At 43.1% G+C, this 271600-nt stretch overlaps 1 protein-coding gene and 1 pseudogene across 4 annotated transcripts; both read right to left on the bottom strand.

Annotated features, from left to right (window-relative positions):
• Nucleotides 1-34740: 34740 nt before the first annotated feature.
• On the bottom strand, nt 34741-168763 carry LOC130116794 (glutamate receptor 1-like). Of its 4 annotated transcripts, none has more exons than XM_056284849.1 (19): nt 168670-168763; nt 167693-167827; nt 137413-137652; nt 109105-109289; nt 91811-91864; nt 91386-91544; nt 88670-88837; nt 86877-86981; nt 84385-84495; nt 81563-81769; nt 73894-74109; nt 73694-73742; nt 72910-73015; nt 58123-58321; nt 53049-53296; nt 43913-44027; nt 39267-39401; nt 39106-39123; nt 34741-34978 (listed from the first exon to the last, which is right to left on the bottom strand). In XM_056284849.1, the coding sequence occupies exons 1-19, from the start codon at nt 168761-168763 to the stop codon at nt 34772-34774; spliced, it is 2751 nt and encodes a 916-aa protein (XP_056140824.1). In that variant the 3' UTR covers nt 34741-34771. The 4 variants fall into 4 exon arrangements, with proteins under 4 accessions (XP_056140824.1, XP_056140823.1, XP_056140822.1 ...); XM_056284848.1 differs by lacking the exon at nt 43913-44027 and adding an exon at nt 42971-43085; XM_056284847.1 differs by lacking the exon at nt 39106-39123 and having other exon boundaries at nt 72910-73045; nt 73619-73742.
• Nucleotides 168764-189790: 21027 nt separating this feature from the next.
• LOC130116346 (general transcription factor II-I repeat domain-containing protein 2-like) lies at nt 189791-269993 on the bottom strand (annotated as a pseudogene).
• Nucleotides 269994-271600: the final 1607 nt, after the last annotated feature.

Raw genomic sequence — 271600 nt, 5'->3', positions numbered from 1 at the left:
GTTTCACACACACAGAGCTTAGTGAAATATATGTTTGTGAAATTAAATATATGTATGGATTTTAATATTTTTATGATTTTTTTTTTTTTTTACAAAATCTGGAAGTGGTAGTAACACAGTCCAAACAGATGCGTGTCTGTATACCTAAACATAGCTACTGCCACTAGTCTTTTTTTTGGGGGGGGGATCCACCCCCCCCTTTTTTCTCCCCAATTATATCCAGCCAATTGCCCTATTTTCCGAGCCATCCAGGTTGCTGCTCAACCCTCTCTGCTGATCCGAGGAGAGCTTCAAACTACCACATGCTTCCTCAGATACATGTGGAGTCACCAGCCTCTTCTTTTCACCTGACAGTGAGGAGTTTCACCAGGGGGATGTAGCACGTGGGAGGATCACGCTATTTCCCCAGTTCCCCCTTCCCCCTGAACAGCCCCCCCGACCGACCAGAGGTGGCACTAGTGCAGCGACTAGGACACACACCCACATCCGGCTTCCCACCTACAGACACAGTCAATTGTATCTGTAGGGACACTTGCCCATGCTGCAGGTAACATGGGGATTTGAACCAGCAATCTCCGTGTTGATAGGCAATGGAATAGACCACTATGCTACCTGGACATCCCCTGCCACTAGTCTTTCTAAAGGGAACTAATGCTAATTTTAACAGCTTTTTTTTGGTGTTATTTATGTAGCTCTCAATGTGATTTTGATACTATAACCTGTAGTACTGAGGTTGTATTCCTGGTTGCTGTTGGCTGGAGTCTATGAGGCAATACTCTATATGACTATCCCCTGTGTAAGACTATATGCAGAAAGGACTCAAAACAATCCCCCTTAAAATAACCAAATATGAATGTCTGTATCTGTTGTCTCTCCCATGTAAATTCAGTGGTCACACAGCTGGAAACCACACGGTCATCTTCCAGTCTGGTTACAGCTGGCTGACTGACAGATCTAGCACAAATTGTCTTGCAATGATAGGAGGGACATGCTAGCTGCTAATTGGCAGCTTCACCATATCATTAAGCTGCAGCCAAACTGTCCATGTGAACAAACAAGTAAATGAGGTAATTTTGACAAAGAATGTAAGGACTGGTCATGTGACCGAACCATTTTGTCTTTTAATTCACTTTTATATTTATGTTGTCCTTGATCATTATAATACATTTAATGAGGTTTAAATGATTACCCATTCATTTAACTTAGTATGTTTGTGCAACTCAGCACTTTTTTTTGTTGCTCATAATTGTCAGTTGGGTCTTACTGCAGTGATGTCTAAGTACTGAACAGTTGTTTTAATATACAGTTCAGGTTTATGGTATGTGATAATGATAATACATTTTTATTTGTATAGCACCTTTCACTTTCAGAGACAATTTCAAAGTGCTTGACAGTGCATTAAAACAATAAAACAGACAAAAAATACCACATGGTTAAATTAAAAGCTTTTCTGAATAAAAGTGTTTATAAGGCCTGTTTTACAGGAGGCTAGAGATTGTTTATTCTTATTGTGTCACCAAAGTGTATCGTAATAAATTTGCTGAGCTGACCATTTCAGAGCCAACACTAATTATCAGTAGCAGCACTTATGCAACACTCTATCTCTCTTTGCCCTCGCTCATTTTTTTTTCTCTCTTTTGACCCTCCCACATAGTTCGGAAGTTCCTTTGTACACCGAGCTGGCTCTGCGGGTTATCCTGCCTGTGGGGGAAAACCATGCGCGCGGGCGTGCATGCACACACTCACATACACACACACGGGAGTCAAGTGTCAGTGGACTAATTATCATACTAATCTGTATCAAGGGAATGAGAGAGAGAGTGTGAGTGAGAGTTGGTTAGTGGGGTTGGGGAATAGATGGATGCACGCGTGCATGGGTGTGTGCATGCGTGTGCGCTTCCCAGACCTCGCCGTGGTCTGGGGCTATAGGTCTAACTCTGAGGGGATTAAAAACTATAACTTTTACTATTAAATGTCTCTTACATGCAAACATACAATATACGGATACCACTCAACTGTAACGGCACAGTAACAACCCTCTGGTTCTTACAGCTTTTCTAGTATAGAGGTGCCCCTGCTACTAGAGAGCTGGGACATTTTTAAGACTCCTGAGCGCACTACACATTACCTCCAGGGTTTGTCTGGTGTTCAGCAGGGTTGAGAGAGAAACAAACTGCCTAAAAAAAAAAACCATTGTCAGCATCAGCGTTTGTTTGTGGGCGTTTGTGTGTGTTTGAACCAGGGGCGGCTGGTATAAATGGGCTGACAGGGCTAAGCCCTCCATATCTTTTACAATAAAGATAAGAAAACGATTGTTAAAGACCTTAGAACAGATTATTTTAAAATTTGGTGGAACCTAAGAGCAGCAACAGCACTAAATCGTCGCAAGAAAAGCACAAAATACATCTAAATTGACTATTTTTTTTGCAGCCCGACTAATTTTTTTTTACAGCCCAAACAATTGTATCAGCATCCGTTCATTTCCGTGTTACGTAGTGTCTTTGCACGCCCCCCTGATTTGCTGATCCTTTGGGCTAAATTCAATCAGCCCACAGGCCACTGACTTTTGACCAATGACAGCACAGGCAGTACGTAAAGCGGAACGCTACTTTTGTGAAAGTGGGAGGAGAGAAAAGTGACCGAATGTGGCAATGGCGGCCGCGGGCGTTAGCATGAACGATGTGGATTATTTACTTTCTCATCCATTTTCTTCAATGTCTTTGGAGGAAAAATTGGAAGCGAAGAGACCGGGGACACATCGTCCAAACGATGTTCAAATAGCACAACAGAACAAACGACAAAATCGTAAGTTTTGTGTTACTTTGTTTCAACGGAAGGACTGGCTAACGGCAAGTGTAGCTAAACATTCACTGTTTTGTTTCCCATGCTTGCTTTTTGGGGGAGACACGGCTTGGACCCAACAAGGAACTGTGGATTTGAAACATTTTTATCCGACAAAATCAGGAAACATGAATGCAGCACAAGTCACACTGGAAATAGCGTAAAGCTATCAATGCTGGGTAAAGTTAACATCGCCTGTCAACCTGATGAGGGCCATCGCATTTCATAGAGACACAACGCGTTGGTACGGATTGTTGACTATTACATTTTGGGGAGCACATGAGCTAGCTCAGCGGGGGTCTGACGAATCTCCAACTTCACTCCAGCGGGGCGTGTTTCTGGACCTCGTTGCCCAGCTCTCTCTCTCTCTCTCTCTCTCTCTCTCTCTCTCTCTCTCTCTCTATTTTTTATTTTTGGCTAGCCAGTTAGCGGATCACCAGTCAAACACACAGGTTGCCAAGTACACGTCTAGGACAAGCCAAAATGAGTTGCTTGATTGTATGTTAGCTGTTCATGGACAAAAATTGGCTTATGAAATATCACAGGCACCATTTGTGGCTGTGCAAGCTGATGAGACAACCGACGTGGCATGTGTAAGCCAGTGTGTGATTGTGCTCAGGGAACCATCTGAGAATAATCTTCAGAGCAATTTTTCTGAAACATTGAAATTAACACAAATAGCCATCACAACCCCCATGACATCTGCAGAGTCAGAGAGGTGTTTAAGTACACCTAAGAGGATCAAATAAGGCCTCCGAAGTACTATGGGACAGGGTAGGCTGAACGCCCTGGCTATGCTGTCTACTGAGCGGGACTTCATCCAGAACTCACCGGACTTCAGTGACGTGGTGATTAACCTGTTTGCATCCCAGAAAGGTCGTCGATGTGAGCTTCTCTTCAAATAAGGTAGGCCCGATCCTATAGACCAGTGGTTCTCAACCTTTTTGGGGTCCTGGACCCCCTGCGTATTTTTGATCTACCCTGAGGACCCCTCCACCTGCTCTTGGGGGAGGGGGGTTTCAATTTGATAGAAACAGTAGAAACTGCATTTTAAATTGCATTATAGCATTTATTTACTCTTTGGGGCAAAAATAAGAGCTTTCAGTTGTAACTTAGATATAGTTAACAAAACAGAATTCTTACGCAGTAACTTTCAGATATATGTAACAAAACAGAATATGTATTCAGTCACTTTCAGATATATGTAACAACAGAATTTTTATGCAGTAACTTTTAACAATGCAAACGGGAGCGAGATCTCTTAAAATACAATAAATTACACTTCTGAAACAGATGTAATTAGAGAAAAAAGTCCTGTTACCCTTTATAGTTTAGGTAGATAAAGGTCTCAGTCACATTTGAGTAAAACAATCCTATTTCTATAAATGTCACAGGATCTTTTTTTTAAAGATATTTTATTTTCACGGACCCCTTGCAATTACACCACGGACCACTAGGGGTCCGCGGACCCCCGGTTGAGAAACACTGCTACAGACCTCTTAAAAGACCATCAGACACGTTTAGCTTTCCTGTCTACATATTGCTAGGCTCTCTTTTATAATGACCGTTATTTTTGCTGTGCTTACCAAATTGTTTTATTCGGGACATGTTTGACACAATGTGTTGCAAAACAGTTGTGATAAAAACAGTTGCAGTATTTATTGGCAGTCGTTTCAGTTGGGACACGTTTTGTTGTGCATCCTTAGGTGAGCCCTTTTCTGACATTCTAGGCTACATGTCACTACATTCTTTTCTATCATGTAGCATATATTCCATCGTGTGTGTGTGTGTCTGAGAAAGAGAGTTTCTTGGCATCAGGCCATTCTTACACGTCTCTATAGTGTTGTTGTAGAGCACTTGCTATAACAAGATATATAGTAGTGTCGTTGCTCTAACTTGGTATCTCAGATGTTATGTTGTTGTTGTTGCAGTGTGATATAGATGGGTATACTATATTTGTTAGCCCACCCAATATCCCCAGCCTCACTGGTTTGAACATTTGTATTTGTGCGTGCATGTGTGTGATCAGTGCTGTCAAACACCTTGGATTTTAGCCCCCAAAGTATTTCCTGCTCGCACTGACGCTGAACCTGGAGGGTCATTTGTCAGTCAAGTCCAACACAGCTAAAACAGCTACACCACAGCAATAGTTTACAGAATTAGAAGTGTGGACACCTCCCGGGGTCCTCCAGGGGGTGGTGAGTTGGTCCACTAAATAACTAACAGTTTAATTTCGTAATTTCTGCAGGTGTCAAGGATTGTCCCAGTACGATAATTGTTTTAATTTTGATGGGTTTCACACAGTATATCTTTGGCTGCATTTTTTTCAAATATATTGAAATTAAGACAGCTGCCATTCATTGATCAAAACCTCAAACAAGTCAACAGTGATTCATTAAAGACTACCCCCCCCCCCACACACACACACACACACAGAGGAAATATTCCCAATGCGTCCAAACTCTAAATGCTTGTCGGTCTTTCGATGTCCACTAGGTCTCACTGTTAAACCATTATTAACAAATCGGCCTGGTTTTTATTGGGGTTGCATAAATTACGTTAATAGTTCTGGTATATTTGGTATATACTTGTAGAGTGTAATTTATAGTTTGGGCCATGAATTTTAGTAGGTAGCGTATTCTGCTAGATGTTATGGATGTTAGCATGTGATAGAAATCATATCAGTTGTCAGCACAAATATAATCAGTAGAAAAATATAATTGGCAATTGAGTCAAAATAAGTAATTGAAAAAGAACAAAATAATATCTTTTGTTGTTCTACTTTTGTTGTCCTTGTAAACCAGATTGGGATCAATGATATGTAATCAAATGTATCATCAATCCCAAGACTGCAAATGAGGTGATACTATGAGAGCCCCTTCCTTGAAGAGTAACTCTATTAATCTTCACTCTTCTCAGAAAACTTACTGAGCTTTATTCTCATCTGTTTCTCCGTTTATTTATCAGTCAGATGTCTCCAATCATTACTCTCTCTCTCTAAAATGTAAAATTTTACAGCGAGTGATTATACCAATCACAGCCTCATCTTGGTCCACTTACAGCGATGCTCTGCTGTAAGAGTCACTGTGAACCAAAACAGTAATTATGTTTTGCATGGTGTGATTGGCTTTCGTTAATTCCCTGACATCCATTAAACTGTGCTGATCAACACGCTTTCTCTTCTATCTTTGATGGTCATTTAAACACCCATAATCCTCTCTGCGAGACTTAACTAGCTGCTTCGGAGACGCAAACAAAACTTTCAACTTTAATTTATTTTCTTTTTTTTCTTCTGAGTGTGTGACAGCTTTCAGGGTCATTTTAAACAAACTTTCCCCCTTTTTCCCCACAGTTGTCCGACAGTTTTCCTCACATGCTTTTCTTTAATTCTCTCATAAATGGGTTTGTGTCCATCCAGCACCGCCAACCTCCCTGTGTGTGTGTGTGTGTGTGTGTGTGTGTGTGTGTGTGTGTGTGTGTGTGATAGCCTCAGGAAAAACAGAATGTCATTAAGTTATGATGTGTGTGTGTGTGTGCCTGTGTGCTTGCCTGTATTACGTGTGTGTGTGTGTGTGTGTGTGTGTGTGTTCCCATAATTACTATGATATCTCGGTGTCTCTTGCCTTTCATCCTCTCACACAGTGAAGATAATGAGGAACGTCCATCCCCTATCAGTGTTCTGCTACTGGTCAAACCATTCAGATCTATTTCCCATGGATGAGTTAGAGAAGAAAATAACTTAAGAAGAGAATACCATTTGTAATAGTTCTTATTTTTGAACTCGTTCGATTTTAACTTTTTTGGTCTTCTGTTAAGAGGAGACTGGTCCTCCCAGAAAGTTCATGTCGGAAGTACAAAACGTTGCTGTTCAACTTGGTGGTCTTTCATCCTATTTATTTCCTGAGAGCAACACACCAATGCAGAATATTTGTACGTTTGAATTGGCCTATAAAATGGACTAAAATGACTATGTTTTTCAAAGTGTGCAGCTTTTAAAAGAGAGTAAAGACCAGGCTGTGGTCAACCCCTCGAACCTCAGAGGCTTCTCCCACCACACAAAGGTAAAGGGGAAGGTTTAATCCTGGCTCTATCTGCCTCAACCCACCCTCCTGCCCCAAGCCATTAACCACACTAACACTATCTCTCTCAGTGTGTGTGTGTGTGTGTGTGTGTGTGTGTGTGTGTGTGTGTGTGTGTGTGTGTGCGTGCGTGTGCGCGCATGAGGAGTAAGTGTTTGTGTTTTAGTATCTTAGTACATGTAATTGAGACTGTATGTTGGCAGCTATGGTATATGTTGACTGAAAACATTTTGTCTTATTCATACGATGCATATCAACCAGCCTCGCTGGTAACACAATGACTCCACTTCCTGATGAGAGTACACCTACGTATTTATCAGAAGGGAACCCTTATTCGGATTCAGACAACTTTAGTTATCCCAGAAGGGCAGTTCAGTTTTATAACCTACCCAGACCGTACACAAACTCACAGACAAGTGGCAATCATCAGTATGTTAGAGACAATACAGATCAGTACATGGGCAAGAGATGCACACTGTCACCCTCGTGTGGCCTTGCATGCAGACTCACACGAGGACCAAGCGAAGGATAAAAATTCACATACGTTAAAACAGTAGAATAAATAAATACATAAATAAATGAAGCATTCTAAGATGTATTGCACGTTACGTTCCACCACTACAGTGAACGTACAGGCCCACAAGCCATGCGAAAAACAAACCAGGTATAAACCAACTATTGTTGTTTAAAACAATATAAAGCATTTATTTAAATTGACTAATCTCAGCATTTAACAGCCAGATAGCAGAAGGAATGAAGGAACTAGAATAGCAATTCATTTTCCTATGGGGGCGCTTTATAGCGCCGGCCTGAGGGCATTACAGTGAATTCACTGGACAGGACGTGGTCAGATTGGCTAATAAGTCCTTTGCTTTCTCGGCCACATGTTTCTCCCAGAGGGAGCACAAGTCTCTCTGCTGGACAACGATTATTTTGGAGCAGACCTTAACGATACTGTTCAGGCTATTCCTGTCCTTCACAGTCAACCCATTAAACCAACAAATAGAGGAAGAAGTGAAAAGACTTTCAATAAATGACTGGTAGAAAATACATGAGATGGTGTTACAGACATTAAAGGAGTTAAGCTTCCGCAGTAAGTAAATTCTTTGTTGGCCGTGCTTGGCAATTAGGGACTTCAGAGAAGGCCCAACATATCAGCCTTTTAAATGCTATATTTAAAATCTTTCATTTAATAATAATTCTCTCTTACACTTCTAATTTTAGCCCTAGTTTCTATCAAGTTTGCTTCAGTAATGAAAGGGTTACTGTCCTGAAACCATGAAAATCGAGTTATCCAATCAGATTTTGTTGTTGTCTGTTGGCAGAGAAAGGGTTAGCTGGCTGGCTCCCTCATTGGTTAGGACTGCTAGAAGTCCTGTGCTTGTGTGTTTATTTAGAATTGATTTTGGTGGATCTTGAGGCACTGAGTTACTGGCGGTGTGTGTGTGTGGGTGAGCTGTGTATCGGAGGTTTTCACCTGTGGTGCTGCGATGGGTGCACTTTGTGTGTGTTAGAGCTGTGTGTCGGAGTTGTTCACATATTAAAAAATACCCCAAAAATTTGTCTGATTACAATATCACTGCGCCGTTGAAGGCCCACTGCCAGACCCCACGGTTCGCTACTGGTATTTATGTACTTCTGACCTTTACAAGCCTACATGTCAATGTATAAAATCACATTCTCTCACATGCATATGATGCATTTCAGTGTATCGATGAATAGGACCTTATTCAGGACATCCACTCTGATCAGCCATTTCAGTACTCTTAGATTTGAGATGATGAAATTTAGCAATAAAGTCAGAATTTTTTATTTTTTTAGGAATTACATTGGTCAAGTTTAGGTACGGAATTGGTGTGGTTAAGGTCAGGGTAAGGCTCTGGGAGGCTGGGTTAGGGTTAGGGTCATCTCTCATCTCATCATCAGATACTTCTCCGGGGTCAGGTCACGATAGCAGCAAGCTAAGTAGGGCACTCCAGATGTCCCTCTCCCCAGCAATGCCCTCCAGCTCCTCCTGGGGGATCCCAAGGTGTTCTGGGGCCAGATTGGACATGTAATCCCTCCAAGGAGTTCTGGATCTACCCTGGGGCCTCCCCCCAGTTGGACATGCCCAGAAAACCTCCAAAGGAAGGCGCCCAGGAGGCATCCTAATCAGATTCCCAAACCACCTCAACTGGCTCCTTTTGACACAAAGGAGCAGCGGCTCTACTCTGAGCTCTCTCGGGATGTCCGAGGTCCTCACCCTATCTCTAAGGCTGAGCCCAGACACCCTACGGAGCAAACTCATTTCAGCTGCTTGTATCCATGATCACACCGTTTCGGTCACTACCCAAAGCTCATGACAGTAGATGAGGGCTGGAATGAAGATTGACTGGTAAATTGAGAGCTTTGCCTTCCGGCTCAGCTCCCTCTTCACCACAACGGTCCGGTATAACATCCGCATTACTGCTGATGTTGCACCAATCCACCTGTCAATCTCCTGCTCCATCCTACCCTCACTTGCGAACAAGACCCCAAGATACTTGAACTCCTTCACTGGAGGCAACAACTCATCCACAACCCGGAGGGGGCAATCCACCATTTTCCAGTAGAGAACCATGGCCTCAGACTTTGAGGTGCTGACTCTTGTCCTGGCCATTTCACACAGCTGCAAATCACCCCAGTGCACACTGGAGGTCATGTTCTGATGAAGCCAACAAAACCACATCATCTGTGAAGAGCAGAGATGCAATTCTGAGGTTCCCAAAACAGACACACTCCCCACCTTGGCTGCACCTTGAGATCCTGTCCATGAATACCACAAACAGAATCGGAGACAAGGGACAACCTTGGCGGAGTCAGACACCCACCGAAAACATGTTTGAGTTTGTGCTGAGAATGCGGACACAGCTCTCACTTTGGTTATACAAGAACTGGATGGCTTGTAACAACTGCCCCGGTACACCATACTCCCGCAATACCCCCCAAGAGAGTGCCCCGGGGTACACGGTCATACGCCTTCTCCAAATCCACTAAACATATGTAGACTGGCTGGTCAAATTCCCATGCCTCTCTCAGCACTTCAGCAAGGGTTAAGAGTTGGTCTGTTGTTCCACGGCCGGGGCACATTGTTCCTCCTGGATCCGAGGTTTGACAATTGGTCGGAGCCTCCTTTCCAGCATCCTAGAGTAGACTTTCCAAGGGAGGCTGAGCAGTGTGATGCCCCAATAATTGGAGCACACCAGCCAGTCTGGGTTAGGTTCATTAAGCCTTATAATCCACATTGAATGTTAATTGGGGTTAAAAGTAGATCTCAACAGATATCCTTTACTACGTCCTCTTTCTCCAACACATTGGCAATCGATGTATTTTGGGGCCTGCAAATCTGTTTATGCCCATGTTTTGTCTATGAGACTGGGCTGTAAATGTATTTGTCTATGTAGAGAGTCCTCATAATAATAAAGAAAAGAGATGGAGGGTGAGCACAGGAAGGCAAAACCAAGTTGATGAAACTTCCATTTCCCTGACTTCTTGCTTCTCATTGCTTTTCCTCATCTCCTCTCCACCTCTGCTGCTGTATAACTGTCTTCGTTGATAGAAGTGTCTCCCCACCAGTGCTGTAATTTTTCCCTCATAAAGATGATATTATCTGCAGTTTTCTACAGGAGATCCATAATAAACATTTTGTTATAGTTTTTGAACGGCAACACGTGTCTTGTAGATTTTCACACATGGGTGAAATAAATGGTATGGGGAGGCCAGATAGTATGTCTGTTTTTATCTGTGAGTCCCCTTATTTAAAGAAAACAATGCAAGTTTTTATTACTAAGGTACCAATATACCCAGTGTGTTGGCTGTTACTGAAATCACAGGGAATTGGCAGACATGACGCCCAAGACCAAAGTGTCTATGTGAGTGGCGGTATATTTGTGAGCATACCGTGTGTCCTGTGACTGTTTCATCTCATAAAATGCAATTACGCTGCTAATTTAGTAACTCAAAGACAAAGACAGAAAAAAGTAGGCCAATCCAGAGGAGGCTGAAATTTGGTTAAACAATTTTGATGAGCAAAATTATATGTAGGTTAATTATATGGATATTGTTTATATTTTACATCTATATAAGTGTATGTAGTCTACTTTCTATATACTGAGGGATGTGTAGGGGAGAATTGTCTTTGCTCATTTCCTAAGAAAATATTAAGCCTAAGAGGATAAAATTTAAATGTAATCAACTTCCATCCATTATCCAAGCCGCTTATCCCAACCAGGGTTGCAGGATGCTGGAGCCTATTCCAGCAGTCATTGGGCGGCAGGCGGGGAGACACCCTGTACAGGCCGCCAGTCCATCACAGGGCCCATGCACACACGCGCACGCGCGCACACACACACACACACACACACACACACACACACACACACACACACATTCACATGGGGCTCAAACCCACTCGGGTCTCAAACCCAGGACCTTCTTGCTGTGAGGCGACCGCGCTAACCACTGTGCCACCATGACGCCCACAATCAACTTTGATGTGTTAATAGTCATGTATTCTTTCAGTATTTGGGGGGCTGTGTAGCTATCACAGATAAGGTCTCCAATTTGGTTTCTATGTATGAAACCCCTACCGATTCCCGATGCACTACTGTTGATGATGATTTTGTAGAGACTATAGTATATAGTGGAGTATAGTAAGATATAATATTCACTTTTTGAGAGAACTTATTTGTTTGCCTACTTTAGTTTTTCAACTTAATAAATGAATTTGGATGTGAAATCACATTGGTTTTAGGACCAGTGCAGAGCTGGGTATGGGCTAATATAAAGGCAGTTGAATCAGTTGAAAATTGTTTTAATGCAATATCTTCTAAATTTCTCTCCAGCTTGAATTCATTAATATCTTTAAAAATCCAAAATACACATTAAGTTACTCTGTGCTGTAGGCTGAAAGGAAGCACTGACAGTCTGGTTAGAAACGGGCAAGCAAAACAACCACACACCCACACACACAAAAAAAGGCAGCTGTGACTTGTGGTCCCACCTTACAATCTGACCTGTATAAACACCCCCAAACACACTCTTAAGGCTATGTCAGTGGGGGAATGACCCTGGGAGCAGTCGAGAATTGTGGTAATATGGGTCAGACAGCTGAGTATTCCCTAGATATGTTAACTGAAGGACATATTACTCTTCTGCCCAAGAGTGCCTATTCTGCTTTCACTAGGCCTAAGCTTCCCCTTTCAGAAGTGTAACACTTCAACAAGAGGATTCCCCTTAATCCAAAAGTAAAGGGCTGGGTTAGTGGAGGGGTATGATCCCCATGGCGCAAAGACCTTGGGAGAAGTCAACAATTGGTGGTAATATGAATCTTACCATTGGACGACCGAGTATTCCCCCAATGCTGTTAGTGGAAGGACATATTACTCTTCTACCAAGAATGTCTATTCTGCTTTCACATGGCCTAAGCTTCCCCTGGGGTACTTTTCCATGTGACTAGGTCTCCTTTGCCCCTTTCAGAATAAAGTGTAGCGCTTTGTGTTCTGCCCCTACAATGGTAGCTTAGTGTGTTTAAGTTGGTTATCTTGTGTAGTAGCAACACCCTGCAGTAGTTCATGTACAAGGTTGTTTCTTGCTTGTTTAATTCCTGTGTGAGACGGACCTCAGCAACCAGACTTCTGGAAGTAAACTCGTGGTTCGCAGTACGTACTGCCATCGTCATTAGCTCTTCAGTTAAACGCTGTTCTTGTATATTCTGCTAGCTAAAGCAACGTCTGTAAGTACAGTTCATCTGAAAATGTATTTTAATATAACCAGCAGGATAATTTGTGTCCGAATGAATGTCCAAGTACGGTAGCTGTAGCACTATGTGGCTAGACTAGGCTAGCTCTGTACCTCTATGCTATCTACCTAGATACTTACCGTAACCTGTTCTCTGCTTATCATTTAATACTGTTTTCATAATTCCGATACCCTGTCTGTATCGTGTTTGCAGTTTCACAAGATTCTCAGTAAACTTAATGAAAATCGATGCCCTTGCCGTGGAATTTTCTTGCGAGTGTTTATCTGGTTGGATAGTTGGCGTCATCGGGTAACGAGGCCTACACACTTTGGCTCGAAGCCTTCCCCTAAGCTGAGAGAAAGAGGGCTGGGTCAGTGGGGGTATAAGCATCTCCTTCCAAATACCCTGGGAGCAGTCAACAACTTGGTAATATAAATTTTTAGTGTTAGACAGCCCTGTATTACTCAACTGTAGGACATTCCCTAGATTTACCCAGGTTTTGTTAACTGTAAAATATCACTCTTCTTTCAAGGGTCCCTACTCTGCTTTCATCTAAGCTTCCTCAGGGGGGAAGTTGTTTTAGTGGCCACATCATCATGCTTCAACGTAAGGCCTCCCCTTGATTTTAAAGAAAAGGGCTGGGTCACTTAGGGTATGAGCCCCACCTCTCAAACATCCTGGGAATGGTCAAGTATTAGTGGTAATGTAATTCTCATGATTACACAGGCAGTAATTCCCCAGACACTGTAAACTGCAACACATCACAATCCAATCGTGGCAGAGTGAGGTGTGGACCAGCTGTCCTGAGTTAGTCTAAATAACTCAGGACAGATAAATTGAGTCCACACCCCAAAACAAAGAAATTTCTTGTGGACTTGAATAGGTTTTAACTCTGGTGTTTTTAAGTCTGAGGGCTGTTGTGCCCTCACTGACCATCTGTTTGTTTGTCTCTGTGTTGGCACAGGTTTGCTACAGCAACATATCACAATGCAGTTGATTGAAATTCACCATATTGCAACCCAATATATCATGCAAAAAAATGTTTTTACAGGACAATGCAAAATCATCCCAGAACAATAAAAAGCACTGCAAAATATTTCCAGGTTAAACATCTGTCAGACTTCATGTGACTGTTGTCTGTTTGGTTGGTATGTAAAGGATTCCCTGCGTTTGCCTCATAATAGAGCACATCCTCATGACTTTTGGTCTGTGAAATATCCATCAAATCATATTAAATGCAATACAGCACAAATAATGACGAACCTTTTTGTAATACAATAGAAGGCAGCATTTCACAGTTTAAAATTTCTCAACACAAAATATCACACGGCACATCACATATCACAACATAGGGTAGCTAACTGAATTATCCTAAATTCAATGCAGGGCAATGCAACACACACCCCCCCCCCCCACACACACACACAAATGCAATGCACAGAAATATTTCAAAGGGAAACTGCTGTATGGCTCCACCTCCACCTCTTCAGACCTTGTTTAGGAGTTATCTGTTGCTCTCTAAACGGAAGAAGGTTAGTGAAAGAGTCCTCCCGCCTAGCTGAATACATTCTTTCTAACTATGGTTCACAAACTGCAAAGAATGGGCATTTAAAACAACTTCACCCTCAACACTGCACTTCCTTGGGTCCTCAGCAATACACTCGCCAAGTGTGAAGTCGATTGGATGAACAGCTGTCGAGAAAATCAAAGGACAGACAGAGATTCCTTCCATTTTAGTTATAGTTCATGCCCATTCGGGTGTAATCCCCGCCTCCGACCACAATGGCAGAGTGGCGCTGTTCGTTCAGTCGCCACGGGAGGAATATCTGTCTTTATGTGTGTGTATGTATGTATGTATGTATGTATGTATGTATGTATGTCTGTTTGTCCTTCGATTTCTTGAGAACTGCTCATCCAAACAACTTCACACTCGACATTGCAGTCCCTTGGGTCCTCAACAACACACCCACAAAAGTGAAGTCGATCGATTGAACAGTTGTTTAGAAAACCAAAGGAAGTACATACATACATACATACATTATCATAACATCATTTTGATTGGGCCCCAGTGCAAATTTTTTTGCCCTCCGCCCCAAACACAATCACACACCCTTGTGCGCACACATATGCATGGACACACACAAGCAATCCAGACAACAGCAAAGCAGACAATTGCTATGTCACCATGGAGAGGCTCACCATGCAACTTCCATGCAAAGCAGCCTTTGATCAGCACCACGAACAGCAGCCGAAGCGTCAAATTTATCAAAGCTAATCTAACAGCTTGCCCTGGACCCACACCACTACAGCCTGATTTCTCCTGTTATCAAACATCCTGATATGTTCTGATAACTCTTTAGAACATATATCTCAGGGAACTCGCACACGACAAGGATCAGTCTCTCGCACATTTTGTGGGGTGAAACTGTGCGTCAAGTAGAAAAAATGTTCACGACAATTCAACTCTGGCAGCGGGCAGGCATGTGAATGAGATGAGCATGACCGTGACAATTTCACGAGATTGTGCCTGCTTGTTGTGCCGCCTGACAGATTTCCTATGTCTCCCTACCTGCCTGTTTGCCTCTCATTGAAAATGAATTATTTAGGCACGTCAGTCTGAAAAGACCATAATTGGCAAAAAATCGCCCTCCTGACAGCTTCTGGGCACTGTCGATAGTTACACCAGTGCATACACAAAGAAACACAGACAGAAATTTCTTGTATTTTAGTATGATGACACACTGATCCAATTTTACATTTACCTTTAGTCAACCTTTTCAAACTAAGAAATCTTAGCTTCCCCCCTCTCTTGTGTAGTCTCTGGGTGATGGGTTGGCTGAGACCAGTGTCCCAGTTTAGATTCATGTTGCTATCCAAGTATACTGAAACAGTTTGAAACTTTATATTACAATCGGCTATACTAAATTGTCCCTAGGTGTGAATGTGTTGGTGCTGTGATGGCCTGCTAGGCTGTCCAGGGTATCTTCCCGTCTGCTTCCCAATGACTGCTGGGATAGGCTCCAGCATCCTGCTACCCCGATTGGAATAAGCGGCTTGGATAATGGATGGATGGATGGGATTTTGTCCCAGATTTGTTGCTGCACCAGTATATTCCCTAAAACCACTAACCTAAAACCACTTGCTTTACCGGACTTTTTATCAGTGTTAATAGTAATAAATAACTTTTCTAACTAATCTAGGTCACTCTACGTGGGTAGCAACTAACGGTTACAACCTAATCCCATATGGCTGACCTTACAAATTACATGTAAGCAAAAAATTGTTATGCAATACATGAATTAATAACAAGTTTACCATCAATCAAACATTTACTTTCATTCACCATGTTTCTGCGTATATGGTGTCACAAGTTGGCAAGTCGTGTGCCAAAATCTTTGCCAACTTTCCATGTTGTTTTTTTGACTTGAGGGGATGTTCACTTGAATTTTCCCAGTCGGCAACTTATTTTTCCAACTATTCCGACACCACATGAATACACAATAAACTGAACATTTTAGCTTAATATTCAAAACTAAAAATAATTAATAAGCAGCCTAAGCATCAAATATTCTGGACAGATAACTGTAAAATTTAGATCTATAGCTTGCATTCTCCAAGCTAAGAAATGTAGCTTAATCCATTGGTTCACTTACAGCAAAAAGCATACCAGAAGACTAAGCTAAAAAGCTTAACACTTAAAATTTAACATTAAGTAGTGAAAATAAGCTTTTACTCTTAGGTTGGTTTTTCACAGCGAAACCTTTAAGCAACTAATTGTACACTCACTGGCCACTTTATTAGGTACACCTTGCTAGTACCGGGTTGGACCCCCTTTTGCCTTCAGAACTGCCTTAATCCTTCGTGGCATAGATTCAACAAGGTACTGGAAACATTCCTCAGAGAGTTTGGTCCATATTGACATGATAGCATCACGCAGTTGCTGCAGATTTGTTGGCTGCACATCCATGATGCGAATCTCCCGGTCCACCACATCCCAAAGGTGCTCTATTGGATTGAGATCTGGTGACTGTGGAGGCCATTTGAGTACAGTGAACTCATTGTCATGTTCAAGAAACCAGTCTGAGATGATTCGAGCTTTATGACATGGCGCATTATCCTGCTGGAAGTAGCCATCAGAAGATGGGAACACTGTGGTCATAAAGGGATGGACATGGTCAGCAACAATACTCAGGTAGGCTGTGGCGTTGACACGATGCTCAATTGGTACTAAGGGGCCCAAAGTGTGCCAAGAAAATATCCCCCACACCATTACACCACCAGCAACAGCCTGAACCGTTGATACAAGGCAGGATGGATCCATGCTTTCATGTTGTTGACGCCAAATTCTGACCCTACCATCCGAATGTCGCAGCAGAAATCGAGACTCACCAGACCAGGCAACGTTTTTCCAATCTTCTATTGTCCAATTTTGGTGAGCCTGTGCGAATTGTAGCCTCAGTTTCCTGTTCTTAGCTGACAGGAGTGGCACCCGGTGTGGTCTTCTGCTGCTGTAGCCCATCTGCCTCAAGGTTCGACGTGTTGTGCGTTCAGAGATGCTCTTCTGCATACCTCGGTTGTAATGAGTGGTTATTTGAGTTACTGTTGCCTTTCTATCAGCTCGAACCAGTCTGGCCATTCTCCTCTGACCTCTGGCATCAACAAGGCATTTTCGCCCACAGAACTGCCGCTCACTGGATATTTTCTCTTTTTCGGACCATTCTCTGTAAACCCTAGAAATGGTTGTGCGTGAAAATCCCAGTAGATCAGCAGTTTCTGAAATACTCAGACCAGCCCGTCTGGCACCAACAACCATGCCACGTTCAAAGTCACTTAAATCACCTCTCTTCCCCATTCTGATGCTCGGTTTGAACTGCAGCAGATCGTCTTGACCATGTCTACATGCCTAAATGCATTGAGTTGCTGCCATGTGATTGGCTGATTAGAAATTTGCATTAACGAGCAGTTGGACAGGTGTGCCTAATAAAGTGGCCGGTGAGTGTATATATATATATAATTGTCATAATTGAATGGTTGGGTACTTTGGTTTTTTTTTTTTTGCAATTGCATTATTCACCCAATGCAAACGTTTTACCAACCTTTTTGTTTTGTTAATGGATGACGAAATTGGTTCCTGTGGTGGCTGCACATAAGAACTTAAGATGTTCACCTTAATGTTTTGTGGGCCCTTTAAGAGTTGAGGTTAGATGGACCTCGCAAGAGGGTTCCGAGGGATGTGGGTTTTTGGAGGTTTTTTTGTGGGTAAAACGGTTAGCTGGTAGTTGGTTAACATGCTACGTGCCGGTGTGCTGTATTTAATTAAATGGGAGGAATAAAACAACCCGGCAAGGGTCTTAAAAGAGAAACCACGTCGTTGTCTCATCATTCCTTCTTTTGGGGGGGGGGGGCGGAGTAGGCCCCCACATGGACGCTGCTAATGGCACGCCCATACGTACCTATGGCACTAGGTATGTGAAGATGTGTTTTGGCAGGCGATGTTTTGGCTGGGACTTCATCAGGGCAAAGATGTCGCTGCCCCACAGCAGATCGTCTTGACCATGTCTACATGCCTAAATGCATTGAGTTGCTGCCATGTGATTGGCTGATTAGAAATTTGCGTTAACGAGCAGTTGGACAGGTGTGCCTAATAAAGTGGCCGGTGAGTGTAGGTTACAAGTTGAGTGCAACCTAATTTTCATGCAACTTGACAATTACACAATGGAATTTGAAAATAGTACAAAGTTACATGCGACACACTCGATTTATCATTTATTTCTCTGATGATGCCTTGCTCATCCTGTCCTAGGTGTGGAAAATCTGAACTGCAGTCTTTGTCATTTTAACTTATTGATGTTTGGAGAAATGTTTTCCTAGCAAATGATTTCCTTGCACATTGTGTGTTATCCTTGTATAGACCTTCTATTCTTCTGGCAGGAATGGATTTTATTCAGCATTGAAAGCTTCCTGGCACCTCTTAGAGTGAACCTGTTTATGAAGTGAAAGAATAATCATGAACTGAAGAGAAAAAGCACATCTTTTATGTGTGTAATGACAGGGAAATATTTGACCGTGACTTATTCATTTAAACGGCAGAGAATATGCAACATTTGTGTAAATTGTTAAACTTTGTCTATAAAGCTGAAGCAAAACCAGCAACACCACATGCAGCAGAGAAGGAACTGAACAATGGCGAGCGGTCATAATAAGCTATAAATGCAGTGCATGCCCAAGGCATTTGAAAATGGCGCGAGAATTTACATACAGTACAACAATGAATTGGAAATCTATTTTTTATAAGTAACATGAGCATTATTTACATTAAAACGTGTCATTTAAATGTTTGTTTCTCAGTTTCTTTGATTGTTTTCTTTTCAAACGACAACTGCGTTCTGGTTTTCGGACTCGCATTACTGCAGTCTGCCACATCTATCCTGCTCATGGCAAAGCAGCCAAGTGTTCAAGCTTACTTCGCGCATGTGCTCTGTGGTTCTCAGTTGTATTCGTGGTATATGAAAGTATCTTCTGAGCATGGGAGTTTGGTTGGCAGAAAAGCTGGCTGTGAACCAGTTTATCCAGAAACACATGCGCAACACTGCCATCTAGCGAGCTAGTTACTGTAAGTTGGCACTTGTCTGTCTTGCTCAGTTAGCTCACTGCTATACTGTGGCGAATTCAGGGGGCAGCTCGGGGTGCCGCATCCGGGACGCGAACCCGTGGCTCCCACACCGCAAGCAACAACGTTTACCAATCGACTAAAGGGTCCGCCCCTTAGCCAAGGGCCAACGTGTCTACTTATCCATGCACGTTACACTACATTCAGTACTTGTCAATATGAGCGACAATTTGCACATTATAGAATCGTTACATTCTGTCCCATTTTCTCGGAGGACTTTTGAAGAGAAAAAGATTATTATTGCAGGAGGACTGTTACCATGTTGTTATCTCTATGCACCCCTATTTAGTTAATGTAATGGAGGACAGCTCCCCTTCTGGTCAGGTTATGCATGTGCAGTGTATTGCCCCTTCTAGGCGGGAGTCTCTTGTCATGCGCAGTTGTGGTGGTGCGGATGCCGAGAGCAAGTTGCTGGTCGCTTGTTATCGTGAAGAAATGGAGTGAATAAAGTCGGTTTCACTGAAGATAAACGTCGTGTTTATTCAGAACAAGTTTAGTAGTCAACATTGGTAGCAGAGGAGGGTTAGCAGAAAATGGCTTCTGCTAGCTACAAAGTTCCACCGAAGTTCGATGAGTCCCGACCGTACGAGAGTTGGAAAAATGACGTTGCTATGTGGAAGCTCGTTACTGAGCTGGATAAGAAGAAACAGGCCCTTGCTGTCGTCCTGGGGCTTGAAGGAAGGGCAAGGGATATCGCCATGGAAATACCCGCTGCAGACTTGAATACAGATGGGGGTATGGACGTTTTAATTACAAAACTAGATGGAATGTTTCTCAGAGAAGAGAGGGACCGCGCTTACGATGCTTATTCGTATTTTGACTGTATCAAGAAGGACAGTTCTGTGTCCATGGCGGACTATGTGATTGACTTTGAGCAGCGATACAATAGAATGAAAAAGTATGATATGACTCTTCCCGATGCCGTATTAGCTTTTAAACTTTTGGATACGGCTTGTCTAGACGAGAAAAATAGGCAAATGGCGCTGACAGCATGTACGGATCTAAAGTTTGCGGCAATGAAGTCCGCGCTCAAGAGGATTTTTGGAGGGAAAATACAAGTCGACGCGACTAATGGCATACAAGTAAAAGATGAAGTGTTCTACACACAGCAGCGCTCGCGAGGAAGATTTAAACGAACAAGTAACGTTGTGCAGCAAGCTGGACAAGAGTCACAGACAACACAGGTTGGACAACAAAAGCCACCGTTACAAGGTACTAACCCACTGGATAGGTTCGGTAGGCGATCAAAATGTGCTGTATGTCAGAGCACGTTCCATTGGGCCAAGGACTGTCCCCACAAGAATAGCGAGCCAGCAAAAGTAGAGGACACATTGTTTACCAAAGCCTCGCTGTCTGAATCAGCATCAGAGATCTTTCTGACTGAGTCGTTAGAGACAGCTATCATTGATACTGCATGTACCCGCACAGTATGCGGAGAAAAGTGGTTGGAAAATGTTGTCGCAGACCTCAGTCAAAGCCAAGTGAACCAGATAGCGCAAAGTGAAATTCCAAGCAGCAGACCATTTCGCTTTGGAGATGGGAATATAGTACATTCCTCCAAAATACTGAAACTGCCTGCAAAAATAGGACAGACAAAATGTCAAGTGGAAACTGAAGTAGTTAAAGCTGATATCCCACTGCTTCTGAGTAAGACTTCATTGAAAAGGGCAGGGACCATTTTGGATATGGAGAATGATAGTGCTGTGATGTTTAATCAAAATATCCCTCTTGAATTAACCAGCTCGGGACACTATTGTATAGATATCAGAGACAAGAGCACAGAAACAAAGCCAATAGAAACTGAAGCACTGACGGCTCCAGAGAACAGCCTGAATGAAGATGAGGTCCTCACAGTCACAGAAAATATGACCGCAAATGAGAAACACAAAGTTCTTCTGAAATTGCATAAGCAGTTCGGTCACGCCTCCGCCGAGAGGCTACAGCGGCTCATCCATAGCTCTGGAAATAAAGACACAGAGTGTGACACGATTTTGCAGCGCATAGTACAGGACTGTGACATTTGCCAGAGATACAGCAAGACGAAGCCAAAGCCTGCTGTGGGCTTGCCTCTTGCTTCAACGTTTAATGAAACGGTGCAGTAGATTTGCATGAGTTGGAACCAGGGGTATGGTACCTCCACATCATTGATCAATTCACAAGGTTCAGCGCAGGAAGCATTGTAAAAACCAAGAAGTCCTCAGAGATCGTCAAGTAATTTCTTCATACATGGATAGGAATCCATAGCGCCCCCCAAAGGCTCTACAGCGATAACGGAGGACAATTCAATAATGCAGAGTTCCGTGATATGGCTGAGAACTTTCACATTGAGACGAAAACAACAGCGGGATACAGTCCCTGGAGCAACGGACTACTGGAGAGGCATAATCAGACCCTCACCGACATCATTCTGAAGGTCAGGCGAGAAAGTGGCTGTGACTGGGAAACGGCCCTGGACTGGGCTCTTATGGCTAAGAACAGTATGCATAATGTGCACGGCTACAGTCCACGTCAACTTGTGTATGGTTTGAATCCTAACCTTCCTTCTGTACTGGTTGATAAACCACCCGCACTAGAGGGTACTACTATGAGTGCTAGAGTAGGAGAGCACATTTCGGCCCTACATGCTGCTAGAAAAGCATTCACTGAAGCAGAGTGCTCAGAAAGGATAAGACGAGCACTACGTAAACAGCTCAGAGCTACAGATGAAAAATATGACATGGGTGACAAGGTGTATTACAAACGAGCTGAATGTAATGAGTGGAAAGGACCAGGAATTGTTATTGGTCAGGATGGAGCTGTTGTTTTTGTAAGGCATGGTGGAATCTTAGTGCGAGTACATCACTCTAGACTTTCCAAGGTGAACACAAGGGTTAACGAAGAACAAATGGTACAAAATGAAAATGATGCTGAAACAGTAAATGATGAACAAGACACAGAAACAGGAAATGATGAACAAGGTATAAACAATGTAGCTGATGATTTAGCCAGTGAACAAAATAGAGAGAATGAGTTACCTGAAAGTAATGTTGCACAAACTGAAATGGCCCATAAGCCTAATGCACATGATAATCCTGTCCCCTCTGCAGGTATGAGTTTAAAAACAGGACCGACTGTAACATATATGAACAGAGGTGACAATACTCTACTTAGAGCAAGAGTCTTGGGGAGAGCAGGCAAAGCTACAGGGAAATATAAAACATGATATAACATGCAACATCTAGAGAATAATGGAAGTGATGGGCAAAAGGTATCAGTTGATATCTCAGAAGTTGATAATCTCCACATAGAAACAGACAGAGAAGCTGATGTACTTATAACGAAAGACATCTCATTTGATGCAGCTAAACAGGAAGAAATAAAGAACTGGCACAATAATAATGTCTTCGAGGTAGTTAAAGATGCAGGTGAGAAATGTATCTCTACTAGATGGGTTTGTAGTCTTAAAGAAACACCTAAGGGTATTGTGCCTAAAGCACGACTGGTTGCCAGAGGTTTTGAAGAGATAAATATTCAAGAGCTACAAAAGGATTCCCCTACATGTGCTACTGATTCACTTAGACTTATGTTATCAGTGATATGTCAAAACCAGTGGGAAGTGCATTCTATGGACATCAAATCGGCATTTTTACAGGGTATGGAGCTATCCAGGGATATTTATATCCGCCCCCCTACAGAAGCAGGCTGTGAACATGTTGTATGGAAACTTAAGAAATGTGTTTATGGACTTGCAGATGCATCACTATATTGGTACAACAAAGTGAAGGAAATCATGCAGACTACTGGTGGTAGAGTGTCTCAGGTGGATCCAGCAATATTTTATTGGTTGGATGAGCAATGTAAGGTCACTGGGGTGCTTGCATGTCATGTACATGATTTTCTTTGGTCAGACACGAAAACTCAACTCGCTGACTGTCTCACAAAGAAAGGAGCATCGGCTCTTGTGCTCTTAAAGGCACTCTGTGAAGGACAATGGGACCCGGGTTAAAAGGGTGTTGGATGGACAATTGATTTTGTTCTCAAATGTTTCCATGACATGTTGATTTCTCTGGAAATGTATGTTCCATAATTCACGCTGTGAATTTCATTTTTTTTGTTTTCTGTTTATTTCTTTAAAAAAGAGAATGAGATTGTTAACATGTTGTTATCTCTATGCATCTCTATTTAGTTAATGTAATGGAGGACAGCTCCCCTTCTGGTCAGGTTATGCATGTGCAGTGTATTGCCCCTTCTAGGCGGGAGTCTCTTGTCATGCGCAGTTGTGGTGGTGCGCCACAACTTGCTCTCGGCATCCGCACCTGGTGCGGATGCCGAGAGCAAGTTGCTGGTCGCTTGGTATCGTGAAGAAATGGAGTGAATAAAGTCGGTTTCACTGAAGATAAACGTGTTTATTCAGAACAAGTTTAGTAGTCAACAGGACGTTCAATTCCCGAACTTGGCATCACAAAATCAACGAAGAATTTCGTCCGTCACTTTCAAGCTACCACATACGAAAAACATACATGGCTAGCTGGCTGCCCAAAGGTTAGCAAACTATTCTGCTGGCCATGTCTCCTTTTTTCTACAGAACGCACAGTCTGGACCACGGCAGGTTATGGCGGATTAAACCAATCTCCATACAGCAATGACAAAACACGAGCGTGCACCCGCACACATACATTGTCTAGTAAAACTTCAGACATTTGGCAACACACGAATCGATCATCAGTTGAACGAGGGCGTGCGAATAGCCATAGAGCAACATAACGAGCGTGTTGGAAAAAACAAAACAAAAACAAAACAGGGACGTGTTAAAGACACTCATGGACATCATTGTGTACCTCGGAACCCGGGAGCAGGCATTCCGGGGAGACTCAGAGGGGGAAGGATTGGACAATCATGGTAATTATGTTGAGTTCGTCAACCTACTCCGGAAATATGATGAGAGGCTAGCCCATCATTTGGAGATGTGCAGTGTCTTTTCTGGCATGTCAAGCCACATCCAAAATGATCTGATGGAATCTGTGGGGAATGTGCTGCTGAATGAAATAAATCTGAAATCAAAGACGCGAGCTTTGTAGCGATACTAATTGATGAAACCACCGATGTGTCCAACTTCACCCAGCTTTTTACAGTCTGGAGGTACATTACCAAAGAGGGAGTGTGTGTGTGTGAGAGTGAGGGGTGTGGGGTGTCATTTGCAGTGGTGGGAGGAGGTTGTAGTGGGCGGGTGGTATTTCGTGCGTGCGTGCGTGCATGTGTGTCCGGGGTGGGGGTGGGGACAAGGTAGCATACCCAGCTTCAAAGGTCACCACTCGCCACTGGAACTGAAATCAATTAATAACCAATAATCACACAAACACCTCATGCTGACAGTGGCTCTTAAAGTGTCAATTCCAAAAGAGAGAGTAAAGCCATTTTGAACATAATATTGTCGTGGCGGGGGCTGTTCTTATCATGGTGGCCCATCACAACGGAATAAATGGAGCGGGGAAAAAACCGCTGCTGTGGTTGATGCAAGCTTAAGAGATTTACATGTTTTTGTTCTGTGGGATAATCTTCATATATGAACACTGCGTTTACAAGTTTTGAAGTACAACTATGATTAATATGGGTACAAAGCTAACAACAATGGCTCACTGAGTTAGGCCTTTGAGAGCATGGTGCTTTTCTGTTCAACCCAAATGCTTCCAAATTCATAAAATGAAATTTAATTCTTGTTAGCTTGTCTTTGCAAAAATGAATTGATTTTTTTTCTTAAACGCCTAATATAAATTAGGCATTTAAGAAAAAAATCAATTCATTTTTGCCATAGGGAAAAATGCCAAGGGGACCCATTGTGCAAAGATAATAACTTCCACATTTGAATACTTAAATCTGGCAAATTCCCTTCTCATGTTTTCGCACAGTTGAATTTTAAACTATCACATTATCTTCTACCAGCATCTTTCAAAAACAATTCTTTTGCAGTATTCATCCCAACTGGATATCTACTTCATCTTCTGGCTGCTCCTGTTAGGGGTCGCCACAGCAGATCATCCATTTTCATCTCTTCCTGTCCTCTGCATCTTCCTCTGTCATGCCAACCACCTACATGTCCTCCCTCACCACATCCATAAACCTCCTCTTTGGCCTTCCTCTTTTCCTGTTGCCTGGCAGCTCCATCTTCAGCATCCTTCTCCCTACCCAGCATCTCACCTGTCCAAGCCATCTCAATCTCGCCTCTTGCTTTGTCTCCAAACTGTCCAACCTGAGCTGTCCCTCTAGTATCCCTTTCACACTGGCCAAAAAACCTGCTAAAATCTGCCTTTGGTCAATGTAACATTGACCACTAAAGGCAGATGTTAGTGGGGTTTTTTTGGCCAGTGTGAAAGGGGTACTATATACTCATTCCTAATCCTGTTCTTCTTCGTCACTCCCAATGAAAATCTTAGCATCTTCAACTCTGCCAGCTCCGCCTCCTGTGTTTTCGTTAGTGCCACGGTCTCCAAACCATACAGCAAAGCTGGTCTCACTTCTAGGGTTGGGCATGGTTTGGATTTTAACGATTCTGATTCCGATTCTGCTTTTTGATTCCGGTTCTTCATGAATGGCACACATTTAATTTGTGGAGGCGGAAGCTGCATGCTGCCACCATGGAAACTGAAACTAACTTTAGCGCGAGTGAAATTTATTTAGGAGCCGATAGGCAGAATTGAAATTTGACTTTCTAACAATTCCTTCGGAATCAGAATTTTGGAACTGGTTTCAATAACTGGTTCTCAATGCCCAACCCTACTCATTACAAACTTTTAAACCTTCCCTTTCCCTCTTGCTGGGACCCTTCTGTCGCAAATCACTCCTGACATTCTTCTCCATCCACTCCACCCTACCCGCACTCTCTTCTTCACCTTTCCGCTGCATGCCATGTTACTTTGAACAGTTGACCCACCTTTGTCACCTCTACTCTTTGCATCCTCAGCATTCCACTGTCCTCCCTCTCATTCACGCATAGGTATTCCGTCTTGCTCCTACTGACTTTCATTCCTCTTCACTCCAGTGTATACCTCCATCTCGCCAGGCTCTCTTCAACCTGCTCCCTACTCTCATTATAGATCACAATGTCATCCACGAACATCATAGTCCATGGAGTCTCTTGCCTGATCTCATCCACCAACCTGTCCATCACCATTGCAAACAAGAAAGGGCTCAGAGCCGATCTTTGATGTAATCCCACCTCTACCTTGAATCCATCTGTCATTTCCAACCACACACCTCACCACTGTCACACTGCCCTCGTACATATCCTGCACCACTCCTACATACTTCTCTGCAACTCCTGACTTCCTCATACAATACAACACCTGCTCTCTCAGCACCCTGTCATATGCTTTCTCTAAATCCACAAAGACACCATGTAACTCCTTCTGACCTTCTCTATACTTCTCCATCAACACTCAAAGCAAACATCACATCTGTAGTGCTCTTTCATGGCATCACACCATACTGCTCACTAATCATTCATCATAACCTAGCTTCCACTACTCTTTCCCATATCTTCATGCTGTGGCTGATCGACTTTATACCTCTGTAGTTGCTACAGCTATGCACATAACCCTTATTCTTGAGTATGCTTCTATACAAATATGCTTCTTCTCCACTCCTCAGGCATCCTCTCACTTTCCAAGGTTGTGTTAAACAATCTAGTTAAAAACTCCACTGCCATCTCTCCTAAACGCCTCCATGCCTCCACAGGTATGTCCTCTTGAGCAACTGCCTTTCCACTCTTCATTCTCTTCATAGCTGCCCTCACTTCATCCTCGCTAATCCACCGGACTTTCTGATTCACTATCCCCACATCATCCAACCCTCGCTTTCATTTCTTCATTCATCAGCCCCTCAAAGTACTCCGTCCACCTTCTCAACATTCTCTATCCTTCACATCTCTATCCTTCATCGCCCTTACCTGCTGCACATCCTTCCCAGCTCTCTCCCTCTGTCTAGCCAATCGATACAAGCCCTTTTCTCCTTACTTGGTTTCTAACCTCTCATACAACTCACCATACACCTTTTTCTTTGCCTTGCCACCTCTCTTTTCACTTTACACTGCGTCTCCTTGTACTCCTGTCTACTTTCTTCATCTCTCTATCCCGCTTCTTCTTTGCCAACCTCTTCTTCCATATACTTCCCTGTACTTCTTCATTCCACCACCAAGTCTCCTTGTCTTCCTTCCTCTGTCCAGATGACACACCAATTACCTTTCTAGCTGTCTCCCTCATCATTTCTGCAGTAGTGTCCCAGACATTCGGCAACTCTACACTACCACCCAGAGCCTGTCTTAACTCATCCCTGAACTCCACACAACAGTCTTACTTCTTTAACTTCCACCATTTGATTCTTGGCTCTGCCTTCACTCTCTCCCTCATCTTACTCTCCAAAGTCATCCTACAAGCCACCATCCAATGCTGCCTAGCTACGTTCTCCCCTGTCACCACCTTGCAGTCTCCAATCCCTTTCAGATTACTACACCTGCATAAAATATAATCCACCTGTGTTCCCCTTCCTCCACTTTTATACATCACCCTGTGTGCCTCCCTCTTCTTGAAATACATATTCACTACAGCATTTTCTATCCTTTTTGCAAAATCCACCACCATCTGTCCTTCCTCATTCTTTTCCTCGATGCCATACCTCACCTCTGTTCCCTTCACCAACATGCCCATTGTAGTCCGCTCCAATCACCACTCTCTCCTCCTTGTGTAAACTCCCCAAAGGGATATCTGCTAATGAAAAAATACTTTTTTATTGTTCAATGACACAGGGAATATTCATAGTGAGAGAGTCCTCAGAGCAACTATTTCAAGTTTTGTATTCACATTTCAACCTTGGGCTCCGCTGCAAGAAATGCCCTATTTTACCAGCAGCCCTCAGGGCTCTCTATCCCACCTAACCCCTCCCCCTTGACACCATTACTGCTGCTCAGTGTTTCTAGGGAGGAGGGGGTGGCATTGGAAGCTAATGAACTGCTAACTCCTTATCACAGCCTTTCGGGGGCTAAGTGTTGGTTCCATTACACCCCACTTATCTTTTGCCTTCCCAACAGCCACTGGAGCAATGAGGTGATACCTGCTATGATCCCCTCAGCCACCATAAGGCTAGTAATAGCTCTGTGGAGGACAAAAGCATTAAACTAGGATGGAAAGGAGAAGATAAAAGCTAAGAGGCAAATGAGAGAGATGGAAATGGTGTAATTGCAAAAGTGTGTTGGAGAGAGAAAATCTAGAAGAAAGCGAGTGAGAGTGTAAACAATAAGTGAGTGTGAGAAAGAGTTCGGCCCAAAAGCCGATTGATAAAGCAGTGAAATAAAAAGCTCAGGTGAGCTGCCTGGAGGGACTGAGATTAACACTGCCTCTCCAGGGGAAACATAGCATGAGGAGAATGCAAAGGTGTTGTTTTTATTGAACTTCTGGGTGTGATTCACGTCATTAGGCAAAGCACCTTTTTCAAAAGTTTCCTTTTCTTCCAGGACATAGATAGACATTGTTCAGTCTTCACGGACCTCTCCATCTCTCTCTGTGTTCCAGTGTTTGCTACTCCTTTGGATTTGGTAACTATTTGCTGCTGTCATAACTAGTGTAAGGGAAGGAACTTGGTTTATATGTTGGGGTGTAGTGGCAGAGGGTGAGGTGGGTTGGTGGTCTGGGTCAGAGGTGAGATTAAGTCAGCCAAACTGCAAACTTAATGAACACCAGTGTCAGTTTCACTCTGCCCTCTAGACTCATGTTATACAGTACTTGCAACAGAGGCAGACAACTTTTCTTTTCTTGTGCACAAAGGCAGTGCTGCTCCTTTCATTGTGCTACTGCAATTGTACAGCACCAGCATTATGTGCTTTACCCATACTTGGTCCGCTGTGGTTACGGTACAGAATTAGTACACAGTTGACTGGAGACATGCCGGTCCTCCCATGGTTATTATGAAGTATCACTACTCTCTAGTTTTCTGTTGGGGTATCAGACCAGTGTGATGCTGGATGCATAGGCAGAGGACATGCGGACACAACCACCTCAGTATAGTTTGACAATGGGCCAAAACTTCAAGCCTGGGTGCTTAAATTGGATATATTTTTTTGCATCATCATAAAACATACCATACTCTACCAAGTAGTTAGAATTATTAAAAGAGCAAAAAAAAAAAGAGTTCTGCAATTACAGAGGACAAGGAAACCAAGCTAAAATACAGGAGAAAATGTTGAGCTTTCAATAAACCCAACAAAATCTAAATCTGATAAATCAATGAAGAGGAACACTATGTAAATAACTGGCTATCACTTTGTACATCCATAAATAGTAAGTTACAATTACACTTTTTCTTAATTTATTCAAATATTTTCATGGTATAAATGTAATGCTAGGTTTGTATGTTTATGGGGAAACTAATTTTTTGAATGTAACCAAAAGAACTGCAGATTTCTGCAGATGAGTCAACAGAAATCAAAGTAGCGTTAGAAGCTGATTCAGCATCTGGTTTGAGCCATACTGGCAACTTGCGGTTCTCAAAAACCCATTCACAACTCTACTTATTCATCATTTGGTTCATTTTTTTGTGAATAACTGAGACCAAGTGCCACCGTCAGAGTATAGAGGAGAGTGTAAGTTTGACATACATTTTATTGGTAATCATAGTCGTATGTGCTGAAAAATGTCTTTATTTGGGGGATAGACTGCTTCTTCTTCTTGATCAGGTTTATTGATATTTTTATCAATGTGTCATGAATTGAACTGGTTGCTGTCTTATAGTACTAAGTGTGTGGCACCTTCCTATTGCCTGTTTAAATGTTTAAGTTCTTGCCACTGGAGCATTATTCCTTAATATGCCCATTGCTGCAGTCACAGGACATACTGATTATAACCAGATCCTACAAACAACGTTAAAACTATGTAAAGTCTTGAATGATCTTCAAAGCATTTAGCCTTTCTATTATCACATCTCAAAATGTCAAACTTTATATACAGTCCTTTTGCCTCTGTTCCATCTATGCTTGTGGACTGCTGTTGTCACAGATTGGTTAAAACATGCAAACAGATCCTGTATGTATGTTTATTAATTCAGTCTCTCCACCCACTTAATCCAGTTGACTGTGGGAGGGGGCCTGGAGGCTGTCACAGGAGGCATTGAGCAGAAGGCAAAGAGACACCCTGGACAGGCCGGCAGTCATTCACAGAGCCCACACACACCTATAAGCAATTTAACATCTGCAAATAACCCGCTACGCATGCCTTTGGACTGTGGGAGGAAACTGTAGGAAACCAAAACAAAATACCAAACAGTCTCAGTAGGGCTGAGACTAAACCCTGGGTTCTTTTGCTGCAAGGTAGCAATGCTAACCACTGAGCTACTGTGCTGTCATGTATTTTCATGAAACTGCAAATAATGTTATATCAAAAATAAACATAGAGGCCTGTTTATGGTGGCTCTGCAGAAACCCCTCAGGCAAGCCTCATGTTGTAGATATAGAGGAACTCTCTGACATGGGTTGCATGCTGTTTAAAAAAATTAAAGAGCCCCGGATGTGATATAAGAGAAACCCCTCTCCAGGTCCCTGTTTAGATCCTAAAAAAGTCTCATCAAGAACTGTTATTATCATCATCATTAGTATGCTTCTGTTGTGCATCATGGTTAATATGCTATATTTTAAACAGTAAATGTTGGCAATGAATAAACATCACAAAAAAAGAAGTGTAAACAAAGAAGAACCACCTCATTAAGAGTTAACAGTATACTTGCAGTTCTGTGTGTCACAACAAACTATTAGTTGGTACTTACACATATTGCATATGCACTATAAATCAGTATGGCTTTATAATATGGCTTTTGAAGTCTTAAGAAAGATGTACTATAAAAAGAGCCAGCATCAGGTTCAAAGATTGTAATTTTTTGTGACTTGTTTTACTCAGATTCAAATAATTATCTATGGACATCAGACTAGGTAAATGTTGTTATTGGTAGATCTTTTTTCACTAAGCATATTTAAATGTCTGTCCTAAGTTTGACTAAATTCCAGGTTTAGGTTTGTCTTCAAACAGCTGAGCCTAGATGATAGGATTCATAAATGATTACTAAACAAGTAACTACTCTTTCTTGCTTCCTGCCAAGAGTTTTTTGTTTTTTGTTCTTCCATATGCATGTCTGGTCTAATTCTGTGGGTTTCTGAGATCACCACAAAGCAGTTGCTTTCTGCCAAATCCCTCTGATGTTCATCAGCCGATTGTGACTTGCTCTGAAGACCTCCAGCAACTAAGACGAAGTTAAATGCATACATTATTTGATGGTTAGCAGCAAGACATCCATTACTCAAAGCACATCTGACAAGTTTCATTCCTGTTTCCTCCCACAGTTCACGTTTAGCAATGTGTATGGGGTAACAGATTTCAAAGTGCAAAGTCAATTTGATATCTGCTTCCAGAAATCTGAAAGGACACTTTCATCTAAATAAGTCAAGTTATTATCAGTCACTGCTTGTGTTGTTCCTGGCTCCTGTGCCTCATGTTAGTGAGACATGCTGCAGCCAAGACAGCCAGTGTGTGCAGAAGTGATATATGATTACTGCACAATCTGGGATGAATAAATCCAGAAGAATAACAGGTCTTGCTCGCTTGCCTTCATGTAGAAATATATTTGATTTGAGAATTTATGTGCTGCATCCATAAATGTCTATTTAAGGGAAAAGTGACATAAGCAACTTTAGAAATATAGATTCCCAACATGGGGATCACCGGTTTGAATCCCCGTGTTACCTCCAGCTTGGTCGGGCATCCCTACAGACACCATTGGCCATGTCTGCAGCTGGGAAGCTGGATGTGGGTGTGTGTCCTGGTCGCTGCACTAGCGCCTCCTCTGGTCGGTCGGGGTGCCTGTTCAGGGGGGAGGGGGAACTGGGGGGAATAGCATGATCCTCCCACGTGCTGCGTCCCCCTGGCAAAACTCCTCATTGTCAGGTGAAAACAAGCAGTTGGTGACGCCACATGTATCGGAGGAAGCATGTGGTAGCCTGCAGCCCTCCCCGATCAGCAGAGGGGGTGGAGCAGTGACCAGGACAGCTCGGAAGAGCGGGGTGATTGGCCGGATACAATTGGGGAGAAAAAGGGGGGAAAAAAATCACACACACAATAAAAAAAAAGAAGAAATATAGATTCATGTTTTGGGGGTGTTTGGAGTGACATTGTTAATTAGTTTTTCATGGAGAGGAAAATGGTAACGATATACAATTATAAAGCTGTTACCATAACCTGATACCATAATTATTTTCTGAAAAACGCAGACAACTGTATAATTTAAAATGTCATTTTTTTGTCGTTAAAACAGTTAAACATCAAAAATTTAGGAGCATTTTATTTTCATGAAATAATCATCATTAAATGTAGGGACCACACCTTCTAAATGGTCAAGAACTTATTTTAGCGTTAAAATATCCAAATTGGACCTAAATGAGAAATATAGTTGCCTTTGCACCTATTCTACCTCCCCAAGCTGAACAGATGCTGATGCTGACATGGAGGGATGCTGAATGGCATCGGAGGAGAGGACCAACATTGCCTGGATAGATATGTACAGATAGCTTGTTTTCGTCTGAAGTTTTTCCATTTCTCATTTCGTCTAAGCTGAACATAAATCATCCATGATATTTTACCTTCGAGCAATTTGAGTAAATTTAGACAACTCCTGGGCAAAGTCCACATTGTTTAATTGTAGAAATATCGAGTGTCCAGACGGGAAAAGGCATCCTTGACTTTGTTCCTGAAAAAAAAATTGGCTTTTTACCGACAAATGGCTCTCCTCTGACAACAGTGTCGTAATGAAGGCCATTATAGAGGACCTGCGGGTGACTGCTGTTTAATGTAGAAAATATGAGCCTCGGAAATGTTTTGGGATCAGGATTAATAGGTCATATAGACAGGCAGGCAGTAAGACAGAAAGACAGGGTTGTTACAGACATAGCAAAAAAAAAAAGATTAAGAAAATGAAAATCCTTTCAGATACTAGAAATGCAAATAAGTCGTTAAATAAACAATTAGAAGCTCAGGTAATGACATTACAGTTGTATTCACATTGCTTATGGTGATGGTATCATAAGTGGAGGTTTTCAGATAGAAAAGAGCTTGCCTGCACATACTCTGACGCCCGCATTCACTCAAAGTGTTTTCTTTTTTCCCCCAAACGGTGGAGTACACCTTCCTCTGTGCGGTTTTAAATGCTTTTTAAACACCGAATGTGGTTGCAGTTGACCTTGCCAGGCACTTGAAAAGCCTCAGAAGTTACATGCAGTTAAAACGCCATCTCGTATAAATCTTGTTGACAAAGTCTAAATGTATTTTGTTGGCTGGTGCCAGGAGAGGTGGAAGGGAGTCACTGTGCTTTCTGATGGGGGTGGGGGTGGGGGCGCTATGTGCATGATTTTGGCTTGTATCTCAAGTTTTACCTGTTATTAATCTTTATCCTCATCCACGCAGCCCTGCATGCATGAATAATCAGAATCCATAAGCATTAACCTCAGAGACCGGAGTTCATTTAGACCGCCAACACCAGCAGGGCAGAGATAAGGTGTTTACATGGCTCAGTACCATGGATATTATTATAAATATATCCCTCCAGTCTAAATTCAGATTTTTCATGACCAGGATAAGAGCTTCTCCTTGGCACAGGGAGGGATATGATATTTATATGCACCGACTGTGAAGATCTAGCTTGGGTATCTCTGGTATGACAGGGACATTTGTGAGCATGTGAACACACTCACTGATGGACAGGACAAAGAAGAGAGATGTATCTCTATTGCATCCTAAAAAAGAAAAGAAAAGAAAAACCCAAAAATAAAGAAGAACAGAGAAGTACGGCGCGTAGTGAAGTACTGAAAGATGACAAGAGAAGGAGAGTGTAAACAGTTTGTTGTTACGATTACAAGGTTAAAAGTTGATCCTTCCTCTCCCAGGGCTCTTTTTTATTGCAGAGAAACGTACTGTAGTCATTAAAACAGCGCTTGTAGAAAAAAAGTGTAGTTCATTAAAGCCCAGGAGTTCACAGCAGCTTGTTGTTGCAGTTTAGTTTGAATCATCTCTTCGCCACCCAGTTCTGTTCAGTTCTGCCGGGTTTCTGTGAGACCCCATTGTTCAGCTATTCAGTGCAGTGACACTGAGCAGGAAATATCACTGTGCTTCACTTTAGTAACTTCATAAACAGACCCCCCGTCTCCCCATCTGTCTGTCTGTCTGTCATTCTGCCATTCACCATTTCCCTCTATCATAAGCACTCTCTTTCCGCTTCTCTCTCTCTCTCTCGACTGTCCTCTATCACCTTCTTTCTCTCTCTCTCTTTCTCTGCAGCAAGATCCAGGCAGACAGGCAGGTGGAAAGACAGACAGACAGGGGTCTCGGGCTCGATCCATCCTATGGGGTTGGGGCTCTATTCTGATCACATACCGGTGGAGCTGAGCCCCAGCCCAGCTGCTTGGCTCATGCAAGGCATGGTCTGGGGTCCTGGCTTTGGAAAGTCGTGAGCCACCACCCGACCATTCTCCCCTCCCAAAGCTGCAGCACCTCCTCCACTCCCAACCCCCACTGCGCCTCCCCCCGGCACCCTGCTAAGGCTGGTGCTCATCATTGCGGCATCAATTAGCTCCTAGAGACGAGGAGAGATGAGAGAGAGAGAGAGAGAGAGAGAGAGGAGGAGGGTGATATGTTATATCATCTAAACTTTAGGGTTTCTGATCATCTGATAAGCAAGAGATTGACTGGAAATTAATTGACAATAAAAGTACTAATAATACTAACAATATATACTTTTCAATTTTAAAAAAAATCCAAAAGAGGGAGGGGTTAAAAGAAGTTTTAATTATTGATAAAGCAAACCAAACAGATCAAACCTTGAATATCATTTTTCATGTGACACACAGATGTGTTTCCTGCATAAGTTTACATAAACACAGTAATCGGGATTCTGGCTCATATCTCAGTCCTACCTCCTATTCAAATTCATATCCTGATCGTGAATATCCTCTCATACAAGAGTAAACAGAATTAATGAGCATTGCCTTCAAGACAGAATTTAACCAGCAGCAGCAGAGATAAGGGGCTCTATTTTAGGGAAACTGGGTGCAAATGATGGCCGTCAATACAATTTTGGTAATCTGGTGACCTGAGACAGGTGCAGCCCTGGCTGCAGCACAGTTGATAAAAGGGTCAGATTAGGAAGAATACATTGAGTAAGTTGAGTTGGGGCAGGCTTTGTCTTGACCAATCAAATCAGCTCCTCTCCCACCCTTTAAATGCACTGTGGCGCAGTGTATTGTCAATTTCCTGATGGAGGAAGAGGGAAGTCTATTAGAACAGCCCTGCCTTCCTCCTTGGTTAACTTGGATGAATGAAATCTGGCAGGCAGTAAATTCTTTCCCCTGTAGCACCGCCTTTTTTTTCACTCCATTCCTATAGATTGTGGCAAAAATAAATCTGCATAATTTGAAGCAGCACACAAGAAGATAATGATTCAACAGCCTGGCTGAATTAATTTAAACACTGTCTTCAGCATTGTCACATCATGCACAAGCTTACAGAGATCGACAATGGACTCAGTAGTTTAGTCTATCTGACACGGGGTGGATTTTGAAAGTCTCGATCCTGTGACTTGGTAGGCAAAATTTCCTTTCCTGTTCCACTCCTGAGATTGATTGTATATTGACTCCCATGCCAGATGTCAGGCTCTGGTGCAGACAGTCTGTAGTAATGGCTAAATCTGTCTGGATCAGACAGACATCCACTTTGTCAAACTAGGTTGAATTTTCCACGTGTCACAATGAGTGCAAACTGTATTTCATTAGCATCAAATTCAACAGCCACATAAACATTTTATTTCTGATAAACTTATTGAGAATGTCACATTCAGTTAGTTGTTGCTATTGGCTTAATTATGTATTTCAGTGGGTTAAAATGTGTAGGCTTACATCCATTAAAACACATTTGGATATACATAGATGTTCTGCACCTGGACTACTGCAGAAAGAAGAACTCGTCGCACCCGCATCTGTGCCATGGACTAAGTTTGCATCTCTTCTGTGCTAGCATCAAAACAGAGCCCATGATGTTTACATGCCTCAGCATCCTGGATATTAGCAATATATCCCTCAACAGCTCCTCGTGGTTACTGTGGGATAGATGTGATGTTTACATGCTTCAAATAGCAATGCAATTCTCTGTCTTTCTGTCTCTCCCTCTGCCTCTCCCTCCTCATCTGCCTGTCTGTCTAACTTTGTCTCTTTGACAATGCTTTTGTCTGTTCTTTGTTGTCTTTCTTACTGTTTATCTTCTTTCTGTTTCCTCATGTCTCTCTTGCACTCTGTATGCCTCATCTTTCTTTTTCTGCCTCTCTTACCATCTGTCCATCTATTCATTGATCTTTCTCTCTCTCTCTTCAACACAGTTGCTTCTAATCCCACTCATTCTTTTTAGATCTATTCCACCTCTAAGTGAACTTGTCTAACTCCCTCTCTTTCTGTCTTTCTCTCCTCATCTCTGCCTTTCTCCATATCGTCTCTCGCTCTCTCCCTTATCTCAGCCATTCTCAAACTTGACACAGCCTCTGGCCAGCAGAGAAACGACCAGTAAAAATGTCAAAAGACAACCAATTCTTGTTACGAAAACAGAGCAGAAATGTGCTGAATCACTATTTTTTGCAACTAAGCATAACAGTTAGAATTACATTTAGAACTTACTAAATTTATAATGATTTTGATTAAACTTTTTATTAACAATCAGTCTTACTGAAATGATCATTTATTGTTCCTGCCCATGTTTTTGTGATGTGTGGAACTGGTTACTTCCTCTGGAACATGCACAGCATAAAGAGCAGATCTCTCCAGTTTCACGCTACAGAACGTGACGTAATTCTCCAGACAAGCGGTGTCAGAAAACGGCCTTTGGCAAGGACTTTCAAGGCCTTGCTTTGTTGTTGAAGTCATGTGAAGAGAATAATAAAGTCCTGAAGATTTTTTATTTTTAAGTTTTAAGTTCTAGTTTGATGGTTGTGATGTTGCCGTAGGGGAAAAATATTTCTAATGACTTGTTTGTTGCTTTGAGCAGGCGTCTTGGTGTAAACAGCCACAAAGTGTAATAAGGCGACCGATGGTCTATTTCATCAGATAGTGTAAATAAAATCAATCCTAAAGCTAAAGATCAGAGTTGGAAACATACATCTAAGCTGTAGCAGTTTCGACTGGAAGCTATGTTGGCTCTATAATTCTGTTCCATGCTTGTCGCTTAAACCGGCAGGATAGTTGCTGCAGAAATTTGCTTGGATCGTACAGAAAAGGAACACATTTGCAGCAAAAAATAAAATAAAATAATTTTGCTGATTTTAACCTATGTGGTGAACTGTGGCTTGCTGTCCAAAAAAAGAAAAATCCTGCGACTATCAACTTTAACGTCTCCTATCACATACCTGTCATATAATAGTTGTCACCTTGCAGTTTTCCTTTTCCATTTAATTAGCTCTTTTAGCATCTCTATGCTAACATCCCACAGTCAGCTCTTCAAAATGAACCATTGCGAGGCCAGACCTACTCAGATTTTTTTTTAAGGATATTTGCACCTTTGCTACCAATCAAAGACAGATTATAAAGATAGTAAAATGGTATTAAACTTCATGTATCGCTCTGTGGTGGAGTTCTGGCAAATCAGCATTATAAAACTTCAAAATTACACATGCATTAATTTGGTGACGTGTTCAGCTGAGTTTTGATTTCGGTGAGGTTTGCTATTACAAGTACACCATCATCTCTTTTCTTAGGAGTGTTTGCCCTAACTGTTTGTGTGAGTTTTCTTTTAATGGTCCAAAGATGCATGCTAGGTGCAGAGGAGATTATTAATTGCCAATGGGTGTAAATAATGTGCAAATGATTGTGTTGCCCCTATGTTAATCCCTTGTCTGGGGTGTTCCCTGCCTTTTGCCCAATGCCTAGCCAGATGGACTCCAGCTCTCCACAACCCTGATTTGGTTTCAGGTGGGTATAGGGAATGAGTAAACAAATGACTGACTAGTTGTAGAGGAGGGGCAACAACGTGGAGACTATATTACATCAGTCTATTAATGATCACACTGAGATAACATGGAAGGAAACATTTAAAGTAAGCTACAAGAGGAAATACACTGCTGTATTATACTGTTATTGTTATCTATGACTAACCAATATCTTGAGCTCTTTTTGGGGATGCTTGGCATGACAAAGACTCACGTCTGTAGAAACTGAGGGAATGATTTTGCAGCTCCTGTGAGCCATGTTTTAAACCACTGGACTAAACCTTTCCACTAAACTATAAATGCTTGTCTCCTGGAGTCTATGCACAATTTCACAGGGAGAGACAAAAGTTGGACCTTAGATATTTTGGTGACACAATTAAGCAGGTAGACAGCCATTTACAGAACAAAGGGCTGCTATCTGGGGTGCCTGGGTAGCATAGCGGTCTGGTCTGTTGCCTACCAACACGAGAATCGCCGCTTCGAATCCTCGTGTTACATCCGGCTTGGTCAGGGGTCCCAGACATAATTGGCCCTGTCTGCAGGTGGGAAGCCGGATGTGGGTATGTGTCTTGGTCGCAGCACTAGCGCCTCCTCTGGTCGGCCGGGGCGCCTGTTCAGGGGGGAGGAGGAACTGGGGGGAATTGCGTGACCCTCCCACACACTACGTCCCCCTGGCAAAACTCCTCACTGTCAGGTGAAAATAAGCAGCTGGTGACTCCACATGTATCAGAGGAGGCATGTGGTAGTCTGCAGCCCTCCCCGGATCAGCAGAGGAGGTGGAGCAGCAACTGGAATGGCTCAGAAGAGTGAGGTAATTGGCCGGATACAATTGAGGGAAAAAAAGGGAGAAGCCCCCCCCCCCTCAAAAAAAAAAGGGCAGCTATCTGTGCAGGCTCACCTTCATTCTTCGAGACTCAATGCGGGACTTGTAGCAGAACTCCACTAACGCTACAAGCATGGCCAAGCCTAGCCCACCAATCAAAATGTAGAAAACTCCTGCCACATTGCTGAGGCTCAGCGCGCTCGTCTTGTCCTGTTGGCACAGAGAAGCAGAGTAAGAGGCAACCAGTTGCTGAGCAGATGGCCATAAAATCAATACATCGGTTCAGTTCAAACTAGTTCTTCTCAAGATATGCTTTCGCAGCAAGTTTCTGTGGGCTAATTCACATTAATTGAGTCTTTAGTAGTCACTTTATGAGTAACAATTTTTACTGACACCCTTCTCTCTAACTATATTGTCTTAGCCTTAAAAGTTCATGCTATATGGCAAATATTTTGATGCAAAATAGATGGGGAATTTTGCCTGGGGTTGGGATGTTTTCTTTTGTTATTTTATTCTTTACAGTCCTCTGTCTTATCAAAACGTTTTGGTTCTCAATTTCCAAATCAACCATCCCCGCATTGGTGAAATTGCCCATTTATGTTCCCACAAAAAGTTGCCCTTGTATCCAGACTAGTGTATCACATGCAGTGTCATGCAGACTGAGGCAGTTAGAGAGAAATACTAGATTCAGCACGGAAGGGAATTTATGTTGACCATTAAAATTACTTAAATTAAAGAAAAATAGTCTAAATTCTCAATATTTCTGGTTTTTTTCCTCAGTTTCCATGTTTCACTGAAAGACTTTTGCAATGAGCGATTTAATTTCATTGATTTTATTCTATTATATATCATCACTAATGGATAATACCATTCACTATCTTAAATGTTGATAGCTATTTTTGCTGAAAAATACCTTGACTGTTTGGAAACATCTTATTATTAATAAAATCGCAGTAGAAGTTGTGTGCTTAGCTATGATATGAATCACTTGGCTTCAGCAGGTGTGTCTTAGCTTTCCTATCCAATAGCATGCATCCTGCAAAAAGAATGGACAGGAAGAAATAACACTGGAAGTGGGTGGGACCCGTTGAGCAGGATGTGCTGTTGTGAAGATGGAGATTCATCAACGCTTTCTTTCAAAATTTCTTTCCAAACTGTCACGCACTCCTTAGCCAATCAATTACTTTTAAAATCTACTAACAGACAGCTTAACATCAGACTGAAATACAAGTGGAAAAAACATGAACACTTGAAGAAATATGTTTCCAATTTGCTATGTGCAAGTGTAGAAAATCCATGTGTTGAGTGCCATTAACAAGGTTATGGTTGCTTGGATTGCTGGTTTAAATCCTTAGATTGACTGGGAGAGTAAGCACCTCCCTCTTCTTCTAATTTCTCCTCCATCAACTGCTAAGGTGCTTTTCAGTAAGACAGGTCACTTATGTCATTGGTTAAGTAGTTAAAGACTAAACTTGTAAAAGAACATCTCCTTAGGTCCAAGGTGCAACTGTGTAGAGTCAAGTGAATATGAAATGGCATGGGGCTGGAAAACGGCATGTGTGTGTAGTCAAATTCCTAGAATTAGAGATTAGATAATGTTTATTGTACAAACAAGACTAAATTATTCATACCACTGTGTCTTAAAGTGATGATCTCAAACCTTTTCATATAAATTAATTTCGTCACCATCTGTCATTGACTATGTTAAAACAATAATGATTCAGCTCACTCTCAATCCATGAAAGCCGTTGCTTCTAAGAGCATTTGTATTTAAAAAAAAAACAGTGTCATTATGACACTTTCCATGAAAAAACTTCAAGCTGTGCATATTAACCGCGATAGGAACTGATCTGTTACTTCAGTCAGCGGTGGTTGGTCCACCAGAGAGGAGAGGCAGAATGTCCTCTCTGGTGGACCAACCAGAGAGAAGCTCTGCTTAGTCCAACAAAGATAGTATATTAACACAATATGTCATGGGTATATATTTAGCTAGCGAGCAGTGATTGGCCCACTAGAGAGGATAAGGTGGAACTTCCTCTCTGGTGGACCAACCAGAGAGAAGCATTGAAGCAAGTCAACTAGCAAAATATAGTAATTGCAGTGGTTCTCAACACAGTCCTCAGGGATCCCCAGTACTGCTGGTTTTCTATTCTACCAAGTAGTTAATTACACTCACCTTCTGTATGAGGTATTCCAGCCATCTAATCACAACAGAGGAGTGTAATTAACTACCCCGTGGAACAGAAAACCAGCAGTAAAGGGGGGGTCTCTGAGGACTGGGTTGAGAACCAGTGGAAAGCTTCATCCTGCCACTTTAAATTGAATCGTTATTAAAATCTCATTTCAGTCTGATATTAAGATAGATTTATCTCCTCACTATATCCTATTCATCAGTCACACGGTTTTTGTCAGTGTCGTCACATGATTGTAAGGTTACGTGACAGATTGGACAGAAGGACAAAAAGGGGCTGTCTGTTTGGAACAGTGGGCGGGGCCCAGAGTGTCATTTATGAACTGGTTACAGCCATGGACAGGGCACAGAGAGGGGGGGGGAGAGGTGGGGGATGCATAAGAGACACAAAGGCAAAATACACACACACACACACACACATACTCCACAGAAGAGAACAGAGTGAGGGATATGAGGTTGGAATAAATCACAGAGAGAGAGAGAGAGAGAGAGAGAGAGAGAGAGAGAGAGAGAGAGAATGAATACAGGAACTAGAACATAAACTGCTACTAAAAATTATGTAGCATTGAATAGACACATTGTGTTTAAAGCCAGATTCTGTTTGTTGCCACTACTGGCAATTAATATGGCGAGAGACCTCTTCAGCACCAAACTGGAAAACTAAATTTGTTTAAAAGTCCTATTTCCCACTGGATTTGGTACTCTGTCTATGGCTGGTACCAGTGAAGTTCCTGAAAGAGTTTTCAGGGGCTCTGAGCTTAGAAAAATTCTGGAAAAATAAAAGAAGGCTCAACAACATCGCAAAGAGTGACAGTCTACCAGCACAAAACCCTCTTATCTCCAGGCAGTCAGCTGTTTTTCAGTGCAGACAAATCCTGGCTGAGATTTCCATTTTTGGTCCATCTGCTTTCTAAACTGCAACATTGGTTTTTTTTTTTTTGACAGGTTTCACAGAAACCAGGTTCTGATAAATCTGAGTGGGTCTCAAAGCTGGGAGTTGATGAGGATTTCATGTGATGGTAGCCTGTCAGCTTTACTGATGTCACTGATCCAACCTCCAGCTTTTCTGATTGGTCAGCTGATGAGCAGTGGGTAAGAGCAACCTGGGCAGCAACACTTTAAAAACAAAATGATCCCCAGTGCACCAAACAGACCAAAAGAGCTTCTCTGATCCAAGTTATAGAGAAGCTCTTTTGGTACATTATGAGACTGTCTCTTTACTAACCTGTAGTTACTTTTGTTGCTGTGTTGAATGCCTTCAGGGTCTAACGTTCAGATATTTGCACAGAAAATATCAAGGTGGTAGACAGAGATATACAGAACTAGAAATGTAAACTTAAACATTTGTTGTTCCATTGAGTGATACCAAGTACTTAAAAGCAAGGAAAAAGAACAGAGATTCAACACAGCGCCAAAAACAGACTGAGGAATCTTTTTTTTGCTTTTTCTTTTCAGAGTGTGGCTGCTGAGGTTTTGGAAGGGCGGTTTGGGTTTGGGCATTGGGGTGAGTGAGTTGGGGCATTGGGAGAGGGGCACCAAACCAACACATTGACCTTTGGCACCAGGCCGAAGGACCTTGAGAACTGACCTTTCTGACGGAGTCCTTGCTGCCACACTCCCCTTTGTCATACCACCACTTGTTTTTCAACTTGTCTAAGACGGCTTGTTCATTGAGCTTCAGTACTGCTAGGTTTACTGGGATTCTTCAAAAAACCATGGGAGGCGGGAAGGGGTTGGGGGGAATAACATAAATAACATTATCGACATTCATGTTATCTTATGTTATTGGTTCAACTGTGGTGGCTACAGCAGCAGACATTAGCAAAACTGGTGTTAGCAGTACCGACGCTGTAGTACACTACAGGGAACATCTTAACAAGAAAAGGAAATAAACATGAAAAAAATAAAATAAAACAAACAAAACAGGTACGATCACACAGAAATATGTTCTGGAAACTCAAGTTTAAAAGTGATATGCATTAATACTCCATCTAGCTTGGTTTGGCCTGACTCCCTACGCGCGAGATGTGTATTACTATATCACTTTGGGTAACCGGCAAGAGCTGGAAACAATCCGGAACATCCTGTTGACTGAAGACTATTGGGCATGACCAGAAACATTACTTAACTGTATTTTCTGGCAAAAGGGGGAGGAGATTATTTCAAATTCATGTATCGTGTTATGTTGATGATGAAGGGTTGCCGGCCAGACAAAATAGATGCTAAGAAATAGACGCATTGGAAAGCTGTTCAAAATGGTGAGTTGATCCACGTCGCTGACTATAGCCCATTTGAACATTTCTAACTTCTACCACATAGTCCAAAGGGCATACGGGGGGGGATCGCTTGGAAGGCCAGACCATGATATTTTCCAAAAACCTGGAGTGAATCATGATGTGCACTCTCAGCAGCATTAACAATGTTAACATCCGGATTGTTTGCTTGATTTCTAAAGTCAATGGTCGTTGCCGGTTACCCCCGTTAGCCGTTGCCCGGCGTTACCCGATGCTAGGGGTTCCGGTGCTCTGACCTTGGAGTCCCCTCCCCCGGTGCCGCACTCTCCCTTGTCATACCACCATCTGTTTTTCAATTTGTCCAACAGGCCCTGCTCGTTCAGTTTTAACACTGCCAAGTTAACAGGGTTTCTATGGGAACCATAATAACAATAAGGGATAGAAGGGAACTAGATGTTAATGACCAGAAAACATTATTATATGCATCTAGTGATGACAAGAAAATTGTTAAGTTATTCAACTGGGTGTTAAATGGTACATTTTAGCTTGCATTAAAGAGCATGGAGAGGATAGCATTACTACATTAACCATGTATATATACACCAATCAGCCAAAAAATTAAAACCACTTGCCTAATATTGTGTAGGTTACCCTCGTGCCATCAAAACAGCTCTTACCCACTGAAGCATGGACTCCACAAGACCTCTGAAGATACCTCTGGTATCTGGCACCAAAACTTTAACTTTAAGTCCTGAAAGTTGTGAGTTGGGACCTCCATGGATGGGACTTGTAGTGCTAGCACATTCCACAGATGTTCAATCAGATTGAGATCTGGGGAATTTGGGGGCCAAGGCAATACCTTGAACTCTTTGTCATGTTCCTCAAACCATTCCTGAACAATTTCTGCAGTGTGTCAGGGTGCATTATCCTGCTGAAAGAGGTCACTGCCATCATGGAATACCATTGCCATGAAGGGGTGTACCTGGTCTGCAACAATGTTTAGGTAGGTGGTACGTGTAAGGTAACATACATCTGAGAGGTAGTTGACTTGTATAGCATTAGGAGTCTAAGCTACGGACTCTTACTGGAGACTCATCCCAACCGGGGTTTGAACCCTCAACCTCCGGTGGTAAAGTTGGCATCCACATGAATGCCAAGACCCAAGGTTTCCCAGCAGAACATTGCCCAAACCATCACACTGTCTCCGCTGGCTTGTTGCCTTCCCATAGTGCATCCTGGTGCCATCACTTCCCCAGTAAAACAATGCATATGCACTCGGCTGTCGACATGATATAAAAGAAAATGTGATTAATCAGACCAGGCCACCTTCTTCCATTGCTCCATGGTCCAGTTCTGACTCTCACATGCCCATTGTAGATGCTTTCAACAGTGGACAGGGGTCATCATGGGTACTCTGACCGGTCTGCGATTATGCAGTCCCATATGCAGCAAGCTGCGATGCACTGTGTGTTCTGACACTGTCTATCATAGCCAATATTAACTTTTTCAGCAATTCGAGCTACAGTTGCTGTACTGTGGGATCGGACCAGACGGGGGGGGACTTGCACAATATTAGGCAGGTAGTTTAAATTTTTTGGCTGGTGTATGTATGTATATATATATATATATATATATATATATATATATATATATATAGCATATATAAGAATGACAGCCATATTGATCAACATAGGACATTGTGGATGGTATAAAATGTAATGAGCACAGATATATAAGAGGAACAACACTCAGATTTGGGGAAATTAAAATCCCTCTGTGATATGATACCACTTATAGTCCATTAAGAATCAAACATTTAGCTGTCATGCTGCTGTCACCTTGTGGAAAGTTACTATGCTCTTGTGTTTTTTTGCAGTTACGTCAGTCACTGTGTCTTAATGCTTGAATTAACACCTAGGTTGTCCGTGAAGAAAATGTTATGCCCTAAATTTGACTGTTGTTCTCCTTTAGGTGAAAGTAAAGCTTTAAGATGCATTTAAAAAGGAGATAAAATCAGGGACATTTCTTTGCTAATGGCAAGAAATAAAGCCGTAGTCAAAATAATAATGCAAATGATTTCAAAGCCATGGTTCAGCTACTACTGACAACAATAGCACTAATATGGTGTTTGCAACATTAATTGTAGAGTTTTGTTACAAAATGCTATGAATTCATTTTTAAACGATTATAAGATTATTTTTATTTATCAAGCACTGCACCTCATTTGGGACCAAACTCTTCAGTTAATGCACTGATGAAGCACAGCTATCACCATGTTTGTTACAGTAAAAACAACAGTGATATTACTAATAAATTAACCAGCAGGGAAAGATAAATGTTAAAGAGTGGCAGAGGGAACATTGGTAGTAGCAGTAAAGTTAGCAGTTGAAAATGTTTAGTGGAAATGTTAACGATGCGAATCAATCCAGAATTAGACAGAAGTAGAAGTTACCCTTTTACTTTTTAAAAGCTCTGTCTATTGTCCCAGTACTGTACTAGTGCTATGTAACATCAGTGATTTTATGTTAGACACAAGGTTGTTTACACATTAACAAATACTGTGGTTTACTGATAACTATAAGTGCCAAGCCAAGTTTATTTGTGTAGCCCTAAGTCACACTGAGGACTTTACATCCGCGCAACGAAAAACAGATAGATACTAAATTAAACAACCTTAGATTTTATGAACAAAACCCCCATGGAGAACAAGTCTCCTAAATTGGGCCAGTATTGTCTTTGGTGTGATTTCTACTTCTCTCTGACTCTGGACTGACTATAGCATGGCTGTGTAGAGCGGAAAGGTTTAGCACAAGATGGTTTAATTTTAGGCACCATGTAAAAAAACAAAAACAAAACCGAGGCATTAAGGAGGAGACAGCAGACATCTTAATGTTTTCACAATGCTGCTGTTGTGTGGAAGTAAGATCTAGATTTGTTGGTTTCTTTTCTTTAGGTTTCCAATTTAAATAATAGTAGGCCAGTACTACATGTAGGTTTCTGGCTTAAGCCAGTTTCCTGAGCCCAGTGAACTCATTCAACTCCCAAATCAGAATGTCGGTGTGAAGGTACATTTGAAGGATATGACCCCCCTCCCCTTTTTTTCCCCCAATTGTATTTTGCCAATTACCACAATCTTCCGAGCCGTCCCGGTTGCTGCAGACTACCACATGTCTCCTCCGATACATGTGGAGTCACCAGCTGTTTCTTTTCACCTGACAGTGAGGAGTTTTGCCGGGGGGACGTAGCTGTGGGAGGATCACGCTATTCCCCCCAAGTTCCCCCTCCCCCTGAACAGGTGCCCCGACTGACCAGAGGAGGCGCTAGTGCAGTGACCAGGACACATACCCACATCCGGCTTCCCACCCGCAGACATGGCCAATTGTGTCTGTAGGGACGCCCAACCAAGCCGGAGGTAACACAGGGACTCGAACTGGTCAGCCCCATGTTGGTAGGCAACGGAACAGTCCACTACGTGTGTAGCCAATAGCAAATGTGTAGCCAATAGCAGCAATATGGAAACCTACAGCAGGCACTTAAAATGCTAAACAAATTCATGGGGACAATGTTGGTAATGTGTTATCAACACTCCCCCACTCCAGAACAGACAAACAAACAAACAAAAGAGTTGTTCGAATCAAATTAGCAAGAGACAGACAGAACAGACAGAGCACATAGGGAGAGAATAGATAAAGAGAAAAATAAATGGGTGAGTCAGAGCAGTCACCACAGACATTAATAACATTTTTAATTCTCTGGTGATGACACACATCGACAGGCATAAAAAGGCAGTCTGACAAGCAAACAGGTTAACAGGCGGACATGACAGAACAGGCAGACACAGACAGACAGACACGTAAACACAGACAGACAAAGACAGACAGACAGACATAAACGAAGACACACAAGGGAGAAAGAGAGACAAGACAGACAGAGAGACAGATTAAGAGACCAACAGTTAGACATCCACAGACAGACAGTGGTATGACTGACATGACAAAGCTGGCTTATTTTTCAACTTGTTGACTGTTTTTCTCTTAAAAAAACACATTTTGGGGAAAATATATTTGGATGTGTAGAACCTGGAGGATCCAGTCTGTAATGATCTGCTCTTGTCAACTGAGGCCCTATATTCCCTAATGTGGTTTACAAAAGAATAATCTTTATTTGTCGCCTATTTTTCTTATAATTATTTTGCAACTCTAGGTGTTATGGTTATGAAATACTTGACATTTTATTATGGATAAGGTTTCTATTTTTCATTAGCACCACTTTCAAGTGACGTACAAAGAAAAGAAGCAGGGTTTTAGAAGAGATCCTAAACCCCATTCTAGTACCTACACAATTCAGAGGGAGTTTTTTTTTCTCCATATGGACTAATTTAATTTTTTATTTACTAGTTTGCATTTTAGATCCCTTATTGCCATCAACACCCGGTACAAGTGCACAAAGAAACAAGTCAAATAATTTTTTTTTTACATCAAAAGATTGTAAAAAAAAAAAAACTCATTTATATGTATTCTGTAATAAACAGTGAACTCTGTGACCTGTTTGGGCAGCAGCTCCATGTTTGATGCCGTGACTCTGTCTCCAATTAAATTTGGAATATGAATACACAACGAAAGTTCACCTTCATACAGAGCGCTTTAACTTGAGGTTCAGAGAAAAAAAAAATAACCGAATAATAATAAACAGTCTACAGACCTATCTGTTTTCCTGCCGTAGCGTTTCAGGGTGTCACACTGACTGAAACACGTCTATTTGAAAGCAAATAAATCAGTAGCTTTGTCATTGAGAATTGGTTTAGGCTGTGATTACAGAGTACAGCATCTCATTGTGTGTCATACATTCTTGGTGAGATGAAAAATGGCGAATATTTTTTTACTGACAGACAACCTGACATATTATCTATTTAAATAATTTTGCCTCTAATCTACTGACAGATGAATCCTCATCATGTCATCTCTGCTTGCCAGGAGTGGGGAGAGCTACAGGAGGTCGAGCAATTTATTTATTTATTTATGGTTTTTGTTTCCCCCTCTTTTTCTCCCCGATTTTATCTCACCAATTACCCCACTTTTCCGAGCCGTCCCGGTCGCTGCTGCACCCCTTCTGCCAATCTGGGGAGGGCTGCAGACTACCAGATGCCTCCTCCGATACACGTGGAGTCGCCAGCTGCTTCTTTTCAACTGAAAGTGAGGTGTTTCGCCAGGGGGATGTAGCGCATGGGAAGATCATGCTATTCCCCCCAGTTACCCCCCCCCCCCCCGAACGATCAGAGGAGGCGCTAGTGCAGCGACCAGGACACATACCCACATCCGGCTTCCCACCCACAGACACGGCCAATTGTGTCTGTAGGTACCCCCAACCAAGCTAGAGGTAACACTAGGATTTGAACCAGCGATCCCCATGTCGGTAGGCAACGGAATAGAGCACTATGCTACCCGGAGCAATTTATTTTTTCAATATACTCAATTTGGGGTGTCCAGGTAGCGTAGCGGTCTATTCCGTTTTCTACCAACATGGGGCTCAGCGGTTCGAATCCCTGTGTTATCTCCGGTTTGGTCGGGCATCCCTACAGACACAAATGGCCATGTCTGTGGGTGGGAAGCCAGATGTGGGTATATGTCTTGGTCGGTCAGGGCACCTGTTTGGGGGGAGGGGTGAACTGGGGGGAATAGCGTGATCCTCCCACGTGCTACGTCCCCCTGGTGAAACTCCTCACTGTCAGGTGAAAAGAAGTGGCTGGTGACACCACATGTATTGGAGGAGGCATGTGGTAGTCTGCAGCCCTCCCCGGATTGGCAGAGGGGGTGGAGCAGCGACCTGGACAGCTTGAAAGAGTGGGGTAATTGGCCGGGTAAAATTGGGGAGAAAACGGGGGGGGGGGACCCAAAATTATTCAATTTGAGCTTCCCAAATTATGTATATAACACCGTATTATTCTTTTATATACTTTCTGCCTAACATTTTTTTCTACAACACAACTGAAGAGTGCATTTTAAATTGAATAAATAGGGACATATAGCTGTGCAAAAATGTCAAACGTACTAACATAAAACCAATGCCGAACTTTTTAAAAGCTGGATGTTAACATTAGCCCTTGATTGACAAAACCTTAAAGCTGGATTCCATAGATTTCCGAGAAAATGAATGATGAAATAAAGATAATATTTTTTAAAAATATATGGCATTTTGAAAATGAACTCTTTATTAGTTCATTTTAGCTTGATTCACTCTAAATAAATTAAATTGCATCTAGGGAATGAAGAAAAAAAAGACATGTAAGACATTTTCATTCTTTGAAATCAAGTCAAACTGAATTAAGGTGCTAAGAGACTGGTCACCCATGCACCACAGTTATTACAACTATAAAAGTTCAATCAGACCATCTTGGCTAGGTGCAGTGTGGGGGATTAAATGGGGATTAAAATTTCGTTTTTTTTTTTAATAGTAACAAAATGCTGAGGATAACCAAGTCACTATTTTATCCCTCTTCAGGGCCTTACTTTCCATCAATTTTGTATTCACGGTTTGCTTTTGCTCACACAAGTAAATGTATTGAAGAAGGCTTAAAGGGAAATTTGCCGTTTTTCAGCTTCATCTCCATTTATCATATCATCCATATATCACCCATATGTATCGGTCCTCAATGATGCTCACTTTAGGACTGTGCCATCCCTGTCTATGTAACTGGGGAGTGCTGTGGATAGGTCGAAATTTACCTGCCAGTGACGTCAACAGTGGGAATTTCAACCGCATGAAAAACACAAGCGGTTTCTCATGCCTCCGAAGGGAGAGAAAAAGGCACTGTGGCCAGGAGATTCATTTCAACCAGAAGGTTTTACTGACAATACACATTCACCTACTGAGTCCTTCATTTCAATTGTCCTAATTGTAATGGATAAAATCCAAAAATAATAATGACCAGCTGACATGTAACGGTAGAAGACCACAATGAATCCTGGGAATTGTAGGAACAGCTTCATCTAGTCAGAACTTGACTGTAAGCAGAAAAACTGCATTTGCTTGGCCATTATTGGGTATATTTGACATTTTTTTTGCTTCTGTAAATTCAGTTGACATTCAGTATTGGCATAACAGCCACAATAATGACAGCGAAATTTCCCTTTAATGCATCAGTGGCTATCAATACAGCTGCACTCACATCTATTACTTTGACTTATAGTTTAACAATTACGTGTAAATGAAACTATTCTGATATTAATGAAGTAAATGAATTAAGAATATTTTTGTTTTTTACATCCTGGGTTTCCTTTTCATAGTTTTTGTTATTTTACACACTGGTTGATAACATTTTATTCAATGATGTCATTGTGGACATCTCTATTTTACAACAGTGTCTTACAGGGCCATGAAATATGATCATAAGACATGTTTCAAAGAGTCCAGTTCAACTCAATTATCTATAACACAGAGGTGAAAACAAAAGTTAAAAGTCAAAATGTCCAATATTATGGTCCAAAACAATGGTTGATTGCCTTACTGAGCTACATCCTGGTTCAACTTACAGGAATGACCATCCTTCTTACTGCAGGTAGTGGTGCTGATCAATAAACTACCCAGCCCGCGCAACTGAGAAATCATAGATAATGAGAATCCTTAATACAGTCTAACTGAGGCATTAGGGGTTTCTTTTTTGTTTCGTTATTTATTATTTTTTTGTTTTGTTTAAAGGACAGGTTTAAGGATTGTATTTCATGGCTCTGTAAGATCCCAACTGTGTTCAGCGGTGGTCCCGTGTCCAAGACCTCTACAATGAAACCAGTGACAAAACCGTCATCATAACTGATATGCACAATGTCGAAAACTACGAAAATAAGACCCAGGTCGTAAAAAAATTGAATTATCCTTTAAAGAACGATTCTCTCTGATGGTGTCTTCACATGTACATATTACAATTTAATAATTAATCCTCTGCTCATCTGAATTCTTTGTTCCTAACCTAATGATGCAACTCTGCTTTGAGCTGCTAAACTACAGTTACCTCATTATGTGTGATCCTAAATGGATGTCATTATCAAGTAAGATGATTGGCTGTATTAATTAATCTGACACCTCCAGAGGAGGGTCTTACACTTCATCCCTGCTCTCAACACTGCACAAAACTATACTACATCTACACTAAAACCCACTACTCTACATAAAACAACACTGAACAACACAATTACCCTGTGCTATAATGCATAACACTGTACTTACACTTTATTACACTGCCCTACACCATAGCCAAACTACTTTAAAACCACTTTAACACTACCACACTTCTAATAATACTCAGTTTGTAACATCTCACACAAAATTCAGCAATGAAATAGAATGAAAATAGCACATGAAACGATGATAGAAAGAACAAAACGGAGAAGACAGTACTAAATGAATGGGAAATTGAGAAAATTGCATGTTGGGGATTGTTTGTTTATCAAGAACACTGTTTCAAACTAAATTAAGCCAACGATTTGCGTCAATATTTCAAACTAAATACAGCATGGACTGTGGCATATCACCTGCCATACATTTTAGAATCATTAGAAATGTTGACTGATTTTTATGATGTTTCAAGACTTGTTGCATTTTTCACAAAGGGGGTTGCCAGGATTTATAGTGCTTTTTCTTATGAGAAAAGCTGCACATCACGAGCTACAGTATCTGCTCCGTCTAATGAATCAGTGCATCCAATGCATGCACACGATGTTGTGTTGTATTATTGAAACCAAAACTTATTGACTCAATATATGTTTTATTAGGCCAAAACATTGCTAACAGAGAAGAGTAAATGAACACATAACTGCTAGCATCAGCTTTAAAATCAAGTATTAGAAACAGGTTCTTGGCTCCTTAAAAGAAATAACTCAAATAATAAATTCATGTATTACTTCAATAGCGAATGTATGAATGAATGAATTTATAGTAGCTTGTATTATTTTATAGGCGAGTGAATGTTTACTTCTGAGAAGCCAAATGGGAAATACATGTTCAGGGCAACAAAAAAAAAAATCAGCCACAGCAGCAATTTCATCTCAGAATTGAACAGCCGCAATCACTAATTATCCAGCCAAGTAGATGTTTAGTATAGAACAGGACCACTGAATGATGGTTGGTTACCTGTTAAAATGGCTGCTAGAGCAGACTACAGTAGCTCAGTAAGTCACCAAGACCATAAAACCAATTCGGTGTTTAGAATATACAAGGACCTCCAAATGATGGTTGCTATCTCATGAATTAGCTAGTTGAGTGCACTAACTTAAGCCGGTATACAAACAAACATTTATCAGCATTTATGATTTGGTGGTCATTGTGTAGCTGACAAAGCTGACATGGCTGATGACCCACAACCCAACACACTGGAACAGAGACACAACACAAACATCAAGACCATTGTCACCATCCCCTGTAAGGTGAGAATGAATGTACCTGAGTGCAGATCCTTTTGGTGTGGCCACTCCGTAGCCTTTAGAGTCCAGGTTGCCTCCTACTTTCATTGTGTCGCAGGGCTTCCTCTGTTCGATGTATTCGTTCATGGTGGACTCCAACAGATAGGCGTACTTCCCCTTTGACTTCCTGACCCGTATCACTCCCTCGTTGGTGTTCTTGACGAACACTGAGGGGTCTGCACTCCGCATGTATGACCACATTTTCTCAAACACAGCTATTTTGGAGCGCTGAAGGGATTGAGAGTTGAGGCAAAGCATGATACTACAAAAAGACTTAATAATAATAGTAATAGTAATAATAATATTAATAATAATAGTTACATTTATATCACGCTTTTCTAGACACCCAAAGTGCTTCACATTGAAGGGGGTAACTCACTTCAACCACCACCAAAGTGTAGCACCCACCTGGGTGATGCATGGCAGCCATTTTACACCAGAACGCTCACCACACATCAGCTTGAGGTGGAGAGGGAGGAATCATTGAGTCAATTACATGGGGGGATGATTAGGTGGCCAGATGGAGAGAGCCAAGTTGGGAATTTTGCCAGGACACTGGGGGACCCCCTACTCTGCTATAAGTGCTATGGGATCTTTAATGACCACGGTGAGTCAGGACCTTGGTTTAACGTCTCATCCAAAGGACGGCATCTCCTACAGCACAGTGTACCCGTCATTGCACTAGGGGATTGGGATTTGATATTTTTTTATTAGGACCAGAGGGAAGACTGTCCCCTGCTGGCCCACCAACACCACTTCTAGCAACAACTCAGTTTTCCTGGAAGATCTCTCATCCAAGTACTAGCCAGGTCCATGCCTGCTTAGCTTCCAACATTTGGCTATACTACACTAACGTTTGAAGGCCAGAGAGAGAGAGCTCAGGATCCTATGACAACAGAGTGGAAATGCGCTCACAGGGAACTGTACTCAATTGTTATGACCTCTTTTTGGTACTTGACTTTATTTTTCACAAAAGAATGTAAGTTCTAATATTTCTCTGACCCTCTGTGCATGGTACTATGAGCTGTATATGGTCAGGTCTTACGTAAAGGAAAACAATTAGGATTTTCAACAATGTCTACTTATAGGCATTTGGGTAGCTTGGCGGTCTATTCCAACACGGGGATCACCAGTTCAAATCCCCATGTTACCTCCGGCTTGGTTAGGTGTCCCTACAGATACAATTGGCCATGTCTATGGGTGGGAAGCCAGATGTGGGTATGTGTCCTAGACGCTGCACTAGCGCCTCCTCTGGTTGGTCGGGGCGCCTGTCCGGGGGCGGGGGGGACTGCGGGGAATAGTGTGATCCTCCCATGTGCTACATCCCCCTGACAAAACTCCTCACTGTCAGGTGAAAAGAAGCGGCTGGCGATTCCACATATATTGGAGGATACATGTGGTAGTCTGCAGCCCACCCCAGATTGGCTGAGGGGGTGGAGCAGTGACCACGACAGCTCAGAGTGGGGTGATTGGCCAGGTATTAGAGGGAAAAAGGGGAAAAAGGAAAAAAAAATACAACAATGTCTACTTATATATTTTTTGGCATAACATTCCATTAGTAGCCTTGATATTTGAGGAGTCTTTTGTGTGTCTGAAATTCTGCCAAAATTTTTTGGAAAAAAGTTTCTGCCAGTGACATCACTGGTGGACAATCTGTGAATTAGGGATGGCTCAGGAGGTACAGCAGGTCGTTCGGTAACTGGAGGGTTGCTGGTTCGATCTTTGGTTCCTCCATGCAAAAATGTCGAGGTGTCCCTGAGTAAGAAGCCTACCCCTTAACTGCTCCTGATATGCTGGTTGCTGCTTTGCATGGTTGATATTGCAATTGGTGTGCGTGCGTGGGTAAATATGTGAGGCATTAACTGTGAAGTGGTATATAAATAATCTGTTTCATCCACCCCTGGGACATCATCTGTCACGCCCTCCACTTCCTTCCACCTATCTGGCAACCAGTCTCTCTCTCTCTCTCTCTCTCTCATGCTCTTTCACTCTCCCTTGACTTTCTCCAGTTGACCTACTTTCACTGGCCCAGCCAACACACCTGCTGACCATCTCCTCATCAGTGTAGCAGCACATCTACCCAGGCTTTCCACCCAGTCTTCACCAGATCGTAGACTCTGCTACCTGTCAGTGTCCTGCACTTCAATCCTATTTGAAAACCAGTTTTTGATACTCAGCATTCAGCTCTTGTTACCTGCTTTTCTCCAGTTCTGACATTGTTCACCATTTCCCTTTCAGTCCTGTCTGCTCTATTTCCAGCATCTGTCTCCTACCACTCGTTCAGCCAGCCAGCTTCTATACTATGGAGCCCTATCTTGCTCTGCCCCATCAGACCCTAATTTAAACCTGCTACCTTGGCTCCAAACTGCTCTTTCCCCAGTCTCAGTCCATGGGTCTTGACCACCAGCCCAAGCTTCCTCTAGCCTGCCTCCCCTCTTCTCCTTGCCTTAAAGTAAATATCTTTCTTCCACTCCAGTGTCTGCCTGTGTCTGAACCTGGGTTCCCCTGTTCAGTAGCACCTCATAACAGTACGATCTGACCATTGACATGGACCCAGCAGATGCAGAACCTTTCCACCAAGCCCTCGCCGGTCAAAGCGCCCTGCTCAACCAATATGACCAAGCCCTAAAAACCGTTTTAGACCATGTTCAGGGTTTGTCATGGAGCCTTTTGGACCTGCAGAGCCAGTTCTCCATTCCAAGCCCCACATCCACCCCACAGCCCTTCACTACCAACCCACTCCTCAGCCTTACGATGGCAACCTCAGAACCTGCAGAGCCTTTTTGGTACAATGTTTACTAGTGTTTGAGCAACAGACCCATTCGTATGCTAGCAGACTAGCCAACATTTCCTAACTGATGGGATGCCTTCGTGGCACAGTGCTTTCCTGGGCCATAGTGGTGTGGGAGAGACAGTCCACCATTTGTTACTCTTATTCTACCTTCATGGAGTAGATGAAGAAGATATTTGACCACCCATCCACAGTAAGGATGCAGCTAAAAGGCTCCTGTCTCTACGTTAAGGCTCCCACAGCATTGCCGAAATGAAGTTCGAACCCTTGCCACCGAGAGCGGTTGGAATGAAGAGACCCTCCAAGGAGCATTTCAGAACGTCCTCCTAGAAACTATTAAGGATGAGTTGGTGTTCAGGGAGGAGCTCAGTGAGCTCGATAAGATCACCCCTCTCACCAACTGCATTGTTAAGCATCTCCCTGAGCATCGGTGGGAGAGGGCAGGTAAGGTTGCATCACCCACAACACCTACTTCTTTGCCTTGTTCTCCTCCCCCACTACCTCTCCCCCATGTCTTTTTCAGAACTGGAACCTATGCAGCTTGGCCAGGGCTGTCTCTTGCCAGAAGAAAGACAACGGTGGCTTGTCAACTCAGGTGCCGATGAGGGCTTCCTAGACCAAGATGTGGTCGCCCAGGTGGACCTGGAATCGGTTCCTCTCAAATTACCCCTTGAGGCCAACATTCTCAACGGACAGCTCCTCATCCCAGGCTGTGAGAGGACCGTCCCAGTCATTCTGTGTCTCTGGAAACCACCAGGAAAAGATCAGTTTCCTCCTTATCGACTGCCCCCACTCTCCTCTGGTTCTTGGCCATTCATGGTTAAAAAATGGCATGGTTAAATGACCCACAGATTGACTGGACTGCCGGCAAGGTAACCTTTTGGAGCTTGTTCTGTCATTCTAATTGTCTACAATCTGATCTTGACCCTGCCTTTTCTGTGCCTCTGTCCATTCCAATACCACCGGACCTATCCTTAGTCCAACCCCCCCCCCCCAAATACCATGATCTAGCTCCTGTAAAAAAACTTAAGTCCTGTCGCTGACACCTCACCGGCTGTATGAGTGCACTATCCACCTCCAGCCTGGGGCTCCTCTTCCCAGTAGCCAGCTGTATAACCTCTCTCGCCGCAAGCACGAGGCTATGGAGAGATATATTCAAGACTCTTTGGTGGCAAGTTTAATCAGGCCTTCTTCCTCTCCGGTAGGGGCTGTTTTTTTTTTCTTTGTGGGGAATATCACTGCGAACAACAAATATCCCTTCCCACTAACATCAGCTCTCCTTTTGCCCCATCTCCATGGTGCCACGGTGTTCACCAAACTCAACCTTTGAAACGCCTGCCACCTTGTTTGCATTAGAGAGGGGGATGAGTGGAAAACAGCATTCAATACACCACTCAGTCACTTTCAGAGTTTAGTTATGCTTTTTGGTCTCACTAATGCCCCTGCTGTCTTCCAGAACTTAGTCAATAATGTGTTAAGGGATATGACCGGACATTTCAGTTTTGTCTATCTAGACGACATACTAATTTTTTTCCAAAGACTCTGAAGCTGTTGGAGAATAAGCTTTTTTGCCAAAGCGGATAAGTGTGAGTTCCGTGCTTACACTGTTTTTTCGGTCTGTTCTATCTCCAGCACCTGGCTCCTACCACTTGTTTCACCAGCCGGCTTCTCTGCTCTGGATCCCTGCCATGCTCTGCCACTTCGAACCTGCTATCAAGGCTCCAAACTGCTCCTAACCCAACCTCAGTCTGTGGGTCTTGGCTACCAGCCCAAGCTTCCTCTCATCTTCTCCTTTCTCTTTCGTCCACTCCAGTCTCCGCCTGTGTCTGCACCTGGGTTCCCCTGTTCAGTTGCGCCTTATAATAGTATGATCTGGCCATGTGAAAAGTACAAATTTGCCGCTATCTTCAGTGGGCTGTTTTGAAATCAGTAACATAAGGAAATAAAAACAACAACACTACATACAGCTGTTGTAGTGAATGCCGCTTAAAGATGCCATTAATGGACTGTCCACAATTTCGGCAGCATTTCAAAGACACACAGAAGACTATTCAGTATTATGTCTGTTAACAGAGTGTTATCCCTAGACCATATAAATAGCGATAATGATAAAAAATTTGACTGTTTCCCTTCAACCACTCCCAAGAGACAATTTCACTTGACTTGAAAAGAGAATGAACTTTGGAAGAATAGTAGCGTATTTCCTGAGAAAATAAGTTTTAAAATCGGAGAAATGCAAAAATTAAGAATAACATAATCTAACCCTGAAGAACTCTTTGGTGGAACCCCCTTCCAGAGTGCCGTAGGCGATCTCCGTCTGTTTGGCCAGGTCCTCTGCACTCTCTATGGGAGACACCATCCTCTCCACAGTGAGGAAGGCTGCCAGGTTGGCTGTGTAGGAGGAGATGATGATGAGGGTGAAGAACCACCACACACCTCCAACGATACGACCTGATAGAGATCTGGAAAGATAGTGAGGGAGAGAAAGAGAGATAGCACTGTTTGGTCTGTCTGATGTTGTAGTGTGCCTGGTGAGAATATACTATATTATGTTCACTGGCATCTAAAGTGATGAAGTGAATTTGTCTCTCTTAGAGCACATCCACATTCCATCCGTCCGCTTCTGGTGTGGGAAGATGGCAGTGCGAATTCACATTCGCAGCGGCCTCACCCAGTACCGGTGTGGTAAGATGGAGGCGCGAATTCAAATTTGCGGCGGCCTCACCCAGTACCGTCGATGCAGTGTCTTTGTCCATGTCTGCGTCTACATTTTTGTCTTGTCTTCGTTTGTTGGCTGGGAGAGCTGGCACTGGAGTGGTTAGGGGAGCTTGGTCTGCTGCGCTGTGGGCCCAGGGACTGCAGCCTTGCCCGGAGCTACACCGAGGAGGTAACATCAAGGGTGGTCTGACAGGACACGGAAGCGGGGGAGGAGGCTAAGCTCACTGCTAGCCCATACAGACCGGCAGTTCCAATGACACTGAGGGCGGTCTGGCAGCGGCCTCACCTGATGTTGACTGGTGTTTTTGATGTCGTCGTGTGGAGTGCGGGGAGGTGTGTCAACGGTGTCTAGCTGGGAGAGCTGGCACTGGATCGGCTGGGAGGGCTTGGTCTGCTTTGTCCGGTTGCCACAGGGACCACGGCCCCTGCATGGAGTTGCGCCCGAGGAGGAAACAGGGAGGGCGGTCTGACAGGATGCGTAATTGGGACAGGCTAGGCTAACTGCTAGACCCTGCAGACTGGTGGTTCCGACAGTCATCCTGGCTGGCATTTGTTCCCATGGACAGTGATTTTTTTTTTTTTGGATATATGTGTTAGTTTGAATGTGTTCTTGAATGTGTTTTTGTCTGTATGTTGCACTGCTGTGGGCTGGGGGAAATGGCATTTCGTTTCACTTCGTGCGCAAGTACATGAAGTGAAATGACAAAGTGTTCCTGATTCCTGATTCCATTTTTCATCTATGGAAAAATGAATGGGGCTTTGGAATCTGGTTTTCAGATCGTCCTTACAATATATTTAACACAGTAAGCAAAGGTGACACAGTGTTAAGTCATTATATGTTTAGAGATAAACGGTATTTTTTATTACCATTCTTGATGCTTCTTTATGATTAATCTTTACAAACAAATGTGTTATGCAGGTGGTGCTGCCATGATGGTACACAAGATATGTAGGGGAGCAGAGTTGGAAAGGATATGCAGGAAACAATGACATTATGCTTAGATTGGAGATGCAAGCAATTTTTTACTTTTTAAAATTTCGTTTCATAGTCCACTAGAATTCATTTTAGTGTATAAAGAAATGCATAATAGTTGCATAATTGAAAGTAAAGCAATCATAAAAATACCACCAGGTGTAGTTAGAGGTGATCTTTTTACACCAGTATTCATTTTCCTTTGAGTTTAAACATGGTTGGCTCGGATACAGGAACGGCAGAATGACTCCCCACTTTAAAGGTCTGTTGAGATTGGACATTTATGTGATGCAATACCAAGTATGACACCTGTCAACTGGGAGCTCAGGAAGCTGGGTAAAGCAGACAGACAGACTCAGAAAAAGACAAGAGTGACAGTTACAGGGCAGTTAAATAGGGAACAATAGAAGTAGTATAAGTAGTAGTAGAATAAACAGGGATCACTAATGGGCAGCCAGAGGATGATACAAAAAAACCTCAACAACAAAAACAAAATGGACCCTCGCTTTTAAAGGGGATCATGGGTTTTTGTTTGAATCCTTTAAATGAATGCAATGCAACATGTTTTAATATTCCATGAGTATAACCTGCCATAAAGGGTTTTAAGTACACTGCTCAAAAAAATAAAGGGAACACATAAGCAATGCAATGTAGCTCCAAGTCAATCACACTTTTGAGATATCAACCTGTCCAGTTAGGAAGCAACACTGATTTGTGAAGCAATTTCACCTGTTGGTAAATTCTCTAATTTCCACCAGGTGGAAATTAGACAATTTGCAAGACAACCCCTATAAAAGTAATGGATTTGCAGGTGGTGGCCACAGACCATTTGCCTGTCCTCATCTTTTCTGGCCGATCTTTGGTTAGTTTTTCATTTTGCTAGTGCCCTCACCACTAGAGGTGGCATGAGGCGGTATCTGCAACCTACAGAAGTTGCTCAGGTAGTGCAGCTCATCCAGGATGGCACATCAATGCGTGCTGTGGCAAGAAGATTTGATGTGTCTCCCAGCACAGTGTCCAGAGCATGGAGGAGGTACCAGGAGACAGGCCAGTACACCAGGAGACGTGGAGGGGGCCGCAGGAGGACAACAACCCCGCAGCAGGACCGCTATCTGGTCCTTTGTGCAAGGAGGAACAGGAGGAGCACTGCCGGAACCCTACAAATCGACCTTCAACAGGCCACTAATGTGCAGGTTTCAAACAGTGAGAAACAGAATGCATGAGGATGGTATGAGGGCCTGACGTCCACAATTGGGGCCTGTGCTCACAGCCCAATACCGTGCAGCCCGATTGACCTTTGCCAGAGAACATCTTGGTTGGCAGATTCGCCATTGGCGCCCTGTGCTCTTCACAGATGAGAGCAGGTTCACACTGAACCCATGTGACAGACGTGAGAGAGTCTGGAGACGCTGTGAAGAACGTTCTGCTGCCTGCAACATCCTCCAGCATGACCAGTTTGGCGGTGGGTCAGTGATGGTCTGGGGAGGCATATCCTTGGAGGGCCGCACAGACCTCTACGTGCTAGCCAGAGGTACCATGACTGCCATTAGGTACCGGGATGAGATCCTCAGACCCATTGTCAGACCATATGCTGGTGCAGTGGGCCCTGGGTTCCTGCTCATGCATGACAATGCTCGTCCTCATGTGGCCAGAGTGTGTCAGTAGTTCCTGTATGTCGAGGGCATTGATGCTATGGATTGGCCTGCACGTTCCCCAGACCTGAATCCAATCGAGCACCTCTGGGACATCATGTCTCGTACCATCCGCCAACGTGATGTCGCACCACAGACTGTCCAGGAGTTGACTGATGCCCTGATCCAGGTCTGGGAGGAGATCCCTCAGGAGACCATCCGTCGTCTCATCAGGAGCATGCCCAGACGTTGTAGGGAGTGCATACAGGCACGTGGAGGCCACACACACTACTGAGGCTCATTTTGAATCGTCTTGAAGAATTTCCACAGAAGTTGGATCAGCCTATGTTCTCATTTTCCACTTTGATTTTGAGTATGATTCTGAATCCAGACCTTAATGGGCTAATGATTTTGATTTCCATTGATCATTCTTAGGTTATTTTGCTCTAAACACATTCCTCTGTCTAATAAATAAAGATTTTCAGCTGAAATATTTCATTCATCGAGGTCTATATTGTGTTTTTAGGTGTTCCCTTTATTTTTTTGAGCAGTATACATAAAAAGCATTATCTGTCACTGACAGTTGTCTCTACCCATTACAGAAACACACAAACTCACACTGGATAAACACATACACAGTGTACACACGCAAACACCCACGCCACCACCAAAACTGACAAGGATATGAAATCACAACTGTGCAGAAAAAAACAGCGCAAATGCTGATGGGAAATGGGAGAAGCTTTTCTCATCCTCTCTGTTTCTGTGGTTTACCAACCCTGGGTATCTGAGTCTGTTCCCCGTCAAACCCCAGTAAACAACAATGGAAGAAGAGCAGGTGGGGGGGTGTCACCACAACACGGCTTTTGGAAAATTCTTGTCATTCACTCCCTCACACACACACACACACACATACACACACATACACACACACGTGTGCACTGATGCTAACAGTGATTTTTTTGTAGGTAGTATGTTTCTCTCTCAACCCTGCTGAACACCACAGACCCAAACACTGTAGCTTTTGTGTGTGTGTGTGTGTGTGTGTGTGTGTGTGTGGTGTGTGTGTGTGTGTGTGTGTGTGTGTGTGTGTGTGTGTGTGTGTGTGTGTGTGTGTGTGTGTGTGTGTGTGTGTGTGTGTGTGCACAAGTTTGTTAAAAATGTCCCAGCTCTCTGGTAGCAGGGTCACCTCTATACTAGAAAAGCTGTAAGGACCAGAGGGTTGTTACCGTGTCACTGTGCCGTGTCAGTTGAGTGGTACCTCTATACTGTATGTTTGCATTTAAGAGACATTTGATAGTAAAAGTTATAGTTTTAATCCCCTCAGAGACAGTCCTATTGCCCCAGACCACAGCGAGGTCTGAGTTCAGGCTCAGCCAGGGGTGGACTGGGAATGAAAAATGGCCCTGGACTTTTTGACTAAGCCCGCCCCCCCCCAGCGATACACCACCACCCTCACAAACCACACCACACTTTATGTAAACAAGATTGCTGAACAATATTTCTAACAATAACTTCAGTAAATGGCGGTCTATTCCGTTGCCTGCCAACATGGGGGTCGGCGGTTCGAATCCCCATGTTGCCTCCGGCTTGGTCGGGCATCCCTACAGATACAATTAGCCGTGTCTGCAGGTGGGAAGCTGGATGTGGGTATGTGTCCTGGTCGCTGCGCTAGTGCCTCCTCTGATCGGTCGGGGCATCTGTTCAAGGGGGAGGGGGAGGGGGGAGCGTGATCCTCCAATGCGCTACGTCCCCCTGGTGAAAAACCTCACTGTCAGGTGAAAAGAAGCAGCTGATGACTCCACGTGCATCGGAGGAGACACGTGGTAGTCTGCAGCCCTCCCTGGATTGGCAGAAGGGGTGGAGCAGCGACCGGGACGGCTCGGAAGAGTGGGGTAATTGGCCGGATACAATTTGGGAGAAAACGCTGGAAAAAAAAAATAGAACAAGGGGAACATGTTGCTCTTAGGAGGAGGCTGGCTGGAAGGGACACATTTTGGCATGCTAATGGCACTGGCGGAAAGGTGGCAAGAATCTCTGGAACAGTCTGACTAGTAAAAGAAATAATTTTAGCCACCTTTACGTTTTTTCTCTTTTTATTTGTCCATCTTGCTCCACTCCACTATTTATCCAAATGTCGCCACTTAACAGAGGTGGAAAAGGGGCGGGGTCTAAGAAACGTTAGAATGGACCGGACCAAAAGTAACTGGCTGGGAGAGAGAGGCTGACAGACTTAATACCCAACCACAGTGGGCCGGCAGCCCACGCGCCTGGGCCAGTCAGACACACAACACTTGGTTATTTTTATTTAAGTGGGGGCTGGGGTTATTTTTTATATTTTGCGTTGCATCGACCCCAATTGTCAAGCGGCCCACCGGGAAAACTCCGGGTGCTCCGGATGGCCAGTCCGCCATTGGGCTCAGCTAACAACCAGGAGCTGGTAAGGACTCGGTGTGTTAGATATTTCAGCAGGGTGGATGTTTGTGGACATGGTTGGTGTACAGTCCCCCTGCACGCTATTGCAGCCTGCTGTCACTTTGTTGGAATTCCTAACCTTATGTATGTGTGTGTGTGTGTTTGTGCACATCCCAAATTTTAAATGCTGTAGTTACACATCACAGATGATACATGTACACATATCTCCCTCTCTCCCATCTCTCTCTCTTAGATTGACAGTAGGACATTTTAACCAAAGCAGTCAAAAGCAGACACACACACAAATGCACAAAACCATATATCTATATAAATTTCACAAATTGCTGTAATGAGGTTTGTCAAGTGTAATGGTAGAGTGCATATGGCTGCATACACACTCGCATACAGACAATATCAAACAGAATTGAATTCTCCATCCATAGTCAAGTCAAGTTTATTTGTATAGCCCAAATTCACAAAGTAGTCCTGAAGGGCTTTACAATCAGTAAACTATACAACAGTATATGGCATACGACACCCCCTATCCTTGGGCCCTAAACCTGAATGAGGAAAAACTCCACAAGAAAAACCTTATCAGGAAAAAAATATGGAAGAAACCTCAGCAAGAGCAACAGAGAAGGGATCCCTCTTCCAGGATGGACAGACATATAATGGGTGTCAAATGCACAAAATACACAAAAATAACAGAATTATTACGTAACAGCAAAGATTACACAGAGAAAAGCAATGTAGAATACATGCAATCAATGCATAAAATTTAGCAAATTTAAATGTGCTAGGTAATAAACTTGCAAAGAGTGTGCAAGGCAAATTTGGTGAATCTGTGTCCATCCAAGACATCAGGAACCCCTCAGATGAACTCAGGAAACAAAGGCAATGACAGACGCACACTAAACAGATGTAGATACACATACAAATGCAGTCATGCAAACATGTCTTGTGTTCTCACCCATTATAATAACTACACATACAATGCTGTCTGACAGAGGTTGTCTAGTGAATTACAATATACAATATTCATTCACAGCTCATGTAACATCACTACCTACATGCTCACTTGAAGCACACACACACACACACACACACACACACACACACACACACACACACACACGCACATAAGCTGCAGATCCAGAACAGACAAGCCCCCAGGCCTCAATTAGCCCTGAAATACAATTCACTAGGTAGCCTTTGTCAGCCAGCATTGTGTGTAGTTATTGTCATGTGCGAGAGTGCAGACATGCTTGCATGACTACATTTATATGTGTATCTACATCTGTTCAGCGTGCGTCTGCCTTTGCCTTTGTTTGTACATGTGTGTAGTGTAAGGTATGTGTGTGTGTATGTGTATGTTCGTTTGCCTATGCATTTATGTGTGCAGTATATACAAGACTTGTGTGTGCATGTGTGTGTACGTCACCTGTCTCCAGACTATGTGGTCACATCGTGAGGGGACCATTTGGTATGATAAAATAAAAAGCTCAAATCTAAACTCCACAATAAAGTGAAACAAAAGCTGAACATGTAAAGAGAGGTGCCATTTTAAAGTAAATACATTCAGAAGTCTCAAAAGTGTAAAAAGGGGGCATCCGGATGGCATGGCGTTCTATTCTGTTGCCTACCAACATGGGGCTCGTCAGTTCGAGTCCCCGTGTTACCTCCAGCTTGGTCGGGTGTCCCTACAGACACAATTTATTTTTTTATTTTTTTCCCCTTTTTCGCCCCAGTTGTACTTGGCCAATTACCCCACTCTTCTGAGCCGTCCCAGGCGCTGCTCCGCCCTCTCTGCCGATCCGGGGAGGGCTGCAGACTACCACATGCCAAGCTGCTTCTTTTCACCTGACAGTGAGGAGTTTGTCCAGGGGGATGTAGCGCATACGAGGATCACGTTATCCCCCCACCCCCACCCTCAAGCAGGCGCCCCGACTGACCAGAGGAGGCGCTAGTGCAGCGACCAGGACACATACCCACATCCAGCTTCCCACCCGCAGACACAGCCAACTGTGTCTGTAGGGATGCCTGACCAAGCTGGAGGCAACACGGGGATTCAAACCAGCGATCCCCATGTTGGCAGGCAATGGAATAGATCACTCTACTACCCGGACGCCCCTCCTACAGACACAATTGGCCATGTCTGCGGGTGGGAAGCTGGATGTGGGTATGTGTCCTGGTCGCTGCACTAGCACCTCCTCTGGTCGGTTGAGGTGCCTGTTCGGGGGGGGGGGGTGGCATGGGGGGAATAGCGTGATCCTCCCACACGCTCCATCCCCCTGGTGAAACTCCTCACTGTCAGGTGAAAAGAAGCAGCTGGTGACTCCACATGTATTGGAGGAAGCATGTGGTAGTCTGCAGCCCTCCCTGGCTCTGCAGACGGGGTGGAGCAGCGACCAGGACAGCTCGGAAGAGTGGGGTAATTGGCCAAGTACAATTGGGGAGAAAAAAATCCCCCCAAAGAAAAAGTGTAAAAAGGGAAATGATATGGCCTTTGGCTATGGTGCACATTTGTACTACTGGCTGTTGTTCGGACATGTTTTGCAAAATGTGGCCCATCCTCTCATGTTTACAAGGGGTGGAATGAGCTCAAGTTTTAGGACTTTTTGTGATCCAGAAGAAATACTATGAGCTGAATAGCTGGGACAACAACAAATCAAATGGCTTGTTGGATTTACTAGCTTGAATGGACTGAAAGTTCTTTACCACAGAATACCTTCTGACTTGGTGAGAGGACTGGAGATTTAGACCAAAGTGAAAATAAGCTCTCTTCAAAATGAAATATTAGTCGAAAAACAGGCAAGTATGCGAAGAGGCTCTCACGTTGATGTTTTTTTAATCTCTTTCATTGACATGGGAAATAATGAGCTAAATTACCTTTATTCTTAGTTAATGTCTGTAGGAAAGTAGACCTCTAAAGTGTTGGCGTCTTTTCGAGGCTCTCACACTTTTTTGCCTTTGGCAAAAATGAAAAGGGTTTTTGGAGCCTGCTTGCCAAAAATTCTGCTTTTAAAATATATTCAGTTATACAAGTAGAAATGACATACAATGAGGTTATTACATATTTTAACATGTTAATGTTTAAGAATTTTTGTTTAGCTGTGGAACATATCTTTAGTCATTGGGCTATGAGAGGGATCACTAGGCATGTGGTGCCTGTAGCAGGGACACATCCAACTTATGCTAAGCTGACATTGCTTGTTATTTCTTAATGCAGCTTCAAAATCAATCAAAATCCATCTCATCCAATGTAGAAATTCACAAGAGCAAGCCTCAAAAGTGAAATTAGTGAATGTTCACATTGGACATAGTTAAAGGCAATGATATTACACCCCTATGCATCATTACACTGGACTGAAACATGGTTGGATCTGACACAGAAAGTGGGTGTAGACTGCGGAGTCCTGGCCTGATGCGTTAGCTCTGCTGTGTTGAGTCATTCTCTTGGCCAGCGTCTGTTTAGTTTCCCCAATACAGAAGTCACGGCAGTCCTCCTGGCACTTAACAGCATACACTATATTGCTCTGTTTGTGCCGGGGAACCCAATCCTTGGGGTGGACCAATTTCTGGCACAGCGTGTTTTGGGGTTTGAAAGCAACTGAGTTTTCGGAAAATACGCGTCTCAACTGTTCTGCCACTCCCGCTACATACGGAATCACCACTGGTTTACGCTTAGGCAGCTGTTGTCCTTCTCCTCTCTTTGATCGGCTGGTGCCCTGGTTGGGTATCTTCCTGGCTTTGACAAATGCCCAGTTAAGATAACCACACTTAACCACAGCCTGTATAATGTAGGATTTCTCCCCTTCCCCAGCTGCTGTGTCAGTGGGGACGTTGTCAGCTCAGTGGTACAGTGTCCTGATGACTCCTAGTTTGTGCTCCAGTAGATGATGAGAGTCAAACCTTAAGTACTGATCAGTATGTGCTGGTTTATGGTAAACATCAACAATCAAATGTCCCCCATCACCAATTGCAATTTCACAGTCTAAGAAGGATAACCTGTCGTTCTTCACATCCTCCCCGCTGAACTTGATGTGGTTTTCCATGGAGTTAATGTGGCTGGTGAAATGTGGTAAATCCTGAGATTTCATTTTAACCCAGGTGTGATCAATGGCTAGGTGATGTCCCTGGATAGGACATCAGTGCCCTCTTTTCCCACTTCCTCCACATAGTACAAGTTGGCCACTACAGGGGAGACTGGGGAACCCATAGCACACCCATGCCTCTGCCTATAGTACTGCCCCCTGTATGTGAAGTACGTGGACTGAAGAGACAACTTCAGGAGTAGACACACTTGGTCAGTGTTAAGGGGGATCCTGTTGCTAAGGGTGGGGTCATTTTGCAATTTCGTATGGACTATCGCCACTGCTTCATCAACAGGAATGCACATGAAGAGCGACTTAACATCATAGGAGACCATTGTTTCATCCCCCTTCATAATGATGTCCCTCACCTTATCCACAAAATCCATAGTGTTCTGAATGTACTGCCTACCAACGGGTTAAGAACAGATGCACGAAACTTAGGGTCACTGAGTTAATCCTACAAACAATAGGCCTAATGGCACATCCTGTTTATATGTATCTTAGGTAAACTATAGACTAGGTGTAGCTTCCTCTGGGTATAATCTGTGGTACAAAATTCTGTCAATAGCATCGTCCTGTTCGAACAGCTTCATGCAATCTATCACTTTTTTTCTTGTAACCACTGCCTGGATCTTGTTGCAGGGGCTCATAAGTATTCATGTTGCTAAATAATGTCATAATTTTCACATGATTGTCTGGTTTAATACAACAGTGCATCTACCTTTGTCTGCCGGAAGGATGATGATGTTATTGTCCTTACTGAGAGTCATGAGAGCATTCCTCTCATCTCTGCTGATGTTGGACAGCGGTGGCTCTGCATTGCTGAGGCAGGCTGAAACTTTCGTCCGCAGTTGCTTCCGGGTCCGTGATTTTGGAATTTTTCCGTGTTTTTTGTTTCGTTCCATGGCTGTGATCAGTTCCAATAGTACACATGGCCATTATAACTCTCGTTAATGCTCTCAGCAATTTGCATATGAAACCGATCCCTGGTTTTGGTCATTGGGCCACTGTATTGTTTATAAGGGTGGGGATACCTGCAGTCAGTTTAGACTGAAGGGGTCACTTAGATGATGATGAAACATTTCTCTGAATAAACGTTGTGTTCAGATGAACTGATTCAACTTCCTGTGATTTCCTTACCTGAATTATTGAGCATGCATAAAGACATGGTTGGATCTGGCATCCCTGGTGTGGGCATGACATTTACATCATGGTTTAGAGCTCTAACCCCACTCGCTCACGCACGCGCGCGCACACGCACACGCACACACACACACACACACACACACACACACACCTCCCCTGACAGGTAAAAGATGAGGGTTAGCTATAGAACAGGCTGCCAGGAGGTGGCAGGTTTTCAATATTTTGTTCAAGGACACCTTAAGAAGATAGACACTTACCACCACAGGGGATTTAGTCCAAGCTATTCTCTAAACCTATCTCATCCCAAAAACTATTTTAACTAGTCCAACTTTAGCCCAGGAAATCAGGCTCAGTCCTGAACCCTTTTTAAAAGTAAGTTTAAAAAGCCTGGAATAAAGGAAGGAAATAGTTTGGGTCTCTGTCTCTATTGGTAAAGAAAAAAAAAGACTGATTTATATAGGACACACACACACACACACACACACACACACACACACACACACACACACACACACACACACACACACACACACACACAGGTGTATTCAGGTGATCACTTTTTATTTATTTTTTTTGTACATATGCAACCAGAAGCAGTGAAGTATTCTGGGTATTGTCATAATGAGGGAGACTTCCCTTTGGCATTACAGAGAGAGAGAGAAAGACGGGGCAAGAAAGCTGGAGGAATTTATAGCTAAAAGGCATGAGAGAGAAACTGAGATAGTGATTTTAAGAGAGAACATGAATGCCGAGCTGGAGACAGACAGTTACACACAGCGAGAGAAAGAGAGAGAGAGTGAGTGAGTGAGTGAGTATGTGTGTGTGAGAGAGCGAGAGCAAGGAGAGAGAGAGAGAGAGAGGTAAAAAAGAAAGAACAGAGTGACAGAAAAAGGGACAGAGAGAATGAGTGTTGTGAGACGATAAAGTCTGAGTGGTGTGACGCCTCCTCTGACTCAGACAAGCTGCTAGAAGACAGATTAATACTATCATATTTTCCTTAAATACTTCCTACCTAAATACCTCCTTATGGCGCCACGCTGCTCCGTACGGCTCCTATGTAATCCTCACTGCTCCCACACAGTCAGATATTAGAGGATCCTCATCTCCAACTCCCGCCTGCTTCTCTCTTTTTCTGCCTCTTTTGTAAAGATGAGCTCAAAAGATGTAAAAGTCTCTTACCCACAAACAGATAAAACACACACACACACACACACACACACACACACACACACACACACACACACACACACACACACACACACACACACACACACACACTACTCTTTGTGTCCCATTCATGCCCTCCCCTTGCTGTCCTGCCAAAATCGGGCAGCACACCTCCTTTGAGAGACAAACCTCTGGGGATCAAAGACACCCTTAGACTGAAAACCAACCTTCCTACACTGAATTTCCATTCAAATAAGCCTCAATGACCCCGTTTTCATCAACGTCTCTGACAGCAAGTGTTGGCTTAAACGTTGCTGCTCCGCTATCAGGCTACGAGCCCCTTTGTTTCACTACTAGTGAGCCCACAACCTAACAGCTGCAGCTAGAGATACGGATAACGGCAGGTTGTACTATTTCACCCTTAGCTTTTGTTATGGCCGTGGAGGTGATAATAAGGGCATCTTAGTGAATTGTTGGTGGTGAGAGGTTGAAGGGCAGGGTGCATCTCCCTCCCATTAGTGTGCATGGATGACATGACTACAGTTACCACCATGCAAGCTTTTGGGTTTGCTGAGTGATCATCTAAAACAGGCAAGGATGAAGGTCAAACCTAGCGTATCGAGGAGTTGGTCGATAGTAAAGGGGAGAGTAGTACAGGGGAGTTTACAGATTGATAAAGTGATTCCTTCGACAACGGAGAAACCTGTCAAGAGTCTAGGCAGATGGTGTAGTTCATGAAGGTTGCAAGTTGAGATAGGAAATTGTACAAGGCATCAGAAGTATTGATAAGTCACTGGTTTTTTTGGATTTTGAGATACTTAATTGATCCCCATAGGTATATCACACTGCATTTAACCCATCCTAGCTGTGTAGCTAGGAGCAGTGAGCAGCCGCCGTGCAGCACCCGGGGACCAACTCCAGTTCGTCTTGCCATGCCTCGGTCAGGGGCACAGACAGGAGTATTAACCCTAACATGCATGTCTTTTTGATGGTGGGGGAAACCGAGGCACCCAGAGAAAACCCACCACAGACACAGAGAGAACATGCAAACCCCACACAGAGGACGACCTGGGATGACTCCCAAGGTTGGACAATCCCGGGGTGCAAACCCAGGACGTTCTTGCTGTGAAATTGTGGTGATTGCAGTTTGGATTGTTACTACATTTAATGTAGCCTTTAACAGTTTATGAGACTGCTGTCAGTGGTGTGGCGATATTAGAGAGGATGATAAGCATGTCAGTTTGTAAATGTTTAAAAGTGCCATGATGTCTAAGTAGTGTCACTTTATATAGTAGCTGAGCAAATGACGGAGCTGCCATTGATCAGTTTGGCAGAGGAGCTCAAGTTTACTAAGGTGAGGTTGACAATGATGTTGTTTGGCTCAAGGGATTCGGTGGTTAGGGCTTCAGCACCTCGGGTCAAAACATGGAGGAACTAGAACCCGAGGGAGGCAGTCCAGAGTGCCCAGGAGACCCTTGAATATAGTGAAATTGTAGCCAAAGTTCACAAGGGGTAGATGAGCTTTGGTTTAGGTGGAAATCCAGGAGAAAGGCTACATCGTCAGAAAGAAGGCAAATAAATGGTTGTTGGTCAGATTTGGTGGCAGGATGATGCTGATAACTGCACAGTGGCAGTTTCATAGGCAAAACAAGGTCTGGACAAATTGGGAAAAGTGCAAAGTGTAGAGAGGAGTAAGATCAGTTGCCAAGAGTTGTGGACCATAGAGGCAAGCCGTATTAAATTGATTAATGCAGCAACCTATGACGTACTTCCGATGCTGCAAAATGTTAAGCAGTGGATAGGTGAAAATGCAAGTTGTCAGTTGTGAGGCACTGCTACGCTGAAGCACTTTTTTGTCAGGCTATGAGCTTAGTGGTTTTGCCACACTTGGCATCATAATCAAGTTCTTAAATGTCAGGCAGGTGTCATTGAAAGCAGAATTGAAGTTATTAGTACAGAAGGGTCAGAATGTCACAGTACTCAAAGAAGGAGCGAATAGCGTATTTAACTGAATTAACTACTCTGTTTGAGGAGGCAGATGGGGAAGCCTTGGAGAGGAAGTTTATATGGCCGTGTAATGTGTTTGTTGGTAAGTGCGTGTTTAAGTCCCGGTTATAATTAACTGCAATGTGTTCTCAGTAATAGCCTAAAGCAGACCTACAGATGTGAAGTGCAGACAACACACGCAGCATAGATATCCACAAATGTTTTGTAAATGTCGGCCAGAGACTGCAGCCATCTAGCCAGCTAAATTTCTTTTCCTCTGAGTTGATTTTAGCTGCTCTCTCAGAGACGAATTTGGTATTCTCATTCCCCAGCCCATGTGTTGTTTTTTATAATAGATGAAATGAACAAAAGAATGGGAGAAAAAATTTTACTATATTTGTTCACATCAAGTAAACTTTATTTAAAGCAGTCTGCTTTCTATTGTTGTAGCAGTAGATTTTTTTTTTTGTCTGTTTGTCTCAATGAGAATGCTCCAAGTGCAGCAAGCGGGGTGCTGTCCGTGGTGCCAAAACTGGCCTCTGGGCACACACTCAATGTTAATCAGTTGCAATAAACGATTTAGCCTTCATACAGTGATTTATTTTTTTACTTTTTATTTTTTGGTACACAAACTTATAGCTTCCCTAAATCTGACACTTTTCCTCCGCCTATGCATTCAATGACATTCACTTTTGATTTTCAATCCCTAGCAATAGCAATTTAGCACCTGAACCCCTGGCATTTCAAAAAGTACAATTGGTGGAGTTTATGACTATTATTATAGTCTGCCTCCTCATACATCACCCAGATATAGGTTAACGCCTTAAAAAACACATTTTAGTGTTTATGACTCTTTTAATATACTGAAGTACTCTGGAAACTTAAAACAGCACCAAGGATGATCAATCCAGATGTCTTACCTGGGGGAAATGTCACAGCCCTGTTGCATGAAAGCTCCCAGAGAGAACCAGAGGGAGTTGAAGATCCCAAACTCATTGGTGTGTTCCAGCATCTCCTTTTCTTTCTGTTGGCTCTGGTTCTGAGCCTGGGAGTATCCTGAGTTTGGAAAACCAGGAAGAGGCCAAACAGTGTCATGATGCAAGAAGCAAAGAAACAGAAGGGGCCTGAAAACATCAGAGTAGTGGAGGCTCTCTAAAGTATTTGAATAGATGGACCAGCAGAAGCCAGTCAATAGGGACAATTAACATCAGCCACTGTTTTTCAACCCAGTCTCAGCTAACCCTGTGGTAATATGAAATTAGTTGTCAGTAAACTAAACAGTACCAATCAATGCAGATGTGTTAACAAGGAACATCGTTGCTAGTAAGGATGAAAAATTGCCACATATAAAGTGTCAGTACAGATACTATAACTGAGGTCTTTGTGTAAGAATAAAATCAGCAAAGACACTCTATCAGTATCATATTTTCATTCACGTTAGCTAGTGTGGCAAGAAACCTATTCTAAATTGCACTTTTGCTGCTCAAATATCAAATTGGCTGATAAAAATTTTCAATCCAGACGATATCGCGGCTAGTTGGATATAAAAAAAAAAACCAAAATAACATGACAAAAAGTGAGTATAGTCTCCAAACGGTCACTGCCAATAATTTGTTTTCATATCAAAACCTTGAGACTGCTCCGGTTCGGAACAAGTGAGTGGAGTCCGCCGAGAGGTGGAGCTGGCCAGACAAAGCTGTTCATCATCATCGTCCTCATTGCCCTGCCACTCATATGGACTGAAACGACTCACCTGGGAGAGAGGGGATGAGAGAGAGAGGGGCAGATAGTCAAATGAACAGCTTCTCTCTACCTTTCACCAAGGGTAAGCTCCATCTAAACTTTGCTTAACTTGAGAGTATATTTGAATACCCCAACCCACGACTGCCACCCCCCTTCCTCACCAGAAACAGCACCACACTGACTCCAATGTAGGCAAAGACAATACACATCCAGATCTCATAGGCCAGCGGGTCCAAGAAGGAAAACACTCCGGGCTTGGACTTGGTGGGCTTCTTGATCATGATGGAAATGCCCAGGGACATGAAGGGCTTGGTAAAATCTATCACCTGCTCACGGACCAGAGTGATTGTCAGTGGGGCAACAGCCACATCTGCTTTCTACAGGACGAAAGAGAGAGAGAGAGAGAGAGAGAGAGAGAGCAATAAAAATAACCTACAAAGAGAACCAATAAGAGAGGAAGTATTGTTAAATCAAGAACAACAGATAGACAAATACATAAATGCACAGACAGAAAGAAAGACAGATAGTACAGCAAAAGCTACTCCACAAGACAGTGGTATTGGAGATCTCAGGATGTACCTTATGCTGAGATCATTAGAGGGACACAATCCCAATTTTTAACATTATCTCTATATATAATACACATTTCAAGGATTATTATACTCCATTAGCAGCTATAATACTGAGCAGCCCTCTGAAATGTTGCCGAAATTGTGCAGTAAAGTGTCTGCCAGTGACATTACTACTATTGACCGGGACTTCGTTAACACTATATAATGAGCAGGCTAAAGCCTTCAACCAGTGACACTGACCCTATACCAAAAAGTGTTTCAAAAATGTTTTTGATTGCCTGTCTCAGGAGCAGTTAGTAAGTTTTTGTCAACTACTACCTACAGACTGAATATTTTCCCTCTACATGTAACATTTCTACTGTGGACCTCTCTCTTTTTGTGTGTGTGTGTGTGTATATGTATATGTATATGTATATGTATATATATACACTACCGTTCAAAAGTTTGGGATCACCCAAACAATTTCGTGTTTTCCATGAAAAGTCACACTTATTCACCACCATATGTTGTGAAATGAATGGAAAATAGAGTCAAGACATTGACAAGGTTAGAAAGAATGATTTGTATTTGAAATAAGATTTTTTTTACATCAAACTTTGCTTTCGTCAAAGAATCCTCCATTTGCAGCAATTACAGCATTGCAGACCTTTGGCATTCTAGCTGTTAATTTGTTGAGGTAATCTGGAGAAATTGCACCCCACGCTTCCAGAAGCAGCTCCCACAAGTTGGATTGGTTGGATGGGCACTTCTTTGAGCAGATTGAGTTTCTGGAGCATCACATTTGTGGGGTCAATTAAACGCTCAAAATGGCCAGAAAAAGAGAACTTTCATCTGAAACTCGACAGTCTATTCTTGTTCTTAGAAATGAAGGCTATTCCATGCGAGAAATTGCTAAGAAATTGAAGATTTCCTACACCGGTGTGTACTACTCCCTTCAGAGGACAGCACAAACAGGCTCTAACAGGTACTATTTAATGAAGATGCCAGTTGGGGACCTGTGAGGCGTCTGTTTCTCAAACTAGAGACTCTAATGTACTTATCTTCTTGCTCAGTTGTGCAACGCGGCCTCCCACTTCTTTTTCTACTCTGGTTAGAGCCTGTTTGTGCTGTCCTCTGAAGGGAGTAGTACACACCGGTGTAGGAAATCTTCAATTTCTTAGCAATTTCTCGCATGGAATAGCCTTCATTTCTAAGAACAAGAATAGACTGTCGAGTTTCAGATGAAAGTTCTCTTTTTCTGGCCATTTTGAGCGTTTAATTGACCCCACAAATGTGATGCTCCAGAAACTCAATCTGCTCAAAGAAGTGCCCATCCAACCAATCCAACTTGTGGGAGCTGCTTCTGGAAGCGTGGGGTGCAATTTCTCCAGATTACCTCAACAAATTAACAGCTAGAATGCCAAAGGTCTGCAATGCTGTAATTGCTGCAAATGGAGGATTCTTTGGCGAAAGCAAAGTTTGATGTAAAAAAAATCTTATTTCAAATACAAATCATTATTTCTAACCTTGTCAATGTCTTGACTCTATTTTCTATTCATTTCACAACATATGGTGGTGAATAAGTGTGACTTTTCATGGAAAACACAAAATTGTTTGGGTGATCCCAAACTTTTGAACGGTAGTGTATATATATATATATATATATAGATATAGAGGTAGGATTTTTTTTAATACATAGCAGTACAAGCTTGTTTCATGCGTTGCACACTCATCAGCTGCTTATGTGATTCAACAAAGAAAACACAAGCTTGTTAAAAAAAACAAAGAAAACAAGCTTGTTATAACAAGTTAACAAGCTTGTACTGCTATTTATTAAAAAAAATGTAAAAAATGTTCTTACATCTATAGTGATATTCCGCTCATTAGTTAAGCACTCTTATCAACACCATTGACGGTTTCCGCAACAAAACAAAACGCCATATATATCTCTATCTATCTATCTATCTATCTATATATATATATATATATATATATATATATATATATATATATATATATATATATATATATATATATATATATACACGGGCGGCACGGTGGCGCAGTGCTTAGCGCGGTTGCCTCAAGAAGTCCGGGGTTCGTGCCCCAGGGTAGTCCAACCTTGGGAGTCGTCCTGTGTGTGGAGTTTGCATGTTCTCCCCGTGTCTGTGTGCGTTCCCTCTGGGGGCTCCGGTTTCCTCCCACAGTCCAAAGACATGTAGGTCAGGTGAATCGGCCGTAATAAACTGTCCCTAGGTATGAATGTGTATGTATGTATGTGTGTGTGTGTGTGTATGTGTGTGTATGTCGGCCCTGTGATGACCTAGCGGCCTGTCCAGGTTGTCTCCCCGCCTGCCGCCCAATGACTGCTGGGATAGGCTCCAGCATCCCCGTGACCTGAGAGCAGGATAAGCGGTCTGGTTCTGGGATGCAGAGACCTTCTAGTCCAGTAGAACTGGTACTGTTCATTGAACCATATAAAGAAGTGTTTTTTGAGCTCTTCAGACTGCAAAACAGCAGTCGCGATCCCAGTGAGTTCTGCTTCTTGTGAGTGGAGTTTTTCTTTGCTGAAGGTTGTGAAAACGTACCTTAGGTCCACCATAACCGATGAGAGATTGAGCAATCTGGGTGTACTAAGTATCGAGTCTAGGAAGGCAAACGCTTTGAATCTTGACTCATTTGTTGATCGGTTTGCCAAAATTCACAAAAACCACAGAACACAGTTGCTGTAATGTGAAATTCTATAAAGAAAAATACAGACTGGGATGCAGAGACCCTCTAGTACCCTAGAGCTTGTAGTTATTGAGCCTTATAAAGAAGTGATGCAGCAAAGAAAGTGCTGTAACTTGAGTTGACGCTAACAGGAAAGTGCTTTGTTTTGTTTTCAATATTGTCATTTAATAAAATTGTGCCCTGTGATGGCCTGGCGGCCTGTCCAGGGTGTCTCCCTGCCTGCCGCCCAATGACTGCTGGGATAGGCTCCAGCATCCCCGCCACCCTAAGAGCAGGATAAGCGGTTGGATAATGGATGGATGGATTTTGATACACTTTATTAATCCCTGTGGGGAAATTATGCTCTGCATTTAACCCATCCTAGCTGTGTAGCTAGGAGCAGTGGGCAGCCGCTGGGCAGCACTCGGGGACCAACACCAGTTCATCTTGCCATGCCTTGGTCAAGGGCACAGATAGGAGCATTAACCCTAACATGCATGTCTTTTTTTGACGGTGGGGGAAACCGGAGCACCCAGAGAAAACCCACCACAGACACGGGGGGAACATGCCAATTTCACATAGAGGACGACCCAGGATGACCCACCAAGGTTGGACTACCCCGGGGCTCAAACCCAGGACCTTCTTTCTGTGAGGCGACAGCGCTAACCACTGGGCCACCATGCTGCCATATACACTCACTGGCCACTTTATTAGGTACACCTTCCTAGTACCGGGTTGGACCCCCTTTTGCCTTCAGAACAGCCTTAATCCTTCGTGGCATAGATTCAACAAGGTACTGGAAACATTCCTCAGAGAGTTTGGTCCATATTGACATGATAGCATCACGCAGTTGCTGCAGATTTGTCGGCTGCACATCCATGATGCGAATCTCCCGGTCCACCACATCCCAAAGGTGCTCTATTGGATTGAGATCTGGTGACTGTGGAGGCCATTTGAGTACAGTGAACTCATTGTCATGTTCAAGAAACCAGTCTGAGATGATTCGAGCTTTATGACATGGCGCGTTATCCTGCTGGAAGTAGCCATCAGAAGATGGGAACACTGTGGTCATAAAGGGATGGACATGGTCAGCAACAATACTCAGGTAGGCTGTGGCGTTGACACGATGCTCAATTGGTACTAAGGGGCCCAAAGTGTGCCAAGAAAATATCCCCCACACCATTACACCACCAGCAACAGCCTGAACCGTTGATACAAGGCAGGATGGATCCATGCTTTCATGTTGTTGACGCCAAATTCTGACCCTACCATCCGAATGTCGCAGCAGAAATCGAGACTCATCAGACCAGGCAACATTTTTCCAATCTTCTATTGTCCAATTTTGGTGAGCCTGTGCGAATTGTAGCCTCAGTTTCCTGTTCTTAGCTGACAGGAGTGGCACCCGGTGTGGTCTTCTGCTTCTGTAGCCCATCTGCCTCAAGGTTCGACGTGTTGTGCGTTCAGAGATGCTCTTCTGCATACCTCGGTTGTAATGAGTGGTTATTTGAGTTACTGCTGCCTTTCTATCAGCTCGAACCAGTCTGGCCATTCTCCTCTGACCTCTGGCATCAACAAGGCATTTTCGCCCACAGAACTGCCGCTCACTGGATATTTTCTCTTTTTCGGACCATTCTCTGTAAATCCTAGAGATGGTTGTGCGTGAAAATCCCAGTAGATCAGCAGTTTCTGAAATACTCAGACCAGCCCGTCTGGCACCAACAACCATGCCACGTTCAAAGTCACTTAAATCACCTTTCTTCCCCATTCTGATGCTCGGTTTGAACTGCAGCAGATCGTCTTGACCATGTCTACATGCCTAAATGCATTGAGTTGCTGCCATGTGATTGGCTGATTAGAAATTTGCGTTAACGAGCAGTTGGACAGGTGTGCCTAATAAAGTGGCCGGTGAGTGTATATGTATAGTATATATCCATCCATTATCTGAACCACTTATCCTACTCTCAGGGTCGTGGGGATGCTGGAACCTATTGGGTGGCAGGCGGGGAGACACTCTGGACAGGCTGCAAGGCCATCACAGCCCCCCCCCCCCCCACACACACACACACACACACACATTTATACCTAGGGATAATTTAGTATGGCCGATTCACCTGACCTACATGTCTTTGGACTGTGGGAGGAAACCGGAGCCCCCAGAGGAAACCTATGCAGACATTGGGAGAACATGCAAACTCCACACAGAAGATGACCCCCAAGGTTGGACTACCCCGGGGCTCGAACCCAGGACCTTTTTGCTGTGAGGCGACCGCGCTAACCACTGCGCCACCGTGCCGCCTATATACATACATACATATAGTTTCTTTGCAAAACACTCGAATACTTGAGACGCTAGTCTATCTAGAATTTACTGACCAATCAGCGTTAAAAAAAATCAAAAACAGCAATGAGCATCAGCAAAGACCCTGCTTAACCCAGAAACCATCTGTCTGCCCTGATACCATCCAGTAGGCTCTACAGGACTATATATGCACTTCAAGACTCAGAAGCATTTTCTTTCTTAAGGCCATCACACAACTCAAGTCTACTTCCAACAACCCCACCTAACCTCCGGACCCTAGGCTGCATCACCCTCCGACCCCAAGCGCTTCTCTTCCTTCTAGTACCAGGACAAATTGACATCAGTTATTTATATGATATGACAGTGATACTTTGTTTAATGCTTACTACGGACTGTACTTGAACTGTTTGACATTACTTGAACTTCCTTTACGATGTGTAATTTGCTCCCTGACAAACTTGTGCCACACAGCCACCGCTGCACTATTTAAGTTAATTTATATTTCTTCATTTTTATTTATGGTTTTCCTTGTTTAAACTTGTCAACAGCCACACTACCTCAAGTATTTTGTGCTATTTAATACATCATTTTATGTTTCTACATTTTTTTAAAATGACAATAAAAGGCATTTAACTGAATTGTATGGATGAGTCAGAAGTTTCTCCCACTGAGCCCAAACAGTGCCCTAGCACTGTTGATCAGCACACACATGAATACATGCTCTTGCCCTACCCAGGGTTTGTATTTACCCTTTACATATGTTAGCTGTTATTCAATGTATATTTTATGTATATATTTATACACAATATCCTGTATATTTTATATGAATACTTAACGTGTGATTCGTATTATATTAGTAGATTATGTAATTTTTTTTTATTCTCATGTGAGGCACATTGCATTTCAGTGTAGAACATGTGCTAAAAAGTTTGATTGATTATTGTTCGAAGGGCAAATAACTTGTAAAGGTTGACTGTTTACTCAGTTTAAACCTAAAACAGAGTGTTTAATTTAAAGCCAGCCCATCCTTTGTTTCCTATACTGACTTTTTTTTTTTATCTAACAATTATGGTGTAACTTGTGACAAGTCCAGAGCATGCTGGGATATCAACATCTCCCTCCTGCTATGAAAATGGCATTAGCATGTACACACTTTAGAGACATGTCCCACCAGAGTACAGCCTCTTACATCATCCCCAGTCATGCCCTGCTTCAAAGCTCAACACCTCCCTCTCTCTCTACCCCCCCCCCGCCCCCACTCTCCAGGGGATGCCTATCTTCTATAAACAGAGGGAAGGAACTGTTTCTGTGTTTTTGTTGAATGATAATGAGAATCTTTCTAGAAACAATTTTCTTGTTAGACTCAGAACAAACAGGCCACACTACAGAAGTCTTCAGTCCAAGTAGTACATCTCTGTATGTGTCCCGTATGTTTCCGAGTTATTTATCACCGTTTACTTTTGACTGGTAGGCCTCTCCACGTAAAGATTTAATGACTGTTTGACTACCACACTACCACAAAAACAACATTTGCTCTATTTTGCCATGGGAGGAAAACTTCTTGTTGGATATAAACCAAGTCATTCACTATTTTCTGTCTTTTATGTATAGTAAAACAGAGTGAAAACTGTATTCTTAAATAATGGGTGGATAACATAAGGAAACTTTTTTTTTTCCTACAGCAGAAACATCGTTTTCTGGAAAGGAACAATTCAAATGAAGTATTTTTCCTGAGAATTTTAAATTTGTATTTTTTTCATTACCTTTCTTTATACAGGAAAGGTTTGCTGACTACCAGGCTCTTCTTTGGTGCTGCACTGTAATTATACATTCTTACATAGTATATCTCCAGTTTGATCAGCACCATCACACATTTTGAATGCTGGATTACTCGTAAAACTTAATGGTAAATGGTATTTAAAAAAAAAACAGAAGCTGGTATTTAGCAGTGCACAGACACAAGAATCAGGGAAACACAGAAAAGTAGGAGGAAAGAGCAGCTCTGGCTTTTTGCTCTCAGTCTCTGCTTCTCATCTCAATACAATAGTCTTGTCAGGCATGATGGCTTGTGCATTGGAGCTTTGACAAGTGCTTTTTGATTTTGCAATGTTCTTTACCATAAAACACTTATCAATATCACCATTAATAGAGTTGCAGTTGCACTTTTTTATTATCCAACTAAATTGAATAATCAGAGATCACCAACCGATTAATTGACTATCAAAATAGTTGTTAGTGCAGCCCCTGTGCCACACCCAGGTAACTTACCCCATAGACAAGCTCTCCCACCATGCCGTTCCAAATCTTGGTGTCCACATCTCTGGAGCCATACTTGCCATCCCCCACCAATTCCAGTTTGTAGTTGAACCCCACGTGCTTTGCTATCTCTGCGGCAAGCTCCACACAGTACCCCTCATACCTATCATTCCCAACAAGCTGTTCATGGTTCTTCTTCAGCATCACATAGGGGGCTTCCTGCAGAGAGAGTGAGAGTATGAAAGAGAGAGCAAGAAAGAGGATACAGGAAATAAGACAGATGGAAGAGGATGGGAGAGAGATAATAGGGGAAAAAAAGGATTGCGACTATCACAATTAATTACACAAATAAATGTCATTTGGCAATAAAATAAAAACACAAATAAGCAATGTACTTCAAAAAAGTGAATTCTATTTAAACCTATCAACAATCCACATAGCATGCCTAAGCTACTGGAAAATTCTCTCATGATGTCCCTCAATGAATACTGAACATCCCACCTTGAAGAATTACAAGTGGATTAGTTCCAGTGAAGACTCACACACTCAGAAAGCTTGTAGATCTGTGTGTGTGTGTGTGTGCATGGGTGGGTGGGTGGATGGGTGGAATCAAATTCATTTGTTGACCAAAGTGCTGCACAAAGCCAGTAAATAAAATGGCAACCAACACAGATCATCAGTAGTTCCAAATGATGCAATACAATCCACATATATACACATCCAGACAACTCAGGAGAAGTAGAAGTTTACTTTGAACTGTGAAATCAACAGAGGGGGCAGAAATGACAGTGAAACACCTGAAGACCCATGTTCAAGGATCTGAGAGACCTGGAGGTGGTGCAGGATCTCAGGAAGACTGATATTTAGCAGGGGGCATTATCTTCACTTCTGAGAGAAGTTTTAAATCAATTCTGAAATATACTGGATGCCACTGGAACGAGAGGCTGGATTAAAGCTTATGGAGATTTTTATGGGAAACTGCTACATGCCTGCAAGCATCTTCTTATCCCATCTGGACCCGGTCCAGGTGGGATAAGAACAACTGGCTGAGGGTAGCATTAAGGGAATTACAATAATCTAACTTGGCAGAGATGAGCGCAAGAATGAACAGAAAGACTTAATCTTGAAAATGATTTTAAGATTAATAAATCAACCTCAGAGAAAATATTGTGTCACCCAACATTTAATATCCTGAAGAAAATCCTTAAAGCTGTTTAAACTACACTGGCTTTTAGTAGCACATAAAGCTGTGAATCGTCTGCGTAGGGGTGGAGAGGAGTTTATAATTTTGAGGGGTTTAACTCAGCAGGCTGAAATAGATTAAAAGAGAGAGAAAAGTGAATAGATTGTGTTTATTTTTAAATAATCATGCAGTTTATGTTAAGCTCTGTGTGTGTATGCATATGTAAGCTAGTCACTACATTTATGTATCTATGTGCTCATAGTCTCATGTATGCTCTACCAACAGTGTTTCTCAGTGTGTGAGGACACATGTGAATGCCCCCCCCTTTTTTTTCTCCCCAATTTTACTTGGCCAGTTACCCCACTTTTCCAAGCTGTCCCGATCTCTGCTCCACCCCCTCTGCTGATCTGGGGAGGGCTGCAGACTACCACATGCCTCCTCCGATACATGTGGAGTCACCAGCCTCTTCTTTTCACCTGACAGTGAGGAGTTTCACCAGGGGGACGTAGCGCATGGGAGGATCATGCTATTTCCCCCAGTTCCCCCCTTCCCCCTGAACAGGTGCCCTGACTGACCAGAGGAGGCGCTAGTGCAGCAACCAGGACACATAACCACTTCCGGCTTCCCACCTGCAGACACGGCCAATGGACCTATCGCTAAGTCCCGCCTCTCTTAGTTACTGTTGCTAACTCGGACAAGCTACCCGGGCTGACTAGAGAGTTACAATGGCAGCTATCGGTGTCAAAACTACACAACACAATCTTGCCTTACCTTAGAACAAGTGCAGAAATCCTTGTTTATCTTCATTACATTGAGTTGACTGCGTGGTCTGCCACACAGCTTAATCCACCAGAGACATTTGGCTCTGTCTTGTTTTGGTTTGGGAAATGGGATAAAATATACCCCATTGCCTATCCTCTCAGGATACCTCGTATCAGTGTTGCATGTACCCCATGCACATTGACCATTTTTGTTCAACTTATATCCATAAAACATCACAAAAACCACGACTTCTGATGCAACTCTGATGCTACTTAATGGAGTCATTAGCTCTAAATGTCTGAGTGAGCTCCCGTGTGCATTTGGTACTACACTGCCATTGGCTCGTCTGCGTTCGAGGGGCGGGACTGAGCGATAGGTCCATTGTGTCAGTAGGGACGCCCGACCAAGCCGGAGGTAACACTGGGATTCGAACTGGTGATCCCCTTGTTGGTAGGCAACAGAATAGACCGCTATGCTACCCAGACCCCTGTGAGTGCATAATTGAGGGTGTCTGTGTGCATGTGTGTCCTTACAGTAGGTTACTATCAAGCATTAAAATGTCCATCTCCTCGTCAGGGTGTGTTGTGACTCAAAAAAGTGGTGTCACCTCTGCCCTGTCACAGACAAAGAGGTGACGCATCATCAAACACTCTATTTGTGGTCACACTGAGACTGTCCAAAGCACAATATGGCTTTGACTGTCTATACAGATGCTGCTGAGCACCAGGTAGAAGTAGTGTTAGGAGCACTGCAGTAGTGGGAGGGACATGCAAAACAGCAGCCCTCATGTGTGATTGGCTGCTGATGGTGTTGCAAGGCAAATGTACAGCTGCAGCCAAAATAGTCGCACATAGAGAAATAATCCTAAACTGTTCTGGTCTTGTCTTACCAGGATTGTGGTGACTACGTAGGTTTTGTTCTGAAGGGTGTAGAAGTCTTCCACCACAGGAGTGTAGACAGCTGTGTTGACGTAGCGTTCATTTTCATTCCAGTAACCCACCTGGAAAAACAAGAGGAAAGGTTAGGTACAATTCCTGTCCTTTCATTTATTTACTTTAGTATCATAATAAACTCTATTCACTATGGAGGGATTAAGGAGATGTGGTAAAAGGAAAAGTGACTGTATTCTATCCAATATATTTAGTGATAGTGACTCTGGTGGTGGCACACACTGTTTGGCCTGATATTAACAAAGAACACAATAAAAAAAAAATCCAGATTGATTCCACTGGTAACCCCATGTTTAATGCCACAACGCTATGAACTGTGGTTAAGTCCCTCAGGCAAAGTCTGCAGAAATGCAGACTTACAGAAAGTGTGCATAAAGGGCTCAAAATGTCTGCAAGCGAGCCCTCATGCACTTGATGATTTGACTGTGGGACAACCCTAAGCCTTCACGGATTTAGCGGGAACGTGCCTAAAAGTCCGTGAGTCCGTGAGTGTGGACATTGGGCTTGGGCCCAACACTCAGTCAGTCATGCTAACATGGTCACTCAGTAAATCAGTCATTCAGTCAGTCAAAGACATTTGCATTTGTTGGGCTAGCCCCCCAGCCAAAAAGCCTTTGGATACACGTTTTTCATCGACAGTTGGAAATCAGAGTGCCGCCAAACAGCATCACTAATTTTAGTGTGTGATTTTCTAATCTTAGAATACAATATGGAGTAACTGTGTAAGATAAGACGCTGACTCATAAACATAAGTGGTAATCATATTGGAGAAAAGAGCTAACCCTTTTAAGGTTAAGGATCGTAAAGCCGCTGGCCCATATGGCATCGCTCCCCGTGTCCTCAAGACATGTTCCATTCAGCTAGCTCCAGTTTTTACTGACATTTATAACTTATCCCTATCATTGTGTGTGGCTCCACTGTGTTTTATGAAAACCACCACCAATGTGCCTGTACCTAAGAAAACACCTGTCTCTTGCCTTAATGATTACTGACCTGTTGCTTTGATCTCTGTTATTATAAAGTATCTGGAAAGATTGGTTATATCAAATATAAAATGTAACATTCCTGCTACCCTTGATCCATTGCCGTTTACCTACTGTTCCAACATATCTGTAGATGACACTATCTCACTTGCTCTGCATACTTTATTTATTTATGAAAACCACTTTATTTTTGTCATCGTACAACTGTTTGGTTACAGTTAAATTTGTCTTCTGCATTTAACCCATCCTATTGTATAGGAGATGCTCTACATACTGCTTTAGTACACATTGAAAAGAAGAAAAAAAAACCTAAATGTTGTTTATTGATTACAGCTCTGCTTTTAACACAATAGTACCATCCAAACTGGTGTTCAAACTCAAAGGTCTTGGTCTGAACAACTCTATCGGTATTTGGCTATTAGCTTTCCTGACAGGCAGGCCCCAGACTGTGAGAATAGGTAAAACATACTCATCCATACTCATAGTTCTTAGGACCAGCGCACCTCAGGGCTGCTGTCTCAGTCCCCTATTGTACAGTCTGTTTACACACAACTGTGTTGTCGAATATAACAACAGCATCATTAAATTCGCAATGACACCACAGTGATTGGAACTAATAAGTGAGAGTGATGAGAGGGCCTACAGGAGGGAAATGGAATAATCATATGGTGCCATGATAACAACCTCTCTCTAATTGTCAATATGACAAAAGAAATCATTGTTGACTTTAGAGAGATCAGATGAAATCATATTCCTATTTCCATCAATGGGTCATCTGTTGAAATTGTGGACAGTTCCAGATTTCTCAGTTTAAACATCACAGACACCCCCACATGGTCTCTCAACACCGAGGCGTCTCAAGAGTTCTGGTATGAGTACCAAAACTCTTATGAACTTTTATGGCAGTACCATGGAGAGTGTGTTGACAGGCTGCATCACAGTGTGGTTTGGCAACCTGACTGCTCAGGACTGCAGACTGCTTCAAAGGACCGTAAAGACTGCAGCAAAAATCGTCGACATGGAACTACCACAACTTCATAATATTTACAACACTTGCTGCAAAAGAAAAGCCCAAAACATCATTAAGGACACCAGCCACCCCGCTCATGTTCTGTTCTCGCTCCTTCTGTCTAAAAAATGTCACCGGAGCATCAAATCACACACCACCCATTTCACTAATAGTTTCTCTGCAAAGTCAGTCAGGATGCTGAACAGCTGACGCACCAATATGCACCTTATATTGTTGTGTTATAATGTATTGTATATTTTGTATATAATGTATGAATTCATTGTGTACATTTTGTACATAGTCTATGTTATTCTGTTTTTGGGATGGTGTGTCCTTTGTCATTGTGTCCCTTGTGTTAAGGTGGAGAGATCCATAGCAAAAGTAGTTCATTGTACTCTGAATACATATGACAAAAAAGTTGAACTTGAACTTATTGTACCTTCATGGGTCCATTGTGACTGAGCTCCATTACAGTGAGCGTGTAGTTGGTTCGGTGACCTCTCTCATCAAACTGGACATGACCGCTAAGCCCCTCCAGACAGACCTGGTGCAAAACACGCACACACACACATTTATTTTCTATTCTTGTGAGGACGCTCATTGACTAGAATCATTCCCTAGCCACTGATCCAAACCTTAACCATCAGAACTACATGCTTAATCATAACCCTTACCCTGACCCTAACTTAATCCTTATCATAACCTTGAACCTAAACCCAAGTCCTCACCCTAAAATAACCCCTTAATGTAGTGAGGAAATATTCTCATTTTGTAAAATTGTCTGCACACGTGGTTAAAAACTCACATTGGCCTTCACAAATATAGCTGAAGAACACAAACACACACACACACACACTAACACACTATCAATCTTGTACCCACACATAAATTCATGACATAAAAACTTCATATACACCAAAACGCAAAGATACTGGGACACATAAAAAAAGTAGTAAGTACAGAAAAAACAGATGTTTGTGAGTTCTGTTAGTTGTAACGCTCTCTGCATGGCTCTGTCAATGTCCAAATGTAGATGTACTATGTTTAGATAAAAATGTCTAGAGTTGAGTGTTTGTTCTGTTTTAAGTATTTTAAGTCTAAGTTACTTTGTACATGTGCTTGCTTTATACCATCTAGCTGGTGCAACACTAACAACAAAGGCAAACCTGCCTAAAAACTAACCAAAGTGTATCACGTCTTGGCATGCAAATACCTATATTTTTGTTTCCTCTGGCTTGGCATTGTCGTTTTTTTGTTTTTGTTTTTATTGAGACCTGACACCACTGGGGTCACTTGCAGGTTTATAGCATTTGCCTGTCTTCATAATTCATCCTTGATTGGTCATAAAGGTGCTCTACCAGTCTGGCAACCCTTGCCTTGAAATGATTCATTTTGGAAATGTTACCACAAGATGTTAGTGAGGAGATATAAACAGAGGAAACTAAAAAGGGAAATTGTGACACTATAAGACAACACAACCAATCAGCTGATATTTTATACCAATTGCATGCTCATTCCCAGGGCTGGTCTGTAATGATTTTTTTTTTATTTTTTGGATTTTCCCCTCTTTTTCTCCCCAACTGTATCTGGCCAATTACCCTATTATATCTGAGCCATCCCGGTCACTACTCCTCCCCCTCTGTCAAACTGGGGAGGGCTGCAGACTACCACATGCCTCTGCCAATACATGTGGAGTCACCAGCCTCTTCTTTTCACCTGACAGTGAGGAGTTTCGCCTGGGGGACGTAGCACGTGGGAGGATCACGCTATTCCCTCCAGCCCCCCTCCCCCCTGAACAGGCGCCCCGACCGACCAGAGGAGGTGCTAGTACAGCAACCAGGATACATACCCAAATCTGGCTTCCCACCTGCACACAAGACCAATTGTGTCCGTAGGGACGCCCGACCAAGTCGGAGATAACACGGGGTTTGGAACAGGCCATCCCCATGTTGGTAGGCAATGAAATAGACTGCTACGCTACCTGGTTGCCCCTGTCTGTAATGAATTTGACTGGTTCTGCCAGCCAGCCAGTAAAGACTGGGGAGGCAGAAGCCATTGCAGTGCTTTGTTCTCTCCACCAAAGTGTTGTTTCAATTGTATGAGCTAGAATATATAACTATCCACAGCAATTATACCAACAATTGAAGACTGAGTGTTTGAGTTTGTGAGCATGTGTACTGGTGAGTGTGTGTATGTTATTGTGAGGTGAGTGTGTGTGTGTGTGTGTGTTACCTGTTGCAGAGCTCTCTGTATGTCAATGCCCTGACCCCAGGGGGCAGGAGGGTTAGCTAGGCACTCTCCAGCATTCCCACGACGAGAGATGTCTATTCGCTGCTTCCGAAGGTACTGAAAAGCCGCTGCCATTACACTGACACCGTCATAGGTCAGTGCACCAGTATACTGGCCAACCAGAGAGAGGAATGCTAATGAAGAGCAGTTTTACTGTGTATTAAGAATCTTCAACAATAGAATAGAATGAAACTGTGGTTCTCAGTCAGGTCTCCAAGTACCAATAATACTGCTGGTTTTCTAGTCTACCAGGTAGTTAATTATATTCACCTGTTTTTCCAGATCTAAAACCTCTCTGACCGGAGGCTGGAACAACAATGGTTTATGTGATTAAGATTTGCCACTTGCTAGCTCTTCCATTGTTCCTTCATTTGTGAGCACCCTCAACCACTACGTCCCAACCCAGTCCTCATGGAACCACTATCCTGCAGATTTTCATTGTAACCCTGCATAGGTAGCCCTGCTTGTAATTACTCAACCAATCATCTCACAGCACTTAATTATGCAAGGTGTGCAACATGACATAATTCATTGCTAATTGGTTGAATAACTACAAACAGGTACCTATTCAGTGTTGCAAAGGGGTTCCTTGAGGACTGGGTTGGGAAACACTGCACTAGTGAGTGTAAGCAACAGCTAAAATGAATGGGTGAGATAGGGCTGAGACACAGTTACATGGCTAACAACATAATTTATGTGACTCTACAACCTTGGATCTTCTTTTATTTTTCAGATTCTAGAAGGTGCTTTGTCCAAATGCTCTCAAGCTCCATTAATCAATAAGGCCACCTGAGTCTCATCCTCACAGAATTTATTTTAGAAGCCAGCTACCGTAGCTGTGAAGCTAAACAACGCCGATTGGCCATGTTGGTTGAACAAGAGGCAGTCAAAACCAACGTTTCAACCATAGAAATAGAATAAGAGTAGAACGGACACTGAACTGTTTGCCGTGGTCATTTGAGTAGTTCAAAAGAAAATGGCTATTGTTGTTAGTTGTTATGGTGACAACATGTTAGTAAAAGTTTGTACTACTCCACTGCTTGTTTGGTCATTACTGCAAAACCTCATCTCAGTAAGTCCGCGACTTAAGAAAAAAAAATAGTCCGTGACTTGCCACAAGTCAATTTATACGGAAGTCTATAAACAACAGTCATAGTTCTTTGCAATGGCAGTGGTTCAAATAAAATGGCCACCTCTATCCCATTTTGATGATTTGAATGGGAATGTCTGTTCTACTCTCATTCAATTTCTCTGGTTTCAACATTTACGTGTGTGACGTGATGACCTCACCCATGGAATAAAGAGAATAAATCTCAATTTTCTAAAAAAATGTCATATGTAAGCTGCATTCAGTACATTCCTATCAAGCAAAAATAAGCAACCATAAAAAAAGATAATTATCTAAAATTGTGATGGTTTGTGAAAATTGTGTGAAATTCTCCCATTGAATCCTCATTCATTTTACACTTACTGCACTTTGAGCACCTCTAGTGGCCATTTTCAGAGTGGCGTACCTATCGTTCACACTAAAGTACCTATGGCTGGAATTACTGGTGAATGTAACAGATATATACCAAGTCCAGTTGCACTTGATTCAATTCTTTTGGATAACCATGACCTGGATGAATGAGAACATTCACAGACACTGGTGAATGTAATAAATTAACTGGCAGAATAAAAAACAGATGCGGGCAGTGCTTGATGACCAGATTGAGAAAACAAAAAAAGAGTGATAGGAATAAAGAACAGAAAAGAAAAACCCACAATGAAAACCAAAACTAAGACAAGTGGTGTATGTTCATCATTCTTGGTGTGTGGTGGGTTGGATTTTTCTTTGCTGTGTTTCAATACAAAACAATAAAAAGTAATAAAATAAAATATTTTTTTTATTAATAAATTAAAAAAAGTAATAAAAAACAACAAAAGTGAAAAATTGTTTGACAGTGGGAATCAGGGTCTATAAAGTCAGTTTCTTCTCATGGATCGCCACCTTGACGTGATTTTTAGCACTCACCAACTCCAAGAAAAGGGTCAGAAACAGAATCAACCATTGTACATGGCCTTTATAGACTTAACCAAAGCTTTTGATTCTGTAAACCACCAGGCCCTCTGGCTAGTTCTTTCAAAAATAGGCTGCCCTGACAAACATATCAGAGTACCATGACCACTACATGACAATATGTCAGCTAGAGTACTCAGCTCAGCAGCAGTTATGGAGTTGAGAGAGTCCTTCAAGATGCACACAGGAGTTAAACAAGACTGTGTCACTGCCCCAACCCTGTCCTCTGTCTTCACTGCCACCATCCTCTACCTCATGGGTCCCAATCTGCCTCAGGGAGTCAAAATGATGCACAGAACTGATGGGAATCTTCTGAACATTAACAGATTCAGGGCTAAAATTAAAACCACCACATCATCAATCATTGAACTGCAGTATGCTGATGACAACACCTTAGTGTCCCTCGTAGAAGAGGAACTATGGAGCATACTGGATGCCTTTGCAAAGGCATACAACCAGCTTGGCCTGGCCATTAACATAAAAAGACCGTTATCCTCTACCAGGAGTACCTTTTTGGGCCCGTCACTATCAAGCCCTTAAGTGTTTTCATTTCTGCACATTACTCCACAAAGAATCACTGATCCCTTGGTATCTCCTCACCTTTAGTTTCCTGCGGGCCAGTTTGAGGTCTTTACTATCAAAGTCGAGCCACTCCTGGCTAACCTTTTCCACCGCCGGGTCAGACCAATTCATCATTTGAAAACCAGTCACATTGGGCCCCAAACTTTGAAACTCTGTGAAGTTCAGGTCTGCAAAGCCCTGCAGTCGAGCCACAACACATACACAACAACAACAACACAGATGCACACAGAGGTATATGATTATGCATACGTCCGTTATTAGACACACACACACACACACACACACACACACACACACACACACACACACACAAACCTCCACAAATATTTATTCATTAGTATGTTTATGCTGATTTGCTTCTAATACGTCTAAATGTATTGCATACAGAACAGTGCAGAAAGAAAAAAAGGCAGACGGATAGAGAGACAGAGAGACTAACTTACCAGATTTGCCAGAATATAGTGGTAGTTCTTTAAGTTTCTTCTCTGAGCTGCAATCTGAGGGTGTGAAAGATAGACAGACCAAGAATAGGAGGGAGAAAGTGAGAGACACAGAGAGAGCAAAACTGAAGTTAATTATTTGGTTATTAAGTCTTTGTCAATACTTCTAATGATGATTAAAAAAACAGCTATTATAGGCCTGCCTTGGCAGCCCACTCATCCCTGGCCTGGGACGGGGGGGAGAATAGAGAGATAGAGAGAAGAGAGAGAGAGAGAGATGTCTTTGGATTTTAAAGACCTTTATTAACATTTTCAGGACATGTTTGTGACCACATGAAGTACACATAAAATATACCAATACAAGTGAGAAAAATGAACCCAACTGCGCTCCTGTCAACTAATTAAAGATGGGGCTAAAGGAGAGGTTTTCCCCTGTCATAAAGTAGATTACATAGCACCACTGTTAGATGAACCCTTCCGTACTTTTCATCAGTTTGTTTGGAATCTACAGTCCACCCAGATCCAAGCCTTGGCCAGAGCAGCAAACAGGATGTCTGCTCCCAGGTCCTGGCCCTCTCTCCAACATCCTCTACCTAATCTTGTTTATGGCCAGTTTAGCTGTCCCCTGTATAAAGTTGGCAATTGCCACTTTGTTTTTCCATATTACTTTTGCACCTGGAACCATAAGTAAAACCAATGCGAGTCCATACTTCTCCAAAAAAACACAAATAAATATTCTGCAATGGCAAACAAAGGTTTGAGTAATTAGCATTCAATGTAAGCATGAAAAATAGCTTCAAACATGTTACAAAAAGGACACTTTTTGATTTTTCCTCTTTTTCTCCCTAGTTGTACCCGACCAATTACCCCACTCTTCCAAGCTATCCCGGTCACTGCTCCACTCCGTCTGAAGAGCCAGGGAGAGCTGGAGACTACCACATGTCTCCTCCAATACATGTGGAGTTGCCAGCCACTTCTTTTCACCTGACAGTGAGGAGTTTCGCCAGGGGGACATAGCATGTGGGAGGATCATGCTATTCCCCCCAGTCCCCCCCACCCCCTGAACAGGCACCCCGACCAACCAGAGGAGGCGCTAGTGCAGCAACCAGGACATATACCCACATCCGGCTTCCCACCCGCAGACACAGCCAATTGTGTCTCTAGGGACACCCGACCAAGCCAGATCCTCATGTTGGTAGGCAACGGAATAAACCGCTACACTACCCAAGTGCCCCAAAAAGGACATTCTTTTGGGATTGTGGGATTTAAAATATTTGTAAAGCATTTACCACAAGACTACCATAAAGTAGCCTCCTTTGGGGATCGTGCACTCTCATATTTAAAGGAATTCCATATAAATCTTTCTAAACTGGCAATACATCATCTTCTGTCCGCAGATATTCTCTCCACACTGTCCTGCTTTCCCTTTAAGCTCTTTTTGTTAAAAGCTTTTACATACTGAATGTAAAGTGCTTTATCTTTTACCATATAAAGGTCTATTGCATTGTTTGTTCTAAAAAGCAGCCAATGTCTCTTAAAACCCAACTAAAACAGGATTAAAACCAAGTTCTGGAAAAGGGTAATTTCTGTTTGGATGCTCTGCTCCCCTGTGGTAGTCTCTCAGCATCTTCAGCTCCTGTTCAGATAAATTTTAATTCATGGGTTTAAAATGTCTCTTGTGTGGCGTGTAGACCTCATGTTGAGCAGCTGGGCTACCGTCTCGGTGTTGTTGAGTCCTGATCCTGCTGCAGCCACTATGCACTGTAGGGTGATGTTCCTGGTGGAAACCAGTTTCTGGGAAATTCCTGGAGTGTGCTGATCTTGGACATCCAACCTGGCTCCATGAATCAGGGGCTCCTCCAGCAGCCAGTGCAAGGAAGCTGTAGGCTCCAACCTTTCACACACATAGTATCCGCGCAGCAATTTCTGTAGAAACTCAGCCTCCTTATGCATGCCAGTCTTGATGATGAACTCATCATCCTTGGTTAGATAGAAAACTGAACCGCTTGCTCCCGGGTTGGATAGTTGGATCAGAGGCTCATTACACAGCGAGTACAGGTAGTAATCCAATCTGATGCCGAACAGTTCTCGGAAATAGCGTAAATCCACAAGAGCATAGGTTTTGAAGTGAAATTCTGGGAAATGGTGGGCTGGGTTCAAATCGGGAATTAGGAAGGAACACTTTGTAATTTCACTTTATGCACTTGCATACATGGAATGAAATGAAATGCCATTTCCCCCAGCCCACAGCAGTACAACACAAAGACAAAAATGCATCCAAAAACTACAAGAACACGCATATCCAAATGAACACATCTAAACTAAACAAAAAACCACTGTCCAAGGGAATGAACGCCAGCCAGGATGACTGTCGGAATTGCCGGTCTGCATGGGCTAGCAGTTAGCTTAGCCTGCCCTGCTCTCCCAGCCACCAAACGAAGACAAAACTTAGACATGGACAAAGACACTGCATGGACAGTATTGGGTGAGGCTGCCACGAATGTGAACTCACAACGCCATCTTCTGACACTGGCAAAGGGTGAGGCCGCTGCAAGCGCGAATTTGTGCAGCCATCTTCCCACACCGGAAGCAGAAATTCGCTTGAAAAATTGCTGCCCTTGCTGGGGAAGAAGATACTCTCTACCACGTAGAAGTCCTGCATCAACACGTCTCTCTGGCTTGGAGCTCAGGTTAACCACTGTGTAACCTATACCAAGCTGGATGGCACCTTTCAGGGCGGAGGATGTGGTCCTCCTGTAGGTGGTCTCTCCTGAGGCATCTGCGCCTCTGTGGCCAATCTTCTTCCCCTGAGGACGAAGGCATCTCTGTGATGAAGGCCTTCTTTGCAACAGTATTGGTAGTATATGTTTGGTATCCCCTTTGTTGGAGTCTAAATTTGGGGTCAAGTCGGCACGTGATCAAGTCAGTTCTGTTGGTTGCTGTGGGATTCAGGAGAGCTGCCTTGACTGGCATAGCAGCAGTTTGAGAGGAGGAGCCATCCTTCCCCCTTTGCATATAAGACTGAGAGAAAGAGATGATATAAACAGAGGAAACAGTAAGAAGAAGATCACTCAGTGCAACACATTCATCATGACCTTACTTATTTAGTCTTTAACCTTTTGAAAATTTTCCTTTATTGGTCTTAAACATCTTTCTGTGATCTGTTATATGTTTTTTCAAATGGAAACTTTTTTTTTCATCTAACAAATCAAAACCAACTACTTTCTGCAAAGTCAACACACTTTTAATTAATTTTCCTGTATATGGAAAATGCTCAGATACTTTCACAGACTTTCCGAAGGTGTCATCTAAGAAACCATTAATTTACTCTAGTGTGTACAGATCTCCACTCTGTGACTGTGAGTCTGTAACAGAGATACAGTCAGTCAGTGTCATACCCTATTTCCTCCACCTAATCCTCACCAGCAACACTCTCCATAACCCACGGCTCACCCATTCTCTTCCTTGCACCACCAGCCTGACTTTGGTCAGGTCAGCTCACCCACTCTCTCCCTTGCACCACCAGCCTGACATTGGTCAGGTCCAGCTGCTGGCCCTTTTCAGCTGCTTTCTCCTGCCGGTGTTTCCTCTGCTCCTTTCCTTTCTTCTGTTCTGACACTCAGGGCAGCTGAGCTGACATCAATTACATCTTCACTGCCTGAATCAACTCGCTGTTCCCTCGCCTGATTGTCTGCCTGCGCACTGTATCCTTCTCCTGCCTTGGGCTCAGTTGGCGGGGCGCTGCCTCCCCAAGGAGCAGTGGCATCTGTTTGCTCCTCATCTGGTGGAGCACTGGTGTTAGTGTGCTCCTCGGCTGGGCCATACCCCCTGGCTAAGGGTGTCCCTCGGCTGGCCTGTGAGGGAAAGTGTTCCGCTAGTGCCCCACATCCCCACACTCAAAGCATTTAATGCTGCCTGTGCTGGTGTACACTATGTAATGTCCCTCTCCATGTTTCACTCTGAAGGAAACCTCCAGTGTCTGTGACAGACAATTCAGATACATGAAAACCTGTCACCAAAGGGCTTGGACATGTTTCAGCTTATCGTTCATACAGCCTAACCCCACAGTCCTAAAACTGCTCGCCAGCTTCCCAAAGTGCTGCAGCTCCCACTTCAACACCTCACTGGAAATGAACAGAGCAACACCAGAGACGGTGACCTGGGTTGAAGGCACGACGAGTGGGGAAACCTGCAGATAGACGCCATTGAGAGAGATGCCGCTCTCTATTAACTCAGCCACGAAACGTTCCTCTTTCAGGAAAACAATCACACCTTTGTTCCTCCTGGAGGCATAGGACAGGTTGGCATGTCCCACACGGTCTCCCACAGCTAGAACCGCCTGTATCGGGACAGATGGATCAGGCTGAACCCACACTCCATGTCAGATAGAGGGAGTAAGCATCTGAGGATGCCATCTCTCTCACACCAAAAAAAAGAAAAAGAAATGACAAACAAAACACACAGACCACAGCAAATGTAGCCCATGACAACCCCCCCCCAAAAAAAACATCTGAAACCATCAGCCCTAAAGACACAAAAAAAACCTACTATAAATTGGATAAATACATCGAACTTACTAACAGCAGGTTGCACTCACCAAACACACTTACTCGCACACTGACTTCCAGCATGCACACAGAGAGAGTGGGTGAGAGAGAGAGAGAGAGAGAGATTTTTGATTGACAAAAATCCAAGCTTTTTTTTTCCATGACAAAACAAATTACTGTACAGCACGGTTAAAAAGACAATTTCATCACTTACTTAAAAATTGTATTAAATATTAAGTCTTCACCTGCCACAGAACATATTGCATCATTATAGCACAATTTTTTTGATAAAATCACCCATGTTACTCATTCCTTTAAAGAATCTAAAATCAACCCAGACTCTGGCTTTCACCAATGAGATGAAAACAGTAAGTACTTCCTGCCTGTCCTGTTCTCCACTCTTTTCTTCCTGCTACTGTAGATGGACAGTTTGGCCTCCCCTACTACCAGATTTAATATCTGCCACTTGGAGGCATCAGATTTTTTTGTAGCCAACTCCTAAAATGAAGACTGTCTTAGACCACCACTCACCAAGCAGTACAAAAACATACTTCCATGCATTAAAAAGGTTGCAGAGTCTTTTGCATCTGTAAAAACAATGAAAAACAGTTTCCACTTTGCCACAAAATGGACATTTACTTGAAACTGTGGGGTTGATCACAGAGATAAAACTATTCACTGCAATGGCACGATGGAGAATTCTCCATTGTAAATCACCAGCCCTTTTCTTTAGAGGTGGTTTATATAAAACCCTCCATACTGGTTTCACCCCACTGCCCACATCTAGTTCTTGTCTCCACACTGTGTCAACTCTCCCACCCAGTTTACATTTGTTCAGAGCTTTCACGCAACAATTATATACAGTTTTTCCTTTAACTGTGTACAAGTTCACATATTTGCAGCCCATTAGATTTAATAGGGGTTCTGAGAATCCATCCAGATTCTGAAAAAAAAAAAAAAACAGCTCGGGAGAAAAGGATCATTATCATCAGGAGTGTCCACTCCACCACTGTACTCCTGCAGCATCATTAACTGCTCCTCCATCAGTCTCTCAATCCACATATAGATCTCTGCCCGAGAAGAGAAGCCACAGCCTGGGTGTCAGTCAGTCCAGGACCAGCTACGTCCTCTATTCTCCTCAGAGTGACCACTCCAGTGGTGCATAGCATGCTGGTGAGACCTGGTATTGTGCTGTCCTGAACATCCATTCTGGCCCCATTCATAAGAGGTTCTTCCAATAGCCAGTGCAAAGAGCTTGTGGGCTCCAGTCTCTTCCATTTAAATAAATTCCATGTTTTAAAAAGTGCTTGATAAAAAGGAAGTAATTCACGTAGTTTCAAAAAACTTAAATCTTTTAAAAACAATGCAGTGTCTAAACCCAAACCAGCTGTCCTCCTCAAGATACTGCTTGTCAAATCTCTCCAAACAACATATTTTAGACCTGTAAGATACCTCTGTACAAACTGTAATCTGAGAGTAGCTTTTCTGCTTTCTATATGTATTAGACCTTGTCGGCCCTCCTCTTTTGGTAAGAACAACACACACTGGGGCACCCAATGTAACTTCTCCCAGAAAAAAAATCCACCAAGATGGCTTGTATTTTTTGTGTTAGGCTTTTAGGTGGCTCCATGCAGGCCAACCTATGCCACAAAGCAGAAGCTATCAGGTTGTTAATGACTAGTGCCCTGCCTCTAACAGACATTTGTGGCTTCAGCCATTTCCATTTGTTTAACCTTCCTTCTATTCTCTCTACCACACCCACCCAGTTCTTCTGGACTATGATCTCATTGCCAAGGTACATCCCCAGCTATTTGAAACCATCCTTTTTCCATGTCAACTACCCTGGCAGAGTGGGTAGCCCCCTCCTCCAACTCCCCACTGCCAATGCTTCACTCTTTTTCCAATTGACCTTTGCAGCTGATATGGCTCCAAAATCTTAACAATTCCCTCCAGTTTTTTTTATCTCTTCCAGGTTCTTGACAAAAATAATGATATCATCTGCATAAACTGATAAAATATGTCTTTTGTTAAAATCCTTTAAAAACAGACCTTCAATAATACTCCTTACTTTACATAACATGGGTTCAATAGACAAAGAATACAACATCCCTGAGAGTGAACAGCCCTGTCTCACCCCCCTACACACTTTAAAAGAGGCACTTAGACCTCCATTAATTTTCAGTACACTCTCAATGTTCTAGTACAAAACCTTGATCATAGCTAAAAGGTCTGGGCTGAGACCAAAATTCTCCAAAGTCTTCCAGAGTTAACGGTGCTCAACCAGGTCAAAAGCTTGTTTCTGGTCCAGAGAAATGAAGCCAGTGTCAAAGCCTAAAGGACTAGAGATTTCCAAGATATTTTAAATTAAGGACTTAGTGTCCAGAATGGCCCTACCAGGCCATTCTGATACGTCTGATCTTGGTGAATTACTGAGTCCATCACCTCTCTCAGTCTGTTTGCCAGTGCTTTGGAAAGTATTTTATAATCTGTACAGAGAAGAGACATGGGACGCCAGTTTTTAATCTCCTGTAGAGCTCCTTTCTTTGGTAAGAGAGTAATTACCACTCTCCTGCAGCTTAGCAGTAGCGACATGTCTTTAAAATTCTCATCAAAAACTGTTAAAAGATCTCCACCCATCTTCTTCCAAAACTCTTTTATAAAACTCCACTGGAATCCCACCAATGCCAGGGGCCTTTCACCCTTCCATGCCCTGCAGGGCTGTGAAAAAGTTCTTGCAGAACCAGTGGTTCTCCCAACTCAGCATTGATTTCTTCCAGGACTTTGGGGAAATTTTTACCGAAGTATCTAAACAGTTCTTTGTCTTCTCCATACTCACTGCTGTAAAGCTAAGAGTGAAAACACACTGCTCACCCCTGTATTCAATAAAGTCTCTTAGTTCCTGTTCTGTAGCACAATGCAGAGCATAATAAACTTGCTTTGCCCATTCTTCTTCTCCAAGCCAAAGAAAAACTTGAACGGTGCACCCATCAGCACTGCACTCTGAAAACGTGACCGGACAAGTGCCCCCTGAGCCTTAGTGCCTAGTAGGTCTGCAAGAGCAGATCTTTTTAGACTTGAGATCTTCAATATGATCTCTATATCCGGTGGATTCTGCTAAACACTGCAGTTCCACAATTTCAGTCTCTAGATCTCACATAGATCTGATAATGTCCCATGTGACACTGAGAGTGTACTGCTGACAGAGTTGTTTATCTCTACTTTCACACAATCCCACCACTGTCTTAAAGATGTAAAATCATCTTTTCTGCTCTTAAAATCTCTCCAAAATTCTTTTTAAACACATCCTTAAAATTAGCATCATAAAATAACGCTGTGTTAAAACGTCAATATGCACTTTTAGTTTTTAAATTAGGGATTAAGACATTACAGGCCACCTGATAGTGATCAGTAAAACCAACAGGTACCATTCCTCACCATTTAAAAATGTTAAAATTATGTTTAAAACAATAAAACCGGTCTAACCTAGCTAAGGATATTAAATTCTCTCTAGTGTGAGACCAAGTATATTGTCTTTTATCACCATTCATCCTTTTCCACACATCTACTAAATCCTGTGTTTCCAGTAGTTGTCTCAGTGCACGCTGTGATGCACTATGAGGTTCTAAATAATTTCAGTCAATACAATCATTTTTGGTACAATTATAATCTCTCTTTGGTTCTACGGCTAGCAGCCACATCACAGTCAGAAGATTCACCCTCCCTATCAGCAGCAGAGTCCTCCTCCATACTGGATCCAGACTCTGTATCTATCTGTTTTGCTTTTCTCTTTCCTCTGGTCTTACTTGCTATCCCTTTCTTTGCCTGGGAATTTCCACTTTTACGTTTAGATTTCCTTTTCAGTTGTGTCACTCTTAGGGCCTCATCTTTCATCTCACTTTCACTTCCTCTCAACACTACATCCTCTGCAGCACATTCACTTACACAGTCTTCCTTTCATTTTGCAGCCACCTGTCCCTCACCTTCCCCCTCCTGTCCTTTCTCACCCACCTGACTGTCCTGTTGCCAGTTCTTTCTTCCTCACCCACCTGACTGTCTTGTTGTACTTCGCCTTTCTCCTCCTGTCCTCCCTCACTCACCTGACTGTCTTGCTGTACTTTGCCTTCCTCCTCCTGTCCCACCACACTTTCCTGGTTGTCTTGTCTCATTGTCCCCGTCTCATTCTGGTTCTGTTGCCCAGTTTCCCCTCTTCCAGCAGGTGCCTTGTTAGAACCACTCTGTCCTGATGTAGTAGAGTTTTTTGTTTTTTTTTCTGGACATGCTCTGATGAGATACCCCTCTCTACCACAATTAAAACATCTCATATTGTTGGATGTTACAAAAATAACATAATCAAAGTCATCCACTCTTAGTTTGAAGGTTCAGCTCCTCACTCCTGTTGTTCAGGAACACGTGTAGTTGCCTTCTGTGTGACACTACATGTTTTAAATGAGGAGACTTGCAGCCTGAGAAAACTTTCCTTAATTGGAAGACAATTTTTCCATGTTGCGATAACTCCTATGTCAACACTTCATCTCTAATGAAGGGAGGAATATTTGTCAAAGTCACTCAATTCTCTGGTGTGGTGAGAGGCAGAAGAGATACGAACGTATCGTTCACCACAATCTCGTTCTCCACCACCGCGTTCGCCTTTTCAACGCTGTCTACAAATATGACCACTGCGTTGTTCATCTGGGCAGCAGACTTAACACTGTTGTAACGAAGGCTGGATTACGGACCGGGCATGCCGGGCGAGTGCCCCGGGCCACGAGGGGCCCCAAAAGGTCAGGGGTATTGTGTTTGTGTATAGTAGGGATCCCCAATCATACCCTACAAGGGACGTTTGTTCGGGTTTTTTTTTTCAAATGTATTTCTGATTTTTCCCTTTTTCTTCCAATTCAGTGGCCAATTGATCCCTACTTTAGTTCAAACACCCACCCTCGTACTGTATGTGTTCGCCACTGCATCTCTCCGGCCGGCAGTCTTGAAGGAGACGCCTCGCCACTTTCGTGACAAGGTGAATCCAGGCCCGAACCACTGCTTTTTCCAACACACACAGAGACGCATTCATGTGACAAACACAAGCCGACTCCGCCCCCCTCCTGAAGACAGTGCTGCCAATTATTGCTGCTTCGTCGAGTCCGGCCATAGTCGGCTCTGACGAGGCCGGGGCGCGAACCCCAGTCCCCAGTGGGCAACTGCATCGACACAAAGCCGAGGCTTAGACCGCTACCCCACTGCCGACCATACAAGGGACGTTTCTTAAAACGCTGCATCGCGATATAGGGCCCAAGCTAGTCTCTATTGATGCGGTGACCCCAAGCTACAGTCTCTACTGATGCAGGGCCCCAAGCTACAAAGTCTCTATTGATGTTGTGAGCTGCTATTCTCATCTCTGTTTGTTTTGTGATTCAAAACTGTGTTGTACTTTGTAGTCGCCATCCGAATCCCATGCAGATCGGCATAACGTCGACTACCATATTAGTTATTTGCATTAGTTTTACATTTAACAATGTTTAGTATTGTTTGTGTAACCTATCTGACGGGGTGGGGGGGGGCAATGGACGGGCCCCCTGGTGGGTTAATCCGGCCATGGTTGTAACCCACATGCTGCTGCATGGCCAGAGAGCACTCCTCCACTGAACAAGGGAAAGCCGGCACAATCTTAATGCTGTGCTTCCAGGTCAGTTTAGACAGATCCATGCCCGTGACTAGCACGCCGACCAGCAAACACTGGCCAACTACAAACACATACACAAACCCCTAAAAACTCCCTATATACACACAAAAAAAACAAACAAACCCTACATTACACAGTATTTACAACATTTACAAAAAAGACAACGATAGAAAAAAGTTTGAAAGTCACTCACACCGTAGAGATCGCAACAAACACTCGCATGCTCTGCTCGCTCAGTCACGCTCCCATCCACTCAGAGAGAGAAAGAGTTGAGATGAAAGTTGTTGCTGTTATATTTGATGAGTTTATTTGTTTTGTACTATGTTCCTTTACTGTATGTACTATGTTTCTTTTGCTGTCATATATGTATTTGCTATGATATGTTTTCTAATTGTTTAGATTTTCAATGTTTAAATGCTTGCTTTGGCAATATGTAGTGTTGCGTCATGACAATAACGCCATTTGAATTTAAATTTGAATTTGAGAGAGAGAGAGAGAGAGAGAGAGAGAGAGAGAAAGGGGATGTGTGTGTGTGTGTGTGTGTGTGTGTGTGTGTGTGTGTGTGTGTGTGTGTGTGTGTGTGTGTGTGTGTGTGTGTATCCTTCCAAACAGCTGCTAATTGGAAGGCTTTGGTCTTCTTTGATGAATTAATTGCTCATCTTCCATATTCAGGGAGAGAGAGAGAGAGACATAGATATCGGAGGGAGAGAGGAGGAGAAGAGAGGATAGAGAGAAAGTAAATGGGTGGATGAGGAAGAGGTGAAAAGCTGTGAAGGAGAACAGGAGCAGAAATGAAGAGAGTGTTGTTAATAAGTGAGTAAGAGGAAGGGTAAAGGAGGAAAATTAAGTATGAAAAATGAATAGGAGCACAAAAGAGGAGCAGGAAGATGAAGAGGAGATGAGAGAGAGAGCTGGGCTGAACAAGGCAGATGTGAAGAGATGATAAGTATATGTATGTCATATTAATATATCACTGCATACATAAATATACTGTTCTGTTACGGTAGTTTAGTGAATGACATTTTTCTAAGTCATTTCAATTGTTTTCTGCGACAGGTAGTGGTTCCTTTAAGAAACACAGGAAGTTAGCCTCCCATGTGACTTTAGTGAGGAAGTGAAGACGCATTGCACAAAGAATGGCTATTTTTTTAGGATAACTTTTTTCCATCAGCAAATGTCTGCACACATCTTATGCCATTCATAGCATCATAGTTTCACTATGCCGCCCTTGTTATGTACTGACAACTTGGCAGTAAGTTAAACACCTTTTGCAAATCAACTAGATCCTGTGCTTCATGTTCTTCTAAACGCTCCAGTGGTTCATCCACTGGGGCTGCTGCCACCATGGCTCATGCTAAAGCAAAGGCAGCCAAGGCCTGCCTACCTTATGCAAAGAAGGAAATGGCACTAAAAGTAGAAAAAGCACAATTAGAGGAAACAATGGATATGTTGGCGTTAGAGAGAGAAATGGTCGCAGCTGTGGCTGAAGCAGAAGCCTTAGAGGCAGCCGTTGAAGGCAGTGATTCAAGTAGCTGCAAGCTTCAACTCGAAGCAACCCCCCTTGACCCTGTAGAGCGTACCAGAGAATACATCGCTGAACAGGCCAAAGAGCAAAATAAAATACAGTTAGCACGAGCACTGCATCTACCCTCTCAAGATGAGATCAGGCGGCTACACACAGAGCCAGTGTCAGCATTCTCTATCTAAAACCCACACCTCAAGGCAGAGAGTAGCCAAGCCGACGCTGAACTTTGCTCTACAGCACCAAACAGAGTAACAGTTCAGCAGCCACAGCTCGGTGCAGATATGCCTCTCTACTCAAGAAACATGCAAGTTTATCATCGCACATACAGAACAAGGTCCAGAGACCACAGTCCCCCACCTTCTTCTGTGCCCAGTCAAACACCTCACTACCCTTACTGTGACCAATCTAGCATGATTGACTTCATCAGATATTTCGCTCTCCGTGAGCTGGCCACCACGTTTGATCCATTTCAATGACCAACCACATAGCTACAGAGCCTGGAAACGGTCCTTTTGGAATGCGGTCAGTGGCCTAGATTTGACATCCAGTGAGGAGATGGATATGCTTGTCAAGTGGCTGGGGAAAGAGTCAGGTGAGTATGCCAAATGGATCAGGGCAGTCCATGTTAACTTCCCAGATAGAGGACTTGGGATGATATGGGATAGACTGGATGCATGTTACGAGGCCCCCAAAGTAATCGAAGATGCACTTTTCCGACATATCGATAGCTTCCCAAAAATCTCCAACAGAGATTATTCGAAACTCCATGAGTTAATCTGTCTCCTCATGGAACTGGAGGCAGCTAAGGCATATGGAGACCTTCCAGGCCTTCAATGCCTCGATACATCACGGGGAATAAATCCTTTAGTCCAAAAGTTGCCCTTCAGCCTACAAGAGAATTGGCTGTATCACGGATCCAGCTACAAACAACAACACCATGTCTCACCCCGCCCCCCTTGAAGTTTTTCTCGACTTCATCAGAGAACAGGCTAAAATAAGGAACGATTCAAGCTTTAACTTCACTGGCCAAGCGGATGCTCCTCCAAAAGCAGACAAGACTCCATGGAGTCTAAGCAGACAGAGGAAAATCTCAGTCCACAAAACACATGTACTTCCTACAGCTCCTCTTGCCTCAGACAGAGATGATCTTAAAGATGACGATACCGATAGTCAGTGCCCCATTCATAAAAAGCACAATCTACTCAGTAAGAGCCGGGCTTTCCGTGAGAAGCCTTTAGAGGAACGCAAAGCATTCCTGAAGGAGAACGGAATTTGCTTTAAATGTTGCATTTCTACACAATACAAGGCTAAGAACCGTAAGTCCACAACAACATGTCTTGAGTGTGGGTGAGAAGTGAGTGAGAAGCATATCGCGGCCCTCCACCACGGACCAGCAGGAGCCATGCCTCTCTACAGAGCATGGTGGGGAGCAAGACCTTACACCATATTTAGAAGTCACAACTCACTGCACCGAAGTCTGTAGTGGTGATGAGAGTGACAGATCGTGCTCTAAGAGCTGCCTCATTAAGATCTACCCTGCCGGCCATCGTGATAGAGCGATGAAGGTCTACGCAATCCTCAATGAGCATAGCAATAGGTCCTTAGCTTGTTCTGAGTTCTTCGATGCCCTCAATGTCCAAGGTCCCACCTTTCCATATTCTCTCTGAACCTGCTCTGGAGTAACAGAGACCATGGGGAGAAGAGCCTTAGGCTACCAAATTGAATCACTAGATGGAAAAGTCTGTCTTCCCCTGCCAAGCTTCTTGGAATGCAATGACATCCCTAAGAACAGATTGGAGATTCCGACACCCAACGCTGCATCTAACCACCCTCACCTGAAGTCAGTGGCTCACCTCATCCCAGAGCTCGAACCAAATGCTCCCGTCATGCTTCTCCTTGGGCGAGACATAATTACAGTCCATAAAGTGCCCAGGCAGGTGAATGGTCCTCGTGATGCTCCCTATATCCAGAAACTCGACCTGGGATGGGTGATAGTTGGTAACGTCTACTTGGGAGGTGATCACAAGGCTGCCACAGAGAATACATTCTATACCAGCACAACAGAACAAGAACGCCCCTCCATCTTTGAGCCCTGCCCAAACATCTTCCATGTGAAGGAGAGATACAGCCATTTTCAGTGTCCCGATTATCCTAGGGTGCGCTCTACAGAGAAACTTATCTGCAATGAAAAAGCTGAACAGTTAGGCTCCACAGTATTTCAGCAGACAAAGGATGTAGTCGAGGGTAGTCCTCAACTATCATCACTGAGATGCAATCTTGAGGGGAAGCCAGTGATGAAACAGCACTATCTCACCTTCATTGAGAAGGCGTTCCAGAACAATCATGCAGAAGTGGCAGTCTTCCCAGCCCGACCTTCAGCCTGAACACATTGTGCTCCTGAAGGACGACCAACTTAAGAGGAATGATTGGCTTTTGGAACTGATTACTCAAGTCTTCCCCAGCAAAGACAACAGGGTACACAAGGTAGAGAGATCAAGGTCTCTAGGAAGGATGGGACTAAAGTGTTCCTGCGGCCCATTACCCAACAGTCCGGCTCATCACTCCTGCGAAGGAGCCATAATAAATGTGTTAGGGACTGTTGGGTGGTGGCGGTTAATCACGCCAGACGGGGAGTGTTCGGTTACGGTAGTTTAGTGAATGACATTTTTCTAAGTCATTTCAATTGTTTTCTGCAACAGGTAGTGGTTCCTTTAAGAACACAGGAAGTTAGCCTCCCATGTGACTTTAGTCAGGAAGTGAAGACATATTGCACAAAGAATGGCTATTTTTTTGTAGGATAACTTTTTCCATCAGAAAACGTCTGCACACATCTTATGCCATTCGTAGCATTATTGTTTCACTATGCCGCCCTTGTTATGTACTGACAACTTGGCAGTAAGTTAAACACCTTTTGCAAATCAACTAGATCCTGTGATTCATGTTCTTCTAAACGCTCAAGTGGTTCATCCACTTGATGGACGGAAGGTGTTTAACTTACTGCCAAGTTGTCAATACATAACAAGGGTAGCATATATACAAACAAAAACTTGGTCTCTCTCCTCTCTCACTCTCTCTCTCTCTCTCTCTCTCTCTCTCTCTCTCTCTCTCTCTCTCTGTCTTCCTGTTTGTCTGTCTCTTTGTTTCGGTCACTCCGTCACCGTTTCATGATCATGTCTGTCTCCTTTTTTCCTCTCCATCTCTCTTCTTCGCTTTCTATCCTTGCATTGCCTGTCGCTCTATCCTCACTCTGTCTTGTTTTCTTCCCTCTTCTCTTCTTTCATTCTTCCTCTCTTTTCCCCTTTTTTCTGGTTGCTTTGAGGGGGAGCCGGAGATGTTGAGCTATGGAAGAACGTATGAAAAGGAGGACTGGAAGGAGGAGGGGAGGATGAGAGCTGTGAAGATTTTGGCACCTGTCAACATCACAGGTCCAATTAGAGTCCTAATGAGAAACAGTCTGCTAGATGCTGACAACGCACACAAACCCAGCTGGTTTGGCAACTTTTAACACTGCTCAGCATTGAAGACGTGCAGGCCAGGGAGAGGTGGAGAGAGAGAGAGAGAGAGAGAGAGAGAGAGAGAGAGAGAGAGAGAAATGAGGAGAAATTGTAGGATTGAAGAACAGATGTAAAGAAAGATGGAAGGGAGTGACGGGAAAGGGGGTAGGATTAAAAGGCCAGCTGAGACTCTTGAAGGACGGTTTTGATAATCTAGGAATATTCTTATCATTTATGCTATTAGCTTGTCTCTCTTTTCAACAAATAGTCGTAATATTGTGATGCTTAACTGACTTCTGTAGGGGCTCTTCTTTTGCTTCTGTTCATGCATGCAGAGGTCAAAGGTCAGGCTCTCTCTCTCTTACTTTCTCTCACATAAACACACACATACACACACACACACACACACACACACACACACACACACACACACACACACACACCACAAACATTTCAGGAACTTGTAGGAGCTACTAATACTTGCTCAAGGACACCTCAGCAGAATAAACGTTCTTTGGACTTGAACCGAGGTTTCTCTATTCAAAAGATAACCCTGTAAACTTAAATGAAATGAAAATTATTTTCATAATAACATAAAATTGTAAAATAATACAGAGCTAAGACTAACTGCATGGAACCGAACTAAGTTAAACTAAACTAAACTAAACTAGGAAGAGCCCACACCAGTATAAATTCATCAAGAATAAATTCATCAAAAATTAAAGGATGATAAATGAAAACCAAAACAGTGATCAGTGTGGTAAAGACTAAAAAACGTTGTCACTCTATTCTGTGAAGTAAACCGGCAGCTTCACCTCGTGCACAAACGGGTCCACTTTCTAATAGCTGGTTTATGTAGCTCAGTAAATGATGCTGTCTGTGAAATGGACCAGTAGACTCACAACAGTGTGACTTGATGTCCACTATGGTAAACACTGACAGGTTAGTAGACTGGGTCAGGACATGGACTGTTACTTTAGCTTGGTATCTGAATTGGACTTTAGAGTCAATGTCGTCTTTGGAGTACGGCACAGGGAGCATATAGTAACATCGTACATTTTGTGTATTGGTAAATGCCAGGAGCCAAATGGAGTTCTGGAGAGGAACAGTACTTTGAAAAGAAAACTGGTTTCTGGGCAAAGCAGATAGACTGTTTTGCTTCTCTTCTGAATTTCCTCTGCAACTCTCTCTCTCTCTCTTTCTCTCTTTCTCCCTCTCTTTCTCTCTCTCTCTTTCTCTGTCAAGTCTAGCAGTGTCCCTGTTTGTCTCCCTATCCCTCCGCCTCTATCGCTACCTCTGTCTGTCCTCCTCTCTCAGTCTCCCTCCATCTCTTTTCTGTTTCTCTCTGTCTCCTGTTTCCCTTCTTTGTATTTCCCTCTCCACCATCACTCTCTCAATGCCTCCCCCTCTCTGTTTCACTGTCTAGCCTTCCAATCGGCAAAGTCGAAATCAAAGCATTGCCGGAGAGCAGCACTCTCAGCAGAAAAACAGAACAGTCACATCAGAATCCCTTCGCTTGAATTAACAGCTGAAACATTTGAACAACTGTGGCTCTCTGCAATGCACAACTTCAAAGTAACACGACAGAAACCACCCGGCAAATAGACACAAACACATCCAAAATAAATCAAAGGAAGACTGATTTATCTGGTGAAATTCTCTCCCCCCCTGCAACTGTAAAAGGGTATATTGTGTTCAATTAGAGCAGAAGTGTTTTGATGAGTTTGCCGAAGAAGTGTCTAGTAGATCAGCCTGTGCTGGGACCCTGGCATGCTCTCTAATAGGCTCTTAACCACTGGCAGACAACAAAGGCTCCCCAAGGAGACAGCTAGAGAGCAGGCCAGGCGAGGCTAAACCCATTCGCTAATGGCTTCCCTCACCAGATTCATCCATCTGCAACATCGGTCTACTGGTCACAGACACTACACACTGTCAGAGAGAAATAAATTCAAAGGTTTTGAACCAGCACCATCAGACACTGTAGCATCCTCTCTCTCATAGTGTGACTGATCTTGCACATGACTTAGGAGTGTTTGGCGTGCCTTAATTCTTACCAGGTTAAGAATGGAGTTCAACCTGTCCAGCTCACAGTCGATGATGATTTTGTAGTCTTTCTTGTAGTCCAGGTCAGTTAGTAGTTTGATGAAGGCAGCCTCCGTCAGCGTGTCAAGGTTGACTGAGGTCACCTGCCAGCTCTGCTCTGCCGCCGTGTCCAAGATCCTCTGGAGTACCGCCAAGCCTGGAGACACACGGACGAAAAAACACATGGATGGACAGACAGGAGGATGGACAGATAGATGGAAAGATTGACAGGATTATACACATAGGCACATGCACACAGGTACAAACAAACACATGTAGAAATAGGCTAATGTAGATTAATGTCAATAACAAAAGCCCCATATACATGCACAGGCAGAAATGGAAAAAAAACAGGGGAAAAAAATCATATGCATACACACACCCACACACACACACCCACACACACACACACACATACACACAAGTGGACAAACACAGGTGGGGGACGGCAGAGTTAGAGATTTGTTGACTCATGCCTGTCAATCACTGTCGGTGATAATACTGCTTTAGTTATGACTACAGTACTCCCTCTCTCTCTCTCTCTCTCTCTCTCTCTCTCTCTCTCTCTCTCTCTCTCTCTCTCTCTCTCTCTCTCTCTCTCTCTCAGGTCCACAGGATTAGACCTGCTTTGTCAAATTCAGCGAAACTATTTTTTTTCTCCAATTTGCCGCCACATACAATCTCAGGTCAGGTGTAGCCACATTTTATTCTGTAAACTAAACAGTATAGAAAAAAGTGAAAAGCCTCCAGACAGCCTGAGATCAAGAAGGAAATACATGCTACAACATCTGTGAGAATAGATTTAACATTATGCTCCTGAAGCTCAATGGATAAAGTGACTGATGTTATGGCAGCATATAACCTCAACATGACACTGAAATGACCAAAGTTGGGCTACATGCTGCAATGTGAAGCAATCATTTCATGTCACGCTTTGCGTATTCGGACTAGAGAAGCTCAACTGAAATGCAGTCATTCCAAGTCATTATGGTGGATGAAGGTGGGCATTAGAGTGAGCCAAACACCGACAGCCCACGGTATCTCAGTAAAGAATGCCCTACAGGGTTGCATGGCTGTTATAAGTTATAAACACTTGTTCTTTAAGAAAAAGTTCTCTCCAAATAATAAAAAGTAAAGAAAATATCAAAGATCCTCACATATTAGTGCCCTGGTTGCAACAAGGTCTAACGTACGTATCACCTGAAGCCACAGCTGACAATGCAGAGATCTGTCAGCGCAATTCAAATGAAGTTTTGACTTATCAGATTGTTTGAAACTTGTAATCTAGTTGGTCCTTTACCAACACAGATTACAATAATGGGTGATAGACTACACACACACACACACACACACTTGTACGTATATGTCCACGCATATGTATGCAAGCAGGAAATTGAGAGTAAATGCAGAACCACAAACAGATCAAAACACACACCCACACTCCCAAACATGCACACATACACATACGCTGTTGGCACACTTGCTGTGAAAAGTGAATTATTCTGGTTTGCCAAACTGGAACAAAACCTTAGTGAAGGGAACAAAGCCCTGCATTGGCTTCAGCCTCCCCAGTCTACTGTTAGCTATCAGAACCAGCTGAAAAGGTGACAGTGATTTAACCAACCCTGATTTCTCAGGTATGCTGCAGCTAAGCCTGGGGACCTTTAGCCTGGAAATTACAAAAGTAGTCCAGGAAGACCTCATCACAGCTGTGGACAACACTCTGAGCAGTGTCCTCAGCATCACTTCAGAAGAAATGCTTTTTTTTCTCTGTTGCCGTCATCTTTGATTTACAAAGAAGGCTGAGAATACAGACGGAATATACAACAATAACGTGTTCTTTATAACGACATTAAAAAAGATGACATTTTAAATGACTAGACAAGCAAGCACTAGCGTCCACCAGGCCTCTGACATCTACTAAGGGTAACAGGATATAATGTAAAATACATCACTTCCTGTGTGACACTAACATTTCCCACCAATGTACTTATCACTCAGTACACCAGCGATTATTATAAGCAATAGTGAAGGGTCTCAAGTTAGGCTGAATGTGCCATTGCATCTAAAACAGCCAAATTATAACATCGATAACAATTAAAAGTTAATATTTTAATGTAAAAAAAGGGTAAAACACTTGTTGTACAGGGAATTTTGCTGGATTTCAGTTTACTTTTCATAGAGAATATCACCAAATCAAAGTTCTATATATATTTTAGTTATACAGGGAACGTATCTAGATCAAATCTTTGGTCCCTTAGGTAGCATAACTACATTACATTTCTTTTGTCATGGTGAATGTTAAATGCTAAATTGGTACTAAATCATACAGGCTATTGCATGGGGAAAATTACTAGGTCATATTTACTGTTTCACTGGGAAATTTACAAAATCATATTACATCTCATCTCGTCATCAGCCGCTTCTCCGGGGTCGGGTTGCGGTGGCAGCAAGCTAAGTAGGGCACTCACAAGATCACATTACAAGATTACAAAAACGCTTTCTCCCCTTCCCAAGCTTCACCCTTCACCGCGGTCTCACTTTCTAAAATGCACGAGTGGCTTATTTACGGGTTTATATCAGGGCAGGGGTGCCGTCTTTGGGCTGAATAATGTCAACAATAAACTGAAATTGAAAACAAAGCCTGTCTCAGGTTAAGGAAACCTGTAGACTGTGGTGTTGATTCTCAGTACAAGCGGTGATTTTACATTACAGGAAGTAATTTGATTCACTGTTAATATCAAACATATCGCTTAATGAATCTTTAATGCACAACATGCATCAAAATGAAATGTCAAATGTCTATTTCATTAGTGGGCTACCTGGAAATCTGCACATTTATGTTCTTCCCAGCATTTATCTTCCTTTATTCTATAAGTTTTTTGTTTTTTGGACTCTAACAACTTCGGCATACTTTCAGCTACAGACACCATTTAACCTTTAAACAGGTAAAAAGACTGAACTATTAAAACTTTCATTCAGGTTTTAGATATCTTTTACATTTTTGAATAATCCGAGTTTAAGTTGTATGCTTTTTTCCTCACAGTTTTTGAGTGTATAATGGGTGTGTATTGGAGTAGGCAACGTTATGCAGTGATGTCACCCATTCTAGACTTCACCTGTTCTGCTTTACACAGAAATTTAACACTTTATCCCTTATAACTCTCACACATTTCACTTCCACACACAATTTATACATTAAAAATGTATAGAAACGTGTGCTCTTTCATACAATGCGACTACCAAAGCACATGACTTACAGAATTTGAACTACGAGCCACAAAGTGGCAGGAGTACCATCCAACTGCCCCTTGACTGCAATATAAGTTAAGAACCAGATTTTGAAGGAAAAACAGAAACAACCTTTTTTTCACTTTGCTGTAACATCCTGAATTCTTACTCTATTCAGATACATCATACAATGAAATGTTCACCGTCTTCTTATGACACCCACAATGTAAAAATCTAAGCTGTGCAATTTATAGTTTTTGAGATGCAAGCAGTTGTTCAGAGGTTGCGCCTCCATAGAAATGCATTGACAGAAACTTTCAAAATGTAACCGTCAGACCATTTGAAAACCAACTGCCATGTTGCCATGGTGATGCAACGTGGAGACGTGGTGATGCCAATGGGTGGGGGGGGGGCAGAAAAGAGGTTCCTAGGGGAACCTACACAGATAAGTAGACAGACCGACATACAGACAGACAGATAGATACACTCTAGCAACCCCCGAGCAACCAACCCCAACCCCCTAGTAACTGCCTAGCAACCCCTTAACATCCACCCCAGCAACCACCTAACAACCACCCCAATCACCATAGCAACCACCTTGCAGCCCCCATGCAACGGTCGACGCTTTTTAGGAACTTTCCTCCAATTTATACAGAAAAAGTAGCATCAGAGACTTATTCAGCTGATTTGAAGTAATGTCTCATACTTATTCGGCTAAACGCAAAAGTAAAGGTCGCTCACCCGCTACTCCCAAAAAAATCGCCTCTCAAAAAAAGGGAAAATGTAACAAGAAACGGCAGACAACACAACATCGTGGCTGTGCTCAAGCTAGCTACATCGAGGTTCAAGGCTCTTCAGTTGGAAAATCTATTAAGGAACTCAAATCTTCAATCAACTTTCTCTCCTTGGAAAACAGTGTTGGAGCTGGCGCGCTATAAAAGGAGGTGGAATCTGCGCTTACGTGGTCTCCCTGAAAAAGAACGGGAGGAAGTGAGAATGAAAATGATCGACATATGCCAAAACGTTGCTCCAGACAATAAAGAGGAGTTCCTGGAAGCACTTGATTCGGTTCACAGGCTTGACAGAAGATACCCAGCCAAAGCACAAGCCCGCGATATCGTCCTCAAGTTTTCTATGATGCATTTCGCGACATGGTCTGGAAGATGTCCAAAAATTCTTGAGTACCTAAAGCAAATAAGGAGGATCTCACTACGGCAGATCACGAAAAACATAACCGATTGCGGACAGTAATCCAGCAAGCCCGTCAGGAGAAGATTGCCTACTTTATCGAAGGAAGTAGGGGGAGATACACTGGAGATACACTGACTGATCTGATGCTCGCATACCGTTTCAGCTAGGAGGACAAGTTCTATGTTTTGCACATAACCAGCTTTCAGGTTACAGTGACATTTGATTTGTTTAATAATTTCCTTTATAAAGTTCTTTTCAGTTAATGCTCGAGGTTTGAGAGACATTACTAAACATTACATTACATTACAGTCATTTAGCCGACGCTTTTATCCAAAGCGACTTACAATAAGTGCATAATTTAACGTAGGAAATCAGGAGAACAGGTAGTCATCAGAGGTCATAAGTGCATCTTCTCTCTAAACAAACTTCTAAGAGCAAAACCAGTGCTAAAGTAAAAGCGCGAAAGAGTTTTTTTTAATGAGTGAATACAATAAGTGCTACGAGCAAGTACAGGGTAGTAGTTCTTGAAGAGGTGAGTTTTCAACCTGCACCAAAAGATGGGCAGCAACTCCGCTGTCCAGACATCAGTGGGGAGTTCATTCCACCACTGTGGGGCCAGGACAGAAAAGAGCCGTGACTGGGTCGATCAGCAGCGGGGGCCTCTGAGCGATGGGGCAACCAGGCGTCCCAAGGCAGCAGAGCGAAGCGGTCGGATGGGGGTGTAGGGCTTGACCATGGCCTGGAGATAGGAAGGAGCTGTTCCTTTCACTGCCCTGTAGGCTAGCACCAGAGTCTTAGACTGGATGCGAGCAGCTACTGGGAGCCAGTGTAGGGACATGAGAAGGGGAGTTGTGTGGGTGAACTTAGGGCGGTTGAACACCAGACGAGCTGCAGCTTTCTGAACAAGCTCCAGAGGTCTGATGGCTGACACCAGGGCGCCAGCAAGGAGGGAGTTGCCGTAGTCCAGCCGGGAGATGACTAGAGCCTGGATGAGCACCTGTGCCGTCTCATCGGTGAAGAGTGGGCGAATCCTCCTGATGTTATAGAGGAGAAATCTGCAGGAGCGAGCAACCGATGCAATGTTTGCAGCAAACGATAGTTGGGTCGTCCAGAATCACACCCAGATTCCTCGCAGTCCGAGTTGGCGTCACCACGGTGTTGTCAATGGTGACGGACAGGGCTCGGTGCGGGCAACCTTTCCCCGGGAGGAACATCAGCTCTGTCTTGTCCAGATTGAGCTTCAGGTGGTGTGTCGCCATCCACTCCGAGATGCCAGTCAAGCATGCAGCAATCCGTGTCTCTGCTTAGGTGTCAGGGGGAGGGAACGACAAGATCAGCTGGGTGTCATCGGCATTACAATGGTAAGAGAAGTCATGTGAGCGAATAACAGAACCCATGGATGTCATGTACAGGGAGAGCAGAAGAGGACCCAGTTTTTTGCATAAAGAAATAATGCCTTTTAAACGAAAGGCATTATAGGTGCTCTTTTAGGAAAATTCTGATATGAAAATGACTTTGGGTGGAGATTTCAATGTTACTGTAAATGATGAAGTCAATAGATGGCAAAGTAGACAAAAAGAAAACTCTTACAATTTTATGAATGAGAGAGGCTTAATTTATATATGGGGAGTCTGCAATCCCAATTCTAAAGTATTCACCTGGAAAAACAAGTCTGGGCATTTACAGTCAATAATTGATCTTTGGTTAATATCAGATTCTCTATTCTACTCACATGGTAAAGCTGAAATTATTCCGACACCTCTAATTAGTCCATAAAGCCATTCTATTGAATTTGAATATGTCATTACATGGAGTAAATAAAAGAGCTCCTGCTTATTGGAAGCTTGATAATTCAATATTACTTAAAAGAATCTCTAAATTTACTTATTGAAAATAAGATAACGGAGTACCTGATAATGGCAGAAAATGAAAAGGCTTATGGGAAATATTGGGAGCTCCTAAAATTTGAATTAAGGAAACTTAATAGAAATGGGTGCAAATATTAAAAAAGATAAGAAAAACGAAGAAAATTGTTTGATTGTTGAAATAATTTCCTTATCTTGTATATTGCCTGAAAACACGTCTGGGATTCAAAGAGCATAATAGCAAACACTGCAAATGAAAATACATCCGTTATACATCAGCAAAGCCAAAGGAGCTTTTATACGCTCAAGGGCTAAGCGGATCGAAGAGGGGGAACAGAACTCCAGTTATTTCTTTAAACTGGACAAACAAAGGCAAAATAAAAATGGCATAACAAGACTTTCCCTAAATGGCACTGTTGTTGACAACCCAAAAAACATTGCTAAAATCTGTGAAAATTATTATAATCTCAGTACAAAACTAACTGGCAACAGCTGAAATGGAAGATTTCTTCAATTCTTTACGTGAGGTTAGGTCAATTGGAGATGTTAACAAAACAATATGTGATGCCCCAATCACTATTGAAGAAATTAAGGATGCTATTAAGAAACTTAAATTGAACAAATCTACGGGAGTAGATGGGTTGACTTGTGAATTTTATAAAAAAATTTCTACAGAGCTTGCCCCCTTTCTACTTAACGTTTCTATCGAGAGTATAAACAACGGCGAACTCCCTCCTTCACTATGTTTAATTACTCTAATCCCAAAACCCCAGAAAGATGTCTTAATATTGGATAATTGGCATCCCATTTCATTGCTAAACAATGATTATAAAATTATTGCATTATGTATAGCCAATAAATTAAAGAAAGTCCTAAAATATATTATTGACGAATCTCAAAATGGCTTTATGTCAGGTAGATGTATAAGACTTGTCCTTGATATCTTAGACTATTCAGATTTAGTACTAGACAGTAGTTTCATTCTCTTTTTACATTTCCACAAGGCCTTTGACTCTATAGAGCATCAATTTATGTTCAAAGCTCAATAGAACAGGGGATCCATCATGGATGTTCCATTTTCACATATTTATTTTTACTTCCCATGCAGATTTTAGCCTATTACATTAAAAAGAGTTGTTTAAAAGGAATCTCAATAGCAGGAAGTGTAATCTCTGAGTCAGCTAGCGGATGATACAACTCTATTTCTACAGGGTAAATCTCAAGTTGATATTGCAGTTAAACTTGTTGATAAATTTTCTGCAGCTTCTGGTCTCAAGCTTAACTTATCCAAATATGAATTGCTTCTCATCAAGGCCTGCAGTGATGCAGAAGTTTCAGGAATTCCTGTAAAATTTAAAGTTAAATATCTTGGGGTCACCATTGTTAAAGACCAAACTGCAAGAATGAGTGAAAACTTTAATCCACTTATTTCTTCACTACAGGAGAGATTTAATTTATGGATTCAGAGAGACAACCATAACTGGGCGAGTCTTGCTCTCCAAAGCTGAAGGTCTAACTAGACTTGTCTATGCTAGCTCAGCTCTTGATGTCTCAAAAGATATATGTACAAAAATGGATAAGACCTTGTGTGATTTTATATGGAAAAGGAAATCTAATTTAATTAGAAAATATGTAATGATTAATGAGCTCAATGGTGGTTTCAATGTTTTAGACTTTCATACTCTATACTCCACTTTTAAAATTAAATGGATCAAAAGATACTTGACAAATCCAAATTCGTTATGGAATGTTATATCAACATATGTATTTGATGCGTTAAGATGATTTAATTTGATATTAAAATGTAATTAAGTAGATAGACAAGCTCCCTACAAAACGCTCCAATTTTCATAAACAGTTACTATTATGCTGGTCCTTGGTATACAAACATAATGTTTCCCCTCGCAAATACTATATTTGGAATAACCAGGATATATGTTTCAAGCACAAACCATTGGTTTTTTTTTTAAAGGAAATTGGTTGATAATGGCATACTACTTGTCTGTCAATTGTTTAACAAGGAAGGTCATGTGTTTACTTATAGTGAATTCTTATCAGAATATAACATTCCTGTACTTCCTAGAGAATTCGCTATTGTCTTTGATGCTATTCCGTCAGGTATTAAATCTCTGTTGTCATTTTCAACCAGAGATATTATCATTCAAACTACTCCACCAGAATTATACATAGGGAATTCAGATCCTTTTTTTGAGTAGAAAAACTAATAATAAATATATATGGGAAATAATCCAGAGGGGCATAGTTAGTAAACCAGCTTCTGTTTTTGTTTGGAATAATTTATATATTGCTATTAGACTGGAAAAAATATGGTTATTGCCCAAGAACTATTTAGTTTCAAATAAGGTGCGAGAGGTGCCTTTGAAAATACTGCACAGGTGTTATCCAGTTAATTCTGTTATTGTAAAATATAGGCTAAATGTTGATCCTCATTGTTCATTCTGTCACCACACAGATGAAATGATAATCCATCTTTTTGGGAACTGTACATTTTGTCAAACTTTTTTGGTATGCCCTTAATCTGTTGTTAAACAGAAAATTAGATATTCAACTCAAACTCAAAATTGAATTCATTTTATTTGGTCTTTTTGATGATGAAATGCATGTCAAGAAAATTTAGGTCATTAATCTTGTTTCTCTGTTAGCACAATTCCACATACATGCAGGCAAATTTGCAAAACAGAAACCCAGCCTATGTCTTACTTAAAATCCTATCTGGACAAAATAAAATACTGCACAAACTCTAAAGCTGTGAAAACTAGAGCCTTATGTAATGAAGTTGATATAATTTGATCTGTAATTTATTTTAATTCCATTTTGTTTATGTCTGCATTTATTTTATTTTGTCCTTTTAGGTATTATTTTTCATATATTATGATTTTTTAATACCTCGAGCATGCATTGCCTTGTTGAAATTGTGAACATCTTATATATACATATATACAACAATATACAACATCTTGTATATAGTATATACAAGTTGCATATACTTTGTGACGTAATTGTTTCAATTGCATTTTCAGAAAAGCTACTTCTTGTAAACTTTGTTACAAACATTTATTGAAAAGGTAACAGTAAACATTAGTAAAATAAATACGAACTCTTGTGACATGATCAAAAAAGCAACAGTATATCAATTTCACTACAATGGAAAAATTAAAAAACAACAATCCACCTATATAAAAACATAAATCAAATACTATTAATGTAAACAAAACTGAAAAACTTAATTGAAAATAGCTTTGCACTGGTTTTCATTCTGATCATTAGCTGTAGCTCGTCGCCACCCTGACTGACAGTTACAACATGTTTCACACTACAGGATTTAGACTCCCCGACATGTCCAGATATTTAGCCTGCTGGATATCAGGGATGCGTCTGCAATGCATCAGTGAGTCTTCCACCCTGCGTCTTTGAACAGTTCACACAGCGCTGCGAGGGCCGAGCCAACACAGATTTGCCTCTGATCTGGGGCTTTTGTCAGGGAGCTCCAAAAACTGTTGGGGAGTGGGAAATCAGGGCTAGAATAGTGTGGTGTGAACTAGGCATAATTAACACCGTTATCTGCAGTCAAGGTCAGCTGTTCTGAAAATTGGAACAAACAACTGAAAAACTATTTTTGGGATTTATTTTTCTATTAACCACGTTGCACTTACCCAATGTAAAACTAATTTCCTTAAACTGAAAGCTCAGCACTTTTCAGGGAATTTCAGGTCATACACACATTTTTAAATCAGCTGCTTGAAATTTAACGTATATTTTTGTAGCTTCTTTCATGTATTTATCCTATTTTTCATTGGAACATGCTTGTTTGGGTCATTCAGCCTTTCAGCTTCTTCAGGCAATGCCATTCAGCTCCATGCTCAGGCAAAAACATTTAAGTTCTCGCATCTTTAGTGTGTTTCCTTTGGGAATGCACTTCAGCTCCCAGTTCTGTCAGTAGATCATCATGTTTTAGCTTCCAGTTTTATTTCAGCAATGCAATGCATTTCAGTTAAGAGTTCACAATTTTTTGCTTCTTTAGGTGCTGACTTCAGCTTCCAACTCTGCCACTATTACACTTTAGCCTCCGGGATTTTTAGTAAAGCAATGCTATACATTGCAACCTTCTCAGCTAATTCAGCTCAGATTTCAGCTTTTTTTTCCCCAGCAATACTTGGCAAATGATTTCAGCTTTCAGCTAGCCCACGCAGTTTCCCCAGAAACTGCACATTTCTAGTTCAAATTTTAATACTGTTAGTAAATGCTTCTTTTAAAGACCCCAGCCAATGGTCGATTTTCCATTGTCCCCCCACCCCCTTTTCCGCTAATTCTGGCTTTTTTAGGTTTGTGCTCTGTTATGTTTGTCTCAGAAACCATGTGACTGGCTAGGACGGGCGATTCACGTTCTCTGCAAGCAGAGTTCAAACAAAAAACAACCTAAAAATGTCATGCAATGCATTAAAAAAAGGCAATTCATGTGCAATATTAACGGCAATTTCAGTTACAGTAGTGAAGTTTAGGGTTACATTAGTTAGTGAGGCTGCCATCTTGGTCTAATCACTTGGTTTCTGAAAATATGTCAATGAAACCTCAGAGTCAGGACGAATAATAACATTCACACCACAAGCATCTGGAGACAGGGCAGATGAATTAATGTTCATTTTGTATGAAATGTGATTTTTTTTGTTTCATGTATGTTTGTATTTGATCATACTTAAAGGTGTGTAACCGGTTATTTTTTTGCCCGGTGCGGGATTCGGTACGGGGTGTTCTGCACCACAAAGCGACATCACTAACCGCTCGGCTAAAGGGTCAGACCCGTTAGCTAGGGACTAATGTGTCTTATTAGTAGTTTACAGTCGTCACCCTCCCCGGAAGCGCGCCCTCGCGCTTTGTCATTCCGCGCTCCGAAGAGACTTCTGAGGATCTGCACACTTCCGGATCCCACCGCTGCCACCAATGTAACCGGTTATTTTTTGCCCGGTGCGGGATTCGATACGGGTGTACCATACCACAAAGCGACATCACTAACCGCTCGGCTAAAGGGTCAGACCCGTTAGCTAGGGGCTAATGTGTATTATTAGTAGTTTACAGGTGCAAAACTGCTTTCGAACATTTATCATTCGATTTTTGCTGGTCAAGGTCTTTAAACATTAAAATTCATATGAAATAGATTATTACAACCGAATTAACCTTGTGTCACAATACACGCATAAGATGAAAATTAGAATGGACTGTAATAACATGATCACATTTTAATTCGAAATCTATTCCTTCATGAGCTTCCATAATTCTGCGGCTACTGCAGGTGTCGAATCAAGTCAAACTGTGCTCAGAATAGACGTGTTTAGGTGACGGGACATCATTTGTCGCCATCACTCCCTCCAGGAAATATACAACACCGTGGTTCTTCTGTTACTGATGGATTTATTAATCTTACTAGTACTTCAACATCATCGTCATCAAATTCACCTTCGAACTCGCTGGCTGCACACAACCAAAAGGGAATGAGTCCACCGGAACAAAAACAAAATCTTCAAACGGGCAATGCAATGTCACTTTTGTAACTCAAATTTTTAGGCGGAGTATAAAAATTTCACCTGCTTGGGGGCGTCCGGATAGCATAGCGGTCTATTCTGTTGCCTACCAACATGGAGATCGCCGGATCGAATCCCCGTGTTGGTCGGGTGTCTCTACAGACACAACTGGCCGTGTCACAATTGGCCGTGTTTGTGGGTGGGAAGCCGGATGTGGGTGTGTGTGCTGGTCACTGCACTAGCGCCTCATCTGGTTGGTCGGGAGGCCTGTTCGGGGAGGGGATTTGGGGGGGAATAGCGTCATCCTCCCACGCGCTATGTCCCCCTGGCGAAACGGTAGAGGCTAGTTCCCATCGATGCAGAGAACGGAAATGGAGTAGAGAATGGTCAACTGAGCAGGTGCGAAATGCCTCTACCATGCCTCCACACGCCCCGCGTAGCATCCAGGCGCTAGGATTCTAGGAAGACCCATCCCTACTCTGCGTCTGATTAGCTAACTTCCGCCCTAACCTTAACCTACCCAAACAACGGAGGCAAAGAGTACTTGCGCATGCTCAGTTGACCGTTCTCTGCATCGATGGGAACTAGCCTCTACCCTGGCGAAACTCTTCACTGTCAGGTGAAAAGAAGGGGCTGGCGTCTCCACGTGTATCGGATGAGGCATGTGGTAGTCTGCAGCTCTCCCCGGATCAGCAGAGGGGGTGGAGCATTGACCGGGACAGCTCGGAAGAGTAGGGTAATTGGCCGGATACAATTGGGCAGGAAAAAGGGGGGGGGGACCCTTCACCCACTTCACGTTTCTTCTTGGAGGAAATTGCAACAACTAAATGTGTCCCTGTACAACATAGAACGTAAATGTACTTCCTGCATAGTTTTAATACAAAACAAATCAATATTTATGGAAATAAACTACATAAACAATATATGCAAACAAAGCATATCAAATAATTGCATAAAAATATTTGTGGCAGGTAACCTCCCACCAAATCACAATTATTGTGACTTCACTTTCAATTTCACACTTTCATTTCAATTTTTCACAATGAACTTAATATTTATGAAAAGAACAACCATAACACTTATTCTGCTTCAAGCAGTAGAACAGTCTTTTGTACAGACAGGCCTATCAAGATAGACTGGCTTAGTGGTGCATTTTCCCTGGTTGTCTAAGGTCGAGTCACTAATTAACAGTTTTACCTTTTTGACTCTTCCATCAGTGCTGGGATACACCTCTGTTACTCTTGTCAACCTCTATTGTCAACATAAAATTCCTTTGGATGAATTTAACAGTGTTTTGGCTAAATTGATCCTGACCTTCAGCAGCTAGATGTTTAAGACTAAACTTGGCACAGCTGGGTGAGGAGACTGCCCCAAACAGATGGACTTTCAGATGGACCCTAGATCACCGTTCTCCCACTGTAAGAACCTCAGGTAGTCTTGGTCTTAAGGCTTTACATGGAACTGATGGAACATTTGTTCCACATCACACATAATAGTAATTGGGCCCTTGCAAACCCTATAAAGAACTCCCACCAAGGTGTTTGTGAGCTCTGGCCCAGTAAGAAGGTGGTCATTCAATGTTGTGTCTTGGAACCTTGCTGAGCAATCGAAGACAACAGATATTTTCCCAGGCTTTTGAGAGTGGTATACCCCGTGGTGGGGAATATACCAGACTGGTTGATTGTCGCGTTCTTCTTCTGGGACCCTCTCTGCATCACCACGAGTGATAATGTCTTTCATGAAGTTCACATAGTCTGAGTAGTATTTCTGGTCTCTCCTTAGCTTCCATTCCAAGCACATTAGATGCTGAACAACACATGACTTATCATTGGGTATATTTTGTCTGTCTTGTTTGAAATGTAAAGGCATTTCATAGTGACCATCTTCTTTGTGTTTTATTCCATCTTTCAGCTTAGTCAAGAAGTGGAGATCTTCCTGAGAGGCAGTTGCCTTCTCTCCAACTCTTTCACTTAATTTCTTTGATCAGAGTCTTGCAAACATAGTGAACTTCACTTTTGAGCTTGACTGTTGGTTTGGGTTCAGGTGTCACTTGCCCTACAATGATGCGATGGCTTATTCCAATTGCATCACTGTAGTGCTTGCATGGATCACCATAATGCTCCAACCTAGATCAGTTTTCTGCACAAAAGGTTGGTTCTCCTCCAACCTAGATTCACTATGCTCCAACCTAGATCAGTTTTCTGCACAAAGGGTTGGTTCTCCTCCCCCTATACACTTCTCTAGGCATTAGAGCTTGTGGGCAATTGTACCTGATCAGCAGACCAATTTCACATTCCTTTTGCGGAGCAATGTGTTCTGCAAGATGTTCCAAATGAGGCCATGCCTTGGAGGTTTCTGGAGTTGGGATGTGTGTCTGATTAGCAGGGATGAATTCACGAGTGTAAGCTGTTGGCACTGTGATCTTTTTAGAGGAGAATAGCCCTCTTATCTGTAGACCTTTGAGTCTTCTACAGGGTACAATTGTCGTTTTCGACGACATTGTAGATATTTTCAGCTTCACTTGTTCTGTGTTCATATCTAGAACATCTGCCACTTCCTCAAGAATGAATGAAGTGTCACTTTGTGTATCTAGCAGAGCATAGATGAGAACTTCCTTGCTAAATCACTTGGTGTTGATACATAGACAGGTATTGTTGCTGAAGTCTGGATACTATTGCCATCTTAAACAACTCTGTTGGATGTGGTTTCCTTGGTTGTGTTGTGTTGACTGTAACTCTCTTTCCTTACTGTTACTTGTTTCTTTAGATTGTTCTCTCTTTGTTTTTGTTTGGAGCAATCTTCATGTAGACATGTGGGATGACGTTTTGTACAGGTGTCACAGACCATCCAGTTAATGCAGCTCTTGGATTGACGGCCAGGACTCAAATAGCCGAAGCACAGTCTCTCACTCTGAATAAATTTGACTTGGTCAGCGACTGGCATTTCAATGGATTTGCAACACTTACAGTGCATCCGGAAAGTATTCACACCCCTTCACTTTCCCCACATTTTGTTATGTTACAGCCTTATTCCAAAATGGATTAAATTCCTTTTTTTTCTCATCAACCTATATACAATATCCCATAATGACAAAGTGAAAAAGGTTTTGTAGAAATTTTTTCAAATTTATTAAAAATAAAAAACCGAAATATTGCATGTACATAAGTATTCACACCCTTTACTCAGTACTTGGTTGAGGCACCCTTGGCAACGATTACATCCTCAAGTCTTCCTGGGTATGAAGCTACAAGCTTGGCACACCTATATTTGGGGTATTTCTCCCATTCTTCTCTTCAGATCCTCTCGAGCTCTGTAAGGTTAGATGGGGAGCGTCGCTGCACAGCTATTTTCAGGTCTTTCCAGAGATGTTCAATGGGGTTCAAGTCTGGGCTCTGGCTGGGCCACTCAAGGACATTCACAGACTTGTCCCGAAGCCACTCCTTCGTTGTCTTGGCTGTGTGCTTAGGGTCATTGTCGTGTTGAAAGGTAAACCTTCGCCCCAGTCTGAGGTCCTGAGCACTCTGGAGCAGGTTTTCATCAAGGATCTCTCTGTACTTTGCTCCATTCATCTTTCCCTCGATCCTGACTAGTCTCCCAGTTCTCGCTGCTGAAGAACATCCCCACAGCATGATGCTGCCACCACCATGCTTCACTGTAGGGATGGTATTAGCAAGGTGATGAGAGGTGCCTGGTTTCCTCCAGACGTGACATTTGGCATTCAGGCCAAAGAGTTCAATCTTGGTTTCATTAGACCAGAGAATCTTTTTTCTCATGGTCTGCGAGTCCTTCAGTTGCTTTCTGGCAAACTCTAAGCGGGCTGTCATGTGCCTTTTAGTGAGCAGAGGCTTCCGTCTGGCCACTCTACCATAAAGGCCTGATTGGCTGATTGGTGAAGTGCTGCAGACATGGTTGTCCTTCTGGAAGGTTCTCCCATCTCCACAGAGGAATGCTGGAGCTCTGTCAGAGTGACCAACGGGTTCTTGGTCCCCTCCCTGACCAAGGCCCTTCTCCCCCGATTGCTCAGTTTGGCTGGGCGGCCAGCTCTAGGAAGAGTCCTGGTGGATCCAAACTTCTTCCATTTACGAGTGATGGAGACCACTGTGCTCTTCGGGACCTTCAAAGCTGTAGAAATGTTTTTGTATCCTTCCCCAGATCTGTGCCTCGATACAATCCTGTCTCGAAGGTCCACAGACAATTCCTTTGACTTCATGGCTTGGTTTCTGCTCTGACATGCACTGTCAACAGTGGGACCTTATATAGACAGGTGTGTGCCTTTCCAAATCATGTCCAATCAATTGAATTTACTACAGGTGGACTCCAATCAAGATGTAGAAACATCTCAAGGATGATCAGTGGAAACAGGATGAACCTGAGCTCAGTTTTGAGTGTCATAGCAAAGGGTGTGAATACTTATGTACATGCAATATTTCAGTTTTTTATTTTTAATAAATTTGCAAACATTTCTACAAAACCTTTTTGACTTTGTCATTATGGGGTATTGTGTGTAGATTGATGAGAACAAAAAGGAATTTAATCCATTTTGGAATAAGGCTGTAACATAACAAAATGTGGGGAAAGTGAAGGGGTGTGAATACTTTCCGGATGCACTGTATGTAAGCCGTGTCCTATTTTCTTACAAACCACACACGTGACTATGTTCTTTTCACTTGTATTGGTTGTGAAGATCTTGGCACCTGCACTTTGGTTCTTGGAGGCCACTGTGTTTTGGTTCTTGATCTTTGCTTTATCAGGTTTCCTTGGTTGTAATGCATGGTAAGATGTTATTGGGTTGCAAGCGATACTGGCTTCCATTGTTAGGAATGTTACAAAATAATTGAAGCTTGTGTACTTTCTGTGTTCCAGTTGGTATTTTGTGGCCTTTCAGTTCCATCTCGTACTTAACCAGTCGGGTAGTTTGGCAGTAAGTTTTTGATTGTCAATTCCATCATTAAGAACATTCAGACTCTCATTGTGAGCAATGGCAGATTCACACCTGCATAAAAAGTCCACAAGTTTTCTTAATTCAGCACTCTCCCTTGAAGCTATTTTTGGCCAGGCATGTAATTTGTCTCGGAAGGCTTTGGCAATTACAAAAGGCTTGCCATATCATTCACTGAGCAGGTCCCATGCCGCATAATACGAATCTTCTGAATCAATCAGAAAATAACCTACTAAGGCCTCTTTAGCTGCTCCTCCAACATAGTTCTGAAGGAAGAAGATTTTCTCTGTAGTTTGAATATTTTTCCTCTCAATTAGTGTCTGAAACGACAACTTCCAATGAAACTTGAGTGAATCCCCACTAAAAATTGTAGGCTCTGGGATGGGTAGCCTATTTGCTGATATAGCCTCAGCCAAAACTTTCACAAGCTTTCTCATGTTATCTTGAAGCACACTTCTTGGAGCCACATCTCTTAGTGGTTGTGTGTGCTGACACACAGGTTTCACCCGATTAACTGCTTGCACTACTGTAGGCAGTTCAGGGTTCTGTGGTGCAAATCCTTGGTCTTGATAGAACTAATTTTCATCATAGACTTGAGGCCTCACTCTGGCTTCATTTAGCCTTTTCAGCTCCTCCAAACGCTCAAACTCTCTTTTCAAGTCTTCTACAGACTTTTTTTCTTGCATCATTCTCTTCTTGCTGTTTCTTTACGAGGGCAGCCTCTTGTCTCTCCCTTTCTATCCCATGTTCAGTCTCTTCCTTTTCTCCCTGAAGATGGCGAGTTAATGCAGCTGCTTCTTGATCTGCAATTATCAACTTATCTTCAGTTTTGAGTCTTTGCAGTTTCTCTTGGTGGTGCTCTTGCTCAGCCATAACCTTCGATACGGCTTGCATAGCTGCATAATCAGCAGCAGCCTCTTGTCTTTTTACTGAGGATACATTAGAGCGAATGGAATTAGCCTTAAAGCAATTAGAGGTTGGAGGTGAAACACTGGAAATTGAAAATGCAAATACAGAGCTAGCATCAGGCCAAATCAGCTCCTCCTTTATTCCTTGAATTTGAGACTGAGCATTCTGTACAGCAATCCTAGTGACTGATATACACTTGCAGCGCACGTTGTGAGCCAGGCTGTCAATCCTTCGGTATTCATCATAAACAATATTCAGTTCAGATAATTCCTTTTGAATAGTGCTGATGTGTTCTTGTAGGTTACTGGGATCCTGTTTTATTACAGATTTTTTTAGCCACCTTAGTTAGAACTTTCCAGCGTTCATAAATACTGTCAAAGCGAAGTAGTAGCCCTTTCATTTTTTCTTTCTGAAATTATTTTCCTTTTTTGTTAATATGCGGGCTCTTTCACCTCTACGAGGCTCTTCAGACTGTACGGCTTGTTGTACAATATCAGACTCATCTGTCTGCTCTGGCTCTACCGCTTGTTCCATAGCAGCTACTGGTGACCTACTAAATTAGGTCACTGTCTTTCAAAATCAACCTTTTTAAAGGAAAGTAAGCATTATAAAGGTTTGAAAATATTATGAAGTCAGTTAAAGTTGACAAAGGTCATCAAGACAAAACGTCAATGAACTTGCATAGAGAAGAGAAAACGTCAATGAACTTGCATAGAAAAATATTGAACCATGAATAGAAAACTTCCTTCCAAATGTCAGCTTACTTAAAGGTACACAAAGATTTCCTTTGTTTCCAAAATAAATCAATACATCAGTGCCCCTTCATATCTCGTGAAACACTGTTGTTATTAGGCTAGATGTTATGTTTGAAGGATCACACCATGAAACTACTGCATCAACGCCACGTTCGTTTAAAAAAAACAACAAAAAAAAAAACAACTTACAGCAGACTCAACCAATCATTTCAAGAACAACCATAAAGCACGATTGCAGCACAATAGAACAGTGCTAACCCAAATGCAGCACTGATGACCCAGTGTGCAGACATAACACTACTACACAAAGTCCCTTTTATATTTTCAATCCTTGTGTCACCTTTCAGAACACACACTTTAGTGTCTGGCTTATGGACATCTTTATGAAAAAAACGGATGAACTTGTGTGTCCTTAATGCTAAATAGGGAATCATCCGTATTTCCCGTCTTGACGAGCTGTTGGGCACGAGCAGGTAAGGGGAAGTTTATGCAGGTCCGAGTTCGACTATTACTCCCTCTAGGAACTATACGACACCGTGGTTCTTTGGATTTTTTGATCTTACTCGTACTTCAAAATCACCGCCGTCAAATCCACCTTCGAACTTGCTGGATGCACACAGCGGAAAGGTGAACGAGTCCACCCGAACAAAAACAAAATCTTCAAACGGGCAGTGCTATATCACTTTTGAAACTCAAACTTTTAGGCGGAGTAGAAAAACTTCACCCGCTTCACGTTTCTACTTGGAGGATATTGCAACAACTAAATGTGTCCCTGTACAACACAGAACGTTAACCTACTTCCTGTGTAGTTTTAATACATAACAAAACAAAAAATTATGAAAATAAACTAGATAAACAATATATGCAAACAAAACACGTCAAACAATGACATAAACATATTTGTGTCAGTTAAAGTCACTCCTAGTGCAAACTAGTGCGTTTAAAAAACAAGCTTGTATGATGCTGCCCAAAGCGTGCTTCAGTTCCACTCATTTTGTATTACATATCTGCTTGAATCAAATACCAAAAGGCACTCTCTCTCTCTCTCACTCTCACACACACGCGTGTGCACATGCATGCACACAAACACAGAGAGAACGTATGTTTTGAAGAAAACAGAGGGATGACAGATACATGGGGGGCGCAGATAGTGGAAGAGAATTAAGTGAGGAAGTGTGAGATGTGTGATGTAAGTCTGGTCACAGAGAGAAGTAGAGTTTTATAAATATAGACACTAATCTACCCTCCGCTCTGCATCTCATTTACATAAACATCGTGCCTGCATGTCATTTACTATTAATATACCAACTCAGTGGGAGAAGATGAGGAGAGAGGAGAGGAAAGAAGGTGAGAGGAGAAGAGAAGAGACGAGAGGTGGGGAGAAAAGGAGGCGAGGAGACCAATAGAGCAAAGATGTATACACTCAAAGACAGATCAGATCCTCGGCATGTGTGCATGTGCGCGCGCACACACACATACACACATACACTTATACACACACACACACACACACACACACACAGTATCAAACAGCCACAGTGTCTGCAATAGATAATGGTGGCCCAATGTGGTCTATAACTCTGACACAAAATTTGCCAGGGGAGCTCTTATGGACAATTACATCCAAGACCCACTGAAAGCTTTTCATCTTTCCATCTGTCCGCAGAGAGTCTCCAGTACTCCCTCTAAAATATCAATATCTCTCTAGGTACACAAATTGGCCCAGAAAGGAGAGTTTAAGTCATTGCATTTTCTGGTTCACACTCATCTCTATTAACAGGTTCTATACATATACAGTGCATCCGGAAAGTATTCACACCCCTTCACTTTCCCCACATTTTGTTATGTTACAGCCTTATTCCAAAATGGATTAAATTCCTTTTTTTTCTCATCAATCTACACACAATACCCCATAATGTCAAAGTGAAAAAGGTTTTGTAGAATTTTTTGAAAATGTATTAAAAATAAAAAAACTGAAATATTGCATGTACATAAGTATTCACACCCTTTGCTATGACACTCAAAATTGAACTCAGGTTCATTCTGTTTCTACTGATCATCCTTGAGATGTTTCTACATCTTGATTGGAGTACACCCGTAGTAAATTCAATTGATTGGACATGATGTGGAAAGGCACACACCTGTCTATATAAGATCCCACTACTGACAGTGCATGTCAGAGCAGAAACCAAGACATGAAGTCAAAGGAATTGTCTGTGGACCTCCGAGACAGGATTGTATTGAGGCACAGATCTGGGGAAGGGTACAAAAAATTTCTACAGCTTTGAGGTCCTGAAGAACACAGTGGTCTCCATCATTCGTAAATGGAAGAAGTTTGGATCCACTAGGACTCATCCTAGAGCTGGCCGTCGAGCCAAACTGAGCAATCGGGGGAGAAGGGCCTTGGTCAGGGAGGGGACCAAGAACCCGATGGTCACTCTGACAGAGCTCCAGCATTCCTCTGTGGAGATGGGGGAACCTTCCAGAAGGACAACCATCTCTGCAGCACTCCACCAATCAGGCCTTTATGGTAGAGTGGCCAGACGGAAGCCTCTGCTCAGTAAAAGGCACATGACAGCCCGCTTGGAGTTTGCCAGAAAGCACCTAAAGGACTCTCAGACCATGAAAAACAAGACTCTCTGGTCTGATGAAACCAAGATTGAACTCTTTGGCCTGAATGCCAAACGTCACGTCTGGAGGAAACCAGGCACCTCTCATCACCTTGCTAATACCATCCCTACAGTGAAGCATGGTGGTGGCAGCGTCATGCTGTGGGGATGTCTTTCAGCGGCAGGAACTGGAGACTAGTCAGGATCGAGGGAAAGATGAATGGAGCAAAGTACAGAGATATCCTTGATGAAAACTTGCTCCAGAGTGCTCAGGACCTCAGACTGGGGCGAAGGTTTACCTTTCAAGACCTGAAAATAGCTGTGCAGCGATGCTCCCCATCTAACCTTACAGAGCTCGAGAGGATCTGCAGAAAAGAATGGGAGAAATACCCAAAATATAGGTGTGCCAAGCTTGTAGCTTCATACCCAAGAAGACTTGAGGCTGTAATCGCTGCCAAGGGTGCCCAACCAAGTACTGAGTAAAGGGGGTGAATACTTATGTACATGCAATATTTCAGTTTTTTTTTTTTAATAAATTTGCAAAAATTTCTACAAAACCTTTTTCGCTTTGTCATTATGGGGTATTGTGTGTAGATTGGTGAGGAAAAAAAGAATTTAATCCACTTTGGGATAAGGCTGTAATACAGGCGTAATTTATGGGGGGGTCAGGGGGGACATGTCCCCCTCAATATTTAGAAGAGGTGAATTTGTCCCCCCCAAAAAATATATCATGAATAATAATGTTAACTCCCTCGCCAAAAAAGGTAAAATAACAACACAGACAGTCGAACTACTTAAAATGTCATTTATACTTGTTTTCCAACGATTTCATACACCCCTATGCTTGGACCATACCATTTTAACCTTGCCACTGGGATTGCCGACCTCGTTGCTGTCTTGCAGTTGCTCCTGACAACCAGGAGACCGGAGCGTGAATGATCGTGTAAGCAAGTGTAAGTAACGTAGCTAGCCAGCTTGCTTATCTAGCCCAGTACACCACACTTTCTTACCTTTGGGGTTTCTGAGTTAGATTTTCTTACGTATTTCCTGATGAATTATAGCCTTATCTAGTTTATAACTTGTGTTTGGGGTTATCAGTTCAGACCCCCTCACGAACTAGCTAGCTAGCTAGCGCTTGCTAACAGTAGCCCCTAGACGTTTATGTTAGCTTAAATGAACTTGAACTGATAATTTCGGGCACATGAAATAACATAATAGGTACATCTACAAACCAATTTGTGCCAAGGATATTGTATTAGTTCAAATGCATCTACTACTTTCATTCACAGAGTCAACATGAGCAAGAGGAAAGTAACAGAAGATATCCGGTGCTTTTTTGGTGCAAAAAAAGAGAGTAAGATGAGAGAATTACCTAGAAAGTTGTTTTTCTTTTACAAAAATAAGACATTTCCACAATAAATTGATGTAGAAAAAGAGCAAATTGGTGCATACAAATTCACCAGAATGCAGGAAATTAAATGTGTGATGCTCAAAATTTCCAGGGGGAGGACCCCCTGACCCCCCACTAAATGTGTCCCCCCCCAATGTTCAAGTGAAACTTACGACATTGGGCTGTAACATAACAAAATGTGGGGGAACTGAAGGGGTGTGAATACTTTCTGGATGCACTGTACGTACACTGATCAGCCAAAAACATCAAAACCACTGACAGACAAGTGGATAATACCGATTATCTCATTACAATGGCACCTGTCAAGGGGTGGGATATATTAGGCCGCAAGTGAACAGTCAAGTCTTGATGCTGGTGTGTTGGAAACAGGAAAAATGGGCAAGTGTAAGGATCTCAGTGACTTTGACAAGGACCAAATTGTGATGGCTAGATGGTTGGGTCAGAGCATCTCCGAAATGGCAGGTCTTGTGGGATGTTCCCAGTATGCAGTTGTCAGTACCTACCAATAATGTTCCAAGGAAGGACAACCGGTGAACCAGGGACAGGGTCATGGGTGCCCAAGGCTCATTGATGCATGTGGGGAGTGAAAGCTAGCCCATCTGGTCTGATCCCACAGAAGAGCTACTGTAGCTCAAATTGCTGAAAAAGTCAATGCTAGCTATGATAGACAGGTCTCACAACACAGTGCATCACAGCTTTCTGCATATGGGGCTGCGTAGCTGCAGACCGGTCAGAGTGCCCATGATGACCCCTGTCCACTGTTGAAAGTGCCTACATTGGGTACATGAGCATGAACCATGGAGCAATGGAAGAAGGTGGCCTAGTGTGATGAATCATGTTTTCTTTTACATCATGTGGACGGCCAGATGCGTGTGCATTGTTTACCTGAAGAAAAGATGGCACCGGGACGCACTATGGGGAGAAGGCAAGCTGGCGGAGGTTGTGGGATGTTCTGGGTAATGCTCTGCTGGGAAACCTTGGGTCCTGGCATTCATGTGGCTGTTACTTTGACATGTACCACCTACCTAAACATTTTTCCAGACCAAGTACACCCCTTCATGGCAACCGTATTCTCTGATGGCAGTGGCCTCATTCAGCAAGATATTGCACCCTGCCATACTGCAAAAATTGAGGAACATGACAAAAGAGTTCAAGGTGTTTGCCTCAGCCTCTAAATTCCCCAGATCTCAACCTGACCAAGCATTTGTGGAATGTGCTGGAAAAACAAATCCCATCCACGGAGGTCCCACCTCACAACTTACAGGACTGTCTGCTGTTAACGCCTTGGCACAAGATACCACAGGACACCTTCAAAGGTCTTGCTGAGTCCATGCTTCAATGGGTCAGAGCTGCTTTGGTGGCACAAGGGGGACCCACACAATATTAAGTAGGTGGTTTTATATATATATATATATATATATATACACACACACACACACACACACACACACACACACACACACACACACACACACACACACAAACAATCTGTAGGCATGGGACAAGATTTTGGTATCGGAAGCGCTATGGTTTCCGTTTCCATTTCTGTTTTAGTCTGAGTAGTATTGACCAATCACATTTGAGTAGGCAGTGATTTCTACAGGAACATGCTTTGGTTGCATGTTGGTAACAGTCCGTGTGAGGAGTGAAAGAGGCGGAACACATTGGCCGAAATGTCGTCTGGACCTAAAACATCTACAAAAATATCAATGTCTGTGTATTGTGTGGAGAAACGTTCGACTCATGTCGACTACTTGTGAAACAATATGGTCGTAGATGTTGTGTCTCAAATCCGATTCCATTTTCGCATCTCAAGTTGCTAATCTGATTGTAAACAATGACAGGCGCATGGAAGAGGAAGTCCTTGTAAGAAACAGAAGCAAGCAGCCAGCAGCTACTATCTATCTATCTATCTATCTATCTATCTATCTATCTATCTATCTATCTATCTATCTATCTATCTATCTATCTATCTATCTGTCTATCGTGAACTGTAAAATATGATATTCAAAATAATGTCATATGGGTACAATTGAATCTGTTTTGCATTATCAAGGTATTCTCTCCACCCTGCCCCTAAAAGATCATCAAATTAGTTTCCCTCGTCATCAAGTTTTTTTTTTCTCTCACCACGTTCTGATTTCATTTAAGCTGGGGCACAATGCAAAATAGATAGTGAGGCAAAAGAGAAATTAACTTAGTCTTCTTTTAAAGACAAAACCTAAAATACCATCCATATTGTGTAATGATATTACTACTACTACTACTACTACTAAGTAATATGCCTACAACCCCATCATTGTTCATAGTTGTCTCTCTTATTCTCCCTCTTGGGTCTATCTATCTAACCACATGTGAAAAGTCAGTCAATTTCTTTTTCTTTCTTTTTTTTGACATTTGCACGGGCTCTGCTCACGTGACAGTTGGAGGCATTGGATTGCCCTGTACCCCGTATCTGTATTTTGAAAGATTATGTGGAAAAAAATACCAGTATTTAAATTCCAGTATTTGCAAAAATACAAGTCTCTGCAAATATACCAGCATTTATATTCAATATATTTAGGGGAGGTCATCAAAGTACATGTACATTTTAGTGTAGGCAAAGTTTCCAGAAGAGAGCCACCTGAGAGGAGGAGAAGAGAAGAGAAACAAGTAAAAGCTCTCTCAAGTCTCTCGATGCCTGTTTTCAGTTGGTAGGATAAATACTGGACATCAATGTCTTGAAAAATGGAGAGGAGATAAGAGGAGGAGAAAGAATAGAACACTTCCTCCCTTCTAACCCCCCATATAGACAGATACTATGTAGAGAGACAGAATAAAACAGATGTGTGCATTTGTCTGTTTCATGGGGTGCATGACTTAATAAGAGTTTGTGTGTAACAGTCTGCCAACATAGCTTGTTACTGACGATTAGCATGTTAACCATGTAATGACAAATGGTTGTTAATGTTATGCACATACACTGATGTGCCAAAACATTATGAACACTCACAGGTGAACCGAATAACATTGATCATCTCCAAACAAGAGCACATATCAAGGTCTGGGTAGATTAGATGGTAAGTGAACAACCAGTTCTCGTAGTCAGCATGTTAGATGCAGGAGAAATGGGCAGGAGTAAAGACCTGAGCGACTTTGACAAGGGCCAGATTGTTATGGCCAGACAACTGGGTAGAGCATCTCTGAAATGACAAGGCTTATGAGGTGCTCCTGGTCAGCAGTGGTGAGTACCTACTGACAGTGGTCCGAGGAGGGACAAACCACAAACCAGACACATGGTGTTGGGCGCCCAAAGCTCAATGATGCACGAGGGCAACGAAGGCTATCCTATCCGTTCCGAACCAACAGAAGGTCTACTGTGGCACAAGTCACAGAAGGTTTTAATGATGGTTACAGGAAGAATATGTCACAAGACACAGTGCATCGGACCCTGCTGTGTATGGGGCTGCGTAGCTGCAGATCAGTCAGAGTGCCCATGATGACCCCTGTCCACTGTCGAAAGCACCTACAGTGGGCACGTGAGCATCCGAACTAGACCTTAGAGCAGTGGAAGAAGGTCGCCTGGTCTAATGACTCCCATTTTCTTTTAGATCAAGCGGACGGCCATGTACGTGTGTGCCATTTACAGGGGGAAGTGGTGGCACCAGGATGTACTGTGGGAAGATAACAAGCCAGTGGAGGCAATGTGATGCGCTGGGCAATGTTCTGTTCGGAAACCCTGGATCCAGCCATTCATGTGGACATCAAATTGACACGTGCCACCTACTTAACCATCATTGCAGACCAGCTACACCCCTTCATGCCAATAATATTCCCTGTTGGCAATGGCCTCTTTCAGCAGGATAATGCACCCTCCCACATTGCACACATTGTTCGGGAATGGTTTGAGGAACATGATGAAGTGTTCAAGGTGTTGCCCTGGCCTCCAAATGCTCCAGATCTCAATCCCATTGAGCATCAGTGGGATGTCCTGGACCGACAAGTCCGATCTATGGGGGCCCCACCTCACAACTTACAGGACTTAAAGGATCTATTACTAATGTTTTGGTGCCAGATACCACAGGACACCTGCAGGAGTCTTGTGAAGTCCATGCTTCGAGGGGCGGATCTGTTTTGGTGGCACATGAAGGACCAACAACATTATTAGGTAGGGGGTCATAATGTTTTGGCTCATCAGTGTATGTCAGAAATGTCGACAGGACAAGGACATACAAACATTCAGAAACATGCATATCAAAGCATGTGCACGCATGTACGCATGTGTGTGCGCGCACACACACACACACACACACACACACACACACACACACAGCAGTTGTGTTTGTTCCTACATAGACAGGCTGTTGTAGAAAGTCGTAGATGATCAGCAGAGCAGAAAATTGACACTCATTTGTCTGTTTACGATAGGAATCTTAACATTTCCAGAGAGGAGAAGAATGTAGAGCAACCAAGAGAGAAAGGGGAGGAGCGAAAGAGGAAGAAAAGAGAGGAAAAGATGAGAGGTAAGGAGAGAAAAGGGAGGAGTGGAGAGAGGGGAGGGGGAGGAAACAAGAAAGGAAGTGAGAGATGAAAGGGGAGAAAAGGAGAATACACTAGAGGAGAGGAGGGAAGAGAGGAAAAGAAGCAGAGAGAGCAGTGGAGAGGAGAGGATACCAGACAAGAATCGGAGGAGGCAAAAACAGGAAAGAAAAGGTGGAGAGAATGTGAAATAACTGAAAAGAAAGGAGACGAAAGACTAGACAACACCCATTCAGTGGTTTTCAACAACAACAACACACACACACAAACACACACACACTCTCAATCTCAGGTGTCCCTGGTGGCTTAGTGAGGGCAGTGATGATGGTCTCGATCCATCCCAGCCCAAGTTTCAATGACGCCTATATGTTGTGCTCTGACGATGTTTATATCTTGCCCTTATTCTTTCTCTGCATGCCCCCTGAATGTCTCTGTCTCCTCCTCCATCTCCCTCTAGCGCCGCTGTCTTCTACACTGTTTTCAGCTAAAGGAGTTATCAAATAAAGTGGAAGCTAACAATGACCATTTTGGGTGAAGTTCAGTAATAAAAAAAAAAATCTCAACAGTCTTTGTCCTTCGACTTGATTGGCCTACGTTTCAGTGGAGATGGGATAATACGTCAGACATTCCTTGATAATTTTGTATAAATTGATAGTCTATACAAACCAAAGCTTGTGTCAGATCCTGCTGTGCTGGGAAGCCTCCAGCATAATGGAGCCCCTGTGGTCTACGAGCAGCTAGTATCTCCTCGGCAGATGTTACAGAGCAATAACATCAGGCCACATCACAAAGGCATTTAGTTAAGGACAATTGCATTAGATAGACTGTGCCAATGATGTCTGGGCAGATTGAAAAAAACAATAAGATTAAAGAGAGCCTCCCATTAATTCTCTTTGCCAACTGTCAGATGGACTTTAACATCACAGGGCCCAAGGGAAAGTCTTGGCCTGTTGTGAGGACCAGGTAAAAGAGTTGACTGCTGTTTGGCTAATTCTCTCACCTCATTTGTTTTTTGTTTGTTTGTTTGTTTGTTTGTTTGACCTGAGGCTGAATGAACTTTGAAGATATATTCAGGTTACCTGCACACTTGCTCACAGGCATGGCACTAACACAGCCAGGGTCAGCTGTTCCATTCCCCTGTATAGCTTATTGGGTGACTGAATACTATAATCTGCTTCCTGGTAAAAGTGTCCCATCATCCATCATCATTCAAACCCCTTTCCTGTCACTTTATGATATCAAAACCATATCATTTCTAATGTGATACAGTACAACATGACTTCGCCATGCCATGACATTAGTTCATTCTACTTACCCGAGTCAGAGCTGTACATGTAGACAAACCGGGTCCACTGGAAGTGGTCCAGCAGGGCCATGAGGGGCTCCTGGAGCTGGGGCCGCAGCTGGAGGACAAACTGGTTGTTGGTCTGAACTGGGAAGGATGGCGTGACAAAGCAGACGTGCAGCGAGCCGCAGAAAGACATGAGCATGTTGACAGTCCGTCTGTCATACAAGCCCATAATGGCATACACCCCCTTAGAGAACTGGGAGCAGACTGGTGGGAGGAAGGGGAGAGAGAAAGAGAGAGAGAGAGAGTGAGTGAGAGAGATAGACAACAGACAGATGAACAGAAAAGGGCAAGGAGATGAATAGATGGGTGATAAGGGTGAATTTTTGGGTGAATTTATTTTTTTTAACTGTGTTCTGCAAGGTGTCCTTGAGTGCTCTGAAAGGCACCCACAAATAAGATGTATTATTATTATTATTGTAACAATCACGGATGAATAGACTCGGTAGCCCTTGGCTAACGGGTTGGACCCTTTAGTCGACTGGTTAACATTGTCGCCCGTGGTGAGGGAAATCCGGGTTCACGTCCCGGATGCAGCGATTCCCGACTGCCCCCCGAATTCGCTACATTATTAAAGACAGAGACAGAATTCAGGTAAATACAAGGTAGCGTTTGCTTGACCAGCAACTTAACCCGGAGAAGTTTGGAGGTGTTGGTGTAAGAGTCAATGAGGCCTTCCAGTGTACAGTGTCCGTGTCCAAGAGATGAGGAGCATCACATTAAAAAACGATGGAAAAGAACTAAACATATCTCTCTGTTTGTCTACCTCCCTGCCTTTCCCTCACCCCATTCTCTCATCTGTCTCTACCTATCTTTCTCTCTTTTATCTAACTTTCTCTTTAATTTGTCTGCCTCATCTCTATCTTTAATTGCATTTTAGTGTAAAACATAGTAAATGACATTAGTGTCGTACTTCATCTATGATATCTTCTGAGGTTGGCTTGCTCAGTCACATCTCTCAACTACAGCTGCTCTGCTTACATTATCATATATTTACCAAACGCTGCAGTGAACATTTCCATTTGACATAAATTAAACAGTCGATACCATCTTCTTATCTTCATGGTAGGCTTCCATAATCTCTGCTCCCGATTGAACTGCTATTGTGTTGCAGATAAAGAGTTTTCATTTCTCTTTTTTCTTTTTTAAATCTCTATACATACAATACCCTAATCAAATTACTGCTCACTCAGAGCTCCTCACACAGGCAGAGATTGTCTTTGACAAAACAATATTTGCTTCTGAGTTACCCTGAGCTCAGATAATCCTTCTCAAAGTCACTCATGCCTCGTGCTGAGGACTTTGTGGAATCACCTTACATTTACAGCATTGTTTAGGCAGTTACCTGAAGCTGAACATTACAACAGAACATTTAAACGACTTACATCACCAAATTTATCAAATGAGTAATTTCCAGTCACAGCATCCAGACATTAATTGTTGTAAATATTCCTGTGACCCTTGAAGACAGTCTTCTGGGGTCACAGGACGAGACTGTGGTTGTAAAAGACTGGTTGTACTGGCCATCATCCTATTGGAAGCAGCAAAAGATTGTGGTATTACTGGTCAGCCCCCAGCATACAACAACAACAGTAGACTGGGAATCCACTGCCCTGTTTAATTGCCCAGAGTTACAATCCCTCTAGATGTGAAAAAGCATCTGTCCAATCCCATCTGCACTCTGCCTGTGTTCCTGGTGCATGCCCAGTTCCCTATGGCCAGAGCTTACATGTTAACAACGGTACCAATACCCCTGGGCCAGGATATCACACTGGGCCATGCTATCATGCTAACAATAGACCTATTCCCTGAGGCACATGCTATCAAGCTAACGAGGTATCTGTCACTTAGCATTAGCGTTGCTGTCCCTGTCAGACAACAGAGCCCTGGGTCAACGAGAGCACATGCAAAGGAGAGTTGACAGCCACAGTTAGCCTTGGGAACGTGCATGGTTTTGTCTGTAGGTTGAAGGTCCATAATGTCATGTGTGAACAACTGAAAATGCATCAATCCTTCCAAGGTTGTAGCATCTAGCTTCTGAATAGATAATGGATGAGCTGTTGTCTTGAATATAAATTATCTTGTTTTATTAATTTATTGGATTCCATTCCACTCTATGACTTCACCATCCCATTGTTGATACATATTTACAACAATTACTCTGTGATCTAATGAAAATTAGAGAGTAGCACAGCAGTGCCAGTCTCAGATTATCCCCTCATAAATATTAATGAAAACAGTTGTAAACCGGGAAGTGACTCATTGACAGGTACACCATACAAAACAAGTCAGCGGTTCCACTTCTGGTCACCTTCAGACATTGAGCTCCACTGTGAGTGTGAGCTCAGAATTTAACCAGAGCTTTTTCTATCTATCTATCTATCTATCTATCTATCTATCTATCTATCTATCTATCTATCTATCTATCTATCTATCTATCTATCTTGAACTGTAAAATATGATATTCCAAATAATGACATATGGGTACAATTGAATCTGTTTTGAGTGATCAGGGTATTCTCTCCACACCTGCCCCTAAAGGATCATCAAATTAATGTGACTCATTATTAAGTTTTTTTCTCTCACCACATTCTGACTTCATTTAGGCTGGGGTGCACTACAAAAGTAGTTATAGATAGTGAGGCAAAAGGAAAATTAACTTAGTCTGTCCCCCCCCCTCCCCTTTTTCTACCAGTTGTACTTGGCCAATTACCCCACTCTTCCGAGCCGTCCCGGTTGCTGCTCCACCCCCTCTGCTGATCCCAGGAGGGCTGCAAACTACCACATGTCTCCTCCGATATATGTGGAGTCGCCAGCCGCTTCTTTTCACCTGACAGCGAGGAGTTTCACCAGGGGGACGTACCGCGTGGGAGGATCAGGTTATTCCCCCCAGTTCCCCCTCCCCCCTGAACAGGCGCCAGAGGAGGAGGTGCTAGTGCAGCGACTAGGACACATGCCCACATCCAGCTTCCCACCCGCAGACAAGACCAACTGTGTCTGTAGGGACACCTGACCAAGCCGGAGGTAACACGGGGATTCGAACCTTTAATCTGTTTTTAAAGACAAAACCTAAAATACCATGCATATTGTGTAATGGTATTACTACTAGAGTAAGATGTCCACGTGCACCATCACTTGCACCAGAATGTGCAAATGCAAGCATGTGTGCACGTAGCTGCATGTTATATGAACATGTGATGTGAGCAGATAGAAAAAGCACTTCCTGCCGACTTGCCAACCCACCCTATACCAATGTGTGATTAATCACATTAAGGTTATTCAATGAAGTTCAAATTAAGGTGTTTACATGGTTCAAAAGTAAAATGACTTCATCCAATCAACACACACACACACATATACATACAATGTACCCCACCCACAGAGTTGTTGTCCTGGGGTATGTAACAGTTATAACCTCAGGATATAATTAATGTTTTGTAACAGTAGCTGAATAATACATTAAATGGCTGCTTTCCCAGGGCAGTATGGCATTCATGAACACATAAAACACACACACCCATACATACACACACACACAGGCACACACTCACACATATTCAATTTTAACGTCATTTTAGTAACTGCTGCCTTCCAGCCATTGGTGTAATCATCTTCACTCGAGCTATGATACACACACACACACACACACACACACACACACACACACACACACACACACACACACACACACACACACACACACACACACACACACACCATGTTTCCCTATACTTGTGGGGACCCCTCATTGACTACATTCATTCTCTAAACCTTAACCCTAACCTTAACCTTAAACTAATCCTAATTCTAACCTTAACCCTAAAACCAAGTCCTAACCCTAAAATAGACCCTTTTACTCATGGGGATCTACACAATGTCCCCACTTTGGGGTGTCTGTGTAGTGTAGTGGTCTATTTTGTTGCCTATCAACAAAGAGCTCTCCGGTTCGAATCCCTGTCTTACCCCTGGCTTGGTTGGGCGTCCCTACAGACACCATTGGCTTTGTCTGTGGGTGAGAAGCCGGACGTGGGTATGTGTCCTGGTCGCTGCACTAGCCCCTCCTCTGGTTGGTCAGGGCGCCTGCTCGGGGGGGAAGGGGGAACTGGGGGGAATAGCGTGATCCTCCCATGCACTACGTCCCCCTGGCGAAACTCCTCACTGTCAGGTGAGAAGAAGCAGCTGGTGACGCCACATGTATCGGAGAAGGCATGTGGTAGTCAGCAGCCCTACCTGGATTGGCAGAGGGGTGGAGCAGTGACTGGGATGGCATGGAAGAGTGGGGTAATTGGCCAAGTACAATTGGGGAGAAAAAGGGGGGGGCGGGGTAAATAAATCAAATAAAATGTCCCCACAAGGTAGGTGGTTTCAGGTGTTTGTATCCTGATGGGGACCAAATGTCCTCAACAGGATACACACACACACACACACACACACACACACACACACAGCTGCCCACTGAGAGGGGTTTGTGGTGGTGCAGCTGTGAATATACAAACCCCCGAGTGCTTTGGGTCACATCCCGGGTCCCAGTCCAGTCTTCCTGCTAAGAGTCGTGGCTTAAAGCGCTACTCTCTGCTGGCTCACAGCAGACTAAAAGCCTCATTTGACATTATTTCTTTTCCTCAGAGGGGGTTTAAGGTCTAGTTATACTTGCCATTTATTTCTACTGTTTGTTCCTCAGGTTTTAGATATTCCCCTAGGGCTCAGGTCTTGCTCCTCTGCTGAAGCGTCAAGGTTCACATCCCCTTCACCAATGTCTGTTGTCAGTCCCCTAAATAACTTAAGGCAATAAAGGCAGATATTCCATAAATCAAAATGCCCTCTAATCCATGCTCTCTCTTCCGCCCTCATCTGCCTTCCTTTCCCCGACTTCCATCTCTACATGCACCTGATCCTGCTTCTGTCTGGATTGTTAAATTGAGAAATTCCCTTCTCTTGGCTTCAGGATCTCATTTCTTTTCTTGGCTCTCCTCTATTATTCGGATAACTGCTGAAAATGAAAAAAAAAAGAAAATTTCCTCACGGCATCTCGTCATTTACATCCAACTAATTTCACGTGTTGGCCGATGCTCTTCTCCACAGAACATGCCATGAGCAAATCAAATAGATGCTGCAAGTCTCTCTCTCTCTCTCTCATTTCCCCCTCCCCTCTTTCCCTCCCTTCGCCATTATGCTGGGCCCTTGCCTGCATCACAATTTTTTTTTTGTTTTGTTGCTTTATTCTGTTTTGTTTTTTTAATGACAATAAACAGAACAACTAAACAGGCGCCAGGGCAATCTTGTTCCCTCTTTGTGCAGTCCTAGTCTGTGGGGTTGTGATAAGGGAGGTTTTGGCAGCCAGACTGAGGAGCAACATTCAACAGCCCCACTCTCTCCCATGCACCTCCTCCCCATCTTCCTTCATCAATCTTTATTTAAAAACCCAACCCTTCCTCAGCCAGAGGCCCGGGAAGAAATGCAAAAAAAAAAAATGCATTGCTTTGCCATACTGGGGTTGGTGGTTCCATTGCTTGTGGAGCTCATTGGGTAGAAAATGGTCCACACATTGCCAGAGTTGTGGGGTTAATTATCTGTGTGTGTCGTTTAAATGGGCAGAAAATGGCTCTCAGACTGCCACAGTTAAGGGTTCAGCTCCTTTTGTAGCTCAGTTGGATGGTCATGGCACTACTAATAGGGCTGAACAATATTGGAAAAACATTGCTTTTTTTTTTTTGCAACATGTACTATGACTCTGAATAAAAACAGAATAAGCAATTTCACCAGAAATATCCAGCTTTTAACTTGAACTGCTCCATTTGGAAAAGAATGTCTGACTCCATTAATGATGGGGGTGCTTTTAGAGACGAGGAAAAGGCGGCCGTCCAACACTGTGGTTGACTCAACATCACACCATTGTATGCACTCGCCCACCAATCTAGGCTAGTCCATGTTCAGCACAGTATTTATCACACCCTCTCCTTCCTCTTAAGGAAAGGGCTCATCTGTGAATGAGTAAAAGAACAGTGGTGTCCAGAGAAGATGCAGGAGATTACAGGAGGCTTCATATCACTGTCCTCTAGTTTAAAATATTACATTACACTTAAACCTGCAACACCACTTAAGGGAACCGATATGCCGCAATAGATAATTGAAAATTTTGTTGCAAAAATATGAACCTCTTAAATTACAAACTTATTGACCAACCAGCAGCCATACAGCCATGGCTTTTAAATAAAATAAATAAATAGAAATACAAAACTCTTTTAAATGACCTTGTTACTTTTTGTTTTCTATCCAGCAGTTAATTTTCTTTTAGTGTAATGTGACTGATGGGCCCAATTTACCTTATGCTGCATGCCTTTCAATGTGACCATCGCACATTTATATTGTGATGTCAATTCTGAAACGATATATTGTTCAGTCCTAATTAACACTGCCATTTAATAATACAAAGACAGATTTCTGGAGAAAAAAAATCTAATGTAATATTTTGGATATTATTTCGGATTATATGAAGATAAATCTGGCAGTCAGATGTTATGAGATACCAAAGCAGAAACTGTCAATACAAGATAAGCAAACATTAGGTAGATAGCAGCTTGTCCTCTCATCAGCAGGCTCAGGATGTACTCCAACTTGACCGGGATGACTGCTATTCTGTCTCCTGCATGCATAGCTCTACACAAAGTGACAGATAGCTAAACATAAGTACTAGCCACTGAAAGGCTTATATGTTGACTCAGATGCGAAAGTAAAGCTGAGGGCTGTGTACTTGTTTATCTCCGTTAACTTGCTTTCTTACAGTGCTTTTCCAGAAACTGTGAAACTCAAAAATAAATACACAAGTAAACATTCCTCAACTTTACTTCCGCGTTTGAATCATCATTTAACCCTTTCAGTGCCTAATACATCTGTTTAGCTATCTGTCACTTCGTGTAGAGCTAGGCATGCAGGGGACAGAATAGTGAAAAAACAAAGCTTCTCCAAGGCTCAACACAGGCAGATGCAAAAGATTAAACAGAGAGTTCTGGAGCACCTTACTGTGCAAAATCTCATCTCATCTCATCTCATCTCACCATCAGCTGCTTCTCCGGGTCGGGTCGTGGTGGCAACAAGCCAAGTAGGGCACTCCAGACGTCCCTCTCCCCAGCAATGCTCTCCAGCTCCTCTTGGGGGAACCCAAGGCATTCCCAGGCCAGATTGGACATGTAGTCCTTCCAGCGAGTTCTGGGTCTACCCCTGGATCTCCCCCCAGTTGGACGTACCTGGAAAACCTCCAAAGGAAGGTGCCCAGGAGGCATCCTAATCAGATGCCCAAACCACCTCAACTGGCTCCTTTCAATGCGAAGGAGCAGCAGCTCTACTCCGAGCTCCCTCCGGATGTCTGAGCTCCTCACCCTATCTCTAAGGCTGAGCCCAGAAACCCTATGGAGGAAACTCATTTCAGCCGCTTGTATCCACAATCTCACCTTTTCAGTCACTACCCAAAGCTCATGATCATAGGTGAGGCTTGGAACAAAGACTGACTGGTAAATTGAGAGCTTTGCCGGTCCGGTACAACATCTGCATTATTGCTGATGCTGCAACAATCCGCCTGTCAATCTCCCACTCCATGCTACCCTCAATCGTGAACAAGACCCCGAGATACTTGAACTCCTTCACTTGAGGCAACAACTCATCCCGAACCCAGAGGGAACAATCCACCATTTTGCAGTAAAGGATCATGGCCTCAGAGTTGGAGGTGCTGACTCTCATCCCGGCCATTTCACACTCAGCTGCAAACCGCCCCAGTGTGTGCTGGAGGTCACATTCTGATAAAGCCAACAAAACCACATCATTTATGAAGAGCGGAGAGGCAATTCTGATGTTCCAAAAATGGACACACTCTTCGCCTTGGCTGTGCTTTGAGATCCTGTCCATGAATATCACAAACAGAATCGGAGACAAGGGACAACCTTGGCGGAGTCCCACACCTACCGAAAATGTGTTTGACTTTGTGCTGAGAATGAGGACACAGGTCTCACTTTGGTTATACAAGGACCGGATGGCTTGTAGCAACTGCCCCGGTACCCCATACTCCCACAGTACCCCCCACAGAGTGCCCCAGGGTACATGATCATAAGCCTTCTCCAAGTCCACAAAACACATGTAGACAGGCTTGTCAAACTCCCATGCCTCCCTCAGCACTTCCACAAGGGTAAAGAGTTTGTCCATTGGTCCATGACCAGGACGGAATCTGCATTGTTCCTCCTAGATCCGAGGTTCAACAATCGGTTGGAGCCTCCTTTCCAGCACCCTAAAGTACACTTTCCCAGGGAGGCTGAGCAGTGTGATGCCCCGATAATTGGAGCACACCTTCCGGTCCTCTTTTTTTAAATATGGGAACCACCACCCCAGTCTGCCACTCCACAGGTACTGTCCCCGACCTTCACACAACACTGAAGAGGCATGTCAGCCAAGACAGCCCAACAATGTCCAGAGCCTTCAGCATCTCAGGGCAAATCTCATCCACACCTGGCGCCTTGCCACCGAGGAGCTTCTTAACTACCTCAGAGACCTCTGCCAGGTAAATGGCTGGGGCATCCCCTGAGTGTTCAGACTCTACCTCGTCCACTGAGGATGTGTTAGCTGGGTTCAGGAGCTCCTCAAAGTGTTATTTCCACCACCCAACAACATCCCCAGTCCGGGTCAGCAGTTCCCCTCCCCAGCTGAACACAGCCTGGGTCAAGCCCTGCTTCCCCTTCCTGAGTCACCGGATGGTTTGCCAGAACTTCCTTGAGGCCAACCGAAAGTCCTCCCCCATAGCCTTGCCAAACTCCTCCCACACTCGAGTTTTTGCTTCTGTGACTGCTGAGGCTGTAGCCCTTCTGGCCTCCCGGTGTCTCTCTGCTGCTTCATGAGACCCCTGGGCCAACCAAACCTGAAAGGCACCCTTCTCCAGTCTGACGGCTTCCCTCACCGCCGGTGTCCACCAGCGGGTTCTTAGTTTGCCACCTCGACAGGCACCGATGACCTTATGATCACAGCTCCTATCTGCTCCATTTGCAATAGAGACTATGAACATGGTCCACTCAGACTCCATGTCCCCAGCCTCCTTCGGGATACACGAGAACTTCTTCCAGTGGTGGGAGTTGAAGACCTCATGGACAGGGGCCTCCGCCAGACGTTCCTAGTTCACCCTCACTAAACGTTGTTCAAAATCTCGAGACAAAATGGCTGGTCTTGAACTATGACTCTACCCATGTGATCATAAATGACCAATAGAGAACAATGTCATTTAAAGCTAGAGTATTCAAAGCAACCACCAGGAGATGCTAAAATGCTGTTAACCCACATGTAACATCACAACTGCTTTTCAAATGCATCAGGATCTCACAGTGTTTCGTTACAAAGGCACTCATGAAAAGGTTATCCTTGGGATGCCCTGAGATAAATGCATGATGAATGTTCACTGTATAACTGCCTCGACCAAGCTTATCAAACAACTCGTTTCAGTATCGTTACCGTCAAGATCTCCTGAACATGTGCATACGCATGCTGATATTTCATCAGTCTGGCAAGTTGCCTTACAAATATCCTCCTTGATCTAACTGAGAGTGAATGGCAACTAGCGATGTCAAGAAAAAAGCATTATGTTTCAATTCAAGTCTTCACAAGCCAACGCCGACGTTTAGTGTTGAGTAGGCATGCCACGTTAAACAGGGAAATCTGCCACTACATTGCGTTTTCCTCACAGCTTGAGGAATTTTTTGTCAAATCAGTGAGGCCACTATTTTTTTTTTTGTTAAGTACAGCAGTTGAGCTCTAGAATAACAGGTCAGGGCATCCGGGTGGTGTGGTGATGTATTCCATTGCCTATCAACACGGAATGTGGGTATGTGTCCTGGTCCCTGCACTAGTGCCTCCTCTGGTCAGTCGGGGCACCTGTTCAGGGGGGAGGGGAAACTGGGGGGAATAGCGTGATCCTCCACGTGCTACGTCCCCCTAGCGAAACTCCTCACTGTCAGGTGAAAAGAAGCGGCTGTCGACTCCACATGTATTGGAGGAGGCATGTGGTAGGTAGTCTGCAGCCCTCCCCGGATTGCAGAGGGGGTGGAGCAGCGACCGGGACGGCTGGGAAGAGTGGGGTAATTGGCCGGATACAATTGGGGAGAAAAAAAAAGGGGGGGGGGAGAAAAAAAACAAGCCAAAACTCCATCAAATTTTCCAGAGTCATCTGCTCACGAAGCCTTGCCTTCATTGATAATTTGCCCATTAAAAGTTGAGTTTGAGTGAATGTCAATCAAGAAAAATCCTTTAAATGGGCATCGTCAGTTGGAAATTTTTTTATACAACCGTTATTTCCTAACAGGCGCCTTGGGGGTCACATCCCGGCCTGTCAGGTGTCATTGGCTTTTGTTTAGGACTCTTCTGTGCTGCATGTCGTCAAGGCAAGAGTGCAGTAGCCTTGTTGTCCTCCATAATGCAGAGCAGTGTGTATGCATGACCCAAGGAGCAGAGACAACTGTGTTCACCACAGGGTCAGAGGGAGGTTGGCCCTGTTCCTAACCCCTGCTGCATGCTCTGTTAAACATAAAGATTGCCTTCCCCGCTGTCCCCCCCCCCCTCTCGTTTCAATTCAATTTGGCTCCAATCAGTTTAAAGAAATCTTGTTTGGTTCATTATAGGGCCTATCCAAGAGTTGGTTTTGGTAAAGCTCCACCTCAGTAAATTTCTCAAACATTGCAGCAGTCATGTGTGTTCGTGCGTCAGAGCGTATGTTTGCAAATGTTCGCCATAAATGTATGACGAATGTGAACAAATCTTCGCTGCTTGGTAGCCAAAAATATTCCTCATTTCTGAGATATTGGTTTTCCATTGGGCAGTCCGGTTTTCAAATGATTTGTCCCGAGTCCAGTCAGAAAAGTCAGCCTGACGTCTAAATGGCTGGTCAGAACTGAAACCCCCCCCCAAAAAAACCATACATATTTTTTTTATCTAAAACCAACAATACCCATGCTGCCCAGTCAAAGCAAAGAATCATTTAAAGTGATGTTTGTTTTCACACAAGCAAAGAGTGAATGGTAGTTTATTGATTAGTGTATGGATTAGTGTCCTGATTGCTCCAATCATGGATGGTAAACTGAAAAAACACAATCACAATATGAACAGCCGTATGCATTCCAGACATACTGTGTTAAAGCATATGATGGCAGAAATTAATTTCTTCTGAAATTCATTTTATTTTCTAAAAGTGCTGGTTTATGGTAATATTTTGGCTCTTGTTTTGTTTGTGGAGCAGTTCAAAGCACTGTCTGTTCCTATCTGGAGTGGCAGGTCGTCTAATAATGGGAAGGTCGTTGGTTTGATCCCCAGCTCCTCCAGAGAGCATGCCGAAGTGTCTTTGAGCAAGACACTGAACCCCTAACTTTGCCCCCAAACTTTGGAGTGCACTTCCTATGGAGATCAGACTGTAAACATGTGTCAACGTTTAAAAAACAGTTAAAAACCTGTTTTTTCAGGATGGCATTCCTGTAATGGTACCAATGTTGAGTGTGTGTGTGTATGTGTGTGTGCGTGTGTGTGTGCTTCTACACATATATTTATGTTTCTGTCTAGATTTATAGTCATGTGTGCACATATTTGGTTTTATCTATTTTATTTGTTTTTATCAATTTAAACTGGATATTTTTTTGCATTGTTTTTATTTGATGTTATCACCGTGTTTCATGTTCTGTTTTTATTGCCTTGTGGTGCACTTTGTAACATTTATTTTGAAAAGTGTTGTGTAAATAAAGATTATTATTATTATCATATTTGTGAGGACCAACTTCAATGTTTAACCATAAGAGTGAGGACATTTTATCAAAGTGACGTTGTCATTGACAAATGTCAAAGTGACATTCTGGATTGTCTTCACTTATTTACGGGGTTATTTCAGGTTTAGTATTTGGGTTTAGACCGAAGAATTAGAATTAAGAATTAAATTAGAAGTAAGTTAGGTTAGTTAAGTTAGAATTAAGTTTAGGTTAAGGTTGGGTATAGGGGCTAGGAAATGAATGAAGTCAACGAGGGTCCTCACATGTATCAAATAAACAAAAATGAGTGTGTGTATGTGTGCGCATAAATGTAGTTTGTCTCGTCTCATCTCTCTCTCTCTCTCTCTCTCTCTCTCGCTCTCTCTCTCTCTCTCTCCCTCCCTCCCCCTCACGTTCTCTGTCTCAGTGCTGCCTCCTGGCGGTCTCCAGTCCTGTCTGCCTAACCCTCCTGGGTTTTGGCCTGGACCAGATGATGAGTGGCAAACATCTATCCGTATGACTCAAAGAAGGTTGAATCAGTTCATCTGGATGCAACCTTTTTTGACCGATAAGTTTCATCCCTCATCTACGTAATTATAGATGAGTGATGAATCCACGTAATCTACGTAATCATCTACGAAACATATATGTCAATAAGTATTGCATCCAGATGAACTGATGAACTTTCTTTGATTTTCTTACCTGGATTATTGAACATGCATAAAGATTGACTGTAAAGTATGTAAAGTATGACTGTCTTAGTCCCACTGACTTCCTGTCTTTCTATTGTGCTGTCAGTCTCTATCTACCTTACTGACTCTTTGCAAGCTATCTGAGTATCATTATAGATCGATAAATAGATAGATATAGTAGATGGATCGACAGACAGACAGAGCACATCTTTGACTGCGAGAACGCTTTAAGAAGCAAGTATAACTGATCAATATCAGATGTTGCATACATTTCTCTGTCATCAAAACTGCTTGGTAATCAAACTGTTTATGGTATCCAGCCAACTGATGGAGGCTGTCAAACGGCATGGTTGTCTGACAATCAGTATGCTATTCACTGCAGATTTGGAGGTGCCATTCCCTGTGTAGCTCAGTGGATCAAGATGGCGCCAACACTAACAACGTTATGGGTTTCATCCCCCTTGTAGTTCAATGTACAGCTATATGACACACACACACTGCTCGGGTTAGTGATTTCATGCCCACTGGCGATATCCACGCAGAAACACAGTGTGTATATACACACACACACACACACACACAAACACATACACATAGTATATATATATATATCTCCTCATGGCAGTGTAAGACACTGTAGATGAGGCTCCGCTATATGGCAGATGTTGTGTCACCGTATGGGTGCAGCCTGATGTAGCTGTATGCAGCTGGGACATAGCTGTACACTGGTTCACACTCCACAAAGCTCATAACTGATTTCATGCATCTGATTTTGCTCAGTAGGAGAATCTCCTCATCCAACAGTGCAGCCATGTATCCCTGATATCCCATGATACATAGCGTCTACTGTCTTTATGGAGAAGGACATCTATTGCCTGCTGTCTATATGAAGTGACATGACTGGCTTTACTGTCTTAATGTAGAGTGAAATGTGTACTCTGTCTGTCTGTACGGAGGAACAGGCAGTCTGCTGTTTATATGTGAAATGATATGTGACGTCTTCTTTCTACAGGTAGAGTAATTTATCTGTCATCTACATACGTAAAATGATATAAGTCTATTGTTCATATGTGCTGATATGTACAGCCGGCTGTTTCTAAGTAGATTAATATGTACCTGACTGTTTTATGTGTACTTCCTGTCTGTCTGTGGTATGGACTCTGTGTTTGCTGAGTTTTAGCGTGATATGAAATTTTTAGAAAATCCATCTTTGTTACTGCGGTTTGACTGAATATGTTGGAGGGCCCCCTGCCCTATCTGTCTCTAGTTTGTACCTTCAAATACAACAGCGGCGGGTTTCTGGATCCAACAGAGACGAGTTCAACAGAGTGATAAAAGAGGGGAGACGATGATATAGACTGAATAATAAACAATGTCAGAAAGAGAGGAAAAACAGACAGACAGACAGCGAAATATATAGATAGATAGATAGATAGATAGATAGATAGATAGATAGATAGATAGATAGATAGATAGATAGATAGATAGATAGATAGATAGATAGATAGACAACCCATTATACTCTGCAGCATATTCAGCATGTTCACACCTAACAGACTTGGGTGGGTCTTGGAGACAGAGCTCAGGTATTACAAATGTATTGTCAATGGTTTTAGGGTTGTTGTGTTGTGATAGCAGCTTCCTCTGCCATAAATACAAGGAAATAATACCGATAGTTGAAACTGCACTGGTTTAATAACATTTTTCTTAAGCCATTGTCATGGTAAGGCTACAAAATATGCCATTAATCACCTTGCTCTATGAATCCAGCTATATAATTAACATCTCAATGCAGATTAATCATGGCTGGGATTATAATACATTAAATCTTCACAAGAGACTTTTTTCAGGCATCTGCACCACAAACAGTGGCAACACAGCCGGTGTGTGTAGAAATGTCATACACTTTACTGCATCCTCATTACGGTATATCCATCCATCCACCCATTAAACCACTTATCCTGCTCTCAGGGTCGCGGGGATGCTGGAGCCTATCCCTGCAGTCACTGGGTGGCAGGTAGGGAGACACCCTGGACAGGCCGCCAGGCCATCACAGGGCCCCACACACACACACACACACACACACACACACCTAGGGACAATTTAGTACGGCTAAATCACCTGACTTACATGTCATTACAGCCTACTAAAAGCACCAGAAAAGATTATTAGTTGATACTATGTGAAGGGTTTACTTACATTATTTGGTTGCACCCCCCCCCCAGAAAAATTACAAGGAGATTCTTTTAAGTAGTGATAATAAAACTGAAATGTTTGCTGATGCCATTTCAAACTGGTAACTAATACTGACATAATTGTTGCAAAAAAAGTATTCGCAGCAAAGCGAAACTGTAAAAAAAAAGATAAGGCTAATGTGTTTTATGAGAAATAAGAGAAATCCTCCACATTGACAAACAATTTGTAAAGTAAACATTAACAGTGTGACCAACCAAAGACAAACTACTGTAATTAAAGTGGATTTCATGATGGGAATAACTCCAGTTCCCCCCCTCTTTTTTTTTTCTTTTTTTTTTTTACTCCCCGATTGTATCTGTCCAATTACTCCACCCTTCCGAACGTCCAGGTCGCTGCTCCACCCCCTCTGCCAGCCGGGGAGGGCTGCAGACTACCACATGCTGCCACATGTGGAGTCACCAGCTGCTTCTTTTCACCTGACAATGAGGAGTTTCGCCAGTGGGACGTAGCGCATGGGATGATTACGCCATTCCCCCCAGTTTCCCCTCCCCCCTGAACAGGCGCCCCGATCGACCAGAGGGGGCGCTAGTGCGGCGTACAGGACACATACCCACATCCGGCTTCCCACCCGCAGACACATCCAATTGTGTCTGTAGAGATGCTCGACCAAGCCGGAGGTAACACTGGGATTCTAACCGGTGAGCCCCATGTTGGTAGGCAACAGACCGCCATGCCACCCGGACGCTACTCCAGTTTTGACAAATGACTGTTTCCGACAGAGCTTGAGAGATATGTTCGAACAGGTGCGTAAGCGGAGTTTGACGTTAATGCTCGGGGGGTGGGGGGGGGCTTTTTTTTTTAACTAACGTCAGTACACAGTCCAACTTTTGCATGGCGTGTTACGCATATGCATACAGTAACTGAGGACAATAGTGCCAAGCTTGCCATAAAGCCAAACAACACAAGGGATCAAACCAGTGTCTGACCACTTTGTGCTATCTAACGCATAGGTTTACATAGAGGGTATTTATCTCTCACACATGAGCACACACAGCTGAAGCACACTGGCAACCTTAAAGTCTGTTAAAAGTGAAATATCAATACTGTTAGGCTTTCATTTTCTATGTACCATTTTAGTGTATTTAACATTTAGAGTACACCTGAACTAATTTTGTGTTAAATTGAAACTACGAAATATGCATACTCATTCGTATCCAACTTCCGGCCGGTGTGAATAAAAGAGCGCCCCCGGGTTCGTGCGCTGGTGTATGGGGCACGGGAGTTGCGATTAAAAAGAGATCTCTGCCTCTCGACTCTTTCTTCCACGCCGTCTCGCTACAATACTTTTCGTTTTAGTTGGCAGCCCCCTACCTATAACATCTTCCCACGCGCCTGTATATACAAGAAATATTTTATTGGATTTATTTTAGACTCAATGTAGTGACATTTTTCGTCCGCTAGGGGCACAGTGCCTCCCTGCAAACTGTATGTGAAAATAAACTAAGCAGTTCAATGTGTACTTGTGTGAAAGTGGTAACATTAATGCAGCCACTTAATATAACATTTCACTCATTTTCCATAAATGCTTAATCTAATTCAAGGTCACAATGGGCTGGAGCTCATGCTTTCAAGCATTAAGCAGAGACACACACTGGACAGGAGCCCGTCTATCTTAGGGCCAACACACGCAATCATTCACAACTGAGAGTTGCCAATTCACATTAACATGCATGTTTTTGGATGTGCCTTGAGACCATCCCAAATACGGGCAGAAAATGTTAAGTCCACACAAAAGGGCTTTCGTTGCTGTGGGGTGTCAGTGCTAACCGTTGAGCCATTGCAGAAGAGGGAGAGAGTAGCAAAATGCCAGCGCTACAGCTACTGTTAGCACCAACAGCGCTGGCACTAACCTGATGTTTTTTTTTTAGTTCTCAGATAGCGATGGACGCAACGGCCTTCCAGAAGTGCTACCCAAAGAAACAGCATAGAGACATATGTATGTCACTGGCATATACAGTGCATCTGGAAAGTATTCACACCCCTTCACTTTCCCCACATTTTGTTATGTTACAGCCTTATTCCCAAATGGATTAAATTCCTTTTTTTCTCATCAATCTACATACAATACCCCATAATGACAACGTGAAAAAGGTTTTGTAGAAATTTTTGCAAATTTATTAAAAATAAAAAACTGAAATATTGCATGTACATAAGTATTCACACCTTTTACTCAGTACTTGGTTGAGGCACCCTTGGCAGCGATTACAGCCTCAAGTCTTCTTGGGTACGAAGCTACAAGCTTGGCACACCTATATTTGGGGTATTTCTCCCATTCTTCTCTGCAGATTCTCTCGAGCTCTGTAAGGTTAGATGGGGAGCGCCGCTGCACAGCTATTTTCAGGTCTTTCCAGAGATGTTCAATGGGGTTCAAGTCTGGGCTCTGGCTGGGCCACTCAAGGACATTCACAGACTTGTCCCGAAGCCACTCCTTCGTTGTCTTGGCTGTGTGCTTAGGGTCGTTGTCGTGTTGAAAGGTAAACCTTCGCCCCAGTCTGAGGTCCTGAGCGCTCTGGAGCAGGTTTTCATCAAGAATCTCTCTGTACTTTGCTCCATTCATCTTTCCCTCGATCCTGACTAGTCTCTCAGTTCCTGCCGCTGAAGAACATCCCCACAGCATGATGCTGCCACCACCATGCTTCACTGTAGGGATAGTATTAGCAAGGTGAGAGGTGCCTGGTTTCCTCCAGACATGACGTTTGGCATTCAGGCCAAAGAGTTCAATCTTGGTTTCATCAGACCAGAGAATCTTGTTTCTCATGGTCGGAGAGTCCTTTAGGTGATTTCTGGCAAACTCCAAGTGGGCTGTCATGTGCCTTTTAGTGAGCAGAGGCTTCCGTCTGGCCATTCTACCATAAAGGCTTGATTGGTGGAGTGATGCAGAGATGGTTATCCTTCCGGAAGGTTCTCCCATCTCCACAGAGGAACGCTGGAGCTCTGTCAGAGTGACCATCGGGTTCTTGGTCACCTCCCTGACCAAGGCCCTTCTCCCCCGATTGCTCAGTTTGGCTGGGCGGCCAGCTCTAGGAAGAGTCCTGGTGGATCCAAACTTCTTCCATTTACGAATGATGGAGACCACTGTGCTCTTCGGGACCTTCAAAGCTGTAGAAATTTTTTTGTACCCTCCCCCAGATTTGTGCCTCGATACAATCCTGTCTCGGAGGTCCACAGACAATCCCTTTGATTTCATGGCTTGGTTTCTGCTCTGACATACACTGTCAACAGTGGGACCTTATATAGACAGGTGTGTGCCTTTCCAAATCATGTCCAATCCATTGAATTTACTACAGGTGGACTCCAATCAATGTAGAAACATCTCAAGGATGATCAGTGGAAACAGGATGAACCTGAGCTCAATTTTGAGTGTCATAGCAAAGGTTGTGAATACTAATGTACATGCAATATTTCAGTTTTTTATTTTTAATAAATTTGCAAAAATTTCTACAAAATCTTTTTCACTTTGTCTTTATGGGGTATTGTGTGTAGATTGATGAGAAAAAAAAAAGGAATTTAATCCATTTTGGAATAAGGCTGTAACAACAAAATGTGGGGAAAGTGAAGGGGTGTGAATACTTTCCGGATGCACTGTACACATGGCCTCACCAAATGAATAAAATATGTAAACCCCATCTTACAGACAGAATAAAACTACTGTTATTAACATTAACAAAGTCAAACAGTGTCATAGATGTGAAGCACCACTGTTATTGAGTCCAATCAGGTATGAGAACTTGGTGAATTTGCCTTCTTTCAACTTCTATCGTGTGTCACCAGAGAACTGAAAAAAAAAACACTTCGTGTATTTTTGTATTTTCTATGGATGGGTTGCACATTGAGTGTTCTCTCCATCCAATCCAGGGACCTGACCTCTTTTTATAACCTAACACTGTGAACACTCTTCTCTTTCCAAATATGAATCAATTGCAGCTTTTGCTGAGGAGCAAAGCTCACCAGTGTTACTTCTATTTCCACCAACCGTTAACAATAAAAGAGGGCTGGGCACAGAAACAAAAGCTAGTTCTACTTTGTCAAAGCAGGGAGGAGAAAATGAAATAAATGTAAATGAATAAAAAAATAACGTTGATAACGGAAAGCCCCCATTGATTTCATATTTTCTATGCATATTATCAAAGTATGAATAAAGAAAAATATTTATTTTGAAACCTCATTGCAGAGCAACAACAACTGAGCTTCTCCTTCCACCACATGGCCCCTGCTTTTCACAATGCTATCCACCGTGTGCTATCCTATTTCTTCACCCCTTCGTAGAGACGGACTATCTAATTGTAAGTGAATGAGCAAATTATTTTCCAGGTCCATGAGTCACCTCATATCTAAAAAAAAAAAAAAAATGCTCAGGTTGATGTCTATATAAAGGTGCTATACATGACTTTCTGCTTTCCTAAAGAAAAAATATAATTAGTAAATATCAGCTGGATTGCTGAATGGTACTAATTGAAGTGAATAACACAGAGCAGCTCTACTCACCCAAATTTCTGCATTTAAAAACATATGCGCTGCGCTACCTAAGTTTTCTTTGTTATTGTTTAACACCCTGCGCTCCGCAAACGTTGCAGCAATTGCAGTGAATAATATGTAGTCACAATGTTTGAAAACACGCAGTATATGAATTTGTTTGTCTTTCTTGCTTTTATTTGTTGTTATCTGCATCACTGAACAGTAGGTGTCAGGATTCATGTAGAATTACAGATAAACAGAAGGGTGACAAATGCTTGACCCCTACAGTGGGGGGGGGGGGTCCAGGGGCTCTGTTATGCTGTATGTGTGCGTGTGTGGGGGGGGACATTTTCCTGGCATGGTTTGGGTCCATTTGTCCCTTCAGAGGGAAGGGTCACTGCAAATCAAACAAAGTTATTCTTGATCACCTTTAACCTATGATGAAACATTTCTATCCTGGTGGGAGTGGTCTCTTCCAGGATGACAATGCCCCCAACTACAGGGAACGAGGGGTCACCGAATGGTTTGGTGAGTATGAAAATTATGTAAGTCATATGCTATGGCCTTTACAGTCACCAGATCTCAACCCAACTGAACACATAAGGGAGACTTTGGACTGATGTGCTCTCCACCACCATCATCAAAACACCAAATGAAGGTATATATTTTGGAAGAATGGTGTTCATTCCTCAATCTAGCCATTGAGGATGTAAAAGCCAGTGCATTCTTAGTGCCAGTCTCAATGCTGGATAAATGGGGAGGGTTGCATCAGGAAGGGCATCTGGCGTAAAATCTTTGCCAAATCAAATATGTAGATCATAAATCAGATTTCCATACCGGATCAGTCGAGGCCCGGATTAACAACGACCACCACCGGTAACTGTTGGCCAGTAGGGTGCCGGTGGAAACTATGCTACTGTTGGGCAAAGGAGAAGGAGAGGGGGAAGGCATGTCCAGAGACAGTGGGAGAGGAGGATGGGTAGGAGTGTGGAGGTGAGAGTTGGAACTTTGAATGCTGGCACTATGACTGGTAAAGGGAGAGAGCTGGCTGATATGATGGAAAGAAGACGGGTAGGTATACTGTGTGCAACAGACCAGGTGGAAGGGGACTAAGACCAGGAGCATCAGATGTAGGTTCGAACTCTTCTACCTTGATGCCAATGGGAAGAGAAATGAGGTAGGGGTAATTCTGAAGGAAGAGTAGGTCAAGAGTTTGCTAGAGGTGAAGAGTGTTGGACAGAGTGATGAGTATGAAGCTGGAAATCAAAGGTGTATTGATGAATGTTATCAGCGCATATACCTGGCAAGTTGGGCATGGGATGGAAGAGAAAGAAGAATTCTAAGTTGGATGAAGAGGTGGACAGTGTACCTAAGGGGGAGAGAGTGGTGACTGAAGTGGACTTGAATGGGCATGTTGGTGAAGGGAACAGAGGTGATGAGGAGGTGATGGGTAGGCATGGTGTCAAGGAGAGGAACGTGGAAGGACAGATGGTGGTGGATTTTGCAAAAAGGACGGAAATGGCTGTGGTGAATACATATTTCAAGAAGAGGGAGGGACAAAGGATGATGTATAAGAATGGAGGGAAGTGCACACAGGTGGACTATATTGAAAAAGGAAGACTGTTGTGTGGAGTTCAGGCAGGAGTTAAGACAGGCACTGGGTGGTAGTTAAGAGTTGCCAGATGGCTGGACAACCACTGCAGAAATAGTGAGGGAGACAGCTAGGAAGGTACTTGGTGTGCCATCAGGACAGAGAAAGGAAGACAAGGAGACTTGGCGGTGAAATGAGGAAGTACAGCAAAGTATACAGAGGAAGAGTTGGCAAAGAAGAAGTGGGATAGTCAGAGAGATGAAGAAAGTAGACAGGAGTACAAGGAGATGCAGTGTAAAGCAAAGAGAGAGGTAGCAACGGCAAAGGAAAAGGCGTATGGTGAGTTGTATGAGAGGTTAAACACTAAGGGAGGAGAAAAGGACTTGTACCGATTGGATAGAGAGAGGGACCGAGCTGGGAAGGATGTGCAGCAGGTTAGGGTGATCAAGGATAGAGATGGGAATGTGCTGATAAGTGAGGAGAGTGTGTTGAGAAGGTGGAAGGAGTACTTTGAGGGGCTGATGAATGAAGAAAATGAGAGAGAGCGAGAGAGAGAGAGCGAGAGAGAGAGAGAAAAGGTTGGATGATGTGGGGATAGTGAATCAAGAAGTGCGGTGGATTCGCAAGGAGGAAGTGAGGGCAACTATGAAAAAGATGAGTGGAAAGGTAGTTGGTCCTGATGACATACCTATGGAGGCATGGAGATGTTTAAGAGAGATGGCATTGGAGTTTTTAACTAGATTGTTTAACACAATGTTGGAAAGTACGAGGATGCCTAAGGAGTGGAGAAGAAGCATACTGGTACGGATTTTCAAGATCAAGGGCGATGTGCAGAACTGTAGCAACTACAGAGGTATAAAGTTGACCAGCCACAGTATGAAGATATGGGAAAGAGTCATAGAAGCTAGGTTAACAGGAGAGGTGATGATTAGCGAGCAGCAGTATGGTTTCATGCCATGAAAGAGCACTACAGATGCGATGTTTACTTTAAGAATGTTGATGGAGAAGTATAGAGAAGGCCAGAAGGAGTTACATTGTGTCTTTGTGGATTTAGAGAATGCATATGACAAGGTGCCAAGAGAGGAGGTGTGGTATTGTATGAGGAAGTCGGGAGTTGCAGAGAAGTATGTACGTAGGAGTGGTGCAGGATATGTATGAGGGAAGTGTAACAGTGATGAGGTGTGTGGTTGGAATGACAGATGGGTTCAAGGTGGCGGTGGGATTACATCAAGGATCAGCTCTGAGCCATTTCTTGTTTGCAATGGTGATGGACAGGTTGACGGACGAGATCAGGCAGGAGTCTCCGTGGACTATGATGTTTGTGGATGACATTGTGATGTATAGCAAGAGTAGGGTCCAGATTGAGGAGAGCCTGGAGAGGTGGAGGTATGCACTGTAGAGAAGAGGAATGAAAGTCAGTAGGAGCAAGACGGAATACATATGCATGAATGATAGGAAGGACAGTAGAATGGTGAGGATGCAAGTAGAAGTGACGAAACGTATGAGTTTAAATACTTGGGGTCAACTGTCCAAAATAACGGGGAGTGCAGGAGAGAGGTGAAGAAGAGAGTGCAGGCAGGGTGGAGTGGGTGGAGAAGACTGTCAGGAGTGATTTTCGACAGAAGGGTACCAGCAGGAGTTAAAAGAAAGGTTTACAAGATGGTTGTGAGACCAACCATGTTATGTGGTTTGGAGACAGTGGCACTGACGACAAGATGGGAGGTGGAGCTGGAGGTGGCAGAGTTGAAGATGCTAAGATTTTCATTAGGAGTGACGAAGAAGAACAGGATTAGGAATGAGTATATTAGAAGGACAGCTCAGGTTGGACGTGTTGGAGACAAATCAAGAGAGGCAAGATTGAGATGACTTTGACATGTGTGGAGGAGAGATGCTGGGTATATTGGGAGATGGATGCTGAATATGGAGCTGCCAGGGAAGAGGAAACGAGGAAGGCCAAAGAGGAGGTTTATGGACGTGGTGAGAGGGGACATGCAGGTGGCTGGTGTGACAGAGGAAGATGCAGAGGACAGGAATAAATGGAAACGGATGATCCGCTGTGGCGACCCTAACGGGAGCAGCCGGAAGTAGTAGTAGGTGTTCATCGCTCCAGTAAAGTTCAGAGACCTGTAGAATCTATGAGAAGGAGCACTGAAGCTGTTCTGGAGGCTCCTGGTGGACCAACACCTTACTAAGACACTTTATGTTGGTTTTTACTTTCATTTGTCACCCATCTTTACCTTTACTGCATTGCTTACTAAAGTTTAATTTACTTTAAACTACCCATACCTTATGTTTGCTACACCAGCATGCTATTACAATAATTAAAAAATGACATTAGAAATAGGTAATAGGTCTTAGGCAATAGGTATGAGGTGCCAAACACTGTCAGTTCCCATCATCTCTATTAAGAATGTCATCAAGTGTATAGATGCTTTTTTTTAAACTGTCCCTGACAGTCTGGAAAAAAATTCTCCAATGTAATGGGCATAAATAATAAAAAAACATTAAAAAAGAGAAAACATGGAAAATTAGACCTGGGATAGCAATCCATACAACCAGATAACTATGTATTTTGGGGATTATAAATTATGACTAATCATATTGCTGAAAACTGGAGATATTCACTAAAACATAAAATGTCAATTACTTTGAATAATGTAGCATTGAACAAAATAATTATGCGTTTCTTTGTGAGATGACATCATCATACTTATTTATATAGCCCTAAGTTTCATTTAAACAACCTGACGAATGACCATTAATTTTGAATATACTGGGTAAACTGATTATTTATAGAAATTGGCCGAGAATTTTGAAAAAGCTTTGCAGACGTCCATAAGTCAAAAACCTACAGCCACGATTCACCGCTCTGCTGATCAGAGCACGAACTGCCTTAAACAGGACGTGACGTCACTGCATGTGCTCTCCAGTCCAGCGCAATGTCAAAGTGAATGGGTGCTACGTTGGATTTTCTAGCTTTGTTACAAATGGAATTATTATGCTTAAAATAAGTGCTTTTATATTAATATAGTATATAATAATATAGAATTAGCAAGCAGTTACTTGTTAATTCTCAATATTATTTTTACAGAAAACTTTTCATTTAAAATTACTACCACTGCGTAATTTGTGCATGCCTCTCAGTATTGAAGCATCAGCCCACCGGCACCCAAGTTAATTTTATATGCAATGGTAAAAGCCCCCCAAAAAGCCCCCCCCCCAAAAAAAACCCAGAAACAGCAGAATTTTGCTAATTCCCCACAAAACATTTAATTGGCTTGTTTCTCCATTGGAAATTGATCTAACAGCTATTTCTATCTGTTGCAGTGCAACTGGAATTAAACATCCTCTGGACACGAATAGCGGGAAATGCAGAGATCAGAATCAGTGTCTGAGCATTTAAGGTGTGTGTGTGTGTGTGTGTGTGTGTGTGTGTGTGTGTGTGTGTGTGTGTGTGTGTGTGTGTGTGTGTGTGTGTGTGTGTGTGTTTCAGAAGTACTCGAAAGGGGTCGATCGACATTTATTTTTCAGGGCCGATGATACTGATTAGTGATCAAGGGGACCGATAACCGATATTTGGAACCGATATTCATTTGCAGTAAAAATTAAAATCTTTGCGTCAAAATTTTGAATAACACAAACTCCAACACAAAACTTTTTTTGAAATGCCTTTAAGCATATGTTTAATTAAAAGATAACTTTTCAGCATTATCTTAAATCAACAAATGAACTTGTTGAAGTTTGCTATTGTATTCAAGTTAGCTCTACGAGACACATCATCATATGCTATTATGACCATTGGCTACCTATAACATGTAAAACACCAACTCATACGGGCGAGTAATGCTCACAATATGGTCGCTACAATAAGTTCCTGTTGCACTGGCACCAATGTTACTTGAAGATCCAGCTAAATTCTATTACCTCATTATAGTTAACTGTATATCACTGCAACAAAGTGCATTATTCGGGCATTTTCAGTGGTGTAAAGGGAAGCTGAGTATGCTTGTCATCATAGAAATAGATCAAAAGATTGTGGTGTTTTTGCAACTTCAGCATAGAGGATTGTGATGTTTATTGCAACTTCGGCAATATCTGATGCCTTACCTTTGAAATACAGCTCTGCTCGCTCACAGGAGCTGTTCCAGTCTACATATGCTCTCCTCTGTGCCCGTCTATGGCACACTAGCGTGCAGTGTTGATAGGCTATTACTCGTGACAAGTACCTAATCAGACAATGGTGTGGGTGGGACATTGCTCGAGACCCCAGAATGGTGACTACAGACAGAGAAAAGCGGCTGCATCAGAGCCAAAGTAGCACATTCTTAAATTAATTTATTTTATCAGCTATCGGAGAAAATAAATAACAATTGCAATAATGGTAAAAATGCTGAATATCGGATACCTTATTACAGTCAGTAATTAAAAATTCTGGCTGCCAGTTGAATTTCAGCTGTCACACATTCACTTGGACAGACAGACTTGGCAGTGTTTTGCATCAAAATGTTTATCACACGATTGCAATTGCTCCTGAGTAGCAGCACAGCCATTGCTCAGTCAATCTCCTGCCCCAGACAGAGGCAGAACCTGCCCCTCCCCCCACTACCTTGACCCTTTTTTGTTTTTATTGCATATTTAAATGTATGATATGCACAAGTGTAACATTTTCCAAAAATATCTTCATAAAACGTTTCAAAGAATCTAAATGATTTGTTGAAATCTTTTCAAATAATACCAAAGAATATGAACGGTCTACATTCCCAAGTCTATCCTGGTAGGCTATTCCAATTTTCTTCTGCAGAAATTTCATCAGAGTACAAAAATAAGGTTCAAACTGGTAGGTATGAATGACAAATTTGCTCTCTGGTTCACGTTTTACATCCTCAAAGTGACAATAATTGTAAGAAAGTTGTAAATCTCCAGTGTCAGACTGGGATATGCTCAGATCACCTTATTGTTTCAGGTAAGATTTCCATGGAGTGACATCTCATTCGGTCAGAGGGATTTCTGTGCTGTGTCTGAGCCATTTCCTGTGTGAGGTGGTAAATAGGCCATGGATGGCAGTAGAGACAGTGCACTACACGAAGCCATGTTTTTGAGAGCACATGGAGGAAATGGTTCGGGAACTGGAAAATTTATCAGTTTTTAGGCCCAGTTGAGCAGAAAACAAGATAGTACATTGTTAGCTACTCTACTAGCGATAGGTATTACAGTTGAATGGCCATTTTTTTCCTCCAACTGAGAAGGCTTGAACCAGCCAAGGTTTGTTCAACCTTTTTGGGACATTTTCTTTTTTGCTTTTTATCTCCCCAACTGTGCTTGACCAATTACCCCACTCTTCTGAGTTGTCCTGGTCGCTGCTGCACCCCCTCTGCCGAGCCGGGGAGAGCTGCAGACTACCACATGCCTCCTCCGATACATGTGGAGTCACCAGCCGCTTCTTTTCACCTGACAGTGAAGAGTTTCGCCAGGGGGATGTAGCGCATGGGAGGAGCATGCTATTCCCCCCAGTCCCCCCCCCCAAACAGGCGTCCCGACCAACCGGAGGAGGCGCTAGCGCAGCGACTAGGAAACATACCCACATCCGGCTTCCCACTCGCAGACACGGCCAATGTTGTCTGTAGGGATGCCCAACCAAGCCGGAGGTAACACAGGGATTCGAACCGACGGTCCCCGTGTTGGTAGGCAACGGAATAGACAGCTATGCTACCTCTGGGGGGGCGGGGGGCAACATTTTCTTTGGATTCATCTACCTCAGGGGACTTTGTTTGATTCACGTCCAGACCACCGGGATCTTTTTTTTTTCCTCCGGTTCAGATGGATAATTTCTTTTGGATTAATGTTGGACTTTACATTGGACATTTGGACTTTTATTGGACATTTGGATTATTCATCTTTGGTTTGGAACATTCAACTATCAGTAAAGAAGCCGTTTGAAAACCTTTTCTGTTTAACAGGGAAAGATTGGGAGTCAAAGTATAACAGCTCTGGTTAGCAGCCCTTCCATGCAGTTTATTTACACTGATTTCTCTCAGTTGTTACTGGATTATAGGACCCTCCTCTTTATTGCTATACTGGTGTAAAACACAGTTTTAAACAACCATTATAGCCTTTCTCCTCGGGTCCTAATTTACTGGGTTTATTGGACTGTATCACTTACATAATATTCTGTGATGGAAAATCGGGATGGGAAGCGGGCAATCATGATGTACGGTTTCCCCCGGAAAAGAGAAACAGAAATTTTCTCCTTCAAAGCGGCCATGTAATGCAGTCTCTTTTTTGTTGAGTTTATTAACAGCGCAATCACTTCTATCATTCTCCGGGACATACCAACAGTTCAATTAGCTCAAAAGTGTAAAAAAGGGAGAAAAAAAGGATGTTCCTAAACAATGTCCAAACCTTAAATGACTTTGCGCTCTCTTGTCATTTTGTTATCGTCCAATATAATTATACCTATATAATATGGCCAAATATCACAAGTTATAACTGATAGTTTCCTTTTCTTCATAAAGAATAGACCTTCAGTATACTGAAGGATACTTATAAGATGGGGATTATTTGAATAGGTCACTAATGACGGCTAAACAAAGAGGAAATTTGAGATCATTTGACTCACAAACACACACCGGTGACCAGTTGAGTGTGAAGATGATGGCATGAGCAATTAATATTGCTCTCCTTCTGTCAGGTAAGTTTAAAGCAACACTTTGCAGGTTTGGCAAATTAGTGGCACTTGTTTTCTTCAAGTAGTACTTCTTTGATACTTTCAGTATATATTTCAAAGCTGCTGTGGCATACAATAACAGAGGCATGATGCTAAAATGTCTTCTTTTTTGTTTACCACCCTGTATGAACTTATTCAAAATGACTGAAGATGCAAGATTGGCACCTGTCCTTCTGCAGTGTGCAAGAGCCCTCTGTGTTTTTCAATGACAATATTACGAGACCATGTGTGATATGCAAAAATGCCAGGCTCGAAGCAAAACTATATGATGTATTGGATTCCCAGTACATGCAATTCAGTCAGTATAAACTTATAATAACTCAAGTTAAAACATGGTGGTAGACAAAAAGTAGATATTTAAGCAGCAAGCCTTTGTTTACTGTATACCCCTGCAGAGGTATTGCTCTCACCCAACAAGACACAACATCAAACTTGCACGGTGTAGTTTTAATAGTTGCTTACTGCGAATGTGGTATTGAAAATTTATTAATTTTTAGTGTGGTAGCCTATGGAGTAAACTAACTTTGTTATAGTCTGTAATGGTCCCATCACCTGACAGAATATCTATAATGTAGTTAGCTAAGCTATTCTAGCCAAAATTAGTCGAATATTAAGTTATTTTTTCACTTTAGTACAATCTACCTCCAGTTACATTCAAATTTAGTGCCAGGCCACCTACTGGGGTCACTAAGTTCAATGGTGGGACACATCTCCCCGAGACGGTTGTCAGCCAAGGTTCAGAAACCTTTTGAAGGACTAGTTCTCATAAGCATGCTTTCCCACAGTACTACAAAAATTGTGAAAATTTTGTAAATTACAAGTATGTGACAGATGTCATTTCAGCCCACGCTGAAACTACAATCAACACAAGCAATATGGAGGACATCGAGGTTGACGTCTGGATAAATGCTCAGTAGGGCTTGCACCCCTTGGTTGGACCATTTGTCAATTTTGCACATCTGATTTTCCACAAGCGACTCATTTTTAAGCATTAATGTTGTCAACCAGTGCTGTTTGTTGCACAAACTCCTCCCCTATATTTCCTTGGGCTGTAGAAGAGTAACTACATAGGATCTAAAATCAGCCACACTTCCCAAAAAAAAAACGCATAAAAGTTCATAGTTACGGAAAAGGTTCCTGCTGTGGAGATTAGGCTAATGACAGCCCACCAAGGCGGAGGCAAAATCCGGAATGAAACATGAACCTCAGTGTTGGGACTTGACTTGACATAGCATGTCAGTGCACTGTGGCCCCTAGGCACCCTTATACAATAATTTGGTGGCTAGCTGCGGTTATTCAGCTGTGATTGTCAGGGGAAAAGGGCACTAGCAGGCAACAGCCAAGTGGGGTCTGGCAGCAGACTGAGGACACCTCCAACTCCTCCCCATGTCCTCCAACACCTCCCCACCACCCAAACCTTCATACTCACCACCCTACCCTAATGCCGGGATCAGACTACACGATGTTTTTGTCTTTGACGATGGTCATCATATCAGATTAGGCAATCATAGTGCAATAAATTCTTGCTGTGTCTTAGCCGGGAGACTGGCAACACCACAATTATGACCCCGACCAATCATCGTATGCTGCCTTTCACGATCTTGCGAGTTCACAGGTCGTCGGGGAGGATGGTCCAGAAATTGTCCATCATGGTGACAGAACCGCTATGTACGATGCTGGCGGTCTTATGTTGCGAAAAAAAAAGAAAAAACGATTGTGGACGCTGTTGCGGCTAGTGCTACTGGGGAATGATAACCTAGCATAGTTTAACCAGCTACTCACCGGGTTGCTGAAGAGTCTCCGCTATTTCTTGCCAACATTTATCTTTTTTGACTCTGTCATGGTCCTCCCTCGAGGAAACGTCAAAGAGGCCTGCAGGGGCATTTTTGCCACTGCTCAACAAACTTTTATTCGGTTTTGTTGTGCGACCTGAAGCAGCAACAGCAGCATCCCTTTTTCTCTTTTCAGTGTTTACATATGTGCACCAGAGAACACTCTGTCATCCTATTGGTCAATGTCAAGGAACACGCTTTACGAGTTGTCAGACTAGGCAGGAAAATACAAAAAAATCTGACATGCTAGACTTTTCGTTGGGGTGTCATGGGACGTCCCAGACGCCACATCGCTGTTCTTCGATTATGTCACACTTCTCAAGGTAAAGATGCCCTTTCGTCGTTCACGACGTTCATAATCGGGCCCAATGTTGGAAACTCAGCGATGACAAAATCGTGTCAAACTCGGGCTGAATTCTTGTAGTCTGATCCCAGCATAACCCTAACCTAATCCCGACGACTGAAAGTGGGAGGAGGTGGGGGTGGTAGGAGTTGGAGGTGTCCTCACTCCACCGCCAGACTCTCTTGCAACAGCCTGAAAAAGAGCAAAATCAGTTAAGTTGCCTGTTGCTTATGTCGTAAACCCAATATCTCCAATGTCCTTTTCGGAGATTAAAGAAAAACAGTTTTTCCCAGCCAACTGCCAAACACTGATCGATTTTTACCTCTCTGGTTAAATCTACTCTTCCAGCCACTTTTCACAATTAACCTGTCGTCATTTTGAGATCCATATTCATATTTTGGCTGGTTAAACAGGGGAAATTGGCTCATTTTGGACAACACAAAAGTCTTTTAGCTTCAATGTCTGAATTTTATTAAATGCAAAAATGATACGTATCACGCATAGCAGTCCAACTCCGTGGGCTAAATTTGAATTAGCCACCCCCCCCCCCGAAAAAAGACTGTACTGCGGGATTGGCGGGAAGATCAAAGAGACTTACAGGCATACGTCATAGCGAAGCTGCTGCTCGTGTCCACCATGTCCACCTGTGGCACAAGCTTGGGGATGTCCTGGTGGCGCGCGAGGGCGAACCGGAACACCTCATACTCGTGAGATCCGGTCGGGAACAGGCCGCCTGTCAGAGCAACACACACGCACGCACACACACGCACGCATGGACACACACACACACACACAGCGGTTGGTGCTGAGGAAGGAACCACGGGCTGCGATGGGATTATGAATACAATCAGCAAAAGGCACCGATGCTTTTGATGTGTTTTAAAAAAAAACTTTGAAGTCAGAATGACGTTGAAACATGGCTTGGTTTCTCAAGTCAGTGTTGAGATTTTGGGGCCCACGTTTCGTATTATGCGATAGCGTTATTGTCCAACGCTGTCTGTGAGATGTGGCGGTTTTGTGGTCAGGGGTTTGTGTGTGGGGGTAAACAGTGGGGGAGTTGCGTGTGTGGATCGTCAGACGATACATTGTATCTTGATGCAAGAGGCAGTTCAACTTATGCGCAGTCAAACGCCCTGTTTACGCGGCGGCGGCGGGGTGGGGGGTGCATGCTGGGGATCTATTAAAAAGTGCGGTTAAATGACACTGTTTTTGATAAATCAGATCGTAACCCGAATCTACTAATGTACGTGAACGTGATCGGCGATCATGTGCGCGGCGCCAGCGTTATGTTGTACCGCGTACCCATGTCTGACTAAGACCCGCTTTGTTCAATCGTTGCGGTGTAAATCACTGGAAAACATCAATCCGGTGCGCGGGGCTCTCTCTCTCTCCCTGTCTCTCTCTCTCTCGCTCTGATTCATGGTAATAGTGAGAGCCTCGTTCAAGTTTGAAACGTGAATAGGCTACACGACGCGAGTGCTGTAATCCATTCTTTTATTGTAAATCTCCCACAAATAAATACCCATGCCTCCTTAGGGGTCGGTGCCTCCCTGCGGTATACAGCAAAACACTCACCTATGTTGATGTTACTTGGGAAACTTGTGCCGCAGCAGAAGCCGACCACGCAACTCAAAAACAACACTGGATGACAGGAGAAGCTTGGTGGCATATTTCCTTTTGTCGCGGGAGACGATAATTAAAGCAGTAATCCCATGTACGGCGGTCCGGTACGGGTCCCCACCAGTAGCTCACACCCCTACTGCTGTCATCTACCATCCGCTTGTTAATAGTTGTCGCACTTGCTGGGTTTTTTTCTCTCTCTATCGCCACCAAACATCCATAGTTGTAACATACCAGCCCCCAAAAAAACGCAACTGCTACTACCCGCCTCCCTCCCCTCTCTCTCTCCCGGGGTGAGAGACGAGCCACAAGGGGACTGAGAGAGGCTTACTACCGATCACTGTTCAAAAAAAAGAAAACACACACACACCATGCGCTTCATTCACGTTCCACTTCGTTTTAGATGCCGGGAGACGAGAGATACCGCACAAAATGTGGAGGCAACCTGAGAGTCACCAAAGAAAGCAGATTGGTAGAGGAGAGAGAGAGAGAGAGAGAGAGAGAGAGAGAGAGAGAGAGAGAGAGAGAGAGAGAGAGAGAGAGAGAGAGAGAGAGAGAGAGAGAGAGAGAGAGAGAGAGAGAGAGAGAGAGAAGGCGGGGGTTACATGAGACGGGAGATGCCTACGAGGAGGCGCAAAGGGACCGAGAAACGGAGAGGGAGAAAGGGGGGAAAGAAAATGCGAGGGAGGGAGAGATGGCTTTGCTTCAGTGTTTGTGCGGAATCGGAGGTCGTCGCCGTTGCCTCGCCTGTCTGTCTGTCTGTCTGTCTGCCTGTCTGTCTGTCTGTCTGTGGAAGGGGAGCTGCTCAGGCTGACATGCAGACAGATGTGGGCCGCGAACAGGCTGCTGCATGCAGCATTGTCGTGTTTGTTTGATTTGTTTTATAAATGTATTTTCCCCCTCAAGTTGGAAAAGTAAAAATCCTACTTGGACGGGGAAAATGGCAACCCCCCCCCCCCCCCAGTGTATATGCTGATACCGTCTCAAATGTCTTTAATGGGACGCGACAACGGAGGTCAAACATTACGCATAAACGTCCAAACCGGCTCGTGTGGGTATTTACGGTGTTTAATTCGATCTCTTGAAAAACAAAATTCTGTGTTTCCACTGATGTGTTATTCTTTATCCCTCGTGCGTAAAATGATAGGATAGGCTAGAATGTGACTGACACATCAGGATTTTTTTTTAAACATGCGCTGTCGGCAGGCTTGGCACACAACACGGGATTTGCATGCCAATGTGTCCTCGACAGAGTTAATCTGCAAGGGGGGTCCAGGTTCTCCACCTGCAAAGGCAACCTTTATTAGCAAGACCCGCTTACCAGTCACTCCGTCCTTTGGATGATCTGTGGGATAATAAGAACAGCAGGGGTTTTTTGTTTTGTTTATAGACGCCACCGGCCCCCCTCTTCAGCATATTGGACAACCACCAAAAATGAAACAAGGACACTTAGAAACGAAAAAAAATGACAACGACCATGACCCTGGGTCTATCATACGCGTCTCGGGACTGGGAGAGAGGCGCAGCAGCAGGACCTACGCAGGAGTGCAGCTGGCCGAAAAATGCCACACATCTGGATTATCCACGTGCTTGGTTACTTGTTTGCTCGAAAGACACGGAAACGAGTAACGTACTTTGATAAATGGCACTGAAGTTCATCTCAAGTGAGAACTATTTCTTACTTATAGCCCGCCTTAAGCATACAGCAGGCTAGGGCCTTTCTTCTCGCAATGGAAACATGCAGGACAACAGTGAGTGATTCCAGTAGGCCTGCGGCTATAGTCGCAGTTATACGCATAGGAGTTAAGCATCGGTTAGCATTAATAAACGTGGTAGTAACTATTGGCAGAGGTAAAACCGGTGCAGGTAGTAGCTGCTGCTGCTGTGTCGATGGGTAGCATTACTAACAGTAACAGCAGCAACAGCTCGTTTCGCTGCTGTATCACTCAGTACCTCTGTTGTACCAGCGGAGGGAAAGAGAGAGCCAAGGTTAACGTAAGACGGCCAACCATTTCTCCATCGTCTCTGCCAGGCTGGCATGCTGCTCAGCAACGCAGGAGCCCTCCCTGGCTCCACTAAGCCACAGTAATTAGCCTGCCGTGAAATTCGCTGATCTGGCAGAAACCTGACACACACACGCGCGCGCGCACACGCGCGCGCAAGACGTCTCGGTTTATCTGTGCTGGCACACGAGCAGAGATCAAACGCTCTAATCCGCAGGCGGCGTGCCGGAATGCGGGCGCTGTCCGCGTGCAGCCGAGTAGCCCGTTGCGTGCGATCTCTCCGATCCGATTCCGCCGTGATTACCGTCGCCTTCACAGCAGCATCAGTCTAGAGCAGTGGTTCTCAACCCTTTTGGGGTCCTGGACCCCCTGCGTACTTTTGATCTACCCTGAGGACCCCTCCACCTGATCTTGGGGGAGGGGGTTTGCAATTTGTAGAAACAGTAGAAACTGAATTTTAAATTGCATTATAGCATTTATTCACTCTTTGGGGCAAAAATAAGAGCTTTCAGTTGTAACTTAGATATAGTTAACAAAACAGAATTCTTATGCAGTAACTTTCAGATATATGTAACAAAACAGAATATGTATTCAGTAACTTTCAGATATATGTAACAACAGAATTTTTATGCAGTAACTTTTAACAATGCAAATGGGAGCGAGATCTCTTATTAAAATACAATAAATTACACTTGTGAAACAGATGTAATTAGAGAAAAAAGTCCTGTCACCCTCTATAGTTTAGGTAGATAAAGGTCTCAGTCACATTTGAGTAAAATAATCCTATTTCTATAAATGTCACAGGATCTTTTTTTAAAGATATTTTATTTTCACGGACCCCTTGCAATTACACCACGGACCACTAGGGGTCCGCAGACCCCCGGTTGAGAAACACTGGTCTAGAGGGACACATTAGGGAGTTGAGGATGAAGATAGCCATGTTCTGTACATTTAACTATTGATGATCATATTGTAACATGCATGGATAAGAAGACACGCTGGCCGCTGGCTCGCGGGTCGGACCCTTTAGTCGACTGGTTAACATTGTCGCTTGCGGAGTGGGAGACACGAGTTCGCGCCCCGGTTGCGACGGTCTCCCGGACTGCCCCCCGAATTCGCTACATTGGTGTCAGAAGTGGGATGGAGCGACCGTAAGGCCATCGGAAGCGTATGCGCCCTGAGGCGTGAAGGAGCTGATATGCTTAAGCGCGGGGACGCTTCTCGAAGGAGGGGGGTAGTGTAACGTGCATGGATAAGAAGACACGCTTGCCGCTGGCACGCAGGTCTGACCCTTTAGTCGAGCGGTTAGCGATGCCTCCTGCGGTGCGGGCGATACGGGTTCGCTTCCCGGCGGCAGTTGCTGTGGTTGCGTTGTCCCCCGAATTCGCTACAGTATCATTCACAGCTGGAAACCAATTAGGCCGACGTACAGCACGCAAAGCTGTATGGAGCTCGTCAAGACACCCTATCATAAAACCTTTGGGTTGCTGGCGACGAAGCCATTCAACATAGTTTTGTTAAAAAAAAAAAATTTTAATTGGGAGAAATTCTGGATTCTCTTGATTTCCTCCAATTGCCTGCCTGAGTGCAGCGACAGTTATAGAGAGAAGCTTCCCAAAAGGTGGAGGGGATTATTTATAGCTCAAAGGCACTTCAGCAGTTCAGAAGCTCACAGGGACCGGATCTCACTGTAGTTGAAGAGAAATCTGCCTCCTCACTCACCTAGCCTAAAGTAGCCGCGCTGCAAATATGCATTCAGGGCGTTTACATAAACTTTGCCATCGGCGTCGCCAGGTCATTTTACCGGGGCTTAAGCCCCCGGACGTTTTGAGTTTAGCCCGAATGTTATTCTAAATGTAAGCCTCTCTGAAGCCCGACAAAAAAAAAAACGTAATGCGTGTGAATGTCTGATAGACTTCGTGACATCGTAACAGCCTGTCAAAATAAGTGCGGGTCTCTAAACTAACTCGTGTGTGTGTGTGTGTGTGTGTGTGTGTGTGTGTGTGTGTGTGTGTGTGTGTGTGTGTGTGTGTGTGTGTGTGTGTGTGTGTGTGTAAGAAAATGTTATATTCCAATAAACATAAATACATTTAACTTTTTTTTTCTCTAGTCTGGTACTGTAGCATGTCAATAAATGTTTAGCTTCTACTCAATACTAATACTAATTACTAACAACTACTAATATTTTTAACATTACAATTCATAATTAATCTGGAGAGTAAACAACAGTTTGAGGTACACATATCAATTTGACAAATTGCACTTGGGTATCTGGCTAGCGTAGTGGTTTATTCCGTTGCCTACCAACACGGGGATCGCCGGTTCGAATCCTTGTATCACCTCCGGCTTGGTCGGGTGTCCTTACAGACACATTGGCCGTGTCTCCGAGTGGGAAGCCGGATGTGGGTATGTGTCCTGGTCGCTGCACTAGCGCCTCCTCTGTCCTAGGGGACAGTTTAATCCTATCTGAATATCGGAAAGGGGCGGTTATTCTTCCCAATAGATGCATTGGACACTGCTTTGGTTCAATGGGTCGAGCAATGAACTAACACTGCCGATGTGTAGATAATGTATGGCAATAATACTAGGGTCAATCCCCCCCCCACATTTTTCCAATTGTACTTGACCATTTACCCCACTCTTCCGAGCCGTCCCGGTCACTGCTCCACCTCCTCTGCCAATCCGAGGAGGGCTGCAGACTACCACGTGGAGTCGCCAGCTGCTTCTTTTCACCTAACCGTGAGGAGTTTCGCCAGGAGCATGTGGCGCGTGGGAGGAACACGCTACCCCCCCCCAAACAGGCGCCCTGACCGACCAGAGGAGGCGCTAGTGCAGCGACCAAGACACATGCCCATATCCGGCTTCCCACCCACAGACACGGCCAATTATGTCCGTAGGGACACACGACTAAGCCGGAGGTGACACTGGGATTCGAACCAGCAATCCCTGTGTTGGTAGGCAACGGCATAGACGGCCACGCCACCTGGACGCCCACAGGGTTAATGTTTTTTTTTATATATATACATATTTCAAATTCGGATTTAAATGGTCTATTTTGGTCAGTAGTATCTTAGTCACAGTGTAAGTATTATATCATTTAGCTTATGAGTGTGGGCCATATTGGTCAAATATTCTTTTAGCTTCACTGCTACCTTACATAATTCCAGATGTTATCTCTCAGTATCATTTGCTCATATCATCACAGCTCATATCAATTCACAGTTGTCTGACACGTCAAACCAGCAGACCCTGTTTAGAGCATTGTTGTTGTTAGCTTCAGGGAAGCCATACATTATTTCTGTACATTAAACCCTCCACAGAAGCCAGGCTCATAAAAGAATGATGGCTCTAATCTTTGCCAGAGCTGTTTTCCATAAAGGATTTTAAGAGAATGAATAAGAGATGATTGCATTGTGCCCACACAGCATTCTTTTCCCAATGCAGAGTAGAGGGGACTGTAAAACCTTGGCACTCACAATCACTTTTCATAATCACTACCTCTGGAGGGAAATTACAACATGTAGCCTAGACTGAAAGTGAATGTCCCATCAAGGCTCAGTGGACTAGGATTTACACTGCACTGTGCACTTGTACAGCTGATGTTGTTGGTCAGAACATGACTCTTGACTTGTTTCTCTGTTGCTATTGCCACCAAGTTGGTTTTGTTTACATTCAAACTTAAGTTGTTTAAGCTTGGAGTAGAATCGTGGAGGAATCAGGAAGAAGAATCAGGCCAATTTACCCCTTATTTTTTTAGTAATCAGTAGGATATCAATTTTTGTCTGTTAGAACAAATCTGGATCCTTTTGTGTTTTGATCAGTGGAAAATCATTTTGAATTTTTGATCCCGTTTGACTCTCACATTGTCCTACGAATATACTGAATGCAGTGCGTAAAGATGACACACCATGCATTCATAATTTATGGAAATTACTTAGTATATTTTTAAGACATTATATATACAGCCACAGTGTAGCCCCTCGTCTTTGGTCTGCGTGTTGTGCAGCAGCAAATGAATCATCAGGCTGTATGGGTTCATACACGTGTTTTTATTGCGTCCGTCAGTCAGCGTCTATTGGAGCAGGGTGTCAAAATCCGTGTGTGCTGATGGAACCCTCGCGGAATAAGAGAGACGAGCCTCCTGCAGAGTCCTTTATTCCAACGTGGCCAGAGGAACTCTGAGCGGCCCGGTAACTCAGAGTGCTGTCTAGTTTTCCTCAGCGTTTCCTCATTGAAAATGTTGCATGATTCCTCTTGGTTAGCTTTGTTAGCTAATGGGTGGCCTATTGTCCATTCACTCTATTAATAAATGCACTATATAGCTTACTATGCTACTTAATTAGCTAGCATTACACAAAACTCAGGGTTGGATTCTTCTGCTGCTCACGAAACAGGCAAACATCATCCCGTCGCAGAATGTTGAGTTGACAGTCCAGGAATTGATGTGAACGTTACTTGAAACTTTTGGCATTATTTTTTCAACAAAGCCAACGCATTTCTCCAAACTGACTTCCTTATCCTCCCGCACACCGGCGCACCCCCCCCCCCCGTCCCTAATCGCCGGAAAAAGCACGAGTGACATTTTGTGATTACAACCAGTGTCAACCCACACCACAAGGGGGCGCCAGGACTACACAAAACGTCTATGCAATTAAAGGTCACTAGAACATCACTCCCCTGGGAAAAACAACACAACATTTTGACGAACTTCAACGTACCAACATGCAGGTACTTTTCACTCCTGCTACAATAGCATGGAAGTTGTGTCATCCTTTTTACAAATTTTCTCTCCTCAGAAAGCTGGACCTGACAGAGCATGTAATGTGGCTCACTAAAAAGCATATTTCTGCATGACCAGATACATAAAGGTCACCCGTCTTAACACTTCTATTTACATCTAAGGTGTTAAAACGGTGACATTAAATTATGTTAAAATAGGTTATGCAAGAAATGTTGCCTTTTTATTGCAACTTCAAAGCTCACTTGAATTTATTTCAGTAGATAAAGGTATACATGATTATAGCATAATCATAAGCAAAAGTCAAATACTAACATAATCGGGGTAATCTTTTTACAACATATGCTTATTCCATTGTTTACATATGAATGAATCTGAATTACCAAAACATAGGTGTAGAGCTGAGCAATATACCATGCATCATGGAAGGGCCAGTTGTCCACCTTCTAGCAGGTTACACCAGGGGTGCCTCAAGGCTCAGTACTTGGCCCACTGTTTTTTACACTCTTTACTACCACACTTTGCCCAGTCATTTCTGCACATGGCTTTTCCTACAATTCCTATGCCAAATGACACCAAAGTCTACCTTTCTTCTTCAACAGAAGACACCGTGGTGTTAGCGAGGGTTGCTGCTTGCCTCTCTAATTTATGTGCATCTTCAGCTCAACTTGGAACATATCAGTCGGGCTTGGTACATCAACAATCATGCCATCCAGTTTGACAAACGACCTTGGGGTGACAATCAATCACCAGCATTCATTTTCCTACCACATTATAGCGTTTTGCCATTCTTGCCGCTTTGCGCCATATAAAATCCCAAAACACTGATACCCGAAAGTACATGCTAACTAGCTCCTGGTCCAGGCTATAGCCATCTTTTAGTTAGACTACTGCAACAAATTTTCCCTGATTTTCCAGCCCATCTAATCTAACCACTGTAAAAATACTCCAGATTGATGCAACTCGACTCGACGAGTGTCATTTTCAATCACCGTAACAATACAATCAGTGTAGCAGGTCTACATTGATTTTGGTACCAGCTCCAGTTTTGTTTTTGTTTTTTTGGAACCTCGACAAAGGTAGTACCAGAAAAGTGGTAACAGTTACCAAAATACCAGTACTTTCCAATAATGTAAAACGAAAAATTCGAGTCGAGTTGAGCTGGTACCATGTAGTAGAAAAGGGGCATAAGCTACCCAGTAGCCCGGATAGGTTAGCGCACATGGAATTTTCTTTTAGCGTGAGCCTATTAGCTAAATGCTATTTCGACATCTTCACCACCAGTTCAACGTAAAGGAGAGATTTTGAAGCAGGGGGAAACATGCCATCTGAATACTGACTGAACTCAAATGTTTTGAAAATCTGAAAATGTCACAGATGTTTTATTAGTGAGTTTTAAGAGAATAAACAACCTCCCTGTGCACAGACCTAACACTACCTAATATTACAGTGAGAGCGAGAGGGTTCACGGGACACTATTTGAGGAAGAAATATATATATATATATATTAGCAGCTGATGAATGCGTGACGCACAAAACAGGCCTGTACTGCAATGTATTAAAACTTTTTTCTCCTGTATCTGTGTTTATATATATATATATATATATATATATATATATATATATATATATATATATATATATAGTGGCGGGCACTAGGGGCTATGCCTCTCACCCAGCAGGACTGTGAGCTTGGGGCGTGGTTTACGTTCCCGGGCTCGCCGGTGCAGGGTTGTTCCTGCTGCAGTTGGTTTTTGGAGTTGAGGAATAAACATCAAACTCGCCTTCGTCTGCTGTGTTTTTCCTCATCCTGCCACAATATATATATATATATATATATATATATATATATATATATATATATATATATATATATATATATATATATATATAGGATCCCCCCCTTTTTCTCCCCAATTGTACTTGGCCAATTACCCCACTCTTCCGAGCCATCCTGGTCGCTGCTCCAACCCATCTGCCTTTCTGGGGAGGGCTGCAGACTACCACGTCTCCTCCAACACATGGAGTCACCAGCCGCTTCTTTTCACCTGACAGTGAGGGGTTTCCCCAGGGGGACATAGCGCATAGGAGGATCGTGCTATTCCACCAAACAGGTGCCCCGTCCGACCAGAGGAGGCACTAGTGCAGCGACCAGGACATACCCACATCTGGCTTCCCACCCTCAGATACGGTCAATTGTGTCTGTAGGGACGCCCGAAAAAGCCGGTGGTAACACGGGGATTTGACCCAGCGATCCCCGTATTGGTAGGCAACGGAATAGACCGCTATGCTACATGGACGCCCAAGAAGAAATATTTTAACTTTTATATTCAGAGTCCAAGCATTTGAACATGAGCATTTGAACGGCGAATGTGGCAAGGCATTCGGTCTATCACAGACTACAAAAGCTCCAGTAGCGGTCCCACTGTCCATGATGCCTCCCTGCCAGACAAACTAAATCATGTCTATGCCCGCTTCGACAAGGACAATACTGACCCAGCCACAAAAATCCCCAGCCACCCAGAAAACCTGGTGCTCACTCTATCGATCGCAGAGGTCAGAGAATCACTGCACAGAGTGAATGCACAGAAAGCTGCCGGACCAGACGGCATATCGGGTCGGGTCCTCCGGGAATGTGCCATCAGCTGGCTGAGGTCTTCACAACTATATTTAACCTCTCAATGTCCCAATCCATAGTCCCGGCATGCTTTAAGACCACCTCTATCATTCCTGTCCCCAATAAACCAACATCCACATGTCTGAATGACTACGGACCCATAGCACTCACCCCCATTGCCATGAAGTGCTTTGAGAGACTGGTTCTGGCTCACATCAAAAACATTATCCCCCCCACATTCGACCCACATCAGTTCGCCTACCGTCCCAAAAGGTCTACTGAGGATGCCATTGCCACTTCCCTGCACTTTGCTCTGACCCACCTTGAACTTAACAACACATACTATCTTCATCCAAAACAAAGGAAGAAACCTCAGGGAGAGCAACAGAGGGATCTCTCTCCCAAGATGGACAACGTGCAATGGATGTTGTGCCTACAAAATTTACACAATACAACATCAAAAGAGGATAAACAGAATTATAATGGACTTATAAAACTTATGAAGAATATGATGTGCAGGATGCCAAACAGTGTCCAGACGCCACCGGAACAGTCCAGGACCAAAGCCACGCAACCAGCATCATCATGTAAAAACAATTATACATAAATATGTGAATATACAAAGTATAACAAGTAAACAAAACGTTCTTTCAAGTTTGAAGTATAGCAATATATGAAAACAACCACAGTGCCGCGAACAAAATAGATATTTGGCAACAATGCTTCAAAATTTTTGCCTTGCGTTATCAAATCTCAGGGTGTTAGTTTTACAGGTTGAGAGCCAGGAATACAAGCTGGTCAAGTCTTTCTGGTTCAAGTGATGATCTCTGACGTCTCACAATGTTTCCACTTGTACTGAATGCCCACTCTGATCATTGATGGCAGGAATGCACAACAATTTCTTTGCTAGCTTCGCCACTAGTGGTAAATGTGCCTCATGCTGTCTCCACCATTCCAGTGGGTTTGTCTCTGGACCAGCCTCCATGGTTTGGAGATAGGGGTTGAGCTCCTTCTCAGTGCACCCTATGCTTGACTGAGGGGCCGTTTGCCTTTGCTTTGCTGCTTTTTTAAAGTAGCTGCTCAAAGTCTTCTTTTGCATCCTAGCAGGAATATCTGCAGCTAATGGAAAGGGGGACTGCCTCTACTAATGCTGCCTGTTCAGCCACCAGGCTCTCCAGTTCTGCATTAGCTCTTGCCTTCATGTAGTCCACCCTCTCGTCTTCAATATATGTAGTTTTGAACCAAGAGTCAACAAGAGAAGCCATATCAAGCAGCTCCATGGTGGTCTGGTTATCATACTTCTCATTTAAGTAGTTTAGAATGCTTTCTTTGATGGTCTTAGTGAGCTGAGTGTCATCATCATGAGGCTTGAGTACCTGGTTATTGAAAAGATGGAGGACAGGTTTCAAGTAGGAAACACTTGTGTTCTGCTCCCTAGACAAGGCATCTGTAAACTCCATGAGAGGATTCAATGCTTTACTCATGGACTCCAGAACGTCCAAGTCCTGCCAAGTTAGGACCAGATGTCATTTTCTTGTCGGCACGAGGACCTGTGAGAGAGCTTTCTCTTGCTCTATGACCCTTTCAATCATTTTTTGCAGAGAGCCCCACCTGGTAGGAATGTCCGTGATCAGCTGATGAGCAGGAAAGCCCAATTCTGAAACAGCCTTATACTTTACCCATTTTCCATCAGTGTCCATGGTTTTGTATATGAAATAGTTTTGACTACTATTTCCGAATCCTCACAATTTAGCTTCTTCCTGTTGCATCAGTGGCATTCTGAGTACCATAGTAATTAGCCTTAAGTCAGCTCCACCCATCAGAGGTGATGTCTAGCATCAATCCCTAAATTAGCTCCATCAATCATAGATAATGTCTAGAATAAATCTTTAAGTTAGCTCCACCAACCAATTAATGCATTTATATAGGAGTCCATCCAAGAAGGTGACAGGAAAGTGAATTTTATTTGACTGTTTAATTTTGAATCATGAGATTGTTTGTGATACTGATACATAAAACCACCATAAGATTAAATCTACACTACAGCTAACTATTTACATTTACAGCCAAGACAGCTCACTATTAAATTTGGAAGATGATGTGTTGGGTCTGGTCACTCGCTTCAGCCCCTTTTTGTGCCCAGCGATATGACAGTGAGCTAAGGGAATGCCTCTCTGACAAGCATTGTGTCAAGCTCCATCATGAAGTGCGATAAGATGAATGGCTGTAATTTTGCCTGGCTGTCAGTATGAATGACTGTGATCCCAAAAGGTCAGTATGATTTTACCAAAGATCGATTTCATCTTTATTTAGTCAGGGAAGGGTGGCTGAGCACCGGGATCTTGTTCAAACCAGCCCTGCTCCTCATGTACATAACAATGTATATTCACATCTGATAGATACTCAGAATAACTGCAGTTTTATCCTGTTATTAACAGTTAGAAATTAGGGGATATTGTACTACTGAAGAGAAGTTGGCAATGGAGGAAGGATTGCTATTTTTCTACTTTCTCTTCAAGCTCCTCTGTCTCCTTCTCTAGTTGTCTCCGAGCCTCCTCCTCCCCTCATTGTCCCTGGCCTCATTCTGACTGTTGGCAGGGCTAGCTGGTCGGGCTTGCTTTTGATAAAAACAGAGAGATTTATGGAATCAAAAAAGGATTAGCTAAAGGTTTTATCGCTTCATAACTGTTTTTAGCCCAAAAACGTCTACACCAGAGATTAAAGACAAAAGGCCAACAGTTTACATAAGTTTAGTTCCCTTAGTCTGGTTTTCTTTAGTTTCCTTTAGTGTAGTCTTTTTGGATTAAAAGAGAAGCTCCTTAAAACATCCATCCATCCATCCATTATCCAAACTGCTTATCCTGCTCTTAGGGTCGTGGGGATGCTGGAGCCTATCTCATCAGTCATTGGGCAGCAGGTGGGAAGACACCCTGGACAGGCTGCCAGTCAATCACAGGGCCAGCACACACACACACACACACACACACACACACACACACACACACACACACACACACACACACACACACACACACACACACACACACACACATACACACATTGGGACAATTAAGTACTGCCAATTCACCTGATCTACATGTCTTTGGACTGTGGGAGGAAACTGGAGAACCCGGAGGAAACCCCTGCAGACACAGGGAGAACATGCAAACTTCACACAGAGGACGACCTGGGACGACCCCCAAGGTTGGACTACCCCAGGGCTCAAACCCAGGATCTCCTTGTTGTGAGGCGACCACGCTAACCACTGCGCCACCATGCTTCCTTAAAACATCAACATTTGAAAAAATCAATACAAAAGCACAACAATCAAAGTTAGAACAACAAGAAGCACAAGCATACAGATTAGCACCGGTCCCTTTATTCTTCTCAGCGAGTAAGTGGTCGATATCTTCTGGCTGTAATTAGACTGTAGCAAGCACTTGGCCTCACCTCTAGTGTTGCTTCACTTCAGGAAAAAAATGCATATTGCAGGTAAAGGTCTTGATGACCTTAGTGCACAGAATGATGCCAGTCGTAGCATGGTATTACATAACCAACATGATATACGGCACACAAGACCCTACATATAATTATAAGGGCCGTGTCAGACATGCAATACACAATCACTCTGTCTCAATCTATCAGTTAATTGATCCTGCATCAATGCATCTAACAGTCTATATTATTTTCTATCTCACTATGCTGTGTGTTATGGACATGTATGTGTGTTGAATCTCATCTTAAAACTTTTCTTTTTATGAAAGCTTTTACAAATGTTTGATATTTGTTTTTACTGTTTTGAATTGTACTCTTATTTGATCGTACTCTTATTCCTGCCTTGTCTGGTTTTATGTTTTTTTTGTTTTTGTTTTTTTGTGAAGCACTTTGTAACATTGTTTTAGAAAGATGCTATATAAATAAAATTATTACTACTACTATTATTATTATCATTATTATTATGTATATGTAAAAGAGGTGTAGCCTATGTATGTGCGAGTAGACAGAGACAAAGTGAGAAAAGCCATGGTCCAGTATCAGGACCACCAATATGATACTCTTTCCTCAAGGTTTCTGTCTGTCTGTCCGTCTGTCTGTCTAAAAAGCAATACATTTATAGTTGTATCCTTGTAGACACCACAGCCATGACAATAATTGTGTAGTGTAGCTGGTTATAATGAATTACATCTTAGAGAAAACTATGGTGCCAGCTTTTCAAGTCTTCTTGTGAAGGATGTGATTTGGCTGCATTGCCAAACATTTAGCAACTTCACTGCAACAGACATGTACAGTACTTTAGCAATGTGATACTGCTGTAACGCATGTAGTAACATACACTGTTCTCGCTCTTGCTCTCTCTCTCTCCCCCTCTCTCTCTCTCTCTTGCTGCATTAGGCAGGTCAGAGGTGATGGTCAACTGCATAACTAAAGAGAAGCCCAAAGAGCTCTGGTAGGATTTGGTTGCTTGCTGAAGAATGCTTCAGCAGGTTGAAACCTCTTTGACATGAGGAATTGTACCCAGCTCCTCCATTCAAAGAGTGTTCTTTTACAGGTGTGTATCGGGAAAGATGTGAGTGTTTGTATGTGTGTGTCTGTATATTCTGTCAGTTGTTGAAGGAGGGAATTCTCTTGGCTCTGTGTCTTCAGCTGATGAAAGCACAGCAGAGAGAACCTCAGCATGTGAATCTACAATGGAAGTATGATTAATAAAACATCAACACTACCCCCAGGCTACCAGTGTGTGTGTGTGTGTGTGTGTGTGTGTGTGTGTGTGTGTGTGTGTGTGTGTGTGTGTGTGTGTGTGTGTGTGTGTGTGTGTGCATGCGTGCATGTAGGAGTGTGTGTGCATAAGTCCCTGTGTGTGATATCAATGCTTGTATCCATGGGTGTGTTGAACAGTGTTCCTGAGCTTTCATGTGTGTGCCTATGTGCAGATTTTGCATGTACCTGTCTTCTACCCAGTGTGTTTTGTTAATGGCTTAAAATTGCTTTTCTGAAACTCATAGCTGTGCTGTGTGCAGTATGCACTGTATATGTTGAATAGTGCACATGCATATGTAATAAGAGAATTTATTTCATATAATTTGCCTCTACTGAAGCTGATGTCTGTGCACTAAATGTTGTGTTTTATTAGCCAGGTAGCTGGAAGACAGTATACAACCAATAGGACAAACTGCTATGAAATGTCACCGACAACAACCTGCTGACGGCTCAGTAGAACGAGTCATCCTGCTTGCCTTCATTGTCCTACCTCTGCCATCGGAAAACTTAGTTAATTCAATTAGTAGTTTCAGTCAAGGAATCTCACAAATCGAAAAACTTGCTCTAACCGTGCTGACAACTCCCATAAGGCACAAAAGTCCTTTGTGTTATGGTTCACTATTTTATTCAGTACAGTATTACATTGTCCCACACTGGACATGTGGCTTACAGCATGACAAAACTACACACACAATGGGCCGAAATCAATAAATTTAAAACAATGAAACCAGTGACGCTGTAAAAACCGAACAAAACTGAAGAAGGAAATGGAAACAAATACAGTAGGGTTCACACAAAGCGCAGAGGTGCTTGACACAGAGTTGAAGTAATGAGTAAAGCTAGCATTTTTATTGAATGTGAAGGAAAGTTCTTTTGTGATCTGCATTTGGCCCGTGGGAGCCTGAACCTCTATCTTGAGGAAAAAGGCTGAACTCTCTGGAAAGAGGGTGGTATAAAGGTATGAAGGATAATAGCGGTCAGGATAATAGTATACTAGCCATTGCCTTCAGCAAGGTATCCTGAAAGTTTCTCATGCTGATAGGGACCAGATGCTATGCATAAACTGATTGCCAACCACTGGGCTCGTACGCAAGTTCTAATACTCCATTTTAATCTATGACGCTCAACAGGGCTATGCGTACCCCATTTCACTAAACAGATTTATCATACAAGTCAACCTTCTTTCACCGGGACAGTCTCAAGTGTTCAGTGTAATTAACACTCAGAATTAATTAGCACGGGTAGAAATGGTCAGTGGTCCAAAAGCTAAAGATAAATTGAAAATTAAAACTATAGTTATTCTAAACGAACAGCATAACTAGAAACATGAACTACTTTGTTTAATGATTACAAGGTTAAACAACTGACCTCTTAATTTGACATGATTACCATCAGAAATACATTCTGACATAAAAAGTGAATGATAAAAATCAAAACGAGCTCAGAGTAATAGGTTATGGGTAAAATGCAAAAAAACTAAACTCCAAAAGACGAACCTCATTATACTATTAGTTATACCAGATAATGGATAATGCAGGATTCAAATCCCCCCCCCCCGACCCTAAAAAAAGCTCACAGTTCATTTGAAAAACATGCATTTTGATAGAGGGGAATATATAGTTTCTATCATCTTCATCTTCATCATCATCACCAACATACATTAAAATTTTGATCCAGCCCTCTAAAGCATCTGTCATGGGTTGGAAAAGCAAAAGCTGCATTAAGAGATATTTTCGATGAGTTGCGTGACTCTGTGTAATGTGAAAGTACTGTCGATCACAGTGAGAATCATCACCATACAGTCTACAGGTTTAATTTAAACCCAAACGGCACTTTAATGGACTGTGTTGCACTTGAATGGACTGTGTTGTTAATGGTTTGTGCTTTTTTTGTTTTGTTCCCTCTCTTTTTATGTTTTTAGTGGCATCGTTTTTAGGGAATTTTTGGATGTGTATTTTTATCTTTTATGTTACACTGCTGTGGGCTGGGAGAAATGGCATTTCGTATTTGCTTATGTGCGCAGGTACATAATGAAAATGACAATAACCTAAAACGTGAATCTTTCCTTAACCATAGACAGGCGTTGTCTTCACTTTCAGCTCATTGTTGACATTATTCAGCCAAAGATGGCACCCCTCCACATAACCACTGTTAACCCACAAGCTTAGAGTGCATGGTCTTCTCGCTCGGTGATCTTCAACGTGGACCACTTTCTCAACTTCAAGTTGAGCGAGTGGTGAACCACAAGATCGCAATCGTGGACTAACTTTGGGTTTAACCAGAATGATGGAAAAACCTGACAAAAGTGTGATAATCTGCAAAAGCAGTGAAATATACAGGTAGCGACCCACTCTGAGCAAAGTCATAGGCTCACTGTGGGATAGTCATGGAGAAAGTTTGTCTGCATATAAAAATTAAAATAAAAGTAAAACAAGAATTCCATTCCCAGATAGCATCTGGATGTGGGCCACTTCAAGCAATGATGGCCTTCTTCTGGCCCTGACAAAATGGATGTGAGCCTGAAGTGGCCCACATGTATAAAAGCAAATATGGCCCAAATATGCCAAATCAAATGTGGGCCTTATTTTGCAAAAATTCGGTTCTCTCGGCAACATGTTATCTGGATGTGACCCTGAAGTGGCCCGTGTGGTAAATGATGAATATGGCCCAAATATCACAAAACAAACATGGGCCACCTTTGGCAAATATGTGGCACATGCAGCATTGCTATTGCTTGGTTCTGGCTCAGATCTGGCAAAAAGGAGCGGACCGCCCAAGTGCCATCATTAAACGGTATGTGGGCCGGATGAAAGTGTCGGTGTGGGAGGGGTTTGGGCCACAGCAATTTTGCTATCTGGGTTGCCTTATCGACACAGGGATTGCCGGTTGGAATTCCCATGGTACTTCCGGCTTGGCCGAGCATCCCTACAGACACAATTGACCGTGTCTGCAGGGGGGAGGCTGGATGTGGGTATGCGTCTTGGTCGCTGCACTAGCACCTACACTGGTCAGTCGGGACACCTGTTCGGGGGGGAGGGGGAACTGGGGGGAATAGCGTGATTCTCCCATGCGCTACGTTTCCCTGGCGAAACTCCACACTGTCAGGTGAAAAAGAAGTGGCTGGCGACTCCACATGTATCGGAGGAGGCATGTGGTAGTCTGCAGCCCTCCCTGGATTGGCAGAGGGGGTGAAGCAGCGAGCGGGATGGCTCGGAAGAGTGGGGTAATTAACCACGTGCAATTGGGGAGAAAAAGCTAAAAAAAAAAGTTAAAAATAAATAGATAAAAAAATAAAACAAGAATAAACGTACATGTTTTTTCACATTGTTGTTAACGTGGAGTTTCTAATTGCAGAGATGCATTGTTAATACACAGTGGGCTGTTGAAAGGATTATTTAGAGTTGCATTGATTTTCATGTTTTACTGCCAACAGATGAGATTCCAAATAGCTTGTTAACACCATCCTTGTCTTGGATTGAGTAGATGCATACCTGTGAGGATTCCTTCTTGCAACTAGTCACAAAGTGTAGCTTTTGTTGAACTGAAATGGAAATGTCGGCACTATTGCATCGCACTGTATTGAATTACATCATATCACATCGTATCATATTGTATAGAGAAAGGGCTGAATCGAATCATGTTCATTTTTTTGCTGCTTAAAATGTATCTGGATGCATTATTGGTCATGTATAGAGACATGAATTGAATCGGCCCCAGAGGATGAGTTGCACAAATCTAGTTACCAGGTAACTCCTTTAACTTCTGGCACATGAGAAGAGAGTGAAACACCTTTTTTTTTTGCAACAAATTCCTCCTTAGGATGAACACGCATTTTAGCCAAAGTACAGCAAGCATGCAGTGAGAAGTGGTACATGTACGATAGCTCCCTGTGCTGCTGTGTGTTACCCTGTCAGGGGAAACCACAGATGTTCTATGCAGCTTAACAGAGCTCTGCCACGAATACAGACTAATCGTGGACTCTTAGATCATTGTGTGAATGTGTGTGTGTGTGTGTGTGTGTGTGTGTGTGTGTGTGTGTGTGAGTGAGAGTGAGAGTGAGAGAGTGAGAGAGAGAGACAGGGAGAGAGTGAGATTTTTTTTAATCTTAAACAACTCTTTATTTTACATAAAACAAAACTTCAACAATAACATATCCCTTTCACAACATCAACGTAAGCAACTCCTTTACATTAAAATATCCAAAAAGGTATTTTTTTTAAGTAGTTCAAGTCACATACTCCCTAAGGGTCCAAAAAAATGTGCAAAAACAGAATTAAATACCAATTGCCCCTCACTGACTGAGCAAATGGCTGTAGTGAAACACCACTACGCAATAAATTCCTCCAAGTTGTTCATTCGGGTAAAGAAACTGAAATCCACTCGGACTCTTGCCTTCACCCTTGCAATGAACAAAATAAGTAAATCTTCCTCTGAACCATTATTAATTCGACTTTTCCTGCTTCTATAAACGGAAAACTTAGCTTGTCCCACTACAAAATTTAAACGTTGCCCCTTTTCTGCATCCTTTCTCTTGTACCCAGCACCAAAGATAAAAACAGCTTCATTACATTTTTCACTACAGTGTGAGAATATGATTTGAAGAGCTTCAAAAAGCATCTGAAGTCTTTCACTTTCCATGTAACAATGAAAAACTGTCTCTGGCGACTGACAGAAAGGACACTTAACAGAAACAGTTGGGTTGATCTTAAAAAATGAAACTTAACTGCCCGTGCTCCCTGTAGGATCCTCCACTGCAAGTCACCTGACCTTTGTTCAATGGGGCTTTATATAGCACCCTCCACACTGGCCTACAATTATCTGCCATCTTAGCTTTGTTCTCCATACAGTGTCCTTTTTCTCATTCAGCATTCTTTTGTTCATGGCTACAACACAACACTTTTACAAGATCTTTCCATCTAACATGTAAAGGTCCATTTTAGTAGCCAAATTTGAGACCAGCAAAGGTCCCGTTAGTCCAGTCTGGTCCATTTGGAGACTCAACTCCAGGAGAGGATCTCCATTATCAGGTGTCTCTGTCCCAATGACAGTCCTGCAGCATGTCCAGTTCCTCACTGGTGATTCTTTTAAGCCATGCATTCAGAATGTCTCTAGTATATCTGTTTGACCACAAGCCCAGCAGTGTCAAGAAGCTTCGGACTTGAGACCTGGTTTGCTGTCATCCTGAACGTCCAGCCTGGCCCCATGGATTAGAAGCTCTTCCAGGAGCCAAAACAGAGATGCTGTAGGCTCCAGTCTGCACCACTTAAACAGAGTCCAGGATTTAAATAACCCTTGATAAAAAGGTGGCAGGTCATGCACACTCTTAAAAACACAGTCTGTTAAGAACAAAGAGGCATCTAAACTCACACCCTGTACCTTCTTTAAAATAATGCTCATGCGAGGTCTCCACAGCACATCATCAATCCCTGTGAAGTAATGCTGTATGAACTGTAATCTAAAAGCTGCTACTGGGCTCTTTAGATGCACTAAACCCTGCCCTTTCGCCTCTTTTGGTAGGTATAGCACACACTGTGGTACCCAGTGCAGTTTATCCCAAAAAAAGTTCACCAGAATAGACTGTACTTTTTTTTGAGCAATCTGACAGGGGGTTCCAAACATGTTAGCTTGTGCCAGAGGGTGGAGGCTATCAAATTATTAACAATTAAAACTCTTCCTCTGTAAGACATCTGTGGCAACAGCCATCTCCACTTTTGTAATCTCCCCTCCACCTTTTCCACCACCCCCTCCCAGTTTTTCTCAACAGTCTGGTCATCACCTAGAAACACTCCTAGGTACTTGAATCCTCCCCTCTTCCAATTTAGCCCTCCTGGCAGCTGACAGAGATCTGCAGACCACTTTCCAACTACTAAGGCTTCACTTTTTGCCCAATTTACTTCAGCGACTGAGAGATTCCCAAAACTTCTCACAAATTTTCCTATCAAAATTACGTCATCTTGATTTTTTTTTTTTACAATGACAACTGTATCGTCTGCATACACAGATAAAACAATTCGTTTTAAACATGCTTTGAAAGGTTTACACAAAACACCATTCATTTTCAGTACACTCTCAATATCTTTGTACAAAACCCTAATCTTGGCAATAAGTCCAGGGCTGAGGCCAAACCTCTCTAACACTTTCCAAAGGTATTGGTGCTCAACCTGGTCAAAAGTGTTTTCCTGATCCAATGAAACCAGACCAGCATCAAAGCCCAATGAACCAGAGACTTCCAAAACATCCCGAATTAGTGACACATTGTCAACAATGGTAAATTTGGGTCTGATGGATGACCTGATCCATCACCTTCTTCAGTCTGTTGGACAGGACTCTGGAAAGCAGCTTGTAATCTGCACACAGAAGAGAGACTGGATGCCAGTTCTTTATATCTTGTAGGTTACCTTTGTTCGGCAACAACATCAGAATGGCTCTCCTGCGGCTCTGGAGCAAAAATGAGTCATTAAAGCATTCAGTGAAGACTTCAGTGATGTTGTCACACAGTTCGGTCCAAAAAGCCTTGTAGAACTCCGATGGGAGTCCATCAATCCCAGGGGCCTTCCCCCCTTGCATGGTCTGCAGCGCTGTAGACAACTCCTCTGTAGTCAGAGGACCCTCCAACTCCTTGTTAGTCACCTCTGAGATACTGAGCAGCCCACTGCAGAAGGAATCAAATGCCCCTTCATCCTCGGTGTACTCACCGCTGTACAGAAAAGAGTAAAAATCCACAGCTCTCTTCTGGATCTCACTGGCCTTAGTCAGCAGGTGTTCTGTTGTTGATTTCAGAGCATGGATGAAAATGCTTTGTGCATTCTTCTTTTCTAGGCTGAAGAGAAACTTTGAAGGTGAGTCCATCAGAGCGGCACTCTGAAAGCGAGACCGGACCAATGCTCCCTGTGCCTTAATGCCCAGCAAGTCAGCCAGCAAGGTTTTTTTTTTTTTAGACTTGAGGTCTTCAACACAACCTCAGTTTCCTTCGGACCCTGCAGAATTCTGCAGCTCCACTATTTCAATCTCAAGATCCCTCATAGATTTGGTAATTTCACAAGAGACATTGAGAGTGTACTGTTGACAAAGCTGCTTAATCTGTACCTTCCCATAATCCCACCACTGCTTCAATGACGTAAACTCCCTTTCCCTAGTTTTGAAAATATTCCACACAAAAAAAAAAGTTTCTTTAAAATGTGCATCTACAGAGCAGTGTCAAAATGCCAATAAGCACACTTTTGTTTTACTTTTGCAATAAAAACATTGCATGTCACCATTGAGTGATCTGAAAAACCTATGGATAATCCTACATTCTTTAAAAATACTAAAATTATGCCTAAAAGAATACAAAAGATCTAATCGTGCCATAATAAAAGATGTTTCTCTATTATGAACCCAGGTGTACTGTCTAACTTCCTCATGGATCTATCTCCACACATCAACCAAACAATGAGTTACTATCAACTGTTTGATTGCATGTCTGGAGGCAGCATGAGGTTCAATATGATTTCTGTCTATAATATCATTTTCTGTGCAGTTAAAAATCCCCTCCCAGAAATAAAACCTCTTCGGGTCCACACTGATTTAAAACCACACTGAGGTCAGTTAAAAACATAACTCTGTCAAGCCCTGCATTTGGAGCATATACATTTACAAAAACCAAAGTAAAAGACTGATATTTGGCTCTAACTACCATCAATATACCTCTCACTATTTCCTCTACCACATAAGATTGTTGTAAAAAGTTCTTAGAAAAGAGGAGCGCCACTCCTCCACTAGATTTACTCAAATGACTTAAGTCAACTTCACCATCCCACTCCTTCCAGTCAGTGTCATTCCTGATATCACTGTGTTTCCTGGACAAACATGACATCACTGAGCTTTAGTTTTACAATTTCAAAAAGACATGCTCTCTTTCTCACGTCTCTTGCTCCATTTAGACTAAGTGTAGAGACTTTGAAGTTGGCCATTGACTGTGAGGAAAAAACACATGATAAAAGAACATTAACCAGAACGAGAAATGGTTTGTCTTATACTGCTACTGACTCTTCATGCTGTATTGTTTGATTTTCAGATCAATTTTCCTTAACCTGTACATCCCTTGATCAGTGTAGCCCCTTTCTTGTTTTTTTCTCATCAGAATACACAAACAATTCTTTATTTGCAAAAAAAGTCCTCAATTTGGACATTTCTCAAATTTTTCTTTTTTTGTCTGTTGCAAGAATTTCTTAATTTGGCGTGCATCATAGTACTCTTGCTTTGCTGCACCTGACAACTGGGAGGTAGTGTGTCTGGCTGTCTACACCACATTCTTCCGCCTTAAACTCATCTTCAGACATTTGTACCTCTTGCTGCTTTCTCTTTAGTACAGGTACCTGGCTGTCTATACCACAGCCCCCTTCCTCCTCCTCTTCTGCCATACTCAACTCAACCTCAGACAATTGTTCCTCCTGCTGCCTGCCTCTCTCCCTTGTTATTGCTTAATTTTTGGCTTGAGAGCCACTCGTTTTAGCTACCTGCTTTCTCTTTAGTACAGGAACCTTACAGACTTTTTCTTCCTCCACCAAATCCTCATTGCTACTCAACACTACGCCTTCTGCAGCTCTACCTGTAGTGTTTGATGCCACTGCCTGTTCACTTTGTGCCTCTTTTTCATCATTTATGTTTTTCTATTTAGACTTTTCACTCTGTTTGGGTGGTTCAGTTTTGTCAGTGTCATCTGGACTCTGTCCCTTTTCTGTTGTCTCTTCACTGTTCTGCCTGGTTTTACTGTTTCCTCTCGCTTCTTCACTTTGCATTTTGTCATCAGAGGAGTATTTCTCAGGACATGCCGAACCAAATTGCCCTCTCCTCCACAGCCAAAACACTTCAAGGTCCCAGAGTTTACAAAAACCACAAAATCAAAATCATCTACCTTTGCCCTAAAAGCCACATCCAGTTCTTCGTCTTTTTTTATTCAAGATCATTTGAAACTGTCGTCTGTGTGAAACTACATGTCGCACCAGCGGTGATTTGCAGCCAAACGACAGGTTCCTGACCGATGAACATACTTTTCCATACCCCCACAGCTCTCGTCAAAAAAAATCATCGGAAATAAATGGCGGAATGTTTGAAATGGTGACTCTTGTCAATGGTGTGGTGATCGGCGATACAGACACGAAACTGTCATTAACAACAACGCCTGCTTCAACCACTTTGTTTGCTTTGTCTACAGTATCGACAAAAACCACCACAGCGCCGTTCATTCTAGCAGCATATTTAATGCTGCTGTGACCCACAACCCCTCCGACTGCCAAAGCACAGTCCTCCACCCAACAAGGACAACCAGGCGACACTTTAAAGCCGTGTTCTCTGGTGAGTTTAGTAAACTCCATACCGGCGTTTAGCACCTCGACCAGCAAACGCTGGCCGACCGCAAATACACACACACACACACACACACACACACACACACACACACACACACACACTCTTAAAACCTCCCTATATATACACACACCAAACCAGTAACCCACAAGGAAAAATAAAGATAGCAAAAAAGATTCACAACCACTCTCATACGTCAGCTCAGCACGCTCACTTCGCACTTCCGCCAGAGAGCGCGATAGAGAGACAGACAGACAGACAGACAGAGAGAGAGAGATAGAGAGAGATTTGATTTTAAAAAGGTAGTTATTCTGAATACATTACAGTCCAACAGCTGATACGCAAACACAATCATCTCTTTATCATCCAGCTCATACAAAAAAAACGTGTCAGGAAAAAAGGACCATTGAGTAGTCTAAAACAGGTATTTGCAAAAGCAGAAATTCCAAATAAAATAGCCCAACACAACATCCTGTCCTTAGACCCTTGCTTCGGATGAGGAACAACTCCCTTAAAAAAACCTTTAACAGGGAGAATAAATAGGAAGAAACCTCAGGGACAGCAACAGAGGAGAGATCTCTCTCCGAAGATGGACAACGTGCAATGGATGTTAAGTTCACACAATCTACAAACCAAAGAAATAAAATGAAACAAACCCAATAATGCAGCCAGGACTTTCCCTCATTACACAAATTAAAAAAAAGAAAAACATCTTCATCAATCCCACTATGCACAGTACCACCCCCAGTTCTGGAAAAAAGGCCATTTCTGTGTAAAAGCTCTGCTCTGTAGGGTGATGTTCGTGGTGGAAACCAGTTTCTGGGAAAGTCCTGGAGGGCACCGGTCATGGACATCCAGCCTGGCTCCACGAATCAGTGGCTCCTCCAGCAGCAGTAAGAGGAAGATCGCCCAGTGCAACACACTCGTCGACCAAATTCGTCTCAAGCATCATCAAGGAGTTGCAATTTCACTTTCTGTACCAGTTTTTTCAGTCTAAAGATTTCCTGCTCAGTAAATGTGTTTACTTCATAAAACGTTTGACTGAGTCAACAAAAAGCTGCAAGTCTGGAAAGTAATTTTCCACCTTGACCGCCCTCAACCCCTTGGTGACCTGTAAAAACTTCCTGATTTTCAGGAAAGCATAGCTCCGTTCAGTGTTCACCTGTGTACGAGGGGTGGAAACTAACTCAGTCACTTTCTTCTGTGTCCTCCTCAGGTGAAGAAGAGGGTGTCTTTTTATGTTTTGAAACCCTCTTTGCATTTAAATCATCCTGTCTACCCTCTGTGGGCTTCCTTTTAATAGACTTTTTTAATTGTATTTTATCATCCAACAGCATCCCTCCCTTTTCCTTAAGTACAGACTCTGCCACTCTAATAGCAGTCTGCTGCATTTGCTTCTTCTGACCACAATTCATATCTCGCCCAGCCAATTTCCTACCCTCCCCGTTCTCACCGTTTTCATTTTCATCAGCTTCCACCTGTTCAAGTTCTGTCACCTTCTCATTGTGATCCCCTTTTTTAACCTACTCAACCTGCCCACCTTCCTCCCCTGCCTGCTCAGTCCGCCCGTTTTCCTTGTGTTCTCCAGCCTCGGTCTCAGTCTGTTTCACCACCTGGTCCATTTCTCCTGCCCCTCGCTCCCCGGCCTCCTGTCTGCCCTGTGCCGACTCGGCAGCGCCGTCTTCAGCCGGAGATGCGCCGCTCGTGGCGGCATCGGGAGATCCTTGAGGATCAGACCTACCCTCACTCCTGTCGGGACAAGACCTGATTAGATGCCCCTCAGACCCACAGCCAAAACATTTCATCATGCCGGAAGTAATGAACACAATGTAGTCAAACTCATCGATCCTGAACTTAAGTTTCGGATCCAAATCCTCCGCACTGTCTGTCAAAATCATGAAACCTTGTCTCCTATGGGACACAACGTGTCTCAAGTGAGGAGACTTGCAAACCGAAGAGACCGTTTTTATCGGGGACACTAGCTGTCCGTATCTTGCAAGCTCCTTCTCCAAAGCGGCATTACTCATGAACGGGGGAACATTAGAAATGGTGATTCTCGTGGCAGGATTAGCCAGCGGCAGATTGGGAGTCAACTGTTCACCACCTGGTTGGCTTTAACAATACTATCAAGAAACAGAACTACTGCGCTGTTCATTCTGGATGCTGATTGTATGCTTCCATATCCCACATGTTCGCCTACCGCGAGGCAGCACTCCTCCACCGAGCATTTGACCACCCGAGCCACTTTAATCGCGTGCCGGCGTGTCAACTTTTGAAACGCCGTCCATCCACCTCCCCACAGCGGCCATATTGCCCCGTTGAGGGCGGTAGCACCGCTACCGAAATAAAAAGAAGAAACTCCACTTAGACCTGTCACCGAAAAAAACTAACTAAAAGACAAACAAAAAAGGACAAGACGGATGGGGGGGGGGGAGCACGTTTTAGAAAGTCGTTTATACCAAAGCAACACGCTGCTACTCCGTCCTCACTCGCACTTCCGCAAGAGAGAGTGAGAGAGAGTACCTAATTCCCTTCAGCCTCAGTTCCCATCAGAGACCATTTAGTGATTGCTGTCAAGTGCTATAACTCTCCTTCTCTTTCTCAAATCATATCATACCATAGATCAAATCATATCGTATCTCTCATTTTATTTCTATTGCATATAGAGTCAGGCTGCAAGATGTAGGTGAATAGACAAACTTAGAGACAGCCAAAAACTGAAAGCTGTAGCAAATGCTCTCATACTCCTCCCTCACCTCTCCTCTCCTCCGTCCCCCCACTCCTCGTCTCTCCGGTTCTCTTCTCACGTCATAAGCCTTCAATCAGTGGCTGCAATTTTTGCAATCACGACAGCTTCTCAACATCGTCTAATCAATGAAGGTCACTCTAACTTTTTTTCTTCCATCACGTTTAACACAAATTGAAGGAAAATGAGCAGTTTTATTCTCCTGGAACATTTCCAAGTCACAAGCATTTTCATCACACTACGTGCTGAGTCTTTTAGAGGCACTTTGTATGGCAAATTTTTATTTCTGGGGCAAACGTCAGCACCTCAGTAAACCGAGATATTCAGCAGGAAATTAACAAATTATTTATTAATGACCTCTATGGTACTTAACCTGTCATAAGACATTACAAGCCACTAAGTTTCTCAAATATTAAGTATTTCAATGGCGTGACCTGTACTTGCATATCACAGGTCAGAGCACCTCTCAAATGACCGTGCTCTCTCCGACAAATTCACCCCCTCTCTTTAAAACACTATCTGTGGCTGTTTCTTTGTCAATGCAACATTTATCAAACTATTTGCCAAAAGACTTTGCAAGCATCATTTTTAAAACGAAGGAGCATATTTTAGCATAATGGATGTACTGTATACATTTTGGCAGTTTCAGCTACACAGAGAGCTGAATTCCTACCCCTGACAGTGGGCACCGTTCCATTCAACTGTCAAACGAATTTTAAGCAAACTTTTCTAAAGTCGCAAAAACGAAACTGTGAATTCGTTTTGTTCCCATCAGATCCGTTTAGGTGACTAAAACCGTGAAGATAGTTTTACCTGTCCTATGTCATGTGTCCATACTTCAACACCCACGACAGACGCGGACCAGTTAAGACGAAGAAACAGCTGGTCATGTGATCATGTGATCACATTCCATTCGCGTTTCAATTTAACCTGGCGAATGCGCATCGCCTATTTAGCGTATGAACTCTTTCGACAAAACGAAAACCACCTCCAGGGAGTATGTAAACTTTTTTGTGATATTTTGAAGGAAAAAAAAGTTTTCAAAAGTAGGTGTTTCCATTCAGGCTTTTCCTGTTTGAAAGGTCAAATTTTGCATAAACTAGCGTGATGGAAACCCCACTAATGCCAGTATCACTGAGCTGCACAGGGACCGAAATCCCAACTTTGTACATGAAAGATCTATCTGATTTAAAGAAAATCAAAAAGAGCAAAGTATTGGTGGTGATATTACAAAAAGGAGAAGTAGCTGAAGTCAGTGGCGCCCCCAGAGGGTGGCCAGGGGTGGCCACGGCCACACTGATACTATCCCTGGCCCCCCCAGCCACGAGTCGCATATGCAGAATATGCTCCTGATATGCTTCTATCTGATATTTTACATTAGGTGCTGTTCATTTAAATCAATAATGTATATTTTTCATAATAATTAATGTCAAAGAAAATAACAAATGCGTAGCCAGGCAGCCAGCCACTTTTGATCGTCCGTCACTGCGTCACACTCCCTCCCTCGTGCACAGTCTGCCTCTGACAGCAGCTTCTGTTTCTAGCTTTGTTTTTTTGTTTCGTTTTTCATTTTTGGACATAGCCTATAGTAGTTTTGTTTACAAAAAGACAGCAATGGGTGAATAAAGCTGTATCGAAAAGAATGTAACCTAATAAAGTAGGTATATGAATAGGTTGTGAGTAGACTATAGTAAAATGTACATTGTCTATTATAATGTTTTTTTTCTCCATTTTTGGACATAGCTTATAACATATTTGTTTACAAAAGACACAGCAACGGGTGAATAAAGCTGTATTGACATTAATGTAGCCTGATAAAGCAGGAATATGAATAGGTTGTGAGTAGGCTATAATAAAATGTATATTGTTGACCAGGATTATGCTTTTTTTGTTTTGTTTTTCATTTTTGGACATATACAATACAACAATGAATCGTCTAACACGTTACAATATATACAGATACATAACACATTAAAACCAAAATGTTAACTGTACCGGTATTAGTCTATGCACATCCGATATTTAGTAACATTAACTGTAAAAAAAAAAAAAGAAACCAAAGTATTTCAGTATGCGATTCCTTAACACACATATTGACAGTTTTCAACTAGGCTATACAGTATACTACAACAGCATAACAGAATTCCTGAAATTCAGTCATGGCTTTTGGTTTTGGTGTGCCACCCCAAGATTTTCAGTGGCCCCATTTGGCCACCCCTATGAAAAATTTCTGGGGGCGCCACTGGCTGAAGTACAGGCTAATATTTATTTAACTTGGCATGTTTGGGGTTTTTTCCGGGGAAAACGACAACAGTATATTAGCAGAAGGTGATGGCATGGAGCGAATTCAACCGGGCTAATGCAGCATAGCCCACTTTAAAACATTTCAATAGCTTTGAACGTTTTGCATGTGTTTGAGAGAAGAAAGGAGAAGAAAAATCCCAGCAAACCCCATTGCAGAAGCCACTCTAGTAAGCAAGTGAGCAGGCGAGTCAGAGAGAGAGAGAGAGAGAGAGAGAGAGAGAGAGAGAGAGAGAGAGAGAGAGAGAGAGAGAGAGAGAGAGAGAGAGAGAGAGAGAGAGAGAGAGAGAGAGAGAGAGAGAGAGAGAGAGAGAGAGAGAGAGAGAGAGAGAGAGAGAGCGCTCCTTTCCCCTTCCAGCTCAGCTGTCAAGGTTGGTTAGAGCTACAGGAGGAAAGAGAAGGCGAGAAGAGAAAGGAGAGGGAAGGGGAGGGAACGAGCAGAGGAAAGGTGAGAGGTCAGGAAAGGGAGGAGGGAGATTGAAAGAAAGGTGAGAGAAAAGAGAGGAGACAAGAGTGGAGAGGGTGAGAGGTGAAGAGACACAGGATTGGGAGCTGTATTGTTAGTTTTTGTTATTTTCTTTTAGAATAACAAGCAAGATGAAAAAGCAGTTGACAAACCTGTCTGAGAGACAGCCAGACAGCCAGACAGCCAGACAGACGGGGGGGTAGATGACTGATAGAATGATTGAGTTGGAGGCAAGAAGAGATGTGAGGAGATATAAAGAGACAAAGAGACAAACAGAAAAAGTTCGACTTTAAAAACTTTATTGCCTTCCCCGAGACAATTGGGAGTACAGTGTGAATTTCAGAAAACGGCACAGATGGATAAAAGCACATGACGGCACCAGCAGCCACTCTACAGACCAATGCAGGCTTTTAATGCATTGGAGCAATCCCTGAGCTTTCACTGTGCACTACTAGTTTATGTTGCAGTGTGATTTCTTATAGTTTCTCTTCTCATCTCTGTATGTGAGGTTAAATCAAATTCTTATTCCTGCACCTAGTGTGTCAGTACAGGATTATGTAACTCACTCGCATTGTGTCAGGACCAAGTAACTGGGTCAGAGTCCTCGTACTCTCATTGTTTTTGGCAACAAAATGTTATTCTTTTTGGGGGGGGGGGATTTCCCCTCCTTTTTCTCCCTAATTTCACTTGGCCAATCACCCTATTTTCCGAGCCGTCCCGGTCGCTGCTCCAACCCCGCTTCCGAGCCAGGGAGGGCTGCAGACTACCTTATGCCTCCTCCGATACATGTGGAGTTGCCCGCTTCTCTTTTCACCTGACAGAGAGGAGTTTCACCAGGGGGACGTTACACGTGGGAGGATCACGCTATTTCCCCCAGTTCCCCCTCCCCCCTGAACAGGCGCCCCGACCGACCGACCGACCGATTGGGGGGGGGGGGGGGGGGGCGTTAGTGCCGCAACCGGACCCGTACCCACATCCAGTTTCCCACCCGCAGACACGGTCAATTGTGATTGTAGGGATGGCCTACAACTTGTTATTCTGATTGTGATCATGTTTTCTGTATGAACTGGGTGTATTGTCGGTGTTGATGCTGTGACTTGAAGGAGAGGGCTTATTGGTTATGTTAGTTTTAGTGCTGGGCAGAACGACTTTTTACGTTATAGCGATATATTTTCAAACAAGGTATAGGATGAGACAATACGGTTTATATCAATACAGTTTGATGTTGCGTTAAAATACATAACTTGTTTCTCAACACTACAACGATCGGGATTTCACTCCTACCTAAAACGACCATGGGCGGTCAAATTGACGGTCGGTTTTTTTATACTCTATATTCTTTCCAGATAAATACCCAATTGAGATATTACTTCATTGCATATATTAGTATGTCTGTTAGGAAACGACTGACACCAAAATTAACATTTTAGCAACTATAATACTATTTTTAAACAATTTAAACTTCAGAGAGACACGGTCGAACTTGAATAGCAAAATTGAAAAGTGAAAATATTACCTGAAAAACAAAACGGAAAACACATATTACTAATCTAACAAACGTAACAAGGCCTATAAAACGTGACACATAAAAAAAGAACTGAAAGTAAATATTGAAACAGTCCCAAACAACGACCGGAACTTAAAAGTACAAGAACGACCGTGGGCGGTCATTTTGACCGCCACGGTTTTTAATCTCTATATTCTGTGATGATAAATATCCAATTGAGATACGTATTAATGCATGACATATGTTAGTATGTATGTCTGTTAAGAAACTGACACCAAAATTAACATTTAAAAAACTTTTGATACTGTTTTTCAAACAATTTAAAATGGCCACTATCCAACGCCTGTAAATACTGCAAAGCCTCAGTGGTAGTCTTGGTGCATCTAAACGGCGTCTGTAACCAGACATGTTGGCAATAATCTAAAATCAAATCTAGACTATTCCACTGCACTGGAGAATGCTAGTTTTTTTTTCTAGGACAGAGCAATGAACTTCGCGAAGGAAATTATGCTATGGGCAGAAATATGTGTCACTAGGAACTGAATCTGAATTATTCATATTTGAAGTTGAATTGCTCAACTTGACCAAAACACGTCATAAAGTGACATGATGCGCACGATCACGTGCAAATTACCAGGGGCCATTTTGACCGCTCATGGTCGTTTTAGGTAGAGCTTATCGTAACTTTTTCTATGCAATTGATCTAAAACTCATTTTAAATGCAAATATATGCAAGTTTGGGGGAATTCAGAGAGCAGCGGGTTTGTATAAGTTTTTTTTTCCACAAAGTTATTAAACTTTGAAAATCCAAAAAAGGTCATTATGACCGTTTTGGAATGTGGTTTGCATTCTCGGAGATAGGCCTATTTGTATTTAACATAGGCTATTCATTTTAGATAATTTTTCATTTACATGCTGATATATTGTGCAGCTGTATATTTTAAACCTGGGAAGGAAACCCTGTCTTTACATTTTATTTTGATCTGTGTGATGGCCTGGCGGCCTGTCCAGGGTGTCTCCCCTTCTGCCCCCCAATGACTGCTGGGATGGGCTCCAGCAGCTCCGCGGCCCTGAGAGCAGGATAAGCGGTTTGGATAATGGATGGATGGATGATCTGTTTTAATAAAAGTGCTTGTGACATCTCACATGTGGCTTTGACTTAGAACTGAACATTTAGCCCACTTCATAGAAAATACGGAGATATATATCGTGTATCGCCATTCAGCCTAAAAATACCTAGATATAATTTTTGGTCCATATCGCCCAGCCCTAGTTAGTATACCCAGGCGAAAAGCCTTTGTACTTCGATGATGATTTTGTGCATGTGCTATCAGTACTGATGAGCAATATACTTGATTGAGGGAGCAAATACTCTTTTGACAGAGAAATCTGTGTTCTCCTGCTCAGAGAGTCTTTTCCACAGTGACTACATGTAAAAGAATGCATTGCGCGCAAGCCTTTGTATCCTCTGTGCCCGTGTTGTGGGAATTAATTTCCACCATCGGAAATGCATCTCAGCTGAGAATGAAGATGTGTTTGTTGATCATCGCGTAGAGTAGATGGGAGCACCCATGCGATCTAACAACTTCAGGTGTTTTTCATGTGCTATCCCTGTTCAGATAGACAGATATACGATTGAAAATCGCTGAATCTTCCCTTAATAGTCTTTTCTCCATCCAGAAAGACATACAGCTACTTTAATCTGGGATCATTTTATTCGGAATCGTGTGTCCATACTCTCCACTTTACTTTGGTAGTAAAAGGCCACTTTCAGAGGAACAGGAGAATAATAAGCAATGTGTGATATTGTGCCGTCTCATTTGTATTCATTGGAGTGGTATTACATTAGCAGCAATGTGAGAGCTTACATTTCGATTAGAATGAGACAAATAAAATGGTAGACGTGACCCGGGAACACCATTTGAGAAGTATGTCTAAATTCCACGTTGCTGTTAAACAGACTTCAACACTGTTTAGGGAACAAACGTTGGATAAAGATCCTATATATAATGATGGTTTAGTGTAAAGCAAAGTGGCAGCTCTTGATGGGTTAAATCTATCTTGATCTAATCACCAATATAAATTCTATAAATAGGCTATTTATTACTAGGGGGTCATTACAAGAAATGTCTCTTAATGTATTTGTTGTGGCAAGGTAGTAGTCTCTTATATGTAATCAGCAACATATGACTTCAGCAAAGATAGCATATCTAATCGAGTTGGGACAAACTTGACCCAATAAAATTCAGAAAAACCGGTGTCACATTTACAAAGAAAGGAGAATACAACAACTATCATACAAGATTGTGTTATGAACGCGTATATGATTGTTAACTGAAAGCAGCTGGTATTTTCTCATGTTTACTTTACTGGTTTTTTCTCTCGTTTACACTATAAACTATTGTTGCAATTGGTCTGTACTGACCTGCCATGCCCAGAGGAAGCATCTACGAGGCCGAAACAGGCTGGCATTTTCACATTTACATTTATTCCTGGTATGCCAAGTGAGTAATGGCTTTTTAAGATAAACTCTGCTCAGCCTAAGTGTGTCTGGAGACAGCCTGTCTCCTGAAGGCAGCTCCCCTTTTTCAGTATTGTTCTCTTCGTGAGCACCTCATGTCTTGAGGCTCACTTATGCTCCCCTTACATAGAAAAATAAACACGTCCATTTCAAACGATGTAAGCGTCAATGCCTACATACTTCCACGCGTCCTTTACGTTGGCATGGCTATTAAGCATACATCCACTAGAGGGCAGTTTAGAGTCAAACATTTCTGACAATAACAAACATGGTCAACAGTGGAGGAGGTCGTTATAATGTACCTGTTAAGAAAGAGGCAAAAGCAAAAGCAGCATAGTAGATGGCGGAGGTCTGTGAGGCCATTAAATACAGAAAGTCCCCGGATTACCAACGAGTTCAATTTTTGAGTCTGTTCGTAAGTCGAATTTGTATAGAAGTCAGAACAGTTACGTACAGTTCACAACTAGCATCAATTGGTCAAATGTTAGTCTTAGTTACCTATAGTATATATTTTACCCAAAACATCACAAATATAATAATGCAGTAATAATAATAAATGTAACTACAGCACAGCAATGTAGCGAATTCGGGGGGGGGGGGCAACCACAGCAACTGCCGCGGCCAGGAGGCGAACCCGTATCGCCCGCACCACGGGAGACATCGCTGACCGCTCGACTAAAGGCTCAGACCCGTTTGTCAGCGGCCAACGTGTCTAGTTATCCATGCACGTTACACTACCCCCACTCCTTCGGGAAGCATATCAGCTCCTTCACGCCTCTGGGTGCATACGCTTCCGATGGCCTTACGGCAGGGGTGTCAAATCCAAACTACTGAGGGCCATTCTGAGGGTTGTGAATAAAATCGGGGGCCATGACATTCATTACAATGATTCTTGTTATGGTTACAACCCATATGCTATTTATATAGCACAGACAGTTTTTTAGGATTATTGTATATTTGATTGGTCTCTTTGTACAGTAAACTTCAATACTCCGTATGCTTCTCCTCGTTTTCCTGTCGATGTGACATTCAAATTTCCCCAACCTGGGGATTAATAAAAGGCAATTCAATTCAATTCAATTCATATATGACTCAGAGGTAACATCAATGCAGCCAAACTGGCGTGTTTATTCACACAATCAAACCAAACACATGACTGGCAAGAACCTGCCAGGAGAGGGCACATGGATGACAGGACCATAACAAGTATGTTTATAAGTAGGCTAGCAGGTGGATTAAATAAAATAAAAATACAGTTTGTTCCCCCCTCATATTTGTGGGTAATTCTTTATATCAGCAAAATAAGATGGAAGTGCTGTCAATATAGCGGCAAGTGCAAAAACAATGTTGTATTTAAAGATAATAATAATAAAAAAAAATGAAAGAAGAAGAAGTGCACAATTAAACAAACCACATTAGCAGTCTAGCCTACAATAGGTTCAGTTTTTAACAAAATAGTTTCACAATTAAACAAAACCATTAGGCCTACTACTGTGTCTTTCAACACAACAAATTATGTTTTCTGTGATAACGCAAAATAGTCAGTGCAACAAGGCCTATCTGAAATGCATTGTAATTCAACTCTTACCAGACACTGCACCTTTTCTTAGAGATGATCTCGTCTATTCTAGGCTTAATGTCCTTGGCTGTGGCCAGTTTCAATACCGAGACCAAATGCTGGTCAGTGAGTCGGGATCTGTGGGATGTCTTGTTCAGGGTCATTATGGAGAACATCTGTTCGCACGAGTAAGTGCTTCCGAACATGGACATGATGCGTTCAGCATGAAGACAGAGCACTGGCACTGATTCGGGGAGGAGAGGTGCAAACTCAGCAGCCCTGACTGACTGGTACTGGGACTTCAGAGCGCTGCTACATTGCAGTTCAATGAGTTCCAGTTGCAGGTGCTCAGGGGCAGTGTCGACATCAATTGCAAAAGAATTTGTGAACAGGTCAAGATTGAATTTCTGTGATTCAAAATCAGCAAACCTCCTGCTGAATTCCGCTTTGAGTGTGTTCAGTTTGTCAGCATACACTTGGGTCGGGAGTGGAATGGTGACTGTGGCGCTCATTGATTGACAGGTAGGAAAGTGGGTCAAGTTACCTTTGCGCATCTGGCCCTCCCACAGACGCAGTTTCAGTTCAAATACCTTCACGGAGTCCCGCATCTCGGTGATCAGCTGCTTTCTTCCCTGGAGTTTTAGATTCAGTGAACTGAAGTGCTCCGTGATGTCACACATAAACGCCAAGTCACTCAGCCACTTTTCATCCTCAAGCTCGGGGACGGCCTTCTGTTTGCTTTCCATGAAACGAGCGATCTCAGCGTGGGTGTCGTAAAACCTCCTCAGCACTTTCCTCCAACTCAACCAGCGCACCTCCGTGTGATAGGGCACATCCTCATGCACAGAGTTTTCCTCCTCTAAAAGAGCCCTAAACTGCCGATGATTCAAGCCCTGTGCACGAATAAAGTTCACAGTTTTAGTCACAACAGTCATGACATGTTCCATGCCCAACACCTCACCGCAGAGTGCTTCCTGGTGGATGATGCAGTGGTAGGCTACCAAGTTTTCTGCTGTGTGCCCCGTCGCCTTTCGAGTCAAACCGACCAAACCACGAACTTCCCCACACATCGCCGGTGCACCATCCGTTGTCAGTCCAACAAGTTTATTCCAGGGCAGTTCCATTTTGTTCACGCTCTGCTCCACTTGGGTGAAAATGTCCTGTCCTGTTGTTGTCCCGTGAATCGGTTTCACGTCTAAAAGTTCCTCAGTGACGGACAACTGAGTGTCAACCCCTCGGATTAATATGGACAGCTGGGCTGTGTCCGTCCTGTCTGTACTGTCATCTACCGCTAGTGAGTATGAAACAAAGTCCTTGGCTTTTGTTTTTAGCTAGCTCTCTACATCGGAGGCCAGTTCATCAACACGACTGGCCACAGTATTTCGGGACAGGCTGATGTTTGAAAATGCCTTCTTCTTGTCAGGGCACACAACGTTGCACACTTTTTCAAGGCAGTCTTTAATAAACTCTCCCTCGCTAAACGGCTTGCTAGCCTTTGCGATTTCCTCTGCAATAATAAAACTTGCCTTGGTAGCACCCTCACTTTCACTACTGATGCGAGTGAACATGCTTTGCTGATGCTGAAGGTTGCGTTTCAAGTCTTTGGCTTTCTGATGCCATTGCTCCATGTCCATGTTAGCATATTGCTCGCCATGCTTCGTTTCGAAGTGTCTGCGGATGTTGTACTCTTTGAACAATGCCAGCGACTCTTGACATACAAGACACACTGGCTTTTGTTTTAATTCACAAAACAGGTATTCAGCTTCCCACCTCTATTGAAACTGTCGATACTCTATCTACTTTTCATTTTTTCGCCATCGTTTGTTTATGCTAGCTAGCTTTCGATCTCCTTCGCAAAGCGTACGTTCAGGTAACGTTACTCGGGTGATGTAGGCGATGCTACTGCAGGAACATGCTACTCAGCATTTCTGTTACTATGGGAAAAAAGCGAAGTGCGGCAGCGCCCTCTTGCGTTTCAGCATTGCATTGTCACAAACACAAGCTCTCGGGCCACATTCAGTTGATGACCAGGATTGACAGGAGGGCCGGATTAAATATTGACTGTGGAGGGCCGTGTTTGGCCTGCGGGCCTTGATATTGACATGTGCCTTACGGTCTCACCATCCCACTTCTGACACCCATGTAGTGAATTCGGAGGGCAATCACAGGAACTGCCGCGGCTGACACGGGTTTGCGTCCCGGCCGTGGCAGTTCCTGTGGTTGCCCCCTGGATTCGCTATAGTATTTATAATTGAGAGAGAGCATGTGTGCATAGGTATAAAAAACATTAAAGAAAAATTTCTTACATTTCAACTCCCCACCTGCCACTGTCTCCGGAGCGGGTCACGACCGGTGGAGGCCGGCAGTTTGACGCCAGAAACGAGGGCCCGCTCGGGGCTCGCCTCCCCAGGTAAGTGAAAAAAAAATTATAAGAGTGTTTTGCCTATCTCTGAACGCTTTATTATTTCCATTTTCATTTCAACAGTGATCGTTTTCCTTTTCTTCGATGCATCCCCATCACTTGCATCAGATATACACTTTCAAGCCATGATTACGAGGGTAAACACACGAAAAATTTAAATAAAAACCCAACGCACACAAGAATGTTCACGCAATCCGACTTAAAATGGCGATGACTGCGTGACGACGAACTGCCTAAAACGCACAGTGTAGGCTTTATGGAGGTTGGTTCATAAGTACGGGCATTCGTAAGTCTGGCGTTTGTAACCCGGGGACTCCCTGTTCATCAAAGAATTGCGCTTTTCTTTAAATGTCTTTGTGTGTCTCACTAGTCTCATTTGAACTTTTAGCTACACTGCTCCCACAAGTTCCGGGGGTACTGCTTCGTTTTGTCTGTATCCGCAAGCTTTCAGAAAACGTGCACAAATGCAGATGAAATGAATGCAAAGTACGGACAGAAGGCTCCGTTCGTATCCATATACGTCTGTAGCATCAGCAGAAATCAGTGTGGGAGGGCACAGAGAAAATTAGGTGGGCTGAGCCTGTCCAAGACCAACCATACTTAATAGGTTCTGAAACGTATGTTAACCAAAATAGACCATTACTACTACACGTGCCTGAATGCACCACAGTCCACAGTTTAATCATACAAGCCTTATACATCATCAGAGGTAATATTACAGGCTCAAAGACGAACATTAACAGCATCGCATTGCCTAGCACAGCTGCCACATATTCACAATATGCACACAGCTGACAGACGCAATAGCATTATTAATCAAGTGTATGGATAGCGGTACACACAGGGCCACTGACACTGAGGGAACACCGGGTCAGATGTCCTTGGCTCTGGGTTAAGAGAGGGTCCAACTCCGACGGCTCCCGCCGCCGCTCCATCAGCCCTCAAAGCGTATGATGATGGATGCTGTACAGTACCGCTGGAGCAGGGGGACCCACGCTAGCCCGGTCGGGATTGCGGTCCAGACTAGAAAAGAGATTTATATGCACACCGCCTATGTTTGGGCAGTTTAAGGTCCCAGTATTTATTTTTTCCATATAAATCTGATGATCAGATCATTAAATGAGTTTATCCATTTTCCAAGGACAACTGAGCCACAGAGGATACACAAGCCAATGCATTCTTAATGTCGGTCCCAAGCCCGGATAAGTGGGGAGGGTTGCATCAGGAAGGACATCCGGCATAAAACTTTTGCCAAATCAAATATCTACTACTACGACTACTACTACTTTTGGCTGCTCCCATTAGGGGTCGACATAGCAGATGATCCATTTCTATTTCTTCCTGTCCTCTGCATCTTCCTCTGTCACACCAGCCACCTGCATGTCCTCTCTCACCACATCCAGAAACCTCCTCTTTGGTTTTCCTCTTTTCCTCTTCCCTGGCAGCTCCATATTCAGCATCCTTCTACCAATATACCCAGCATCTCTCCTCCACACATGCCCAAGCCATCTCAATCTTGCCTCTCTTGCTTTGTCTCCAAACCGTCCAACCTGAGCGGTCCCTCTAATATAATCGTTCCTAATCCTGTCCTTCTTCGTCACTCCCAGTGAAAAGCTTAGCATCTTCAACTCTGCCACCTCCAGCTCCACCTCCTGTCTTTTCTTCAGTGCCACTGTCTCCAAACCATATAACATAGCTGGTCTCATAAACATCTTGCAAACCTTTCCTTTAACTCTTGCGTACCCTTCTGTCGCAAATCACTCCTGACACTCTTCTCCACCCACCCCACTCTGCCTGCACTCTCTCCTTCACCTCTCTTCTGCACATCCCATTACTTTGGACAGTTGACCCCAAGTATTTAAACTCATACGCCTTCATCACCTCCACTCCTTGCATCCTCACCATTCCACTGTCCTCCCTGTCATTCACACATATATGTTCCATCTTGCTCCTACTGACCTTCATTCCTCTTCTCTCCAGTGCATACCTCCACCTCTCCAGGCTCTCCTCAAACTGCACCCTACAGATCACAATATCATCTGCAAACATCATAGTCCATGGAGACTCCTGCCTGATCTCGTCCGTCAACCTGTCCATCACCACCGCAAACAAGAAAATTGCCAAATCAAATATGCAGATCATAAATAAAATTTCCATATGGGATCGTCAGAGGCCCAGGTTACCAACGACCAGTAATGCTGGCCAGAAGGGTGGTGGTAGAAACTATGTCACTGATCAGCGAAAGAGAAGGAGAGGGGGAAGGGGAAGGCATGTTCAGAGCCAGCGGGAGAGGAGGAAGGGTAAGAGTGTGGAGGTGAGAGTTGAAACTTTGAATGTTGGCACTATGACTGGTAAAGGGAGAGAGCTGGCTGACATGATGGAAAGAAGACAGGTAGATAGATATACTGTGTGTGCAAGAGACCAGGTGAAAGGGGAGTAAGGCCCGGAGCATCAGAGGTGTCAGTACTGAAACACAGGCTTGGACTCAAAATGCAGACTCAGTCTCAGTTCACAAAAATCAGTCCTTTTAATAAAAATGAGGTCGGTACACAGGTGATCAGATAACAAGGCAACAGTGTCCAAATTGGCAGGCGAAAGGCGAGGTCAAAAAAGGCAAAAACAGGTCAGGAAACTATAGGGCTCAAGAAACTCACACAAGGGGAAAAATGCTGGAACACTGTCACAAGGAACAGGACGAACTGGCACAGAAGGAAGGGAACACTAAGACTATATAATCTGGAGGAGGGGAGACAATGAGACACAGGTGCAACACATTAGGGCAGGGCAGGTAATCACACAGGAGGGAGACACATGAGGGCAGGAAGTAAAGGACCTGAAACGAGACAAGAGGCGAGTATCAAAATAAAACAGGAAGTCAGGAAGACAAAGAACACTGGGAGAAACAAAAGATAACTTAACTATCCAGACGGGGTGTGACAGGAGGTGGGTTCAAACTCTTCTACCATGGTGTGAATGGGAGGAGAAATGGGGTAAGGATAATTCTGAAGGAAGAGTATGTCAAGAGTGTGCTGGAGGTGAAAAGAGTGTCAGACAGAGTGATGAGTATGAAGCTGGAAATTGAAGGTGTGATGATGAATGTTGTCAGTGCATATGCCCCGCAAGTTGGGTGTGAGATGGAAGAGAAAGAAGAATTCTGGAGTGAGTTGGATGAAGTGGTGAAGAGTGTACCCAAGGAGGAGAGAGTGGTGATTGGAGTGGACTAAAATTGGCATGTTGGTGAAGGGAACAGAGATGAGGAGGAGGTGATGGTGAGGTATGGTGTCAAGGAGAGGAATGTGGAAGGACAGATGGTGGTGGATTTTGTGAAAAGGATGGAAATGGCTGTGGTGAATACATATTTCAAGAAGAGGGAGGAACACAGGGTTATGTATAAGAATGGAGGTGGAAGTGCACAAAGGTGGACTATATCTTATGCAGGAGGTGCGATCTAAAAGGGATTGGAGACTGCAAGTTGGCGATAGGCAGAGGTGCACATAACTGGTGCGCAGGTGCGCATGCATGGTCAAAATAAATGATGCGCAGCAGATAATAGAAAAAGAGGTACTTTTGCGTACCAACATTTTTGGAACACAATTACTTACTAAAACAACAGGATTTTCTCAATATTTCCCTGGTAAGAAAGTCATTATGACAAATGTGTCCATTTTGATAATTAGTTGTTAATCATGTAACTTTTAGCCTTCGTTCTTGAGTAAGTGGATGCGTTTTGTCCCCCCCCCCCCTAAGTAAACAAGGTTAACTGCTGGAGCTGAGCAAATAGTTTACGTTACAACTAGCTTAAGTTACAATTTTTCAGTAGTTTTAGGATTTTCATCCATTCATCAAAATGTCCAAGAAGCAAGCTACAATAAGTAATTACTTTGGTGTCGCACCACCTCCAAAGCAATGCCAGACTGAACCTGTACATAAAAAAACCGTGTATTCGCGGAAAAGTGGCTGCAGGAAGTAGCCTAGCTCCAAACAGATGACTGCACAGAGATGTGGTGCAAAATATGCTGTGAAAATCCCAATCTCATGGATAAAAGCAGCACCTTTTAAATAGGGACTAAAATTTTCAGTCATCCAGCTTTTGAAAAGCACGAGAAGAGTAAAGAGCACATGAAGAGGCTTGGAGTTAATGTCGGTAGTGCATATCATTCATGAGAAGGGGGACCCGCATCATGCCGAGCATCGCACAGTCAATCAGTTTAGAATTGAGTGAAAAATTGAAGGCCGCTGAATTTTGAGGCATGCTCTTTGATGGATCAGAAGACATAACACAAGTGATGCCCTGATGCCCATGAACCAGCTCCCAGTATGGGCTAAATAGTGCCCTGCCTAGTGGCTACCTCGGGAGAGGAATAGGCTACAGGAGTAAACCCCTACAGAAAATCAATGCCCACAGTGCTGTTGTATTTTGTTTTTCTTGCCCCTTTGTATGTGTTTAGGTCGGAGAGTACTGCTGGCATCGTATGTGGCTGCCACTTCTCCCTCTCATAGTCCCCCCCCTTCCCATCCACCCCTGTATGTCTGTGTTATGTTTATCTGTTGTCTTGTTTCACCGCCACTTATTGTAAAGTGACTTTGAGTGTTAGAAAAGCGCTATATAAGTTTGATTTATTATTATTATCGTTATTATTATAAGTGGAGCAGGAAATTGTGTACATTGTGTCTGAGAGTTTGCCTGAGATTTCCTTGGATTAATTAATTTGGGTGTGAACCAAGCGGCACAGGACATAATGAATGGACTGGAGCAGCTCTTCCATACTTGTGGTTTATGGGATCAGTGGAAGACGAAGTTGGTCTCGATGTGTACAGATGGTGCAGCCATCAACGTTGGAGTTTACAATGGGGTCGTTCCCAAATTGCATCAGAGGGTGGCGATTGGGGATTCCCTTGTGCTTAATTTTGTAGACTGCCCACACCCTCGAGAACTGCACAAAGTCAAGTTGATCGTATGGTACCATGCTGTGAGACATTTAATTGCTCCGTTGTCAAGTTGCTGAGCTTTTATCTACAGAGAGGGGCGCAAAAAGAACAGAACAACTAAAGAAGATATTGTGATGAGAATGGCATTGCCTTTGAGAAACTAGGAAAGCCTCACATCAGATGGTCTGCATGGAGGCAAGAGACTGTTGAAAATATGGATGCTATTACTTGCCATTCAAATTCAAGTGACTACAAGTAATGACAGTGACCTAAAAAATATCTGCACAGAGTGTTTTCAGTGTTTCCTAGCCAACATGCTTGACACTGGAAACATTTTACAGTTCACCTCTCTCAGGTTCCAGCAAGATAAATTGACTATTGGTGAATGCAAAGATGAGCTCATGGTAGCTGCTGACCAGCTGACACTATTGCTTGACAGTGAAGGCAAGCACAGGAAAGAGACTGTTTCAAATGCTGATGCTGACAGGGACAAGGCTGATGTATAGAGAGGTCTAATTCCTGTTTGAAAGCAGATATGAATCCCTTAAGTCATGCGAATAAAATTTTTAATTTTTGATCCTCAACTTGGCCTCAAGAAATGCAAGATATGCCACTTTTGAAAGAGAGGAAGACAGTGAAGAGAGCAGTCGGGAGGGTAGTGATGACGACAGCTTGTAGGGTAACCATGCCGCGTAAAGACTGAGTACAAAGTACCATCTCCAGGAGCTCCCTTGAGAACCAGACGAAAAAAAGTTATGTGCACTGGTGATAGGGGAGAATGAGCTAGGCAGCATCGGATGGTGGTCTGTAGGATGATTTTGGAAACAAGGAAAAGGAAGAGAATGAAGGCAGAGCCAAAGGTCAAATGGTAGAAGTTGAAGAAGGGAGACTGTTGTGTGGATTCCAGGGAGGAGTTAAGACAGGCAGTAGTGAATAGGGTAGTGAAGAGTTGCCAGATGGCTAGGCAAGCACCGCAGAAATAGTGAGGGAGCAAGGAATGTACTTCGTGTGTCATCTGGACAGAGGAAGGAAGACAAGGAGACTTGGTGGTGGAATGAGGAAGTACAGCAAATTATACAGAGGAAAAGGTTGGCAAAGAAGAAGGGGGATAGTCAGAGAGATGAAGAAAGTAGACAGGAGTACAAGGAGATGCAGCGTAAAGCAAAGAGAGAGGTGGCAAAGGCAAAGGAAAAGGCGTATGGTGAGTTGTATGACAGATTAGACACTAAGGAAGGAGAAAAGGACTTGTACCGATTGGCTAGACAGAGGGACCAAGCTGCAAAGGATGTGCAGCAAGTTAGGGCGATCAAGGATAGAGATGGAAATGTGCTGACAAGCGAGGAGAGTGTGCTAAGAAGGTGGAAGGAATACTTTGAGGGGCTGATGAATGAAGAAAATGAGAGAGAGAGAAGGTTGGATAATGTAGGGATAGTGAATCAGGAAGTTCAGCGGATTAGCAAGGAGGAAGTGAGGGCAGCTATGAAGAGGATGAAGAATGGAAAGGCAGTTGGTCCTGATGACATACCTGTGGAGGCATGGAGATGTTTAGGAGAGATGGCAGTGGAGTTTCTAACTAGATTGTTTAACACAATCCTGGAAAGTGAGAGGATGCCTGAGGAGTGGAGAAGAAGCATACTGGTACCGATTTTCAAGAACAAGGGCGATGTGCAGAACTGTAACAACTACAGAGGTATAAAGTTGATCAGCCACAGCATGAAGATTTGGGAAAGAGTAATAGAAGCTAGGTTAAGAGGAGAGGTGACGATCAGCGAGCAGCAGTATGGTTTCATGCCACGAAAGAGCACCACAGATGTGATGTTTGCTTTGAGAATGTTGATTGAGAAGTATAGAGAAGGCCAGAAAGAGTTGCATTGTGTCTTTGTAGATTTAGAGAAAGCTTATGACAGAGTACCGAGAGAGGAGGTGTGGTATTGTATGAGGAAGTCAGGAGTTGCAGAGAAGTATGTAGGAGTGGTGCAGGATACGTATGAGGGAAGTGTGACAATGGTGAGGTGTGCGGTTGGAATGACGGATGGGTTCAAGGTGGAGGTGGGATTACATCAAGGATCGGCTCTTAGCCCTTTCTTGTTTGCAATGGTGATGGACAGGTTGACGGACAAGATCAGGCAGGCGTCTCCATGGACGATGATGTTCGCGGATGACATTGTGATCTGTAGTGAGAGTAGGGTGCAGGTTGAGGAGAGCCTGGAGAGGTGGAGGTATGCACTAGAGAGAAGAGGAATGAAAGTCAGTAGGAGCAAGACGGAATACCTATGCGTGAATGAGAGAGAGGACAGTGGAATGGTCAGGATGCAAGGAGTGGAGGTGACAAAGACATCTGAGTTTAAATACTTGGGGTCAACTGTCCAAAGTAACGGGGAGTGCAGTAGAGAGGTGAAAAAGAGAGTGCAGGCAGGTTGGAGTGGGTGGAGAAGTGTGTCAGGAGTGATTTGCGACAGAAGGGTACCAGCAAGAGTTAAAGGGAAAGTTTACAAGATGGTTGTGAGACCAGCTATGTTATATGGTTTGGAGACAGTGGCACTGACGAAAAGACAGGAGGCGGAGCTGGAGGTGGCAGAGTTGAAGATGCTAAGATTTTCACTGGGAGTAACGAAGAAGGACAGGATTAGGAACGATTATATTAGAGGGACCGCTCAGGTTGGACGGTTTGGAGACAAAGCAAGAGAGGCAAGATTGAGATGGCTTGGACATGTGTGGAGGAGAGATGCTGAGTATATTGGGAGAAGGATGCTGAATATGGAGCTGCCAGGGAAGAGGAGAAGAGGAAGGCCAAAGAGGAGGTTTATGGATGTGGTGAGGGAAGACATGCAGGTGGCTGGTGTGACAGAGGAAGACGCAGAAGACAGGAAGAAATGGAAACGGATGATCCGCTGTGGCGACCCCTAACGGGAGCAGCCGAAAGTAGTAGTAGATATGACAGGGTGCTGAGAGAGGAGGTGTGGTATTGTATGAGGAGTCGAGAGTGGCAGATATCTATGTAAGAGTGGTGCAGGATATGTATGAGGGAAGTGTGACAGTGGTGAGGTGTGTGGTTGGAATGACAGATGGGTTCAAGGTGGAGGTGGGATTACATCAATGATTGGCTCTGAGCCCTTTCTTGTTTGCAATGGTGATGGACAGGGTGACGGACAAGATCAGGTAGGAGTCTCCGTGGACTATGATGTTTGCAGCTGATATTGTGATCTGTGATGAGAGTAGGGTGCAGATTGAGGAGAGCCTGGAGAGGTGGAGGTATGCACAGGAGAGGAATGAAAGTCAGTAAGCACAACATGTAATTCATATGCATGAACAGCAAGGAGTAGAGGTAACAAAGGCGTATGAGTTTAAATACTTGGGGTCAGCTGTTCAAAGTAACGGGAATGCAGAAGAGAGGTGGAGAAGAGAGTGCAGGCAGGGTGGAGTGGGTGGAGAAGAGTCACAGGGGTGATTTGTGACAGAAGGGTGCCAGCAAGAGTTAAAGGGAAGGTTTACAAGATCGTAGTGCAACCAGCTATTTTTTTATGGTTTGGAGATGGTGGCACTGACAAAAAGACAGGAGGTGGAGCTGAAGGTGGCAGAGTTGAAGATGCTAAGATTTTCATTCGGAGTGATGAAGAGGGACAGCATTAGGAATGAGTATATTAGAGGGACAGCTCAGGTTGGACGGTTTGGAGACAAAGCAAGAGAGGCAAGATTGAGATGGTTTGGACATGTGTGGAGGAGAGATGCTGGGTATATTGGGTGGCACGGTGGCGCAGTGGTTAGTGATGTCACCTCACAGCAAGAAGGTCCTAGGTTCGTTGTCCAATCTTGGGGGTCATCCCAGGTCATCCTCTGTGTGGAGTTTGCATGGTCTCCTCATGTCTGCGGTGGGTTCTCTCCGAGTGCTCCGGTTTCCCCCACCGTCAAAAAGACATGCATGTTAGGGTTAATACTCCTGTCTGTGCCTCTGACCGAGGCATGGCAAGACGAACTCGAGTTGGTCCCCAGGCACTGCACGGCAGCTGCCCACTGCTCCTAACAGCTAGGATGGGTTAAATGCAGAGGAAGAATTTCCCCACGGGGATCAATAAAATAATAAAATAAAAATGAAAAAAAAAATATTGGGAGAAGGATGCTGAATATGGAGCTAGCAGGCAAGAGGAAAAGAGGAAGGCCAAAGAGGAGATTTATGGATGTGGTGAGGGAGGACATGCAGGTGGCTGGCATGAGAGAGGAAGATGCAGAGGACAGGGAGAGATGGAAATGGATGATCAACTGTGGTAACCCCTAACGGGAGCAGCCGGAAGTAGCAGTACTAGTATCAATTTTCCATGGACAACTTCAAAGCATTAAAGTTGGGATTTGGGAATGATAGCATGTCTCCAATATGACTGAATTTTGGTGGTGCAGCTACCTTTTTAATTAGCCTATATCTGGTAGTCTGTTGGAGAGGAGAGCTCTTTTGCCATGCACAAATGGAACAAATGTGTGCGCATTATGGCCAGTCAGCGACCTGTGCATGGTCGGGATCGGGGGGGGGGGGTGGCTTTGTATTGGAGATCACCTTGTTCTGGGGCACAAGCAAGACACACTTGAACATACCCCCCACACACACACACACACACTGCTAGGGCAATTCATATATGAGTGTTTGCTTACTTTTAATCTTTGACCATGTATCAGCTATACTATCTTCACAATGCTTGGATGGATTCTCGGGGCTCATGTGTAGCAGGTCAAAGGTGATACCACAGAGTTCCTTCCCTCCTGTGTGAACAAGAGAAGGCCTGTGATTTACTGTTGGTTGAGAGCAGAGCAACGTGTGGGAAACTCACTGAGAGTAGCAAGTCCACACAGTAATTGGAGAAATGGCCTTGGTGGGATGTGAGCTGGAAGACATGAGATAAGGAGGAGAAGAACAGACTACTGCCCTATAAGAGAGACTGTACTGATTGGCGTGCACTTAAGTATCTAGGCTTGTGCGTCTGTTCATGAGCATATTAAAGTGTGACAATACTGTAAGTGATTTTTGTCTTGTTCCTCATGTCATGTCAGAGTGGAATTCAATAATTGCCATGACAACACACACACACACACACACACACACACACACACACACAGTGTCATGCATGAACGCATCGAATATGCTCATGTTTTTGGTGAACAGTAAACTGAACCTATCCATTTGCAACTAACGAACATGAGCGTCGTTCCCTCATGCTCACGACAAGTGAACGATGCTCACCCAGCTTGCCGGCATAGCTAGAACAACTGGCAGTTCAGACACAGCTACCAGTACTGTTGAAGTCAGTTCACATGAACATTTGAAGGAGTTTTATGAACAAATCAATACAGATTACAACGGAAAAAAATGTCATTCTTATGCAAATTGAAAAAAAAAAGTCTGAACTTCAGCCACATTGGCAACCTGACCATTGGGAGTAGCTCATTAAAAAAAATGGAAGAAATTAATAGGAAGTATATCAATTTTTAGGACTGTGAACTTAGTTCAAAATTCAAAGTCGTTAACTATGAATGTGAACTAGTTCATTTTAATCTGTGTGAATTGAACTTGAGCTAGCTCTTGTTAAGTGTAAACTTGCACAACACTGCCCCCCCCACCCACGGCAGATGAAGCAACATCAACATGAAATCCAATTGTACACCCAACAAAAACTAAACCCTACAAACAATAATAGTGAAATAAGCAATAAGCTACTACAGTCCGGAATTGTAAATTAGCTTACTTTTGATGATTACAGCAGGAGATAATGAGGCTTGGTGTGGGTGGTGAGTTGAGAATGATCCCTGAACTTGAGCATGTCTTTTTGCAAAATAACTTAAGCAAATTGCTTTGTTTAGCCATGATTTTTATCTTAACCTACATTACAAGCGGCTTCTGTTCCTCTGTGCAATGTGCAGGCTGTACACTGAGTAAAAGAGGGGCTGCTCACAATCTGGCATTTGCCAAATGCACTGCCGTTCATAAAATCTGACCGATCATCATGACATGGTAAACAAGAAGCAAGGAACAAAGGTAACATAGTCAGAAAATTGAAACAGTATTCACTGACTGCTATTCACTGGATGATCCAGCAAAAAGGGAAACCTTCTGATTGGGTGGGCCTGAGTGCCAAGTGGGTGGGCGCAGGCCCACCTAGGTCTACCCACAGCTATGCGTTAGGCAATCGTATTTAACGTTGAGTATAAATGAGGCATTACTGGAGTTATACACATTTAAGATTTTGAACACTTGGTACCTTCATACTACTTTTTGTTACCAGAGCGTTTGTGGGTCATGTAAGTACAGGGATATAGCAGGTTACATAACAAATCAAGCAGTGTAAAACTTAATGTTCTAAGGTCTCACCGTCTGAGGATGGCTAGACTACACTGCCATTTTGAAAAATCCATTTTGTTTGCTCTCTTGCTGGTAAACTAGATTGTAACAGCCAAACTGTTATGAAACAGTTGAGATCTGTCCAGTTACACAGTTAAAATTTACTGATTCCACACTATCAGTTGATATATACTGCAGGCTAAAACTGTCACCTCATAAATCCAGACTACCTGCAGGCCAACAAGTGTTTAAACTGGAAGTAAGTGGGAGGGGGGATTGTGTGGGGAAAAATAGTACACATCTAAACAGAATACCATGATACCATAACTAACATCACGTTATTTGTAAAAACTCAAAAAAAACCAAGTAATATTAGCAACTGGAAATATTACTATAATTAATCACTTACAGTGCATCCAGAAAGTATCACACCCCTTCACTTTCCCCACATTTTGTTATGTTACAGCCTTATTCCAAAATGGATTAAATTCCTTTTTTTCTCATCAATCTCCACACAATACCCCATACTGACAAATTATATTAAAACACAGAGGAAATTAGCAGTTGACAAATCCATTGCCAAAACAACAGGCACATATATGAACAAAAAATGTTCAAAGGTTAGAAGTTAAAGTTGATTACAGGGGAGGGTGGATATAAAATTTCTAACCAAGACTACTACTACTGCTACTTCAACTACTATCTGTTACAATACTACTAGCAATGCTAAAAGCACAGCTAAAGCTAAAAGCAGGAAGTTTAAAAATGAATTTTTAAATTGCATTTTTGAAAAAGGCTCTATAGTCTGCGGTGGCCTATTAGGACAGTGTTCCACAGATGTGGGGATGGGCGGATGAGGTCTCTCATAGTGCTAACTTTAATTTAGGCCATTGATGAGAACAAAGCTGTTGAATAACTTTCCAACGTAAATTTAAACATGCTAAAAGTGAATGTACATGTAAATTTCAATCTTGATGTAAACGTCATCTTCCACCTTGATAAATAGGCTTTATGCAGATCAGAGGGGTGGTATCAACCCTGTCGATACATCTATCCCTACGAAAGACACGAGGTGTGAAAACGATGCTCATCCATCTCCCAAATACCCTGAAAGCCTCTACAAGTCCCGTGTTTTCCTTGTAAAAGGAGAAAACCACTGGTAATTGGCGATAAATGATGATCCCTGCTAATGATCTCCGTTAGGCATCGCTGCCTGGCTCAAAGACTGGTTAGTGAGAACCCTTGCCAGGCTGCGAGTTGGTTCAAAAAGCTCACATCATTCATCACCAAGTGGCTTCCCATCAACCCCCATTTTCTCAGTTTGATGTGATTTTACTAACCTGGAAGACCTGGTTTTGTTGCAGCTCCAAGTTGCCCTAGTAACTAAAAGCAGTTCCAGGAAAGGGATTGGTAAATTGACTGCCTACGGGCACTCTGGGAAAAGTTGCAGTTTCTTTGATGGCATTTCTGCTTTATTAGATAGACATCTGGGTCATCACTCACACACACACACACATTAGCAAGCGCACTTAAGTCGCTTTTTCTGCTAGACATACATACACAGTCCATACAACACACAGATACAAACACCCCCCCCCACACACACACACACACACATTAAGAAAAACACAATGAAAAGAATCGGGAGAGATGGTGGTTTTGATAATAATAATAACTGGTAAGATGCCCTTGAGCTAGACACTTAGGCACTATATGCTCGACTTGCCCCAGTGGAGGAGCTGCATAGTGGCCATGATGTTTGGAAGCAACAGTAACAACAACAGTAAAACTGGTTGCACCTGGCAGCTCCCAGTGTGTGTGTGTGTGTGTGTGTGTGTGTGTGTGTGTAGCAATGCAGCAATGGTCACCCAACAACCATCAAAAGTCTCTGAAATCAAAGAGACTCTGTGATATCTAAAAGGCCTTCAAACACAATGGCAAACAGACTGAGAGTAACACATAGGAACAAAGAAAAATATCAAATCCAGACAGACAGGCTGACAGAGAAGCACAGAGACAAAGACAGACAGACAGTGTAACCAACAGACAAACAGACAGATGTCATACACAGGCTGCAGACAGACAGGAATACATATAAATAGAGAGGCAGACATCCAAACACTAACGCATATAGATGGATAGGCAGACAAAAATACACAGACAGGCAGCAAGACAAATGAATAGACGAGAGACAGGTAAAGTAATAGAGAGATAAAGGCAGGCAGTGGTTACAAAAATAGAGAATGATGAAGGTAGAGAGAGACAAGTAGTAGAATGAAAGAAATGAGTACAGGCAGTGGCTGAGATGACAGAAAGTCTGACTGAGAAGAGGAAATATAGAGCAGCAGGAGAGAAAGAGGTAGAAGAGAGAGAGAGGAGAGAGAGAGACTCCAGCTGAACTGGAAGAGATAAGATACCTGCTGAACTTCATCCACTCAAGGCTAATACGCTGACAAAGACTTCACATAAAATTACACAAGCACAACAGATCAATTTGACTTAAATCCATACAGTCCTCATCGGCGGTCACTCGGGGTCGAGTATGACCGTCCTCCCTCTGGATCCTCAGGTGGGTGTAGAGGCCGATCCTGGAGCTGCACAATGGGAGGATGCCTGCGTATGACAGCTTTTTATGTGGAGAGGCTGACGTGCCAGCAGCCACCACATGGTCCTTGGCAGGGAGTGGCCAGAGTCCAAAGGCATGGTGAACCAAGATGATTGGGGACCACCCTCTGTTGCAGCCTTCATCTGTCTTCACTGCCACTGTGACCTGGAGACATCTCCTGCCAGTTCCGCCGTTGAGGTCTTTGTTAGATCACATTTCATCTGGAAGTTCCCCCTTGACCTATCCGCCTTGGGTGACCCTACCAGGAGCCAAGCTCCGGACGGCATAGCTCTTGGGATCATTGGTACACGCAAGCTTCTCCACCACAGCAAGGTGGCGATCCAGGAAAATAATCCATACAGTACTTTTAGTTAAGTATTATAGTTTAATACTCAATCAAACCTTAATTGATAGTTCATGTAAGTCTGACTTCACTAGAATTGTACCTTATCAGTGGGATCATTTTAAATAAGTAATCGGAATACACAAGGTGTGCGATCATCAACATTTTGTGACAAATGTATGGGTTTTGAAGTCATACAGAGTTAAAAAAAACAAACATCGATATCCCAACTCTGCATGAAATATGGTGCTCTGCAGATATATCCACCCACTACCGCATGGTATAAAAGGAAATTATTGTGCTCTCCCTTTTTAAAAATAAAAAAACAACATTAAATATGGGAGGCGCTCCAGAGGTATTATAATCGGGTATAAATAAAGAAAATCTGGAAAAATGTCATCACCAGTTAAGAAGTGTGCATCACTAGGGTTGGGCATCGTTTGGATTTGAACGATTCTGATTCCGATTCTGCTTTTCAATTCCGGTTCTTAACGATTCTCGATTCTAGTTCTTCGAGAGGCGGGGTCAAAACAGGTCACGTGTTTATTTCACAGAAGAAAAAAATATTAATAAAAAAACGTTATACAAGCCATTCTGCTTTAAGAACGGATCATTCATGTGAATGTCTCATTCTTATATTTACAACAACTGTCTTCATGCATGAAGATGAAGAAATAAAGACAGTCACACCCTGGTCCGGACTACCAGGTGTTAAACTCTTTAAATTAGAAACAGTTCTTGATTAGAAAAATGAGCATATTGTGGAGTTAGAAAACAACGAGACAGGAGACGTGAGAGTAGACGTAGTCGAGGTAGTTTACTAGCTCCAACTTTGCATGTCATACGTTCGACAACGACACTGAACTGACTGTGAACCGGAAGCGGAAGTCCATTATCTGACCCCTCGCCTCTTCCCTTAAAGGTACACCGTCCTCTTAGGTGAATGTCTCTCGATATATAGATGTGGGTCACCACAATATCTGCCTTCTCAGGCTGTATACGCGAGCGTTCAGCACAAAAAGACAAAAACGTGTCAGTATGTGCATACAGTTTATAGCAATTCGCTCATGTACACGTTGTTTACTGTCTCGCTGTTGCGAACAAGACAAACGGTAGTAAGTTTCACCTACCCGGTTGCGACGAGGTGCTGCTTCCTGTGTGCTCAGGGTTGGCTGAAGAGGAGGCCGAGGCAGGAGATGGAGGCCGGCGCAACGTGTCAAACGCGGTACACTGGTTCATTTGTACACCGTATAGGCGAAGGTGTTTGGCCATATTTGTTGTGTATCCTCCATTGCACGGAATACTTTTGCCACAGGCGTTGTACCAAGCCACACTCTCGACCGCCGCTTGCTCTGGTCCATGATGGCGCACATTTAACTTGCGGAGGCGGAAACTACGGAAGCTGCATGCCGCCAATACGGAAACTGAAACCAACTTCAGCGCGAGCGAAATTTATTTAGGAACCGATTGGCAACCGAAATTTAATTTTTAACGATTCCTTTGGAATCGGAATTTTTGAACTGGTACCGTTCTCCATGCCCAACCCTATGCGTCACATATATGCCTTCAGACGGATTAAGTTGTGACTTGCCAATAACGCTTCCTGTGTGCAGCAGGCAATCCGTGACGTGAGTCCCCTCGTTACGATGAAAACTTGTAGCACCCAACAAAAGGAAACCTTGATGTGGGCGGCACCGTAGCCCAGCGGTTAGCACTGTTGCCTCACAGCAAGAAGGTCCTGGGTTCGAATCCTACGCCGTCCCAGGTCCTTTCTGTGTGGAGTTTGCATGTTCTCCCAATGTCTGCATGGGTTTCCTCTCACCATCAAAAGACATGCATGTTAGGGTTAATACTCCTGCCTGTGCCCCTGACTAAGGCAATGGAAAGAAGAACCGGAGTTGGTCCCCTAGTTGTTGCAGCTTTCCACTGCTCCTATACAACAGGATGGGTTAAATGCCGAAAGCAAATTTCATTGTAAGAATGCAATTCGTTGTAACCTGTACAATGACAAAAAAGTGTTGTTGTTCTTCTTCTTCTTCTTCTTCACCTTTGTAAAAGCCTTGGCCTATACACGGTCGATGGCAGTACCAGAGGTGATGGTGGAGGGCGATAGTCTTATTTCTCATTTTAGGAGACAGACAGTGTGGTGGACTACGCTATCACTGATATGGACTCTCCACTAACTGATACCTCTGTGGTCAAGCCCCATATCTGATCCGTCACAAACTATGATACACTTAAAAAAGTTACAAAAACCCTCCAGCGTTAACATTACCTCAGTGAGGCTCTATCATCTACCTACGGGATGTCAATGGACAAAAGACAATTTTGAAATATTTGCATTTAACATGGATCACTGTGAAATTACTAACATGTTAGATACTTTTCACAATACAGTTTACCTCCCTGTTCCCAGAGATATCAACTCTGCAACAAAGCACATCAACAACATCTTAAATAAACTGGCTTCGCTATCTTATCCAGCACACATTATAAAACCAAAACATCTGCACACACAAAAAAGTAGTTTGACCGACACTGAGATCGCTAAGCAATGAACAGTCCGCAGCACTTACATCACTCCAGAATCTCCTGGATAGTAAAAATACAGGCACATATAAATGGGAACTATAGGGTAGATCGGATAACACGGTACCAGATCTAGTCCTTTAGAGTCGAAAAAACCTGGAAAAAACGCTTTTGTAAGAAATAATTGTAAGAAATTTGAGACCAGGGCGTCCGGGTAGCGTTGCGGTCTATTCCGTTACCTACCAACACGGGGCTCGCCGGATCGAATCCCCATGTTACCTCGTCTCTACACACACAGTTGGCCGTGTCTGCGGGTGGGAAGCCGGATGTGGGTGGGTGTGTGTCCTGGTCGCTGTATTAGCGCCTCCTCTGGTCGGTCAGGTGAATAGAAGCGACTGGTGATTCCACATGTATAGGAGACATGTGGTAGTCTGCAGCTCTCCCCAGATCAGAGGGGGTGGAGCAGCGACCGGAACGGCTCGGAAAATAGGGTAATTGGCCAAGTACAATTGGGGAGGAAAAAAAAGAAGGGGGGGGTTCAACAAAAAAAACGGAAGGCAAACAATCGGACCCTGACGCTCTTAATTCACTCAGTTAAAAAAAAAGTTTTAATACATTGCATTTAATACTGTTTCGTGCGTCGCGCACTCATCAGCTGAGCAGCTGATGAGATGAGCTGATGAGAGAAAAAAAAAAATATATATATATATATGTTTTTTTAAGCCACTCTTTAGTTTGTCATTGTATACTTACAATGAACTTGTTCTCTACATTTAACCCATCCTGTTGTATAGGAGCAGTGGGCAGCTGCAGCACTCGGGGACCAACTCCAGTTCTTCTTTCCATTGCCTTGCTCAGGGGCACAAACAGGAGTATTAACCCTAACATGCATGTCTTTTTGATGGTGGGAGGAAACCAGAGCACCCGGAGGAAACCCACACAGACATGGGGAGAACATGCAAACTCCACACAGAAAGGACCTGGGATGGCCTGGGGTTCAAACCCAGGACCTTCTTGCGGTGAGGCAACAGCGCTAGTGTGTGTGTGTGTGTGTGTGTGTGTGTGTGTGTGTGTGTGTGTGTATACACCAAGCTTAGCCCCACATGCCTTTGGCATCTTGTGACGCTCTCAAGTCTTCTCTGTGTGACATTGACATTGACACACAGCATGGAGGAAACATGACTGTACTAATGGCACAAATCAACATTTTGCACTGCGTGCCTGTAGGAAAACAGGGCCCGGTGTTTATCCCGTAATCTCTGTAGTGGGATTTCTGTTGAGTCTAATGTTCACTGTTACCCTTACAATACCTTCCTCTCTTGCGTATCTTACATTTTATTGTATTTCTTTTGAAACTAACTCTTTCTCTCTTTTGTTCGTTTTTGTTGTGTGATTTGGCGATATTAGTTATTTCCTTTCATGCTAATAAAGCTTCTTGGTATTGAGAGAGGGAGAGAGACAGAGAGCGAGAGAGATAGAGGGGGAGAGAGAGATAAGGGGGGGGAGAGAGAGAGACAGAGAGAGAGAGAGAGATGCGAGGACAAAGCAGCAGCAATAATTAGAATGGCAATTCAACAGCTGAAGCAGAGCTCAGAGGATCAATTGAGTGATTACTGACAAATTCGAAGTAAGATTAATGACATTACTGGCACAAAAAATACACAACACCACAAACACGTGTGTGTGTGTGTGTGTGTGTGTGTGTGTGTGTGTGTGTGTGTGTGTGTGTGTGAGAGAGAGAGAGAGAGAGAGAGAGAGAGAGAGAGAGAGAGAGAGAGAGAGAGAGAGAGAGAGAGAGAGAGAGAGAGAGAGAGAGAGAGAGAGAGAGAGAGAGACCACGCACACAAATATCTAAACACACACAGTGTCTGTGCTCTCTTGTAGAAGCATTAAGAGCAAGTCGGCTTTCAAATTACCTCTAATTGCTTTCTATTTCAGTTGTCATGGCAACTTGGCCACTCTGAAAACTATTTGTGTGTAGGTCCGTGAATGTGCAGTGTTTTTGCTTTTTGTGTGTGTGTGTGTGTGTGTGTGTGTGTGTGTGTGTGTGTGTGTGTGTGTGTGTGTGTGTGTGTGTGTGTGTGTGTGTGTGTGTGTGTGTGATTGTGTTAGTGTATAGTTTTATTTGAAACTGTGTCAGGGTTTCCAGTAGGGTTTTTCCCCTGCTGGCAAGTGGGACCGCTGACATTTTAATTTACTGGACATCTGAGAAATTCATCAGACATTTATATGTATATATATAAGCCATTATCAAGCCCATCCGCAGTGCTCAGAACACAAGTAACATTTCAATTATGGTAATTTGTCTAAACGGAACAGAAATTGGCCTGCAGAGTTGTGATAAAATAGAGTCAAACGTTATTCTTCATGTGATGTTTTATTGAGAAACAACGCAATGTAGCCTACATTGCCTTCTATGCATAAATCATGGATGCACATAATTTCAGTAGGGCAAAAAAAAAACAAAACAAAGAAAGGTCAATCACAAGGAACATGCATTATTTGACAAATACCCGAGACAAATCGAATTTTTTTTCAAACAGCCTATGAACATTTTAACAGCTAATTGATAACAAGAAAATAAATGAACACAACATAAACCTCTGTAATTTAGCCTGCTTTCTTTAGCATTGGCCCTTGGCCTGCTCAAATTCATCTGCAGCTGCTGCTAAGTCAGGGCTGTTCAACTCCTTGGAGCTATTTGCATAACTCGTATCTTTGCCCTCGGGTAGATGCAGTCAAAGCAATTTTTGGCCAATTTTAACCAGTGGGGGTACAATTCTCAGAAGTCGCGTATGAGGACCTCGCGAGCAGTGCTGAAATGTAATGCACCATAGCCATAAAGTGCCATCATTATAGTAGACACTGAATCATCACCAAGTAGGCTACTATATTTGATTTCAGTGTTGGAGCACATTAATAAAAGTATGACATTTGAAAATAAAAGTCATCACTTTTCAATGCCCCCCCCATGTGTGTGTGTTTAGCATATTTGAGTGTTTGTGTGCCTGTTTTGGATTTGTCTGTCTGACTGGGTCAGTGTGTTCATGTCTGCGTACGTGTCTCTCTTCACAAAGTGTGAGTGCTGTGTCAGTGTGTGTTGTAGTTTTCAGGGCGGAAGTAAAGCTGATCACTGAGATTTGCTGCACCACAAATAGATTAAAAAAAAGAAGGGACAGAGACTAAGCAATCCCCACATGCACATACATACACAAATACACAGAAAGGCAACACACGTGCACACACACACACACACACACACACACTACTGTGTAGGGTTGGCAAGGAGCAGCTGTAGGGACAAGTGTTTTTTGGGACCAATGCTTCAAAACAACGTTCTGTACCAAAATATCACAGGTTAAAATTTTATGACAATGAGGGCATGCTCATTTCAGCAGCTGAAGTTTGTGCTGATCATCACATATGTATATACAGTGCATCCGGAAAGTATTCACACCCCTTCACTTTCCCCACATTTTGTTATGTTACAGCCTTATTCCAAAATGGATTAAATTCCTTTTTTGACATCAATCTACACACAATACCCCATAATGACAAAGCGAAAAAGGTTTTGTAAATTTTTTTGCAAATTTATTAAAAATAAAAAGCTGAAATATTGCATGTACGTAAGTATTCACACCCTTTGCTATGACACTCAAAATTGAGCTCAGGTTCATCCTGTTTCCACTGATCAGCCTTGAGATGTTTCTACATCTTGATTGGAGTCCACCCGTAGTAAATTCAATTGATTAAACATGATTTGGAAAGGTACACACCTGTCTATATAAGGTCCCACTGTTGACAGTGCATGTCAGAGCAGAAACCAAGCCATGAAGTCAAAGGAATTGTCTGTGGACCTCCGAGACAGGATTGTATCGAGGCACAGATCTGGGGAAGGGTACAAAAAATTTCTACAGCTTTGAAGGTCCTGAAGAGCACAGTGGTCTCCATCATTCTTAATGGAAGAAGTTTGGATCCACCAGGACTCTTCCTAGAGCTGGCCGCCCAGCCAAACTGAGCAATCGAGGGAGAAGGGCCTTGGTCAGGGAGGTGCCCAAGAACCCGATGGTCACTCTGACAGAGCTCCAGCGTTCCTCTGTGGAGATGGGGGAACCTTCCAGAAGGACAACCATCTCTGCAGCACTCCACCAATCAGGCCTTTATGGTAGAGTGGCCAGACGGAAGCCTCTGCTCAGTAAAAGGCACATGACAGCCCGCTTGGAGTTTGCCAGAAAGCACCTAAAGGACTCTCAGACCATGAGAAACAAGATTCTCTGGTCTGATGAAACCAAGATTGAACTCTTTGGCTTGAATGCCAAACATCACGTCTGGAAGAAACCAGGCACCTCTCATCACCTTGCTAATACCATCCCTACAGTGACGCATGGTGGTGGCAGCATCATGCTGTGGGGATGTTTTTCAGCGGCAGGAACTGGGAGACTAGTCAGGATTGAGGGAAAGATGAATGGAGCAAAGTACAGAGAGATCCTTGATGAAAACCTGCTCCAGAGCGCTCAGGACCTCAGACTGGGGCGAAGGTTTACCTTTCAACACGACAACGACCCTAAGCACACAGCCAAGACAACGAAGGAGTGGCTTCGGGACAAGTCTGTGAATGTCCTTGAGTGGCCTAGCCAGAGCCCAGACTTGAACCCCATTGAACATCTCTGGACAGACCTGAAAATAGCTGTGCAGCGACGCTCCCCATCTAACCTTACAGAGCTTGAGAGGATCTACAGAAAAGAATGGGAGAAATACCCCAAATATAGGTGTGCCAAGCTTGTAGCTTCATACCCAAGAAGACTTGAGGCTGTAATCGCTGCCAAGGGTGCCTCAACCAAGTACTGAGTAAAGGGTGTGAATACTTATGTACATGCAATATTTCGGCTTTTTATTTTTAATAAATTTGCAAAAATTTCTACAAAACCTTTTTCGCTTTGACATTATGGGGTATTGTATGTAGATTGATGAGAAAAAAAAAGAATTTAATCCATTTTGGAATAAGGCTGTAACATAACAAAATGGGGGGAAAGTGAAGGGGTGTGAATACTTTCCGGATGCACTGTATCAACAGCCAGCTTGTTCTGATCAAGTCAAGTCATGTCTTCTTCAGCCATGCTCTTCACTGAGGTGCTCTTGGGCAATCAATGTGTTGAACTATTGCCTGCTCAGTTATCTGTAGTCAATCTGGATATAAGTCTGAACTAAATGACAGGAAAGGAAAATTCTGTCTTAGGCCAGGAACACAATAACGAATAACTGCCCGATTTTAAGCCCAATTTGTTCAGCTTCGGGTGGTGGGGATGGGGGACGGGGGGACGGAGGGATGACCCTGTAATGTGAGATATGCACATTCAATCTTTAGCCTCCTGAGCCAGTTGCAAGCCAAACAGGGCTGCCCCAATAATATCAAACATATTTGATATTTACGACTGAAAATTCTGTAGTGTTAGGGGAAGCGGAAACCCACAAGAGCCAATGAGTGCTCCCCATTAACTGGGAAGTGGAAGTTGCAGAATTCAAAACAGAAAAACAAGGGGGACGTAGCACATGGGAGGATCATGCTATTCCCCCTGCCGCCCCCCCCCCGAACAGGCGCCCTGACCAACCAGAGGAGGCGCTAGTGTAGCGACCGGGACCCATACCCACATCGGCTTCCCGCCCGCAGACACGGCCAATTGTGTCTGTAGGGACGCCTGACCAAGCCGGATGTAACACGGGGATTCGAACCGGGATCCCCGTGTTGGTAGGGTTGCCAACCGTTCCTTAAAATAAGGAATCATTCCTTATTAAATAATAATATATAATAAGGAATGATTCCTTGTGTGTGTGTGTGTGTGTGTGTGTGTGTGTGTGTGTGTGTGTGTGTGTGTGTAGTGTAAGGCACATTATATTTGCTATGCTTGCACCACCCCGTCCATCCAACCCCGTCCTGTCCCCTGTTCCTTATTTCCATTTCAAGGAGTTGGCAACTCTACGTGTTGGTTTCTGAGTCTTTTTCTCCTCCTTTGGTTTCCCGTAATGGAGGTTAGTATCCAAAGCGTTGCGTTAAAATGAAACGGTTGTGGGAGTCACCCTTATTGTGTGTATGATGCGATGTTTTTGTCTAATAGTCTAGTGTGTGTGTGCTCTGATGACTGGTAGAAGCAGTCTCCCGACTATTCAATATCAGTTAGAATGTGAAAAGCCCTCTGGTGTGTGTCCAGCTTTACCCCTAGGACAGCCTCTGAAAGGCTGTTCTAAGACATACTTTACTGATGAATGCATACTTTGTATGACACACATACATATTATAAGTGTTATACGTATGATAAAAAGTAATGTGCACACGTCACATAAGAATTACATCAACAAATTGTCATGAATGTTGCATTGTTGTGATACAACGTTTTACAGTTGGCCAAGATCACATTAGGTCTATTGAGTTTTGGTATAACGTGAATATTTTTGTTGCAGTGCTAAATAATTTCCTGCCTTTCTTGCCGCCTGATTACAATATGTTAAAGAACCAGTACTGACAGGATACTTGTTAGTGCTGGCTTTGTCTTGTCTGTCTGTCTGTCAATGTTGATCGCTGTGCTGGCACACCTACATCAAACAGATCCATTATTAATGTTATTAGCTGCAGCTGTGTTTATCCTGCTACGCTAACATCACAGAGTACCAACATCAGCCTGACATGTTTTTAACCTTTACATGGTTTTTAACCTGTAGATATCAGCAAACTTACTAAAATGGGCTAGGGTTTGGTTTAAGGTTAGGGTAGGGCTGGGTGATATGGACAAAATCAAATATCACGATATTTGTGGACCAAATACCTCGATATCACTGTTGTGACGATATTGTGGGGATAACTAGTGGTGCTTTTATGAAACATTTACGCAATCAGACTTTTTATAAATAATCATCGGTAGGTTCAGAAAATTACATCACTTTACTGTAATGCGGTTAAAACCAGGAAAAGCTAACACTTATGCATATTGTTGTGTCCATATACATACATAGTGATGCATGTTAATGCTATTTACGTTGGAGACCGCTAGGTGGCACTACTATAGTTAATATGTTCTAGGTACTGTGAGTTACGCATGTGTAGAAGGGAAGAAGTGAAACGTGTCTATGAAAAAAGTGCTAAGTAAAGTACATGCTCCCCTGTTCCTCTGCTTCGTGTGTTGATGTCTGATACTGAACCAACTACACAACACATATCATGATATTACAATATCCAAAGTCCCAGACGATATCTAGTCTCATATCACGATATTGATATAATGTCAATATATAGCCCAGCCATAGGTTAGGGTAAGGATTGAGCTGAGGTTAGGTTAGATTTTCTTGTGGCTGAGCTTTGGGTAGAAGTTGGATTGAGGTTAGGGTCACATATTTAGTCAAAGTTATGAATGTGGGACCAGCATCCAAATTCACCCTTGAGGGGTTGCAGAGAGGGGAGGAAGCAAGTGCTACAACAGAAATGTGTGAAGCTAGCCAGTTCTTAGTCTGACATGATGGCAAACAACTGTCTGTTTACAGATCCAAAAGAAATAAAGCATCATTGACGTCACTTGAGAAGTCTGTGAGCACTATTCAGCTGAAAAAAATAGATAGCGAGCATGGTGCCGTTTGTTGCAGTTCAGCCACCATAAGAACAGTACTTGGCTGATAGTGTGTGTTTTGGAATCTCTGAAGCGCTACCGTCTGATATCTAGTAGTTAGAAATCACTTGATGCAACTTCAAGGCTCCAGGTTTCAAGATAATTCGTCATGTGCAGCGGTTACACACAGTGCAGCCAGAAGCAATTAAACACTTGAAGTTGCTCTTAAGCATGAAATAAAGTAAAAGAAAAAAAGACAAACAAAGAAAGAGTAAAACTCTGAAAAAGGTTGAACTATAAGCTAATGTTAAAATACAGGCAAAGTATAAAGGACCCAATGTGCTAATCAGACATAGAATGTGTGTATGCAAATCTGTATTAATGTAATTGGAACAGCCATTAATAACAGCTAGAGGACAGTGCAGCAGCAGAGGGGCAATATAAACACAATACAATTACAATTTAGATACCAGCTGTGCTTTACATACAACAATGAGTTTGCAAAACCAAAGGGGTAACAACTGTATTGGTTGTGTAGTAGTGCAGTTTGATAGCAGTACAGTCATAGTTAGTGATTTATAATGGAGATTAAGATTTCAAGTGTAACAATTTGTAAATCTTGTGACTTGTGGATAGAAACTAGGCCTATCTTTAGTCTGGTGGCTCTGGTGTTATAGAACTCCTCCCCAGTTTTGAGCAAGAGGGAACAGACTGTTTCATTGGTTTGCTGGGTCGCTGATGTTTTTATGATCTCTCTTCAGGCGCTGTTTCGAATGAATCACTCTAATACATGGAAGAGCGAGCCTCATGATGGATTGTGCTGTCTTTACCACCCGTTGTATTGCCTTATGGTCCCTGGCTGTGTGGCTGTGTCTGTCAGCCTGTCAGCATACCTGCAGAGGTTGAGATCTGTAGGACATGCCAAAAATCTCCTCAGCATTCTCAGGAATGATAAATGATGTGCTTTTTTATGTAGGTTGGGGTGTTGTGGGGCAAGGAAATACTCTTGGTGATATGGACACCACTGAACCCAAAGCTGGTCACACTGTCCACAGTAGACTTGTTGGTAGGGATGGGGGGGGGGGGGTCTCTTCACTGTCCCCTTGTGTCAACAATGAGCTCCTTTGTTTTACTAATGTTGACAGACAAGTTGTTATTAGAAAACCATGCTGTCAAGTCTCTCAACTCCTCCCGTAGGCTGGTTCCTTGTTGTCGGTTATCAAGACCTGCTATGGTGGTGATATCTGTGAATTTGGTGTTGTATTCAAAAGCCTAGTGGTGTGTGAGAACAGTGTGCAGCAGAGGGCTGGGCATGCTGCATTTTGGGGACATCTGTGTCTATAATGATGGTGGAGGAGCAATGGATGCCAGTCCTTACAGGCCGCTGTCTTTAGCTGAAGTTTAGTATCCAAGGTCTCTTTCAGAGTGTCTCATTCAAAGCCACAACAGCTATACAACAAATAGCACAGAAATGAAGTTAACTTGCTAACTAAGATTCGGGAGCAGGGTCACACCTCAACCACTCCTCTAATCACCTGACATGCCAACTTAAACCTGGTCAACCCATCCAGCACCATTTTCTCAATTTTCTCGATGAGAGACCGTGCTTCATACGTGCTCTCGGTTGCATTAATTCAAAACAGACTAACGCAACCTCAGAAAATAAAACAAAAACCAACTCACCATAGATCCCAAAATGCAAATTAATCCATACAAATCAGGCGATGATTTACTCGACAGCGATTCTTCTCCAGTCACGTTATTCTAACAGCAGTCAGACCATAGTCACGTTCCCTTATTTACATGCACCAAATGTGCGTGCGCAGATTGTGAGGCAACAAGGGGTCACGAGTCTTGTGTTTGTAAACATTATGACGTTCATTTCAAAGAGATCATGACGAGCTTACTCAATGCAGCCTTGAGTGTCCTGTTGTCACGTTCCCTTTGACCATTTGACTGTGGGTGGTATGCAGAGGCTATACGGTGATCTGTCTGGAAACAGTCCATAAGCAAGTCAATAACTTTGTTTACCACTTGTAGTTTCTTGAAGAGGGCCGATAATGTCAATCCCAACCAGACTCCAGATCTTGGCAGGTACAGGTATGGGGGAGCTTCTTTGCTGACTTTGGGATTACTGACGAAACACTTCGGATATACTTTAACGTATTCTTGTACATCATTCTTCATGCCTCTCCAGTAATATCGGTGAGATATTTTACTGAGGGTTTCATCTTTGCCAAAGTGCCCTCATGTAGCTGGATCGTCATGACAGGCCTTCGGAATGTTGGGCATACGGGTTTTGAAAAGAGCCTCCTTATCTCCACGGAAGAGAATTCCACCATCAGCACGAAATGGCTTTGCTGTTTGATGAAACTGAGACTTTGCATTCACGCACTTGGCAGGATTCAGGTCATAGATATGCTGAGGATACTTTCGGACGCAGCTGGTCAAACTATATGCTAGCATACAGATGCACAAAGCAGCAACTACTAGCCCTTCTCGGCCACCTCAATTATGCTATATGCATAATCCCCAAGGGAAACTGTTCCTATCCAACCTTCTAACAAAGCACCAGCCACCCCCTCTCTCCAGGACAGAGTCATGCTAGACGACACATGCAAAATGGAAATGCGTCGCCGGCAACAATTATTGTCTTCCTGGAATGACATTTCTTTTTTCTACAATGACTATGTCAATCAGACTGATGACATTCAAATTTATACTGACACAGCTCCTTCCCCAGGCTTCGGCAGTTACTAGGGTGGGAGGTGGTTTGCTTCCAAGTGGCCCCCAGACTTCAGTTCTCTTGACCTACAGTCCATTTTCCCCTCATCCACGCTCCATGAGCTGTACCCCATCATAATAGCCACTGTTCTTTGGGGGCATGAATGGTCTAGGAAGTCTATACCCATCCTCTCAGACAATACCACAGTAGTAGAGATTATAAACAAAGATCAATCTCGTTATCCAGAAATTATGCCGTTCTTAACACAGATTCATATTAATCTCCTCCCAACACCAGTTCCTCCTCAACACAGCCCCCCCCCCCCCGGGCACCACAACTGTATTGCTGATTCATTGTCTTACTTCTCCTTTCAGAAGATCAGGCTCATGTCCCCAGAATCGGACATCCATCCCATAAATCCCACCATTTTCAGCCACCATATGCAACTAGCTCCACGGCTGGAAAACCTTTCAAATGCTTCACAAGAAGCTATCCTTACCACCCTTGCCCCGTGTACACTCAGCCTCCCTAACTGGTTGGAACTGTTTCAAGGGATATCGCACCACCTTCCAACTGTCCTTTCTCTTACTAAATGTCATATTTATCTCCAACTTTATCACCCACGCTTATTTCACTCAAAAAATCCACTCCTCCACCACACAGACTTACTAGTCAGGAATCAACTTTTCTGCAAACTAGTCTCCGGCAATCACTGTGTCTCTTTCACCCATGCCCAAATGTCCATGCTTCTGAAAGGCTTGCGAAAATGAGAACCATGCCTTCTCTGCAAAACACTTGCTGCTCACATCCTATCTTCTCAGCCTCTGCATCCTTTTGCTACGCTCCGGCTACTCATCTCCCTCAGTCGACCTAATCTTAGAATTCATTTTATTGCTGGCCTTTTCAGCTTTCTACAGTGCTCTGAATTTGCTTCAACTTCTACTACCTGTAATCAATCTCTTCATCCCAGTCTGTCAGACATCACCATTCACACTCCCGACTCTCATATTCACACTCTGGACAAGTGAAACTGACGAGCTTAATTTCCCATCTACATATTCCGTCTAGACTCCTACCTCAGCCCATACAAGCTTCTATCTAAACAAGTCTGTTCCAGGTTATGCTGCAAATGCCTCACCTCAGGACCCACTCCAGGAAAATGGCCACCAGATTCTTGTTTAACAAGCATTTCTGACAAATTCTTTGCACCTCCGGAACACTATTCTATCCATTCCTTCTGCATTGGAGCGGCTTCCATAGCAGCCAGACTGGGCTTTTCAGATCAAACAATTCAAGTTCTCGGTCGTTGGTCATCTCAGGCATATCATTCTTACATTCACAATAATCTCAATTTCTGTCAAGCCCATGCTCACCTCAGTTCCTCTAATCATCTGGTAAGCCTACTTAAACCTGTGCAACCCATCCAGCACCATTTGTGTCCATTCTTTCGACCCCACCCTCCCACTCTCTCCCTCTCTTGCATTCACCCTCCTACCTCATTCCTCCCCTGTACCCATCCCTCTTTCACATCCATTCATCCCCTTATCCCTCACCCTACCCATATCCCCTCTTCACATGTTTTCTCCTTTCCTCTTTTCAGGCATCATCTGGGGTCCATAGTCAGCTTGGGAAAACCATCACCTGAGGCGGAACACCCACCCACCAGTCTTTCTCTTCCCAGTAACAGTATGTCAAAATATCCCAGACCAGCCTAATCAGATGACCTCCACATCCACCCTAACTTCCATCATTCATCCCCATCATCCAATGCTTCTTCTCCTCACTTAATCTTGTAAACTCACATTGTTGTGGCATGGTGTTTGCTAGCAAATTATCAGTTGTAAAGTTACAAGATGGTATTTTTTTACCACCAGACATTATTGAAATTAGGGCTCCTCAGACAGACTTTAAAGCTGGAAACCTAAAAATGAGGCAGTAACTTTTACACCTCATTGAACACAAAACTGTGGCACAGAGAGACAGACTGCAGGCCAAATGAGCAGACTAGAGGACAGAGACCACAGGAAAGACAGACAGACTGCAGGAAAGGCAGAGGTCATAGGGCAGTGTGACAGGACAGAGAGCATGACAAAAGGAAGGACAAACAGACTCCAGCAATGGAAAACGTAACAACACTTAGACAACAACATGGGGTGGACAGGCAGAAGACACAGATGGAGAAAAGTGTAGACAAAAATACCACTGGACAAATGGATGTGGCTGTCAGTAGACTATTTTTGTATTATTTTTTTCTGTTTTGCTTTGATACACATTCTCTGGTGTAAAATCCACAATGCCCATAGGGACATTCTTACGTTCTTTACTGTAAAGAGAGTGTATGGAGACTTCATTGTAGTTTGTATCTAAAAAAGTCACTGCTGTAATAACAATCAGTATCAGTTATGCCCTCTAACAAAGTGGTTGTAAACATAAATATACTTACACAAAAAAATGTATCACAAAATTTGTAGTAATCCACAAAATTTTCCGATGGAATTAGAGGCAAAAACCAGGGAGCTTTTGCTCATGAGGTTCCACTAATGATGTCATGTCAAGGTGAAGTTTTAGCCACCAGAAAATTAACTGGGTACCCAAGAATGAGAGTTGAGAAAGAGACAGGGAAGAAAATAGGGAAGGAGTAGAAAGAAATAGGAAATAAGAGAGAGAGGATAGAGAAAGATAGTGTCATGGCTGGTGCAAGCAGGGTAACAGGAATACAGGCAAAGGACCCAAATGCAGATGACTGAAACATACTGATACAGTTCAGTGATTTAATACACAAAATGGTGGTTATAAAGGCTTATGGGGATGATGAGGCAAGTAAAGGTCAAAACCAAAAAAGGGAATCCAAGCAAATAAATCTGACAAGGAGCAGACAAGTTTCATAACAGGCAGGAAACAGGTCTCAGATGAACAGAGCAGAGGCTAGAGAACAAGACATGAAGCACATGGCAGTTTAACAATCTGGCAAAGGAACACGGAAAACAGGGGAGGAAAAATCCTGGAGCTAATCAGGGATTTGGGAACAGGCGTGGGATACACAGGGTTGACTGATGACAAAACAAGGGGTAGGAACTGACATGACAAGACAGTTGAGGACTTGAAAATAAAACGGGAAAAACAACAGAATGACTGAAGTATGATGAGTTGACTGAACTGTGAGAATAACTGAGGCTCTGGGAGACAAGGACTGAAGTTATGAGCTGACTTATCTGGGAGACATCATGACAGATAGAGCCTTAACAGACTGAAGAACAGAAGGTAGATGAAAGGGTGAAACTGGAGGATGGGGTGTAGAAAGAGAGCAGCAGGAGATCCTCCTCATATACCTCTATGTTTCAAACTCTTCCTGAGCATCTCCTCAAATCTTTTCAAGTAGGATTTAGAGAGAGCAAGAGAGAGAGAGAGAGAGAGAGAGAGTGTGTGTGTGTGTGTGTTCATCTTGAAAGTCTGTCTCTCAGAGCATCTGCTGACTAATGTTCTGTTGGAGAAAAGGCTTGTTTCAGTGTGGGCCAAAGGAGTTGAGCAAACGTTTCCCTTTTAGTCAAACATTGTCTGAGAAAAACAACTCAAGTATCTAAAGATCCATCGAGCGCTGTGTTAAAGTCACACAACTCAGCAGTTCCTTTCCCTCGTTTTGATCCGTGGAAGGCTCCAGCTTGACTTACTGCTCAGTCATCACAGGGATTCGATTTAACTTTTTTCTAAAAGTGCATCACTTTACAATGAGTGCAAAACTAACATGAAAAATACGTTTTCTTTTATTCAGTTTTTTACGCACATCTCCCATGGTTAATTTATACAGAATGTTAGTGTGGCCTAATGATGTTTTAACAAAACATGAACAGTACAGCTGGGAAATGCCTCATTTAACTCCTCACACACAACAGCCTAATGGATGAAAGCCCTAAAAGTGCCAACACGGCACTGAGTAAATGCTTGATCAAGCGCACCTCGCTCACGCTCACTTTACTTCACCTGAGGTACAGATCAATGCAAAGTTTTACCTTGCTGTAGACTTAGTACCAAACTTCTGCATCTCCCATCATGCACTTCCTTTCTCTTTCTCAATTTCCTGTCCTTTACTGTCTTTAGCACATTAAAGAGACACTTCCAGGTCAAGGATACCCTGTCTAACATGGATTTGGGCAGATATTTGCACTATTCACAATGTGTGTGTGTGTGTGTGTGTGTGTGTGTGTGTGTGTGTGTGTGTGTGTGTGTGTGTGTGTGTATGTGTGTGTGTATTCTAACAAGACTTGGTTTAAGTAATTTTGCCAGCATTTTATGATTTTCTTTTTTATGCGACCTCAGTATCAATGCTATGAATTGGAAATAATTGAAATAACATGCAAAAACACTGTAAAAATGCAAGCACATTTTCCCTACAATATGTAGCCGGCAAGATAGTCACAAACAACCCCAAATCCATCAGCCAGCTGGTGCTATAAATATAATCACTAACTTAAACAATAACATATAATGAGAATAAATCTACAGCACTAACTACTTGGTGGGCTTTTATATATCATCGCCATAAATGCACTTCAGGACTCCCCAGAGTCTCTACTTTGTCTGTTTGAATGTGTGTGAACTTTCCTCTTCAGGGTGTTTAATAAAGGGACTTTGAGTACCACCATGATGCATTGGGTACGACATGCACCTGCACTGATGCCGTTTTAAATGAACCGCAAATGGATAACTGCCAGAAGGCTCATCACTTCAAACCATGGATGTGGATAGAAGTGCATTTCAAAACAATTTCATGAAACATGGACAAAATGGGACGTTTGCACTTTGAAGACCAGACCACCGTGTTTTCTACTGAACAGCTAACTATTCACTTTCTCCTTACCTCACTTTCTGCTCCTCTCCTCTATCTGCTGCTCCGCCCCTGGTCTCCGCTTCGCCTGGCCATCCCATCAATAAAACATCCAATAATGTAATGAATAATTTGCAACGTGACGACTAATACCATACTGCCAAGTACCCTGGCCTGAACTGCGGAGGGGAGGTGAAAGCCCGCATTTTCCACATGTTTATTTAATGTTGCTTTATTCCACATGCAAAAAATAAAAGATACCACCATGCTGAGTGTGTGACTATAGGGAAGAAAGAAAGAAAGAAAGAAAAAAGAAAAAGTGGGGGGGGGTCAAAATGGTGTGAACCAGTTAAAGTTAAATCTTGCAGTTTTTCACCCTGGCTCCGTGTCGTTATGGCAACACTCAGTCTAAAGTCTAGGTGAGCTTTTCGCAACAGGGCCTCCAGACTTCATTACAACCTCATACCAGTTGCTTTGCTTTCAAATCTTAAATCTCCCCTAAAAACTCATCTTTCTTTAAATTGCCTTCTTGTGATATCTGATTTTCTCCAACCATTTGATCTTTCCTTCTTTTTTTTTAAAATGATTTTGCCCGTTGTTTTATTGTTTTCTCCTTTTACTGTATTTTGTCCTCGTGTATCCTTTTGTTCTCTGGTTTGCTCTGTGTTAAAGCACAATGTGACTACCATTAGATTTTACTGAATTTTATTGACTTGAATTGAAGCTACTGCCGGACAAGGACCGAGCCATTAATCTGTGTCAAAAGCAATGGTACCCCCATGTACTACATGTGTTTGCAGTTTGTTATTCCCACCCAGAACTGCACAAGCTGATTTCATTAATAATCAGACTTCCAACAGAGAAGGGCGTAATTAATGAAATCAGTGTGCAGTGTTTGGTTGTAAAGGAAAACCATATCCACATGGCCCTCCGTGGTACATGATTAGTCTACAGCCACAATCGCTCACACTGCAACTTCTCTATTATCCATGATTATTCTTTCTTTTTACCTGTCACATCTCCATCATTCATGGTCTGTATGTCTGTCTGTATCTGTTTGTCTTTTCATGCCTTCCTGTTTGTTGTTCCCTGTGCATCCCTTTTTTTTCTCCTTCTCCCTCTTATCCGTGGTCCTCATGCACTGCCCTCCTTTTCTCTGATTTTCAAACCTCTCTCTCTCTCTCTCTCTCTCTCGCTCTCTCTCTCTCTCTCTCTCTCTCTCTCTCTCTCTCTCTCTCTCTCTCTCTCTCTCTCTCTCTCTCTCTAAGAAGGAGTGAACAGCCTATTAAACAACACCATCAAACATTCATCCAATTCATAGGTGGTACATTGGTAAAGGAAAAAACAAACTAAGAAACACAGTAATGTGTTCGCTGCAGTGGTAAACTGATGACTATGGGAAGTGCTCCATACCATGTCAAGTGCAATTGTTTTAAGTGTCTTAATATGTAGATTACCAACAGTGACGTGAGTAATAATTGTAAAGGATTCGAGTGCTAGACATGGGTAAACTAATCACAAGTAAACCATTTAGTAAACTGGCTGGAATTGCGGCGCACTTCTGCTGAAATTTTGCACATTTTTGCTGGACCGCACATACTGGTGCAGCCTATGAGGCTGAAAGCCCCTAACTGAATGACTGGCTGACCGACACCCCATTGTTGAAATGGTTTTTACATGAAAGGCCAGATTTACTCCGGTATGGGGAGCAGTTTGTACACACACACGCACACACACACACACACACACACACACACACACACACACACACACACACACACACACACACACACACACACACACACAGATGAACCTCAACAACAGAGGGAAAGGCTAGTGCATGCCTGTGCTGCAATCTAGAAATCAGCAGTGAATTGACAAGTACATGAATACTTCATCTATAAACAAGACTGCCTTGCTAGCAAAATCTAGTTACAAGTAAAAGACTTGTAAAAAAAAAAACTTTTTGGTGCATATATTTAGATTTAATCACCACAATTTTCATTTTCTGGTTATCAAGATGACAGTGGACAAATGGCCAAGAGCGAGCATTATGCATACTTCACCAACAAACACAAAACTGTTCTGATGGCACAGTATTTACATAACCAAGATATTCTCTGCAAAAATATTTCTTTTGAAGCAGGCTGTCATCATCTTGGTCATTTTAAAAGTAAGGTCACTAGTAGTGTGAGCGCAGGGGGGGAGGCAAGCAAAGCTGAGTCAACGGTTCCAGCAATGTTCTCATTCAAACCATACTGAACAGCCTTCACAATGATGCTGACGGGGGTAGGAGAAGCACACAAGTGCAGGAGGTTAGCATCCTTTTGAAAACGTATGTAGATAATCAACTGCAGATATAAGTCAAATATAGACAGTCGACTATATGTATCAATCCATGACACCCATCATACAGACAGTAGACTATACAAATCACTCGCCTTGTATATACATATATACTTAGCACAAAAAATAAAGAAATTTGTGTTTGGTAGATTATTTCTTTGTTGTAACAATGCTTCTTGGAAATAAATCTTATACCATTGGAAAGCCTGTTTACTTCCCTTTTAAATGGTGCTACATTTGTAAGGAACATGCATTTGTGGGATGAGCAGCAGAGCTGAGTATGTGGGTTGCGCCCATGGAAAATTTGCCAAATCTTCTCAGCCAGTGCCAAACAGCTTATTTTGCTGTTGCTATTGACTCTTGTTTTGAGCTTCTGGTACCCCAGGTGCTGACAATCAGGTGCATGATATAAGATTTATTGCCAAGAAGCGTTGTTACAACAAAGAAATAATCTACCAAACACAAATTTCCTTAATTTTTGTGCTGAGTTTATATATATATATATATATATATATATATATATATATATATATATATATATATATATATATATATATATATATATATATATATAGCATTTTTTCCGAAACTGTCAATGGTGTTGTGAGTGCTCGACTAATGAGGAGCGGAATATCAACACGGATACAGGAAAAAAGATTTTAATACATTGCAGTACGGTATGATTATTTGTGTTTAAAACATTAGCAGCTGATGAGTGCGAGACACATGAAACAGGCCTGTACTGCAATGTATTAAAATCTTTTTTCCTGTATCCGTGTTCATATATATATATAGTATATATTATGACACGATTACCTGCCTGTTCCTTAATATACACCAAATCAATGACGTCATAAGGAAACATTCCAGTCATATCAGCGTGGTCGTTTCAACATGTAACCAAGAAAACGACCACGAATAAGTAGACTCGCTAGCCTTTGGCTAATGGGTCAGACCCTTTAGTCGACTGGTTAACTTTGTCGCCCGTGGCACGGGAGATCCGGGTTCACGCTGGTGTCAGAAGTGGGATGGTGAGACCGTGACGCCATTGGAAGCACGGGGACATGCTTCCCAAAGGATGGGGGTATCCGACTATTGTAATCTAACAGTCCGCTTAAAGTGATTGTTCTGACTCTTTCTTACATTAAAGAAACATTTTAGATCCAAGGTATTTCAGGTGGTCCTATCGGGATGAACGGATGTGTAAACGAAATATACACAGTAAAAAATTGGGTGTTAATATTTCAGAGTTGATTTATTTAAAGCCAGAGTGAGTATATTCAACACTGTGGAGAGTAAATGCGCTCTAATGATGGAGTTAAACGAAAGTGTAAAATTCTGAAGACATGCGGTGAAAATTCTACTCTACAGCGTGATAAATACGTGCCACTCTGCTGTGCTGTGGTCGTGTATGCTGGCTGATGGACCATTTTGTAAAACTTCTCCAGACTGCTGACATTGTCTGGTAAGTAACGTTACTGAGTTGTCAACAACAAATAGCTAAAAAAAGAAAAAGAAAAGGCAGGTCTCTGAAGGTGGATTGTGCTTGCAGTTAGCTAGCAAGCTAGCAGTCCTTATCTGTATTTTTGCTTTGTATATAGATTAACGTTGTAAAGTGTTACGATATATATATTTTTTTAATAATTTGTGATTGAAGTTAGTCAGAATGTGTAAATACTTAAAACAACTTTAGCTCAGTAGCTAGCGTGGCCAAAATTAGCATTATAAAAATTTTTTTTAGCTATCCTTAGCTAACCTAAAATTGTCCCTAGGTGTGTGCGTGTATGTGTGTGTGTGTTTGTGTGTGCATGCGTGTGCGTGTGCATGTGTGTGTGTGTGTGTGTGTGTGTGTGATGGCCTGGCGGCCTGTCCAGGGTGTCTCCCCGTCTGCTGCCCAATGACTGCTGGGATAGGCTCCAGCATCCCTGCGACCCCAAAATACATATATACTAGAAGAACCCCGCTACAATGTAGCGGTTTGGTTATCCACCCGTCTAAATCTCCCTCCTCTTCATCCTGCCAGCTAACCACCTTCCCCCTGCCCCTAACCCCCCCCACTCCAACTCCCTCCCCCCAAATGCTCAGAATCATCTGAAATGCCGAGAAAAGTGGTTTTTAGCCATTTTTAGAAAATGCATATTTTGCATAATTATGCACAATTATTTTAATTTTCTGCTATTTTTCTGGTCCTCTCTGAAACAATACCTACCACCTCCAAAAAAAAATGAGGATCATAAGTGCATTTTTGCAAAAATGCATATATTTTGCATAATGCCAAAACATTTCTAAGTCCCAGAATTTTTTTTTATATAGGTGAAAAAAATCAAAGATGCTCAGAATCATCTGAAATGCCATTTTTAGAAAAAATGCATGTTTTGCATCTTTATGCATAATTATGCATAATTTTAATTTTCTGGGATTTTTCCCTTACTCTCTTGAGACAATACCTACCACCTCCAAAAAGAATTGGGATCATAAATGCTTTAGTTTTCGGTCCCGCTATCTACACTAACTAACACACGCACACACACTAACACCACTCACACACACGTTCCGAAAATATATGAGTAGATATGGGGCCCACCCGTGACGTCACAGTCGGCAATTCGTAAATGTGAAAACTTTGGTATAGGTTTGCTGATAGGCTGCATTGTATCAATGCCCCACACTACAGCTGCATTATGTAGCGTTGTTATTCACATTTTATTATACAATGCAATCGGCAATCCAGGAAGTATCTACTCATATATTTTCGTAATGTGTGTGTGCGTGTGTTAGTTAGTGTAGATAGCGGGACCGAAAACTAAAGCACTTATGATCCTAATTCTTTTTGGAGGTGGTAGATATTGTCTCAGAGAGTACGGGAAAAATCCCAGACAATTAAAATTATGCATAATTATGCATAAAGATGCAAAATATGCGTTTTTCTAAAAATGGCTAAAAACCACTTTTCTCGGCATTTCAGATGATTCTGAGCATCTTTGATTTTTTCATCTATATAAAAAAAATTTTCTGGGGCTGAAATGTTTTGGCATTATGCAAAATATATGCATTTTTGCAAAAATGCACTTATAATCCTAATTTTTTTTGGAGGTGGTAGGTATTGTTCCAGAGAGGACCATAAAAATAGCAGAAAATCAAAATTATTATGCATAATTATGCAAAATATGCATTTTCTAAAAATGGCTAAAAACCACTTTTCTCGGCATTTCAGATGATTCTGAGCATTTGGGAGGAGGGAGTTGGAGTGGGGGGGGGTTAGGGGCAGGGGGAAGGTGGTTAGCTGGCAGGATGAAGAGTAGGGAGATTTAGACTGGTGGATTACTAAACTGCTACATTGTAGCGGGGTTCTTCTAGTGTTTTCATATTTACGGACTGTTCAATAGTGACGCCACCAGCAGACACTCTATCGGTGGCATTTCACATAGACCCTCAGAGGACTGCTCAGTATATTATGGTGCTGGTGTGGTATCCCTGCAAAAAATAAGAGTGATAATGTTGAAAATCTGAACAGGTTACTGTAGGCTACATATCGATCATATGTACAGTAGGCTGTTACAGAGATACAATCACATTTTCAACATTATCTCTGTTATCTGTAAGTATCATTATCTCTGGCGTCCGGGTAGCGTAGCAGTCTATTCCGTTGCCTACCAACATGGGTATTGCTGGTTCGAATCCCCGTGTTACCTCCAGCTTGGTTGGATGTCCCTACAGACACAATTGGCCATGTCTGCGGGTGGGACTGTGTGGGTATGTGTCCTGGTCGCTGCACTAATAATAATAATAATCTTTATTTGCATAGCACCTTTCATACATAAAATGCAGCTCAAAGTGCTTTACATTAAAAACAGGGGAAACAATAAAACTCGACAACAGTACAGATAAAACAAGTTAAAAATAATAAAACACAGACCTAGGTAAAAACCATAAAACAAAGCAAGAAAGAAAACCACTGTACAAGATAAAAAAATAAGAATTAAAAGAAATATAACTAGCGCATCCTCAGGTGGGTCAGGGTGCTTGTTCGGGGGGGGGGGGACTGGGGGGAATAGTGTGATCCTCCCACGCACTATGTTCCCCTGGTGAAACTCCTCACTGTCAGGTGAAAAGCAGCAGCTAGTGACTCTGCATGCATCAGAGGAGGCATGTGGTAGTTTGCAGCCCTCCCCGGATCGACAGAGGGGGTGAAACAGCGACCGGAATGACTCAGTTGTGCAGTAATTGGACGGGTACAACTGAGGAGAAAATGTACCATTATCTTTCGATAAACATACGTACCCCTCTCTGTAGGCATAAGGATCATTATCTCTATCATCATCAGCAGCAGCAGCAGCAGCAGCAGCAGCAGCAGCAGCAGCAGCAGCAGCAGCAGCTGTCACTCAGGTTCGAGTAGGACTGTCCTCCTTCTAGGTCCTTGTGGGTCCTTGCGGGAGTACGCCTGCGCATGAAAGCTTTTTACATGGAGTGGCTGATGCGTCTGTAGTCACCACAAGGTCCTTGGCAGGGGTTGGTCAGAGTCCAATGGCATGGAGAACCAAGACGATTGGGGACCACCCTCTATTGCAGCCTTCATCTGCCTTCACTGCCGTTGTGACCTGGAGACATCTTCCGCCAGTTCCACCATTGAGGTCTTTGTTGGACTAGCTCTATAGAATGTAATGAATAGCTTGCTGTCTTTATATAGAGTGATATGCATAGTCTACAGTACATATAGAAAGCAGGCTTTACATACCACTCTGCATAGAGATAGACAGCTATAAATGTCATTCTTCATATAGAGAGCAGACCATGCATGTTGGACAGAGAGCGGTGACATGCATGACAGATGTCAAAAGTCAAGGTTTAAGTTAAAGTGAAGCCCTGTACATTTGAGTTTTCAGCCTTGGTATGCATTTGCTGCTTTGGGTTGAGTTTTTGGTGAAAAGTGCCTTCAAGTCTCTGGGCTGGATTTCGAAAGCTAAAAGTCTTTATCTCTATCAAGTTGGGGATTTGGGTCAGTTAAATAATTTCAAAGAGACTAAACACCACCTGAGTCATGGCGGTGCAAATCCGAGGCAGTATGAGAATGTGTGTCCTCTGCCTTTTATGCAAAAACAGCTGTGGTTTGGTTGAAATAGATTCAGAGCAGGTATTTTGCCAGTGCAAAAGAAAATTGTGAGTAAAGACATGTTTGACACTCGTGTGAGCTGCTAGATGTGGACACTTCACATTATAGTTTATACTCCCATTCTGCCTGCTATCGCTACTTGACTGCATTTGTCTGTGTTTGGGGTTGTGTGTGTGTGTGTTTGTGTGTGTGTGTGCTTGTTTGACTGTTAGTCTATAATCATGAAAACTGAAGAATCAGCAGAAAAAAAGCTGATTAACTAACTTCCATCTGGTCTCTGACATACACACAAACACATGAACACATTTATACACACACATTTTGCCAAGAAGCACCAACAGATAGAAATGTAAAACACTAACAAACACAAACACAAGCAGACGTAAATATACTATGCACATGCATGCCCACAGATTAACCAACAGAAGCACACTTACACAGTTACTAGCATTTAGTCACATAAGGACATGTACTCACACACACACACACACACACACACACACACACACACACACACACACACACACACACGTACGCACGCACGCACTTTGATCTTCTGTAGCATAGTTGTCTTATCTGAATCCAGTGGTACAGCGGCAGGCTAGACTAATTGTCCCATTTTACAGAGCTCATCTGTCAAAATACTTTCTCCTCTTTTTCACACATTCATTTCCTATCTTACTCTAGTTACATCCCTCCTATCTCCTTGTTCCATCTCTCTGTCTCTGGCACACTGTTTGCACATCTATTTCCTTGACTATTTGTAGTTTCATCTCATTTGCTGCACGTGCTCATATTTCCACTTTCTGATTTCTTTATCATCTTCGCGTTTCTGTTTCCCGCTTGCTCTCCCTTTGTCTGCCTCCCTCTCTTTTTAGATTAGACATCTTTATTGTCCGCTCATATGGAAATTTGTCTTTGGCTTCACAGACATACACACACTTAAAAACACTTCACAGATATACAAGCAAAACAAAAAAAAATCCTTTGCCATGGGTTGGAGTACATGAGATAAAAACAATAAATTGGTGGGCCTGCTAAGTAATAACAATAAATACATATCTTAAATAGACATCATAAAAACAGCAGCAGCCACTCGTATCTAACAAAAAAAGTCATATGTTTAGTAAGATGACAGAGGATGGAATAAAATATCTCCTAAGGATGTGTCTCGTGCTGTGCGTACCCTGTATCGCCTTCATGAAGGGAGTTTTTCAAATTCATTATAAATAGGAGGTGAGGGCTCTTGAACTATTAATGTTGCTTTATTCCTGGTGCGTGTGGTTTAGAGCTACATCAACTGTCTCTGATGGGTCCGTATAATCTTGTTGGCTGTGTTAACTATTTTTGTGAGCTTGCTTTTGCTCATAGCTCCTAAATTTCCATACCAGCATGTGTTATTGTAGGAAATTACACTTTACACTAGACTGGTATAAACCATCCTTGGGACTTTTTCGCTGACGTCAAAACCATTTAATTTCCTGAAAAGAAACAATCTTTGCATTACCTTCTTTAAAATGTAGTCTGCGTGTTCATTAAAATTTAAGTTAGTGTCTAAAATCACTCCTAAATTACAGATGATGTAAATCTCTTTTTGTCGCACCCTAAATCATCAATCCCTCCACTAAATCATCAATCCCTCTATTAATTTAAACTTTCGGGAGCTTTTCAGGCTACAAAATACACTCACTGGCCACTTTATTAGGTACACCTTGCTAGTACCGGGTTGATCCCCCTTTTGCCTTCAGAACCGCCTTAATCCTTCGTGGCATAGATTCAACAAGGTACTGGAAACATTCCTCAGAGAGTTTGGTCCATATTGACATGATAGCATCACGCAGTTGCTGCAGATTTGTCGGCTGCACATCCATGATGCGAATCTCCCAGTCCACCACATCCCAAAGGTGCTCTATTGGATTGAGATCTGGTGACTGTGGAGGCCATTTGAGTACAGTGAACTCATTGTCATGTTCAAGAAACCAGTCTGAGATGATTCGAGCTTTATGACATGGCGCGTTATCCTGCTGGAAGTAGCCATCAGAAGATGGGAACACTGTGGTCATAAAGGGATGGACATGGTCAGCAACAATACTCAGGTAGGCTGTGGCGTTGACACGATGCTCAATTGGTACTAAGGGGCCCAAAGTGTGCCAAGAAAATATCCCCCACACCATTACACCACCACCACCAGCCTGAACCGTTGATACAAGGCAGGATGGATCCATGCTTTCATGTTGTTGACGCCAAATTCTGACCCTCCCATCCGAATGTCGCAGCAGAAATCGAGACTCATCAGACCAGGCAACGTTTTTCCAATCTTCTATTGTCCAATTTTGGTGAGCCTGTGCGAATTGTAGCCTCAGTTTCCTGTTCTTAGCTGACAGGAGTGGCACCCGGTGTGGTCTTCTGCTGCTGTAGCCCATCTGCCTCAAGGTTCGACGTGTTGTGCGTTCAGAGATGCTCTTCTGCATACCTCGGTTGTAATGAGTGGTTATTTGAGTTACTGTTGCCTTTCTATCAGCTCGAACCAGTCTGGCCATTCTCCTCTGACCTCTGGCATCAACAAGGCATTTTCGCCCACAGAATTGCCGCTGGATATTTTCTCTTTTTCGGACCATTCTCTGTAAACCCTAGAGATGGTTGTGCGTGAAAATCCCAGTAGATCAGCAGTTTCTCAAATACTCAGACCAGCCCGTCTGGCACCAACAACCATGCCACGTTCAAAGTCACTTAAATCACCTTTCTTCCCCATTCTGATGCTCGGTTTGAACTGCAGCAGATCGTCTTGACCATGTCTACATGCCTAAATGCATTGAGTTGCTGCCATGTGATTGGCTGATTAGAAATTTGCATTAATGAGCAGCTGGACAGGTGTGCCTAATAAAGTGGCCGGTAAGTGTATACTGGGGAGAGAACGAACTGATGCCAATATCAGAAAAAGCACACCTTGATTTCTTATGCTCTATACCATTTAAGCAAGAGAGCGGTTCAAATCCTTAGATATAATAGCTACATGGGAACATGTGAAACTTCTCAAGAGCAACTGGGATTGTAGGATCGACCAGTTGAAGCATAATACTGAATTCTGGAACACCCTCCCTATCTCTATGGTTGGTTGCATTAACGCTATAAAGATGGTTTCTCCCCCAAGATTTCTGTATGTCTTTCAATGCATTCCAAGGTTTATCCCACTTTATATTATTTCAAGAAGTTAGACTCCATCATAACTTCTTTTATTTGGAATAACAAAATGGTCAGAATATCTAAAAACCACCTGTGCAAGTATAAACCAGAAGGAGGCTTTGGTTTACTTCAATTCAAATTATACTGTTGGGTGACCAACCTAAAGGTATTATCCTTCTGGCACAATTGTTTGCCAACAGTTGAAACTCAACTGAACAGACTCCCTCATGGCTTCAGATTGAACTACCTTCATGTGGTAGCATGTCTCTCTCGGCACTTCTGAATAATACAACAGACCTTAAAACATCATCCCATATAAAAAATCAAATTTGGAAACAAAGACAGTCATTTTTTTAATTTGCCCAAGGTATACATGGACCACCCAATTTGCCACCATAACACCTTCTCTCCAGCTTTACCAGAGCCCACCTTTCTTGTTTGGAAAGACCAGAATATTGCTACTATTAAGGATCTTTACCCTAAGGACAAACTGGTGTCTTTCCAGCAATTACAGCAGGGGTATGGTTTACCTTTGACACATTTCTACAGATAACTTAAATCAGAAATTGTATTAGAACGTCTTCAGACACGAACGTGGTGCTAAATTATCAGTTTCTTTCTTTTATCACATTTTACAATCCCACATAACAATATTTGATGACAAATTGAAAACTCAGTGGGAACTAGAACTTGACACTGTAATCCCGGCAGAAGTGTGCGAGAGAATCCTTGATAATATCCACCGCAGTTCCATAAATGCTAGACATGCAGTAATACAATTCAAGGTGGTACACAGACTCCACTATGCAAAAGCTAAACTACATACCCTTTACCCTAGCACTTCTCCCTTATGCAACAAATGTAAACAAGACGCCAGGACACCTACTCATCAGTTTTGGTCTGCCCTAAGTTAGCCTCCTTCTGGTGCCTTGTATTCAACTATCAAAAGCATTCAATAGAACTATAGCTCCAGACCCACTTCTCAACATCTTTGGTTCAGTAGTGATAAGTAGTTCAGTAGTTCTGTCAGACCCCTCCACTTGTCCATGGCTCTCCTCCTGATAGACACCTAACCACCAGTCATTCTGGACTGAAGTGGTGGTCTGCTGTCGCAAGAAAGGCTCGGACGGGGCCGCCTCCCCCCCTCGTCTACACCTCTCCAACTGCTACATGACCCTGTCTGACAACTCTCCGGTCAACCCAGCCGATGTTTCTGTGGTTCCGACGTGTCCTGATCTGGAACTTTCTTTGAAAATGGCACCTGCAAGCACCACGGCTTCCCTGCTAGTGGCTCGTAGTGTTCAGGTGGCTCACCATCTAACTGTGAAGCCAAGACAGCAGCCCTCATCCCGGATGGTGGCCTCCTCTTCCTATCATAAGATCCTGAAAGAGGCTGTTATTAGATGCTCTTGAAGTCTTCCTTGTCTTGAGCCCCCAGGAAAAGCCATACTCAGAGCTGATGTCACTGCCTCGTCACAACACTTGCTTGCTCAGATATCGTATTCCTAGTCAGCAATTTCCACACACAGTGTGGATCGTGTACTCTCCTACCATGAGAACCCACAGCTGACATCTCCTCGCCCCCTTTTCTCCCCAGCCACATTAATAGTTGGGGATTCCATAATCAGGAACATCCATTTTCTCAATGCAGCCACACACCGTTTCCCTGGAGCCACAGTCTGTGATATCCTGGATAAGCTCCAAGGGCTGCTGAGCTCAGTCCCATCCTCCACCAATCGAGTTATTATTCATGTGGGGACAAACAATGCAGCTCATCAGCAGTCTGAGTTAACCAAAAAGGATTTTCATGACCTTTCAACTTTTTAAGTACTTGTTGGAAGTCTGTTTTTATTTCAGGTCCTATTCCGACACTGGCCCATGGAGCAGGGCATTTTAGCAGAATCCTCAACCTACACACGTGGCTCATCTCCACCTGCAGAGCTCACAATATAGGTTTTATTGACAATTTTAATCTATTTTGGGATTGTTTCTCCCTCTTCAGAATTTAGGAAGTCCACCTGAACAGGCTGGGTAGCCGGATGCTAACGGCCAACCTGCAGCATGCCGTACAGTCTTCTCCCCGGGACTGACTCTTTGAGATTGAGATTTGAGATACTTTTGTTAATCCCCATGGGGAAATTCCTCTCTGCATTTAATCCATCCTAGCTAGTTGGTCCCCTAGCGCTCGGGGACCAACTCCAGTTTGTCTTGCCATGCCTGGGTCAGGGGCACAGACCCTTACAGTGGTGCTTGAAAATTTGTGAACCCTTTAGAATGTTCTATAGTTCTGCATAAATATGACCTAAAACATTATCAGCTTTTCACACACATCCTGAAAGTACATAAAGAGAACCCAGTTAAACAAATGAGACAAAAATATTATACTTGGTAATTTATTTATTGAGGAAAATGATCCAATATTACATATCTGTGAGAGGCGCAAGTATGTGAACCTGTAGGATTAGCAGTAAATTTGAAGGTGAAATTAGAGTCAGGTGTTTTCAATCAATGGGATGACAATCAGGTGTGAGTGGGCGCCCTGTTTTATTTAAAGAACAGGGATCTATCAAGCCTGATCTTCACAACACATGTTTGTGGAAGTGTATCATGGCAAGAACAAAGGAGATTTCTGAGGACCTCAGAAAAAGCGTTGTTGATGCTTATCAAGGTTACAAAACCACCTCTAAAGAGTTTGGACTCCACCAATCCATAGTCAGACAGATTGTATACAAATGGAGGAAATTCAAGACCATTGTTACCCTCCCCAGGAGTGGTCGACCATCAAAGATCACTACAAGAGCATGGCATGTAATAGCCGGCTAGGTCACAAAGGAACACAGGGTAACTTCTAAGCAACTAAAGGCCTCTCTCACATTGGCTAATGTTCATGAGTCCACCATCAGGAGAACACTGGACAACAATGGTGTGCATGGCAGGGTTGCAAGGAGAAAGCCACTGCTTCCCAAAAAGAACATTGCTGCCCATCTACAGTTTGCTAAAGATCATGTGAACAAGCCAGAAGGCTATTGGAAAAATGTTTTGTGGACTTTGGAGACCAAGAAGAGGAACGAGTGAAGGCAGAGCCAAGGATCAAATGGTGGAAGTTGAAGAAGGAAGACCGCTGTGTGTGGAGTTCAAGGAGTTAACACAGGCACTGGGTGGTAATGTAGAGTTGTCGGATGGCTGGGCAAGCACTGCACAAATAGTGAGGGAGACAGCTAGGAAGGTACTTGGTGTGTCATCAGGACAGAGGAAGGAAGACAAGGAGACTTGGTGGTGGGATGAGGAAGTATAGCAAAGCATACAGAGGAAGAGGTTGGCAAAGAAGAAGTGGGATAGTCAGAGAGATGAAGAAAGTAGACAGGATTACAAGGAGATGCAGCGTACAGCAAAGACAGAGGAGGTAAAGGCAAAGGAAAAGGCATATGGTGAGTTCTATGAGAGGTTAGACACTAAGGAAGGAGAGAAGGACTTGCACCAATTGGCTAGACAGAGGAACCGAGCTGGGAAGGATGTGCAGCAGGTTAGGGCGATCAAGAATAGAGATAGAACTGTGCTGACAAGTGAGGAGAGTGCTGAGAAGGTGGAAGGAGTACTTGGAGGGGCTGATGAATGAAGAAAATGAGAGAGAGAGAAGGTTGGATGATGTGGGGATAGTGAATAGGGAAGTGCAGTGGATTAGCAAGGAGGAAGTGAGGGCAGCTATGAAGAGGATGAAAAGTGGAAAGGCAGTTGGTCCTGATGACATACCTGTGGAGGCATGGAAATGTTTAGGAGAGATGGCAGTGGAGTTTCTAACTAGATTGTTTAACACAATCTTGGAAACTGAGAGGATAACCGAGAAGTGGAGAAGTAGCATACTAGTACAGATTTTCAAGAACAAGGGTTATGTGCAGAACTGCAGCAACTACAGAGGTATAAAGATGATCAGCCACAGCATGAAGATATGGGAAAGAGTAATAGAAGCTAGGTTAAGAGGAGAGGTGATGATTAGCGAGCAGCAGTATGGTTTCATGCCAGGAAAGAGCACTACAGATGCAATGTTTGCTTTGAGAATGTTGACTGAGAATTATAGAGAAGGCCATGAGGAGTTGCATTGTGTCTTTGTGGATTTAGAGAAAGCATATGACAGAGTGCCGAGAGAGGAGGTGTGGTATTGTATGAGGAAGTCGGGAGTTGCAGAGAAGTATGTAGGAGTGGTGCAGGATATGTACAAGGGAAGTGTGACAATGGTGAGGTGTGCGGTTGGCATGACAGATGGGTTCAAGGTGGAGGTGGGACTACATCAACGATCGCCTCTGAGCCCTTTCTTGTTTGCAATGGTGATGGACAGGTTGATGGATGAGATCAGGTAGGAGTCTCTGTGGACTATGATATTTGCAGATGATATTGTGATCTATAGCGAGAGTAGGTTGCAGGTTGAGGAGAGCCTGGAGAGGTGGAGGTATGCACTGGAGAGAAGAAGAATGAGAGTCAGTATGAGCAAGATGGAATACATATACATGAATGAGAGGGAGGACAGTGGAATGGTAAGGATACAAGGAGTAGAGGGGACAAAGGCATATGAGTTTAAATACTTGAGGTCAACTGTCCAAAGTAACAGGGAGTGCAGAAGAGAGGTGAAGAAGAGAGTGCAGGCAGGGTGGAGAAGAGTGGCAGGAGTGATTTGTGACAGAAGGGTACCAGCAAGAGTTAAAGGGAACGTTTACAAGATGGTTGTGAGACCAGCTATGTTATATGGTTTGGAGACAGTGGCACTGATGAAAAGACAGGAGGCGGAGCTTGGGCAGGCAGAGTTGAAGATGCTAAGATTTTCATTGGGAGTGACGAAGAAGGACAGGATTAGGAATGATTATATTAGAGGGACCACTCAAATTGGGTGGTTTGGAGACAAAGCAAGAGAGGCAAGATTGAGATGGTTTGGACATGTGTGGAGGAGAGATGCTGGGTATATTGAGAGAAAGATGCTGAATATGGAGCTGCCAGGGGAGAGGAAAAGAGGAAGGCCAAAGAGGAGGTTTATGGACGTGGTGACGGAGTACATACAAGTTGCTGGTGTGACAGAGGAAGATGCAGAGGACAGAAAGAAATGGAAACAGATGATCCGCTGTGGCGACCCCTAACGGGAGCAGCCGAAAGTAGTAGTAGCAGTAGTAATAGGGCAGAGGAGGCAGCCTCGTGTTGATCTATCGCAACAGTATAAAACTAACACCACGCTACCTGATCAATCTTCCTTTGAACTGCTGGCTATTAAGCTCTATGGACCTCCACCCATCATTATAGCTGCTCTGTACAGGCTACCTAAGGGATCGAATATTCTTATCACTGAACGCTCAACAGTTTTAACCATCCTTAGTACAATGTCTCCCAATGTATTCCTAATGGGGTATTTAAATGTTCATTCTGATAACACTGACAATATGTTCACCAAAGATTTTATAGCAATGTTAGGTTTCTTTGATCCAACACAATATGTCAATTTTACAAACCTCACCAAGGGTCATATCCTTGACTTGGTTTGCTGTTCCGGCATTCCACCATATAACATCACCTCTGCTGAACTACCCACCTCTGACCATAAAGCTGTTATTCAACACCAACCTACTGCTCAGTAAATGAAGGGTGCATCATTTTTGATCATATTCGAGACAACGTGTATATCCAAATCATGAACTGGAAAGCGTTCATTTGAATAATCAGGTAGTGTTTCTCGAGGAAAATAATTCAGCGTTTTACATTTTCACATTTCAGTGTTTTACATTTTCACCAAATACAGAAGAATAAGCCAGATAACGTGGATTTTGAAGAAGTGGATTTTTTTGTGTCTATTAAATATGTTGGGGGGAAAAAAAGCTCAAAGCAAATGATTTCACATACCGTAATATCAATAGATGAATCTCGGTTTCAACTGTTTCTTTTTTTGCTTGACGGAGGGGAAGGTGCTGAGAAAACAGCACTGGCGACTGTTTCATTTTGAAATGAGGATCGTGGATCGCTTGGGAAAGCCAGCCCACAAATCTTGCTTCGCTCATTGTGGTTTGGCATGGCAAAATAGGCATTTGTTAGCATGAGGGGCATTGTCAATGGGCGTAGAAAATTCTTGCAATCTTTGTAAATTTCTTTGATAAAACTTATTCTGTAGCAGCATTATGCTAACCTCTCCTAGTGCAGCAATTGTTGTCATTTTCATAAATATGGTGCTGCTCATTGCCACAATCATCTGAATCACTCCCCCAGCTGGTGCGGTGCCCAGCTGGTCACTGCTCCTATACAATAGGATGGGTTAAATGCAAAGAAAAATTTTATTGTAAGAACACAATGACAAAATCAAGTGGCTTTCTTCTAAAATAGATTCTTATTGAATGTTTTCCAAACTATATCCCGCACAGTGAAAACTGAGCTCGCGAGATTTAGGCTGGATTCACAAGGCTAGATCTGGGATGTGGAGTAGTCAAGTATTTCCATAGGTGTCAGCAAGTTTGGTGCACAAAATGAGCCATTTAACTGACTGGGTGCTCTGGATTTTTGAGATTTGAAATGATGAATGTTACATCATCAGCACCAATTTCTTACAGTTCATTCATTCATTCATTCAATTAACTCAGAGAAAAGTGCGACTTGTGTGTGTGCGTGTGCATGTGTGCCTATGTGCAATACAAAGAGGTAGGATGCAAAGTAAAAACAGATTTCTGAATGTTTGTTTTTCTGTCAAACTTGAATGATAATTGACAAGAAGACCTTTCCCTTGTGAAAATGTCTTTTAGAAAACCATAACTGCATCACCGCCACATAAATAAGGCATGAGTAATGACGTAAGAGCCTGATGAAAGCTGCATAAGGACAGAATCATTATTCATCAGCGTGTCATCTAGTTAATGGAGCTGTTAGGGTGTCTATGAACATGCACTCTCACATTCTCTCTCTCTCGCTCTCCACACACAAAGGATTTCCTACAAGCACTAATGCAGTACCCCCCTAATTTTACTTGTTTTGACTTTGTAATGATCCCATTAGAGCTCTTGAGTTTGTTCCTTAATTCTTAATGCTAGCAGAGACTTCAGAGTTGTCTTTGGAGTATCCTGCCTAAAGAGTTCTGACTTTGATCTTTATGGTAGTACGTAAGGGCATATGTGGGTATCTGTCATTTCATGTGACTAGAGTGACAAGCAATTGTGGCAAGTAGCACAAGGCCATATAACCAGGACAGAATGTTAGTAGAAGATAAACTTGTTTATGCCCAAAAGTATGATAAGTGACATTCCATCATGTAAGTGTAACCATTATTATGCAGAAAACAGTAGTAGCAGTAGTAGTAGCATATCAAGATAACTATTAGACTGTCAAAGTGGGATGACTGAAGACATCCTGACGTCATCCTTGCATCGATAGAGAGGCTCCTGCGCCGCCAACATGTCCTGATCAACAAGGTCCCTGATTAAAAGCAGGACATTGACTGACGCAAATAGATTGTTCACTAGATTTGTAAATGGTATAAAGACAGGGGGGCTTTTGTCTGATTTTCAGTCACTCTGCAGACCTGACTCAAACTTTGTTGATACGTCAATAAAAGTCTTATTTTGAAGGATCCTTGTCTCATTGACTTTTTTTGCAATTTCTCTGTATCACTGGCCACCACATCTTTAAAATCATTTCCTAAAATACGATTTTATGAACGAAACGGAACATCTACTGAGTTAAACCCATTGTAAAACTTGGATCTATTCATATGCATCTTATCTGGTGCAGATCAGCTTGTCCATGCTGTTATCTTCATGAGGACCACTGCAAAGTCTTCTAGGTTGGGATTATTGGTGGTTGAAGAGTAGCTAGACTTTAGGAGGTTGTGTGTGCATGCCAGTTTGTTTATAAGGCCAAAAAATAGCTCATGCTGTTGTACAACTATTAAAATTAAAGCGTAATTTCTAATTGAATCACTTCGGTGTTGGTGATGTCAAAGTTCTATAAGCAAATTTAAATCCCACTTACACCAGGTGAGGCACTGTTCAGAATAAATGAAATTTATTCAACTGCAGAGCCATTTTGCTATGGCGTTTAGTTTAAAAGAGAGTAACTGGGACAGTTAATTGTTATTTGCATAGTCTACCATTTGTTTAGGGACAATTACAGACAGAAAACAGACTACTTGCAGCTTGCAGCCTTTAAAATGTTTGCATAGCATATCATCCTGCTTCCTGGTAATGTGCCATTTGAGATTCAATAAGGAATCCTGACTGAAAACTGACTTGCCGCATTCTTCCTTTTTATTTTACACTTATAAAAATCATAAGGTCTTATTTCTTAAAATTAGAATGATTAAAAACATGTTTATTATTCTATCATAAATGACAGTTATATAAGTCACATCTCATCTCATCTCATCTCATCCCATCTCATCTCATGATCAGCTGCTTCTCCAGGGTTGGGTCGCAGTGGCAGCAAGTTAAGTAGGGCACTCCAGACATCCCTCTCCCCGGCAATGCCCTCCAGCTCCTCCTGGGGGATCCAAAGATGTTCCCAGGCCAAATTGGACATGAAGTCCCTCCAGCGAGTTCTGGGTCTACCCCTGGGTCTCCTCCCAGTTGGACGTGCCCGGCAAACCTCCAAAGGAAGGCGTCCAGGAGGCATCCTAATCAGATGGCCGAACCACCTCAGCTGGTTCCTTCCAATGCAAAGGAGCAGCGGCTTTACTCCAAGCTCCCTCCAGATGTCCAAGCTCCTCACCCTATCTCTAAGGCTGAGCCCAGACACCCTACAAAAGGAATCATTTCAGCCGCTTGTATCCGCAATCTTACCCTTTTGGTCACTACCCAAAGCTAATGACCATAGGTGAGGATTGGAACGAAGATTGACTGGTAAATTGAAAGCTTTGCCTTCCCTCTTCACCACAACGGTCCAGTACAATGTCCGCATTACTGCTGGTGCTGCACGAATCCGCCTGTCGATCTCCTGCTCCATCCTACCCTCACTCATGAACAAGACCCCGAGATACTTGAACTCCTTCACTTGAGGCAACAACTCATCCCCAACCCGGAGGGAGCAATCTAACATTTTCCAGTGGAGAACCATGGCCTCAGACTTAGAGGTGCTGGCTCTCATCCCGGCCATTTCACACCATAGAAATTGAATGGGAGTAGAACAGATACTGAACTGTTTGCCATGGTCATTTGAGTAGTTCAAAAGAAAATGGCGATTGTTGTTAGTTGTTATGGTGACAACACAGGTCAGTGAGGCCATAAAGTGTGTCACGCTCCCGGTGGGCTCAGGTATGGTGGTGTGGTGCATGAGGATCTCCTCCCTTCCCTTCGGCATCACGGGGGGAATCCTGGTTAGTTTCTTTTCTTTTCCTCAGTAATATGCTGAAATTCAGCAGGGTGTCTCGTCTGATCTGAGGTTGTAGTTGAATGGTGTTTCAGTTATAGCATGGCCCCCACCCGCCACCGCCCTGGCCGCCCAAGTGAGAAGGGGTCAAGGGTAGGAAAGACGGGAGGATGGAAAAGCTCACACCCAATTGCTTCAGCAATCCTCAATTCCCCTCTAGCATAAATAAGAGGTAACATTAAAAGCACTTGTGAGAATGTCATCTCTACTTCACCAGTTCAGATCAATTATTCACAATGGAGAATGTGTGTTTTCAGAGGAGTGGGCTTTTGTTTTCGGGATAATGGGCTGTCGGACAAATGGGTTTTCGGTCCAATGGGACATTTTTCGGACTCTTTATAAGGTGCTATCATGGCACCTTATAAAGAGTGATAGCTATGCGCTTCTTGGTTGGAACTGCACCCATGGGCATGATACGGCAGGCACCACGAGGGGTCCCGTTGCATTGTATAGCTCAGTAAATTCTGAAGGGTCATTCTGAAGGGTCCTTCTGAAGTTTTGGATTCTCAGGATCTCTCTAAAATCATTGCGGACAATTACCTCCCATAAATCTCTGATGCGTGGCCGCTGCCAGGTATAGGGCTAAGTGTTTTGCCTTTCCATCACTGCGTGCATCACATGCTCTCCTTGCCTTCGATTAAACACTACCACGGCTATTGCGGTGCATGCAACAGAAATCACCGTGCCAATGCTTATCGGGTCTTGGGGACTATCGTGAGAGGAGAAAACCCAGCTTTAACTGCAAAACATAACTCAGTGGAAACCCAGACCATTGGGAATTGTTTTTGTCAACTTTTAAAAAAAATCACTCCATTGCAGTCTTACGCAAAGTAAGACTGCAATGGAAACTCACTTAAGTCGTAGACTAACTGAAATTTATATGGAAGTTAGCAAGCTACAACGGTCACAGTTCTTTGCAGTGGCAGCAATTCACATAAAAATGGCTGCCACTCTGACCAGCCTGTGATGTTGATTTGAATGGGGATGTCTGTTCCACTCCCATTCGATTTCTATGGGCAAAACCTTTCATTGAAACATACATTTAAAGACAAACATTATTTTTGTTTCAATAACTTTATATTTGATACCAATTAGGGTTTTTCTACAGCTTTAAATGACAAGTTGGTTAACCCCACCCGAACCTACTTATGATAAACTCACAGCACTTATCAAATTGTATGAATCAATAGAAATGTAATTAAGTTAATTAATTAAGTTGAATTTAATTGATGATATAAAAATATGGTGAGGAAGCTATCAATATACTGTCCCATCTGAGTAGCTTGTGGAATTGAGCTATATTCATTGATTTTTATTTTTATTTTCTTATGTCTGACAATGATGGGCACCCGGCAGGCAGTGTAACTAGCCGGTGTTATTTTTATGCAACCCATGCCAAAGAAGTCTGAAAAATTCTTCTAAAGTGTCCATAATAGTTAGCTGACCATAAGAGCAGTTTTAGTATTTCTGGGCCTATACACCAGTCCTATAGAGTAATGGTCAAAACAAATTTTGGAAAAAGAAATGTTGTTTATATCATACAGGTTTCAATCCGGACAGCATTACATTTCTCAGAGTACCCCTGAGTTTGATGAAAACCAGTAGGTAATTTGCCCCGTAATTTTCACTGAGTTGATACATGAAAAACACAGACATGGCTGATCTGGACGGGATTAATATCACGTACGCATCTGAAATTACCTGTCCTCTCCCCTGATGAAACTAATCCAGTCTGAATAGGGCTGTAAATGATCTTGAAAACTCAGGTCTTTAAAACCTCCTTCCCATATGAACAACCAAATACACAGAAAGCAATCGAGAAATTATGTGTAGATGGTGAGGGAGGTTCAGCGGCTTAGTGGTCAAAGCTGTTTTCTCATAGTAGGAAAGCTGTGGGTTTGATTGGAGCTCTTCTTTATGTGGGTCCATGTTCCTTCAAGTTGCATTCCACTGTCCAAAGAGATGCTTATCAAGTAAAATAGACACTGAATGACAATTATAATGCTACTTATATATTATATATTACTTGTATAATTATATATTATATTGACTTTGTTAAAATTCAATTCAATTCAATACTTTATTGCAGAATCAGGGTCCATAACAGACAAAGACAAATAGGTAAAAGACAAACCCCAGACAATACAAAGAGTAAACACAATAAATAACATAAATGGAACAAATCAGTGTCTTATAAGAAGGCAGCTATGCCAGTGGTCCCACTGCTGGGATTGGTAGCGTGTGGCACTGCATCTTAAAAGAAACACTCAATGGTAGGGAAAGTGCTCAACAAATAAGGAGCAAAATAATCCAGTTAGTCAAGTAAATTCTTTATGAGACAGTACAAGCCTGTTTCATGCCATAAGCAAAAAGGCTTGTACTGTCTCATGAAGAATTTACTTGACTAACTAGATTTTACATTATATTATGATACTACTACTTTTGGCTGCTCCTGTTAGGGGTCGCCGCAGCAGATCATCTGTTTCCATTTCTTCCTGTCCTCTGCATCTTCCTCTGTCACACCAGCCACCTGTATGTCCTCCCTCACCACGTCCATATACCTCCTCTTTGGTTTTCCTCTTTTCCTCTTCCCTGGCAGCTCCATATTCAGCATCCTTCCCCCAATATACCCAGCATCTCTCCTCCACACATGTCCAAGCCATCTCAATCTTGCCTCTCTTGCTTTGTCTCCAAACCGTCCAACCTGAGCAGTCCCTCTAATATACTCATTCCTAATCCTGTCCTTCTTCGTCACTCCCAGTGAAAATCTTAGTGTCTTCAACTCTGTCACCTCCAGCTCCGCCTCCTGTCTTTTCGTCAGTGCCACTGTCTCCAAACCATATAACATAGCTGGTCTCACAACCATCTTGTAAACCTTCCCTTTAACTCTTGCTGATACCCTTCTGTTGCAAATCACTCCTGACACTCTTCTCCACCCACTCCACCCTGCCTGCACTCTCTTCTTCACCTCTCTTCTGCACTCCCCATTACTTTGAACAGTTGACCCTAAGTATTTAAATTCATACACCTTTGTCACCTCTACTCCTTGCATCCTCACCATTCCACTGTCCTCCCTCTCATTCATGCATAGGTATTCTGTCTTGCTCCTACTGACTTTCATTCCCCTTCTCTAGTGCATACCTCCACCTCTCCAGGCTCTCCTCAAACTGCACCCTACTCTCACTACAGATCACAATGTCATCCACAAACATCATCGTCCACGGAGACTCCTGCCTGATCTCATCCGTCAACCTGTCCATCACCTCTGCAAACAAGAAAGGGCTCAGAGGCGATCGTTGATGTAATCCCAGCTCCACCTTGAACCCATCTGTCATTCTAACCACACACCTCACCACTGTCACACTTCCCTCATACATATCCTGCACCACTCCTACGTACATACTTCTCTGCAACTCCCGACTTCCTCATACAATACCACACCTCCTCTCTCAGCACCGCCGTATGCTTTCTCTAACTCTACAAAGACACAATGCAACTCCTTCTGGCCTTCTCTATACTTATCAATCAACATTCTCAAAGCAAACATCACATCTGTGGTGCTCTTTCATGGCATGAAACCATACTGCTGCTCGCTAATCGTCACCTCTCCTCTTAACCTAGCTTCTATTACTCTTTCCCAAATCTTCATGCTGTGGCTGATCAACTTTATACCTCTGTAGTTGCTACAGTTCTGCTCATCGTCTTTGTTCTTGAAAATCAGTACCAGTATGCTTCTTCTCCACTCCTCAGGCATCCTCTCATTTTCCAAGATTGTGTTAAACAATCTAGTTAAAAACCCCACTGCCATCTCTCTTAAACATTTCCATTGCCTCCACAGGTATGTCATCTGGGCCAACTGCCTTTCTATTCTTCATCCTCTTCATAGCTGCCCTCACTTCCTCCTTGCTAATCCACCGTACTTCCTGATTCACTATCCCCACATCATCCAACCTTCTCTCTCTCTCATTTTCTTCATTCATCAGCCCCTCAAAGTATTCCTTCCACCTTCTTAGCACACTCTCCTCACTTGTCAGCACATTTCCATCTCTATCCTTGATCACCCTAACTTGCTGCACATCCTTCCCAGCTCGGTCCCTCTCTCTATCCAATCGGTACAAGTCCTTTTCTCCTTCCTTAGTGTCTAACCTGTCATACAACTCACACGCCTTTTCCTTTGCCTTTGCCACCTCTGTCTTCGCTTTATGCTGCATCTCCTTGTACTCCTGTCTACTTTCTTCATCTCTCTGACTATCCCACTTCTTTGCCAACCTCTTCCTCTGTATACTTGGCTGTACTTCCTCAGTGAATGACAATTATAATGCAATTTCCAAAAAGTAACGAAGCATATTACAAGCAACAAACAGCATACAACAAAACATGGGGAACAAAGAGGAGTAAAATCATAACAATATCGACATACAGATTATTATACAACATTGCTCTTCTGGTTTTACTGAGCCGGCACTACTGATGGTGGTCCTCTGGGACAGTGGCCCTCCTGACACTGTCTGTGTTGTGTTGTGCTGCATTAATGCCAAATATAGGCGTTAAAATTATCCGACCATGATGTTAAATCAAATGACCTCAGTGTTAATCTGCACTTCACCGCCTGACCCAAAATAAAGCACACAACTCTCTGGAGGTTTTGTCTGAGTGCTCATTGTGATTGGGTGCCGATTACACAAAGGCTGGTCTGAACTAAGCCTTGTGACCCTAACCATCACGTAGTAAAAAATAAAAAATAAATACTATTACTACCCAAATGTACTGATCAATATCTTATAGTCATGAGCGTTTTCACCCTATAGTGTTGCTGTTTTATAAATCAAGCCTTCAGTTTAGGAAGGGGCTTAAAAAGAATGAAAGGCTCCGTGCTCTTTCAGTGGTTATGTTATGCAAGGTGTCACTCCCTGGCATATGGTTGTCTATGTCTAGCCTGCCATGAGGACAGATACCCAATTTCAATTTTCAGCTCCTCCTAGCAGAGATGTGTTGCACAATCATTGCAACACATACACACACATACACACACACACACACAATGGTAATCAGACTAAATCATTTAGATGTTAAAGTTATGATAGTTTGAAATTATCCCACTCCTTTACACCCCCCTCTTGCTTTTCCCCCACTCTTTCTTATATCCTCTTTTTCTGTCTTTCACAAACATCCCTTCTTTCCCATGTTTCTCTCCTCCTCTAGCACCCCTCTTGCTACAGCTTTTCCTCTCAGTGTGTGTGAACATCATACCCTATAAATGAATATTTCATCATAAAGGAAGGAAAAGACAGGTAAAGAAAGTAAGAGTAACAGTGAACCAAATAAGAAGCCCCCCCAATCTACACAAGGCCCAACGACATCTCTATAACAAGCTGCCTACCTTCCTCACCATATACACCCCCCTGCCCCCCCCCAAAAAAACTGGCCAGTGCTGACATGTCACATACATCGCAACTGCAATATATGTGACGCCTCGACCCACCATGGCATACACGTCCCATTGCCTGAGCATGTGTCTTTGTGTGGGCATGGGCACACACTTGATTCCTGTACCTGCACATGCATGATATATATATCAAATATCATCTCTGTGTGTGTACACATACCGAATAGTGCAACCTACATGTGCCCATGTAGGTCGGGGTGTCTGATAAAGCGCACAAAAATAAATGTTTGTGTTCACGGATGCATGTGCACGTGCGCGTGTGTGTGTGTGTGTGTGTGTGTGTGTGTGTGTGTGTGTGTGTGTGTGTGTGTGTGTGTTTGTGTGCATTGTTAACTCATAAATAGCGTGTGTAATCTTCAAGTTTGCACCTGCAAATGTGCAAAGCTTAATGCACATTTGCAGGTGCTTCTGTTATGTAGTATCTTGTCGTATGCAGCATTATGACTACATGAAAACAAGCACACACACAGGATTTGTTTACTTATATATTGATGAAAACTTCGGGAGCGCTACACAGCACAGCCGTCTCGGCAGGCCTTCATTACACAACAGAATATGTGTGAGTAGGTGTGCATACATGTGCGTGGGTAGGTGCATGTCAACATATGATTACAAGTGTGTGTGGATGTAGTAGTGAGCTCATGAGTATGTATGTGTATGCTTGTGGGTGTGTGTAAGTGTTGCTGTTTGGGGCGTCCGGGTAGTGTAATGGTCTATCCATTGCCTACCAACACGGGGATCTCTGGTTCGAATCCCCGTGTTACCTTCGGCGTGGTCGGGCGTCCCTACAGATACAATTTTGTGTGTGTGTGTGTGTGTGTGTGTGTGTGTGTGTGTGTGTGTGTCTCTCTCTGCCGGTGGGAAGCCAGATGTGGGTATGTGTCCTACTTGCTGCACTAGCGCCTCCTCTGGTCGGTCGGGGCGCCTGTTCAGGGGGGAGGGGGAACTGGGGGGAATAGTGTGATCCTCCCACGCACTACGTTCCCCTGGCGAAACTCCTCACTGTCAGGTGAAAAGAAGCAGCTGGTGACTCCACATGTATCGGAGGAGGCACGTGGTAGTCTGCAGCCCTCCCCGGATTGGCAGAGGGGGTGGAGCAGTGACCAGGATGGCTCGGAAGAGTGGGGTAATCAGCCAAGTACAATTGGGGAGAAAAAGGGGAGGGGGGGAATTGTTGCTGTTTGTGTGTGTGTGTGTGTGTGTGTGTGTACGCACATCTTTTCATCTTAGTTTGTGTTTGCATCAATTTAATAAGCTACGTCATGTTACAGTCAACTTACAGCCGTGGTCCATAAGCATGTTTCTGATGCCTTCCTGATTCTTAGAAAACGACAAGTGGAATTAAATGCAAGGTACTAGCATCCTCAGCCACATGAAAACAAACACACGTCTATGTTGTCTTATTGAAGGCTTTCCAGCAGTTCTCTCTCTCTCTCTCTCTCTCTCTCTCTCTCTCTCTCTCTCTCTCTCTCTCTCTCTCTCTCTCTCTCTCTCTCTCTCTCTCTCTCTCTCTCTCTCTCTCTCTCTCTCTCTCTCTCTCTCTCTCTCTCTCTCTCTCTCTCTCTCTCTGTCCTTCTCTTCTTGTCTGCTCCCTAAGCCACATAGGAGTTTTGTAAATCTGGCATGGCTCTGTCGATGCTTGGCATTGGTGTCTGTGTTTGGGGTATCTGGGTAAATAAAGCTATTTAGAAGGATAATTCAAGGAGTTTTGGAAGCCTAACTAGACGATCCTGCACTAGGAATTCCTTTGGCTAATCCAGAAAGGCCTCGAGGTATGGTTGGATGTGTTATTGTTGGATACAGATTGTTTTTATAACACGCACATCCTCCATCTCCCAGCCGGTGTAACCAGAAACTAGTTTAGCGTCTCATCCCTCGGAGACGGGGGTTGGTGCTGAGATGTGCAAACTTCTTGTCAAGGCTGTTTGAGGTGCTGTGGACCTAATTCATCCAAAGCATCTGTCATAGGAGGAGCCTTAATGACATACCCACTTTCACCCACCCTCTGTTTCCTCTCATATCGGAGCCAGGTTCCTATGTAGGTGTGCAGCCTAGTTTAATAATACAAGGGAGAGTTAGATCACTTCCTGTAAAATAGCTCAACACCAAATCTCTGAAACACAGTGGGAGAATAGGTCCCCCCATTTATACAGAGAAACCAAGAAACAGCTGCTTCTTTCTTTCTTCCTTATCTGTCTCCTGCCCTCTGAGTTAGATGGAGCAAAGAATGGTTCGTCTTGCCATCAGCTGCCACGCCACAGGGCTGCACAGTTGGCAGCCACTTCTGCACTGCCCTGAGCCTGTCCTGCAGCCTCCAGCCAAGACACAAGCCATGAGGCTCTTTGTGTGTGTGTGTGTGTGTGTGTGTGTGTGTGTGTGTGTGTGTGTGTGTGTGTGTGTGTGTGTGTGTGTGTGTGTGTGTGTGTGTGTGTGTGTGTGTGTTCATTAGCAAGATGTGGTTTCAAAAACATACTCTTTCACGTTCACGTTGGCTACATGACTGCCTGCCTACACACATACACACACACACACACACACACACACACACACACACACACACACACACACACACACACACACACACACAGTGTCACTAGCATGCTGTCTGCCTGCCTATCTATCTATCTATCAGAATGAGAGGATGATTTATGACATGCACAAAGTCTCAGGACTAAAACTTAGTAATGGGAAAGAGGAGAAGAAAATCTCCTCGAGAGATGTTGACCATGTTTGATGCTCATTGCACTGATACACAATCAACTTATTTATCCCTTCGTTGCTCTCTATCATGCCCCTTCACCCTGCTCCAAATGCCCTGCTGGAACCACCTTCCACACTTGTGCGTGCATGTGTGCGCACACACACACACACACACCCACACACACACACACACACACACACACACACACACACACACACACACACACACAGTGTCACTAGCAAGCCAAAGGGGTTTATTAAAATTTCAGAGACATGGTTAATGAGGGTAAGTAAGGAAGCCATAACACAGCTAGCAGCTTGTTGACATTTCAGTGTGTACATCTGTTTGTGTGTGTGTGTGTGTATCTGGTGTGTCCGTGTGCATCTCTGTATGTGTGTAGCCTATATGAACTTATGGGAGTGCTATCAATTATTTGGGGGGTTATTGATTATTTGTATGACTCTTTCGCTGGTGCAACGACACAACAAGCGCAGCTGAGAATTTCAGACCGAAGCTGAGGCGAGACTGACTTGATAGTTTGATATGAGACAACTGACACACCTGGGTAAATTAATGAGGCAGAGGAAGAGGGAATAGTGTATGCACACCATCGTGGCCTGGCCCACTTTCCCATGGAAAGCTGACAGTATGGTGGAAACCAGAATGGACTCTGACCCAGCTGGATCAGTTGAAGCAGGGCTGTTTTACATGCCTTGCCCTATCACACCCCTTCACCCTTCTCCAAATGCCCCGCTGAAACAAACTTACACACACACACACACACACACACACACACACACACACACACACAACACGCACACACAACACGCAGTGTCACTGTCAAAGGGGTTTATTAAAATTTCAGTCTGTGTGTGTGTGTGTGTGTGTGTGTGTGTGTGTGTGTGAGGAATTCATAACAATAAGCAGACTCTGTACGTGTGCCAGCAAAATGCTAAAAATGTTTTTTAGCAGAGTGGTGTAGTCACAGTCTTGAGACAACTTGAAATTGTGGCCCCGCCTCAACGGTGAGATGATGAGAGAGAGATGATGCTCCAGGACTATCCCTCCCCAACAACATACTGTGTGTTTTAAGTGTTTTTAAATCCTCTGTGTTTTTAATCGTGTAGCTTTAATAAACAAGCTGTTGAGACTAAACTCAATTTTTACTTCATATTCCATAAATCATTTCACAGTCCGTTGAAATCATGCGTCCTGCAGCCACTAAAGCGAATTCTACCTTGGCTTTTGTATCACTGCCGACTGAAATGGGGCTGGATTACCTCATGCCACAAGAATAGTTTCTTCCTGTTGCAGTCAGACTAATCAACAGGCCCCCTGTCCCCCCGGACTAATCAACAGCCCCCCGCCCTTGCTGTTTTCATTGGCTGGACTGGCCAGCGGGCCAGCCCTACAAACTCCAATGTTCCTTACTGACTGACTGACTGATTGACTGAGTGACCCCAACAGCGTGACTGACTGAGTGATCCTGTTTGACTCGACTGGGCTTCTGGATTAGGTGACCAATAACGTCACTGGAGTTACACGATTGGTCGGCTGAGTGCCGAGAGTCATGAGGGAGAGCGCACAGTTAAAGCACCCCTAATCACAATCACTGACAAAACACTCACTGGCAAATTCACAAAAGCATTGCATGGCTTTTGTGGCTACTATTTCCTGCACAAATGTGACAAAAAGAAACTGTGTAATTCCAAAAGCACCCACAAAGGGCGAAATGCACCCCTAACTGCACCGCCAAGCAAATAGTGTCTTGATGCTCTGGTGCTATTTGCACGAATTTAAATAAGATAATACGTGTTCATTTGGCACAAAATTGGCTCCTTCTATTCAATTGAGCCTCACTGGAAAAAAAAAATACAAGTCACAAACACCAGCGCTAATAGCCACATGCAGCTAGAGTGAAAATTATTAGGGTCCTCAGAGAGTTGGTGCAACTAATGCCCAGATTTTCCAGTGATCATGGCAGCAGTGATTGTTATCAAGGGAAGGCATCGTCATACCAGGCGTGCTCATTAGCGGGTATTTCAAAGGAGAATATCACATTTTGATTTAACTGAAACCGAAATCATTCGCATATACTTGTTGCCAGGTCTAACAATTCTTGCTATACTTGATGACATCAAGGAAGACGCTGAACCTGTGTTCTGGGTGCAAAGCCACCGTTTACACTTTGCCACTTGGATAAATGCAATCAGACACAAAACAAGGGTGAATTACACTCAGCTGCAAAACTTTATGGATGTGTTTGCATTGTAATATCATTAGCGCCAACATCTTTCGTGAATTGGACCTTGAGACAGGGCAGATAGTGGTTGCAAGTGATGTACAATTCATGGTGCTATCAGTGGACCAATCCATTCTTCGTGAATTCGCTTGTGAATACAGACTGAGTCTTAGAAAAATGAGAGATATCCACATATAGAAACAGATGAAAGGGGGGTTAACAGATAATTAATTACAATTAAATTAAGTTCTCTTCAAATCAAAAATCCCAACATATGAGTGGAAAGTATTGTTCTTGCAACTGCATTTATAACCTTTTTTACTGTAACATAACTTAAAGGTTCTAAAAATGATATATTTCCCCACTACATGTCGCACTAGAGCACCAGCGTCTCAGACCCAAACAATTGGGCACATCTTCCAAACCTCTCCCCTCCCTTCACGTTCCTCCACCCCACCCCCTCGTGTTCTCAGCAAGCTTTTGACAAATGCAGAGAAACAACAACATAAATGGAAGAAAGTTAACCTTTTCTGAACAATGTCAAGTGGCAAGGTAAGTAAGTACACTAGGCAAGCATGTACATGTTGGCTATTATTTTGTTGATCGGAGTATTGATTTTTACAGTACAGATTTGTTTTATTAACATTAGTAACGTGTTCAGCTTGGTAAGGAGCTATTTCTTCGATCTGCTGAGTGACCTAAATCCATGTAACATAATTATTAGCATGCTAGCTATCCTGCTAATGCTAGCTACCTAATACATCTAGTAAAATATGCTTTAGGAAACTAAAGTTTAATGATTTGAATTGAGTGTTTGGGACACCGCTAGCAAACGGCTATGACTACAGTATATTTAATAATAAGTGCAGTACCTTGTCAAGGTTGTCAACTCCCCCTTTGTTTGGGTTGTAGTCCAGGATGACTTCCGGCTTTCTGTCTTCCCTGGTGCTTACAGCAGTATCCCTTTGAAGAGTGTTCATCAGAAGTACATTTCTCTTTTTTTTTCTTTTTTTTGGGGGGGGGCAATAGAACACAAGAGCATGTGTGAAAGCAAACTGATGAGAATCGCGCCCTGTCTGTCGCCACTGGCAGTGCAGGGGGAAGCTCAGGATTATTTTTCTGTAGTCTTCTCACCATGGTCAGCTTTCTCTTCAGCAGCTCCTGGCCAAGGGCATATGATGTAAAGAAGTTGTCTTGTGTGATGGTTTGTCCCCAGAGACCTGTCATCTCAAGTATGACACGCTTGCCCTGATTTTTTTTTATTTTTATGGCTGTCCATTAGCAGGTTTGCCAGTGTATATTTGCATGTTCCAGGCATAGCTGGTCCTGCCACCGCACACTACCCAGATTTTTATGACATATTTCCCTGGCTTACTTGGCATGTACTTGTTGAAGGCCCAGCAACCTCTGAAGTGAAACAGGAAATTATCCACAGTCACATCAGTGTCCAGATTATACATCAGCGGCAGGCAACACACCCATTTGTCCCATATGTCTCGAATGGCCGCAAGTTTGTCTCTTTCACTGTGTGCTGATTTTATGTCTCGATCATAAAATCGAATGACTCCTGAGATGATATGAAACATCTTGAGTGGCACAAAAAATTGCTCTACCAACATACCATAAATAGCTGTGACTTCTTTACTGGATCTGTATATGCTAGCGAGAATCAACAGACCCAGGTATGCCTGTAGGTCTATTCAGTTCATCTCATTCCACTTGTTGCCGTACACACGTCACCCCTCCTGTTTTGTCATGTCCAGCACTATTATTTCACTTGGCTCTGGCAGGAACAGCTCAAAGGTGGACTTTATGCCATCAACACAAGACAATGCATACCTCGTTGGACCCCAGGGGCTCCTCACTCTCTGCTCCCAACATGCATATCTGTCACTTGGAGGGATGGAAGACCAGAGCAAATTTCCATCCTTTGACTGGAAACCATCTTCCATCTCAGCAGGTTCCTCTTCCTCATCAGTTGATTCTTCCTCCTCATCAGATGAAGCATGACCCTGATTCATGTTCAGTGTTGTCCTCTACTTCTGACACTTCTTTCTCTACTTCTGCAGGTTCTTCCTGGTCTCTATCCTCCTCAACAGCGTTCCAAGTGAAGTCAAGAACTTCCGATGCAGTATAGCACCTGTTCATTGTGTTGTCTCAGGCTAAAATGTGACAAGCCCCAAAAGCTTAGTTTGTGTGAAGTCTGTTTGTGTGTGTGTGTGCACGTGCACACGCGCGTGTGTGTGTTCATCTGCTGGAAAGTACAATAGTGTGACCCATTGCCCCATTGTACCACCTAGTGGTGGGGCATATTTGACCAGGGAAGACCACAGATGCTATAAATTTGAATAAAACACCCGCAGTTCAATTAAAGTGGTGATCATCAATTTTATTTGCAAAGGGCATAGTATGGAAAATCCATGTTATTTTTTAAAGCAATTAAATGAAAGAAATCAACCCAGCCACTGAGGATGCACAAGCCAGTGCATTCTTGGTGGAGAAGAGTGTCAGGAGTGATTTGCGACAGAAGGGTACCAGCAAGAGTTAAAGGGATGGTTTACAAGATGGTTGTGAGACCAGCTATGTTCTATGGTTTAGAGACAGTGGCACTGACGAAAAGACAGGAGGTGGAGCTGGAGGTGGCAGAGTTGAAGATGCTAAGATTTTCACTGGGAGTGGCGAAGAAGGACAGGATTAGGAACGATGATATTAGAGGGACAGCTCAAGTTGGACAGTTTGGAGACAAAGCAAGAGAGGCAAGATTGAGATGGCTTGGACATGTGTGGAGGAGAGATGCTGGGTATACTGGGAGAAGGATGCTGAATATAGAGCTGCCAGGGAAGAGGAAAAGAGGAAGGCCAAAGAGGAGGTTTATGGATGAGGTGAGGGAAGACATGCAGGGGGCTGGTGTGACAGAGGAAGACGCAGAAGACAGCAAGAAATGGAAATGGATGATCCGCTGTGGTGACCCCTAATGGGAGCAGCCGAAAGTAGCAGTAGAAATGAAAGAAACCCATATGTTTGATATAAAACATTTGAAAAAGGTCAAATTTGAATCTGGACAACAGGAGGAATGTATAGTATGTGTGTGTATTTATTTACTTATTTTATTCTCTGTACCAAAAATGCCAAGCTAAATTCCCTATGCACATGGCAATAAAAGAAATTCTGATTTTGATTAGTTGCGGCAACAGATATGGAGTAAGCTCCTATTCTAAAACAAACAAAAACCTACTTTTTGATATCAAACATGCGATAGATAATTTATAAACCTGCCTGGCAGAACAAGAGCAATACTGATTGCTAATGTCACCATCTTTAGTCTCAAATGACAACTGATGGAGCTATTCCTTTTTGGTTGTGCCTGGAACGGCAGCCTCAATTTTTCAGTTTTTTTTTCTTCCGCTTTTGTTAGTGATCCATTCTTATTTTTACATCTTAAAAAGTATCATCCAATGGCCTACCAAAAGCCTTCTTGGAAAATCATGAAGAAAATGTTCTCAACTGCCAGAAATGATCATTAACAACAGCAGCAAAGGCAGAATGCTGGATCTGTTAATTGAGGGTCACTTTCTCTAATGTGATTTCTTGTCCTCAACACTCAACCTCTGGAGTCCCCATAAGGGAC

This window comes from Lampris incognitus, chromosome 8 (genome assembly GCF_029633865.1).
Source record: "Lampris incognitus isolate fLamInc1 chromosome 8, fLamInc1.hap2, whole genome shotgun sequence".
NCBI lineage: Eukaryota > Metazoa > Chordata > Actinopteri > Lampriformes > Lampridae > Lampris > Lampris incognitus.
This window is presented reverse-complemented; position numbering and strand designations above follow the sequence as displayed.

Excerpts from the sequence above, each read along its gene's own strand:
- LOC130116794 (XM_056284847.1), bottom strand. The coding sequence starts at position 168,763 with ATGCCACCAAGCTTCTCCTGTCATCCAGTGTTGTTTTTGAGTTGCGTG. Across the intron at positions 88,838-91,385 it reads TGGCCCGCAGGAAACTAAAG|TATACTGGTGCACTGACCTA; the intron begins GTGAGGAGATAC and ends CTGGTTGGCCAG. Across the intron at positions 34,979-39,266 it reads TTGAGTCTCGAAGAATGAAG|GAGCTAATTGATGCCGCAAT; the intron begins GTGAGCCTGCAC and ends CCTCGTCTCTAG.